The 288,358-nt window shown below is 44.9% G+C and overlaps 1 protein-coding gene across 1 annotated transcript; it reads right to left on the bottom strand.

Annotated features, from left to right (window-relative positions):
* Positions 1-162,253: 162,253 nt before the first annotated feature.
* Positions 162,254-163,084, bottom strand: LOC146208719 (uncharacterized). Its single transcript, XM_084579253.1, has one exon. The coding sequence runs from the start codon at positions 163,082-163,084 to the stop codon at positions 162,254-162,256; it is 831 nt and encodes a 276-aa protein (XP_084435379.1).
* Positions 163,085-288,358: the final 125,274 nt, after the last annotated feature.

Here is a 288,358-nt window from a genome sequence, read left to right as displayed (position 1 = left end):
GTGTCCGTGGAAGAAGAAGAAGAGAGGAAAAGAAGAAGGAAAGGAAGAAGAAAAAGAACGCTCGGCCACCCGCAGCTAATGTGTGTTGTCTTGGGTTGGGTTTTTTGGCACATAGGCAACTAAGGCCATCATGCGCCAAATACGAGGTTGCTGAGCTTCTTTATGAGTGAAAATGAAAAGTGTTTAGAAACTTACAGCTTATTTAGAATCCCTAACTCTTTAAGAAAACTAAAAACAGATGAAATTTCAACAAGTGGGTTGTCTCCTAATAGTAAACACGGGGAGGAATGGGATGCGCTCATTATAGAATAGAGTAAAATATTTTTTTCTCAACTGCTTAAGTTCTGTGCACGAGATCAAAATGTGGTTCACGGTGAGCTCACCTCCACATTTTTCGCATAATTGCTTTTGCTGTCTTTTCATTCCAACTGTTCTTTTTCATTAGTTCCAACAGTTAAAATGGTTTCATTAACTCGTCATCGCATTCCACACAACAATCAATTAACGATCACTAGAACCCCAAATATCCATGATACGATTTTTAGCCACTGATTATTTCCGACAAGCTGCGTCGACGACACAACGACGCCGACGGCTTTTCGGTCGAAGGAGCTGTATAAGCTATCAACATGCGGCAAAAAGCGGAGTATTGATACGCCACCTCTAACGCACCAAGAGGTCCACATGCGGCTTACGTTCTCTAAGGCATTCACTTGTACACGTCCGCCATGCATGGTGCGCACACAAGCATTCGCATGCTCGCCATGTTTGTGGTTTCGTCACACCGAAAATTCGCACAAATGCGGTGCGTGGCATACAAGATATCAAAGCGGCTTCTTACCTTGTGTGCACCGGCCGACCATAGATCACACCAGATCCTCTCGCTCGATCATCCACCGATGTGATGCTGCGGGAACTCGATCGAGAGAACCTTTGACTTTCATGAAGGACTGCAGAAGGGAAGAGGGTCGTTGAGAAGGCCGTTGCGGAAGAACATATCTAGGGATGCTATAGGAGCCATATGACTAAAGGCGTAATGTATCAGAAAAGGGAAAAGGGGATAGCAAGGTGAGCAGCAGTAAGGATACGGGTCGTGAAAAGCTCATTTAATTCATTCACACTGAGGCTGTCTGAAAAAATGTTAAGTCAAAATAGGTAAATGCAGGTCAGTTATGAAGTGCACCAGCAAGCGTTACGTTTGCTGCTAGTTTCTTCCAAGTTGTTGCTAAGGTCAGCCTGTGTTATACCGGGTGTCCCAGCTAACTTGAACCAAGGGTTACAAAATAATATATTTGAGGTAGGTCAGTGAAACCCGCTGCATACAACTGCTAGCCTCCTTATGCACCAAAGGCAATTGTTTGCAATTACCTAATTAGTAATTTATGTTATTTTTTAACTTCCTAAATATTCACCTCAGACAAAAAATTGAATTCGAAAGTTGTGCGATAAAGTCTCACGTCTTTTTTTCGAGGCTCAAAATGAAGCCCACGAAATACAAATATTACCACGTGACTAGGGCATTTGAGCGCCACGATTGTGGTGCTCTCAGTCGTGGTTTGAGCAAACGAAATCAGCTGCGGCCGTTACGCAATGCACCCGTTGGAGCGGCAGGCTGAAATGTTGGCGATTGGTGGAGCGAGATCGAGCTCGCCCGTCACCACTGAGATCTTTTGCAAGGCCTGCGCACCCCAGCAGCCTACGTCATGACAGGCGGATGACGATAAAGTATCAGTAAATAACGGTGCGAGTGCGAATCTGAGTCTGGTCACATGATGTCCTCTCGCCCCTTTACCCTGTTTACCTCTGCCTACGTTGTCAAATGACACGTAGCCGCGGGCATTGCTCACCAGGTAGGCAACAATTGCTGCACGGGAAATGCCAAAATTGGAGGTCTCTAAAAGGGTCCCAGTTTCCTCTGCGTATGCCTCCAGAAGCTCATCCACTGTCATGCCAAGTGCACCGCCTGACCTGCAGTGAAAATAAAGTTGGCCCACATTAACTACCAGCATCTTTATTTCATATCCACAAAGCCATTGGCTACAATTTCAAAGTACTGTCTGTTACTTAGGCCCACACTTCCCTTTTCTGCACTGCATAAAATTTAAAAACTACTGCAGCTGACTGACTATATAGTGCTCTTGCTCGAAGGTACCCTTCATGGCAACAAGACACAGATAACGCCATCACAGATAACGCTACTGTGTACCGATATCTGCGTGTCAAAAGTGGCCATGGTGCCAGAATGGGGAGAACACAAGCTGAACCAAAGGGTGAACCTACATGAACTTTGGCACAACCTCCTGTCTGCCCCCTGGGGTTTATGTGCTGCGCTCCATGAAATTAAGAGGCGCCTGCTTTTGGGAAAGAGCCATGGCTAGCCTTGACCGCCTAGTAAAGAGCAAAGACATCAGACTGCCAACCAAGATCCGTATAACTCGTGCTATGGTCTTTCCAGTTGAGATGTATGGATGCAAGTTTTTTTATTTACCGAGAATCGGCGCATAACTTGTGCAATTTTGGACTTGTCTGGAAGAGCTAGTGTTGACAGGAACTTTGTTTCCGTAAAATTTCTCTTTTCATTTTACATGTCTGCTGTGCTGAACCTGGAAATGTTTAATGCTGGACACCTATCCATTGAGTCTAGTCTAGCATTGCTATCTGAGGAAATAATGGGCATTAAATGGGATATCATAGCGCTTGTTGAGGTTAGGAGGTGAATGAAGCATATACTGTACTAAATAATGCGCATGTACTGGGCTGTCAAGGTTTATTAGAGCAACTAGGTGTAGGGTTTCTTGTTAAGAAGCATAGCTATTTATATAGATGAGTCCTATAGTATCCATGAGAGGGTGGTGGTGACATATCAAGTGCCTGTGTTAAAGTTGACTCTAAGAGACGCCGTAGTGCCTGCGAAAGAATTTCTTCGCCGCTCCATGCGTGCTTTATTCCCGCGTATGGATCAAACCTTCCCGACAAAACTCGCCGTAAGGAGGTGGCACTCAGAAGAATTCGCGTGAGTGCTGCGTTAACGCCTGCTGTCAAATCCTCCTGGAACACCAAGTCTACTCCCATGCACTGCCCTCTCTGTCCAGCTCCCGATATGGAGGCGACTCTACACCATTTCCTTACAACTTGCCCCTGTTTCAATGAGCCCGCAAGTAGCCACGCTTACCACGCTTACCACCCTACCAGACCGCCTCACACAAGAGTATGGACACATGGGCCTCACCACCGAGAGCTGTTGGTATTCACTGGGGCCACAAGCCTGCATCACTATATTTAGACCCTTATGTCGAAGGGAATAATTTTTCTAAATTGGCTTCTAATTTTACAATGACCAGTCGGCTAGGTGGAGCTTCCAGCGACGTGGTTTAGAAGGGATGATTGATGGAGAAGATAAAAGCTCAATAACAACAGGTAGATTATCACTTCCATACGGGTTGTCTGTAACGTCCCATTTAAAATAATTGAAAATCCATGGCGAGCAGAGGGATATATCTAAACAGCATTTTTCCAGAGCTTGGTGAGCTCACTGCCCCCCCCCCCCCCAAAAAAAAAAAAGAGAAAAAAAATGAATGGGCATTAAAATCACCAACTACCAGATAAGGCTCTGGTAGCTGGTCTAAAAGCTCCTCTAAGTCATGGAGGTTTACAGATAAATGTGGTTGAAGATATATGCAGCATATCGTTATCATTTAAAAGAGCAAAGTGGTTACAGCTACGGCTTCGTATTTAGTTTTGAGCTTGATTTGTATGGGGGGGGGGGGGGTGTCCCGGTCAGGTCCTAAGATTGTTTCTTGTAAACAGATGACGAATGGAGAGAACGTGTTTAAAAGACCTTTTACATCACTATAGTTGTTAATCAGACCTCGACAGTTCCAGTGAATGAGGAACGCCATATTGAGTGGGTTTTGTTGAGAAATCCAAGTTTAGGTTTCGAGTCTCTCAGGGCCCGTTATTTCGGGTTTCTCCATTTTTTTCTGTTTAAGGGAGTTGTGCCGGCGCAGAAGCGGCGGCGAACTGACTAGTGTCCATCGCTTCCTAGGAGGCGCTGGACGTCCGCAGGTCAGCTGCGAGTGTTTGCGTTTCAGGCTTCTTATGGAATGAAGCCTTTTGGGCTGCCGGTTGAGGCGCCGGTAGGCCCTGTTTCGCAGATGGCAAGGAAGCTTTCGTGGCCCTGCCTGGGGTGGGGGTGGTCCTCGTCTGAGGCATTGCCTGGACAGGAGCCAGATTCAAGCGTGGCGTGGCGTGTCGCCCCCACGCGCCACCTTGGAGTAGTCTGCCTTCGCTGTAAAAACAAAGGGGTTTTTCTTTTTCAGTTTTTCGCGCGCTTCTTTGAAGCTGATGTTTTCTGTTGATTTTATGGCTATGATTTCCTTTTCATTTTTACAAGTTTGGCATGATCTTGAGTAGGCAGGGTGCTCCCCATCGCAGCTGGCGCAATGTGGCATAGCTGCACAGTTTTCAGAGGTGGGGACATTTCCAGCACATCTTGCACATTTTGGACGGCCACGGCAGCTCTGTGAGCTTTGACCGAAGCGTTGACAGTTGAAACAGCGTCTGGGACTGGGGATATAATGTCGCACAGTCACTTTGATATATCCTACTTCGATAGATTCAGGGAGTGTGGAGGTGGCAAAGTTAGGACAAAGTGCTTAGTAGGTATTTCTGTGTCATCTTTTCTTATTTTTATTTTGTAGACATTGGTTACACGCTGTTAAGACCCTCAAGCATTTCTTCTGTGAGGTTCGAGAAGTCGCTCTCAGATATTACGACACGGACAGTAATGATCTGTGCATAGACACTACAATTGGGATGTCCCCAAATGACTCAAGCTTTGGAATGTTGTCACATTGAGTTTTGCCTTTGACTTCAAGCAGGAGGTCCCCACTGCCCAGCTTGGATACTTTGTATCCTGGACCCAGGGCTTGTGTGAGAGACTTGAACACGAGGAAGGGAGACACCATGCGGGCTGACTTTTTTGTTTTTCTGTGTGGATAACGTGAAACTTGGGGAACACATAGTTTTTCATTAAAGAATTGAGAAGTCACTTCGGTCCGCCTTTTCTTTGTTTGGCCATCATTTTGCCTTGAAGAAGCCATAAAGTAAGTATGCTGTTCGGTCACAGTGCCAGCCACCTACCATCGAGTCCAACAAGGGGACGGGGCAGGAAGTCCTACTCACGCCAGCTGTACACAGTAACTCTAACCTAATATGGGTAACTTAATGTAGTTACACCACACACGATTAACCCTAGCCGCCTGGAAGAAGGAAGAATCCAAGAAGAGAGGAGACAGGGCAGCTGTAGGATAGAAGATAGGAAAGGGAAAGATGGAGGGGAGGACAGGAAAAGGCGACTGCTGATTTCCCCCTGTCGGGTCAGGCAGGAGGTGCCGTCTATGGGAAGCGTGGGCCAAAGTGGGCCTTTAAGGTCCAAACACTCGGCATCGGCTCAACCACCAGGATCCCCTTTTCCGCATTCACGGCAATGCCACGCACGGCTAAGCGTAGGTGCTCGGGGTCCGTGTTGTCGCACAAAACACACAAGCACCTGCTTTAACAGGTGCCCCCTGCGGGGAGTTCTCCATAATGCAAGTGAAAAAAAATTCCTACGAAGCTGGTAGGCAATAACACGATCTCCCCGGTACTTTTTACGGCTTGCTCTTTAAGGCGCCATTAAGAGGCTTTGAATGGAAGTAGTTAGGGGTAAGTCACCTTTAAAGTAACGCAGGGGACAAATTGCCAAGAATGAATACTGACCTATAAGGCATAAACAGAAATGTAGGTCCAAAGTAAAGTACGGAATAGTAAGGTAATGTTGAAAAGCTCCGAAAAGAATAGGAATTTACCTCAGGTAGCAAAGCATTCGAAGTAGTAGGGTAATATGTATTACTTATGGCAAGTAGTAATCGCAGAAACAAAGGGAGGGAAATAACTACTAGACTATCCATATTATAACTCACTGCACTCTAACGTTTCCGATAAAGTCGGTTATTGCCTGAAGGCACAAATCGAGTTGTTATATAAATTAAGAAAGGTTAGTCGATCAAATGAAGTCGAGGAGAGAGCGGTAATGAGGCCATGCCCCCCAATGGAGTGGGATTGAGTGCATTTTGCAAGTAATCGTAGATCATGATTATTATGTTACCGGTATCGCTCAAGAGGAGGTTTATAACAGTTGTATTGACCTGTACTCACCCATGTGGCTGAAACACGGAGGCGAACGAAAAGTGTTCACTGGGCGCACTAACGCATTATTAATCACCCTGGCTCAACCACATCATGTCACCGATTGTGTGACGTCGAGCGAAGCTTCCGTCATGCGCAGCGACGTCCATCGTTTCTCAGATTCCTAACGTCATACGTACCGCTTTGCAGACGGGCTTGGGAAGGAAGTGGGGCCGCTGCATGGTGGCTTGTGCGGCGATGCAGTTTACACCACAGCCAAAGTGTCATCAGCCACAAGGCGGCTGCAATCTCTTTCTCGCGTCTACCGAACTGTAGCCTGTATGAGCAGGAGTGAGCAGCTGTTTAATGTAGCCATGCAGAAAAGGGCCGCTAAACAGTAATCGGGAACAAATGCCTAGAAACTATAAATCGAGATTCTGTGAGAACATTCACTTGCCTTCCGCGTGTGACACCATTTGTGTCAGTTCAAAAGAATTCTCAGCACAATAAACTAGATGAGGTGGTGCAGCAGCGGCGTGGAGCTTCAACACACAATACCGACGCGGCCACCATCACTACTCCTGCGATAACGTTTTGTCCAGCAGAGAGCTACGAAAAACCGACCTATCTTCGAAATACTAACTTCGTCTCATGCGTGCCTTCGGAACAGTGCTTGATCAAGAAAAACACCTGCCTCGCGATTCGATCACTACTTATGTAGATCCCAGCATTCAGGGCTGCGAAACAGCAACTTCAGTCCCCTGCAATCCTGTACTCAACAAAACTTCCAGGTTTCAATTTGAGCAGCCCCATTTCTCATTCTGCTGAGCTAACTGCTATGCAAGAAGCTTTGCGTTATGCAACCGACATCAGCTTTCTTCCTCAGTGCACATTGTCATCCGCACTGACGCCCTTCAAGCAACACGACTGCCTGCTCCGACGCGTTCCTGGCCGCTCTCTTCCCGCAACATATTCGCATTGAGTGGTTGCCACTTGACCTCCTGAGGTCACAAAAACCCGCAGATTATGCAGACAGCCTTCAGGTTCGACCCCAGTCCCTCAGCAAGGATAATTCTGCCGTCGTTCTAACAGGAAAAAAAAAAAACCTCCGGTGCCGCGCACACGTGCTCATGTCTCTTCATCTAATCTGAAATCCGCGTCAGGCTTGTTTTCACTTCTGCCGTCACTAGGACATGGCCTAAATACCGACACTGATATTTTTACACTGCCTGAAGCCAACAAGCGCGTCTTCCACTAAACAACTCATCGTCATATATTGCCTGGACGCATGACCTCATCGCCGCTTCCTCTTCGACTTCATTCGATCGGCTAACCTTTGCTAATTTATTTAACCTCTTTTTTCTAGACTCCTTTGTACCTTGAGAAAATAAACAATGTTATTAAGAGCGTTACGGAGTTGAAGTGGACAGAGGTTCTCCCTGCTGAAGCATAACGTGCAGAAACCTTTTCCGATCATACCTCTGCACTGCAATTATAAAATGTGCTACTTGCTTTCTGCCTGCTTCCTGTTCGACCCTGTTCATATGTAGGGTATCCGCCTTAGAAGAAAAGGACAAGTTTTCACCAATTTAAACCGTCTGTCAGTTGTTGAGGTTTCAAGGGAAGACAGCAGGCGAAGTTGGAAGCTCCATGGTCTCCTCACCTCCAATACCACAGCCGCCTAGGGCCCGTTGACGAAGCTTGCGCTGAGTTGACGATGCTAGTACAGGCGAAGCGTACTCGTCTCCGGGCATTAGGCTAGCAATTGAGCCAGGTGATCGCGTCCAGCATTGGCTTCCAAGGAAGACACCCAGACTGAGGGACAGAAATGAAACCACTATGGTGAAAAGCATCTTAAAAAACAACTTACAAGAGCTTCCCCACTACAGTGTTATCTGTGCTCGCAACATCGCAGGTATTAATTCCTGTGTGATAAGGTACGTTATTAAGTGTTTTACGTGCGAAAACGGAATGAACACTACAACGGCGGCGTAGTGGAGATCTGCGCATGAATACGGGTAATGTAGTGTTTCTTCATCTGTGTTACGTCCTACCGCAATACACGACCTGTTAGATTTCACCTTTAAGTACGCTCTTCCACATGACACACTACTACACTTAGGCACCTACAAAGAAACACATATCCAAACAGACCTCTGTACAACCAGACATGGTAAACACAATACGAAAGCGAATTTGTCTTGTGCGGAGACATTGCTACAGCATACAACATGGGGATGCAGGTCTAGCCCCATAATGCCTATAATAGATATCCCTGTATTGTTTGTCATAGAAGTCTTTTTAGTTCATGTAGAAATAGTATTTATGAATACAAAACAATTCATTGAGGGGTCCTTTTTTTAAAGAATCTTAAGGCGGAGTTCCATCTGAGGCCTTCTTTCCTGACTTTTTCAGGTGCTTGAAACTGCTTTACTGCACCGCCTAAAATATCTAAATAGAGATATATTACCGCTGTTCAAGTGGTGGTACAGATGGTGGTGGTGCTCAGCTTAAAACAATTCCTGGAGAGCAGTGACAGGCCTTTTTTCACTTATAGAAAATATGCTAAACCAATAAAGGGAAAATTAGGCTATTAAACTGCTTTTATACATTAAGGTATGATTTCCTTCTAATCTATAAATCTTGAATAGTGCATGCTGGTTAGGCAAAACTCTCGTTTTTGTGTGTGAGACACACGAGCACTGGAGGAGTGTGACGTATTCATAAAAAAGCAGTCACGTTCAAAATACTCTACAGCATTTTCCACCTCTACAGCCAGGAAACTATTTGTTTAGCCTAAAAGTGTGGAATGGCGTAATAGATAGTCTATGCACATTAGTGGATTATTGAACCAGATGCAAGTAACTACTATGCTGCACTATATTAACTTTCGTTCTAATGACTGTACGAATAACATTTCGGACAAGCAGCACATACCTTGGTCAGAAAATGCCAGCATTCGGCTGGTGATGGCTGCAAGAAAGTAAACAACAGATAGAAAAACACATTTGGGTGACAAAGGATAATCACCCTTGTTCAGAGTTTGCTGTTAATTTTAAGTCGAAAATTGCGCCGGACTCCTTTAATATATAGCTCTACAACAATTTACTGAATGCGCTCTTTTGCAATGCAGTGAACGAATCACTGCCATCCGAGGCCATCTGGAAATCACCCAGGCCCTACTGTGATTGTGGAACTGACGCGTTCGGGCGGCCGACAGCAGGAAGATGACAATAAGATTGGAAACATCCAGACTTCTGCTTTTATCTTTTTGTCTTGTACTTTATGAGCGCGGTTCTGCAACCGCACCTAATATGCCAAGAGTCATTTCACCGCATAAAGGCCACTTAGTGGGATCGTCTGAATAGTACCAAGCAATCGGCAATACAGCCCCGTTTTGAGCAATCAAATACTCTGCGTCGGTATTACCGCAACATTCAGAACGAGAATCTCCGCGACTATTCCCCTGCATCTGATCAAAGTGTTACTCCTCCACCCGCTTTCCGTGGGCCGTCGTTCTACACCGCGGCGGAGCTCCATGTCGCCCCGTCAGGAAAACTAACCAGCGCGACCAATGGCGGTGAGGCCGCTTGAAATGTGCTGTGTGTCAACATCCCTCTAACTATTATCCTCAAAAACAAAATTCGTGTGGTAATTGGTGGTGTCTGTACATTATCTTTGGTGGATACGGGTGCGGCTGTGTCTGTGATGAGTAATAAGTTTAGGCGCTTGTTGGGACGCAAAGTGATGTTTCAATGTGACTTTGCTTCAATGTTTTGTGGTGCGAGTGGATAGGTGTTGCGGCCTCTGGGTGTGTGCAGTGCGTACGTGTCTGTGGGTGGTGCAATATTTCAAGCAGAATTCGTCGTCTTACCCCACTCTACGCATGACATCATATTAGGAATGGACTTTTTGAAGTTTTGTGGCGCTATGGTCGCCGGCCGCTCTAGGGGAACTCTGCGTTGATGATTCCCTTCCTTCTGGCCTTTTAGAGGAGCCACATGTCCGTAAGGACTTCAAGTGTTCTGCGTAACAGAGGATACCAATCAATGTGCCAGCCCTGTCTATGATGTGCGTCCCAGTTTTGTGCCCCAGTCGTGCCTCCGACACCTTCGACGCTACGGTGGCACCGCTTCATCCTAACTGTGCAAAGAGACATTCTGGTTCCTCGGTGCCTACTGTCGATGGTCAAGGGCTGCTCACGGCTGTGGGCCATCAATTGGCATTCGCAACCTATAATGGTGCCTGTGAATATGAAGATTGGGACGTGCAGTAAAGAAGACGCTCCGTCGATGGCTTTGGTTACTGATGTATCTGACGAATAAGCTGCCGCTCCAGCCCCTGACTCACAACTGCATCGGTCAGCCACTCCGGCGGTTCACGATGCATTCCCGTGACACGTACCCGGGATCGCATTGACACAGGCTACTCACACCCAATTCGACAGACGCAAACAGAACCCCAAGTCATCAATGAGCAGGTTCGGGATATGCTAGAAAAGGGTATTATTCAAGAGTCATGCAGTCCCTGCGCCGCCCCTGTAGTTCTGAAGAAAGATGGCATATGGCGCTTTTGCGTCTACTATCGTCGCCTGAATGCTGCAACAGAGAGACGTGTATCCCCTTCCCTGGATCGATGACGTCATTGATTATCTGTTCTCCGCATCATACTTTTTCATCCGTTGGTCTACGATAGGTATGTTGGCAGATCCCTATGCACCATGACGACAAGGAGAAAACGGCTTTTATCACACTGGATGGCCTGTTTGAATTTAATGTAATGCCCTTCGGGCTCTGGAATGCTGCTACAGCTTTCGAGAGATTTATGAACGCTATCCTTAGCGGGATAAAATGGCAAATATGTATGTGCTACCTCGATGATGTCATTTTTGGCCGGACATTCAATGAGCACAATGAACGCCTCGCTTTCGTGCTTAACTGTTTCAAAAATGTCGGCCTAGTGCTTAATTCGAAGAAGTGTCGCTTCGGTGAGCGTCAGACTTTAGTACTAGGACATCTCGTCGATCGTGAAGGCGTCAGACCTGACCCTCAAAAGACCGCGGCCGTTTCATAGTTTCCAACACCTCAGAACGTGAAGGAACTTCGAAGTTTCCTAGGATTGTGCTCGTAATTTTGCCGCTTCATTTGCTGCTTTGCCGCACAGTTTCGTACAAGAGCGGACGCCGGCACGCTGACGCGGACTCTCTCTCACGTTTGCCGCTTCCCACGACGGAATGTGACGCCGCCAAGTTTGATCATTACACCATTGCGGTTTTACCTCCGTTCTCCGATACTAGTACGTTCCGCACGAGCAGAGGAAGGACGAGAATCTCCAACCAGTCTTTGCCGCTGCAGGGGACCCTACAGCTTTATGTCTATTGTATACGAGGTGGTCTTTTGTACAAAAAGGACTATTCTGCCACTGGTCTCCGCTACCTTCTGGTGGTTCCCGTCAGCCTACGCTCCTCTGTTTTGCGCGGTATGCACGACAATCCCACTTCTGGACACTTGGGATCTGCGCGGACGCTCTATATGCATCCAAGAACGGTGCTACTGGCCGCGGATGCGTCAAACCACTAAGAAGTATGTGGTTAGCTGTGCTCAGTGTGCAAGTCACAAAGCCACCACCGGCACTCTTCCTGGTCTCCTTCATCCTGTGACGCCTCCAAGATCGCCTTTTGAGAAGGTCGGGGTAGACCTCTTGGGACCCTTTCCCATGTCTCATTCTTGCAACCCGCTGGATTGTTATCTGCACTGATTACCACACTCGTTACTGTGAGACGGCAGCTCTTCCATCAGCTACTGCACACCAAGTCTCCCTCTTCCTGCTGCACACTGTTATACTGCGCCATGGGCCTCCCTGAGTGGCGATCAGCGACCGAGGTCGTCAGTTCACCGCTGATGTTGTCGAAGAACTTCTTTGTTTGTGCCAAACGCATTTCTGACCTTCTACCCGTTGTCATCCACAAACAAATGGGTTGACCGAACGAACCAACCGTACACTCACCAGCATGCTTTCAATGTAGGTCGCCACCGACCACAAAGACTGGGACTCTGTACTACCATTTATAACATACGCATACAATACCCTCAACAGAAAACAACAAGTTACAACAACAGGTTTGTCCACTACGCCCGGTCTCCTCGACACACCCTCGACACCATTTTCTTGTTCTCCACAGACGACGGTACTGAGATTGCTGAGATCCTCTGCCGGGCTAAGAAGCCCGCCGGATAGGCCGCCTGAGAACGCTCGCCTCACAAAAGCGCTCGAAATGCCGCTTCGACGACCACTATCGCCACGTCACCTACCTCCCATGTCGGGCGTCTGAAACCCTGTCATCCTCGTGCTGACGATTGACTCGCTCGGAGAGCTTCGCCTGCGACGGGGGAGGTGTTACGGACTTGGTCTCAAGCAGAGCACGGAGGAGAGAAGAAGGAAGAGGAAGAACCGTTGATTTCTGGGGCTAGCAGGCTTCACCTGGCCCAGCGGCCAAAGCACTGTAAGTAAACACCCCCTCGCTTATTTTACCGTAGCAATATACTCATCGCCATATCATTCTTTCGTGCATAAATTTTGTCCCCCTGAGCGATATGAAACCTACTAATATTAGCCGACTAATGATATCTTATGAGGCATCGTTCCATTGCGAGTGTATCACTGAGTAAGATACCGACCTGACCTCAGTTCGATAACTTCATACGTAAGTGCTAGAATTAAGGGCTGTAAGATTACAACAGAATTTTATTGACCCTGTAACCCTAAAGTTGCATGTGTAGGTTTCAATTCGCCTAACCTCGTCTTTCCTTCTGTGCTCCGTTGGTTACATGTCAAGACGCGTTTCGCTTTGTAGCGGCCGCTACATTGCTTTCTACAGCCCCCCCCCCCCCCCCCCCCATTTGCACATGGCAGGTTCCATGCCGTTCTTGGCCTCACTCCTGCTGAAATTCTGTAGTGGCCTCGATGCATATCCCCGCCCAGAGGGGCCTGTTCGAAACTCCTAAAATGCTGAGGAGAATATTCTCCAGATGTTTACACGACGCTGAAGCGAACGAGAATTCGGCATCTGGCGGCAGTGGGTCTCCCTCCGAACAACCCGTTCTCATAAATTGCTTAAACACAGGGGCCGCATCTTCGCTTCCGCCTCGAGGTCATCAGATCGGCCCAAATTATTTCATTCACTTATCGCCCAGATTCATTTTATACGTATAGTATGCAGCTCGTTCCACCGAAAAGCCATAACCTGCCCAACAACCTTCCTAGATAAAGTGACATCCCACCTGTCATCATGAAATAAATGTTTTGCTTTCTCATGTTAACCCCACCCCTTATGTAAAACCCCCAACAAAGGGGGTCTTTAAGGAAAATAAGATGAAATGAAATGAAAACTTGTAGGACGAACTAACGCCGTTGTTTCTGATAAAACTTGTCACGCGACTGTACTCGACGCAGTTTTTATGGTGGCGTCATACAATTTCGGTTCCCATTTGGTATTAGTCGTGTAGCAAGTTGCAGACTACGCATCTGTGACACGTCTAGGTGTCCACCGTGGTTGGCGCGTGCTCATAATTCACAGCTTCACGTCCACGTAAACGTCCCATTAAGTGAGAAAGAAAATTCATACTAAAGTAAATTATAACCACATTTAGCTAGCAGAGAATCCTCGACCAGACGCGATTAGTTCATCCAGAAACTCTCGCATGCTTCGGCTCCTTACGCGAACAAAGTGAAATTAATACCGAGCGAACGTTTTATGAATATCTCACCTCGGAACTTTCCAGTTTCGCTGCCTTAAGCTTCCTCTGGCACTCACGTGATGACAGCACTTCGCACGCCTTCAATGCCTGCTGCCTCCGCACTGAGGATCTCATTATCCGCAAGTCTTTGCTGCTGACTGAAGATGAAAGGGAAATGGAAGTATGATTGGCCAACCTATCATCCCGACTTCAAAGAGGAAGGCGAAATAATCGAAACACGAGAAAGAAGCGAAACTGGCAGCACTATTTCGCCTTCTGGTGGCGCAGCACAATGCTGAACGGAGATTGTCGACTGGGAAAATGTGTTCATCAAAAAGTTACACGAAGTTTTCACGCGCGCAATAATAGTATCTGTAAAATAATGAGTGATCTTATATTATTATTATAGACACAAAATCGTACAAAGAAAAATACAGGAACACGTGCGCTCCATACGCGTGATAAATCAACGTTCAACGTTCGCTCCATGGAATGGTTGATGGAATCAGGCCTCTGGTTCAAACTGACTTTTGGAGAGGAGCCCCTCACTGGTGCGGAAACATGCCGCACGGAATGCGGTTGTGGGCGTACTGAATGCTGTCCACGAGCTCTGAAAGCAGAATATGCAGCTCTACAAGCCCGTAGGAATTTAAAGGCGTGAAAAGAGGCTGCCTTCTCGATCATCAGGTCCCGATTCATGCACAGACCACCTCTGCTCGTACGTACGTCCCATCAAAATCAGTCACTCCGCCACGTGTGAACAAAGCGTGCAGTGTTAAAACAATACATGCAAAAGTGTTTGACAGGTGAAGGAAAACGGAGAAAGGTCACATTAATAGCAGGGTGAATAATTAAGATTGAGAAAAGGGGGTCGGCAGGAGAAAATGTTGTAAGTGTGGGATCCTGCACCTGTTAGCCGAATTAATGCTCTAGAAGATGTTCAAAATAATTCCACTCGCGTTAATATTTACGATTACTACCGAAAAGCCTCTATGTCAGCTTTCTCATCACTCAGCCGTAAAATTCAAGCTTAATACTCAGGTTTTATTACCATCCTAACGTATTTATTACCGAACCACTGTATACTGCTCTTATCGCGTTGATCACATAAGAAAATTCTACATCGATCGCTGAAACACATTTTTATTACGTCCATTATTTCTTTTACCTCTCCTGAATGAAACGACCTTTGCGCTGAAGTTGTGTTAATCATAGCCAAGTATTTTGCAATCTTTAAGCTACATTTGTATAATTAAATTATTCATCTCTCTAAACTGCAATACTACGGCTTTACTGTTAATTTCTACTAACTTGTACCGCTCCCCTCTAACTGCCCTAGACCCGAGATAAGTAAATTGTAATAAGCAAGAGCAATGGATTGAAAAGAAAAATGCTCTGGAGTTTTTTGTGGCATATGACTGAAGAAACTGATTACTTAGTATTCGAGATTATTCTTTTAGCCAAGAAATTAATCTTTTATGGTTCTCATTCAGTCCAGAGAAAGCCATATTGAATTTATAGAAAGAGTATGATTCTCATATTTTTTGTGGTGTGGGCGCTGAATAAAATACAGTATACAGTGTACCGGAATTCAGATATGATTTGGAACAATGTGCTAATGCGTCAAAACTGTCCCAAGAGCAAATGTCAAAGTGTATTAACATCGTGTTGTGCTTTGGGTTCTGTTGTATTGGGGACGATGGCCCCAAGAGTGAGGTTGTTTGTCTTTACTTTCTGTAAAAGACTAATCCATTTTTAAATGCTTATAGCTTGCTAAGGAGCATTGCTTTTTATATGAACCCAAAAATGTTAGAAATGACAACCTGTGCATCCTTTCCCAAACTCAGGCTGGGATGAAAAGGGATCTGTTCATTTTAAAATGGTGCAAAATATTTTTAAATTTCTCTAGCTTTGTGAATGACAGTAAAACACGATTTATTGTTGCTTCACTTTCGCAGCCTTCACATAAAGGTTTCTTTTATAAGAGTTAAGCCTTGTGTTAGGTGCGTGTGTCAGTTTCGAAGCCAACATAAAATTACGACTGCAACAAAGCCTTTTTTTGGCTGCACGATGCCCATTCTTGTTATTGTTTATTAAGGCGAAAGCCTTTAATGGCTCATGCTGTCGTGGACCAAATGTGTCCCGCTTTCGTGGGGTTCTGATTGGCCTAGCGGGATGACGTCATAGAGGTCTCGGCCAATCACAGAGCACCACCACAATATGCTCGAATGCGTGCCATATATAGACCTATGTGAGTGATCAATTACTAATTATTGAATGAAATAAATGATTACCAATTGACTAAGTAAGTACACATAAATAATTGATTACTTAACTATGTACTGAACGGCTAATTATTTAATTACTAATTAAAAGCCAGTTGCGTAGCAGAATGCGGCACTCAGCCTTTCAATTTTCACTAGCATAGTTGCTAAAGTCCCTCGTAATGTTTTTCATTGTTCCATGAAGTTTGCTATTTCGATCTCAGTTTTCCCTTTACGATTTTCGTAACATATCTATGTGGCATGTTGACTAGCTTTATTTCATCATTACGGGCTGCTGTGTCACGTTTGTCAGCTCTCTCGTTGCCGCGGATTCCAACATGGCTTAATATCCATCAGTAACTAATTGACTGTCCCTTTTCTCTGCATATATTATATATTAACTGGGCGGCAAGCCGATGATTACAAAGAACAGAGAACATGCAGATGATGTCCGATGATCGTGAGATGAATTTAATGATCATCCCGGGGGCGTAGCGCGAACGCTCCTGCTCACGCCATACCCCGTTTCTTTCTCTTCCGCAACATTACCCGGGGCATTGGAGCGATTGTCCCGATCGTGTACGAGGACGTTTGTCGATGTCGATGAGATCAATGGCATGATGACGGGTGTTACTGGATGGCTGAAGAGGCTAGAGGAACCAGGAAGACGATAACGGCTTACCGCCACGATGATTCTCGGATGAAGCCTGGCCCAGGACGCTTTTGGCCACAGGTTGCCCGAATCCGCTGGGTGAGGCCCAGGCACGCACCACATGGCATTTGTGAGATTTCACCGCGGACTTTATATAGTTACCTATGGTGGGAGATGACACTTGAACGTCCCGAAATGTCGATGTTTGCATGTTTGGGCACTTGGTGTTTGTCATTTAGCTCTAACACCATGTCACTGCTAACGAGTTCCGTAGCCTTTTTTAACAGGGGCCAGGACTTCTTTGAGGCACTTGGCAATAATGAATAAGGAAATTTTGCTGGCTGATTCTGCTTGCATTTCACTATAAATAATGTGGCATTTCGGAAGTATTTTTTTTTTTTGTTTTTGAGGGCGATCATGCTCGTTCAGAGGGCGATCATGCTCGGAAAATAAAGGAACCATAAAAAGTTTCTGTTCGGCCACGGTGACAGCCACCCACCACGGAGTCCAACTAGGCGGCGCGACAAGAACTTCGATATGAGTCATGATTACGACAGCCATACACTGAGACTATAACCATATGACAGAACTAGGGGTAGTTGGCACACAAGGTCAGCCCTTTTCCCCTGGAAAGAAAGAAACCACGAAAAAAGAAGACAGGACAGTTTTAGGAAGGAGAAAGGGAAGTGAAAGATGGAAGGGAGAATAGGAAAAGGAGACTGCCGATTTACCCCGGGTGGGTCAGCGCGGAGGTGCCGTCAATGAGAAACGTGGGCCACAGCTGTAACAAAGGGTGTCAAAGCACTTGAGTGCCTATCGCTGTGTACTGAAATGCCGTCTCCACAGCGCCGAAACGTCACGGAATCACTTTCATCGCGACAGATATATTTTGAGCCTCGACTGACCGCAACAAGAAGTGTGCCATCGCGCTACGCAGCACAGAATGCTTCAAAGTAGTCTCTCCTCACCTTGTGTCCGCCTTTAGACCATAGATCACAGCAGATTCGCTCTGTAGAGTCGTGAGATGCTGCTGCAGGGCAACTCGCTGCTGATGGAAGATGCTTAGAGAAAGCGCTCTAGCGCACCTTTGACAGAGCGTCTGAGCTGGAGAATCACGAAGGCAATGATTCACGTTCAGAACAACATTGCTGAATAACATATGCAAAGATGCTAAAACGGCCGCAGTTCCAATGGCGTAATGCATTAATACGAAGAAACAACGGAGTAATGTGAGAGCACGTTTTTGTTCTCCGCTTAGTACAATTAATTCATTATGTCAAAGCTTTAGGGCCGTCGAAGAATTTCATTAAATTAAAACTTTTCCTATACTCGAACCTTCTGTTATCGCCTGACCTGGAGTTGTATACAAGTGTTCAATTATATTCAAGACTTGCAGGTTTTTCTACCATGCTGAACGGTAGGGCACGGTTTGCTGTGCAGTCGTAATGCTAAATTTAACGTTAAACGAGAATCAAATAGTGCAAAAGAAAGACGGATGAATAGAAACATCCTAAACTGTGCAAAAGATAATTTAGAAAGAGTCTGCGAAGAATAAAGGCTGGGTTCAGTCTACGTGACAGCAACACAAATGCGAAAGTGACAGCGGTAAGAACGGCGGCAAGCCAAGGCGACAAACGTCAAGATGCGCCGTCGCGTGTTAGCGTTTTCGAGGTTTAGGCAGCTTTGCCGCTCGCTTCAGCAGCCGCAAAGTGTTTTGGCACTAAAAGCCTCACTGACCGCTTCATGCCTGTCGCGTAACACTGTCTCTCCTCAGCAAACGAGCTGTATTTTCTGTGGGTTTTGCTGCACCCCCCATGTGTTAAATGTTTTGCAACAAAAATTCCTCTGTATGATCTACTTTCGCAAAAAAATCCACACCTCACACATTTTCAGTGAAAAGCAAGATCTGCTTGTCGGTAGCAGAAGGCTCCCGATATAGGGGCAGGAAACGAGTGTCCGCGCTACAGATCAAGATGCGCTCCCAGCCACGTGTACAGGAAATCAATCTCCAGTTGCATTTGGATGCAGCTGCAGGTGCATAATGGGAGGCGAATGGAAGGCGAATGGAAGGCGAAGTTCTGGAAGGCGAATGCGCAGCACGCGGGCAAAAATGCTCGCACACTAACTACCTTATTATGCTGCACCATTAATTGCTGCGTATGTGCGGGCGTGTGGGTGTGTGTTTTGGCAGTGGAGTAATTCAATGGCTTGGGAGAGATACAACGAAGTCAGCCGACTGCGCTCATTAAGTAGAGAGCTAGCTTCATTTGACTGTTCTTTACTAAATGGACACTTTACTGCCCCTTCATTACGAGGAACTGATGACTGCTATTTATCTAGGAATAGCTATATATAGTACGTGTCGCTTTGGTGTCTACTCTATTCATGCCTCTAGCATAGGCTGGTTTCTTATAAAAGTTTAAATCAATCAGACAAGCAATACTTGAGCTTTGGTCGTGTGCGTAGCCTTCTAGAATAATAACTGAAGTTGTCTGATATGCAACTAGACTTATTTTAGCGGTCTGTGGCCCTCTAGTACATATAGGTGTAATCAAGGGCGGAGTCAAGAATACACTTCTGGCTCCCTTCAGGCTTCAGCCATCGAAATATTCCGGTCAAGTTGAGAAACTCTCAAAACAATTGCGTTTTAATATCAGGCCTATCCAGGAAAAAAATGAAATGAGAAAAGTCAAATATAAAGAAAACGAGCTTGAAGGCCGATAAGGGAGGGTGGGGGAGGGGCACCTTGGCAGAGTTCTCACAGAGCGGTGAACGAGGTAAGGCCGGCCCTGGCCATAACCATACGGTCTAAATCTTCCGACTGGGCACCAGGTTGCACACCGACCCACTACGAAGAGACAGGCCACGGTGACAGCAGTGCCGTGCCGCCTGCTTTCTCTTATTTTAGGTGTTGCCCACTAAGCGACAGATCCACCTGCGGTGGCTGTCAGCACGTCGACGTCTCAGCGCAGATTTTTGCATACATAAAGCTCATTTTTCATAGCGCGCACTCAGACCCGCGGCGAAACTCCCGTCCTATGTATCGACGTCGATTTTTCATCACTTTGCTAACGTCACGCGGACCAGTCTCCTTATAAAATTGGAAGGGAATTGATGCAGTGATATAGTGATGTAGTCCAGAGAGAAGTACTGTAGTGCATGACTTTAGCTTCCATAGGTGTAGTAATAACAATACTGCTGCAATATGAAACCGCATACGTGCTTCCAGTGATGGGGCTAGTTGGTTTTGAACATTAAAAATAAATATTAGTGCTCCTTTCAAGAAATTTTGTTCAGTATAGCTATGAGCACCTGCGCTTTCATCATCTCATGAGTGCCGAGTTGTATTCAATGGCCTGAACTGTCCATCTCTGGGGTGCAGCCTTATAGCAGGCATGGTTAAACGCTAGTTAAGTAACATACAATAATAGTTGCAATTGACACAGGTACTGCCGATCGGCAAGAGGTAACGTTTCCCGCCTATGTGTGCGCTCCCAATTAAAAATGCGGTGTTTGCTTCTTGTACACTTCTGACTGTCAACACCTGCGACATCTACCTTTCGAGAAATGAACAATGTCAACAGCCTCGTAGTGTTCGAGTTTACATTGAAAATTGCGGGCGAAGCGGAGAGAAGCATTTCTACTCACCCTCGGCACCGCAGCCGCCTCTGACTCGCTAAGAATCTTGCACTGAGTTGACAAGGCCAATGCAGACAGTCTACTGTCTTCTACTTCTCTTAGCAGACTCCCGTCCAACATTGGCTTCCAAGGAAGACACCCGGACTGCAGGATAGAAATAACGGCCCGAATGTTAAAGAGCAACCAGCAAGGTTTAGCCGTTAAGGCTATATAATACACAAAATAAAGGCGACATAAAGGCACGAAATTCTTGTTTGGTGAGAAATACTATCTTGTATTTAGGAGCAATACCGGCATGTGTGCTGCTAATGGCGCCAAAGTGGAACACTGCAGATGAATTGTGACACCGTGGGTTCCTCCGCCTAAGCACTGTATTGCTTGCGTCATTGATCTCGCGACCGTTGGAAACCACATGGATATTAAACACACTCAAGCACCGCTGACGCTGCTGCCCGCTTTGAGCTGACGACGTACAAGGGTTTTTTTTCTCTTTGTGCGTCGAGTTGACCCCGAAATTGAACACGGCTGACGTTATTTTTCGGCGCGAACATGCCCAAAGTAAAACATTGCTCCAGAAGATGGCATGAGATAATCACAAGGAGTGGTAAACAGGAGTTGTAAACTATGTAGAAATAAATAGAATTCAATTCAGAGGTATATTTCTTAGGAAGTTGAGAGGCGTTTTCTTCTGCCTGTAACCGCTTAGTTAGCGGTTTTAATGTACAGCTGCAACGGAAAAAGATTAGCACAAGTTACTCACGACCAGAGCGGGAAAATTGCGAGACGCGGCGATATTGTAGTCGTATGCGCAGATAGTAAGAGTGCCAGGCACATTCCATTTTCCAAAGAGGGGGTGGCCGACAGAAAGCAGCCTATCTGAAAGCTTGCATTTTAAATGATAGCGTGTGCGCTGCTTATCGGTAGAATCATGCGTCAACGTTAGGGTGCATGACTCCATTTCTTTATTTTTTTTCAGCTGGCGTGTTCAGCAGTGGTGTGTTTTTTTTATCGAAGTTTTTCCTCAAAGCCCACAGTTTGCTGCACGATTGTCAATGGCTGTCAGCGCTGGCGAACATCAATGGCATCATAAATGAGCATTTCGCATTCCAGAGGTGAGCTTCCTTTTGGGGAATAAGTGAACGCTGCAGTTCGAACTCGCAATTTTCCCTTTACTGATGAATTGTCTTAACATTCTAACACAGCACGCGAAATAACGAAAAGTCTAAAATTAGTTGACAGCTGTAAACAAATTAGTCAACAAACTCAACAAACTGCTCCCAAGCGAGCCCCCACCTTCAGCAGCAACACTCCTTGTCTGACCTGCTTGAACAAGGGCTAATATTTCGACTCTTGAAGCCTCGTCGATTCGCGGCATCCTTATGTTGTTGCAAATTTAATAGGAACTACACCTGCTTTGAAACTTTTTCTTTCGTGTGACGTAGGCACTGCCACACGTTACATTGGACAGTGCATCCCCCAACAAGCTTTTAAAGGGAAATTGTGATAAAGACAACTTGGCGTATGGTTTGGCCCACAGACGTTCCTTTAAGACGTTGCATTTCTGATGGGCCAATGTCAGGATGTGCTGTTTTCTGCCGGCCACCCCCGCTTTCGGAAATGGAATGTTCCTGGCACTTTCGCTATCGGCGTACTCGGCAACAATAGGGAACCTGCACTGCATAGGTGGTGCTGAAATTGTTCCACAGCGTGACTAAAAAATGCTGCTGTTAGCCGCTTGGTTCGCGATAAGCGACCGAGCATATTCAGCAGCATTATATAGATACGCGTGTGACACATAGCGTCTTTGCCCAGGCGCTCTCTACATAGCCCAGTTATCTGACAGACGCCATGAAAAGCTTCGACAGAGCGTGCAATCTGATTCCTGTCAGCTTATCCAGGTGGCGTGAAAACGCCCTAAAAAAACGCTCTAAAACGCCCCCTCAGAAGTGTTTGCTCTTCTCGCTAGGATATGTGTTACGGCGCGGCGATCGAGACAGCAAACTTCATTGCAGGTTGCCTATCGGCCTCGAGATCGAGCAGAGTCGCCACCTTGCGGCTCAGCGGCCAAACCTAGTCAGTGTGGATGCGTTTTCGCGTCGCGTGCCAGCCCGCAGTGATTTACGCGCGCGCATGCGGCGTGTACAGGTGTGTTTTTCTTTGTTTCGCGGTTCCTGTGAGATTTTGCTTACCTATATGCCTCTTGCAAAATAAACACTCTATAACCCTACGCTTCATTAAAAAAATATATATACTTGTCTGTATCGAGCATGTCATGCTTGGATAAGGACATCCTCCATTGCGGTCTTGTAGTGGTCTTCGGCGCTTGAGATCCTTTGACGTGCAATGTCTGAAACGAAGTGGTACTGTCGTTACTGCCGTGTCAAAGCAAAACAGGTCGCTGCCGTCAATAAAAGTTAATGCAAACGCTCAGAAATCGCATATTCCCGTTTCTGTTTGGAATACCACAGCTACTAAAACATATGCCACCGCAGACTGCTTCATATAGCAGAATGCCGTTTGAACAGGTCACATTATGGCTGCTATGCCGTCTGTATGCACGATGGAGTTGTGTGAGTACTTTGGTCTTTTTTTTCTTTTTTTTTTGCTTTTAAACCTCTGTCGCGGTGTCTCAATGGTAAGGGCGCTCGACTGCTGATTTCGAGAACGGGAGATTCAATCACATCCGTTTCGAAAGGCGCTCCTCTGCTGTGGGATTTGACTGCACAATAAACAATCCCACATGGTAAATGTGGTGTTAATAATGAAAAAAAAAAGAAAACGACACCAAAACCAGCCTCTGCAATCATCCGGCATAGCCGATGACTCTTTCATGCTTTAAACCTGGGCCAATATGCATTTCTTTTCTTTTTCTTTTTTTTGTTGTTGAAGGCTTCTGTGCATCCGTAAAAGATTTAGTGAGCACATTTTGCTTTAGAGAAATGCTCAAATGTTTGGGAAACATTCACTGCACCTAATTGTTACCTTAAATATTGCATAATACACCTAGATTAATGTACTTTACTGGTAGCCTATTATAACCATTATAATCCCTTTTCGTCCAAGTGCTGTCTTCCGAGCAAACTCGTCGTTTCTGACAAGGGGAGTAAAACAGCTTCATTGGAGCTTAAATATCAGTGTTTAGTTCGGGAATAAATACATCTTTATAGTCGCATGATAAGATGACCTCCATTTCTTTCGGAATAGTTTTATATCCGGCATCTGTTTTGGAAGCAACCCTATTTTTTTTTGCTTCGCATAAAATTTAATCACTGCTAAATAAATAGTGATAAACAAATTCTCAGCATGTAAAAGTGCTTCCCACAACATGACAGTGCCCATGCGCAGTTTATAACGATGCCTTCTTGCGAGTAAGATTTAATCACTTCTAAATAATTAGTGATAAAGAAATTTTCAGCCTGTAAAATTGCTTCCCAGAACATGACAGTGCCCATGCGCAGTTTATAACGATGTCTTCGCAGCGAGTAATTCCTAGCTTGCACTTTAACGTTACTGAAAATTAATCGCTGATTATTGTAAATTCTGTCAAGTGTGTAAAAGTTCTCTCACACGGTGAAATTTATTGGCATTGCAAAAGAAAATAATTAGACTACTAATTTACCTTTATATATTAACATCACACACATCAGAAATCCCTTATACTTTCCTCGGTTTCAGGAAATCATTTACAGTTAGTGGCGCATGCAGTAATACACTATCACATTCTGTGACACTGGCCGCAAAAAGCATCTCGGCAAATTCAATCCCCTCAGCGCTGTACACGTGAACAATCAGCTTTTCTGTGCGGCGAGGCTTCCTGTATAGTGTCGGTGTGATCTCATTTTTGGGGAATACTTGCGCGTGGTTGTCTGGCCCAGAGTTGATGTGCACTCAGTCTAAAGCAACTCGCCATGCAGTGCACTGCCAGTGCTACATTTAACCTGCTTAATCCTCGAGTCAAGTACGATATAATGAACCAGGCTTTCTCGATTCAATCTAAAGTACTGCAGGTATCTGCATTGGCTTGATACTAAATTTGCCGGTCTCACTTACATGAGACACACGCAAGCTGTTTAAAAGTCGATAAAGAGGTCATTAGGCAGGCCCAAACATTAGGCGCGTGAGCGCGGTAAAGCGCAAGAAACGTGCAAAGTAAATCTAGAAGTCTGGTGGTTGCGTGCTTTGTTTTCCTAAAATCCGCTCTTTTTCTGCTGCATTGGCGAAATCCTTGGATCTTTTTCTGCAATATTGCAGAAATACTGCAGAATACACGTTTTCATCGCCAACAAACGCGCCGTAAACTCGGAAGCAGACCTACGCAGTGTGTGTATCTGCGAGCGCCGCCGGCCACCGATCCACACTACCGGAGTGACGGTGGCGCCACCCCTAGGTCGATCTCGCGGCGAATAGCGCCGCGTATCGCGATTTTTTCGCTCTGGTCATGATTCACTTGTGCCCTTTTTTTTCCGTTGCAGCTGTACTTTGTTCCACTTCCTAAATGTTATCGAATGAGTGTTATGTACAGAACGACGAGATAACTCGCAGCGCTGCTCCGAGTTAACCACCTAAAAGCATTTGCTGTAAACTGTGACAGGCATGATCTGTATTACAGCGTAAGGTGTACTGCTTCTGCTCATCGAAGTTGTCGACCTTATTGGAGCTCTGGCAATAGTCTCTGATATCAGCCCCTTAGACACCTAACCGTGTATGTCGGATAATGACGTATGCGTGTCCCAAAATATAATTTTAAAGTACTCTGTTCCATTTTCCATGTCTACACCAATTTCTTTTTATGTTCATGCGACAATGGAAATTTGGCTTTGCGCAAAGAAAATATAGACTATGCAAGTTACAGCGCTCTCAATTGAAATTTGAGCCACTTCTACAATGAGCTGTATTTAACCTTCGATCATGATAATCGTAATAATACCTGATAAATCATAGGACGCAAACTTTTGAGCGCGTCGCTGTTAATCCCCACCAGAAGGTAGACACCAGTGACAAAAACTAATTTTGCGGACATATAAGAATCTGCCTTGTACGGATTTTGCAGCTCCTTCATGGCGAAAGCTCATTGAGCTTCTTTATGATGCGGCTGTACTACGACGAGTATTGACAGTGCACTCACGCGAGTCAGAAGTATGCCACTGCACTGCGAGGCCATCAGGAAACAGGCGTGAGCCTGGGATGATCCCGGAATCACAGGCGTATTGGCTGGCTGTATAGGGAAGAAATCAGTGAGATAAATCGCGTTAGGAATTTTTCATTTGTGTGAGGCCTACAAGCCACAGCATTATATTGACCACCCATTTTAACCTTTTTCAATCGAGTGACTAGATTGTAGTAGGTAATCTCGCGACGCATATCAGCATCTTTTGACGCTCACATATGGCTGTTTATTTCGTAGTCTGGCTTCGCGTTCTGCCGTATAACTTCTCAATGAATGCTCCTGACAGCGCACAGTGCGCGAAATAGTCTGGCTTCGCGTTCTGCCGTATAACTTCTCAATGAATGCTCCTGACAGCGCACAGTGCGTCTATCACGCGCCTGGTGCCAGTCAACCGCCCTACATTGCACTGTCCAATGTCACATGCACTGTCACAGCATGGCCTGTTCCCGTGACGTCGTCTTTCCACAGGTGCAGTCAACGTGTTGCATCTGCGAATACGCGGCTTTTCAATATCGAACGCATGTTTCCGCATAAATACCACCAAAATTCGCGCAGTGTGTAACAGAGAAAAGATGACATCTGGCACGCGTATTGCAAGTGTTCACTGAATTAGCTTATCAGGATGAGCGTGTTACTCAAGCTAAGCATATATACCGCAAGTTTCGAAAAGATCCAGTTTTGTGCAATAACTATTGACGACATCGCAAGCGCCTCTTCTGTCCAAACCACTGCAAGATAAAATATGGATAAAGTGCCAGTTTTTTGGTCCACGAAGATTTATTGTCCCATGTCGATTGCGGCTGCAGGGGACAGCGTATAAAGGTGGGAAAGCTGAACCAAAATTTTAAACCATTAAGAGGAGAGACCTTAATGCCTCCTCGTTGTCGACAGAAAAATGTCCGGATTATGAGTCACATCTGCATGTGGAATTCCATCTAATCACTGGGGACCGAATTAGATACACACAACTAACGACTGAGTGCTGGCTGCGCTCACCTAGTTATCAACTGCGGGAGCAAGCGGAGTACCGCGGCAGAGCTCTACCGACCTTCAGAGAAGCACGGGACGAGCAAAAATCGCAGATGTTGCAGGAGCATGCGTTCACTAGAGAGATAGAGAGAGAGAGAGAACACTTTATTTGCACCCTTTTACCGTCTATCTCCCCCCTAGACGTCGGCCGGAATCAGTTGGCTTCCGGCGGTGGCCTGGTCTTGGCGGATGACTTGTCTGTGGATTTTTTCTTCCTAGGTATGAAGGGAGGTTTGCCATGACTCTCTATTTCCATGTATCCCGTTTAGCGCTGGACAAGCCCAGAGCTTGTAATGTAGGGTAGCTATGCCTTCACAGTTTTTGTAGCCATTCGGCTACAAAGAAAAGCTATAGAGCTTTCGATGCCGGATTCGATTCCGCGTTAAGAACACGCGACAAAGAGCGTAGTACTGACACCCCACCAACAGCGCACGAAGAAGTGCGCATGCGCCTTTCTTTCCCGTAGGCATTAGCACCTAAGCGTCAAACAGTGCATGGCGCGCACACGACCAGTCTCCTCCGCGCTATGTTAGCGGCGCCAGTGGTCACGCCGATAATTCGTGCCAAGGTAGTCCATGGCATGATAGATTGAAAGTAGTTTCTCCTCACCTTGCATACACCGGGCAGCCATAGATCACACCAGATCCGTCCAGATCATTCGCCGACGAGATGCTGAGCGAACTCGACTGAAGGCATATTTTGGCTTCCAAGATGGGCACCCACGACTGGGCTGGAGAAGGGCGAGAGGGTCGGTGAGAAGGTTGTTGCGGAAGAACACATCTAGGGGTGCTAAAGGGGCCATAACTTAAAGGGGTAGTGTAATAAAAGGGAGAATGGCGGCATTTATTAATAAACTAAAATGAAGAAAACCAGAAAACGTTTGGTACTGAAAAGATAACCGCTGATATAAAAGGCACGAATAACGACAGCAGGGCGCATATCAAGTGAACAAAATATACTGATGGGCGACCTATTTTAGATATCGGGATGCCGAGAATATTCTTTTTCTACTCTGTTTATATCTCATTTTGTTACATGTACTTTTCGTCATATGCTAGATGTGCGTTACATTGTAGTAAATTGGAAGTTTGGGCGAGTTGGTTATATATATTTGTTTATTTAGGATTACTGTCATCCCTCATTTGAGGGTCCTTACAGGGAGGGAAAACATATATACACAGAAATGAACAATACAAGAGAGCATAAAAACGTACCGCATCACCACCGTTCAGTCAGCTGCTATACTAAATATATATACACTTGTTATATACACGTAAATCGACAGGAACCTAATCAGCGCTACCTAGTGCATTCAAAAATGCAGCTATACCCGCACACTCAACAACATGAGCGGCAGTTTGTTCCACCGCTTAATAACATTCGGAAAGAATGAATAGCAAGTCTTTAGAGTTGGTTATGTAAGGCCGAATTGCTTTGTGATGATTAAGGCGGGAGCTTAATCTAGCCGGAGGCTGGAGATATGTATCTATGTTCTTTTTCTCGGTGGATGATTTCTTATAAAACAGTGCATGTACGCGCGACTAAGAGAGAAACGATACACTGCGCTGCACTCGCGAGCGCGTGGATTGGAAGGAACGCACTGTCTTATGACGGCAAGCATTAAACACGTTCGAATGAGCCTTGATAGAAATGCATTGTTATGTAATTAAAAATGTCCGACATGCGCACGTGTTATCATCGACGTTCATCCCTGTTGAAGAACATGTCCATTTCCTTATAAGATAAGGTTACTGATTGCTGGTTGACACAATGGTTGACTCACGATATGATAAGTTTCTACTACTTCCCTTGTGGTACGATCACCATGAATAAACGAGACTTCGGCATCGACGAGCTATGGAGTGCACTGACACTTTAGACAATGCTTAGCCAAATTTGTTGAGGGAAGCAGCCGAGACATATATCGTGAGGAAACCGTTGTGTCAGCCAGCAATCAGTGCTCTCATCTTCTAAGGAAATGGACATGTAAATAGAGGTGAACGTCAATAATCACACGTGCGGATGTAGGACATCTTGAAGCGATAGCTTTACTACGCGAGGTAAAAACAAAGGTCACCGCGTGCTTCCGATGACCTTCAAATAACTTCAAGGTCAAGGTAGAACTTGGGCCACAACCAGTTGCGGTAGCTATGCTTCCTCCACAGGTCAAGGTCAAATGTCTTATGACGTGGGAAGTAGCGTAAGAAGTGAGCAGCTGTTGGCGAGGCACATAGCTGCTGACGGCAATCTCGAGCATGCGTAGAGGCGTGCCGCGAGCCACGGCGGGAGCCGCGCCATGGACTAGGAGGAAGAGCAACTGAGCATGAAGCGACAAAATAGCGACAGCGCTCTAAAGTGGTAGATACACGTGTGCCTCATAGCGGTCGCTTGAAGAGCGTTAGCTCTTAATGCTTACATTTGCCAGTTTTTCTGTCACTCTCAGATTTAAGATGGCGGCGAAGTCACGCGATCATAGCTACAGAATTGCAAATAATTTCTTGCTACCAATACAATGAAGTCCACCACCTGGTCTACCATGTGTGATGTCCCCGCTACCGACCCCCCCCCCCAGCCCCCTCAGCTGCATTACCTACTATACTATACTATACTATACTATACTATACTATACTATACTATACTATACTATACTATACTATACAAATGAAATGAAAGCAATACAATGTTTTTCACTCAGCACCGACAAAAGGACACTGTGCTTATAACAATACAACACAAAAGACGGGCATGGAGGTTAACTACAGAAATTCAAAATTCTTGAAAACCTAGGCTATATCAAGCCAGGAAGGCGGCGGGTTCTTTCAAAACTGTCAGATAGCGTAAGGTGGTCGCTTACCATCTTGAGTGGTCCATCGTAAAAGTACGGGTGGAACTTTAAGCGGCCCAGATGATAACGATGCACTCCTACTCGGTCATCGAGTAACTGGCTTCGGCTTTGAAGAGGGACCTGCTAACGTACGCGCTTTCTTCTGTCCAACACTGTTCTGAACGAAAATGGCGCCTAGCCGCACACTGCTTATGTCGATGTGAAATTCAGTCTCGGCGTTTTCATTAAAGAGGGAGGCGGCGCTTACCTAAGTTCATCGAAGGGTTCTGCTTGCGGAGTTTCCCATTTAAAAGTACATCAGCCGCTGTCAGTTGCGTGAAGGGTTGACGATGCGCGAGGTCTCGACAAATCGACGATAGGACGCGCACAGTCAAAGGAATCGGAACATAGCATTGTTAACATCAGGCTGTGTAAATTGCGCTATCGCCGCCGTTTGCCTCTGGTCTGAGTGAAATCCTTTCTTGCTAACAATATGACCGAGGAACAGCTGCTCCTCTTAATCGAAGTGGCATTTCTTGTTCAAGTCGGCCAAACCATTACACGAAGAAGCCGTCTAGCGAGATGAACATGGTCTGTTCGCGGTATTTTTTGTCGACTTCAGTTTGCCAGTATTCGCTCTTCAGGTCCATCGACAAGAAGTACTTAGCGTTGCAGAGCCGGTCCAGTGTGTTGTCGATGCAAGGGAGCAGGCAGACATCCTTCTTCGTTATGCTATTCAAGGGGCGGTAATCAACACAGAATGAAGTGTTGAGTCTTTTTCACCTAAACGACGGGAGCCGCCCATGGGCTGTTCGATGGCTAGTGATCGTCCCGAAGCATTTCATCGACTTGCCCGCAGATGACTTGATATAAAACGCGGTAACACACGATAGGCACTTTGGAGAAGAGGTCGGGCGTATTTGTCGGTGAAAATGTAGCGCTTTGTCAACGGAGTTTGTCGCACTTGCAATGCTGACGAAACGCACTCGCTGTAGCTTTCAAAAAGAGTGCAAATTTTGTTTTATCTCCTCCGGTGTAGGATTTTGTTGAAATCCAACGTGAGCAGATCTCGGGTGGTTGAATCGATTGCGGGCTCGTCAGGAGGGCAACAACTTCTTGGGTGTCTGATAGCGGACCGAAGAAAGCGATCATCGTGCCCCTGTTGAGATGCCGGTATTCTTCGATGAAGGCCGTCACCACCACCTGATCTTGTCCTCCTCGCATAAGGGTGATACCTGTTGTGATTCAGTGCCGTGGTTCCAAAACCAACTGGGTGTTTCCTTCGACGACGCCTTCGGCGTTTTTGATGTCTGCGTAGCCCACACAGGCGACGACGCTTGATCGGGACAGCACAGTCCTCGTAGTAGATATAGTGTTGTAGTTGAAAAGCTTGATGAGCTTTCAGCGCAGGTGATGATCGCGGGGTGTTCATTGAAAAATCCAAACCCAGAGTAGAGTCTTGGAGAAGACTCTGAAGGACCACGAAGCTCGTATGATAAGTAGGCCCTTTGACCTACCCTTGCGGTGCATCGCCCGAACGGCGTAATAAGGGGACCACCAGCAATGCGGATTAGCGCGCCATCCTATGTGGTCGCCACTTCCTTGAGCTGGGTGCCGAAGGCTCCACTAATCGCACAATACTCGGCTCCGTTGTCTGCTAAGGCCGTAACCATGCCAACATCGACAGCAATATTGAGGTTGCCGTTCATGTCATCCGCACCGTTGTTTGGTTTGGTTTGTGAGGTTTAACGTCCCAAAGCAACCCAGGCTATGAGAGACGCCGTAGTGGAGGACTCCGGAAATTTCGACCACCTGGGGTTCTTTAACGTGCACTGACATCGCACAGTACACGGGCGCCTTGCTTTTCGCCGCCATCGAACAGCGGCCGCCGAGGCCGGGATTCGATCCCGCGTCCTTGGGAACAGTAGTCGAGCGCCGTAACCACTGCGCCGTTGTGATCTCGATGGGCGGCGATCTCGATCATGCGTGGCGGCGGAGGTGCTTCGTTTCTTCGCCGCGTAGAAACCTCAACTCCAAAGGTTGCATTTTCAGTTTCCCCAAGGGGGCTAGCGGACCTTACTGACGCATGATACCCACACCGCGATTGCTGGCGTACCTGAACCGGCGGCTTGGTGGCACGATCTCTCTTGTGCGCAGATGTCAATTTCTTGAGGTCGTCCCCCGATGCAGGGTCGCGGGGCGTCGATTGCAAAACCACAGAGGCCGATTCATCGGTACTTGCCTTGGCGAAGGATGTGTCCAGATGCATCACAGCGGAAGCACATTGGGTGGTTGTTTTGATGTCCCCAGGCGTCGCACTTTCTGAGCCGGGAGGGTCGTTCGTAAGCGTTGCCACGAGGCGGCGTTCAGGAGGAGATTGGGGCTTGTAGGGCCTCCTCAAAGCACAGGACGGCTTAACGCGGCGGCCTAGTTCATCGCTATGTATTGCGTGAGAGCCATCGCTCTATGAACGCCCAATGCCTACTGACCTTTCAAATAAGACGTCTGTTGTGACTACGGTAGTGAGCGACGCAGTTTTACCCGAAAAACCTCGAAAAGTCTCTTAGCCTGTACCCGCTTGCAAATAAATTGAAGGGGCTTGCGCACACACCTTCAAGTGGTCGGTTGCAATGTCGCACGCGGGCATTCATAGGCATCTCGACAGATCACGCTCCCCTTGTAAAACCGTCCACATTTGACGGATTGATAAAAGGGGCTGAAAAAAAGCGATTCTTTCAAGCCTTGCATTAGGAATTTCTCTTTCTCCTTTTCTGTCATGTTTAGGTTGGCGCGGGGGAAGAGGATCTTCATTTCTTCGATATGGACAAGAACGGGCTCTTCAGTAGCTGTGGCCTCTAATGGAGGAAGAATTGAACTTTTTCTGTTTTTACGATATCGGTAGAGATTTTCAAGATAACATCCTTGAACACTTCCTAGGTCTTCAAAGAAGGCACATTTCCGGATAACGAAGTACACATACGCCAGCTTCGCTCGTTCTTCCAGGCGTTGAAAGTCTCCACACAGAAGAGATCAAGCCTGTCTTCCACATCTCCGTGCGGCCATCCTTGCAAGGTGAGGGGCTCGCGGGGTTGAGAACCACAGGTGGCTTCCGCTCTGCGGGTGCCATCTTCGGTGGTATATCACACTGACGAAGTTGTGCACTTCGGGCAGCCTGGACTTAGCACCTCCGCCAAATGTCACGTAGTGGTGACAAAGCCGTTGGCGACAAAAGAGGGGGCCTAAAATTCAATGGAATGAAGTCGCTAATGGGCTGACTTGCGCCCACAAGATCCCTAAGCAATCGACGACTGTGATAGCAGCAAGCGTACTTGGCGGTGATCTACCTACGAATGCCATTTGCATTCGGCACTGCTTTATTTGAAATACCCGCAGATATGCAATCTGTTTTTTCTGGCTTGTAAAGATATAGTCAGCGGAGGCGCAGAAAACGTCACATACAGCTTGACAAAACTGCTACCCTCTTTCGCTTGGCAGAGACTTGCTACAAAGCTTTAAAACAAATGCAATCGCACAGCGTAATAAACAGACATACAATTGTGATGAGGTGTAGAAGAAAACGGAGCAACAATATGCAAAATTAAGACAATACCGCAATGGGCAAATGTATAAGCGGCTCACCTGAATAAATTGGAGGGGCGGGCACCACCCAAGTCTCTGCTTGTCTTGTTGTGTAGCTTTATTCTCGGGCATGCGGTTTTGCAATGTTACGTACATAATTTATATTTCGACGTGTTTTCAGTTTACAACAGACATTGCGACAATATTTATGTAGGTTGTGGAACTTTAGCACAGCACTTTCTAGAAAGGAACCTGTGTCTGTTGAGCGCCAGGAGACATTATGAACTGGACGAAGGAGCTGTTCCTGAAGGATACAGATACGCTGACGACAGGTAATGGTGGCTGAGCCCCACACTAAGCGGCAATAGGTTTTATTTAGAAGAGGAAGTAGTAAAGAAGCAATTGATTGATCTTGCGTAACACCAGATAAATCATCCAAGGGATACCGGGAAAGCCCGGAATAATACGCAAACATAATTGTGCTCCCCTGCGGTCATTCCAGACTAATTTCAGAGCATCTCGTGCTACAAAGGAAATTATAAAGGCGCGTTTTGCGATGTTTTGACAGTGACAAGGTCGGATGCTGGCAGCTGTTGAAAACAACAAATAAATGTTGTTGTGGCTGTAGGAAGAAGGAAAAGAAAATGCACAGGCCTGCTACTAGCTCTGTAGCTGACCCACCTCCGCTGCCTCGTGCGGACAGAAGGAAAACAGAGAAGAAAGGAAAAAAGAAGAGGGAGAGAAAGACACGCACCACAACAACAGCCGTCGTCCACCCCCGAAGCAGTGGCGGGTGCAATGACGGCCTACAACAGACACAAATCGGTGGCTGGCTAGCCCCAGCCCCATCAGGGTAGAACTGGAGTTTCCCTAACCAGGAACTGTTGTTGTTGTGGCTGTAGGAACAAGGAAAAGAAAATGCACAGGCCTGCTACTGGCTCTGTAGCTGAGCCACCTCCGCTGCCTCGTGCTGACAGAAGAGAAAAATAGAGAAGAAAGGAAATAGCAGAGGGAGAGAAAGACGAGCGCCGCAATAACAGCCGTCGTCCACCACCAAAGCGGTGGCGGGTGCAATGACGGCCTACAACAGCGATACTACCTATCGGCCTTACATACTCCACCTGGGAATGGGTGCGTGTGAGGGTAGCCGCGTACTGGCAAATTATGATCCACCCGTTTGAGGTACAAGGTTCTGAATGAAGTCAATCAAATCAACACCATGTGGTGCACAGAACTGTTGTTCGAGCTCAATCCTAACATGAGCGAGGGATCCGCGCAGAGGACCTTTCGTTTTCGAAATCGTTAAGGGGTGCAATCTTCGGAAGCCATGCCGGTGAACCAGTGGTCGTTGAAATGTGCGGTTGGTACGAAACGAATCGTTGTTTCGTGATATACACGTCGGGTGAACGTATAAATTGTGCAAACCTCGAGCTTACCGGTGTCACACAAACGATAGCTACGGTTGAGTTGTGAGGTTTAAATTTCTAAAGCGGCTCAGGCTACGAGAGACGCCGTGAAGTTCGACTTGGAAAGCAAAATAGCGCACTTGAAAACACAGGCACGGGAAGGGAACGATAACACACTTCAAAACACAGACACAGGAAGGGAACGACAACACAGCGCTGTGTTGTCGTTCCCTTCCTGTCTGTGTTTTGAAGTGCGCTATTTTGCTTTCCGAGATGATTTACCAACTAGCCCGTTCTTCCACCCTTGTAAAGTTCGACCACTTTGGGTTATTTAACTTGCACTGGAATCTCACAGCACACTGGCGCCTTGCCTTTCGTCTTCACCGAAAAGCGGCAATCGGGGCTGGGATTCGATCACGCATCCTCGGGCACTGTAATCGGGCGCCCAAACTACTGCGCCACAAAGTGAGGGGTCGCTCAAAAAGAAATATATGACAGTTGTATATTTCCGGTACTCATCCAAGGACGTGAAACGAGGAGGCTGACGAAAAAGAATGCACTGAGGAGAATAACGCACTATTAAGGTCTTGGGCTCCACCAGATTATGTTACCGAATGAGTGGCGCCTAGTGAAACTACTGTCGCACGTAGCGACGTCGAACTTGCTCCCCTTCCTAAAATCATACGTACCGGTCTTTCAATGGCCCTAAGAGGAAGGCGCTTCAGATTCATAGTGGGTGGTTAGGGAGCCGGGTAGTTTACACAACAGCACAGCTGACATCAGCCACAAGGCGGCGGCAGTCACCTTCGCTGAGCCGAAGTGGTCTGTGAGGACGACGAAACAGTTGAGAAGCTGTTTAATGTAGTTGCGCACAAAGGAGCTGCTAAGATCTAGTCAGGAATAATATCCGCAAGCTGGCAATCGAGAGGCGATGAGAACAATCACTTGATTTTCTGCATCACACCAATCGTGGCACTTCAAAAGAAGGCCCAGCACAACACACTATTTCGGATGGTACAGCAGCGACATGAGGCTCGTAGCCTTAACGTCTGTACCTGTGCCTTTGTACGGCAAGTGTGACTGGTTGGACGGTACGTCATCGCTCCTGTCGTGTGGCGTTGCTTGGCGAGCGTTCAAGTGTGGCATTGCAGATGGCAGGAACGCTAGACAGAACACATATCGCGGAGTGTGAGAGATGTCGCGCACATATCTCGAACACAGGATTTCGTTCCACGAACCTAGAAAGGATTTCTCCCTAAATATTCCGAGTGGACCGCAAAATCTGCAGTGAAAAGATGCTAAAGGCTGAACGCTGCTGCTGTCACGGTACATCCTGTGCCCCAGGTCGATCAAAGCTCATCGGCGTTCTATTGTTGGTTTACAGGAAAGGAAAGGCCCCGTGTCTGTCTTTAGCGGGATCTTGCTGACACGTCGCGGACAAATATAGCCTACAAGAGATTTTAAGTCGAAAACCTTTTAAGGCTCAGAACTCGCCCCCCGACCATAGATCACGCCAGTTGCCTCCTTGGAGTGGTGTTCACTCGAAGAAGTCGCTGTACGCAGCAACAATTTCGCTCCCTCTGGAAGATGCCTAGCGAAGGCGATCTAGCGCACCTTTGGCTTCCAAGAAGGACACATGTTCTGGCTGAAAATCCAGAAAGGAATGACTGACGTTTAGAACAACGTTGTTGAAAAACATATCTAATGATGCTAATGCGCGCGTAGTTACAAGGCGCAATGCATTAATACAATGAAATAACGGAGGTAATGTCAGCAATACGTTTACTGACATCACTTATAGGCAATTCGTTTGTTTATACAAGCTCACATCGAGGAACTTCATTACGTGAAAATTTTCTTATATCCGAACACTATTTTATAGTCTGGCCTAGTATTATTGGCATAAGTTTTATTATATCTAAAAACTACAGTGTTTTCGTTTACATGCTATCGTAAGCTATTGCTCTGAGAAAAACGCATAAAGTGAAAGATCTCGTACTGTGCAAAGATAATTTAAGAGTGTGGAACAAATAAAGTTTAAGCGCCAACTGCGTGCAAGCGCCACAAACGCGGAGGTGACAGTGGTAATCGATCACGTCAAGACAACACGCCAAACTACCACCCGCGGCGTCGCGTGTTAGCGTTTTAGAGGTTTGGCTGGCTTCGTCGCTCAGTTCAGCAACCGCAAAATATTTCAGCACTAGGACCCTCACTCCCCGCTTCCTGTCTGTCACATAACACGCCTGCCACATACGAGATCTATGTCGTCTCAACAAGCGAGTTGTCTTTTTCGTGCACTCAGCTGCACCCCCGGTGTCGTGAAGGATTTCGCACTAGATAAAAGTATAGTGAGGCTCAAAGGAATAACAAGTGACCATCAGCCTGTACCATGTTCGCTAAACAGGAGAAAAGTCTACATATTTTCAGGAGCAGGAAGTTTCTGCTTGTCGGTAATAGAGGGCTGGCGATATGTGCTCCAAGCAACGTTCACGGGAGTTCTATCTACAGTGCCTCAGGGCTGCAGCTGCAGGTAGACAATTAATCATCCTCTTTAGCTAGGATATAAACCCCACGTGGTGATGACGGATGCCATATTTAAACAAATTACCTTATCCTGTGCTAGCTGCATCCAGCTGAGCCGGCAAACGTACTTACCTCGACCCCCCTCCCCCCCTTTTTTCTGCCGTCTCATCCTGTGTGTTCCTTCCCTCGAAATTTAATTTGTTGCCCTTTGACACCATCGGTATTCTCATTTCTTAATACGTGTACTCCTCATACTAATTTATTCTTCTTGATTTCGACTAGAGCGTCAGTATTTTGAGCTAACTCTCAGCCGCTTTGCCTCCTTCCTTTCTCTTAACGTTACACCTACCATTTTCCGTTCAGTATCTCTGTGTGTTGTCCCCAGCTTTTCTAGAAAATTCGCACTTGCGTACATCGAGCATCTTGCTGTTAACTATAGAGAAAAATAATGCCACCGTTTATGCGGTTTTGTTAGAAATCCATTCAAAATCTATGGACGGGCTTAGCATCACGGGGTGGCATCCTACCGACTGCTGAACTCGACATTTTGACCAAGACCACGACCAAAACAAACGAAAGTTCACATTCACAACAGTCTTCACAAAGAACACGATGGACTTTGATCGCGACAAACATGCAGTAAAGCATATTTTACATAAACCACCAAAAAGTGTGCCCCATAAAATAGACGGCCTTGTCGCCTAGCAACAACTATGGGACACTGCTGAAACTAGCCTTACTTCAGAACAGGCAACCATGCCTAGCAAGTTGTTTTTAGTATTACATGACCTGTCCCTTGCATGCGCTTTTTCGCTTGCCTTGTGTAAGAAACTCATTTCATGTTGTCTAAAGTTGTTTTCCGCGCTACAAGTTTTATGCACTATGTTCAGGCCTCGAGAAGTCGCTGTGGGCGCGGAGTGTCCGTTCTTACCATGTCAAATGTCACTAGCGTGCGGATTTTAAGTCGAAAGCCTTTATAGGCTCCTGCAATGAAATCCCGTGCTCCATAATTGTGCGCGAGATCTGTCATATTCCGCGAGATGTGTTACCCTTTGATGGACAGTAATATACGTGCGAAAAAAGACGAGACAAAGAGGAGAAGTGGACAACGACGGCGCAGAACTGAAAACTGATTTCGAAGAACGGAAGAGCATATATATGTACACACACTTGTTGTACCCAAATGCACATAGTCAAAATTTATTAAAAATATATATATATATATATATATATATATATATATATATATATATATATATATATATATATATATATATATATATATATATATGTATATATATATCAGCACATGTAAAACTCCCCCATCACACGCACGTGGTGAAACCTGCCGACGCACTATCGATTGTGCAGCATGGTCATCTCTTTTTTTTATATAAATTTTGACTATGTGCATGTGGATACAACAAGTGTGTGTACATATATATGCTCTTCCGTTCTTCGATTAAATCAGTTGTCAGTTCTGCGCCATCGTTGTCCACTTCTCCTCTTTGTCTCGTCTTTTTGTGCACGTATATTACTGTCCATCATGGTTCACCAACTCGCCCAATCAGCCGTTCTTCTACAAATACCCTTTTTTAGCGTTCTTTCCATCTTCCATCCCACACTCGAACGCGCGCCAGGGCACGCCGCGCGACGTGAGCGATGGTGCACAGTCGAAACTCACACTTGCCGGAGAAAGTGTGACCGATGCTGCGCATTTCCTTTTCTGTAAACCAATTATAATTACATGTAGCCCTGCAACGAACGCCGATGAGAGGCAAATAATAAAAGAAGGATAGGCTTTCGCCATTCTATTAGGATGCATCAAAAAGGCCCTCTATTTTTTAGAACATCTATCTCTACCGAGCCTAGCGAAACCATGTCCAAATAAAGTGGGGTCGTGTTCATGCTGACAAAAGCACCTTGCCAGCACTTCCCTTGATTAAATCCATAAGTGGATTTCGAATGCAATACCGGCCACCGTCCGGGTTCGAAATTTAAAGGTAAGAGAACTCACGCGTCTCTAAGTAGCTTGTACCTGTGCTAAAATTGAAATGCTGCAGTGGCGGTAGCCAATTAGACAGGAAGCCGCTTCTGGTTCAGGAATAAATAAAAGATCCCACTGAGAGCCAAGAAATCAATCAAGAAGCTGCGCGCACAATCCTGCTTCCCTTCCTCTTTTAACCAGTGTTGGTGTTTCGAACATGGATCTTCAGTTATTCTCACTGAAACGGTATGACTGGACACGAACGAAGACACAGCCGTTTGAGAATGATTCCTTTCAGTAACGCCCTACCACGCGGTCGAAAAAGTCTTGCTTTCACGCACCAAGTACCGTGCCGTCTCCCGACAGATGGAGAGTCCGTGATGTAAGGAGGGCCGCTGCACCACCAACTTTCCCTCAGGATAAAAGGAAGAAATAGAATGCTTGCACACTTTCCCAATTTACAATCAGATCAAACGTGATAGTCTACGCGCAAGCTTAAGTGATGGTGCGCGCCTTCGCTTGCTTCGGTGTTGCCACTAATTGGCGAAACCCTGCGGCGGCCCTCCCCGCCTCGACACGTCACGTCAATAATTTTCTACAATCAAGAAACCACTCTTCTTGGGACTTACTCCAGCCATGTCATACGTCATACGTACCTTGCTGCCGATAACCGTAGCCTGGAAGCACTGCCCCTCTATGGTAATCTGCTGGCCAGTCGCTAGTCCACAGAGCACAGCTGGCACCAGCCACGCGGTTCTCGCCCTCGTTCCCAGCTGTATCCTGTGATGACAAATGCCCAGCATTTTGGAGGAGATAGTTGGGGAACAAACGTTGAAAAGTTGAGGTCGAAAGCAGTGCTATCTTTCTCCCGTTTTCTTGTGCACTCCGAATAGAAAAAATGATAATTGCTTTTTGTCTGCTTCTCTCTATTCCGGCCGACATATGCGTGTTCCTCATCAAAATAAAAGAACAAGTTTTTGCTAATTTTAGGTCTCGCAGTGTTCGCGTTTTGAGTTAAAACAGCGAGCGATGCGAAGACATGCGTCTCCACAAACCCCCTGCCCCGCAGTCGTTTTGGACTCGCTGAAGAAGTTCGCGCTGGGTTTTTTATACTAGTGCTGCCAGTGAACACTCGTCTGCTGCCCTTGGCTTGAAATCAGAACAGATGGTAGCATCGAACACTGCCTTCCAAGTAAGCCATCACAACACGAGAGAAATAATGAAAAGGCGGCGAACACATTTGCAAGACTTGAGGCAAACTCCTGGCGACAGTGCAGACGCAACGTTTTTTCTTGTAGTATATGGTATAATATCGTGGTGTAGATATGCGCCACCGGCACGATGGCTGTAGCAGGCGCTAATGAGGAGGGCTGCGGATGATTAAGGTAGTGTAAGGGCTAAAGGCAGGCTACGAGGTTTTCTTCTGCCTCTAAGTGCAGTCTTGTTTCCTTGGATACTACACGAATGCAAAACTGACTATATGTCGGTATAAGTTTTATTTACTTCCTCCGTCGATTTCGAGCACCGAAACAGGAGAAAGTTAACGTGATGTTTCGGCGTGAAGGTTTTTCAAGACAAAAGATATCCAAAAGCTGACGAGCTATAATCTGGAGGTCCCATAGATATTGTACGAAGTTCGGAAAAAAGACTAAGCAGAATATATTCTAAAATATTCGGCTGCCTTTTCTACTTGCCCGTAACCGCTTATTACGCGGGTTTATTCTACGTTATTACACATACTAAATGCTTTACACGTAAAGTGTGATGTTATGTTCAGAACGCGGCACAATTCTCAGTGCTCCTATAAGCTAAGAACGTTTGCTGACAACAGTCCATACATCATCACGTTTTTAGAAGGGAATTTGTTGCACTCGAGGTGCGCCTTCAGAATACGCTTCGTTTAGTCAATTTGACCTTAACAATCGACCACAAAGTCACAACGTGCCCTTACGGTGTGGTCACGTGCCTTTCAAATAAGGAGACAGCTGATTAGCAATTAGTTCCTTAAAAATGAACGTAATAATTCCAGGAAAGAATCGAGGAATGACAAGAGGCGTTACATTCTTATGGCAAATCTTGAGCGCCCTCTAATTCAAACCGTCAAACCTCGCAAAACCTTGCAAAACCATTGATAACAGATCTTTCTGTCATTTAACTAGGTTCAAGCCCTGATTAAACACACGTGATTATTTCTTAAATGAGGCGAAGGAAATTAATGCGATATGGCAGAAGAGCGTCTGCAACGTACGTTTTTAGCGTTAACGTACGGTTCTCATGAAACGTCTTCCCCGCAGTTGTGGAGCTTACTGCGGCTCAGGCAAAGGTTGATCGTATCAGGAATGACATACGCGTATCACAAAGTCCAAGTTTAAAATGCTCTGTGGCATTTTACAGTTCTACACAAACATTTTTTTGTTTACATGGCATAAGGAGTTTGCCCTTCGGCGAAGAAAATATACACACTGCAAATTACTGCGCTATCAATTCAAATACGAGCCACCTCTGTTCCGGGCCTAATGAAACCTACGATGATGAACGTAACGATACACAATAAAACGTATTACACAATTTTCAGAATTTTCTCACTTATCCCAGTAAGAAAGTAGACCACCAATAGGAAAACTCCTTTGGGAGGTAGGGAGGGTCTTCCTGGTGTAGACAGGGCTGTTTCTTAAAACTAAAAGCCAACTGAGCCTCATTAATGTGCAGCTGCAAACACTACTGACTGCACACTCACGCGTTGCAGTAGTTTGTCGCTGGCATCCGAAGCCATCAGGGAATCGCCAAGGGAAGGGAGGGGGGGGGGGGGTTGGTAATCCCGGTACCGAAAGTGCCCGCAGTGGCGAAATATGAAAGAAATGGGCGAGACGGCTAATGTCAGGCATATTTTCTTTATGCGACGCGTTAAAGCCACGGGAATGAATAGACAACCAATTTTGCCACTTTTCAACGCAGTGACCAAATTGCAGTCTCTATCTAGCAAAGTATATTAACATTTCTTAACCATAAGACGTGACCCATAATTGCGTGGTATGGTTTCACGTACTACATTATAACTTCTCAATGAAAGAGTTCGGTATAAAGCTGGCATACTCTCAATGAGAGCAGTACGTTTAACAGGTTCCTGGTGTCATTATCTGTCATACGATATCACTAGCATTCTCGCAGCAGGGCAAGATAAATTGCCGATGTCTTTCCAGACATAATAGTGTGTGCCTGCCAGAAACGAAGACGTGGCTGTGCAAGCTCAAACTCACGTTTCCTCGAGAAAAAAAAATCAATATTCGATAAGTGGGTTAGAGATAAAAGGCGACCTATGGTGCGCGTCGTGTATGTGTTCCTTGAAGGAGCAGGGCCTAATGTGTGCGGTGCACAATCTGCATCTATAGGTCATGTTGCGAAGTGATTTCTTTTTTTTTTGTGCAGTATTTTTTAAATCGCAAGTAGCTTTTCTTTCAACACAGTGTAGGAGAAAAAAAGCATCAGCTTCGTTTGGCGGTTTACGAGGTTTAAGGGAGAATACCTGAAAGCGGTGTAGGCTAGAAGTTACACCTAACGGGAAGAACCGAATGATGCGTCATATCTGCGCGTGTCGTTCGAATACATAGCTAGGGATATGGCGTTAAATACGCATGAACAATATTGTGATCGCCTGCAAAAGCTTTGATCTACTTCGCATGAGGCTAAATGCCGAGTACATGTCAGCAGAGCTCCCCCGAAATACAGCCAAGCCCAGAACAATAGGTTCATTCGGGATGCTTCAGCAGAATGCAGGTGACTAGGCGCAAACAACATCTCTGATTTTATAGCGAATTTATGCTCTCATAATGGGATGTAAAGAAAGTAAAGGTATTTAGTAGCAGACATTACACTCTCTTATTGGTGACGTAAACCCGTACGGTCCTGCCATTTCACCGCTCTCGCCTGACCCTTCAATGACATACACCTTCACTTCTGAGCATCGCTACGTCATACACACTGGCTTAACGCAGGGCGCAGCAGTAAAGAACAGACGTGGCGCCAGCACTCACCGGCCACACAGCAAACAGCGGCGGCAGGTACATCGTGCCACGCCAATTTCTGTTGTCCCAGGGGTAGAAACCTGCGTGAATAGATGTGGACCTAACATCAGTTGATGTGCAACAAGCCAGGGAGAAATGTGCATTATGCGGCCTCAATAAGGATTATTTATAAAGCTTTTGGTGTCCCACAGATATGGACATGTGCATCATAGAGTACCTCAATTTACATGTAACTGTTTGCTGGGACTAAACAACTACCTTGAATATTCAGCTAATTGCCGCACTTTTCCAAGAACTACAAAAACGAGTATTCCATGCGACAGCAGCCGGTTTCTGGAATTCTTGGTGGGGTGTGTCTTGTATTCCGTTATTCATCTGTGCGTTAGTGTAGTTGCCGCACTATATATGTGCAAGGCCAGCATGGAGCAGCAGCTCGCAGCAGAGACAGCTGACGTTGAAAAATAACTAAACAAATTACGAATTACTATTCTTTCGGCCTTTTACTGCACTAGACATTCTGTCTGGAAAGTGAACCCAAAAATGCCCACCAGCGCCACCCTCACACAAAGCGGTGAACGCGATAGGTTCTACACCGACGCCAATGCTGTGTGGAAAGCGGTCGGGTGTGAGAAAGAGAAGAGTGAGAACCTCCTTTGACGGCTATGGCTTCTGGTTGGTTGGTTGGTTTGTGGGGTTTAACGTCCCAAAGCAACTCAGGCTATGAGAGACGCCGTAGTGGAGGACTCCGGAAATTTCGACCACCTGGGGTTCTTTAACGTGCGCTGACATCGCACAGCACACGGACGCCTTGCTTTTCGCCTCCACCGAAAAGCTGCCGCCGAGGCCGGGATTCGATCCCGCGTCCTTGGGAACAGTAGTCAGACTGCCACAATCAAAAGCATAATAAGCTGATTAGCAGAAAAATGCACGGATAATGGGTGCGCTAGTTAATGTATATACAGAAATAAATATGCCCCGCCGGGGTGGTCTACTGTCCGGAGTTCCTGGGTTCGAACCCGACCACGGCAGCTGCGTTTCGATGGAGATGAAACGAAGGGGCGTCCGTGCGCTGTGCGATGTCAGCGCACGTTAAAAATCCCCAGGTGGTCGAAATTACTCCGTAGCCCTCCACTACAGCTTCCCTTTCTCTCTTTCCACTTTCGCTCCTACATTCATCCCTTCGCTTACGGCGCATTTCAGGTGTCCACATGGCAAATGTGACAGATACTGCGCCATTCCATTCCTGTGAACCGGTTATTATTATTATATAGATGGGTTTCAGCAAACAATTATATATATATTATTCTTACATTTCATTCATTTCAATTTTTCATGCAATCAATACCACTCCGAATATTCTTAATTAGCCGCATTGGCTTGTCATTAGCATTTTGCTACTTCAAAATCCCTTTTTCAATTTTGCTTTTTTTTCAATTACATCCAACATTTGTCAATTTCTTCTTTCATCAAGTATTGTAGCTCAAGTAATTCCTCATTTATGCACTGTAAAGTTTTGAAATCGATAATCTAGCCTTGACTTTTTATTTTAAGCATTCCTACACATTTGAGCCCGCATTTTCAATTTTTAGTTCTTTAATTCATGAAATAATACAATGATTCAGTAACTTCTCATCGCACCGCATCGCGTTAACTACATGCGGTTAACCAGTGACATCCCCCTCCCAGCGCACGAAGAGGTGCGCCTGCGCATTTCGTGCTCGCAGTCATTCGTGTCGATACGTCCGCCATGCACACGGGCATTCTCATCCGCGCCATGTTTGTGGCTCCAGTGGTTACACCAGGAATTCGCACCTAAGTGGTGCGTTGCGTGCAGGATATCGAAGCAGTTTGTTCTCACCTTGTGTGCACCGGCCGACCATAGATCACACCAGATCTCCCCGGATCACGATACGCTGAGGGAACTCAATCGAGGGAGCCTTTGGCTTCCAAGGAGGACACCCAGACTGGGCTGTACAAGGAGGAGAGGAATGAGAAGGCTGTTGGGTAACAACGCATGTTGGGATGGAAGAGGGCCCGTGTAGCTCAAAGGCGTAATCTTTCAAAAAGAGAAAAAGAACGCAATTTATGTTCACTTGATATAAAACGAAGAAAGCCAGAAATGGTTTTGGTGCCGAAAAGATAATCGCCGATAATATAGGCTTGAGTAACAACAGCAGGCTGGATACCAAGAGAACAAATGAAACTCATGGGCGACCTATAATTAAAGGACGATATGCCTAGAATGCGTTGTTTCTAATCCACTTATATTCTATACTTTCATTTCATCTTTTTGTCATATGCCAGGCTTGCGTTACATCAGCCTTCAGTTACGTGCCGGAATTCGCTTATCACTGGTCTGACATTTTATCCAAACCTTCCACTATATCAAAGTCTGAGTTTTGCTTTTAGAGCGAAAGCCTTTAATGGCTCATACTGTCATCCGCAGAAGGTGTCACACTTTGTGGGCACCTAAACTGTGTCGTAGAAAGAGAGGGAGAGAAAAGTGGGTGGGAGGCAGTAGGTGGCAGCTAAGATAGCCGTGCACTAACTGGACGTAGGGCTTCGTGACATTACGTTTAGCAGGAGCAGCGAACTCGAGCATCTCCTCTCATTGGGAGGGTGGTATGAGATTTAGCCTGCCATGACCCTTGCATTCCACGTATCCCTAAGCCACGAAAATGCGTCATTCTGCTGGGTTAAAAAGCGGGGCATTATGTGTTGGCTGCTAGCTTACGCTATTGCGACATCGCGAAGGTAGGAGTGGAAAGAGAGATACCGTAGTGGAGGGCTTCGGACATCTGCGCGATAGACGCTTTTGCCTCGTCGCACTTTGGTGGCACAAATTAATGCCGCATCATTGTAACGTCAATGTCTTATTCATTCAGAATTTGTCTCGACCACCGCCTATTGGAGCTCCTTTTTGTCGGAACGAGCTTATAATTTGTCTCACTAAAATGTGTCATGGAGTGCCTTCGACACCAGCAAGTTGCGTGACGTCATAAAGCTAATGTGACCTAGTTGGCAGTGACTGCTCTTTGACGTTGAAGGGAGAGATGGGCTCTATAGATTTCATCAACACATTCTTGGAGCCTCACAAAAAAATGATCCGCCTGGTCGGTACTGCACCTATTACTCCGCTTTAGGAATGAAATCGTGCGGTGCAATGTTTTCATCTCATCTACATAAAAGGCACTATGCATAGTAGACTTTCACTGAAGGTATCTTTGCGCTATTACTTCGTCACGCCCCTTTTAGTGAGATCAGCTTAGGAGCGGCGCTTCCTTTTAGCGTGATGAAATAAAGTTGTTCACGCTTTGTCGCTCTGATTGCTGCCAAGAGTGTAGTCAGTTCCCCGCATAAGCCCCACATTCAAACAATGGCGCTTTGCTTGGGCTCCATGTATGGGAACCGCTTCGAGGATATATTACTTAAATGTTCCTAAATTGCCGGTGTCGAAGGCACTCCATGACACATTTTAACCGAGACAGATTATACAGCTCGTTTCGACGAAAAGGAGCTCCAGTAGGCGGTGGTGGAGACAAATAATTCTGTGTGATTAAGACATTGACGTTACATTGATGCAACGGTAAATTAAACCCGAAATTCTAGTCCTACGAACATTGGCGACAATTTTCTTCCAATGGGTTATTTCAGAAAAGATGATTTATTCGTTACGTTCCAAGCCACGGAAGTTCGAAACAATGTCTCTGCATACCAGGCGTTTACGTAACGCATAGCACATTAAAGGCCGTTAGTAGCAAGCGTGTTTAAGGAGCACCTGCGAACGCGATGTGAGTTTACTAATATGAGTTTGCGATGTACACTTATTATGCAGTACTTAAATTTCAAAATATTAAACAAACATGAAAACTCAAAATGAATAGCGGAATGAAGATGAGCAGTTAGAGTGCGTCTTGTCGTAACTCGAAGCTTAAAGGGGTCCTGCAACGCTTGCCCGCTATGCTTTCATGTTTTTGCCTTCATGTCTGAAGATGACGAGCTCTTTTTTACGGCGCCTCACAGAAATAGAATGAGGAGTAGAGAGACCAGGAACAAGCCGCAGCAGAGCATATTTCTGTGTCGTCACGCACTCTCAACGACTGCACGTTCCACGTGAGCCAGCTTTTTGGCAGCCCCTTTTCCTGCGAATCTACGAATATTTCATACAAGCGGCCTGAATTGTAGCAGTACTCGACTGTAGGTGAGATAGCCCCCAACACAAATGTAAATCATTCTTCAACCAAACCGTACCAACGTTCCAGGATAGCCTAGGGGACGCGTATCAAATCACGAGGGAAAGGCCTCGGATGGGTGCAATGCCCATCTCTCCCTTCAACCTCAAAGAGCAGTCACTGCCATCTAGGTCACATTACCTTTGAAACATCACGCAACCAACAAACCAATCTATGCCTTTCGATGTCACTAGTCAACTAGCTCCTCGTGAAGCATGTTCGTGTTTTTGCACTCACGGAGATGCGGGAGTTTCTGGAGAATGCGGCTTTAAACATGCCATGATAACATATATGGAGGTGAATGACACTGACATAAAGAGCACAGTAAAGATAATTTTTTGACACACTAATCTAAAAGCACCGGGGTTGAATATATCTACCTGAAAACTTCAAGGGTCATGCACATGTCTACTATGGTAATTGCGATAGAGCACTCGACCTGCAAACGATGTATAAACTGCCGCACAACAGACAATCAGACGAATCGGTAACTGCATGCACCAGCAGCAGTTGAAGAATAAAGTTGTGATGTACCCATCCAACAGACAACACTGGTTAGAAGGCAAGTAATACGCTTTGTCATTGACCTCTTAGTTTCCTCTAGAAATAGCGGCGTTTCGAAAATCGCTTTCTCTGTTATGATCAGAAAGGTCTAGTATCTTTCAGAAAAGACTGGAGAACTAATAATCATTACCGTCACTTTAAAGCTCCAATTAACCTAACTCGTAACAAAATTCTGGTGCGAGTGTGACATCTTTAATTCGCACAGGAGAGAAAACATTTCAAATTGCGACATTTAAACCAAGCGACACGAAGACGCATGACATTCAGAACGGCACCAGAATATGATCCCGGCAACAATGTAGCGCATGTGCGCTAAAGAAAAAGATTAGGGAACAGGTTGACAGAGAGTCGCAGGTTATCAACCATAACCGCTGTACTACTGAGGACCACGCAACGTCCACAACAGATATGACCTGTGGCGTTCTGCCCAAATAGCACGAAGAATAATATATGCCTTACGCACGTGGTTACGGAAGAAAACTGGCAAATCTGGCGAGGCTCAAAATAACTGCACTTGATTTGACCGTATGTGTGCGAAGGTTTCAAACGTAATGCCTTGTGGTCACATCTCCCTGACCATTGAGCTCATTGATTGGCAGAGAGCACATCGATGAGCAATTTATATTAGGTTATATAGGTCGATATGTAGTCTTTCATGAGACAACTGGCAAATCTGGCGAGGCTGAAAAATTATGTGCAAGATTTCACCGCATGTGTGCGAAACCCTCAAGCGTTGTGCCGTGTGTCCACATTTCCCTGCCCATTGATCCCCTTTGGTTGGCAGTGAAAGCAGGTGAATGAACAATTGTACTTCGGTTGTCTGTCAGAATGCAGCTTTCAAAAGAACTCGGGGATACTAAAGGTTTGCCTTCAGCGTATGCGTGGTAGGGCTTTTAAATCCTAATTCATATTTCAAAGATTTCTTTCATGATGTTTAACCTTTTTTTAAAAGAAGGCGCAGCATCTGTAGCAGTGATTGGTGGAAACCACACTTGCCTTTAAGAGTACACAATTGGAGGCACATATGTCGTCGTTTCGAACCTCCAATCGTAAACTAGCATCCAACTTGATTAGCAGAGTGATGATAAAAGGTAGCTGTGCCTCACACTAAGTGGCAATAGGTTTATATCTAGAAGATGAAATTGTAAAGAAGCAAATTGATGGATCTTAAAATATAGTATCTCAGTGTATTGTTGACACCAGATAAGCCATCCAAAAGGTACCGGAAATGTGCGGAATAATACGCAAACAGTTGACCCGTTATTCCGGACTAATTTAAGAGCATCCCGCGCTACAAAGGAAGTCATAAAGGCACGTTTCGCGATATCTACAAAGAGAGTCGATTCTGCCGCTGCCATATTGATTGTGACAAGGTCGGATGCCGGAAGCTGTTAAAAAAAAATTCACAGTTGCTTAGCTGTAGTTAAGCCTAGGAGATTGCGAAAGCAAGAGAGGCGAAGTGTCTCCAATGGAAGACGACACCCCCTGTTAAGGTGCTCCGAGGGCGCGCGCATCCAGGCACCCTACCCCTGTTATACATCAGCTCAGCTAGTGGGAAAAGCGCGAAACGCCCGGCGATGAAGAGCCGATTTCGTAGCCAATCTCCTCGCTTATGACGTCACACCACCTGTTAGACTACAGCGCACCTAGTGGGAGAAGCGCGAAACGCCCAGCGTGGCTACGAGCCATGCTACGCTGAAGAGCCGACTTGGTAGCCCAGTTCTCGCGCCTGTGTGACGTCACTTGCCCCGTGGTGTAAAGCGTAACTACCAGACCACGCTACGCTGAGGGCTCAAAACCTAGCGTAGTATTGCTTTCGCAATAAAACAACAAATAAATGTTCGCGGCGATACTACCGACCGGCCTTATATACTCCACCAGGGAGTGTGTGTGTGTTAGGGTAGCCACTTACGATCACCATTGCTGGTAAATTATGGTCCACCCGTTTGGAGTTCTGGGTTCTCATAGGAGCAACAAATCAGCACCATGTGGTGCACAGAACTGTTCGAGTTCAATCCTAAGAAGAGCGAGGGATCCGCGCTGAGGACCTTTCTTCCTCGAAATCGTGAAGGGGTGCGACCTTCGGAAGCCATGCCGTCAACTGGAACCGACTGCCACCTCACCTACTAAATAGCATCGACTCGATTGACCTAATTGAGTCTTGACTACCTTGACTAACCTGTTATTGTGTTGCTGCTTTAAATATTTGTGTGTGTTCTAAATACAAAAAAAAAAAACTTTTTTCCCTTGTACTGCCGATTTCCCTGACGTTTTTCAATTGATTATTGTACAAAATGTCCGATTTTTCTACCCCTGGCTGCCATGTTTATTGTGTTCTAGCTGTGTATAATTTTTCTTTATATAATGTAATAATATTGTTGCCACTCCTACTTGGGCCCACCAAAGGGCCTGCAGTATATTGTAAATAAATAAATAAATAAATAAATAAATAAATAAATAAATAAAAAATAAATAAATAAATAAATAAATAAATAAAATAAACCAGCGGTCGTAGAAAAGTGCGCGTGGTACCAAACAAATCGTTGTTTCGTGATATACAAAATGAGTTAAGCCATAAATTCTGCATAACTCGAGATAATGCGCTTAGCGTACAGCCGTGGCGATCAACCTTTTTGTTTCGTGCTCGCAGCATGTCCCACTGACGCTCCATAGTCACTCGGACTTCGGTTTGTCGGCCAGTTTGTGGAATGCAGCCGGCGGAGCCGCAATTGATGCATGCTAGCAAACTGTAAACACTTCCAATGAAGGAGGCTGCCAGGCAAGGAGAAACGGCCTCCCAGGTTCTTTTCACGGCTCGCTGAAAGGGCAGATGAGCATTCAGAGGCTTTTAACTGAACCAGTTAGAGATAAGGGTTGATGGAGCGTACATCAGTTATCTGCGTTTTGTTCATGGCATTGTCGTGCTGGTGACTCATGGTTTGCGATATACTGACCTATGCAGGAAAAGCAGAAAAGTAGAAGACTAAAGGGATAGTAAACAGCCTCGGAAGAGAACAGAAATTTACACCATGTTATGGTGCAGTCGTAGTAGTAGCCGAAAATGTGTATTTAGGAGAGGTAGTAACCTATTTCGTGGAATACAAAAGGGAAATGGATATAGACTAAGAGTAGGATGGAGCGCATTTGGCAGGTCTTCGCAGATTATGAGTAACAGCTTACCGGTGTAACTCAAAAGGTAGCTATGGTTGACCTCTCGGCACTGGCGCCTTGCCTTCACCTTCACCGAAAAGCGGCCGTCGGAGCAGGGATTTGATCGCGCATTCTCAGCCACTGTGATCGAGCGCCCAAACTATTGCGCCACAAACAAAGTCAGGGGTCGCTCAAAAGGAGAAATATGATAGTTGCATCTTGCTGGTACTCATCTATGGACTTGAAACGAGGAGACTGACGAAACGGATGCACTGGGAGCAATAACGAATTCGTAAGGTCTTGGGATCCACCAAATCATGTAACCGATTAATTGGCGCCTAGTGGAACTCCTGTCGCACGTAGCGACGTCGAACTTCCCCTTCCTAGAATCATACGTACCGGTCTTTCGATGGCCTTGAGAGGAAAGTGCCTTCGCTGCATAGTGGTTGGTTGGGGTGCAGAGTAATTTACACAAATGCACAGCTGACATCAGCCACAAGGCAGCGGCAGTCGCCTTCTTCTCTGAGCCGAAGTGTTGTCTGTGAGGAGGATGAAAAAGTTGAGCAGCTGTTTAATGTAATCGCGTAGAAAAAACCGCTACGGTTTAGGCGGTAAAACATGTCTGCACGCCGTCAATCGAGAGGCGATGAGAACAATCATTTGTATTCTCTGCATCACACCAATCGTGGCACTTCATAAAGAAGGCTCAGCACAACACACTATTTCGGATGGTACCGCAGCGACCTGAGGCTCGTAGCCTTAACGTCTGTACCTGTCACTTCGTTCGGCAAGTGTGACTGTTTGGACGATACATCATCGCTTCTGTCGTGTGGCGTTGCTTGGCTAGCGTTCAAGTGTGTCATTGCAGATGGCAGGAACGCTAGACAGAACACATATCGCGGAGTGTGAGATGTCGCGCACAGATCTCGAACGCTATATCAAAGTCTATATCAAAGTCTTAGTTTTGATTTTAAAGCGACAGCCTTTAATGGCTCATACTGCCGTCCACAGAAGGCGTCACACTTTGTGGAAACCTAAAGTGTGCCGTAGAAAGAGAGAGAGAGGAAAGTGAGTGGGAGGGGGAAGGAGTTTTTGGGAGGCGGTAGCTGGCAGCTAAGATGGCCGTGCACTAACTGGACGTAGGGCTTCGTGACATTACGTTTAGCAGGAGCAGCGAACTCGAGCATCTCCTCTCATTGGGAGGGTGGTATGAGATTTAGCCTGCCATGACCCTTGCATTCCACGTATCCCTAAGCCACGAAAATGCGTCATTCTGCTGGGTTAAAAAGCGGGGCATTATGTGTTGGCTGCTAGCTTACGCTATTGCGACATCGCGAAGGTAGGAGTGGAAAGAGAGATACCGTAGTGGAGGGCTTCGGACATCTGCGCGATAGACGCTTTTGCCTCGTCGCACTTTGGTGGCCCAAATTAATGCCGCATCATTGTAATGTCAATGTCTTATTCATTCAGAATTTGTCTCGACCACCGCCTATTGCAGCTCCTTTTTGTCGGAACGAGCTTATAATTTGTCTCACTAAAATGTGTCATGGAGTGCCTTCGACACCAGCAAGTTGCGTGACGTCATAAAGCTAATGTGACCTAGTTGGCAGTGACTGCTCTTTGACGTTGAAGGGAGAGATGGGCTCTATAGATTTCATCAACACATTCTTGGAGCCTCACAAAAAAATGATCCGCCTGGTCGGTACTGCACCTATTACTCCACTGTAGGAATGAAATCGTGCGGTGCAATGTTTTCATCTCATCTACATAAAAGGCACTATGCATAGTAGACTGTTTTGTTTGTTTGTTTTGGGTGTTTAGCGTCCCAAAGCGACTCAGGCTATGAGAGACGCCGTAGTGGAGGACTCCGGAACTTTTTGACCACCTGGGGTTCTTTAAGGAGCACTGACATCGCACAGTACACGGGCGCCTTGCTGTTCGCCTTCATCAAAAAGCTGCCACCGAGGCGCATAGGAGACTTTCACTGAAAACTTTGAAGACTTTCACAGAAGATATGTTTGCGCTATTTTTTCGCCACGCCCCTTTTAGTGAGATCAGCTTAGGAGCGGCGCTTGCTCTTAGCGTGATGAAACTTGTTCACGCTTTGTCGCTCTAAATGCTGCCAAAAGTGTTTGTATTCAGTTCCCCGCATAAGCCCCATATTCAGCCAATGGCGCTTTGCTTGGGCTCCATGTATGGGCATCGCTTCAGTGACAGTGGACTTAAATGTTATTAAATTGCCGATGTCGAAGGCACTCCATGACACATTTTAACTGAGACAGATTATACATCTCGTTTCGACGAAAAGGAGGTCCAGTAGGCGGCGGTTGAGACAAATTCTGAATGATTAAGACATGGACGTTACAATGATGCGACGGTAATTTAAACAACCCGAAATTCAAGTTCCACAAACGTTGGCGACAATGTTCTAAGGGGTTATTTTAGAAAAGATGATATATTCATTACGTTCCATGCCACTGAAGCTCGAAACAATGTCTCTGCATACTAAGCGTTTACGTAACGCCTAGGCCAATAAAGGCCATTGGTAGCAAGTGTGTTTAAGGAGCACCTGTGAACACGATGTGCATTTACTAATATGTATTTGCGATGTACACTGATTATGCAATACTTGAACTTCAAAATATTAAACAAACATGAAAACTCAAAATGAATAGCGGAATGAAGATGATCTGTTAGAGTGCGTCTAGTCATAACTAGAAGCTTAAAGGGGTCCTGCAACGCTTTCCCACTATGCCCTACAAGAATTCTTTGTCACGCACATGCCGAATAGTAAATAATTACAGGAATGGGTGCACTAGAGCGAGAGTTATTAAGGAATCAAAATTTACGAGGAAACCGAATATTCCCCTCAATCCAAATTTTCCGGTCTTTCGCTTTCCCATTTCACTCGCCCAATGCCTCAAGACCCATTGAATCAGCCTGAATGCACTTTGTGGAAGATGGCCTCTCCTAGGTTTAAGGTGGCTGTAACATGTGTTTGCTGAAGTGGACGACCTCTCTTCCACGGCGCCTTACAGAAATAGAATGAGGAGTAGAGACCAGGAGCAAGCAGCAGCAGAGGATATTTCCCGTGTAATCATGCACTCTCAGCGACTGCACGTTTCACCTGAGCCAGCTTCTTGGCAGCCCCTTTTCCTGCGAATCTACGAATATTTCATACAAGCGGCGTTAAATGTAGCAGTACTCGACTGTAGGTGAAAGAGCCCCCGACACAAATGTAAATCATTCTTCAACCAAACCGTACCAACGTTCCAGGATAGCCTAGGGGACGCGTATCAAATCACGAGGGAAAGGCCTCGGATGGGTGCAATGCCCATCTCTCCCTTCAACCTCAAAGAGCAGTCACTACCAACTAGGGCACAATAGCTTTGAGACGTCACGCAACTAACAAACCAATCTGTGACGTAAGATGTCACTAGTCAACTAGCTCCTCGTGAAGCATGTTCATGTTTTTGCGCTCACGCTAACGCGAAAGTTTCTGGAGAATGCGGCTGCAAAGATGTCATGATAACATATGTCACTCTGAAATAAAGAGCACAGTAAAGATAATCTGTTTGACATGTCTACTTAGGCAACTGTGAAAGAGCCCTCGACCTGCAAACGTTGTATAAACTGCCGCACAACAAACGATCAAGCGAATCGCTAAAAACTGCATGCAAAAGCAGCAGTTGAATAAAGTTGTGATGCACCCCTCCAACAGACAACACTGGTTAGAGACCAGGTAATACGCTTTGCCATTCACCTCTCAGTTGCCTCTAGGAATAGCGGCGTTTCGAAAATCGCTTTCTCTGTTATGACCAGAAAGGTCTAGTATCTAAGGAAACAATACAGTAAAAGACTGGAGAAATGAACGTAGATGAGTGAGCTGTATTTGAAAAGGTGGCCTTAGTATAGGCTATGAATTCTGGAAAACTATGAGCCGATAGTTGCATTTGACCAACACAGATATAATGCTTCCAAAGCTTGCGTGCTTAAGACGTTGTGACGAATAAGGAACTTCAACCATTCCTAAGTAAATGTCTCCTTTGTGATATTCATTGCACAATACATGAACCGAGAAATGTCTTCGGGCGAAGAAGGGGTTGTGATCAAAGCATACGGAGGCATAGAGATGTTTGCAGTTCACGGAAGAAAAATTTACGCCCACGGCTAACACATATGCTGAATCATTTATACCAAAAAATGCAGTTTCTCTGCTTTCGCTTATGGGTTTTTAAAGCACCATGATGGGTATACGTTCTGCGTGCCTCAAGTTTGTTTATTAGCTTCACCTCTTTAAAAAAATAAAAAATAGAAGGAATTTCGACAATGCCATTCTCTCCTAGCAAAAGACGAATGAAATGGAATGTGTTTATTATAGAAAGAATTAAAACGTTTCCTCCTGATTTCCTCATATTTCGTGCATGATATTAAAAAGTGGTTTACTGTCAGCTGCTCACTGCATGTCTCAAATGCAAGCTTTTCTTGTCCAAGGAGTATGAAGTTGTGTGTGAGATGTATGTCCAATGCAGAGGCGACACAGGATCACTTCAAAAAAGCGCTCTTTATGAGTCGTTGACTTCCATTCTTAAATATAGGCTTTTCTAATGTAGCTTGTTATTTGTTTTATTATCCCATGAAGCCTGCCATTTATCTTTTAGCTTAGTCGTCATAAATTTTGTGCAGTATTTACGAGGTATGTTGACGTGATTTATTTCAGTGGTATGTGCGCGTAATGCACATTCGTTCGCTTTTTCATTCCCCCTGATCCCCACGCGGCTGGGGACCCAGCACATTTTTATAATCTGTTTTTTTTTATTGGCTTTTACGACATTGTGGATGATATCTCCAATTAAGGACTCCATTGCATTTTTGTGGTGCAGTGCTGTAATTACACTTAAGGAGTTTGAGTAAATAACACTTTTTTATGTTTTCTTTCTTAATTTGTGTAACTGCTAGTTACAGAGACTGCATAACATTCCGCAGTGAAAATTGATGAGCATTCAGGTAGTCGCACTGTTTGTTCCAATTTTTCGTGAACTACTGCACTTCGAACAGATATTTTTGTTTGAGAATCATCAGTATAACTTGCTGTATATTGCTTGTATGCTTCATCTACTGCGAAAAACGCCTGTAATATGTGTTCACGTGGGGTTTGCTTTTTATGAAAGCATGTTAGCGTGAAGTTGCACACATCGGGAAAGCTGTACCATGACGGAAGTGGGTTAGGTGTCTGTGCAACATTCGGAAGAGCATCCAGTATGTACAAATCTCTGCATATTCCTTCAAAGCAAATGATTAGTGGTCTGATAGCATGAGATTTGCTACTGAATAGTGTTCTGGATGGTGCTATTGTAACGACAGTGTAACAGAATTGTTTTGGGAGGGACATTATTTTTAATACTTACGCGCAGGTAAGCATCCTTCTATCTTCAAGGGGCGGTTAATAAGATTCTACATACAGATATATTTACGGGGGACGTTCTGTATGGCCCGGCTGGCAGTCCAAGGCCTAAGCTATGCACTGGGTCCAGTCTTTTTATGGTCCAGTGGAGCCATAGACAACGGGTTTCACTGGAAAATATCGGGTAATAGCGGTAAATTCATGTTCTCACCCCCACCGTCGTAGCCGCCTTGAACTCGCTGAAGACGTTTCCGTTGAGTTGACGATGGCAGTGTAGACAATGCTCAATCTTCCAGTGGCGTTAGGTGACCGCCTGAGAAGTTCGAGTCCAACATTGGCTTCCATGAAAGACACCCACACTGCACGAGATAAATGAAGCCAATGTTGTCCAAATCAATCTTACAAGAACCTGACCAATAAAGCTTAGAGTTGCGTCCTACCACAACATACGACCTGTTTCGCATTTATCCTTCATATAAGCGCGAACTTGTTGTCCAGGGTTGACCCATGATCAAGAGACACCGCAATAATACCAAATACACCAAACCATTTCAGAGGCTGAAACCTGCACAATTGCATAATATTTGTGCGTGCATTGAGGCAAAGTTCAGACGGTGTTGATTGTTGACATTTTTATGCCAGCGTATACAACTGGGGAATGCTACTGTGACGTGTAATTTTCCCTTATATGGAAACCAATCAGGTTTAAAAACCACTTTTATTCTTTAAATTAGGATTTCCTTTACGCCTATGTATTGCTCATCTTTTCTAGCGCTTCTTTAACACACAAGGGACATTAGATGAAGGAGGAACACATAAGAACAGGACGGACGCTTGTGTGTAAAAGAAGCGCTAGAAAAGATGAGTTCAAATGCTTTCCAACTCGCCCAAGTTTCCGCCTTATTAAGTACTATGTATTGCTGACACTACCAGGCTGCTCAGGCGAAGCCCTCTCTATTCAGGGCGTCATCCTCACGAGCACTTCCGGAGTGTGACGTACACATAACAAAACAGTCAGGTTAAAAAAATTCTGCAGCATTGTCAAGCTCAACAACCGGTAAAGTGTTTGCACAGCATAACAAGTGTGGCACGGCGCGAGGTATAGTTCATGCAAACTAGTGCATTAAAAAACCAATACATGTCACTCCCATACTGAGCTCCTTTGTATGCATTAAATAAACAAAATATGACAAATAATTTTACGGACGAGCAGAATAAGCCATGCACAGAAAATGTAAGGATTAGACTGGTGATTGCAGCAAGAAAGTACACACCAGAGATAAACCTTCTTGAGCTGACATGAGTTCATTATCCTAGTGCAGAGTTCGCTTTTCCTTCAGTCCGAAATTGCTGTGCGCTACTTATTAAACAATTGTAGAAAAAGGGCAACTGAATGCGCGCCAGCGCGATGCAATGAACAAACCACTGCCATTCGAGACAATCAGCAAACCTCCGAGGGCTTACGGTGATTCCAGAATTGAAATGTATGTGCTGCCGCAACTGGGCAGCAGTTAATAAAATTGAAATCATCCAGATATCTTATTTCATCTGTGTTTCATTTCAACTCCAGTACAATGACCGCTTATTTTTCCCGATTTAAACGAAAAGGCATACCGACTGCAAAGCCGCACTTGGCCAAGCATGTGAGCATTCTTTGACCACCAAACGTGGTAAATTACTGCATGATCTGGTGCCGCATACTTCCCTGAAATTACTGAACTGACTGGTTTGTGAAAGGCAGGCTAGTAACGGGAGCAAGCAAAGGCCGAAAATCACGAGCCACCCCGTCGCGTGTCCGTGTTTTGGAGGCCTAGCCAACTTCTTCGCTCTGCTCTCCAACAGCGAAATGTTTCACTAGTAAGACCCTGAGTAGCCGCTTCCTGCCTGCGTGTCGCGTAATACTCGCCCCCTTCCCAGAGCTGTCTTTGTCTCAAATAAATCATTCGTCATGGCCTCTGCTGCCCCACCTTTGCGGGATAGGTTTTGCATTAGCTGTAAATATAGTTAAGCTCAAAACGACCACTCTGCCTGGGACACCTTCGTATAACAGTCCGGAGGCCCAGGGTCATTTCAATCCAAGTAACGATTTGTTTAGTTGTAGCAGAGGGCTGCCGATATTTGGAGCAGGATACAAGTGACCGTGCCGGAGGTCACGAGCCACGGGAACGGGGGAACTATCCCCAGTGCCTCTTCGCTCCGGCTGTTCGTACAACCTCATCACCATCATCATCATCATCCGTCAGGCAAACCTTCTTCTGGGAAGAGGCATCTCCCCTGTTCTTCCATTTTATCCGGTACTGAGTTACCTTTATCCACGTGAATACTGCAAACCTAACCTGAGCCTTCCACTTAATTTTCTGCTGTCCACCTAGGCTTACCTTCCCTCGAAATCCAAGTCGTTATCCATAAACACCACTGGTTTTACTCTTACAGGTTCTTACAGGTCCTGCCAATAGTCAATTACTTTTCTTGATTTTGAATAGAATGCCAATATCTCGCGTTATGCATCGTTACCGATTCCCTAACCGCTTACAGAAACTACAAGATCGTTACCGATTCCATAACCGCTTACAGAAACTACAAGAGAGTCCGGGTCCCTCCCATGACCTGTAAAATTTTATCCTAAGCAAGACACCAGACTTCAGACAAATAAGTAATATGGGAGCCTGGTAATGAAGAGTTTGAGTGAAACGAATGCGTACATCTCAAATCTCGAGTGTTCTTTTCCCGGTATTTCTCATCATTACCCTCATGTGACCACCCCCAGCCCGTCAATACATACCGCGAGTTACTGGACCACGCCCGCTTAGCGAGGCAAACATACCAACAACAAATGTTGCAAAATATCGAATAATAATTACGATGGGGCCTTATTTGCTACCACGCACACTCTTCAAAAAGTGGTTTAGCGGCATTTAATTTAAGCCGTAAACCCTTGCACCACCTTGTTCTACAGTGCAAAACAATTTTTAACAGACCTTTGGCTCGTATAACTAGGTTCAAATCTTGCTTAAACCCCAGCCCAGAAAGTTTAGGCGACGATGTCGGAAGCTAGGATGCAAAATAATTTCAGCTTAAACGAACGACTCTTATGAAGCGTTTTCACTGCGGTTGTCGAGGTTATCGCTGCTAAGGAAACGGTCGGTGATACCAGAATCTAATGCGTGTATACGGTAATGCCAAATAGCGATATGCGCGTATCACAAAATCCAAATTTAGAATGCTCTGTTGCATTTTCCAGTTCTATACAAAATGTTTATGTTCACACTGCATAGCAAGTTTGGCGCTGCGCAAAGAACATCTAACCATACCAATTACTGCGCTATTAATTCAAATGCGAGCCACTTCTAAACCGGGATGTATGAAACTTTCGGCGATATGATCGTAAGGGTATATAATAAAATATACACAGCTTACATGGCTTTTCTTGTGATCTCAGTCATAAAGTACCCACCACTGGGAAAACCAAGTGTGTGTGTGTGGGGGGGGGGGGGGGGGGTGCCGGCAGAAGGATCTCTCTGGTGAACATACGGCTCTTCCCTCAGGCCAAAAGTCCAACCAGCGTCTAATTCTCATGCAGCTAGAGGCACTAACTGCATATCCCCGCGTCATGTTAACATTTTTTTTTCTTTTAAGCGACTCGTCCTTTCAGCCCAATGACCAGACTGTAGTGCCTCATGTAGCCAAGCATATGAGCCTCTTTTGACCCCCACGTGTCCTATCATAGTCAAGCTGGACTACTTTGACAGAGAGCAGTACGTATAAGAAATTTCGACCACCTGATAACGTGGCGATAATTTCGAGACGTACAGTGTGCGTCTGGCAGAAGCGAAGAGTGAACGCAAAAGCTCAACTCACATTTTCTTGTGAAAAACACCGATGTGTGGTGTGGGTGACAAAATGTTCACTTAATGAGCATGACAGAGTCGGTACAGTGCACAATCGGCATGTAAAACGCGAGTTTCGAATTTTTTAAGTAATTATTGATGGAATCACAAGTGATCTCTGCTGCCGAAAGGTGTTGGAGAAAAAAAAAACGGACCAGCTTCGTTTGGTCGGTCTATGTCCCAAAGGGGTTCGGGCTACAGATGATGTATCATATCTGCATGTGCTCATATCTGCTCAGTTATTAAGCTATACAATGTTGGGAACATCAACACATTGCGCGCTGGCGCAAACGCATAGTTAAAGAACTATGTATACAGTTTGTTGCTGAGGGCAACGAACTGGATTCCAAGGGACGGAAAGCGTAGCAGGGGGCGGAAGAAAGTTAGGTGGGCGGATGAGATTAAGAAGTTCGCCGGGGTCAAGTGGATGCAGCTCGCACAGGACCGGGTTTTATTTTTTATTTTGCATCGATATGCGCTTGCGTCAGACGCAATGTTGCTTTATATGCAATGAATCTAGAAGTGGACGACCGTACATTACAATAGAAATATTTGCGTTTTGTGGCGTTTATACACATATCGATATAATGTGATTCTTCCAATAAAGCCTTGTGTTTTTTTTTTATCTACGGCTTTTCCTGACCTGAAGCTTGAATCGCAGATGCACTGCGTATAACATAATAATAATGGGTTCACAGGAAAGGAAAGGCGCAGTATCTGTCACACTTGTTCGGTGGACACCTGAATCACGCGGTAAGGGAATACCGCAATATTTTTGGGATCCCAACAGATATCAGAAAAAAAAATACGATGGACTTTAGCGACTAAAGCAATGAAAGGCGAAATCCTGAGGTCTCTTGTCTAGCGTTCCTGCCATCCGCAATCCCACACTTGAATGCGCGCCAAGGAACGCCACGCGAGATTCAGCGGAATACCGCAGGATTTCACTTGTGAATCATCCAGATGACGTCATCATAAAAACCAATCCTGTCTTTAAACGGAGTCGAACCTCCATCCTCAGAATCCCCAGCAGAGTGCTTTAACTGCGCCACGCGAGGGATCGTGAAACATATGTCATAATTTTTATCTGTCGTGAAGACAACAGTAGCGGGGTTCCGTGAGTGAGAGATGTGCCGGCTCCCGCATTTCTCCACTGCAGATTCTGCAGTGCTCTCGGCACGTTGCACCATGAGGCAGAAAGGATTTCGCCTTAAAGAAAATTTCCGAGATCATTTCAGAACCTTCACTGAAGCAACGCGTAAGCCTAAGCGTTTCTGTACTGTCCGTGAGAGACGTCAGCGGGACTCCGCGAGTGACTGATACTGGGCCTTTACTTTCCTAAGCCCTTTCCTAAGCCTTTGCTTTGCTTTCCTTTTTAGAGCGCAGCTCTTTGTCGCCCGTTCCTCGGTTTTGCGGCGTCGGTGTTGTCCCTCGTAACCAGCTGTGCTTTCACTCCCACTTTCCTTCCTTCCCTTAAGGCGCGATTCCACAGAAGCGTGACAGATACTGCACCTTTCCATTCCTTTGAACTAATTATGAAAGGCGCGCTTCAGAGTTCAAGTGGAAGACGTGACAACACATGGTACACACTGCTAAGATTTCATTAATAATGCGAGCGCCCACACTGAAATGTAGGGTAACATGTGCAGTAATCGAGAATTGACACACACACAGAGAAAAGCATCATATTTTGCTGTAGTTTACATATATAAAGCTAGTTTGAGAGTCCGCATCTCAAGATACACTTTATAACCTTGGATACAGCGTTTTCATGTCAGTTTAAGATATTTGCGAAAATTCTTTCTCCTCATCTGCAGCTTTTTGCATTAGTCTCTTCGCCGCGCAATGTTTCTATGGGCCTATGCGCTGCCTCCCGCAACCTCCCGATAAGTTAATTGCTCTCTTCATTTCTCCGACCGCAAAGCTTCCTTCATGACAGTCAAGAAGTGTTAGTGAAGTGTTTCTCGAAGGAATATGTGTGAAAAATAAAATAGTTGTCTGTAATAGTACATACATGCCTTACTCGAAATCTTTGACTCAATCTATCGAAAAGGTGAAACAGCTGACGAACTGCACTCGAATTTCGCATTAGGAAGTAACCTAATGGTAAGCAAATTTTTTCTATTAGCAACTAGTTCTTCTTCCGCGAATGACAGACACTGGACCTTTCCTTTCCTGCAAACCCTTAAGTGGCTCGAATTAAGTTTCGATGTTGGCGAAAACAAGAGGCGTCCGTGTGCTGTGCGATGTCAATGCGCGCTAATTATCACCAGGTGGTCGCCATTACTCTGGAGGCCTTCACTACGGCACCCCTTTCACACTTTTTGTTTTCACTCCCATCATCCCCCCTTCCTTCCGACGCGTTTAACGCGTGCGACGGACACGGCGCCTATCATTTTTTGTGAAGCAAATAATACTGTTTTTGGCTCTAGTACTTACTTTCCCTAATTAAACCACATCAACAATTTTGTTTCTTGCATGCCTTTTCCTGACGCTCTGTTTGTGGTACCATTCTTTGTTCGATATACCTACTAGTTCCCCTTTCACAGCGGCGACGAAGTCATGTCAACGCTAAACCTGCCTACATAGTCGTACAATGCTTACGATTAATAAAGAACATGCGCAGCTTGCCACACAATGTCGTCCGCGATGCAGCTGCTATCATGAAAAAAAAAAAAAGAACATTTCCGCAGTGTGAAATCCTTACAAGAGGCGCGCGATATACTCTCTGCAGAAGCAACGCAGTGCTCCCAGAAAGCTTTTTTCGACACACTGCGATCACAACTACTACAATGACGCCGACAGCTTTTTAGCGGACTGAGACGTATAACCTATCGCCTAAGACCTGGAAAACGTGGTGTTTGGTATCAGGTACTCGTCAGAGTAGAGTATTGACACCCCACTCCTAGCAAACTTAAGAGCTACGCATGTGCCTACGCATGTGATCACGCCGAGAATGCGCGCCAAGGTGGTGCGTGTCATTAATGATATCAGAGCTGTTTCTCCTCACCTTGTGTGCAACGGCTGAACATAGATCACGCCAGACCCTGTGTCATTTCGCCGTCTCGAGGTCCTGATTGAACTCGATCGAGGGCACCCTTGGATTCCATGGAGGCCGCTCGGACTGGGCTGGAGGAGAGGGGAGGGTAGTTGAGAAGGTTGTTGTGGAAGAACACATCTAGGGATGCCACAGGGGCCATGGTTAAAAACCGTAATGTATTAAAGTGTAAAGAACGGCATTTATATTCACATGCAATTAAAGCTAACAAGAAGATATTACGTACAGAAAAGAACATCACTGATATTATAGGTTTGAGAAATAAATGCACGGCGTATACCAAGAAAACAAGAAGACGAAAGAGAACGAGAATATGTTCTCTACTTCGCTTATATCGGATTCTTCAATCACATCCACTTTTTCATTTGCGTTATATAAGTCTTCCCTTACGTTTCGGCCTTTCGTTTAGCATTAATATGCAGTTATGTCCAAACCTACCACTTTATATCAAACATTTTGTTTTTCTTCTCAATGCCCTTACTTGAAATCCACTTTTCTGCGCAGGTGGATCGCACATCATGGCCGACATTATGACAAAGGAATCAGCATTTATACATTTTTTATTTATACCATGATAGCGCTAAGTACCCCGTCTTGCATAAAGGCCGGTGTCGGCGTTGGAACACGAACATTGTGTTCAACATGGTTGCATGGCAGTGCCAGGCGAACACGCAACCATTCCGCCACAGAACCCCACTGCTTCCGTCCAAACCAAGATGAGCCTAATGCATACATTGGCTTATGACTGTTACCTGATGTTTAGGCGAGTCGCTCGAAAGAAAAAAAATTGGCTGTGGTTTACCTCTTGTTAAACCTGGCAGACTAGTGAGAGCTAGATACCCCTTGCTGCGCTAAGGTTTCGCTTGAAAGTAAGACACACCGTTTAGGTAACATCTTGAACTGTATTTAGGCGGGCGGCCTCTGCTCAAACGTCGGCGTAGCGGTGAGGCGTGTGGCGTGCACACCATCAGTAGGCTATGATGTCATTCCGCGCATGTGCACAGCTGGCGGAGCGGTGGTGCTACGGCTCAGGGCACAGCCACGCTGACCTCATGAAATTGCTGGCGTAGCGTAGCTACCGCTAAGATAGTTACTACAGTAATAGTTATTTGAGTAGCAAAGAATACGTCCGCTTTGCTCCCTGCGAAGCAGGGCTCACTGGGAAATTCCTTAAATCGTACGGCGCTGTCTGGACAGATGAAACGAGCCGATGTTCTATTCAAAGCCTTTAGGCCGACTATACATGAAGCGATTTTCCCGCAGCAAGCCTGACGTTGTCAGATGGGAAAGAGGGTTGACACCTGAAGGTGTCATGCCTCAGGGTATCGCATAACTTATCAGCCTCTGGCAGCCCCCCCCCCTCCCCCCCCTCCCCGTGACAAATGGGGACTAGGGGAGTTACACGACGCTAGATCATGCACCAGCCAGACAAAATTTCCACCCTTTTGAAGTACTAGGGGAGTGTGTGTGTTCGAGGTGAGGGCCCTATCCGGACAAGGACGCTTCCGCGCGATGCAACCACAGGAGTGCGGGGCAGCTTACGCGAAGATTGCCTGAAGCGCCGTCGAGGCATTGAGCCTACGAGGCGGGCCTTCACGACCTTATAACAGGCGCCACCAAGGATTACCGTTCCCTGTAATGGAATCATATCGACACAGAATGTATCTCACACTTAACCGAGAAAATCACAGAGGGCCGACATGAAATCTTCGCGAACCTCCGATCGCTAAGTATGCGACGTTCCCGCAGCAAGTAGAACCAGACCTCCTTCCGCACCTTTGCAATTACTTCGTGGAGATCCGGAATGCTGCTGCTCTATGCGGCCACGTAGCATACCAGCCATATTTGGTACGCGCACTCCACGAGCAGGAGGACGAACTCGTTAACGGCTGCACCTGGCAACGAATTCGGGTATTGCAGAGTCTAATACGGTATACCAGGAAACTAGAAGAAGCCAGCTACACGACGGAGAAATGCTTCAGGAAGAAGACACAGCAAAAACATGTGCACCGTGTCCTCTATACCGCCACACACCAGACAAGTTGGTCGCAAGCTTGCCCATGTAAACGGCGCAGCCTTAATGGGGAGGACTCCCCTGGCGAAGTGATACATATAGGGCGCTCTGCTTGCTCCCAAAAAGGCCGCCGTATTTCCCAATTTACAATCAGACGAAACGTGATAGTTTACGCACACATTTAACTGATGGTACGCGGCTTCGATTGCTCTGGTATTGCCACTAATCGACAAAGCCACCTGCGGTGGCGCTCCCTGCCTCGACACGTCACGTCAATCATTTTCTACAATCAGATAAACCACTCTTCTCTGGACTTACTCCAGCCATGCTGAGCACACTCCCCACTTTATGCTACTGATTGAGTGAGACTTGGAGAAACCTCTGTCATGTGTAGCGACGTCAATTTTTCCTGAACTTCTTAACGTCATACGTACCGGGCTGAAGGAGATCTTAGCCCGGAAGCACGGCCTCTGTATGGCGGCCGGTTGGGTAGCGGCGAGTCCATAGAGCACAGCTGGCATCAGCCACGTGGGCGCCATCTCACGCGTCTTGTGATGACGAATGCCCAGCATTTTGGAGGAGCCACGGAGATGGTGCAGCTAAAAGATAGATAAAAATGCTTCCAACTATAGCATCACTTGCAGAAATTTTTCTCGCGCTTTCGTGCACACTCCAATTAGAAAATGTGACATTTGCTTTTTGTCGGCTTCGCTCTTTATTCCTGCCGACAATTGCGTGTTTCTCCCTAAAAGAAAACAACCAGCGTGAGCTAATTGTAAGTCTCGCAGTGATCGGATTTCCGATTAAAACAGCGGGTGAAGCGAAAACATGCATCTAAACATATCCCCTGCACCGCAATCGCTTTGGACTCGCTGAAGAAGCTCGCACTGAGTTGATACACTCGGCTGCTGCCCTTAAAACTGTGCGGTACGAAGTGGGCCAAAACAATCGCCGATCTGGCGTGAGTTGATCGCAAAGCGACCGCAGCGCCCCTCACCCCCGCTGCGCTAGATGGGTGAGGCAATAGAGCAAATACACAGGCAGGAATTTTAAAATATTACTAACCCTCTTTTCAGCAGCCAAACGAAAAATAAAACTGCGCCTGCGTTTTTTAAACACATCTCTGTACGCATGTAATGCCACCGCGTTTTCACACGTATCTCAAGGAGGAAAGTAGCAGACGACACGCTTGAGCCGCGTCTGCGATCTCCTTGCTTCAGACGCGTCAGTAGATGTGGCTTTAATTAACATACAAAAATGTGTTTTTAAAAGGAAACGCATTTTATTAGCCGTTGAATTGCTAAAAATGAGGGTTTAGTATTATTTTAAAATTTCCGCCTGTGGCCCCACCCATCTACCGCAGCGGAAGAGAGGGGCGCTGCAATCGCTTTGCGATCAACTCACGCCTGACAGGCGATTTTTTTGGGCCCACTTCACAGAGCGGAGCGCCAGCACAGTTTTCCAACTGTCTCTACCGAAGAGCGTTGGTTTAAACGCAGAGGAGGCGGCCACGTCCAAAATTAGCTTCCATGTAAGACAGCCACAGTGCACGAGAGAAATAATGGGAGCGCTGCGAAAACATTTGCAAGATTTGTTCCCTAATGCCAAAAGCCTGTCGACAGTGTTGGCGCAACATATTTTCGTGGGGTATGGTATAATGTCATGGTCTCCATTTGCGGTCGTTTAAACTCTAAAGGTAGCATGCGAGATTTTCTACTCCATTTTTTTTTCTTCTCTCACTACTTCTTTTCCGTCTACTTCTTTTAATTTTATTCTTCTTCCTCTTTTTCTTCGTTTTCCACGTTGCTGCGGCGCCATGCCGATGGCTTGAAAACCTACAGTATTGTAGCTTTCACTACAAAAGCGCTCGCTGACAACAGTCACATACGCCATCACGTTTTTAGATTTTATCTGTTGTACTCGAGGCGAAACGTAAGATTTCGCTTCGTCTTGTCTCGTTCATCATTGCATTTGACCACAAAGTCACTACGCAGTCTTAGAGCGCGGTTACGTGCCCTCCAGATAGTGATACAGCTAATTAGCATTTAGTTCCTCAAGAACGAGCATAATTTCAGCAAAAAATTGAGGAATGACAAGGGGCGCTACATTTTGACACCGCACACATTCTTAAATCGAAGCTTAAGCATTGGTCTAATTCACACCATCATGGCTTGTACAACCTTGCATAACCAAGCAAAACCATTCATAACAGATCTGTGTGTCGTATAACTAGTTTTAAGCCGTACGTAAACACCCGTGATTTCTGCACTGATTTGAAGCAAGTTAAGGCGATATGGCGGAAGCTCGTTTGCAAAATTATTTTCATCGTTGACGTACGATTCACATGAAGCGTCTATCTCTCAGCTGTCGAGCTTACTGCGGCTCAGGCAAAGGTCGATCTTATCAGGATTTAAAGCACATACACGCGCCCCGCGGATAGTAGCAAACGCCTATCTTAAAATCCAAGTTTAAAATTTTCTGTGGCATTTTCTATTTCTAAACCAACATTTTTGTTCACATGCCATATAGGAAGTTTGACGTTGTACAAAGACAATGTATACAGTGCAAATAAGTGCGGTACGAATTCAAATACGAGCCACTTCTGTACCGCACTAAATGAAACCTTCGATGATGACGATCGTAATGATACATGAAAAACGTACCACACAACACTCACGGGGTTCCTGTTGATCCCAGTAAGAAAGTAGACCACCAGAAGGAAAACCCCACTGGGAGGTAGGGAGGATCTTACTGGTGTAAATAGGATTGTTTTGTGAAGCTAAAAGCCATCCGAGCCTCTTTATTACACAGTTGCAAATCCTACTCACTGCACACTCATGCGTCACAATAGATCGTCACTGCTTTTTGAAGCCATCAGGAAATCGCTGGAGTGGGTACGTAATCCCAGAACTGCAGGTGTAGGACGTGTCGCTATATGGTAGAAATTAGAGGATTATTGTCAGGAATGTTTTTTTTATGGGACACATAGAAACAACGATAATGTATACACCACCAATTTTTACTCTTTTCCAACACATTGACCAGATTGTAATTCCTCATCTAGCCAAGAATAACATCTCTTGAATATAACAAGTGGCCCATATTACAGCTCGATGTCCCTAGCACACTCGCAGCAGGGCCTCAAATTGGCGATGTCTCTCCAGAAGTGCAATGTATGCCTTACAGAAATGAAGTTGTGACTGTGCAAACTCAAACTCACGTTTCCTCGAGAAATAAAACGAACGTTCGTGGAGTTGCTAAGACAGAAAAGGTGACATATGGCGCGCGTCGTGGAAGTGTTTCCTGATGGAACGGGGCCGAATGTGCACGGTGCACAACCGCCATTTATAGCTCATGTTGCGAACTGATTGGTTTTTTGTGCAGTATTAATTGTTGAACTCGCAAGTTCCGTTTCTTTTCACACAGTTTAGAAGGAAACACGCATCAGCTTTGTTCGGCGATTTACAACGCCTAACGACGGTGCAATTCTCAGTGCTGCTATAAGCTAGAAACGCTTGCTGACACATCATCAGGAGCTTACAGCGTAATCGGTTGTACTCGAGGGGCAACTTCAGATTTCGCTTCGATTTGCTTCTTTAACCTTAACATCTAACCCCAAAGTCACTACGCACCCTTACGGCGCAGTCACGTACTCTGAACAGTGAAACCGCTAATTAGCATTATTTTTTGAAAGTGAACATAACAAATGCAGCAAAAATCGAGGAGTGACAAGGAGCGTTACATTCGCCACCGCGAACATTCTAAAATCGAAAGTTTGAGCGCTGCTCTAATCCAAACTGTGTACAACCTTGCAAAACGAAGAAAAACCATTCATTAAAGACCTTTCTGTCGTATAATTAGGTTCCAAGTCATGCGTAAACGCGCGTGAATATTTTTGCAGTATGCGGAGGAAGTAAGGCGATATGGTGGAGTCTCGCCTGCTAAATAATTTTCAGTGTTAATGTAATGTTCTCATGAAGCGTCTTCACAGCAATTGTCGAGCTTACTACGCCTCAGGCAGAGCTCGATCGTATCGGGAATTGGGGCACATATACGCGAATGGCGGACAGTTTTCCCACTGATCCCAGCAAGAAAGTAAACCGCCAATGTAGGTAGGCCTGTTTCCTCACCCTAAAAGCCAACCAAGCCTCTTTATTAGGCAGCTGCAAATACTATTGACTGCACACTCACGCGTTGCAGCAGATTGTCACTGCCATCCGAAGCCATCAGGAAATCGCCGAGGGTGGGTAATCCCGAAACCGCAAGCGTGCGAGGTGTCTCTGTATTGAAAAAATGAGTAAGACGAATATCAGGCATGCTTTCTTTATGGGACGCGTTGAAGCCGCGGAAATGTATAGACAACCAATTTTACCCCTTTTCGAACGGTTAGAAGATTTTAGTCTCTCATCTAAGAAAGAATATAAACGTGTCTTGACACACGTTGCCCCTAACTACATGCTCTGGCTCCACGTACTACCGTGTAACTTTTCTATGAAAGAGTCCGGGAGCAATAAAGCTGGCGTACTCTTGCAGAGCGCAGTTCGTTCAAAACTTTCCTGGTGTCATTCTCGGTCATTAGCACGCTTGCAGCAGTGCTTGATAAGTATCGATGTCTTTTCAGGCGTGCAGTGTGTGCCAGGCAGAAATGAAGACGTTTCTGTGCAAGCTCATAGTCGCATTTTCTCGAGAAGAAAAACAACGTTCGTGGTTTGGGTAAAAGAGAAAAGGTGGCATGGTGCGCATCATGCATGTGTTCCCTAAAGGAACAGGGCCGAATGCGCGCGGTACACAATCGGCAATTATAGCGCATATATTTAGAAAATATTCGTAATTATTGATGAACTCGCAAGTGTCTTTTCTTTCCACACACTGCAGGGTAAAAAATGCATCAGCCTTGTTCGGCGTTTTACGACGGTTCAATACCTCAAAGCAATGTGGGCTTGAAGTCGCACCGTAATGCGTAGCTCCCGATATTGTGTCATATCTGCACTTGGTGTTCGATAAAATCGCTGTGAATCACGCACATACGCATGAACAACAAATGAATGCGTCTAGGTCTTGATCGCCTGCAAAACCTGTGTGAGCTACATCGCGTGAGGCGAAATGCTGAGTACATGTCAGGAGAGTTCCTCCAAACTACAGCCAAGCCCAGAACGAGAGCTCCACCGGGGATGCTTCAGAAGCATGCCGGTGACGGGGTACAAGTAACACCTCTGCTTTTATACCGAATTTATGCTCTCTTAATTGGAAGTAAGGTAGCACCTACTCAGTAGAAAACAGTGCTTCCTTATTGGCCAGCATTCACTGGCCACACAGCAAACAGCGGAGGCAGGCACATCGTGCCGCGGTAGCCGCGGCAACTTGTGTTGTCTCCGGGTTGGAAACCTGCGTGAATAGATGTGGTCTTCAGCTCAGTCGGTGTGCAACAAGCAAGGGCGAAATGTGCGTTATGGGGGCTTAATGTGTTTATATATATATATATATGGGCTTGGTAGACTAGGGTTATTAGGGACCTCCAGCCCGGGTCGCACACCAGAGCGATGACGATGGATCTCCTCAAGAGAGAAGGGAGAAGGATGATGAAGCAAACTGTGCACCAGTGTGAAAGATGAAGCGCCATATATATATTAGTGCGTTTCAGCACGTTCAAAAATATATGAGAATTTAAAACATCAAAGTATGTGCTGGAAAAAGCACCTAGCTGCGGCTGACACAGTGTGCTGCAAACGTTTACTCTTTACCAAGGTAATATAAAAACTGATAATTATGTTTTTATTATCACAGTTGTGTGGTTACCCACGATAAACCTTTCTAGTAATTGCGTCGCGCCATCGCCCCCCGGGAAAACGGAGCGTCGCCGTGCTCACGACTCCGACTCTGTCGGTTTTCAGGCGAACCTTTATCTGCCATCTCGGCGCCCGTGCTGCGCAGCTGCTTCCCGCTGTTTTCTTTTAATTGTGTTTTGTCCACCATTCCTTTGCATCGTTTTGCATCTTTTTGCACGTTTGGGTGTTTTGTTCTAAATCCATGGGTCATCAGCCGACATGAAAAGTCCAGCGTTCGCCCACTGTAGCTCTATGTGGCGGCGCGCATATGCGCAGTGCGGAAACAAGCCTTGTCACAACCCGGCGGAACACCGCCATGGTTACGACATGTCCGCTGTAGCGGCGTGTACAACACGCACGGCGATCTTGAATTTACATGGCGTAGTGAAACGTTCCCTTCAAACGTCACTAAAAAATTGCACAACGACTAGCAGCTAATCATCAAAGCAACGCGGTGCTTGCTACATTTTGCAAGGAAGCATTAACAACCCGCACGAAAAGACGCATTATGGCAGACTTGCAGCAGCACAGCACGCCAACACGTTTGCCAGCAGTCGACACGGCAGGCGATCGCTCCTTCTCCCATCAAGCTTTGCACAGATCGGCCAGGGAATGATGTGGTGCTGCAATTTGTTGAAATGTCTATTGGGAGATTCAAGCTGTGGACAACACGATGCCATATTAGCCTTCGAAATGAAGAACTAATTTCCTAGACCGCTTGCAGCGCGAGAAATACGACGTTTTCTTCCGCAGGATACAACAGCTGAGTTAAAGACAATTGAAAGAAGATCAGTGAAGGAAGGCGCACGCAGTGGCCACGGCACTCAATTCCAACTGCGGCTGTTATGAGCGCCAGTCTTGTGAATTCTAATCGCTATTCGGTGCAAGGGGAAGGCCAGTATTTGCCAACAGCGTGGTCGTTTGTAAAGAAATAAAGAAATCTTTACACACACGTAAAGAAATAAAGTGCATGACACATCGTAACAGAGTAGCCAGTTTCAATTTAGTGCCGTTACCACAGCACACATCATCACCAGACATAGAGTCTACATACAATGCATTTTCGTACAGGCGCTGCGTTAGGCTAATGTGAACCGGAAGCATATCAAAATCCGCAGCTCAGCGACGATGTTGTGTGGCTAAGAGCCATAGTTTTGAAAACTATCAAAAACATTTCGACAGTATATTCAACATTTGTGCTGTTATATCCTAACCCCTTGCCCCACACAGACAAACGAAGGCCAGGGCTCGAAGAAAATATAGTCAACGATGGACACGCGCCCTGAACAAAACGCTGAAGCGCGGAATTAAAGCAAAAGACGTAAAAGAATGCCCGAGCACATCACTTTTATGCTTAGAACAAAACGTAGACAAACGTCTTAATTCGCCGTTAACACTAAAATAAAATGTTAAGGGGACGCGAGCTCAGCGGTTAAGCGTATGCAACAATAGAAAACGGTTACTGACGATGTATTTCACTTTTTATTTTTATTTGTTTTTTTTTTTTTCTACTATAGCCTGGTGGGACCTGAGATCACTGGAAGGCTCGGACGCCGTTTTATAAAACATGATGAGGACCAGTGCGTGTTCAGGGAAACGTTTTTTAAGGAGTTTCTTAAATTGCATCATAAATCAATGCCCTTTGCATTTGCTACATTTTAAACATTTTATATTTTTACATTTCATTTATTTCAATTATTTATCCATGAAGTAACACTCCGAATAATCTTAATTAGCCGCATCAACCATTGACTTCTCATTAGCTTTTTGATAGTTTAAAAGCCCTTTTTTCAATCTTGCTTTTTTTTCAGTTATAGCCACCTTCTGTCAATTTTTCCTTTCATCAAGTATTTCTACTATAATAATTAATCATTTATGCACGGTAAACTTTTGAAATCGATCACCTAGCATTGCTTTTTTATTCTGAGCATTCCTACAAATTTGATCCGCCTCTTTGAAATATTTATTTCTTTAATTATTCAATTAATTGCAATGATTCAGTAACTTGTTATTGCATTATTGCATGTCATGCAGCAATCAATCATCAATCACAGAACCCTTTAATTACAATGGCAAGATTATTTTACGTAGCCCCGACACGCTGTGCTGACAACTGCAACTACTATACTACTACGACACCTACGGCTTTTCGGCCGAACGAGTTCTATAAGCTTTCCTCCAATGAAGAAAAATGCAATGGTTGCTATCAGTTAGTCGCCGCGTTAAGGCGCCGATACGTTCGCCCGCGCACGCACACGAGCATTATATCTGCGCCATGCTTTTGCCTCCAGTGGTTACACCAGGAATTCGCCCCACATCGCTGCGTGGCATATCTTATACCAAAGCTGTTTGTTCTGACCTTGGTTGCACTGGCTGATCACACCAAATCTCCCCGAATCAGCTGCCGACGATACGCTGAGGGATTTCGATAGATGGAACTTTTGGCTTTCAAGGAGGACGCCCAGACTGGGCTGTAAAAGGGGGCAAAAGTCAATGAGAAGGCTATTGCGTAACCACACAGCTAGGGATGGAAGAGGGGCCATGTAATTCAAGGCCTAATGTATGAAAAAGGGGGATAAAGAATGCAATTTATATTCACTTGATAAGACAAAGAAAGCCAGAAAAGGTTTGGAGCAGAAAAAATAATTTCCGATAGTTTAGTCATGCGTAGCAATAGCCGAGAATACGCCCTTTCTAATCCACCTATTCCTGTACTTTCATTAAATATTTTTGTCATATGTCACACTTGCCGTTACGCCATTTCACTTACGGGTCCGCATTTGGTTTAACACTGATCACTCCACTATATCAAAGTGCGACTTTAAGGCTCATACTGCCGTTCGCAGAAGGTGTCACACTTGGTGGACACCTCAACCGTCAATAGAAAGAGGAAGGTAAGAGGAGGGGGGAAGGTGAGGATGGGAGGCAGTAGCTGGCAGCTATTAAGGCCGACCACTAACTGGACGCAGGGCTTCATGACATTACTGGCAGGAGCTGCAACTCGAGCCTCTTCTCTCATATGGGAGGGTGATATCAGATTCAGCTTGCCATGATCCTTGCATTCGCCTTATCTCTAAGCCACGAAAACACGTTCATTCGGCTCGGTTAAAGTGGGACTTTATATTGTCAAATTAGGCGGTGCATACGCATAAGGAAAGAAGAAGAAGACTCTCGTGAGTTTGAGAGAAGAAGACGTTCAACAGCTTCGGCTGGTGTCTACAGAGAACATCTGTTTGAAAGTCTTGTCTTCGGTGTCCGCCCTCTGCTACAAGCTGAACTACCCCGTAACACCTTGGTGGAGGTACTTTCGATTCCCCTTGCCACAGCTCCTCGTACTTGCGCGCCAGAAACCTGGATTTGCGCAGTGGACGTCGTCTCCCTGAGCTCACCCCACCGACTACCACAGTAAGCATGGCATCCCAGGACGCATCACCCGCTACGGAAATTCCAGCTGCACCCATGGTTTTAACCAAAATCCGTCATCCGCCTATCTTTAACGGCGAAGACAACAAGGACGTTGATGATTGGCTCGACAAATATGAAAGGTGCAGCAACAATAACCGCTGGGATGTTAGTATAATGCTTGCAAACATCATCTTCTATCTAGCGGGAACGGCGGAGACCTGGTTTACTAATCACGAACAGGCGGTGCCTACGTGGGCCATCTGCAAACAAAAACTGCAGGACTTATTCGGCAAACCAATTGGGCGAGCTCTGGCAGCCAAAAAAGACCTGGCTACTCGGGCTCGATCTTCAACCGAGTCATACCTGGCCTACATACAGGACGTTCTCGCATTGTGTCGAAAGGTGAATACCTCCATGACCGAAGATGATAAAGTGGGCCATATACTTAAGGGTATCGCTGATGACGCATTCAATGTACTTCTCTGCAAAGATTGCTCTACGGTGGACTCAGTCCTGCAAGTCTGTCGCTCTTTCGAATAGGCGAAGCAGCGCCGCATCGTCCATCGGTTTCAGCGCCTTCCCAACACGGCGACTACATCCTCATGTGACGACTTGCCCACGTTACAGCAGCCTTCAAGTCAGAATAACCTCACTACCATCGTCCGCAGAGAAATCGAGGCCTTGACGCCTGTTACACATACGTCACCTCCTGCACAGGCAACAATAGCTATGATACAGGCTGTTGTCCGCCAAGAATTCGCTAATGTGGGCCTCGTTTCAAATCCTGCCCCACCACCCCCTGCACCACAGCCAATCCCAGTGGTTGCTGCTGCTGCCACAACCCCGCCCTACACACCGCGCTACCCTACCCGCAATCCTGCGGAGTGGCGCACATCTGACGATAGGCCTATTTGCTTCGTCTGCTGTCGAGCTGGCCATACGCCCCGCTATTGCCGCAGCCGTCTGGCTCCCCCCTCTCAACCCTATTACAGCCCTGTCCGCCATAACTATTATGCACCACGAAGCATTTCTGTCACCCCAGCACATTTCGTACTGAGAACACAGAGCAAGACCGTCAGCCTAGCCGTTCTCCATCGCCTCAAGCCCCCCATTCCCGATCACCTACTCGTCGCCGCAGCTTGTCCCCAACGTACCAAGGCACCTATTCGGGAAACTAGGCAACGCAGCGCCCGGACGTGACGCTGCGTTACCAGCCCGGACAGCCAACTGTGTTTCGACCATCGCACCACGCCGCAACCTGATCAATGTCCTCGTAGATCAAGTCCCTGTGCCCGCTCTCATTGACACTGGAGCCCATATTTCAGTTCTTAGTTCGTCGTTCCGCCAGCGCCTCAAAAAAGTTCTTACGCCCGCTAACGCCTCTACAGTTCACGTTGCTGATGGAAAAACTGCTGCCATCATCGGAATGTGCGCTGACGAGCTGGCCTTCAGTTGAACTCCAAGAAGTGTACCTTTGGTCGCCGGGAACTCAAGGTCCTAGCACATTTAGTCAACACCCATGGCATCCAACCGGACCCTGACAAAATTCGCGCTGTAAGGGATTTCCCTAAACCGAAATCTAGCAGCGACGTGCGTAGCTTCCTCGGACTTTGCTCATATTTCCGGCGATTTGTACCAAACTTCGCAGAAATAGCCCGTCCGCTCACGCAGCTTCTGAAAAAAGAGGTCTCCTTTACCTGGGGCCACGAACAATCGGCCGCCTTCGTCGCTCTTATTGCCCACCTCACCGGTCCGCCAGTGTTGGCTCACTTCAATCCGTCAGCGCCCACAGAAGTACGCACTGACGCAAGTGGTCATGGAATTGGTGCCGTTCTCGCACAACGTCAGCTCGGGTTACCTGGCTTCATCGCCTCTGCCAGCCGACTCCTCACTGCGGCCGAACAAAATTATTCCATCACTGAACGTGAGTGCTTAGCCCTAGTTAGGGCGGACCCATACTTGTATGGGCGGCCATTCACAGTAATCACTGACCACCACGCACTGTGTTGGCTTTCTACACTCAAAGACCCTACTGGCCGCCTTGGTCGTTGGGCCTTGCGCCTTCAGGAGTACAATTTTTCAGTCGTTTATAAGTCTGGCCAGTTGCATCGAGACGCCGATTGCCTGTCCCGTCATCCAGTCGACCCGCCAAGGCAACCTGAATGTGACAATGACGCTTGCGTGCTCTCTATTTCTGATTTCTCCAACATTAGCCATGAGCAACGCCAGGACCCTCAGTTTCGCGAAATTATCAATCGCCTCAGCGCCGATCGCCATGACCCTTCCCTTCGTTTGTTTGTGCTCCACGATGACATCTTATACCGGCACAATATGCGACCTGATGGCCCCGACCTTCAACTACTAGTCCATCAGCACCTACGCACAACCGTCCTTGAACAGCTTCACGACGTTCCTACAGCGGGTCATCTAGGCGTCTCTCGCACATACGACAGTGTGCGTCGTCGGTTGTTTTGGCCAGGCCTATATCGCGCAGTCCGCCGCTACGTAGCTGCTTGTGACCGCTGTCAACGCCGGAAAAAGCCATCAGTTTTACCAGCTGGATTTCTGCAGCCAATCTACATCCCCGTAGACCCATTTTCTCGAGTGGGTCTGGATCTTCTAGGGCCTTTTTCACTATCCGCATCGGGGAACAAATGGATTGCCGTGACCACTGATTACACCACATGCTACGCGGTCACACAAGCAATGCCAATCAGTTGTGCGACTGATTTCGCTGCTTTCCTCCTCAACGACGTTATACTCGTCCATGGAGCTCCCCGCCAACTGCTCACCGACCGTGGCCGTTGCTTTCTGGCTCGTATAGTCGACGAGTTCCTACGGCTGTGCAACGTTCGTCATTCTTTCACGACTGCCTACCATCCACAGACGAACGGGCTTACCGAACGCCTTAAACGGACACTGACTGACATGTTGTCTATGTACGTTTCTGATGACCACCGTGACTGGGACATAACGCTGCCATTTGTGACATTCACTTACAGTTCGTCGCATCACGACACTACCTGCTACTCCCCCTTCTATCTTCTATACGGCCGTAAACCTCTGCTTCCTTTTGACAGCCTGCTCCCGTCTGTCACCATTGCCAGCTCATATGCTCGTGAAGCAATAGCCCGAGCTGATGCTGCCCGCGTTGTTGCTCGCAACCGACTCGCAGCCTCTCAGCACTCCCAGAAACGTCCCTATGATTCCTGTCATCGCAACACCGAGTATTCTTGTGGCTCTCTCATGCTGCTTTGGACTCCAGCTCGCCGCGTTGGCATTTCGGAAAAGCTTTTGCCCCGGTATACAGGACCCTACCGTATTTTACGACAAGTGGCACCAGTGACATACGAACTGCGCCCTTGCATCCCGTCCGCCATGCCTCTACACCACGCACCGAGACGGTCCATGTTGCACGCCTAAAACCGTACTACATGAACCCTGGTTTGGACGCTACTACACACCGGGACGGTGCTTTTCAGCCGGCGGGGTAGTGTCACATTAGGCGGTGCATACGCATAAGGAAAAAAAAAGAAGACTCTCGTGAGTTTGAGAAAAGACGACGTTCAACAGCTTCGGCTGGTGCCTACAGAGAACATCTGTTTGAAAGCCTTGTTTTCGGTGTACCCCGTAACAATATGTTGGCTGCTAGCTTACCCATTGCGACATCGCGAAGGTGGGAGCTAAAACAGAGAGAAAGAAGTGCCGTTGAGGAGGGCTTCGGACAACCGCGCAATAGAGGCTTTCGCCTCATCGCACATTAGTGGTAAAAGTTCCCCCTAGAAGTTCTTATGAAGAACGTGTCGGGACGGCAAAGGCACTTACTTCTGCGCAGGTGGATCGTACATAACATCATGGCTTATGTTAAAGAAAAGACAGCGGACCATTAAGTCATTTTAATTTAGGTTTGGGGGCAGAATATCTCAAGATGGAATCACAGCTTTCAAATCATAGGCGCTTTTGATTTCATTACACATTCATGAAGCCTCATTAAAATAGGCGCGGTCTTGTCGGTTCTACACCTAATTACTCCACTGAAGCAATGAAATCGTGCTGTTCAAAAGGCACTACGCGTAGTAGACTTTCACTGAAAATATGTTCGCTATTGCTTCGTTACGTCCCTTTTAGTGAGATCTGCTTAGGAGCGTCGCTTGCTCTCAGCGTCACGAAACGTGTTCGCGCTTTCTGTTTCCAATGTGTTCACGCTGAAGCCGAAGCCGATCCGGCACCTGGTAGCATCCAGTCTCCCCCCCCCTCCCTCCCCAATTCGTCGTCATATCTAGCTTGGACGCACGGATTATATCATCATTCACTCGTGGACGTCATTGTAGAAACTAACCTTCATACCTGAACATCGTAACGCATAGTAAACATCGCAAAAATATCGAGACATGGATGTTACAACCGGTGCTAAAACCATCGCCATAACTCAACAAATGCAACAAGGAAGCAAAACCGTGCGCTAAGTTATGTAGAAGGTCCCTATTATGCAGCCTTCACATTTTTAAGGCGAGAGCGTTAAGCCCCGTGTCGCAGAAGAACCGATGTTGTCCTGAAATGAAGCAATGAAGCAGAAGAAGCAATAAACATTCTTACGAACGTACCGGGAATCGAATTCTGGCTTTTCAGATGACGAGGCGAGCAAGCAACCAATACACACCACAATAACGGTGCTTCGTTCTGGGACACGGAGCACCCACATGGTCTATTGGAAGGTCTTGCGTAGCCTTAAAGGGTGCAGCCTCCTAGTGGCACTGGTGATGGCGAGTCCATAATCTTTTTTTTGTTTCTTCGAAAAGTTTGCCACAAGGCATAAGTTGAGAAAGGGGGAACGGGATGCAGGAGATAGAAAGTTAAAAGAAGGAGTGAAGTCCAGTTGCGCTTATGTATTCGCAGAGGTTGGCAGTGTAGCGATTGTCCATTTCTCATAATCACAATCGCGATTCCACCGCAGGCCCACCTTCATGATTATCCGTTGTCTAATGTGAGTCGTTGATGGACACGTCCACAACAAGTGACGCACATCGCAGACGTCAGGTGCAGTGTGACAGTGAGGGCACCTGTCAGTCACTGGTAGATCTTTATCCCGCCATCGATGTCGAACAGATGAAGTTAGAGCCGCCCCTGCCCGGATCCGGCGCAGTGTTACCTCCTCCTGCCGAGTAAGACTGCGGGGGAGAGGGTGAGAACACGGAGGAATGAGAGCGCGTGTTCGCTGGCGCAGAACTTGCGAATCGGAAACGTGGGACAGGAACGGATCTGGGGGAAGAGGGGAAGGTGGTGGATCGCCTGATGTGTTTATTTGTGCCATAGCATCCGCTTGAATATTATGTGGATGGTGAGCATGGCCGCGAATCCAGTGTATGCGCACAGGACATGGGTACTTTGAACAAAGCAAATGTGTGGACTGTGTTATTTGGAATGTGCGTCGAACGGCCTTAAGCTGTTTAAGGGCAGTGAGAGAGTCTGTGTAAAGATGAACTGCATTGAATATAGGAACTGGCGGAAAGGAATGTATGGCATTGTAAATGGCTTGAAGTTCCAGTGCCAGAGGGGTGCTCGTATCCGCGGTATATGTCACGTGATTGTTGAGATGCGGATGAGAGGGACTATACACAGAAGTAACTCCTCGCTCTGCAGTATGTGATGCATCGGTATATAATATGCACCCTTCAGGCAGATGTGCGGGTGATACCGACGGGGAAGCAGTGGGGCGATTATCCGTGAGCTGGCAGTACGAGTGAGTGAGTGAGTGAACTTTATTAACTGCTCGGGGATCTTTTTCTTCGCCTCTTCAACCGAGGCTGACGAGCGGTTGGCGTCCCCAGTCCAGGGCACCACTGGCTTTCGCCAGTTTGCGAGCAAACAATACCGTAGTGCGAACATGGACCTCACGCGATCCGAAACGCCCCAATCAGACGACCTTGATCGTGCGCCGGTTAGCGCTGAGTGATGCGGCACACCGGCGGATCAGAGTAATTTGAGAGGCGGGCCTGCAGAGGATATGCCTAGCTCGGAGGCTGGCGTGAGCGAGCCTTGTTCGGACTCGACTAACAGCGAGTCATGCACTGCTGGCCACGATGTAGGCCTGAAGATATAAATAAAATTATGTCTGGGGGAAGAGGGAAAGATGGGGAAGAGATGTCAAGATATAAATAAAATACATGAAAAATTGAAATGTACCCCCTTTTTTCGAGCGGAGAAGCCTTGATCAGAAAACAATTAATACGAGCGTAGTGCAAACATCAACGGTAGAAACACTTTTACTTGAAATTTCGATGTGCACGAATAGCATTAAGGCTACCTACCAGAAACTATATTAGAGTTAGCGACGTCGTTAATGTCTTCCAGAACCTTCATGTAACTCCATATTTTATTAAACGTTTTCACCACCACCACCACCTCAGGTCAAACATTTCCAGTGTCGCTGCCTTCAGCTTCCTCTGGCGTCCACGTGATGAAACCACTTCGTGAAAATTTAAAGCCTTCTGCCTCCGCACCTAAGTTCTGACCATTCGTGGGACCTCGCTATTGCCTTAAGATGGAAGGAAAATGCAGCTACGATGAGCCAAACTATGATCCCGGCTTCATAGATGCAGACAAATTATTCGGAACACGATAGAGCAGAGAAACTTGGAGCATTGAGTTGCCTTCTGGAGGCGTGGGGGGGGGGGGGGGGTAATTACTGAGCGGTGAATTTTAAGAGGGCGGGAAATGTTCCCACTACAGCTGTCATGCGTGGGATTGTTCACGTTAAGAATGCGAAGGAGTACAATTTTTATAGGCTTCGCGGTCCCAAGCATTGCTGAGAAACATCTCCGAGTTTCCTAAACCATTAGTCACGAACTTTTGTTTTGCGTTTTTTGCCCTTTGTCCTCGATGCATGCAACGACGCCGCGCCAATTTTGTCACCATCCAGTTGTGCTCGCTCCATTTGTTAACAAGGGAATCAAATAAATGGAGGCAACTCGGTATACTTCCATGGCCCTAACATGTAGGTTTGTTCTGTTACAATTTGAAGCACGGAGACCCCGTCTGGCAAGGGAGAGAAGTTAGCGCCCGCGGTACTTTCGCCAGTAGGCACAATGAAAGGTGGCGATGGCAAGCAAACGGAGGCCCTAAGCAGAGGCAAGATGCACGTCGTTTATCTCTTTGATAATCACAAATATCATTTTCAGACCTTTCCCAGCACAGTATTTTGGGAGAATAGCACCGTATACAAGGTTTAAAATTCTAAAGTGAAACGGAGTTATTAGGAACGCTGTAGTAAACTTTATAGTACTTACATCACCTGGACATGTACACTACGCTTGCCCAGTGCTCGTCCACCAAAAATAATAAAAAGTATTCACGAATAAGATTTGCCAAAATTGCTATCAATCCTTGCTTGAATTGGCTACCTAAATAAAGGATTGCATGCGTACGTACTGTATCGTACTCTTGAAGCGAATAGCTGAGGTAGGTGTCGCTTCATTCAGTAACTCACTGCGACCGAGACAGCCGCACATCAAGAAACGTGGCTCAGGATAGGGAATCTGAAAGTAGTGCTTTGAATGGCCCCTCACTTAGCTCTTATGCGCCGCAATGGCGTGCGCAATGGTATTAAGAAGAGAGCGACGCTATGCACGCGTGGTTGCACCGAGTGGAAACCGGCTACATAGGAGAAAGCCGCACATGCGATTCTGGCGGCTGTTTTTTGCACTTCGCTTGGCCCTTCGCAGAACGCCGCAACACGCATAAACTGTTTCGAACTCTTCGACAGGTAGCCTACCAGACATCCCACCCGACAGCGGAGATGCGGCAATAATGTCGGATGCATTCAAAGGTGTCTGATGAAACGGCGGCGAGCGCTACCAGGTAAATCTTTCATGGCATTAACAGAAGCAGTCGGGAATTACGGTGTGGTACGCGATTTCATGCGTCGGTAGAATTCCATCTTAACATAGGCTTCCCTTGCATTCTGATTTCTATACGCTTTTGCGATGTGTGTTTCGGTGTGGATGTCATTTGTTTTCCTAGTCGTTTTTATGCGATGTTCAGTCGCACTAAGACTTGCGTGTCATAAGAATAATACTACAAAAAACTGTAAGAGGGATATCACAATGACGGATCCTAAAACGCTTCGCGAAGATTGCCTATGTCATGACATCAAGCGACACGGTGTGCGTGTTCGTTGGCTGGCGCGGGTGTTGAGGAATTTCATGCTATTAGAAACTCCGTTTCCCTCACCGCGCGGCGTAATATATACGCATCCAATCCTTCTGTTTTTTATGGCTAGCGTTTTCTCCTCTTTGGTCTCCGATGAACGCAACCGACAGTGGACTCCTGCCAACGCTTCGTGCATCGAAAAGCAAGGTTTTGCGGCAATGCCTGCAACCTGCGTCATCAACTGCAGAGAATACCAGCAACTTCTTCAAGGAAGAGGTTTCGAGCACAGTCGATCGTAGTCATTTTAGTGGGACGTCACCAGAAGACCGCAGGACGTTGCTTTAAACTACACGCACCGGGCGTAGTCCGCTCTCGATGCGTCCTCAGGTCGCGCTACTGCTGGCATGTTAGGTATGCAAGACATGATGTCAGAATAACCCGGGAAATATCGGCACCACCCCACTCACAGCCTCAGGTAAATAAGAGAGCGCGTGAGCTCGCCCACGGTACCACCTTTCGGATAGGCTGTGACCGTCAGTACAATCTGAGCAGGGGCAGGCTAATAAGCTAGAAAAAAGTACTCAGCACTATCGGCTAATCAGAATAAAGTACCCCCCAGCAGATGCGGCAGGACGCGCCAAGAATGCGCCTGGAGGCGCTTACAACCAAGAGCATATAGTAATTCGACTAACCTTAATGTGGTACCCGGGACAATTCTTAGAGAGATCTAAATTATGTCGGTGTAGGGCGGATCTAGTATATATGGTAAGGATGTCTTCATAATATCTGGGATATAGGTAAAGAGAGAAAATAATGATTTTGGGAGGCTCCATTGTTAAGCTCACATCCTGTGATTCAGTTAGGCTTAATGCGACCGGCCGAACACGAAGCCCACACGTCCAAGGATTCCAGGCTGTAGTCAAGGCGGATAGGCTGACACAAATACGATACCTGTAAACAATAAGGTTTTAGCACTGAAGCGAAGACGTGGCTATTCTTGTGTGCAGACGGTACTAATTAACTGAGCGCCTGCAAGAGGTATTGCACAGCTTGTCCAAGTAAGAAAGTGGTCTTTTTACCGCACAAAATAAGTGCTATGCCTGACAACGTTTCCTTACGTTCTTTTTTGTCAGACATCAATCTCTCACGCTAAGTTCCTGATAACATTCTTAGAACTTTGCACGCTTCCGTAGATGCAGCTGTACAGTCATGACTGTATACACACTGCTAGAATAAACCGGCAGAGGCAAAAATTGCGGTATATCGGTCTCTCTTGCGATGGGACTTCCCAATACCGATCATTTGTGAATACATTAGCGTTACCGTTTGTGAAATGTCTACGAGTGCAAACGTTAGCACTTTAGTCGAATATAGTTGCATCTGCAAACCTATCCTGTTATAGCCGGTTGAACGGCCACAGAAGACCACCTAGTTCAGAATAAAGGGACAGAACCGCACTCGGCGTCGTGGAGCAGCCACCTTGAAACGCCAAAAAATTGTGCGAAAAGCTTTTCCAAACAATTCATTCCTCTACCATAGTCGAGAGTAGATGCAAACATGCAATGATTGCCAGCATTGGCTCTAGGTTGTACTTTATCCACGGTTTTCGAATGATTATAGTGCACCGCACAGCCTACCATGTGCTTTTCTTCTGCCAAACAAGGCGGTACGCAGAGCCATTTTCTTAGGATTTCATTCTCAATTCGTGCCTTGAGGGAATCAACAACGTTATTAAAAAGACGCAGGGATGGTTATTCGTTGTTGGCAATGTCAACAGCAAGTAGTGAAGTGTGTCAAACATTTGATGAATGCATAGTGCTGTGTACTGAAACGCTAACTCCACAGCGTTGCAGAGTCGCAGAACCAATCTCACCAGTGATATCTTCGAGTTTCCACTGGCAACATCAAAAAGCCATGTCACTGCGAAGCGTATCACAGAAGGCATCAAAGCGGCTTCTCCTCACCTTATGTCCTTCCTCCAACCATAGATCACACCAGATTCGCTCTCTGGACTCATATCCATGCGAAGAAGGCGCTGCAGGCAGCAGAAATCTCGCTCTTGCTGGAAGCGAACTAGCGCGCCTTTGGCTTCCAAGTAGGACACAGGCTACAGGCTGGAAAATTCAGAAGAGAATGACTAGCGTCTAGAAAAACGTTGCGGATGAACATATTTAATTATGCTAATGCGGCCTTACAAGGCGCAATGCATTATTACAATGAAACAGCGGAGGCAATGTTAGAGTATACGCTTTTTTGACTTCGCTTATACGCAATTCTTTCTTTTATGGAAGCTCACACCGAATGATTTCATTACATAAAACCTTTCTTACATCCGAACCCTATTTTATAGCCTGGCCTGGCATTATGCACCAGTGTTTGCCTGCATTCAAGATTTACAGGGCTTTGTTTTACATGCTATTAGTAGGACGTTTTTTTCTGCGCAGCACTAAATGAGACAGCAGATGGATTGAAGAAAACGCACGAAGTGAAAGATCTCGATAGTGTGCTAAGAGAATTGATAGGTAGAAACAGCGTGCGACAAATAGAGGCTGGGCTCCACCTACGTGAAAGCTCCACGAACGCGGAATTGACAGGGGTAAGCGATGGCGCCATCAGAAGACGCCCAACTACCACACGCGCCGTCACATGCTATCGTTTTAGAGGTTTATCTATAGCTTCGTCGCTCGGTTCAGGAGACGCAAACGTTTTCAGCACTAAGACCATCACTCCCCACTTGCTTCCTGTCGTATAACACGCCTCCCCCCATACGTGATCTGTCTCGCCTAAACAAATGGGTTGTCTTTTTCATGGAATCTGTTGCACCCCGATGACGTATAAGTTTTGTATTAGCTGTAAGTATGGTGAGGCTCAGAAGAGTAACAAGTGTTCCGCTGCATGTACCATATTCATAAAATGGTAGACAAGCCAACTCAGTGAAAAGAAATATCTGCTTGTCGGTAACAGAGGGCTGCGGATATGTGCTGCTCCAGCCTATCCCCAGCGCCTTTGTGCGGCAGCTGCAGCAACTGAGTTCATTATCCTCATTGGCCGGTCTGTACCCACCGCAAGGAGAAGGCATATGCCATATTTAAAAAATAACCCTATCCTGTGCCAGCTGCATCTTCTCGACATCAGCAAGCTTCCCAAGCTCATCCTCCCACCTTATTTTCTGCCGTCTCCTCCTGCGTTTTCCTTTCCTTGAAACCCAAACACTATTTTCTGTTAGGAATCTTTCCATAGCGTCCTCAGCTTTTGTGGGAAAAGGTTAGTCAGCTGGCAAAATTCTCACTTGCATACATCGAGCATCTTGATGCTAATTACAGAACAAAATAAAGCCACCGTTTATGCGGATTTCTTAGAGATCCCCTAGACATTTCTTAGAGCGATATAAACAAGCTGAAACGTATTTTTGACGTAAACCAGCAAAACGTGTGTCGTAAACACAGACGCCCTTTTCGCCTACCAACAAACATAGGACACCGTTGAAATCAAGCTTACTTCACAACAGGCACCTATTCCTAGCAAGGTTTTTCTACTGTTTTCTGTCTGCACCTCCTTTGCACGCTTTCTATTTGACTTGCGAAAAAACTTTTCTATTGATGTTGTTTACTCTTGTGTTTATCGCGCTACAGTTTTTACACACCTACGATCTATGTTTCTATGCACATGAATACAAGCCTCGAAACGTCGCAGACCGCATGGAGTCCTGACAAATGTTATTAAGCCTGTGGATTTTAAGGCAAAAATGAACCTTTCTAGGCTCATGGAACGAATTCCCGTGCTCGAGGTTTGTGCGCAAGGTTTGTGAGTGAGATCTCTGAGCGAGATCTGTCATATTCCGCGAGATTCCACGAGATTCCGCCAGATGTCTTCTCCTTTTCTAGTGTTCCTGCCATCTTTAATACTACACTGGAACGCGCGCGAAAAAATGCCACGCAACAGGGGCGAAGGTGTACAGACAAAACTCAAATGCCTGAAAAGGTGTGACCGATGTTGCGCTTTTCCTTTCATCCCAACCAATTATAGCTATATGTAGCACTGCAACGAATGCCGGTAAGAGGGCAACGATGACAAGCAAATGATAAGACAGGATTGGGTAGGCTTTCTCCATTCTCCTCTTAGAGACATCTATTAGACACTCTAATATTTAAAACATGAATCCATACCGAGTGAAACAAAACTTTGCCTAAAGTAAGTGGTGGCCGTGTTCATGCTGACAAGAGCAACTGGCGAGCATTTTCCTTGATTTAATCAATGAAGTGGATTTGACAATTCCGGCGACAATCCGGGTTCGAAATTTGAGGGTAAGAGAACTCACGCGTCTCTCAGTAGCTTCCACCCGAGAGAACTGGGAGGCGACCATGTCCGGCTGCTGCACCCTAGAGGCCCAAAAGGCCTTAACGCAGGGCGCCCGAGCTGCGGCAAACGCCAATGAATGGAGTGCCTATCTAGGCATCCTGTCTAGGCATCCCTGGCACGGGCAGAGGCTCTTTATTTTTCTTTCCTTTTGCATGCCTCAGCATAACATATGTCTAGGCCTCCCACCTTGTCCATATACCTCTGTACATCTAACAAATATTTTCGACCACCACCACCACCTGTGCTAAAATTTGAATGTCTTCCTGGCGGTAGCCAATTAGACAAACAACCGTTTTTGGCCCAGGCTGAAATAATACCGACAGCTATAAGAAATCAATCGAGAAGCTACATGTACAATGCTCCCTCGCTTCCTCTCTTAACCAGTGCTAAGGGTTTTCAACATGGATCCCCAAGAATACAAATGAAGAAATAGCCTTCAGAATATTCCTTTCAGTATGCCGCACCATCGGTCGAAAAGCTTTGCTGTCCCCGCACCAGGTACCGCGCCGTCTCCCGGCGGATAGAGAGCCCATGGTCACAGAGTTGCCCACCGCCAGCTTTTCCTGGACTTACTTACTTACTCCAGCCATATCAAGAAGACGGACTCCGCACTTCATGCTACTGATTGTATGATGTCATGGGTAGCGACGTCAATGTTTCCTGAATATTTTAACGTCATACGTACCGGAGTGCCAATCACCTTAACCCGGAAGCATGGCCCCTCTATGATGGCCGGTTGGGTAGTGGCAAGTCCACAGAGCACAGCTGGCATCAACCAGGAGGTTGTCTTTTACCTCGTGCCGAGCTGCATCCTGTAATGACAAATGCTCAGCTTTTTGGAGGAGCCATGGAGCACGCACAGCTAAAGATAGTCGGGAAACAAACGTTAAACAACTGCATTCGAAAGAAATGCTTTCTATACTGTAGCATCACTTTGAGAATTCTTTCTCGCGCTTTCGTGTGCACTCCCAAAAGAAACAGGGGTATTTTCTTTTTGTCTGTTTCTCTCTCTAACCCTAGCGATATCTGCGCGTTCCACTTTAAAATGAACCAAAAAGGTTTCGCTAATTTTAGGTCTCCCAGTGCTCGCGTTTCCAGTTAAAACAGCGAGCTACGCGAAGAGGTGCATATCCATTAAGAATGGCGGTATAATTCTCAGTACTGTTATAATTATCCTGTTTTATTTTACCAAGAGCTTCGGACGGTACATCATCCGAGACTGTAGGCAAAATAGATCAGGATTAAGCTAAAAACGCTTGCTGACAAGACTCACATACATAATCATGTTTTTAGAGCGTAATCTGTTGTACTCGAGGTGCAGCTTCGGATTTCGCTTCGTTTTGTCTCTTTGGTGTTAACATTTGACCACAAATTCACTACGCACCTTTACGGAATGGTCCCAATTGTCCTCCAAACAGTCAGACAGCTCATTAGCATCGTTCCTCGAAACCCAGTCTAACAATCGAAGCAAAATATTGAGTAATGGCAAGGGGCGTTACAATCGTCACTGCGAACATTCCTAAATCGAAGCTTGAGCTCTGCTCTAATTCAAATCGTAAGACATTATACAACCTTGCAAAACCAAGCAAAACCATCCATAACCGCAATTTCTGTCGTATAACTAGGTTCAACCCGTGTTTAATTCCCGATTATTTCTGCACTGATGCAAGGAAGTTAAGGCGCTATGGTGGAAGCTGGTCTGTAAAACACTTTTCAGCGTTAATGTACGTCTCTCATAAAGCGTCTTCCCCGCACCTGTAGAGCTTACTGCGGCTCAGGCAAAAGACGATTGCATCAGGATTAAGTGCACATATACGCGCCTCGCGTATAGTAACATACGCACATCACAAAAACCAAATATAAAATGTTGTGTGGCATTTTTCAGTTCTACAGCAACATTTCTTGTCCACATGACATATGAAGTTTGGCGTTGGGCAAAGATCATATATACACAGTGCAAACTACTGCGCGATCATTTCAAATACGAGTCACTTTTGAACCGGAATAAATAAACCTTCGATGATGGTGATCGTACTGAGACATAGTAAAAAGCGTATCAAACAACTTTCACTATTTTTCCGCTTAGCACAATAAGGACGTAGACCACCAATAGAAAAATCCTGGTGTAGATAGGGTTGGTTCATCAAGCTAAAAGCCAACTGAGCCTCATTAATATGCAGCTGCAAACACTACTGACTGCACACTCACGCGCCGCAGTAGATTGTCACTGCCATCCGAAGCCATCAGGAAAACGCCGAGTGTGGGTAATCCCGGAACTGCAGGTGTACCAGGTGGTTCTATATGAAAGAGAGGAGTGAGAGGATTAACTGATAAAACGTTATCAACCTGAAGTGACCGCATTGCAGACTTAGAAATCAAATGTCAATCCTTCGGCAACATGCAAACAGAACTTGAAAACCTTCAGGTCAACACTACAGAGACCAGCCGCCAGCTTTCTGTGCTCGACTCCCGCCTTGATGACTTCGAGAACCAGTCGAGAAGGAATAACCTGATATTTTATGGCCTCCCCGATCCAAATAGATCAGAAACATACGAACAATCAGAAAAGATTATCATAGATCACTGCCCTCAAAATCTAAGCTTGAAATTAGAGCCTAAAGATATTGAGCGCGCTCATCACCTTGGCCGACATAGCTCAGACCGTCAAAGGCCATTAATTGTGAAGCTCTCTTCTTTCAAAATCAAGGGAATAATTCTATCCAAAGGCCCAATGCTCAAAAACACCGATTTTAGCATAGGCGAAGACTTCTCTCGTCCTGTCCGAAATGCACGGAAGCAACTTATTGCATTCGCGAAAAACAAAACCGGACCTTTTTCCTTACGATATAAAACTTTGCACATGGGACCAAAGCGCTATGTTTTTGATGAACAGTCTCAAACCGTGAAAGAAGTCTTGTAGGAATCATTTCGCCGTCCGAAAACGCGCAATCAGCCAGGAACAAACACTCGAAACAACCTTTCATTTTCGTAATCTATGCAAATGCTCGCTGCTTTCTTCCCAAGCGCGAAGTACTGTCAAGCATTATATCTTCCTCTGGCAGCAACATACTCATGACGTTGCAGATGGTGAAGTTCTAGACGACATCCCGGACTTTAACCTATATCGAAACGATCGCAAAGGTGCACGAGGAGGAGGCGTTTTTATCTGCATTAACAAACAAATATCATGTTCAACTGTAGCAATCAATTCTAACCTGGAACTAGTATGGCTCAAGTGCAGCACTCCAAACGAAACCGTCCTTCTTGCCGTCTGCTATAGGGCCCCAAGCAGCAAACCGGGGTTCGCCGAAAAACTAAACGACGCGCTTGTACAAGTTACTACCAAGCATCCTAACGCGAAAATTCTCCTTTTTGGTGACTAACTTTCCGTGCATCGACTGGCACAATTTAGGGCCACTGACGGCTGGAAACTCAGAAGCAAGAAACTTTGTTGAAGTATGCCTCAATTTTAATCTCAGTCAAATGGTCCTTGAACCCACTCGTGTTACTGAAGGGACATCTAAAATTAACAAACCACCCTGAGAATCTAATATCACTTACCTACCTGCGCGAAATTAGTGATCATAGAGTTATTCATGCCACTTTCAACTTCTCCCCTACACCCCGCCAAACCTTCAGCAAAACTATTCGTGTTTATGATAAAAGAAACTATGATGCTTTTAATAATGAATTACATGCTTTCCTGCCGTCTTTCCAATCTACTTTTCATAGCCGATCTATTGAATACAACTGGTTAACCTTCAAAAATAAGATAAACGAACTAACTTGCAAGTTCATTCCTTCTACCAGTTTTCGGGCCAATCGCCAAAAACCTTCATTTACTAAACCTCTCAAAAGATTGGAAAGAAAGAAAAAACGTCTTTATAGGTCAGCAAAGATGCAGTCTAATACAGAAGCATGGCAGCGATATCATGCAGCTGAGGACACGTATACTACACAGCCCTCCGTAGCACCAAGAAAACCTTTTTCGAAACTGACCTACCAAAAATCCTGGTCAGCAACCCTAGAAAGTTTTGGGAAATACTAAACCCACAAGCGACATGTACCATTACACTTACCAACCCGGCAGATGAAGAGATTAGTGACGCCGACTGTGCCGACGAGTTCAATTGCTCTTTCGCTGCTGTTTTCACGACAGAAACTGATTCATCAATGCCCAGCCTACTTCCATCAGTGCTTCCAGCAATGTCACCTGTTACCATCAGTGCGCATGGCATCTCAATCCTCATTAACAAAATTAAGCTCTCATCATCTGCTGGCATTGATGATATCAATTCCAAAGTTTTAAAAAATACTAAAGACATATCTTCCGTATATCTGTCTCTTTTATTCTCACAGTCTCTTTCAACAGGAACGCTATCGAACGACTGGAAGATGGGGAAGGTCATCCCGGTCCACAAATCAGGTACAAGAGAATCGCCATTAAACTACCGTCCCATCTAACTAGCGTGCCATGCAAAACACATGGAACATGTCATCTACTCCCATATCATGAACTTTCTACATTCACACAACTTCTTTCATCCTGTGCAACATGGTTTCCGAAAGGGTTTCTCGTGCGAAACACAACTAGCAATCTTTACTTTCGATGTGCACACTAACCTTGATCGTAACCAGCAAACTGATTCCATTTTCTTAGACTTTGCAAAGGCCTTTGATAAGGTGCCTCACAAACGCTTACTAATGAAACTCTCCGTTCTAAATTTGCAGCCCAACATTCTAAATTGGATTAAAGAGTTTCTTGCTAACCGCTCACAGTTCGTCTATGTTAATAACAAAAGCTCAAACACAATCCCCGTAACATCTGCCGTCCCACAGGGATCTGTACTCGCCCCTCTCCTGTTTTTAATATATATAAATGACCTACATCTTCATGTACACTGTCAGATAAGAATCTTTGCCGACGACTGCGTAATCTATCGGAAAATTACTAACGTATCTGATCAAGTAGCACTACAGCATGACCTAACTCAAGCGCAAGAATGGTGCAATCGCTGCTTAATGACTTTAAACGCCAAGAAGTGCAAATTCATCTATTTTACTCGTCAGCATAACCCCCTTATTTTTTCATATGAAGTTGCTAACTCTTCCATAGAACGCGTGGAATCATATAAGTACCTTGGAATCACACTTTGCAGCGACATTTCTTGGTGTACACACATAACTAACATCATATCATCTGCAAACTGATCTTTATGCTTCATAAAACGTCACCTACGTCATGCGCCGCAACAAGTAAAACTTTTGGCATATAAAACACTGATCAGACGAAAGCTTGAGTACGCCAGACCAATATGGAACCCATCTCAGATATACTTACCAAATGCGCTCGAATCAGTTCAAAACCGCGCCATCCGTTTCGTGCATCACGCATACTCGTATTCCATCAGCGTTTCATCTCTAAAGGAAAATTCCAGTCTTGATAACCTTTTACTCCGTCGCCGCATTGCCAGTCTTTGTTTACTGCACAAAATTCTAAACAGTTCACTAAATCAGGCACCTTACATTGTGCATCGCACCCACATACCTCATCGCGCTTCGCATCCATTCCAGATAACTCGGCCTGTTGCTCGCACCAAAACTTTTTCAGGATCTTTTTTTCCCCAAGCAATTGTGGACTGGAATGCCCTTCCCCACGAAGTCGCCGCCCTCACATGCCAATCTTCATTTATTGATCCCTTAAAAATTTATTTTCAAACACAATGACCTGTGCTTGTATTTTCTCATGCTTGTAAACCCACCCCTTATGTAATGCCTCCAAGAGAGGCCTTTAAGGAAATAAAGTGAAGTGAAGTGAAGCAATTTGTTTCTTGGTGGGAAGCGTAGAAGCTACGGAGAAATATAGACCACCACTTTTACCCCTCTTCAACGCAGTGACCAGATTGTAGTCCCTCATCTAGCCAAGAATATTAAATTAATATCTCTTGACCATTGATTGGTATGGTTCCAGGTACTAAAGTAAAACTTCTCAATGACAGTGTCCGGGAAGGATAAAGCTGGCGTACGTTTACAGATAGCAGTGCATTTAACACGTGATTGGTGTCATTCTGGGTCATGTACTGCACAACGCGATGTCAATAGCACACTTGCAGCTGGGCCTGATAAAGTGGTGTTATCTTTCCAAACTTGCAGTGTGTGCCTAGCAGAAATGAACACGTGGCTGTGCAAGCTCAAACTCACGTTTCCTCAAGAAATAAGAACAACGTTTGTGGAGTGCTTAACGGAGAAAAGGTAATACGCGCCGTGAAAGTGTTCACTGAATAGACAGGGCTTAGTGTACGCGGTACAAAACCGGAATTTAAAGTGCATGTCGCGGTAAGATTATTTTTTGCGCGGTAATTATAAATGAAATCACATCAGTTTTGTTGGGCGGTTTCTGACGGTTCAATATCTCAAGGAAATGTCAGCTAGAAGCCACACAGTAATAGGCAGCTTCGGATGATGTGTCATATTTGCGCTTGTTGTTCGATGAAATTGCTGCGGATCGTGTTAAATACCCTTGAACAACAAAAGTATGCTTATAGGTCTTGATCACCTAAAACAACTTTGTGAGCTACTTCGCGTGACGCGAAATTCCGAGCACATGCCAGCAGAGCTCCTCCGAACGAGGCCAGAACGAGAGATCCATCGGAGATTACTGAAGCATACAGATAACGCAGGGCTCAGCAGTAAAGAACAGACGCTGCGCCAGAATTCACCGGGCACACAGCAAACAGCGGCAGCAGGCACTGGGTGCCGCGGAAACGTATGTTGTCCGAGGCTACGAATCCTTGGAACGCGAGGAATTGCGACGTACCACAGCTGAGCTAAATTGAAAGATGATCGGTGAAGGAAGACGGGCGCAGTGGCCACGGCACTCAATTCCAAATGCAGCTTTCATTAGCGCCAGTCATGTGAATGTTTTCTCCTCGCAAACTTGATACAAAGTCAAGACCAGCACTTCCCAACAGCGTGATCGTTGGTTTTGACACATACAGAACAAAATACAGTGCATGTCGCATCGTAGCAGATCAGCGAGTATGAATTTGGCGCCGTTGCTACAGCATATATAGAAAGCATTTTCGTACAGGCGCTGCGTTAGGCTGATGTCAATAGGAAGCATATCAACTGCCGCAGAACTATGACGATCTTGTATGGCCCAGAACATTACTTTCCAAAACTCTGAGAAAATACTTAGACAGCATATTCAAAATCTGTGCTGTCATATCGTGATATGACGCTATAGAAAACAGTCAGACGATTTTTTTTTTTAGTAGCCTGCGGAGACCTGATGTCGTCGGAAGGCTAGGACCGCGCTTTATGGAATGTGGAGCATCCCAATGCGCATTGAGCGCAACGCGCGCTTTATCGAGTTTCTAACGCCCCGCATGTTCTTAATTACACCCATCAAGCATTGCCTTCTCAAACATTTTGATAAATTTGAAACGCGCTTATCAAATTTCTTATAGTTTTTCAATTATAGCCACCTTTTGTTAATTTTTCCGTTCTTCAACTATTTTAACTCTAGTAATTCATCAGTCATGCACTAAGTTTGGAAATCACATATAGCATTGCCTTTTCACTCTGAGCATTCTGACTATTCGAGCCCCTTTTTCCCCATTTTTATTTCTTTAAATCAATTACAATGATTGATCAACTTGTCATCGCATATCATGTACCCATAAATCACCAATCACTAAAACCCTTAATTACTACGGCAAGAGTTTTTTTACGTAGCCCCAGATTATTCCAGACACGTGCCGATAACTGCTACTAGTATGCTATTACAACGCCGACGATTTTTCGGTCCAGCAAGATATATTAGTTATAGTCCAATAAACAGAAAAATGCACTAGTTGGTATCAGTTACTCGCCGCGCTAACAACATGCGACAAAGTGTAGAGTACTTACATCACACGCAGCTCACAAAGAGGTGCGCATGCGCATTTCGTCCTCGCAGATATTCGTGTCGATACGCCCACCATGCATGGCGCACACCAGAGCATTCTCATCCGCGCCATGATTGTGGCTGTAGTGGTTACACCAGGAATTCACACCAAAGTGGTTCATTGCGTGCAGGATATCAAAGCAGTTTATTCTCACCTTCTGTGCACCGGCCGACCATAGATCACACCAGATCTCCCGGGATCATCCGCCGACGAGACGCTGAGGGAACTCGATCGAGAACACCTTTGGCTTCCCAGGAGGACACCCAGACAGGGCTGTAGAAGGAGTAGAGAGTCAATGAGAAGGCTGTTGCGGAACAACACTACTAGGGATGCGAGAGGGGCCATATAACTCAAAGGCGTAATGTATCAAAAAGAAAAAAACAACGTAATTCTTATTCACTTGGTATAATACGAAGGAAGCCGGAAAAGGTTATGGGCAGAAAACAATCTCCAATATTTTAGGCATGAGCAGTAATAGTAGAGTGGATACCAAGAGACCATACAAACACATGGACAACCTATTTCAAACTGACAAAATGGCGAGAATTCCCTTTCTAACACGCTTATACTTTCGCAATATTGTTGTTCCATATTCCAGACTTGTGTAACATAGGTCTTCCCTTACGTGGCGGCCTTTGGTTTATCACTGGTCTGGAATTGTATCCAAAAAGTGCGAGTTTTTCTTTTCAATCTCATGTAGTGACGAGTAAGGCACTTCTTTCCGTACAGGTGTATTGTACCTTACATCAGGTGGATGTTGTGGAAAAGGCAGCAGGCAGTTCAATAGCTTTGTTTATTTTTTGCTGGGGGCTGAATATCACAAAATGAAATAGCCTCGTTTCTGAACTAATCGCCGCTACTGTTTGAAATATCGAGGGTAGAATTATGCGCGAAGAGGGAACCTGCAGGGCAGCCAGAAGCGAGAACCTGCAGGGCAGCCAGAAGCGAGAATCCGCGAAACTGCTGTGTCTCCCTACACGCCTGGGTTAGGGGTTTGAACTCTTAAAGAGGAAGTAGCCTTTTGCAGCTTCCTGGGAGTCCGCTTCGGCGCCTTTCCCCTCTTTGCGTCTGGAGATGCTGTTGAAGCGTGTCAAGACCGCCGCAATACAAAACTGGCAGTCTAAAGTATGAGATATGCGTGTGTTGGTTCACAGGAGACTTTTTTGTATTGTATTGGGATTAATGGCCCATAAGCGGCTCAGGCTATCATGCGCCAGACACAAGGTTATATCTTGAAATTAGTGGAGTATATGCACTCATTCTATAGTTTCTTTAAAACATTTGCTTCCTTTAGAAAGCTAAAAGGGCATGACAGATCAACAAGAACATTTTCCCTAAAATCAGTGCTGGATGAAACGGAATGTGCTCATTGTAAAATCTAGTAAAATACTTCCTCCTCTGTGTTTCAAGTCATGTGCACGAAAGTAAAACATGATTTATGGTGAACTCCTCTCCGCATTCTTCACACAATGGTTTGCTGTCTTTTTTTCAGTACAAAAATATGCGTCAAGAGTGTATCGCCGATGCGGAGTCGACAAAATCACTTCTATGAAACGTTCTCGATGATACGTACAGACGATTTCTATTCCCCCAAAATCGGCTTTACCAACTGCAGTTTGTTATTTACCTCGCTACACCATGAACTCTGCCATTTCTCCTTTCGTTCACAGCGCACTAGTGTCATGTAGTCTCTGTATGGAATATTTATGTTCTTGATCTGTTTGTTATGGGCTTGAGCAGCACAAACGTCAGCTCTCTCATTGCCTCCAATGCCGACATGACTCGAAACCCAACAAAATTTTATGTCCTAGAGCAAAGGCTGCTGCTATATTATGTATGATGTCTCCAAGTAGTGGGGCAACTGCGTTTTTGTGGTGAAGGGCTGCCAAGACACTTGTGTAAATAACACTGTTTGTGACGTTCACATTAACTATTTTTCTTACAGCGAATAGCAAGTGCGTAAAAATTCTCGTACACTGAGGTAATCGTACTGTCTTTTTTTCCATTTTCCTTGAACTACTGCACTTCCAACCTGCTTGATTGTCTTGTAGTCATCTGTATAAAACTGTGTGCAATTTGAATACTTATCAAGAGCTAAGAATTCTGGCAAAATATATTCATGCGGTGTTTTGTTTACAAAACCGAGAAAATGTGAAACCACTAACAATGGGGGGGGGGGGGGGGCGGCTGTGCCATGGTAGTAGTGGTTCGTGCATGGATTCAATATCAGGGAGGGAATTTAGTATTCCCAGTTCTTGGCATTTATCCTCGAACCGGAGTAGTAAGGGTTTGATTACCTGGGGTCTATTGCTGAACAATACTCACTTTGTAACAAGAGGGTAGCATATATGTTTTGGTTGAGCGTATTTTGAGGAGATATGAAAAAGTAAGCATGGTTCTGTATTCGAGGGAGGGTTCATTTGTTTCAACGTAGACACTGTTTATGGGAGAGGTTCTATATGCACTAGATGCGAGACGCAAACCAAGGTTGTGCACAGGGTCCAGAATGATGTTCTTGCAGATCCGTACGCTACACAACCTAATGGAAACAAGACAGTACAACGGAGTGATAAATGCGCAAAAGGCATGTTCTATCAACCTCCCATTTTCTTGAAATGCCCGACTATATTTAGGGATTTGGTAGCTGGATTTGGTAGCTGGATTTTGTAGCTTTCTTTTTAAAAGTATTGATATGAGACAAGAGTATTTCAGTGTCGTTCAAGTGCAGAGTGGAGTCAGTTTATATTCCACGCCTGAGTGAAAACATAACTGCCACTGTTTTCTGTGGAGAAAACTGAAATCCACTTCTGTCTGCCCACGTAACTAGTTTATTAATTGTTAGCTGTATTTGCTTCTCACACGTTGCTACGTTGCTCACACGTTGCTACCAAGACGCACCTGAAATGTACGGTTGGATAGAAAATCATTCAGAATTTTGAGCATTCGGCCACGAATCCCAATGATCCCGAGCCTCCAGGTTGTGTCGTATGCTTTGTCTAGGTCAAAGAAAATTGTGAGGCAGTGTTGCCTGCGTACAAACGCCTGACTGTTTTCGAGGCTAACCAGATGGTCTGTTGTTGAACATGTTTTTCAATAACCGCACTGGTTGATGTCTAAAAGTTCACGAGATTCAAGAGTAAACATTAATCTGATATTAAGAACGCTTTCAAAATATTTGGCTAGACAGCTGGTCACAACAAATCGTTATCATAGTCCTTACAAGTCATCACTAGTCACTATGAAGCATGTTTATTTATTTTTAATCATTTGTGGTAGTTACAAGTGGTCATTAGACATATTAGTCATGTGTGGTCAATAGTAATCATTTTAGTCATTACCACAGATTACTAAGCTTGTTTAGTCATTTCTAATTAATTGTCGCCAGGAGTGATTGTTAGACATATTGGTCATCACAAATCATTAGTGGTCGTTACTAGTCATTTTAGTCTCTAATAATCTCTCTTATAACATCTTTTATTCACTATCACTATTACGATCTGTCTACCTATTACGGACACTTGCTAATGACGCGATAGGCGGTCACTTTTACCGACGCACCCTGAGCCTGGAAAGGCATTCGCCTTAAAATCATCAGGGAAACACTTAAGCTCGCCACTGAGGGCACATGATGGTGGTTTGTGGTTGGTTTGTGGGGTCACGGCCGGTCTCGAGGGAGAGCGCGCTCTCTTTCTTACGACCTTCTCAATCGCCGCGGGAACAGTGGGAAAGTTTCTCCTTGAGTTGCACTCTCCGCCGCAGCAAGGGGCGCGACCTGCTCACTGTTCGCTCCGCGTCTGCTTCAGCGGCGGCGGGTGGCTTTTGCCTGGTTTCGCGCTGTCGCTCGCGAGTTTCGTGGTGAGTGCAGCCCGGAAATTGAAGAACACAGAAGGTAGATGCTGCAGCGGAATGTCGTCAACGTTTTACACACGTGAACGGATATAAAGAACTGTCGTTCAGCAAATATTCGACAAGCATGGCATACATTGCGGCATGGTAGCTACTTTTGTCCATTTTAATCCGAATTTTTCCCTAGCCTGTACAAGAATAGGAACAAAAAAAAACTGAATGAGCAGTGATCACATCGAAGCTTCTTCAAGGCTAACATGACAGCAACTCGTCTGCAACGGAAAAACAGTCTTTCGGCGCTAATGCGAAACCATTCATGTAGCACTGAAGATGAAAATAATTTCATAAAAATGTAATGTAAATTGCAAAATGCTTGCATGATATAATGTATTGGTATAACAGTCAAAGTAAACGTTTTAGGGTTGAGTTTTAAATGTTATTACAATTCATATATTTGCCAATGTGGAGTATATTTAAACATTATTTTAATTTTACAAATATATTGTTATAATGAAATGTTTACATGATATTAAGCTTATTATGAAAACAATAAAAAATGGTATGATATTCATGACACGACTTGTGCTTGAAGTGGTAAAGAGCGGCCAATAACTGATGAAGGTGATGATCGATGCAGTGACTTTACAAATGAGTTCACCTGCTATATCGAAAGTATGCAAGAAACTTCTAAAGCGTTAAAGAAGGACACTCTCACTGAAGACTCATTTCAAGCCTTATATAGCGACCCATTGAGGCCCTCTTCGGGAAAGTAAGGTTAATGTGCGGAAGGGAATGACATATGCTAGATTCGAGGGCCGTAACAGCTAGCGGCACATGACTACATTGTCAAGACGGACGTTTCATCTGAGAGCAAAATCAAGGCACCGATGGAAGTGATGGCATCTTCTACCAACCCATTTCCCTCTGTCACATATTCCGGTTTATCTTACGTCGCTGGATAAAGCGTTTAGTTAATCAACTTCGGGTGTGACGCTTTCGCTATTCTTGAAACTAGCGAAAGAAGCAGCCCCATGTAGTGCGCTCTTCTACGAGGACAATATTCTAGTGGACGGCATTATCCGAAACCAGAGCTTGTTGCCCTATTCACAAGCTTTTTTTTGTTTTTAGAAAAAGCTGTCGTGCACCTACTACACACAAATGTTCTCGAAGTACTTAAGATCCTGATTCAGTCAGCATTTCAGAATTCAACAATGAGTTGTCCGAAAGTAATTGACAACAGCTATAGTATTAGGTCTGCTTCTTTGATCTTTGAAAAAGTTCTCAGAATTCTTCTTCTCAAATAATTATACCAGGAAAGTGACAGAGAAGATCGAGAGGACAACTCCTTATGTGCACAAGCCGTGCAGGAAGATTTTGAGACTGAACTTTCTAGACGCAGGTCGCATTTTGATAAATTGATGAATATATACTGCAATGTGTAACTGTGAAGGACAATTTATTTATTGTTTGCCGATCTTTTCGATTCTGCTTAACTGTTTATGCCCATTTCCTTGATTGAAAGCAGTCGCGAGACTACATATACATCTTCGGTCTTTCAACCGACTGATATGTTTTGAACGAAGCTACAACAGCCCATTCCACTAGACAAGTGAAATTTTTACTATATGAGTAGATTTTCGTTCTTTACTCTGAATCTGAGACGCGCCATGAATTTTTGCCGACGCCCCTTCTGATCCAAACAAAAACAATAGCGGTTGAGAGAATCTCCACCCAACAGTTCACCATGCACTCACGTCAGGTAGCGCTACACCTGCTTAAAACATTCAAAGGCACATTGCATAGCCTGGACTATTTTATTCCTCGTACACGATAAGTGTTCGATGTTGATTACGGACTTTGTATAAACCATAAGGGGCGAAATGTCAGGACCTGGCGGTTGCAACTGACGCGGGCGAAGCAAAAAGCAAGCGCGCGTTTTTCTTGCGCATGAACGGCTGTAATGGAGGAGCAGCAGTGGGGCGGTGGCGACCCCACCGAGGCGCGGCGGGTGGTGGAAACAGACCCCATTGGAGAGGCCGTAAGAGAAGAGAAGCGCTCCTCTCCCTCGAGACCGGCTGTGGTGGGGTTTACCGTCCCAAAGCGACTAAGGCTATGAGAGACGTCGAAGTGGAGGACTCCAGAAATTTCGACCACCTGGGGTTCTTTAACGCGCACTGACATCGCACAGCACACGGAGTCCACTCTGGTTCGCCTCCAGATGGCATTTCATGCACATGTAGGATGTTTTAACGCGAAAGCCTTTAATGGCTCATGCTGTCATGAACAAAATGTGTCCCGCTTTTGCTGCGGCTCTGATTTTCCGAGACGGATGATGTCATAGAGGTTTCGACCAATCAGAGCACCATCACAGTATGCGCGAATGCATGCCTTATATGGCCATATGTCAATCAATGATCAATTGCTAATTAGTGAATAATTAAATAAATAATGATTGATGACTAAAAGTAATCCATTGTTTACTTATTAACGGGTAATAAATAATTATCTACTGTGTGACTAATATTTATACAATTACCTAAAGATAAATTATTATTCAATAATTATTTAATTACTAATTAATGTCAGTAGCGTAGCAGAATGCGGCACTCAGGCATTCGCCTTTCACTGCTTCAGTCGCTATAGTCCTTCGTAATTGTTTTTTCATTTTTGTAAAGCTGACATTTGGTGCTGCAGAACTGCTAGCCGCATTCTTGCAAGAAATTGGCAGTGGTTTAGCTCTGGTTAACTCTAGCTCAGTTGCAAAAGACGCGCCTTTCTGCTCCGGTGTCTGTAGTACGCTTAGCTCTCTTACTCTCATTCCTTCTATTATCGGCAGCCACAAGCCAGGCAACCACCTCGGGTTCGGATAAATAACTTCTCTGCTCTTCTGCGCCGCTGACCAGCGGCCGGGCTCTCCTTCTCCATTGCTGGTCGATTCTTGCACATACCTCGCGCACACACCTCTTCTCCGTACAACCAACGGAGAGAGAGGCGCAGCTGGCACCGGCTGTGATTATGACGTCACTTCTCCGGCACCGCCAGAGCGCGGCCGCGACGGCAGCTACGACGCACCAGCTGCGCTGCCTCTGACGTCAAGGAGCTCCTCGCGCATGCGCAGCTTAGCCCACGCTATGCCACGCGAAATGGCTCGACGACTAGCGCAGCGTTGCTTTCGCAACAAAACCCGATTCCGAAGCCGATTTGACCTGTAAACTTTCCAAGGGACTTCCGGTGTCCACGGAAACAGATCCAGCGCCTTACTTTTCCTGTAAAACCAATTATACAACGCCGGTGAACTTTGATGCGTTCAACGGAACGCTGGTTGTGTTCAACAAGGGTCACATTAAAGAGCATTGAGACAAGGTAGGCACCAGAGCCACAACAAGAATTGCCTGGAAGGCACACCCTTGCTCTCTCTGCCTTTAATACTAGGTCCCTAGGTGAGTTGGCTGGGGCCGGCCTCACAGGGCTGGCCAGCCTGCCAGCGGATTTTTTCTGTTGTAGGCTATCGCTGCACCCTCCGCCGCTTCGGTGGTGGACGACGGCTGTTGCGACGTGCGTCTTTCTCTCCGTTTTGTTCTTTCTTCTCTATTTTCTCTTCTGTACACTGGACGCAGCGGAGGTGGCTCAGCTACAGAGCCAGTAGCAGGCCCGTGCATTTTCTTATCCTTCTTACATTCGTAACAGATGAGGTCTGCCATTACATCAAAAAAGAAATGAAATCAAACTGTAATATTTATCTCGCTCAAGATTACAACGAACGACAAATAGCAAAATGCTGTCAGCCCCAGCTCGAAAAACTCCTTGTGCCCCTTCACACCGCGGCCGGGCTTGAGCGTTGGCCGGGTAGTATGAGATTCGTAGTCTGTGATTAGAATACAATAAACATGGGGCTCAAATGTCAACTATAGTTTACGAATAATGCACACACTGAACCTGGCAGGAAAAAAAATATACATGAAACTTAACTGCTGCAAAAATAAACTTTGAGTGCGAAAGGAAGGACGTAAGATGTTCAAGAAAAGATGTTACGTCAGAGAGCTGAGATTCCAAAGCTAATTATTTTGCATGGTTTTCGATGTTCATGCCATGTTTCGCAAGATTGTTGATTTGATTCGGAAAGTTGCAGCGAAATTAATGCGTATGATTGATTAGTGGTGCGGCAGAGTGCAAAGGACCAAAAGGTGTGGTTCTTGCACTGCATAAGCAGGCATGTATCGAATTAAAAATGGTGCATTTTAAGCATGCAGTCAATGTTAACTAAAAAGGAGTTTTATGCCTAGAAAAACTTCTGAGGGTGTATAAACTCTTAAGTTATCAGTTAGAGTGTGCCTCAGAATGCACATGCAACGCCATGTTAGCAATCATCTGCGCAATGAATCCTTGTGCTACCGATATTAGACTATTCCGTTTCGTTATCGCATTCCAGACGTGGAAGCTAGATGTGATAAATAGTGGTAGGAAAACAATGTTGATTACAACTTTCATTGTTGTGAAAAACTGCGTGTGGTCAGCTGTTTTTTGTTTACTTTGCTACGAACATTATATACTAATTATGCGTCCAACATGCAGATAGGGTGGCCTACAACCCTCCACTTCGCTATAATCCTCGACACAAACGTACTCGAGATTGTTTTATTGTACGCCGCACGGCCGACATAGCCAAGTAGCCGGTACTTTCAGCTGATGAAAATAAAAAATTGTATTTCTTCTTAGGTCACAATAAGCTTTGCCACAGCAAAGGAGCCCTCCTAACTACAATCAAGTACAACAAGGCTCTTTCCGCAGAGCGCCACCCGCAAAGTTATCAGGAGAGCGAAGAAAAGGCCGCGGACACTGTCCCTCCCGGGAGAGCTTTTGTGTCAGCCGATAAAAAGCCCCTCACCCTCGAGGGGCCATCGGGAAGCTAGTTTCGGCGCCAAAATACCACTCGTTTTCACAACATCCTTGTTGAGTGAGGTGGGTTTCCGACTCGTGTGTAAGCCCCTTAAACTGCTTACGTGGAAGCTCCTCCATGATGTATTTTAGGTGAGACAGCGTATACAGCTTGTTTCGTTGAGAAGGTGCCGCCGTAGGCCGCGGTCGTAATAACTCCTAAATGATCCACAAGACGATGACGTCACAATAAGATGACGGTAATTGCCACGCCCAAATTCATATGACGCAGGAGATAGATAAATTAAATTCTAAACGCATGTTCCATGAAGGAACGTAGGTAACAGGCGTGTTTGAAGAGTACATAAGAACGTGTTGTGCATTTACTAATCAGTATTGTAATGTGTACTAACGATGAAATAATAATACTTTAGAATATTAAAGAACAGAAGGAAGGAAAATCATAATTAGTTGCGGACGCGTTATAGCGTCTAGTCTTAACTCGAAGCTTAAGCGTTCTGTAAATCTGTGTCGAAGATAATAGTATTGTATTGTATTGTATTGTATTGTATTGTATTGTATTGTATTGTGTTGTGTTTTATGCCGCATAAGCAACTCAGGCTATCATGCGCCAAGCACAAGGTATATTATGTTTTTTTTTCTTTTTTTTTAAGAAGGAATGAAGTGTTAAGATATCATAGCTTGTTAAGAAAGATGTTTCTTCTAAGAAACTAAAAACACATGAAATGTCTACAATTGCATTCTCTCCTAGGAGAAGGGATGGATGGAATGGTATCTGTTCGGTGTAAAATTGAGTGAAATGCTTTTTCCGTAGCTTTTCGAGTTTTTTTACATGAAATTAAAATGTGGTTTATCGTCAGTCCATGTCCACAGTCTTCACATATGGGTTCATCTTCTTTTTTGAGAATGAAACTATGAGTAAGGTGCGTGTGTCCTATTCGAAGGCGACATAATATTACCTCCATGAAGCGTTTCTGGTGACTGCATGACTTCCATTCTTCGACAACTGGTTTCACGACGTGTAGTTTGTTGTTTATTTCATTTTTCCATGAGGCTTGCCATTTTTCCCTGAGCTTTTTTTGTATGAATTTCAAAACATCTTTGCGTGGTACATTTACTCAAATGAAGGAAATAAATAAAAATCCTTCCAAGTGAACGGTGAACCGACCTCGAGTCTCTCGCACTGCGTTTGCGTGGAAACAGGTACCGGCGAAGCTCGTCGGTCGCTGCACCTAGCGTCCTGGTGGCCTCCGCAACATCGGACTTGACCTCGGCCAGTTTCATCCGCAGTGCCTGTCTGACATCGGGCAGCTCCTGGTCTCCGGTGTCCTGCAAGAGCCGTATCTTCAGACTACAGATCCTCGACGCTTCTTGTAGTAAAATAACGTTAGTTTATGATAATGAACAGCTGTGTCATTAAACAGGATGTGATACAGGACCAATAATTAGGCGAATAACGAAATTTATTACAGATCTTTCGATTAGATGCGATGTGAGGACAAGCGTATGGGCGCCCATAGGAAACAACACGTTCATACTTCGCTGCCGCAGTAAACATGACGCACAAGAAGTATAAAAGGTGAGTATAATGTACGCTGTGCCTGACGGCGTGACGGGGGGACGGCTGCTGTTCCAGCACGCGTCTTTTCTTAATGCGTAAGCATTTTATGGGTATGTAGGAGGGTTTCATGTGGGAGTGCCGGCGCTGTAAAAGAAGGAAAGGTGCCCAATTGACAAAATTGGTGTTGTGGTTTAGTTAGGTAATTATATAGCGCTAATAACAGTAATAATTGGTTGACAGAAAAGAAAACGCGCAATGTCTGTAACACTTGTTCTGCGGACACCTTAATCGTGCCGTAAAGAAACGGAGAAAGATTAGATTGAAAGCAGAAATAATAAAAGGGGTACCGCGGTGGAGAGCTTCAGGGTACTTTCGACCACCTGTGCATCTTCAACGTGCCCGGACATTGTACAGAACACGGACTCCTCTTCGTTTTGATTTCATCGAAGCTTTATTAGAGCCACTTAAGTGGTTTTCATGAAAAAGCCCAGTATCTGCCAGTCGCGGAAGAGGAACCGGTTGGTATGGAATACATGCGAAAATTAAAAATTTGTAATGGCACATACATGTCTTGCTCGAATAATTTACTGACATCGCACAGCACGTGGACGTCTCTTCGCTTCGCCGCCATCGAAACGTAGAGCCAGATAAACAGTTTACAGGAAAGGAAAGGTCCAGTAGCTGTCAATGGCAGAATAGTAACTATAGTTACTAAGGAATATGTGTGAAAAGTAAACATTTGTCTGCAATTGTATATACATGCTTTCTCAACTTTTTTGCCTCTATCAAAATAACAAATAGTCTTATTGAAGCTAAGGCTGTTTCTTAAATTTTATTTTAAATACGAATACTCTAAATATTACCTACAATAACGACCTTGTAAAAGGCAGAATAGTCTCAGAACTTTTAGCGCTTGTACTTCGAAACCGTAAATATAAAATAGTTTATAAAAAGAAAAGGCGCAGTATTTATCACATATTTTGGAGGACACCTCAACTACCTCTAGGAAGAAAGGAAGGCAGGGTTCAAAGAAGAGAGAAAGTAGTATCGGTAGCGGAGGACTCCGTAATATTGACTGCGCGGGCCTCGCCGTGGAGGAGCACTGGTTATGACAACCGGCTACTGTTCCGAACCACCCAGGTTCGATCCCAAATGCCGGCTACCGCGTTTTGATAGAACGAAATGGAGAGGCCTCTGTGAGCTGGGCAATGTCAGGTGATCGAAATTGGTCGTAACCCTTCATTAGGTTTATGAAGCGAAAATCGGCGCAAGATGCCCGTGATCTGTGAGTCGCATCTGCGCACTGATGTATCACTCGCAAAAGCGGGCTGTGAGGAGGCGATTAAGATTGAAAATGACTGACAGTAGTAAGTATTGGTTGGTTGGTTTGTGGGGTTTAACGTCCCAAAGCGACTCAGGCTATGAGAGACGCCGTAGTGGAGGACTCCGGAAATTTCGACCACCTGGGGTTCTTTAACGTGCACTGACATCGCACAGCACACGGGCGCCTTGCTTTCCGCCTCCATCGAAAAGCGGCCGCCGAGGCCGGGATTCGATCCCGCGTCCTTGGGAGCAGTAGTCGAGCGCCGTAACCACTATGCCACCCCGGCGGGGCTCAGTAGTAAGTATTCTACTGAATAACAATTATTAATATATGAATATATGCAATGATTAATATTAAGAACTAATAGCGACTAGTAACGACCCATCTGATTGGAAATGAGTAAAAATGATTAAGACTAAGACTAGGTATAACTCAACATGGCTGCTAACGACTATGAAATGAACAGTATGTCAAGCGACGTGTAGTCACCGTAACTGATAGGAAATGAGTCCAAATTCTTAGCTACGAGTGGTAACGGCTACAATGGCTGCACGTGACTCATCATGACTACGAAACAAAATGTCAAACGACAACTTCAAATGGCCGCTACTGATTGCAAATGAGTAAAATGCTTCGCTATGAGTGGTAATGAATGCAGGAATTAGGTTTGACTCATCGTAACTACGAAATTAATATGTCAAACGACTTGAGTGACCCCAACTGGCTTGAAACAAGTAAAAATGCTCAAAGACCAGTGATATTGACGCGAAACATTCAAATCTTTATTTTTTATTTTTCGACAGCCACTTACATGCGGCTTTATCACCAATTTCAGCGCACGAACCAATTCTGTATTTTTTGTTCATGCTCATTGTCACGAAACGCAGCTTTAATATTTTCTTTGTCGTGCAAGATGCGCCTGGATGTTTGGTTTGGTTTGGTTTGTGGGGTTTAACGTCCCAAAGCAACTCAGGCTATGAGAGACGCCGTAGTGGAGGACTCCGGAAATTTCGACCACCTGGGGTTCTTTAACGTGCACTGACATCGCACAGCACAAGGGCGCCTTGCTTTCCGCCTCCATCGAAAAGCGGCCGCCGAGGCCGGGATTCGATCCCGCGTCCTTGGGTGCGTCTTGGTACTGCTGTATCAAAAACCTTTGCCCAAGAAAATGGTGTTCCGCAGGGATGTATTTTAAGCACAATGCTCTTTGTAGTAAAAATGATTTCAATTTTCAAAGTAATACCAAAATCTATTATGTACTCGGTCTACGTCAACGATCGTCAAATAACTAGTGACGTTGGCCGACAAAAATGTATTTTAGTTTTCTGCACAGAAAAGAGTGGCAATTATGTTTTCACTCAGACGTGGAACACAAACTGACCCCACTCTGCACCTGAACGACACTGAATTACCAGTTAAAAACGGGCACAAATTATGCTACAGACTGCAGCCAATACCTGTAGTAACCATTGCATGTTTACGTCTACTTTTGACTGCGGTTGAGGCTGGAATTGTTTGAAAATGCCTTTCGGAGAATTATTTGGTGTTTCTTTGTGGTTACTCCACGACATCGAGGGCGGGATTCCTGTCGCTTTATTTATCCTGAACTAACTGGCCTTCTGGGTTCATTTAGCCGGCTATAACAGGCTTAGTTTGCGGATGCCACTATTTTCCACTAAAGTGCTAACTTTAGCACTCTTAGGCATGCCGCAAGCTGTGACGCTAGTGTGTTCACAAATGGGAGGTATTGCAGGGCAGACCAAAATATCGCCACTTCTGCCGTTTATTTCTAGTCTGTGTTGTACAGTCATGATCGTACAGCTTCATCTACGGTAGCGTGCAAAATGCTAAGGTTGCGGCCATCACGAGCTTAGCGTGAGAAATTGATGCCTGGCAAAAAAAAAGAAAGAAAAATGCTCAGAAAACGGTTAGCGCACTGCAAGAGGTATGATAAATAAAAGGCATAGGACTTTATTTGGTATAGTAAGACCACTTTTGTCCGCTGGCAAGTTTTACAATAGCTCTATCTGGCCCGGGCCTCAACTAACATTTACCGTCTACACACGAGAATAGCCACGTCTTTTCTCCGGTGCGAAAAACTTATTATCCAACAGGTACACTATTGACATAAGCCTATAGGCATTAGCCAGCCACACACGCATGTGGCTGGATTATTCGAGATACATCTAGGCGCACCGGAGAAAAGACGTGGCTATTCTCGTGTGTAGACGGTACATGTTAGTTGAAGCCCGGGCCAGACAGAGATATTGTAAAACTTGCCAGCGGACAAACGTGGTCTTACTATACCAAATAAAGTCCTATGCCTTTTATTTATCATACCTCGTGCAGTGCGTTCAACGTTTTCTGAGCGTTTTTTTTTTTTTGCCAGGCATCAATTTCTCACGCTAAGCTCGTGAAGGCCGCAACCTTAGCATTTTGCACGCTATACCGTAGATGAAGCTGTACGATCATGACTGTACAGCACAGACTAGAAATACACGGCAGAAGTGGCGATATTTTGGTTTGCCCTGCAATACCTCCCATTTGTGAATACATTAGCGTCACAGCTTGCGGCATGCCTAACAGTGCTAAAGTTAGCACTTTACTGGAAAATAGTGGCATCCGCAAACTAAGCCTGTTATAGCCGGCTAAATGAACCCAGCAGGCCAGCTACTTCAGGATAAATAAAGCGACAGGAATCCCGCCCTCGATGTCGTGGAGTAACCACAAAGAGACTCCAAATAATCCTCCGAAAGGCATTTTCAAACAATTCCAGCCTCTACCGCAGTCAAAAGTATATGTAAACATGCAATGGTTATTACAGGTATTAGCTGCAGGCTGTAGCATAATTTGTGCCCGTTTTTAACTGGTAATTCAGTGTCGTTCAGGTGCAGAGTGGGGTCAGTTTGTGTTCCACATCTGAGTGAAAACATAATTGCCACTGTTTTCTGTGCAGAAAGCTAAAATCCATTTTTGTCGGCCAACGTCACTAGTTATTTGAAGATCGTTGACGTAGACCGAGTACGTAATATATTTTGGTATTACTTTGAAAATTGAAATCATTTTTACTACAAAGAGCATTGTGCTTAAAATACATCCCTGCTGAACACCATTTTATTGGGCAAAGGTTTTTGATAGAGCAGTACTAAGACGCACCTGAAATGTACGGTTGGATAGAAATTCATTCAGAATTTTGAGCATTCGGCCACGAATCCCTAAGTCTGCTAGGTCGCGTAGGATCCCAAACCTCCAGCGTTTGTCGTATGCTTTGTCTAGGTCAAAGAAAATGGTGTGGCAGTAATGCCTGTGTATAAAAGCCTCTCTGACTGTGTTTTTGAGACAAAGATGGTCTGTTCTTGAACATGTTGTTGAACATGAGAGCAATGGGCCTATAACTGCTTGGGGATGTTGGTGGCTTTCCTGGTTTTAGAAATGGAAAATTATCGCCTTAACTCTCTCTCTCTCTCTGAGAGTATTCCGCCAATTCATATTTTGTTAAAAAATTCAAAATGCGTGTTTTGAACATTCGGATGGATTGGCGAACATTTTATAATGTATTCGGTCAGGGCCGGGTGCGGTTTGTTTATCTGCAGATAAAACACTTTTTAATTCCTGGATTGTAATTAGGCTATTGTAATCCTCGTCATGGCTTCCGCTTGTTGGAAGTCTGTTTCTCAGCTGTTGTGTTTTTGGAACTTGAAATTGTCGAGAAATGCTCCCTTAATATATTACCTTGCTCCTTCATACTGGTTTGTACACCGGGGGCTGCCAGAAGGGGAAGAGTGATACCTGCTTCCACATTTTTTTGGATGTGATTGAACTATTTGACGATATGTAATTTAGCCAGGATGTCTGTTAGAGCTATGACAGATATGCCAAGCTATTGCTCTGACCTTTTCAAAAACTGTTAGATTTTCGTATGTTGGGTATCTACGAAAGACGCCTCATGCCTTATTTTGTGCTTTATTTGGTGCCATACATTCTTGTGTGTACCTATATTTATTTTTTCTTGCCACTCCCGGCAAGATGAGCAGCAGTGAGAATACAGGATGTAAATATATCATTGAGTTCATCCACACTGAGGCTATCTGAAATTATTCCCTCCAGACAAGCTTCTGATTTAAACGATGACCAATCAGCTAGGTGAAATTTCCAATGGCGTGGTTTAGCAGAGATGACTGTTGGGGAGGATAAAAGGCTAACAACCACAGGCAGAGGTCGCTCCCATAAGGGTTGTTTGTCTAGAACATCCAATTTGAAATCGCTAAAAATGGAAGGTGAACCGAATGATAAATCTAAGCAGCTCATTTTTCCGAACCTTGGAGAGCAGCATGTTTTCTTTCCAGTGTTTAGAAGGCAGATGTTGCTACATCAAATAAAAAACACGACCTCTAATATCGGTTAGTTCAATTCCCCAAAATGATGAGTGAGCACTAAAATCACCGACTACGAGATATGGTTCTGGAAGATGTTGCACAAGTTCTTCCAAGTCAGCAAGGGTTGTGGTTAAATGTGATGGCAGATGTAAAGAGCATATTGTTATTGTTTTAAAATGGACGACGATAACAGCCATGACTTCGAGTTTTGTTTTTAGGCTGATTTCGCTAGTTGCAACATCACTTCTGGCTACAATTGCAACGCCTCCAGAAAACCTTCCTGGCTGCTCTCAGTCGCACCGAAAGACTTTAGTGTTTCACGACACCTTTTTGTTGGGCCCCGCCGGGGTGGCGCAGTGGTTACGGCGCTCGACTACTGTTCCCAAGGACGCGGGATCGAATCCCGGCCTCGGCGGCCGCTTTTCGGTGGAGGCGAAAAGCAAGGCGCCCGTGTACTGTGCGATGTCAGTGCACGTTAAAGAACCCCAGGTGGTCGAAATTTCCGGAGTCCTCCACTACGGCGTCTCTCATAGCCTGAGTCGCTTTGGGACGTTAAACCCAACAAACCAAACCAAACCAAACCTTTTTGTTGGGATCCTAAGTTTGTCTCCTGCGTACATAATGATATGGAGAAAGTGAGCCTAAAATGTCTTATTTCTCTATAGTTTTTAAGAAATCCATGACAGTTCCACTGAATGAGGAATGCCATGTTTACCAAGATAGAATGATTTGATTAAAAACTTAGGTTCATGGTTTGTGTGGTCCAGTTATAACGTGTTCCTTTTTTTTTTTCGTTCGAGAGAGCTATTCCGCCTCTGTAGCAGTGGCGGAGGAGGGGTTATATCATCCGCAAATGAGACGCTGGTGTGGGGGTTTCTGGCTTCTCCTGTTGGGGGGGAAGCCGTGTGAGGTGCTGTCTGAGAGGCAGCGGGCCCCGTTTCTCCAATGGCAGGACAGCTCTTGCTGTTCCTGTCTCTGGGCTGTCTCCCCGCTGGCCAGTTTGCTTACTTCGTATCTGGGGCCTAGGATGTTTGTTAGGGACACTACAATAGGTGAAATTATCCGGGCATGTTTTCCACTGGTTTCACTGTGGCTGACATGGTACTTGGGGAAGATTTCTTGTTTTGAGGAGAAGAATTCAGCAGTTACATCGGTCCGCCTTTTTTTAAGGCGATCATTTGGTTTTGCTGAGGATGCCATAAAAAAGTATGCCGTTCGGCCACGGTGCCAGCCGCCCACCACGGAGCCCAACAAGGGGACGGGACAGGAAATTGCAAACATGTCCTGCCTCCGCTAGCTGTACACCATAACTATAACCTAATATGGGGCAACACAGGGTAGTTACTCCACACAAGGTTAACCCTTGCTGCCGGGAAGTGAGGAAAGACCAAGAAGAGAGTAGAGGACGGGAGAGATCGCTTCGGCGTTGATACTAACCAACGGAGCCACGTGCGGAGGCCTTCCCCACCTCGACACGTCACGTTATCAATTTCTACAATCAGAGAAACCAGTCTTCCTCAAACGTACTCCAGCCATGTTAATCATGCGGAGTGCCCACTTCATGCTACGACTGCATGACGCTGGAGGAACTCCTGTCATGTGTAGCGACGTCAACTTTTCCTGAACGTCTTAACGTCATACGGATCGGGCTTCCGATGATCCTAGCCTCTAATTATGACACCTCTATGGTGACCGGGAGAGAAGTGGCCAGTCGATAGAGCACAGCTGGCACCAGCAACCCGGTCATGTTCTCCATCCAAGTCGAGCTGCTTCCTCTTATGTGGCATGCCCAGCTTTTCGGAGCAGCCATGGAGCAAGCCCAGCTAAATTATAGTGCTCTAGAATATTGGGCAGTGTGACGACCGGCGCCGAAGAGCGGGCCGCTTTTGCGATGACAAGAACCGACTCCCGCGAGAGGGCGCGACGTGCAACAGGGGTGCCACGTTCGCCGCTCGGCGCGTACAAAACGCTATACGGCCGCGGTATAGCGGGGGTACAGAGGAGGGTTGCGGTTTTCTGTGGAGCGATTTTCATACGGTACGCAATTAGTGTGATAATTAATAAAGAGGCTACTTATTCCAGGTGCTTAAACTGATCCCTGCCATTCTTTTACGTCTATCGGGAGACATCGAGCACGCTTGGGTAGTCCTTCGGAGAAGCGCGCGATGTTTGAATCGCTATCTGAAACTCAACATTTCTTCCGGCGGACAGTTACAAATCGTCCAGATGAGCAATTTGTACTTAATGTTTGCAATGAAGCGTGGTGTTTTGCATTCGTTCTTCCCATAAGGGAATAAAGGCTGCTGCCCAGGAGTGCTATTAACACGCGGAGAAAGACAGTGTACATGCGAATCAAAGCTTGTGCTTCGTAAGGCTTCTTTAGGAACACCTATTTTTTACAAACCTTATTTACGAACACCTGCTTACATTTTGCAGCTTGCGCTTATTAATACAGAACAACGTTTATCTTGAATCGTCAGTAATCTGTAATATATCTCTTTAATCGGTGTTCTCTATGTGCCCTAATCACCGCTTATAGAAATTAAAAATACAGTGTGCGAGCAAAACACATTTATTCACTTCCGTACTAATTTAAAGCACTGTGGCATTTACCGGCAAAAAAAAATAAATAAACAAGGTATACGCGACTCAAGCATTTATTCTTTCTTCGTGATTAACAATTACGTATATCGCGGACATTTGTTTGCGTGCCACTAACCAAAGGGTGAACCAGCTGCTTAGATGAAAAAAAAGACAAAAAGTCAAGTACAGCTAGGGCATTACTTCAAATAAAATATGAAAAATTAAACCCGTCACATACGTAATACGTTCATAGTGGGCACTTGAGTGCGGACGCTTTACTGGCATCAAATGGTATAGAGCAAACAAGCAAAAATAAAAGCACTGATAATTGCGCGTCGAATTGGCAGGTATGATGCAGTTCTTGGCGCGCACCGAGAGAAAGCGGAAAAATGCGAAAAAGTTGATGAGCACCTAATACACAAGCAATTAATATAATGCCGAAATCAAATGCGGACATAATGCGTGTTTATTCTTTAAGTGTGTGGTATGAAATATGAGCAATCGACTGGATATACTTGCAACTACTGCTTACCGGACTATATATAATCGGGCTACTTGCCGCGGGTGCTCTTTGCAGTACTAACCAGACTATAATTGTTAACAAGGTTCATATTACACGTGAAGTACTTCCAAGGGAATTTAATTATTTTCCCTTTGAACTCTTGTCGTGATTCGCTTACTTCGCAAATAGCGAAGCCGCAAAAACACATTAAATTTCATTGCTTCAAGTGGGAGCTTTTCTGGGGCTCCAAGTAGGTAAACTTTTTGAACCTTCACATTTTACAGGAAGGTTGCAGAATCTGAAGTGCGAAGCAGTCGAAAAGGACCGTGCATCCGAGCCAAAGTTTTGAGTAAATTGCGACCTAGCTTCGAAACTATGGCGCTATTTTTGTTCGTGGTGAGAAACCGTGCCGACCTCACAACCTCTCTTTCGCTGAAGGATGATCTAGCGGAAGCGAATTAAGCGTACCCTATAGCCTTTGCCTCCTCTATTTTCCGTCGTTATTTCTTTTTCAAAGCTATTCATTTTTTTGTCTGTATGTATACATAAAACAGGACTACAGCGATCTTCTGGAGGCAATGACTTGCATATTACCGGTGGCTTGCGCACCCTAGAATGGAAACATTTTCTGGAACAATTAAGTCATTGTTATACTATAACGCATTGAGATTAAATGTTTTAAGTATAGCGCATATCTCTGGGTATTTATAAAGCTACCTGTTACAACTATGTTTCAACTTATGGAGAGAAAAGAAAATGGTGTGTTCTTAGATTAGTGTACAGTTTCACAAATTGTTGTCTCTTAAATTTCGACGCTTATATCTTTATACGCGTTCGATTGCAGCCTGTTTGTGCACTGCTTTCCTCTTCCCGGGCCTTCATTTGGTTCTTATGCTCGGTTGTTTCCTCTTTTTTTATTGTTTTTAATATATCTCCATTTTTCTTCCTCTTTAGCTGCCTGCTTTCTTCGTCGTGCGTTTGCCGTGCCGCACGAAAATTCTGAACCTTTATTCACATTCGCGGTCGCTCTTTTCACGGCGCGTGCCTTCCACCAACCCCTTTCTCCCTCCCTGGTAGGCGACACGTTTCTTTTTATTTTCCTGTGAAACCTTTACCTCCCACTTCTTCCACTTTTCCTGACCCACTGTGTTCCGCTATTCAGTAGCCAGTTGGCGTGGTGTCGTTCGTTTTTCATGTCCTTACTTTACTATATCTCTACCTCCATGCGGAGTAGTCCACATTTATTTCATATCCAACTGAATGCCGACTTCTCTTGTGGCTTCAGTGACGTACTGTAGTCGACATAGTCGGCGTGAAAAACAACGAAATATACCATTTTGGACTGTTTTGATAATGGGGTTACTATGACCAGTTTTAGTCAGCGCTCGAACTCACGTGTTGTATGTTTCACTTCTTCATACATCATGCCTCCACACAGCCCTCTTTTCAAAACGACTACATTTCTGGACGTGAATTAGGTGCTTTAGGAATGCTAAAACAAGCTGTACGGCGAGTGAAGCGTGCTGTGCGAGTCGTACGCCGGCCCTCTCCAAGCTGTTTTCTTCGGAGCCAACTCCTGTCATGTTACTTCTCCGAGGTGTTGCCGACGGCCAAAATGGAAAATAAATTAGGTGATTGCTAACAGTACTGAGCACCGTTAACCGGCATATTTGTAAAATCTTGTCGCGAAGAGCTCGAGACGACGCACAAGCGAACGAGAACGTACAGTCCGCGCTGTATCCGCCCCCCCTCACAGCGCGCATACGCGGCCGCCCGGACGGCTGACACACCAGTTGCTGGTGGCGCCCTCTGCGCTGCGGCGCCTCCGTCATCGCAAAAGCGGCCCCCCGCTCCCATGCATTTCGCGGCGCGGTCGACACACTGCCCAATCTTCTAGAGCACTATAGCTAAATGATAGTCGGGAAACAAACGCTCGAAAGCTGCAGACAATACAAATGCTTTCTACTGCAGCACCACTTGCAGGATTATTTCTCGCATTATCCTGTGCCCTCCCAATAGAAAAAGTGACATTTGCTTTTTGTCTGCTCCTCTCTCTCTTACTGCCTGCAATTGCGCTTTCCAAGTTAAAATAAAAAATAAGTTCTCGCTAATTTTAAGTCTCGCAGTGTTCGCGTTTCCAGTTTTACAGCAGGCGGAGCAAGGAGGTGCGTTTGCACTAACCCCCTGCACCACAGTCGCTTTGAACTCGCTGAAGAGGCTCGCGCTGAGTTGCTGTTATTATAGTGCCGCCGGTGAACACTCGGCGGCTGCTCTTAGCTCCAAAACATAGCATACGATCGCGTCCAATATTGGCTTCCAAGTGAGACGCCCACACTGCAGGAGAGAATGCTGCGAAAGCATTTTTAAGACTATCATTAAGCACCTGGCCACAGGGTAGGCGCAACATTTTTGTGCGGTATGGTATATCATGGTGCTGATTTGGCACAATGGGTGCAGCAGGTGCTAATGAGTGGCGCTGTTGATGATTCGGGCAGTGTGAAGATCATGTCTAAAGATGCTTCGTACCGCACCACAAGAGATTTTCTTCAAGTGCCGCCTTATTTCCCAGTACTGACACCGCTACCTTGGGATACCACACGAATGCAAAACAGACATGTGATCATCTAAAGGTGAGACAGATATAATTTTTTGAAAAAAAAAGACTAAGCACAATTCAGACGCATATATTTTATGAAATTGGCCGCATTTCTTTATTTTCCGCAATCGCCTATTCTGTCTGATTAGTCTATGTTATGTTATGTTATATTATGTTCAGAACGACGGTACGATTCTCAGTGCTGCTTTAAGCTAAAAACGCTTGCTGATACATCATCAGGAGCTTAGAGCGTAATCTGTTGTACTCGAGGTGCAAATTCAGATTCGCCCCGCCGGGGTGTTGCAGTGGTAAGACGCCCGACTACTGTGCTGGAGTACCTGGGTTCGAACCCGGCCTCGGCGGCAGCGTTTCGATGGAGGCAAAACGAAAAGGCGTCCGTGTCCTGTGCGATGTCAACGCACGTTAAAGATCCCCAGGTGGTCGAAATTACTCCATAGCTCTCCACTACGGCTCCTCTTTCCATTTTCAATCCCACCTTCCTCCCTTCCCTTATGGCGCGGTTGAGGTGGTGTCCACAGAAAACAAGTGAGACAGTTACCGCGCCTTTCCTGTCCTATAAATCAATCAATCATCATCAGGAGCTTAGAGAGTAATCGGTTGTACTCGAGTTTCACTTCGTTTTGCCTCTTTAATCTTAACATTCCACCCCAAAGTAACTACGCACCCTTACGGCGCAGTCACGTACCCTCTAAACAGTGACACCGCTGATTATCATTTAATTCTTCGAAAGTGAACATACCAGACACAGCAAAAATCGAGGAGTGACAAGGAGCGTTACATTCGCCACCGCGAACATTCTTAAATCGAAACCTTGAGCGCTCCTTTAATCCAAACCATGTACAACCTTGCAAAACAAAGCAAAACCATTCATAAAAGACCTTTCTGTCATATAACTATGTTCCAAGCCATGCTTAAACACGCGTGATTATTTTTGCCATTATGCGAAAGAAGTAAGGCGATATGGTGGAGGCTCGCCTGCTAAATAATTTTCAGTGTTGATGTAATGTTCTCATGAAGCGTCTTCACAGCAATTGTCGAGCTTACTGCGCCTCAGGCAGAGCTCGATCGTATAAGGAATTAAGGGCACATATACGCGTATGGCGGCCAGTGACATAGGCGTATCACAAAAACCAACTGTCTGTTGCTTTTTTCAGTTCTGCACCAATCTTTTTGTTCATATGGCATAGGAAGTTTGGTATTGGTAGGTAGTATCTTTCTAATGTAGGTAGGGCTGTTTCCTCACCCTAAAAGCCAACCAAGCCTCTTTATTAGGCAGCTGCAAATACTATTGACTGTACACTCACGCGTTGCAGAAGATCTGTCACTGCCATCCGAAGCCATCAGGAACTCACTGAGGGTGGGTAATCCCGAAACCGCAAGTGTGCAAGGTTTCTCTGCATTGAAAAAATGAGTAGGACGATTAATGTCAGGCATGTTTTATTTATGGGACGCGTTGAAGCCACGAAAATGTATATCTCTCATCTAAGAAAGCATATTAACATCTCTTGACACACATTGCCCCCAACTACATGCTCTGGCTCCACGTACTACCGTATACCTTCTCAATAAAGGAGACCAGGAGGAATAAAGCTGGCGTACTCTTGCAGAGCGCAGTTCGTTTAAAACTTTCCTGGCGTCATTCTCGGTCATATATCGCACAGCTCGATGTCATCAGCACGCTTGCAGCAGGGCTTGATAAGTGTCGATGTCTTTCCAGGCCTGTAGTGTGTGCCTGGCAGAAATGTACAAGGTTTCCCTCTGAACTTATTCCTAGCGCCAGCGGAAATAATCTGAGCGCCAACTGATATAATCTAAGCGCCATGTAATTTAATTCGAGTGCCAAGCATTTAATCATAGCGCCAGGATATTCAATCCAAACGCCAACTCGAATGATGTCCGCGCCAACCAATTTAATCTGAGTGTCAACGCAATTATACAAGCGCCAGCGAATTTATTCCGGGTGTCAATCTATTTATTCCACATGTGAAAAATGAATGTAGTGGAGAGCTCCAAGCACGAAACATGAATTCTAGAAATAAAAAGTAATTGAGATCACATCCAGACCATGCGACGAGTAAGCGTCACATCTGCATGCACTATTTCGCTTTGTTCTTATATCTTGCAACAACCAAGAACAACGTGCAGCTGAAAAAAAAATGCGGTTTGTGACAAGTTTCTTGCCCCTTTTAGCTTAGACGCATGGCAAGTGAATAAATATACCTGTCATCTTCTAATTGTTTGGTTCAGCACTGTTTATCATGGGTTGTCATATGCACTGAATCTGCATGCTGATGGCAAGTGCGGCCTTCACACAACAGCCGGCTGTTTTTAGAAATTGCAACCGGTGGAGAAATGTATTTGTTTCTAATCTAGATTTAACACCACTAGCAGAAAAGGATCAGTGTAACGCACAGTTGGTTTCGGCGTGACGCTACCACGGAACGCTACCACGGAAAGAGATAGCGCGCCCCTGCATTCAGTCTGGCCGCGACACGGTAGGGTGAATGAAACTATGTACAGCGGAGCTTACAACTGAGGCCAGGAATAGCTACTGGCTTCTAACTATGGTCAACTTAGCAGCAGTACTTAATTTGCCTGGGCGGCAATCCTAGCGGCGTAGGTCGCCAACAAACTATAAGCACGTACAAGCACGGAAGTAGCCGACTGAAATGCAATTTTATTTTCTAGGAGACATTAGTCAGGTATAAGTGTAACTCGGAAAGTTTTACACGTAGTCTTCATGCAAAGCTGCCAGTATAAAAGAAATGTTATGGCGGTTAAAAGCAGCAGACTCTACCCTTTGTATTTGCTGCATAGAGTGTCGAGCAACGTCGAGCAACAAACTGCGCCGATGTTCCTTTTTAGTCATTCCGGGAGGAGTTACTAGCACCAGGTTTCTCCGCTCGTTGAGGAAAGCTGACTTTGCGCACATGCATTTGCGCACATTTGCGGACATGCAGGCGAGAAGGGTAAGGTTTGATCCTTTGGTGCCAGTCGTCGGCTTCACCGCAGGCTGTCCCTTCACTGCACGGCCGAAGCTCCTTGAACATCATATGTTATAGTTAGTCTCATCGATGTAAAACCTGCACAAGTGAGGTCCTTCACACTGCAACCATTAGGTGTATGTTTTGCGGCTGCGTTTCACGTCGTCTCTGTTGCGGTCAATCGGCCTCTGAGTCATCAACTTCATAGCGTAACCGTGCGAATCCAGTAGGCGATTAATACTACTTGTGCTGATGGCAATTCCCGGCAAAATCCACTGCTTGCTTTATTTGCTTTAGCGTGAAAGCCGGGTTGTTATCCACAATATTTTTTAGAGCCGTTACTGCCTCATTTCCGAATTTCTTCGATGTTCCGCCTTTCTTCAACGCTTTAAATTGATGCCCAGCGTGTCTGCCAATTTTTTCACATCTCCTCCATACCTCGACACTTCGAGAATTCTGGCCCTGTCATGCTCGGAGACTTTCCTGTGTTTTCTTCTTGGTGCACCTGGAGGCTTGAACGTCAGTCCCCGTTTTCGGTGCCCGATTAGGATGTCAAGGCACTGCTCATGAGCTTCCATGGAAGAAATTAACGCGCTTTAAATTTATACAAAATTGATGAAAACACGCAGACCACCTGCCTATAGTATACGAGTACGCACCACCACCGTCGGGCTCTACTCCGTCGTGCAAATGCAGACGACAACGCGGCACACACAACGGAGACGCGAAGATTGCCGCCTGCTTTGAAATCTCTTGTCTTCTGCGTTTCTAGCAGTTTTTATTTTAGGCTCTTGAGAAAACATTTCTATTTCTTACAAAAGAAAGTACACCTATTTCTAATAGTGAATTCACGTGTCTGTGCTTTCATCCATTCTCCTAACATAGCGCAAAAACAGATTACAATTCGGCACCTAGTTAACGGAGGCGGAAAACTTGCAGTCTGCTTTGGAACTTTTTGGCATTGGCTGTGTAATGTTTGGCTGATGAAATTACATGTAGCTAAATTAATTGCGTTGGCACTCGGATTAAATTGGTTGGCGCTGGCATTATTCGAGTGGATTAAATATGCTGGCGCTATGATTAAATGCATGGCATTCGAATTAAATTACATTGCGCTTAGATTATATCAGTCAGCGCTCAGATTTCCGCTGGCGCTAGGATTAAATTCAGAGAGAAAACCTGTAGACGTTTCTGTGCATGTGCATATTCGCATTTTCTCGAGAAGAAAAACAACATTCGGAGATTGGATACGAAAGAAAAGGTGGCGTGGTGCGCATAGTGCATATGTCACTCACGGAACAGGGATGAATGCATGCGGTACACAATCGGCAATTATAGCGCATATATTTCGAAAATATTCGGTATTGTGCTGGAATTATTGATGAACTCGCAAGTGTCTTCTTTCCACACGCTGTCGAAAAAAAATGCATCAGTCTTGTTCGGCGTTTTACGACGGTTCAATACCTCAAAGCAATTTGGGCTATAAGTCCCACCGTAATGCACAGCTCCGGATATTGCGTCATATCTGCACGTGGTGTTCAATAAAATCGCTGTGAATCACGTTAAATACGCATGAACAACAAAAGACTGAGTCTTGGTCTTGATCGCCTGCAAATACTGTGTGAGCTACATCGCGTGAGGCGAAATGTCGAGTACATGTCAGCAGAGCTCCTCCGAACTACAGCCATGCCCAGAACGAGAAGTGTATCGGGGATCCTTCAGAAGGGTGTAGGTGACGAGGCACAGGTAACACCTCTGATTTTATAGCAAGTTTATAACCCTACAATGGAAGGTAAGTCCATACCTATTTAATAGAAGACACTGATCCCTTATTGGTGACATAAACGGTATGCCCTTACAACTGCACCACTACCACCTGACCCGTCAATGAGATGCGCCTTCACTTCGGAACATCGCTACCTCATATGCACCCACTTAACGCAGCGCTCAGCAGTAAAAAACAGACGCGGCGTCAGCACTCACCGTCCACACAGCAAACAGCGCCGGCAGGCACATGGTGCCGCGGCAACTTGTTGTGCTGTCTGCGGGTTGGCAACCTGCGTCAACAGATGTGGCCCTCAGCTCAGTCGAAAGAATTCCTAACGTCGGATACTACATAGACGTCAGAATCACAGGCAGCAGCACAGAAAACTGTTACAACAATACCACTAACGTCCTAGGGCACACAGTTTCAAAGGAGGAAATTTATCCCACTGCTGAGAAGATAAAAACAATGCGGGATGCCCCAGAACCTAGTAACATCACAAAATTGGCCTTTGGAGCTGTCATTTTCCATAAAATGCCACACGGAACTAAGCGGCCTATCGCATCCGCTTCGTGCACTTTTAGCAAGTAGCGAACAAAACTGTGCTCAAGGTAAAAAAGAAGAGCTCGCGCTCATATATGGGTTGCGGCGGCTCCATCCTTACTTGTATGGGCTCAAGTTCGCTCTTTACACAGACCATCAGCCGCTTATCGTACTTCTTGGGCGTGACAAGCCGCTGCCATTTTTAGCAGCTGCACGGATGCAGAGGTGGGCTTTGTCCTTAACAGCGTATCAATATGATCTCAAGTTTCAGAACAGCAAAAAAATGGAAGTTACTCACGCGCTATCACGACTACCGCTGTCGACCGCTTCAAGCAACGATGAGCCGGAGAGTTTGGCTGTTTTTGATGCAACCCCGCTAACAGCTAAAAAAGTCGCTCGGTAAACGAAGCGAGACTACCTCCTAACGCACATTTTAAGCTGCGTTTTTTCGCGATAGCCAGAACATTGCTCTGAAGAACTGCGACCGTTTTCCTTCCTCAAAGATGAACTGTCTGCAGAACAGAGTGCTTGGCTTGGAGAAATCTGGTGATCGTACCACAAACCGCATGCGCTCTCGCTGCTAGATGACGGTCACCCAGGAATGACTCGCATGAAGAGGCTGGCGAGGGCATCCGTCTGGTGGCCTTCCCTCGACAAAAACATAAGAGAAACTTCGAAATGATGAAGTTTGTCAAGGTACCCGGCCTCTGCAACCCTGGAGGTATCCAACAGAAGTTTGGGATAGGATTCACGCTTATTATGCTGTAAAAGACGGCGTAAATCTACAATCCTTCGTAGACGCGTACTCTACGTAGATTGAAGTGTTCGCCATGAGATCCACGACATGGCCGACAGTGGATAAGCTGGACACATTGTTCGCGGCCCACGGCTTCCCCGAAGAAATTGTTACCGACAATGGCCTACAATTCACTGCCGCTTTTAATGGTGCCGCAGAGCGACTGGTGAGAAATAAAGAAGCTTTCCTAAAATAGGTTCTGAGCGATGCAAATGCTGGCGTGAAGAGTACAGTACAAGAACGTTAGAATAAGGTCCTGCATTTCTATAGACATATTCCGCACTCAATAACTTCGCGCACACCAGCTAAGTTTTCCTGAAGCGTTTGCCCAGAATTACATTGTCCCTTCTAAATCCAAGTTTTGCGGGAGGCATAGATGAACGTCTGAGAAGAGACACTGAACAACGCAACGACCGAAGAGGCCCCGAAGATTCATTCTCCGTAGTTGATGAAGCACACGTGAATACCACACGAGGTGAGCCTGTGTCATGTCACGAAGGTACGGTCGAACAAGTTGTTAGTCCAGTCACATGTTAAGAGTTCAAGGTCGACTACAGTTCATTTACGTTGACCACCTACGGTCAAGACAAACTACAACGTGGAATGAAGCCACCAATAATGCGACACAGTTAACATCTTAATGGAATGAAGGTATCGGTCTGGGAGGCTCAGAAGTTCAAAAAGGTCTTCGTCAAGAATTCTCTCCTCAAGAGGAGAAAACTCAACCTTCTCCAATGGATCAAACTCGGGGAACCGCACCAGAGCCAAGCCGGTCTGACGATAAGCCGTAACCGAGACTGCCACCCGACCCATAAACGGTTTCAGGAGGAGGCAATCCGGAGCTCATGACGCAATCAGGTCCAACCTCGAAGCAGAGAAGCCCAATTCTACACGGAACCAGTCACCAGCGCCATTACTCACGTGTGCGAAAATCCACCGACCGATACACTACAAGATTACAGGAAGAAGCAGAGTAGCAATTAAATTGCATTTGTTTTCACTAAGAAGAGAAGAATGTGATATCTGATGTCAGCTTAAGCGCATGCGCAAGACAAGGGCTATATAAGCCGAGACGTCCGTTCCTGCCACTTCCGTTCCTGGTTGCCTGCGTTTGTGTCTTTCTTCGGCCACGACAGAACAGAATTGTCCCATAATGGGCAGTAAGGCGCCCCCTATTTAGCAGAGGACACTGCTCCCTTATTGGTTCCCGTCTGCCCCGTCACAGATGCATATTCACTTCGGAGCATCGCTACCTCATACACACCGACTTACCGCAGGGCTCAGCGGTGAAGAACAAAACACTAAGTCAGCACTCACCGGCCACACAGCAAACAGCGCCGGTAGGCAGATGATGCCCTGGCACCTTGCTTTGTCTCCGAGTTGGCAACCTGCATCAACCGATGTGGTCCTCAGCTCAGTCGATGTGGCACAAGCCAGGGCGAAAATGCTTGATTTCTGAAGCTTTTGGTGTCCACAGATATGAAAAGGTTGCGTGACAGATTTCTTTTAATTTACATATAACGTTTCACTGCGACCAAACTTATAATCACAAAACACCGTCCTTGAATATTCTGGTTATCGCCGCTCCAGAACTACAAACAACTACAAAAACGAGTATTTCCGAGCCGTTTCTGGAATTTTTGGTGGGGTTGCTCTGTACTCGGATGTTAACCCTGCGCGTTAGTGTAGGCGCCGTCTCATATATGTGCAAGGCCAGCATGTAGTGTTCAAAGCTGCGAACTCAAAAATGCCCACCAGCGCTACCTTCACCCACAGCGGTGTAAACGACACGGTATACACTAATGGGATTGTTGTGTGGAACGCGATCGGGTGGGAGAAAGGGAAGAGTGTGAGAACCTTCTATGACAATTAAGGCTTCTAGGTAGATTGCCAGAATCAAAATCCTAATAAGACTTTAAGAGGGAATATGCGTAGAAATGGGTGCGCTCGTTAATGTATAGAAAAATATTAATATATCGAGAGTACTTCAGGCAACGCTTTCAAAAATATCTGAAAATAATCTAAATCATCAAGGTATGCGCAAGAACAAACTCTTAACAGTGGCTGTCAAAATGTGTTGTAAAAGTTTACTAATTGCCAAGCTAATAAAAAGAACTATTTTTATCTTTTTATTAACTCAATTTTGTGTTCAGCCTCAGTCGGTAGTTTCAAGCTGGGGACAAGACGATGTCATATTAGTCTTCAAAATGAAGAAACCATTTCGAACTGCAGCTATTATAAGCTCCAGTCGTTTGAATTCTTTCTCATCGCAGTTTGGTGCAAGAGGAATTGCCCCAATAGACAACAAACAGCGTTGTTCCATACCTTTGACATACACGGAACGAGATAAAGAGCACGACCCATCGTAACAGAACAGCTAGTACGAAACGGGTGCCGCTGCCACAGCACGTCATCACCAGACATAGTCTATATAAAGCGTTTTCATACAGACGTTGCGCTGATATCAGTAGGAAGCATTCCAAATGCAGCAGCTTAACGGCGATGTTGTGTGGCTAAGAGCCACAGTTTTGAAAAATCTCAGAAGTACTCAAACAGTATATCAACATTTGTGCTGTTATATCGGAAACCCTTGCCCCAGGCAGGCAAACGAAGGCGAGGGCTCGAAGTAAAAGGAGTCAACGATTGACACATGCCCTGGACAAAACGCTGTAGCATGAAATCAAGAAAGCAAAGGACGCAAAACAATGCCCGAGCTCATCCCTTCTATAGGTGCAAAACAACAGACAAAAGTATTAGTTCGCATTTAACACTGCACAAATAAAACAAACAAACAAACAAAGGGACACGAGCTCCGCGGTTAAGGATATGACACGATTGAAAACGGTCACTGACGATGTTTTGTTACTTTTTATTTTTAATTTGAGTTTTTGTTTTCATTTATAGTAGGCCCAGACCTGAAATCATCGTAAGGATCGAACGCCACTTTATAAAATGTGATGCGTCCCAGTACGCATTGAGCGGAACGCGCTGTTTCTCCAATTTCTTAAATAGCACCATGAATCATTGGCTCTAGATTCTGAGCATTTGCCACATTTTAAACCCCTTTTTATCAATTTTTACTCTATTTGTGTTATTCATTGATCAATTAACACTTCGCGTGTTCCTAATTAGCCACATGAGGCATTGGCTTCTCATTTGCATTTTGATAACTTTCAGACAACGTTTATCAATTTCTCATTTTTTTTCAATTCTAGCCACTTTTTGCCAATTGCCCTTTATCAACTATTTCAACTCAAGTAATTCATCAATTATGCACTGTAAACCTTTGAAATTGCATTAGCTAGCATCGCCCTTTTTATTCTTTGCGTTCTGACTACTTTGAGCCCGGCTTTTTGATTTTATTTATTTAATTCACCACTTATATTTATTAATTCATCAACTTTTCATCGCATATCACACCTAACGATCAATCATCAATCCCTAGAACCCCGAATTACCATGACACAATTCTTTTTTACGTAGCCCCTTATTTCCGATACGTTGTGCCGACAACTACAATTACTGTACTACTACGACGCGGACGGCTTTTCGGCCACTGTATAAGCAATTTGTTGCTATTTGTTGCATTGTATAAGCCATAAGTTGTATAAGCTATCGTCCAATACAGGGAAAATACATTGGTGGTGTTGGTATCAGTTACTCCTCGCGGTACCATACAGCGAAGCGTAGAGTACTGACATCCAAACCCAAGCGCACTAAGAGGTTCGCCTGCGCATTTCATTCCCGCAGGTACTCCTGTCGATACGTCCGCCATGCAAACGGGCATTCTCATCCGCGCCATGTCTGTGGCTCCAGTGGTTACACCAGGAATTCGCACCTAAGTGGTGCGTTGCGTGCAGGATATCGAAGCAGTTTGTTCTCACCTTCTGGGCACTGGCCGATCATAGACCACACCAGATCTCCCTGTATCATCCGCCGACGAGACGCTGAGGGAACTCGATCGAGGGAGCCTTTGGCTTCCAAGGAGGACACCCAGACTGGGCTATAGAAGGAGGAGAGGAATGAGAAGGCTGTTCCGGAACAACATATAAGTATGCGAGAGGAGCCATATAACTCAAAGGTGTGATGTATCAAAAAAGGGGGAAACACGCAATTTATATTCACTTTGTATAAAACGAAAAAGGTCAGAAACTATTAGGTGCAGAAAAATAATCTCAGAGAACAAATGAAACCCATGGGTGACGTATTTCATATGGACGATATACCGAGAATACGCCCTTTCTAATCGGCTTATATCCCATACCTTCGTTACAACGTTTTCAAATGCCAGACTTCCGTTACATCCGTCTTCCCTTATTTGTCAGCCTTTGGTTTATCACTGGACTTTTTACCCAAACCTTCCCTAAAAGTTTTTCTTTTAAATGTCGTGTCGTGACGGGTAAGGTACTTCATTCCGTACAGATGGAACGTACATAAAATCATGGCGGACGCTATGGAGAAGACAGTTGCGAGTGAAATCAATTATTAGTTTTCGGTTTGGTGAAATTATAAGATGAAATCAAAGCTTGAAACTTTATGGCTCACTTCGTTTCTGAACTAATCGGCGCCACGGTTCTCAATATCTAAAGTGAAATTATGCGCTAACTGCGGAGCTACAACGCAGCCAGAAGCAAGAATTGGCGGAACTTCTGTCTCTCCCTGCACGCTTAGGTAAGGCGTTGAAACTCCTAATAGTTATATGAGGTTTTATGGCGCAGGAGCAACTATGGTTATATTGCGCCAAACACAAGATTAGATGATTTCTCATGTGAAGTGGTTAAAATTTATGGTTCTATATTCGATGTCAAAGACTGGCTTTCTTAAGAAATGTACAGACTAGAGAGAAATCACGAATGCTTGCTGCCCTAAAAGCAATGCATAATGAAATGGAATATCTTCATTACAAAAACAGTAAAATATTTTTTTCCTGAGATTCTCAAGTTGCATGCATGAGATTAAAATGTGATTGACTGCGAGCTCATTCCCGCGAGCTCATTCCCGCACAATTCACACACTGGTTTGTCTTTATCAAGAGAACAAGAGAAAATTATGAGTCATGTGTGTGTCCTATGCGTTGACGACATAATATAACCTCAATAAAACGTTCCTGTTGTCGGCAGGATTTCCATTCCCTTTAAAGGGCTTTACAGAATGTAGCTTGTTCTTTTCTTCATTTTTCCCAATGAGCTTGCCATCTAGCTCTCAGTATGTTAGTTTTTAGTAGTGTGGTATGTCTTCACGTTTTATTTCTCTGGATCTTGCTTGTGCAGTACATGCATCTGCTCTCTTATTATCTTAATCCCAACATGACTGGTGACCCAGCAGAATGTTATATTATGTTTTTTGGGACGCTATCTGTAATATGGTGTGTATTATGTTGCCAATAAGTGGTTCAACTGCATTTTTAGAGTTTAATGCAGTGAGGACACTTAAAACAGTCAGTGTAAACGATGTGTAAACAGCACAGCACTCTGCAGTGAAAACTGATGTATAAGGAGGTAGCCTTGGAAGCAGCCTTCATAAGCTGCCTAGGCGGCGTCAGCTTCAGAGCCTATCTTCTCTTGTCTGGAGACGCGGAGGCAACGTGCGAAGGCCTTCCCCCCAAACAGCTGCATTACGTAGGGCCGTATTCCGAAATTGCGTCATTATTGAGTGTCACTATTGCCCCGACCTCGAATCATCTGACTGGCGGAAACGCCGGAACCTGATGTCCGTACCTCTTCCGGTGCCGATGTTTCCACCAATCAGACGACTCGAGGCCATGGAGATAGCGACAACTTCAATAACGGCACAAACGTCGAATACTGCCTCTACTATAGTAGTACAAACCGGCCTTACATATTCCACCTAGGAATGGGTGTCCACCAGTTTGAGGTTCGTGGTTCTGAATGTTAGAGATGGATCGGCCCCATATGGCGACCTGAATTATTTTGCAAAATAAATCCCAAGATGTGTGAGGGATTCGCCCACAGAACCTTTGTTCCTCAAAACTATGTATACTCGCTACAAGCCGTCATTAGACATAATGGTCATAACAAGTCATTTAGTCTTTACAAGTCATTCATTACAGAGTCTTAAGAGATATCTCTTAAAACGTTAACGGCAAAAGCTTACTGTTTTTCCTCTTATCATTCCCCTGTCATACTGGTCATTTGTAGTCATTTAGTCATTACAAGTCATTAGCTGTCATTTTAGTCATTACAGCTCATTACTATGCATTCGCCGTCGTTTATAATCAACTGCACCCGCTACAAGCCGTCATTAGACATACTGGTCACAACAAGTCACCTCTTAGTCGTAGTCTTTACAAGTCATTCATTACTAGTTATTATGAAGCATGTTTAGTCATTTCTAATCAGTTGTCGCTAGAAGTCGTCGTTAGACATATTGGTGATATGTTGTGATTAGTACTCATTTTAATCATTACTACTTATTACTAAGATGTTTAGGGATTTCTAGTCAATTGTAATCGCTAGAAATGATCGTTAGACATATTGGTCATTACAACTCATTAGTTGGATACCTGGCAGCATCCAATAAAACATTTAGTTATTAGTGTTGTGTGGTGTCCCTCATACATCTTTGTCCCGTCTACAACTCAGTAGTTGGATACCTGGTGGCATCCAATAAAAATTTAGTTGTGAGTCAGTGTTGTGTGGTGTCCCTGATACATCTTTGTCCCGTCTTTTTTTGCGTACTTATGAATCATCGAAAACTACATTTGTCGAATTACCTTTCAACATTTGCGTCTTATCGTTTGCCTCATATTCGCGTTCGCTGCAGTAGTACATATAATTAAAATTGTTTTACAAGAAAGGAAAGGCAAGTTTCTGACACTTCGGCAAGTTTGTATGGACGGTACATCATCGATCATGTCATGTGGCGTCCCCTGGCGCGCGTTCAAGTCTGTGATTGAGATGGCATGAACGCTTGACAAGAACAAATCTCGCAGAATATGACATATCTCGCAAACAACTATCGCGCACGTGAGAAAGGCTTTCGCCTTATAAATTGTGAGAGCACTACAGGGGGGAGACGGTAGGTCAACGCCTCTTGCGGCGGGGGCTAGCCAGCCACCGGATTTTTATCTGTTGTGAGACCGTCATTGCACACGCCATCGATTAGGTGGTGGACGACGGGCAGTTTAGGCGCGCTCTCTACTTTCTCTCTTCTGTCTGCACGAGGCAGCGGAGGAGACTCAGCTACAGGCCGGTAGTAGGCCCATGGATTTTCTTTTCCTTCTTCCTACAGCCACAACAACAACAGAGCACTACAGCATATGGACTGGGGAGATGCGAACGCCTGAGCGTTTCTGCAGCATACGGTGCATCCCGCCCCACCTTGTCGAACAAAACCAGCGTTTCGTTGAACGGATCGATGTTTACCGGCGTTTGATTATTGGTTTATAGGGAAGGAAAGGCGCAGTACCTGTCCCTCACGGAATCTCGCTTACACATCTCGCGGACAGAGCTCGCCGACGTGAGATTTTTCACCATACGCCCACAAAGTATTTTACCTTAAAAGGCGTCACGCCAGACACCCACATTCTGCCTCGTCCTTCTGATATCAAACGCGCGTTCCAAAGGCATGAACCTGGGCTGACGTTGTACTGGGCTTCTCGGCTGGCTCGCAGTGTGAGCTTACTTTCGGAGCATAATTCGATTTAAGACATCTCGAGCCATTATACAAATTCAACAATTCAACGCATTTTAGAGCGGGGTCAGGATCCCGTTTTTAAGGAAATATCTGAGATATTCAAGATAATGAATAAAAATGCCTGTGGGTGTTCGATGTTGGGAGAAGTGCAGCGCCGCCATATTTCCCTATTGTCAATAGCAAGAAACTCAATGCTTGCACTATTTGTTGCTTACAACCATATCAACATGTCAGTTTGCGGGCATGCTTACGCAGCCGGAGTTCATTAGCCCGAAAACCGCTGTGCACGTCACACGCGTTCGTCACGTCTCGACTTCGCTGGCGGTTGTGCACCAATGCACGGAGTGGTTTCTTACCGTAAACTACTATCGTCCTCTCTCCGCAATGCATGTTCAGTTCTCGATTTCTACGACAATCTCATTAACCGGAGTAATTTCCGTGAACCACTCTCCAAGCCTCCTATCCCTTAACGTTACACCTACTATTTTCCGTTCTATAGCTGTCTCTTGCTACAGAGTAGTCGAACTTGTCAGGGCAATAATGAGCGTGCCAAGAAAGAACGCCAAGCAGTCCTTCGTTAGCTATAGCCACTGACCCCTGCAAACGTCTTAACCTCATCCGCCCACCTAATTTTCTGCCGTTTTCTTGCTAGGCTTTCCTTGCCTTAGTTTCCAGTTTCTTGCAATTAAGAACTATCGCCTTCTCTCCGCAATGCATGGTCTATGACCATGTTTTTTTGATTTCCACGACAGTCTCCTTAACCGGAGTTACTTCCATGAACCACTCTGCACGCCTCCTATATCCTTAACGTAACACTTATTTTCCGTTCTATAGGGAACTTGCATGAAGTATGCATGCCGGGTAATCTGCCGTGATGATGCCCCTGTCAGCAGACGGCGGGCAGCGCAGCCAGGCTGAAATGAGCAAGTGCCTTGTCTTTTTCGACGGTCCAGCGACCAAATAAGCGGCTTTTCGTGAGCGGCCTTTACGTGCGTGCAATTGCCCGCAAGAGCCCGCAGTCGGCCTGTCCGATCGCGCCAGCATCGTCTGCGCGCACTACGCGACCATGTAGACGAGGCTGTGTGGCAGTGCCGTGCTTCATCGTCTGCTGTCAACGAAAACATCGTAGCGAATTACCCAGCATACATCGCTTCATGCAAGCTCCCTATAGTTGTCTCATACTGCATAGTAGTTGAAGTTGCCTTGCCAAGAGAGATGGCCAATCAATATTTCGCCAGTAATGAATGGACGATGATTAATCTTTAGAAGCTTTGAAATGGCGAAGAGCAGTTCCGAATGAATAGATAACGACAGATTTTTGAAGGACGGCTGGGATACCACACTAAAAAAAAAAGGACCACTCTGTATACGCAATGTCTGCACATCGAAGGTACCGGTATCTTGGAATAACGCTTACATTAGAGTAGTCGATAAGAAAGGGGACGCTACGGATGTGAACTATTACTGACCTATCAGCTTTTTACCACTTAGGTGCAACATGTTAAGGTAATCGCTAATAGAATAACACCAACTTTGAACTTCGAGCAACCAAATTATGAAGGAACTTTTGAGAAAGGGCACTCTACCATCTCTCATATACTGCTATCAACCAGATGATAGAATAATGCTAGAAATATAAACGGCCCTTATACATTGCATTGATTGATTACAAGAAATACATTTGACTCAGTAGAACCCGCTGCAGCCATAGAGGCGTTGCGAAATAATTCTACACATGAGCCATATGTAAAGTACTGGAAGGTATCTCTAGCGGCAGTGAAGCAGCCGCAGTTCTCCATAATGTAAAAAAACAGGGGTACACTTAATCTACGCCAGGCTATGACACGTTAGCCATGTGTTTGGCAGAAATACCAGAGATTACCGTAACACCATTAATCGAAAACTCCGGGCACTGAAGCTGTGTCCGTAATCCATCACTGTTAGTGCAAAAAATTATGGCATTCTTAGATATAGGGCATTATCCTTATCGGTGAAAAGTGTTCAAAACAATGCCCTCAGAAAAAGGTTTCCCACCCTGGGAAGGGTGGTCACCCAATACACAACTCACCGAAGTGGCTGTTTTCAGGGCGGAGGGAACCAGAAACTCCGTCACAGGACATCTGCACACGGAAGCTGTGGTTTCTCTTCTCTGGGCCGGCTGCAACCTGTGGCCAGTGAATGCATCTTGACAAAAATTGACAAGTTGAGAATGTATTGGTAATGTTTCAACCGTTGGAGGCCCAGTAGTAAAATTGCATGTCGGAGCTCCGGTATACTGACGCAGTAAAGTTTGCCACCAAATATACAAGATAAATAATAAGAAATCATTAATGCTCCCATAATTACATTATAGTTGCAATATGGCAGCGTTGTTTGACAGTCTTGCTGGAAGAAGCTCTTCCAACCATTTATTTTCCACCGCACAAGTGCATCATAATCTTGAGACAACTAATGCACAAGCTACCATCATGTCCGATTCCCGCACGGCCTGCCGTAACTATCTTAGTGGACGCATCGGTGTCGCCAGCCGCATATTTCTCGTCGCTAACCTTCCGAAAAGGATGAGTGTGATATGGATTCCGGGACACCAATCGATGCCCGGCAATGAAGCAGCCCATCGACGCACTCGCGCGCTTCTTCCACGAGCCTCCCCTCTCCCGGATCACACGTATGCTTCCCCGGTCCTTACATACACAGAATTGCTTGAACACTACAGGCTGTCTCGCCGTACATTACCTCCCCTTTCTCCCACCCTGTCTACTCAAGAAGCAGCAACTTACCGCCGCCTGCAAACTAATACTTTTGTTACACCACTTCTCCTAATCCTCTGGTACCCCTCCCTTTATACCCCTGACTGCCCACATTACGGAGAGCAGGCGACGCTCTACCACATGGTTTGGGCGTGCCAAGTTACCCCTTCTCTAAGCCCGCTCCCCCACCCCTGCATTCAAGATTGGGAGGCCGCCCTGCAGGAACCCTGCCCGGAGCGCCACCAATGGCTGGCTCGCCACGCTGTTACTGCATCCACGGCCAACGGGACCCTGAACTGAGGGTCCCCCCCCACTGTCTAAATAAAAGATGCTTTGTCCTCCTCCTCCCCCTGAAATCATTCTCATTAGAAGCTCGGTCGTAAGACCTATACAGCAGTGGATAGTGTTTCCAAACCCTCAAGTGTACAGCAGATGGCATCCGGAAATCTTTAATCCTAGCCGTACTCAATGCAATAGCATATCAGATGCAGCCCACGCTGACAAGACCTAGTCATCCAATAACAATCCGAATAGAACTTACTGCAGATAACAATGCTGCAGATAAACATTTCCGCGCATGCGTCGATGGTCCAGGTTTTCTTCCTCCCCTCCTTGCTTTTCTTCTCTATATCTTTCCGAGCTGAGAATAAAGCGCTGTCTTTTTGCTCTGCGAATCGGCCTGATTTTCATCGCGTAGCTGCCGGCCATTGGCCGGTAGAACATAACAGTGTCGACGGGGATTCTGCTGCCGCAAGGAAGCCAGCATATACGCCCAAGCACGACAGCCAAGCACATGGAGCCCACCGCCAAGGACCAGCCATGGCACGCAGGCTACCGGAATTTGAAGACAAAAAAATTGGCAGGCGTGCCTTGTCAAGGTTCAAGCTTATTTTGAAGCGAATGATCTAATAGCCGATGCTAAGAAAAGAGCCCTGAGGACAGTAGCGCTTTAGATATGGACAATAGAAATTTTGAACGTGAAGGTAGCATCGAAAAAGCCTAGCGACCTTACCTGCAAAGAAGTTGCGGAGACGTTAAGCAGCTACTACGACCCGGTACCGAATCAAATCTTTGAGTTCTTCCATCGCTGCCAGCAAGAAGGAAATCTGTACATGCATTCATGGTGGCAAAACAGCTGCTGGTACACAATTGCAATTTTGGAACTATGCTAGATGGAATGGTAAGGGATCGTATTTTGTGTGGCGGCAGATCTAAGAATCTGCAGAAGCAGCTGCTAGCGAAGAAAAATCTGAATCTTGAAAAAGCCGAGGCTCTTGCCCTTGCCGCAGAGAGCGCTGAACGCGATTCGCAAGGGATTGGTACTGACAAAGGACAAGCGAGATTGCTAAAGCTCTCTGGACAATACAAATCGCGCGCGAGGTCGCAGGGCGTACAACAATGCAAATGTTGCGGTAAGCATGGTCGTAAGACAAAGGCTTGTCGACTAATCAAGCGCAAACATTTTAAGTGTGCAGGCCAGGGCATTTAGCGAAAATGTGTGCGGCAAATGAAACAAGCAGAATGCTAGCACTAACCGTACAGACGACAGAAACCGAAGAGAGTGATAGTAGCGCGTCACAATCCTTGGCCAGCACGCCCTCTCTCACACCCCCCAACAGAAAATCGTTTGCATGGAATGGCATCTAAATAATGATGGACATTGATACCGGGTCCCCTGTTTGCGTCATTCCCAAACGCATTTACAAATTTCCCTTCCATCGATGGCCACAGCTGCAAAAGTCTGAAATACAGCTTTCATGCTACTTCTGAATGTTGCCAATTCTCGGAATACAATGCAGTCTGTTTACTGAAGGCGGTCTCATGAATGGTCCGCCAGCTGGTAAATAAAAACCATAAATAGACATCAATAGAGGTAATGAATTCTCAAGAATAACTGATAACCTAACTGACTGGAAATGAATAAAAGTGTTTAGCGATGCCCGGTAATCACGACTCATCATTACTGCTAATGTCTACGAAACGAACAGTATGTCAAACGGCCACATGTAATGACAGCAACTGATAGAAAATGAGTTCAAATGCTCAGCTATGACTTCAGTGACTACGCCTGACTCATCATGACTACGAAACAATCAATATCTGAAACGACGACTTATAATGACCGCAACTGAATGAAAATGAGTAAACATGCTTCGCTACGAGTGGTAATGACTGCAGCGAATAAGCAAAGACGTTTTCCATCCGTTCTTTCTTTGTTGGGCATCAATTTCTTACACTAAATTCCTGGAGACAGAAGTCCAACGATGACTGGAGTGACCGAAACTGACTTTAAACAAGTAAAAATGCTTAACGATCAGAGATAAGGACGCGAAACATTCACATGTTTGTTTTTCTACAGCCGCCGACATTCGGTCCTATTACTGTGATTCCAGCGCACGAATTGATTCTGTATTCTTTGTGCATGCTCACTGTTGCGAAACGCAGCCTTACCAATTTCTTTGTCGCGTAAGGTGCACCGAGATGGTGGCTGGCTAATGCCTATATTCTACCTGGTGGATAATAAGGTTTTAGCACTGCAGCAAAGACGTGGCTATTCTTGTGTGCAGACGGTACTAGTTAATTGAGTGCCTGCAAGAAGGTATTTTTATTCGTCATTCCTCGAGCAAAGTGCACTCAACGTTTTCCATTCGTTCTTTCTTTGTTGGGCATCAATTTCTTACACTAAATTCCTGGAGACAAAAACCTTAGCATTTTGCACAATTCCATCAATGCAGCTGTACAGTCATGACAGTACAGTACACTGCTAGAATAAAACGACAGAAATGGCGATACTTCGGACTGCTCTGCGATGGAACTTCGTAATTATCTCCTATTTGTAAATACATTACGTCGCAGCTTGCGGCATGCCTAACAGTGGAAACGTTAGCACTTTAGTGGAAAATAGTGGCATCCTCAAAGAAATCCTGTTATATTCAGCTGAATGGTCACAACAGGCCGGCTAGTTCAGGATATATAAGGCGACGGAAATCACGCCCTCGACGTCATGCAGTAGCCACACAGAAACGCCAACAAATTCTGCGAAAAAGAGTTTCCAAATAATTCCTGCCTTTACCGTAGTCCAGACAGTGTGAATGTGCAGTTGTGGCGGGCATTGGCTGTAGGTTGTACTATAACCACGATCTTCATTCAAATGGGTCTAGTGTACAGCACGCCACGAGCCAGCAAGGAAGAGCGCAGATCCATACTCTTTGGATTTCCATCTCAAATTGTGTTTTATGAGAATAAACAATGCCATCAAAAACAAAAAAACGTAAGGATTGGTGTTAGTTCCCCGCCGAGTCAACAGCAAAGGCGAAGTGTGTCAAGCATTTGATGAGGGCATATCGCAGCGTACTGAAACACCGTCTTCTTAGCATCGAAGCGTCACAGAGCCAGTCTCACTGGTGATGTCTTTGATCCTCCACTAGCCACACCAAAAAGGTGACGCCAACGCGCAGCGGAGCATAGATTTCAAAGCGGTTCCTCCTCACCATTTGTCCTCCCTCCGACCATAGATCACGCCAGATTCACTCTCTGGACTCGCATCCACGCGAAGAAGTCACTGCAGGCAGCAGCAATCTCGTTCTTCCTGGAAGATGCTTAGCAAAGGCGATCTATGGCACCTTCGGCTTCCAAGAAGGACACAGGCTCCAAGCTGAAAATCAAGAGGGAAATGAGTGACGTTGAGAACAACGTTGCGGAATTACATATCTAATGGTGATAATGCGGCCGCAGTTAGAAGGTGTAGTGCATTATTACTATGGAATAATGGAGGTGGTAAGAGCATACGCTTTTTGGCTTCGCTAATATAAAGTTCGTTTTTTAAGTGAAAGCTTTTGGAACATTGAAGAATTAGATAAAAAAAAATTTATGTGCGGGCAGAGTGGGTCAGAGAAATAACTCAAGTTACCGACATTCTAGTGGAAATTAAGAAGAAGAAATGGGCATGGGCAGGACATGTAGTGCGAAGAGAGGATAGCCGATGGTCGCTTAGGGTAACAAACTGAATTCCAAGAGAAGGAAAGCGTAGCTGGGGGCGGCAGGGAGTTAGGTGGGCGGATGAGGTTAAGAAGTTCGCGGGGGTCAAGTGGATGCAGCTAGCACAGAACCGGGTTAAGTGGAGAAATATGGGAGAGGCCTTCGCCCTGCAGTGGATATAGTCAGGATGATGATGATGATTATGGTGATGATGGTGATGAACCCTATGTCATAACCTGGTCTAGCGTTATAGTTATGTTCTATTTTATCCAAGACTTACAGGGTTTTCTTTCACATGCTATTGGTAGGAAATTGCTTTCTGTGAAATCATGACGCTCGAATTAACGCTAAAGGCGACAGCAGAACTCTAAAAAAACGCATCAAGTGAAACATACTATACTGTGCAAATAGAATATAGGGAGAGAGTGTGCGATAAATAAAAGCCGAGCTCCGCGTACCTGAAAGCTCCACAAAAGCGGAGGTGACAGCTGTAAAGAATGACGGCAAGACAAGACGCCAAACTAGCACCCGCGCCGTCGTGTGTTAGTGTTTGTATAGGGTTTATTTTAGGTTTAGCTAGCTTCGTCCCTCAGTTCAGCAAGCGCAAAATATTTCAGTCCTAAGACCCTGACTCGCCGCTTCCTGTCTGTCGCATAACACGCCTTCCCCATCCGAGATCTCTGTAACCCTGCGTTCCTGAACTTCCATTGGAGAAGACGAAGATCAACGCAAAGAAGAAGAGGAGAAGCTGAAGTTAGAACAGGAAACAACAGCCGCTGACTTGCGTAAAGGTTCTGGCAAGCGCCAAACTTCTTAGCATTAACAGTTACTACAGCTTCGTCTTCTGTCTCTGTTGTTGATCGTTCTCTTCAATGGATGTTCAGGGACGCCGGGTATATGTGTAACTATATTTTCAGCTAAAATAAATATCTGCTTCTCTGTCACAGAGGGCTGCCGATATGCGCCCTGAGTCACGTGTATAGCCAAGGGACACTGAGGATAGAGCTCCCATACACGTGACTTCAGCTGCAGCTGCAGGTACAGAATTCACCATCCTCACTAGCCGGGCTATGGTCCCCGCAGGGAGAAGGCATATGCCATATTGAACAACATTACCCTGTCCTCCGCTAACTACATCCACTTGACCCTAGCAAATTCCTAACTTGATTCCCCCACCTTACTTTCTGCAGTCTCCTGCTGCGTTTTCCTTCCCTTGGAGTACAATTTTTTGCCCCTTTGCGACCATCTGTTTTCCTCAGTTCGTATTACGTGTCCGGCCCACAACAGTTTGCTCCGGTTGATTTCGACTAGAATGTCAGTAACTTGAGCCATCTCGCAGCCACTTCGAAAGATTCCCGTCTCCTAACGGTGCACCTACTATTTTCCGCTCAGTATCTGTGTTGACCTCAGCTTTCGTAGAAAATTTGTCTTCAGTTCGCAAATTCTCACTTGCGTACATCGAACATCTTGGTGTTGACTATAGGAAAATATTGCTGCGCCTTAGCTTGTGGTTAGATCTGGAGGTGTTCGGAAGCCGTCTGCATGTCTACGCTTACGTTCGGCTTGAAAGTGGATACGGCTTCTGAACGTAGTATACTCTATAGTGTCAGCTTTATGCCATGGGGGCACTTTTCACCCTTACTGTACAATGAGGCGCAAGCCTCTATCGCGCGGTGGTCCGAAGCCCTCCACTACGGCACCTCTGTTTCTCTGTTTTCACACCCACCTTCGCGATGACTCGATAGCGTAAAATACTAGCCAACACATAACGGCCCGCTTTAATCGAGCCGTATGAACGTGCCTCCGTGGCTTAGGGATAACGTGACTGATAGAGTTTTGGCAGCCTGATTGTGATATCACCTGCTCATATGAAAGGAGAGACACGAGTTGGCAGCTCCTGCCAAACAGGAAGTCCTACGTCCAGTTATTGCTCGACCATGTCAGCTGCCAGCCACACTTTCCCACGACTTCTTTCTTCGCTCTTCTGACATGCACGGACAGGCACTGGACACGCACGGACAAGAACGGTGAAATGGCGAGACTGTAGCCAATGCAGCTCTCGCTACAAAATAATGCCACCGTTTATGCGACTTTTTAGAAATCGCTTCCAAGGTCATGGATGGTCTGAGCATCATGGGGTGTCATGCTGCCGACTGCTCAACTCTAAATTTTAACCAGACATGTCGCAAAACAAATGAGCTTGTAGATTCACAAAAATCTTTAAATCAGGGTTATAGCACTCTATACTCTCACAATTTCTATAATTCCAATCAGATCAAATGTAATAGTTTACGCACACGTTTAAGTGATAGCTTGTGTCTTCTCTTACTTCGGTGCGGCCCACTAATAAATAGAGAACCTGCCGTGCTCTTCCTCGCCTCGATACGTCGCGTTGATAAATTTCTAAAATCAGGAATCACTCTTCACTGGACATACTCCCGCCATGTTAAGCACACGGACTCTCCACTTCATGCTACTGATTTTATGACGCATGGAGCACATCGTCATGTGAAGAGACGTCGATATTTCCCGAATTTCTTAACTTAATACGTACCGGGCTGCCGATGATCTTAGCCCGGAAGCACGGCCGCTCCATGATGACCGGTTGGGTAACGGCGAGCCCACAGAGCACAGCTGGAATCAACCAGGAGGTTGTCTTTTTCCCTCGTGCCGAGCTGCATCCTGTGACGAACAATGCCCAGCTTTTTGGAGGAGCCATAGAGCACGCGCAGCTAAAAGATAGGAAACAAACGTTAAAAGGTTGAGAATGACAGCAATGCTTTCTATTGTAGCATAACTTGCAGAATGCTTTCCCGCGCTTTCGTGCGAACCCTCATTAGAAAAAGTGATTATTTATTTTTGGTCTGCTTCGCTCTCTATTCCTGCCGACATCTGCGCGTTTGACCTTAAAATAAAAGAACTTTTCTCTAGATTTAAAAGTCACGAAATCGCGTTTCAAGTTTGAACAACGGGTGAAGCGAAGAGGTGCATCTCCACTACATTCCTACACCGCAGTCGCGTTAGACTCGTTGAAAACGCTCGCGTTGAGTTGATGGTATTGGTGCGCCAGTGAACACTTGGCTGCTGCCCTTAGCTTAAAAGCAGAGCAGACTGTAGCGTCCAACATTGGCTTCCAAGTAAGAGAGGTACACTACAGGTCAGAAATAACGGTTACGTTGTGAGAAAGCATTTGAAATATTTGGTCATTAAGGCCAAAAGCATGGCGACAGTTTAGGCCCAACATCGTTGCGTGGTATGGTATAGTATCACGGTTTTCATTCGTCCAAGTGCTAAGGAGGGTAGGCTGTGGAACATTCAGGCAGGGTAACGTTCATTATTGAAGTTGGTTCGTACCACAATATAAGAGATTCTCTTCTCCATCTAAGTACAGCCTTGTTTCCCATGGTTGACCCTGCTACTTTGTGATAACGCACGAATGCAAAAGAAATTAAATTAGCGCATAGGCTCAGCCTTTCCTTGGTCGTAACCGCTTATTCTGTGGGTTTAGTCTATGTTACTACAGATGCTAGATGCTTTAAACAGAGATAATGCAGTTATGTTTAGAACGGCGGCACAATTTTCCGTGCTGATATAAGCTAAAAAAGCTTGCTGACAGTCACATACATCACCCGGTTTCCAGAGCGTAATCTGTTGCACTCGACGTGCAACTTCGGATTCGCATCCTTTTGTCTCTTTGACCTTAACATTTGACCACAAAACAACTCTGCACGCTTACTGCATGGTCACGGGCTTGCAAACAGTGAGACAGCAGATTAGTATTTAGTGTCTCGAAAGCGAACATAATGTTGCAAAAAATTGAGGAAAAACTAGGGGCGTTACATTCGCCATCGCGAAAAGTCAAAGCGAAGCTTGAGCACTGCTCTACTCCACATCGTCAAGCCTTGTACAACCTTGCAAAACCAAGCCAAACCATTCATAATAGACCTGTCTGTCGTATAACTAGGTGTAAGCCGTACTTAAACACCCATGATTTCTGCACTGATTTGAAGCAAGTTGAGGTGATATGGCGGAAGCTCGTTCGCAAAGTAATTTTCAGCGTTAACGTATGGTTCACATGAAGCGTCTACCCCTCAGGTATCGAGCTGACTGCGGCTCAGGCAAAGGTCGATCTTATCTGGATTTGTCGCACATATACGCGCCCCGCGGATAGTAGCATAAGCGTATCTCAAAACCTAAATTTCAAATGTTCTGTGGCATTTTCTAGTTCTAAACAAACATTTTTGTTCACATGCCATAGGAGGTTTGGCGTTGGACGAAGACAATGTATACAGTGCAAATAAGTGCGGTATGAATTCAAATACGAGCCACGTCTCTACAGGGCTAAATGAAACCTTCAATGATGAAGATCGTAATGATACATGAAAAACGTATTATACAGCAACTTTCATGGGTTTCCCGCGGATCCCAGTAAGAAAGTAGACCATAAGCAGGCACACCCCGTTGAGACGTAGGGAGGGCCTTCCTAGTGTATATAGGGCTATTTCGTCACGCTAAAAGACAACCGAGGCTCTTTATTACGTAGCTGGAAACACTACTGACAGCATACTCACGCGTCGCAGTAGATCGTCACTGGCTTCCGAAGCCATCAGGAAATCGCGGAGGGTGGGTAATCCAAGAACCACAGGTCTTGGAGGTAGCGCTATATGGAAGGAATGAGTAAGAAGATGAATCTCAGGAATTTTTTTTTATGGGAAACGTAGACACCACTAGGATGTATAGACCAATAATTTTACCCCTTTTAAACGCAGTGATCTGAGTGTAGTTCCTCATCTAGCCAAAAATATTAACATCTCTTGACTATGACAAGGGGCCCATAATTGTATGATCTGGCTGCACCTACTACAGTATATCTTCTTAATGAAAGAGTCCGCGAGGGATAAAGCTGGCCTACTCTTACAGAGAGCAGTGCGTTTAACACGTGCCTGATGTCATTCTCGGTCATATATTACAGCTCGATGTCGCTAGCATATTCGCAGCAGGGCCTGATAAAGTAGCGATGTCTTTCCAGACGTGCAGTTTATTCCTGACAGAAATGAAGTCGTGGTTGTCAAACTCGCGTTTCCTGGTTAAAAAAAAAACTAACGCTCGTGGAGTAGGCAAGAGAGAAAAGGTGGCATATAGTGCTCGTCCTGGAAGTGTTCACTGAATGAACAGGGCCGAATTTACGGTGGTGCCCACTCGACATTTATAGTGCATATTTCCAAATAATTCATTTCTGTGCAGTGATTACATATATAATCGCAAGTGCCTTTGGTGTCGAAACAGTTCCGGAGAAAATATGGATAAGCTTCGTTTGCTGGTTTGCGACTGTTCAATACCTCGAAGCGATGTGGGCTAGAAGTAAGACCGTAACGGGCAGCTCCTGATGACGTTTCATATTTGCACTTGTCGTTCGATTAAATCACTGGGGATCGCGTTCGTTAAATACGAATTAAAAACAATTACTGCGTACAGGTCGTGACCATCTCAAAAACTTAGCGAGCCCAGAACGAGATATGTCCATCGGGGATGCTTCAGAAGCCTGCAGGTGACGAGGCATAAGTGAAACCTCTGATTTTATGGGGAATTTATGCTCACATAATGGGCAATAAGGGTCCACCTATTTTGTAGAGGACACTGCTAGTGTGCCGTGCGAAGGGGTCTGTCAATGGGATAGGGTGGCCGTGCCGCCGATGCCTTCGAAATTTGGCTGCCAGGGGCACTGTTTGTCGTAAAGGTGCCGTCGGCGGTACCGGCGACTCCGTCGCGTTGGCTCGCTAGTGTTGCACTGTCGCAATTGCGAATTGTTAAGCTCTCGTTTACGCTACCGTTTTTTTTATTTGAGGCCATAGATATGAACGTTGGACCGGATATAATAGCAAGAGCTTTGAGCGGAAGCTGAGTGTGTGTAGCGCGAAAACAGGTAGCTTGTGGATGCCTGTGTCTGGCCTTCATAGCTTCCAGTGCGTAGCCTCAGAACGTTAACCACAACTATGACGATGCTAAAGATAAAGCATCAATAAATGGAGAAAACTGGCTACATGGCGCTATGTGTAAGAGCGGCTACATTAGTAACACGGACGAGGTGTAGTTTTATGTTCGGCGCGCGCCGTCGAACCCTGCACGACTTCTGGAATGGGAGACAAGCTGCAAGTGGGTTCCAAAATATCTTGTCAGTTTAGAGCACTGATTTTTGTGAATGTGGGCACTTAGTGATTTAAATTATTCAGGATTTGGGTTTCAGACATTCGCCATAAATGGTTCACTGGTTTTTCTCAGTTTCATTGTGGAACACTCTGCTTTTTAGCAATCAACATCAGATAGTTTGTTACATTTATTAAACAATTATTAGTTCAGTGCCATATACTTATTTTTCAAACACTTTGAGCAGTGGCTTAAAACGTGGTTTCTTCATTTAACATGTCGTGTTAGACCCTATAGGATGAAAATTTAATTAGTACATTTTGTGTTATATGGTGATATTTTCTTTCGGCTTTTGCCTTTTTTTCCTTTTGCAAAATCACCTAGACGCTGACACGCTGTGGCGACAACTACAATTACTATAATATACTACGACGCCGCAGGCATATCGGCCGAATGAGTTTATCCTCCAGTGAAGAAAAATGCAGTGGTTGGTATAAGTTACTCGCCGCGGTAACAACATGCGGCGAAGTGTAGAGCATTGACATCCCCCCCCCCCCCCCCCGCACGAAGAGGTGCGCATGTTCACTTCGTGCACGCAAAAATTTGTGCCGATACGTCTGCCCGCGCACACGAGCATTCTCATCCGCGCCATGTTTGAGGCTCCAGGGGTTACAAGAATTCGGACCAAAGTAATGCGTGGCATAAAGGATATAAAAGCAGTTTGTTCTCACGTTGTGTGCACCGGCCGACCATAGATGACGCCAAATCCTCTCTCCGGATCATCCACCGATGAGATACCGCGGGAACTCGATAGGGGGCACCTTTGGCTTCGAAGGAGGACGCCGAGACTGGACTGTAGAAGGGGGACATGGTTAATGAGAAGGTTGTTGCGTAACAACACATCTAGGGATGCCTCAAAGGCGTAATGTATCAAGAAGGGGAAAAGAACGCGCTATATTCACTTGGTATTAAACCTGAAAGCCAGAATATGTTAGGTGCAGAAACGATAACCTCTGATATTTTAGGCTTGAGTAACAATAGCATGGTGGATATCAAGACAACAAATGAAACTCATGGGTAACCTAATCCAAACAGAGGAGATGCCGAGAATTCGTCCTTTCTAATCTTCCTATATTCTAAACTTTCGTTACATCTTTTTGCCCTATGCCAGAATTGCTTAACATCAGTCTTCCCTTACGTGTCGGCCTTTAGTTTATCACTGGTCTGGAATTGTTCCAAACCTTCCACTATATCAAATTGTAGTTTTTCTTTTGAATGTCATGTCGTCACAGGTAAGGCACTTCTTTCTGTACAAGTGGATCATACATATCATGGCGGGCGTTGTGGAAAGAACAGCAGGCAGTTAAATCGCTTTTTTTATTTTTTGGGGGGAGCGGAATATCACAAAATAGAATCAAGGCTTTCACAATTATAGGCTAGCCTCGTTTCTTAACTAATTGCCGCTACGGTTCGAAATATCTAAAGTAGAATTATGCGCGAGCGGCAAACCTACAGCGCTTCCAGAAGCGAGAATCGGCGGGACTTCTGTGCCTCCCTGTACGCATGGGTAAAGCGTTTAAACCCATGAGCAGGAAGCAGCCTTCAGCTTCCTGGGCGTCCGCTACGGCACCTTTTCTCTCTTTGCGTCTGAAGACGCGGTTTCAACTTTTCAAGGCCGCAGGAATGAAAGCTGGTGGTCTAAAATATGAGAGATGGGTGTGTGCGTCGCCACATAAAGTCACCTTTGGTACCGAAATTTGCGTGCATCGGTTTGAGGAACGCGGTTCTGAATGTGTAAGAGGGATTGGCACCATATGGCACGCAGAAATATTTTGCGAAATAAATTAATATCTACAAGTAGCACAGACAACCTATGTTCCTCAAAACTATGATGGGGTGCCACAATTAATGGTTGCCAAATGTTACCAAATGAATCGTTGTTTCATTATGTACACACTGATATTGGAACTGAAGACCTGGGAATAACTTCTGTAAACCTCAAACTAACGCTTTTGACGGAAGCGAAACGAAGATGCGTCCGTGTGCTGTGCGACGTCAGCGCACGTTGTTGCTGTGGCTGTAGGAAGAAGGAAACAAAAATGCACGGGCCTGCTACTGGCTCTGTAGCTGAGCCACCTCCGCTGTCTGATTGATTGATTTATAGGAAGGGAATAATATTAGTTGGTTCACAGGAAGAGAAAGGCGCAGTATCTGTCGCACTTGTTTCTGTGAACACTTGAACAGCGCCGTAAGGGTAGGGAGGAAGGTGGGAGTGAAAGTGGAAAGCGAGAAAGAGGAGCCGTAGTGGAGGGCTACGGAGTAATTTCGGCCACCTGCTGGGATCTTTCACGTGCGCTGACAGCCCTCTACTTCGGCGTCCCTCCGATCCTGTTGTTGTGGCTGAAGGAAGAAGGAAAAGAAAAAGCGTGAGCCTGCTACTGGCTCAGTAGCTGAGCCACCTCCGCTGCCTCGTGCGGACAGAATAGAGAAAGTAGAGAAGAAAGAAAATGAAGAGGGAGAGAAATACGCGCGCCGCAACAGCCGTCGTCCACCACCTAAGCAGTAGCGGGTGCAATGACGGCCTACAACAGATAAAAATTTGGTGGCTAGCTAGCCCCCGCCGCAAGCGGCGTTGACCTACCGCCTAGCCCCGCAGGGCCAGGAGCAGCCACCCTTCATCCCCCATCCCCGTCAGTGCACGTTAAAGCTCCCCAGGTGGTCGAAATTACTCCGTAGCCCTCCCACTAGGGCTCTTTCTCTCTATCCACTTTCCCTTTGGAAAGTGGATAGAGAGTCTTTCCCTTCCTGTGACCTAATTATTATTTTTTATATATTATTATTTTTATTTTATTATTATAATGCTAAAGCTCTTAATCGTATGCCTGCAGCGATTGAGCCTTTTTGTAGCGAAAGCTATACTGAATAATAATAAACAACAACTGGTTCTCATGCAAGGAAAGGCGCAGTATCTGTCACACTTTTTCTGTGGACACCCGACCAGCGCCGTAATGGAAGGGAGGAAGGTGGGAGTGAAAGCGGAGAGAGAGAAAGGGGTGCCATAGTGGTGGGCTCCGGAGTTATTTCGACCACCTGGGGATGTTTAACGTGCGCTGTCATAGCAAAGCACAAGGCCACCACTTCGTTTCGCCTTCACTGAAACGCAGCCGCGGGCCGTCGGAATAGAACCCGGGTACTCCAGCACAGTAGTCGGGCCGCTTACCACTGCACCATCGTGGCGGGGCCTACATTGGCTATGAACGAGGAGTTTTGTGAGGCGAGAGCACTGAGCCGTTGCCTAGCAGCTGCCATGTGGCAGTCAGGAAGCAACCAGAGAAAGATGTTTCGTCTTTAATGCAAGAACAAAATAGCTAGACATAATGAGCAACGCATCTTAATTCTCCTCTATCGTGAGGATGATAGTAGTGACGACAGGCTAGTCAGCGGCGTATTTCGGGCAAGTTGTACTAAGCATTGGACAGGATTGGATTGTACTAGATTAAATATGACTTGATTGTATTGGATTTTACTGGACTGGTTTGGATTGTACAGGTTTGGATTGAATTGGACAGGGTTGGTTTAATTGTATTTCACTGGAATGAACTGAACTTGACTGGACTGCATTTGATTAGACTGGATTGCTTTGGATTGCAATAGATTAAACAGGTCTGGATTGAATTACACTGGATGAATTGCATGGCGTTTTACATTGGATTGGAGAGGAGTAGACAGCCCAGCGCCAGGCAGACATGCTTTTGCTACGTATATCATTGCCTATCTTACTTAGATAAGCCATGGCCATTTTTTTTTCTAGTGCTCGCTGCATGTGCACTAAACACACCAAAGTCACTCAGACCTCGCTTTGTCGGCTAGTCGGTGCCATGCAGGCGGCATCGCTACGCCTGGTGCATCGTTAGCGGCATTGCCACGACGTTGATCTAGGTGCTTCGACTTTGCCCGCAAAGTATTAAGAATGTTCCCCGGTCTCAAAAGATATCTCTTATAAGGTGAACGGCAAAAGCCTACTAATCTTCCTGTTCTCATTACCTAGTTCTCTTTCTTTCTCTTGGCCTCTCATATCAGTCCTTACGAGTGATTACTAAGCATATTTAGTAATTTCTAATTTAAATGTAGTCGTTGCAAGTCATTGTGGGAGATATTGGTCACTTTATTAAATTTACTACAAGTCATTAGTAGTGATTTTAGTCATTAATGCTCGTTATTAAGCGTTCGCCATAATGTATAATCAATTGTACTCACTACAAGACGTCATTAGACATATTGCACAAGACATTTTGTTAGTCCTTAAAGTAATTACGAGTCAATAATGAATATGACGCATGTTTAGTCATTTAAAATCCATTCTTGTCATTACAAGTCGACGTTTCACAAATTAGCCATTTGTAGTCATTAGTAATCATTTTAGTCATTACTACTGATTATAAACTTGTTTAGTCCTTTCTAATCAATTGTCGCCAGAAGTAATCTTTAGACATATTGGTCATTACAACTCAATAGTAGTCATTACTAGTCGGTGTAGCCTACACCAATCTCTAAATTAACCTTATTAATCCCTATCGTTATCAGTCATTTTCCTGCTTGAATCGGTTTTCATATGGTGGACACTTGCTGGTGACGTGCAGGCAATCACCTGCCGACGCACCGAGCCTGGAAAGGCGTTCGCCTTAAAAACGTCAAGGGAACACTTAAGCTCCACCACTGAGGGCAAATGATGCGATGGCGTTTCACGCACATGGAGGATGTTTTTCATTACCACAAAGCTTTCATAATATTTAAGGCTGCAGCGCTGCTACCCGCATTCTCACAAAAACCCGATACAGAGGCCGGTTTGACCTTTGACCTTTCCAAGGGATTTCAGTTGTCCATGGGAAAAAAAGTACGACAGATACAGCGCCTTTCCTGTGGGCTATTTATAAAGAGTCTGTGAACTGATGCGTTCAACGGAACGCTGGTCGTGTTCGACAAAAGGGCGCGCTGTCTACCGTGGCAGCAGCAACGCTCTCTTTCGTATTATTTCTGCACTGCATATCCTGCGGTGCTTTAGAAATATTTAGTGCTGCGGCACTAGTACCTGCATTATTGCAAAAACCCGAGGTGTGAAGCCGATTTTACCGTTAGCCTTTCCGAGGGATTCGTGACAGGAGGAGGAGGAATAGAGTTCTGTAACACAGAGAGCCTGCATGTGTTTGCGGTATGGTGGAGAGAGGAGTGGAAAGGCGGTGTGGAACGCTCGACATGAGCGCAACCGATTTAAAAGCTGAGCAAAATGTCTTATTAAAGCTGCGGCGCTGGAAGCCAAGGCAAGCCCGCCCCGCTTTGCATTCACTGTCCACGGCAGTATGAGTCATTAAAAGCTTTCGCCCTAAAACCAGCCTTCTGTTAAAGCATCGATGTTCACCGGCCGACGCGAGGCTTTCACCGTGAGCCTAGAAAGGCTTTCACCTTAAAAGGCGTCAATAAGACACCCATGTGCTGCGGGGTGGCTGCGCCTGGCTCTACGAGGCTGGGACTGGTAGGTCATCGCCGCCTGACAGCGGCGGGGGCTAGCCTGCTCCCGGATTTGTATCTGTTGTAGGCCGTCATTGCACCCGCCACCGCTTCGGAGGCGGACGACGGCTCTTGCGACGCGCGTCTTTCTCTCCCTCTTCTTTTTCCCCCCTTATGACTCATACTGTCGTGTACAAAATGTGTCCCGCTTTTGCGGCGTTTTGTTTAGCCGAGGTGAGATGACGTCATAGAGGTCTCGACAAATCACAGAGCACCACTACAGTATGCGCGAATGCGTGTTTTAATGGCCACATGTAAATCAATAATCAATTACTAATCAATTAATAAATAAATAATTACCAATTAACTGCCTGGTAATTCATTATCTACTAATTATTATTTATTTAATTAATAAAATAAATACCTATTTACCTGCTTAATTGTTGAATAATTAATTACTAATGCCAATTGCGCAGCAAAATGCAGCACTCAGGTTTGCGCCTTTCACTACTTTAATCGCTGAAATCCCTCGTAATTATTCCTTTCTGTTCGCACGAGGCAGCGGAGGTGGCTCAGCTACAGAGCCAGTAGCAGGCCTGTATTTTCTTTTCCTTCTTCCTACAGTCACAACACCCACAGGCTGCCTCGCCCTTCGGATACCAAACGCGCGTCCCGGCTGTTCCGGGGCTTCCCGACTGCCTCGCAGTGTGGGCGAGCTTTGGGCTCATAACTTCATGTTAGACATCTCGAGCCATGGTGCAAACTTGAACGCATTTTAAAGCGTGGCGAGATCCCGTGTTTATGGCTAAATCCAAAATATTCAAGGTCATGAATACAAATGCCTACAGGTGTAGCGCCGCCATATATCACTATTGTCAATAGTAATAAACGCAATGCCTACATAGTGTGTTGCTTACAACCAGATCAACATGCCAGTTTGCGGGCATGCTCACACAGCCGGGATCCACTGGCCCCAAAACGGCTGTGCATGTCGTACGTGTGCATCTCGTATCGACTTCGCTGGCGGTTGTGCACCAATGCACGGAGTGGTTTCTTACCGTGAACTACTATCGTCCTCTCTCCGCAATGCATGTTCAGTTCTCGATTTCTACGACAATCTCATTAACCGGAGTAATTTCCATGAACCACTCTCCACGCCTCCTATCCCTTAACATTACACCTACTATTTTCCGTTCTATAGCTGTCTCTTGCTACAAAGTAGTCGAACTTGTCAGGGCAATAATGAGCGTGCCAAGAAAGAACGCCAATCAGTGTTCCGCCAGTAATGAATGGACAAGACAAATCTTTAGAACCCGTGGAAATGGGAAAAGCAGCTCCGAAGTATCAGATACCAGATGCTTGAAGGACGGCTGGGATACCATGCTAAAATTAACGATCACCCTATATACGCAATGCCTGATGACATCATCGAAGGTACCGGTATTTTGGAATAGCGCTTGCATTATAGAAGTCGATAAGAAAGGGGACGCTACATATTTGAACAATTAGTGACCTATCAACTTACTTCTAGTTACGTACAACGTATTAAGGTAATTGCTAATAGAATAAGAGCAACTTTAGACTTCGATCAACTAATGGATCAAGCATGTTTTCAGAAAGAGCACTCTACCATCGATCATATTCATGCTACCAACCAGATGACAGAACAAAGCTAAGAATATAAATGGCCCTTACACATTGCATTCATTGATTACAGGAAATACATTACTCAGTCGAACCCGTAGCAGCCATGGAGGCGTTGCGAAATAACTGTGTACCTGAGCCATATGGTAAGTACTAGAAGGTATCTATAGCGGCTGTACAGCAACCATAGCTCTCTATAAAGAAAGCAAAAACCTAAGGGTGCTGTTGAGCTACGCCAATAAGGGTATGACGCGATAGCCATGTGTTTGGCAAAAATTCCAGAGAGATTACCGAAGCACCATTAGTCGAAAACTCCGGACACTGCAGCTGTGTCCCCAGTCCATCATTGTTAGTGTAAAAAAAAAATATTGCATTCTTAAATATAGGGCATTATGCTTACCGGTGAAACGTGTTCACAAGCATACCCTCAAGAGAGAGAAATAACATTTATTGCACCCGTCAAAAGGTTGGTGAGAATCTGAGGCGAAGCTCTGTCCCAACCATGTCCTCCCCCTCAGCCGTCGACCTGGATCCCTTGGATCTGAGCAGCGGCCAGAGCAAGACGGATGACTTCTCGTTGCCCTTTTTCGTCCTGCTTGAGAAGTAGTGCCTCCCAGGACTCATCTGTTCGGTCAGGTTCTCCAAATCTAGGACACGTCCATATCATATGGATCATGTCCGCTATGGCATCGCAACGTGTTTGCACCTGGGGCTAAAAAGTTCCGGATTCCACTTGCTGTAAAGCTGGGGGTTCGGGAATACTCCAGTCTGTAGGTTACGCCACATAACCTCATCGCTTTTGGTGAGTTGCTTACACGCTTTTGGTAGTACTGATCTGCCTAATTTGTAATGATTTAGGATATCTTGGTAGGTGTTAAGGTCATCGTCGAACTGCAGGGGCTCCTCATCGCGCAAGGGGTACGGGGTTGCGCATAAGTCGTCACTGGGATCCCGGAATGTAGCTAATCCTCGGGTCAATACGTGCGCTTTCTCGTTCCCCCTCAACCCCTGGTGCGCCGGTGTCCAAATGAGCGCGACCTGCTCTGCCGGTGGTGAACCACTGGCCAACACTCTTGCTGCTATGGCCGAAATGCGGCCCGCGTCAAAGTTTCTAATCGCTGATTTCGAGTCTGTAACTATAATTTTGACCTGTTGTTGTGTTAGAGCTAGCGCGATGGCCACCTCTTCTGCCTCCGTTGTGGTCGAATTTCGGGTGCTGCAGCAAACTACCGAGCCCCCGTCTTCTCTAGTTGCTACTGAAACCCGTCCCCTACCGTTCGCGCATTGTGCGGCATCTGTATATAAGACGTCCTGTCTTCCCTCAAAACGGGCTTGTAGCGCTGTTCCTCTATCACTCCTCCGGCTCTCATGGTAAACGGGGTGCATGTTTTGGGGGAGCGGAGGTATTTTTAATTTGTCCCTAACCTGTCTAGGTACTTTTTCTGTACGTCTGGAGCATGCTTGCGGCTCATACCCCAGTTTTTCCAGAATGCTCCGACCAGTACGACTGCGCAACAGTCTCTGGTATTGTGAAGTCCTTGCAGCTTCAATGAGCTCTTCGAGGGTATTGGAGACCCCTAGTCTCATAATCTTGTTTGTCGATGTATTGGGTGGTAAACCTAGTGCCGTTTTTATCCCTTTACGAATGAGAACGTCAAGTTTCTCCTTTTCTGCCTTGTGAAGCCGTAAATACGGCGCCACGTAGACTATCCTACTGATTATAAAAGACTGGACTAGCCTAAGGAGGTTAGCTTCTTTCATTCCCGCATGTTTGTTTGCGATCCACTTCAGGAGTCTACAGGTTTGACTGGTGCTAGCGTCTAGCTTCTGTATCGTTTTCGAGTTCCTGCCGTTGGCCTGAATTCGTAATCCCAGAACTCTAATGGTTGCCACCGTTGGTATAACGCTACCGTTGACCCTGAGTGTTATTTTCGGGTTATCCTGCTTTATACGCCGACGATGGGGCTATCGCATTGACGTGAGAACGAGCGCTTCCGATTTCTCGGCCGAACATCTGAGCCCGATCGGTTCTAAGTATCTTTCTATAACTTCGATTGCCCGCTGGAGTGTCTGTTCAATTTCACCGTCACTGCCCCTGCACATCCACAGAGTCAGGTCATCTGCATATTATGTATGGTGTAGCCCTTGGATTTCCTCTAGTTTTGCGGGGAGACCAATCATGGCGATATTAAACAGCGTCGGGGACAACACCGATCCCTGTGGTGTGGCTTTGTTTCCCAGTCGAATACCTTCTACTCTGTGTCCCCCCAAACCCTCAAAAATATATATCCCACCTAGGAAGAAAAAAGACATCCCACTCTGGGAAGGGGGGTCACCCCATACACAACTCACCGAAGTGGCGGTTGTCGGGCGGCGAGAACCAGACACTGCGTTGCAAGAAGTCTGCACACGGAAGCTGTGGTTTCTCTTCTCCTTTGGATCGACTGGCAACCTGTAGGCAGTGAATTCATATTGAAGAATAGTTGTTGTTGTTGTTGTTGTTGTTGTGTTGGGGTTTTTGGCATATAGGCATATGCGCCAAACACTAGGTTGCTGAGCTTCTTTATGAGTGAAAATGATGAAATATACAGCTGATTTAATAAGTGGGTTGTCTCCTAATAGTAAACAGGGTTGGAATGGGATGCGTTCATTATAGAATGGAGTAAAATATTTTTTCCTTAACTGTTCAAGTTCTGTGCACGAGATCAGAATGTGGTTCACGGTGAACTCACCTCCACATTTTTCACATAATGGTTTTTGCTCTTTTCTCAGTAAGAAATTGCGTGTCACGTGTGTATGTCCAATTCGAAGACGGCACAAGATCCCTTCACTGAAGCGTTCCTTCTGTGTATATGATTTTCATTCTCCTATGAGTTTTAGTGTGTGTAGCTCATTTTGCTCTTCGTTATTCCATTTTTTCTGCCATTTATCTATCAGGCTTTTTTGTACTAACTTGATACAATCCTTGTAGGAGATTGGTATTTCTTTATTTTTTTATTTCGAGCTTGTGCAGCACATGAGTCAGCTATTTCGTTACCATCTATCCCGACATGGCTAGGAACCCAGCAAAATAATATGGTTTGGCCTTGCGTTGCATTTTTCTATGCCGTGAATGATGTTTCCTACTACAGGCTTAACTGCATTTTTAGAATGTAATGCCGTAAGCACACTTAAACAATCGGTATAGATTATGCTCTTTTCACAGTTCTGTTGCATAATTTTATTTACAGCTACATAGACAGCGTAAAATTCTGCAGAAAATATTGAGGCACTGTCAAATCGAGAATGTATTTGTTATGTTTTAACTGTTGGAGACCCAGTACTAAACCTGCATGGCGGAGAGCTCCAGTATGCTGACCTATTAAAGTTTGGCACCAAAGGTAGATAATAAATATTAAGAATTAATTTATGTTCCCACGAATAAATTATAGTTGCATTCAATATGGCAGCGTGATTTGACAGTCTTGCTTGAAAAAGCTCTTCCACCAATTTATCTTTGACCGCAGATGGGCAGCATAATGCTCAGACATTTAGCACTCTTAGTTTCATCTGCACATCCTTGTAGCCTCATGCAAAATATTGCGCTGTCTAATCGATTCTAAACCTAGTTAAGCACCTGCTTAATGTATTTTGCGTCCTCTGAACAAAAGAACCACGCCATGATTATTTTCACTAAAGGAATCCTTGCGCTATCATCTTTTCGTTACGTCACCTGTTAGTGATATCTGCTTAGAACCGTCTCTAGCTCGCGGCGTAACGAAACGTGTTCACGTATTTTCGCTCCTGACTGCTGTCAATCGCATTTGTAGCCCTCGCTGTCCGCATGCGCCCTGCATTCCGACAATGGTGCTTCGCTTGGGCTTCCTGCGCAGGCACTGCCACACTGCTTCGAGGATGTTTGACTTAATTGTCGTAAATGGGTATCCACACGGGGCAGCCTTTTGGGGAAGGTATATGTGAGGGCACCGCCGGCCAGCTGAACACTCTCTCGTGCCCCTGCATCCAGACGAGCAGTGCTGTACGAGAGCGACGTCACTGTTGCCAGACGACAGAGGCTCGGCCCGCACCGAGGTGAGTACGAGTCTGCGCTGCATGCCTTGCTCCTTCATCGCAGCCGATAAAAAAGTTTAAATTCGAACTTGGCCAGTGTGGATGGGGCGGAAAAGAGAAAATGAAGCCGAAGAAGATTGGTTGGTTTGTGAGGTTTAACGTCCCAAAGCGACTCAGGCTATGAGAGACGCCGTAGTGGAGGACTCCGGAAATTTCGACCACCTGGGGTTCTTTAACGTTCACTAACATCGCACAGCACACGGGCGCAGAAGAGTTCAGCATCAAAAAAATACGAGCACAGAGACAAGGTAGGCATCAAAGCCATGACAGGGACCGATTAGAACCCACTCCCTCACTCTTTTATATTTAACTACGTCCCAAGATGAGGACTGCCGTTACATTAACAAAGAAATAAAATCAAAGTACTTCATTTCTCTCGTCAATATTACAACGAACGACAAAAAGCAATAGGCTGCTCGCCGCAGCTTGAAAACCTCCCTGTGCCCATTCCTCATCGTGCAACCGAGCTTGTACGCTCGCTGGGTGGTACCAGATTTGTAGCTTTTGCACAAAAAGCAATATATTAGAACACAATAAATAGATACCGCATATGTCAGGCGCATTTTACGAATCACGCAAATCACGCACCCACTGAACTCTAGGGGAAAACAATGATACATAAAACTCGCTGCAAAAACAAATTTCGAGTGTGAAACAAAAGACGTCATAAGTTAAAGCAAAACCTTACGTCAGAGCGGTGAGGTATCACAGCTAATTATTTTGCATAATTTTTCTATGCTCATGCCATGCTTTGTAAGAAAGTTATGCAGCACAATGACTGCGTACAATTGATTAGCGATGCGGCAGAGTAGAAAGCACCAAAAAATTCGAGGACAGGCGACTAAAGTGACGAAAGGCGAAAGCCCGCGTGCTGCATTCTGCTACGCGATTTTACCGGGTGCGAAGCAATAATTAGTATTTAATTATTTATTTGTACAACTGTCACTGATTAGTAATTGTTAGTTAATCAGACAATTATTAGTAAGTGGGTATTGATAGCCAAATGGCCGTTTAGTACGAGATGAATTATTGTTAAATAACTACGCAATTTTCACCAATTAGTTACGGTTAATATGTGATTATTAGGCAGTCAAATAATAAATCATTAATTAGTAATTGCTTACAGCTTGTCATATGGGCGTATAAGGCGGCATTAATTATTAACTAAGTAATTGATCAGGCAACTGTCCATAAATAGGAATTATTTGCCTTGTCATCAATTTGTAGTTACTTAAGTCAATAATAATTAATCATTCGTTAGACATCAACAGTTTGTACCATCATTATCCGGACTATACACACCGCAGAAACAAGTAATCTGCAATATTTCTGGGCTTAACCCTGCACTGTGTTAGCCGCATCCACGTGCTCTCTGCGAACTTCAAACATCATCCTCCCACCTTATTTTCTGCCGCCTCCTGCTGCGTTTTCCTTCCTTAAAATCCGATTTGTTGTCTTCAGCGACCATCGGGTTTGCTTAGTTCCTATTACGTGTCATCCCCACGGTCTATTCTCGGGTTACACCTACCGTCAATACGCAAATTCTCACTTGCCATTGAGCCTGTTAACGTTACCTAGAGGAAACTATACCAAACACGTCTATGCTATATTTAAACCCTTCAAAGGCCATGGACGTTCTTACCATCATTGCGCCTCATGCTACCGACTGCTGAATTCAAAATTTTGATCAAAACATACAGCATAACAAACGGGGTTTTACATTCACACCAGTACTAACATTGAATATAATGGCACTAAAATGCGATAAACTAGCGGAAAGTGTTCATGCGTCAACTAGCAAAAACTCTTTCCGGAAAGAGCGACGGCCAGAGGAACCAATCTTATCTGCTGTAATGTTTGTTAAATGCTCTTTTTTTTTCCTTGTAACAGAGAAAAATAAGCATTCTGTTAGTGATGTCTCCTGTGTTTTGTCTGCTATAATTTCCCAACACTGTGTTGACAACTCAAGAATTCGCTAAGCGTGCGAAGTGCCGGTTTTCACCACGTTGACTGCCAATACCTGTATTTTACAAAACAATCCATACAATGCGAGGCGAGCCTCGCTAAAGTGAGTGATGGCCGCGTTCACGTCCACAAGCTCAGTCCACTTTGAAATTTGCAGGTAAGAGAACTGTAGCGCCTCGAAGGAACGTAAAATTTCAAACTTCAAAAATGCGCTGTGCATGCAGCCGTTTCTGGCCCAGGCTGAAAACAAACAACGCAATGATCGCCAAGAAACCTCCTCAGTTGCACAGCTTCCTTCTACGGCTAGAGGGGAAGGATTTTCAACATGGATCCCCAATGTAGATCATATATCTGCTCTTTATTCAAACGGTATGAGTGTGCAAGAACTAAGAAAGAGCGATTTCAGAATGAGTGCTTTCAGTAATACCATAACCGTGCGGTTGAAACATTGCGACGAGGGTGTCTCTTACGGCCATGCTTTAAGCCATAGTGTACACCTTCAATCATTTCTATGTTGCCCACTAAGCGACAGAGCCGTATGCTGTGGGCGGCAGCGCGTCGGCAAGTGTTGCTAAATATTTTCACACACAGAACTCACCCTTCATAGGCCACCCTAAAACGTTGTTCTGGATTCGTGCTGCACCACGTCGTACTATTAATTGTAACCAGTGGAGCGACTCCTTGCGTTTTTCATTCCTTTCCTAACGTCCCACGGACCGGCTTCTAGATAGGTTGGCAGGGAAGCGTGGCCCTGTATGGTGGCCTGGCGGCTAGTGATGAAGTCCATCCAGAAAGCATAGCTAGGATAACCCACACGTTCGTCCTCTCATGAGTGTCGAGCTGTATCCCGTGGCTAGGAATGGCCATCTGTTGGTGTAGCATGCACGGTTCAATGCTATAGTCAGGAAAAAGACGCAAGAGTTTAAATGGACAGTGGTGCTTCCTATCCACGAATACTGCGCAAACGTCCGAGCCCACGTCTACGCTCTCAGTTAAAAAAAAACGCCGTCTGTTTCTTGTCTACTTCTGTATATTCAAGCCCACATCTACGAAACTAACTTACAACAAAAGGACAATGTTAACAGCCTCGCCCCATCATGGTGGTGCAGTGGTAAGACGCCCGACTACTGTGCAGAAGTACCGGGGTTCGATCCCAACCGCGGCGGCTGCGTTTCAATGGAGGTGAAACGAAGAGGCGTCCGTGTGCTGTGCGATATCAGCGTTCTCGCGACTGAAGGAAGAAGAAGAAAATGCTTGGATCTGCGACTGGCTCTGCAGCTGAGCCACCTCCGCTGCCTAGTGCGGACAGTAGAGAAAATAGGAGAGAGAGAAAAAGAAGAGGGAGAGAAAGACGTGCGTCGCAACAGCCGTCGTCCACCACTGAAACGGTGCAATGACCGCCTACAACAGATAGAAATATGGTGGCAGGCTACCACCCATCGCAAGTGGCCATGACCGACCAGTCCCAGCCCCATAGGGCCAGGAGCAACTACCAACCAACTTCTGCGTCGGTGCACGTTCGAGATCCCCAGGTGGTCGAAATTACCCCGCAGCCCTCCACTATGGCTCCTCTTTCTCTCTATCCACTTTCACTCCCACCCTCCTCCTTTCCCTTACTACGTGGTCCAGGTGTAAACAGAAACAAGTGTGACCGATATTGCACCTTTCTTGTTATTAATTAATATTGTTGTTAACAGCCTCGCAGTGTTCCGAGTTCCCAGAGAAAACAGCGGGCGAAGCGAAGAACAGTATCTCTACTCACCCCCTGCACTGTATTCACCTTGTAACACAGAAGAGTCTTGCGCCGAGTTGACGATACCAGTGCAGACAATCTAGTGCATTCTGCTTCTCTTAGCTTAACCAGAGCAGATGATCGTGTCCATATTTGGCTTCCAAGAAGGCACCCAGACTGCAGGTAAGAAATAACGGTACTGTTGTTCAAACGCTGCTTGCAAGACTTGTCTGATAAGGCTATATTATGCATAAGAATGGTGACATTCAAAGGAGCGCATTGTTGTGTGGTACGAAATATTACCGTGAACCATGAAAAACCTTCCTTATACTTTTCACTCGTATAACGCAAGTCCAGGTCATGCTATATATCAATGTCTGTTGGAATGCTCGTCTGTAAACCCATTCTCAGCTATAACATGCAGTTCGCATGAAACATATTCATCACAACTCAGGCAACGATCGCTAGTGTCAGATGCTAAGGCACACTAATGTGCATGCCGTATAGTGACGTAAGGGCACATTAACGTGCATTTCGCATAGTGACGTAAGCGAATCCAAATGTCGAATTCTAATATTTCTGCTGCATGTCTAGCCCTACACCTATTTCTTATTTATACACAGCATGGGAAGTGTGGCTTTGAGCAAAGAATACAACATCTGTGGAAATTAAAGCGCTATCTATTCAAATACGAGCCACTTCTACACGGCTTCAGACGGCATCTTTAGCGCAAAAAAAAACACACGCACACGAAAGAAAAGGCGGGAGAAGCGGGGAAGCGCTTGTCCCGTGTCCCGCCTTTTCTCTCGTGTGCGTGTGTTTTTTTGCGCTAAAGATGCCGTCTGAAGCTGAAAACCATCTAGCCCGTCTAAAAGTTCTGTTAAACTACACGGTTTCGAAAATGATAATTGCAATCATACATGATAAATCACATCCCACAGAAACCTTTAAGGGCATTCCTGTTTATCTTAGCCTGAAAGTAGCCATTAATTAGAAAACCTAATTGAACAGACATATAAGAATCTACATGACGCGACTATCGCTGTTCCTTTATGGCAAAAGTGCATAGAGCTTTATATGCAGCTGCAATAAAAAAAATATTGACAGCGCACTCACGCGAGTAGTAAGCAGGCAACTGCAAGGCCAGGTCATCAGGAAGTCGCCGAAGGTCGTTGTTGATCCCGGAACTGCAGGTGCACGGGCTGGCGCTATACGAAAGAAATAACTAAGATTATTGAAGCCAGGAATTTTTCACTGTATAATGCGTAGGGTTAGAGCAATATATTACCGACCCATTTTACCCTTTTGCAATACAGTCACCATGTTGTAGTGCATCTTGCCAAGAAAATCAAAATCTTTTGACCGCCACCTGTGGTAGCTTATTGCTCGGTATAGCTCCACGTACTACCATATACCTTCTCAATGAAGGGATTCGCGAGAGGCAAGCTGGAGGATCTTGAAACGTTCAGTGCAATTAACACGCGCCTCATGCCAGCCATCCATCAGACATCCCAGCACAATGTGACTTGCACTGTCAAAGCTCGGGCCTGATCACGTGACCTTGTCTTTCCAGGGGTGCAGTCTCCGTTTGTTATCTGCAAAGGTGCAGCTTTTGAATACCGAACACACTCTTCCGCGTTAACAACACCGCCATTTGTGGAGTTGCCGAGAGAGAAGAGGTGACAGCTGGCAGGCTAATCCTACAAGTATTTATTGAATGACTATCTCAGACTGCGCGTGTTGTAAAAGCTCAACATTTATAGCGCAAGTTTTCCAAAACGCACATATTGTTGCGATAAATATTGAAATCGCAAGCGACTGTTGTGTCCGAAACGATGCATGAAATATGCATAAACTGCCTATTGTGTGGTTTACAAAGATTTAATGTGCCAAATCCTTTCGGGATAGTACACCTTACATAGTTCGGAGCTCCGGATAAATTACTGTATTGGGTTTTTTGGCGCATAATCAACTCAGGCTAACATGCGCCGGAACAAGGTTTGTTTTTATTTTATGGATAAGGACTGATATATGTATATATGTCTCTCTCAAAGTGAAAACCGCCCATACCAGACTGTCTTGCGTAGTGAAGCTTTAGCTTCAAAAACGTCAACCGTATATTAGAACTTCGTCCTGTAAAATTCTAAATCCAGGACTCAAGCAAACAAATGACGGTGTGGACACCGAGTAAAGAGTCAGAGAACAAACACACAGGCTGAGACGAGCGCAGTAGAGAGGAATAAAAAAAAATAAAAGACGTAAAACAGCGCGCGCATCCTCCCCATTATACCGAAGATAGAAAGCAGAGCAACTTCTTAGTTGGCAATTATAACAAAACCAAAAATTCTAGGAAGCACTTTGGACCACAAACTGTGATGAGACAAATGCCTTTACAGCGCAGTGGTCCGTGGCCCTCTACTATGGCAACTCTTTCTTGCAACTCCCACCTTCCTCCCTTCCCTTAGGGTGTGGTTCACATGTCTGTGGAAATGTGTGGTAGATACAGCGCCTTTTCTTTCTCGTAAACATATTTGAAACGCCGCTGAATCCTGATTCACTGCGTCTGCTTGAGTATTGTGTGGTGCAGCGTTCGAGGAAGCACCAAAAGGCATGGAGAACTCGGATATATTTCTCACGTGTCCGTTACGGCTGAGTCTAGATATACAGCTGCAGTGTGCCAGGTTTTTCCGACCGAAGGACGAAGATGCGTCGTCAAAGGCCATCGCCTTAAAAACTGGTTGGTGTCCTTATTCCAGGGCTATACTTGCTTCCGCCGCCCGTAGAGCACGCTGTATCAGATCTCGTTGATCTTCACAGTGTTCGCTGGCAAGCATTGAATTCCATTTCTCCGCACTATAGGGTCTTGTATGACGTTTACCACGTCAATCCTTTGCCACGTGGGTGTTTCACCACTCCACGGGGCGGATATGCCGTGGGGTTTATAATGTTTCGCACGTACAGATTCCAGAACGTTCCTGTCTGTAGTTTTCGCCATATACCCGCCTCTTCTTTGTTGAGATCGTTATGTGGTGGCGCGTATCTACGTCTCGCCCCCCTATAATATACAAGTATCGCCGAGTACTCGCAAGGCACCGGCGTAGGTTCTTCAAGATCGGATGTCCGGGAGCTCGGCACCGTACATATCCTCGAGTTACCCGATCCGCCTCTTGATTCCCCGCCATTCCTGCGTGTCCCGGCACCCATATGATAGTGCTGTATAGGTCTGATCATTCCTTCAGAGATTTTTTATTTCATCACAAGCCGCCTCAAGGAGCATACGCATGGCGCCCTTGTGCACCCTGCCGTCTCAAATTCCGGCAAGCCATTTTAGAGTCGGTTAGAATTGTTCATCATCATCATCATCATCATCATCATCAGCCTGATTATACCCACTGCAGGGCGAAGGCCTCTCCCATATTTCTCCACTTAACCCGGTTCTGTGCTAGCTGCATCCATTTGACCCCTGCGAACTTCTTAATCTCATCCGCCCACCTAACTTTCTGCCGCCCCCTGCTACGCTTTCCTTCCCTTGGAATCCAGTTTGTTACCCTCAGCGACCATCGGCTGTCCTCTCTTCGCACTACATGTCCCGCCCATGTCCATTTCTTCTTCTTAATTTCTACAAGAATGTTAGCGACCGTCTTTTACGAAAGCCTTCCGCCCCCGCTAGAGCCACGGCGACTTCTTCCGCTTCCGTTACAGAGCAGTCTCTGATCGATGCGCTTGCAACCTCCTTGTGTCTGAAGTTGGCCACCGTCGCAACTGCGTTTTGTCTGCCCTTTTCGTACGTGGCTGCGTCCACATACATCGCTCCCTTCTTCTCGAGGCTTCTTTCCAAAGCTTTCATCCTTGCCTCACGTCTGTCCGCGTGGCGCCGAGGGTCCATGTTTCTTGGCATCGGGGCTATCCTAATCATCATGCGTGTCTCATCTGGAATGTTGCGCATTCCTTCAACATCCCGCAGCTGCCCCTGGTACCCTAACCTTTATAGGAGGGCCCTTCCAGTCGTTGTTTGGGTGAGTCGTATTTTCTGCATGTGCAGCAGGGCTTCCTTATGTTCTTCGAAAGTGTTATGGAGCCCCACAGCTAAGAGCTTCTCCGTTGACGTCGTTTCGGGGAGGCCCAGTGCCGTCTTATACGCCGATCTTATCATGACCTCCGCTTGGATAGTTTCAGACTGGTTAAGAGCCTGGTAGGGCAGGCTGTAGGTCAGTGTCCTTACCACCAGGCACCCCAACAGCCTGAGGGTGTCTTCCTTCCTTAGCCCATGTCTTTTCCCAGTTACTCTTCTTATCATTTTCGCTACCTGTGACGTCGCCGCTTTGAGCAGCGCTAGGGTGTGGGTACTGCACTGGTTTGACTGTATCCACATCCCCAATATCCGCTCCATAATCTTTTCTGGTATTTCTGCCCCGTGCAGCAGTATCTTGAGACCCAGTTCTGCTGCAATCGGCACTTTTGTTTTGCTGCCTCTCCAGATTCTTATCACCTCAGAGTTTTCTATCGAGCATGACAGCCCCCGCATTAGGACGTACTCTTCCACGCATGTGGCCGCCGCTTGCAGCCTCTCCTCTTTCTCTCCGAGGGGTCCTTCGATTTTCTCTAATTTTCTGACCAGCCCTATCATTGCTACATTGAATAGCAGCGGTGAAATGACTGACCCCTGCGGCGTGCCCTTGTTGGGTACGTGGAACTTTTCGGATTGGATTTCGCCCAGTCGCAGCGTGGCCGTCAGGTCCGAAAGGAACGCCCTGACATAGTCGCAGATCTTCTTCCCACAGCCGAGTTTTTCAAGCCCTTCTCTGGACAGCGCCATGGCTCACGTTGTCAAAAGCACCTTTGCCGTCTAAGGTCATGTCGACGCACTCGTTTGCCTTCGTTGCTTTCTGGATGACGTCCTCCTTTAGCTGTAGCAGGACGTCTTGTGTTGATAGTTTCGCTCGGAAGCCGAACAGGGTTTGGGGAAATAGATCTTTGTCTTCCATGTAATTCTGCAACCTTTCGGTGACCACCCACTCAGAGTTTGCCGAGGCAAGACGTTAGCGAGATCGGTCTCAGATTTTCTATTTCCAGTTTCTTCCCTGGCTTGGGGATCATGACCACATCCGCGTGCCTGTACCCGGGACATCGCACGTGACATATATATAGCTAGGTAGCAAAATCGAGCTTCATCAGGTAGAGTGGACATTTCCCTTTCTTTGGTGCGTGTTAGGTTGTCTTCCTGCGAGTTGGGCATCTCTTTTAGCGCGTGGCGTTTCTTGGCGCGCGTTCGCAGCAGGCAGCAGTGGCACGTGTGCCACTGCCGCCTGACGTTCTCAGTCAGGCGCAGTTCTCATGCTTGGCCGTCATGTGTCTTTACCGCAAGATACTCTCATAGCCAAGTTATATCTTCCTTAAAATTTGTTAAACATGACCCTTTCACGTGATAATCTCGTAGTAACGTGAAATATGTCACCCATGACTCAGCACTTTTCGCGAAACACAAATCCTTTATATGATTCAAGATTATGCATGACTTAGGTAAGCCCTTAAGCATGTGTTTAATCATGGCTCTGATCATGACTCATGCCCGACTCATGAGTCCAACTACGACTCACACCACCATGACAAAAGCATCACAAATCGTTAACGTACGACACGTCATACACATCCAGACATCGCTAATTCAACCATCTGATCACATTACATCAGATATCACATTTTGTTCTCGCTTTTTGTCGGCAATTTCGGTACCAACATAGCCTAGTAACGCCTTAGGAAAATTTATTGAACATTGTGGTAGCTGGTACAGGTTACTTGCCACGTTAACAGATGGCAAACAGCTGCTGAGTACTGGCACGCCCTCCCCATAGCTTCGAATGGTGTGCATACACCTCTCCTCCTCGCGGGCATTGGCGTAGACGCGTGCCCCATGTGTGGCACGTACACGATCATTCTCATCTGCGACGTGTTTGTGGCTCCAATGGACACTCCGAGAATTCGCGCAATCGTAGTGTAGTATACAGAATATAAAAAAGGGTGCTTCTCACTTCCTGTGCTCGGGACGGCCATATAGATCACAACAGATTCGCTTCCCAGGTAAGGTGATCACCCGCATCATTGGCTTCCATGGAGGACACACAGACTGGCCTGGAGAAGGGGAGAAGTTTGAAGAGAATGATGTTGGGAAAAAAACATATAAGGATGCTAGATGGCCACACCTCAAATGCTTGTTGTACATTCACATTCACTTGGAAAACATGAAGACTCTAAAGGGCCTGAATATGAACTTATAGTCACAGCCATTTTATAGGTATGAATCGGTTAGCAGGTTGGATATAAAGATAAACAATAAAATTTATGGCAATATATTTGAGACGGAATAAGTGTCGAAAATAGATTTTCCGACTCCACTAATATCTGTTTTTTTCGTTATATGCACGTTTTTACATGGGCCAAACGTCTTCCCTTATGTCCTACGCTTTGTTTCTACACACGCTTGATGCTGTACCAAGCGTTAAATTATCAGTATCCCAAAATTGTGACATCCGTGAAGGGCACGGCTCTTAATTCTGCTCAGATGGATTGTAAATCAAGCAGAGCTTTATGATAAAGGCCGCAGGTCATTATTAGCCATTTAGATAATTTAATTAAGTAATCGTATTTTTTATTATGGGTACAATATAAAGTCGAATCCAAGGCCTTCAACACCACAGACAATGATCGCTCTATTATAAGCGTTGTAAATCGCAGTTACTGTTCGAAATATTGACAGTGGGATTATGTCTTAAGCGTGAACCTGCAGACAACGGCGCTCTACATAACTGGTGCCCACTCACTGGACGTCTAGGTAAGGCGCTGGCATTTAAGTCAATAGCGATGCCGATATTATAGCGGAATGGCAGACACTCCAGATCGTAGCTGAGTGACTTATATGTTATTTTGGATGTATAGAGGGTGCTTGGAGAGTCGTTGGTACGAGGAGTGCAGCGCCACCATCTTTCCCTCTAGTTAATAGGAAGAAATTCGATGTTTGAATAATTTTTGCTTAGAACCAAATCAACTCAGTTCCGACATACTATACTCACGCAGAAGACGCAGGCACCAATCGGCTGTTCATGTCACAAGCAATGGAGCGGATGACAGCGTAGGTCACTGCCTCGACTCATTACATCGCTCTCTCTCGCGCTCTTGGAGCAGACACTTCACTGGGCACACACACACGCCTTTTAAGGACTCGGACTCCGCCACTCTACGTTACCGATTTTATGTCATGTAGTGCAAATCGCTTCGTTCATAGTGACGTCGAATTTTTCTCCATTTATTAGCGTGATACGTACCGGTGAGCCGATTGGCCTGGCAGGGAAGCGTAGGCATTGTATGGTAAGCAGTTGAGCACAGCTGCCACTGGCCACAAGGCTGCGGCCGTCCTCTTCCACTTGCCGATCTGCCGGCTGAAACATGCATTGATAGAGCTGTTTTTTAGTGTCGCCACACCGAAGGAACGCTAAATGCTAGTCAGGAACAAACTCTTAGGGTACTGGATAGAGGTTCTGCCAACCGGAGTATAACGTCCAGAATCCTTTCCTGTTACTAATTCTGCACTACAAATACAAAATGTGATAGTTGATTTCTGCATGCTTTGCGCTCTATTCCTGACTATATTTGTGTCAAATACCTTATAATGAAAGATAAAGCCTTCACAAATTTACCGAGCCTCTCAGTCTTCGAAGCAAGAAGGTGCGTGTTCTCACCTCAGACACCGCAGCCGCCTGACGATATCATCCGGCATTGGCTTCAAAGGAAGACACCCAGACTGAGGGACAGAAATAAAGCCAAGGTTGTGAAAAGCCAGCTTAGAGAACATGACCGTCAGGGCATTATATACTGGGGCTTTCTAAGGATTGCATTCTTGCGTGGTACGTTATATTTTCGTGGGGTTCACGTGAGAAAGCGGCATGTGCCCTACAGCTGGCGGCGTAGTGGAGAGGTTCGCATGAACTCAACCAACGTTTATTATTTTATTTATTTACATAATGCTGCAGACCGCATGCGGTCGAAACAGGTAGGGCAGATAAGGCATACCTTCAAACGCCATAAAGTTAGTACATAGACATATGGTTTGACACGGTTTATGTGTGTCAAACCATAAAGTGTGACAAGTGTTGCGTCTTTCTGCAACATATGACCTGTTTTACACTTCTAGTCCATTGAAGGGCGGTCTTCCTAACGAGGATTGGCCCCTGATCTTAGGACACCACATGTAAATCAAGGACACTAAGTTATCACGGATGGCAATACCAACGTTAATGCATAACCTTCTTCGTTTTGTGCATCGTGAAAGAGATGATAATTTGTTGATCATCGTCATTCCTATGCCCACATAAACTGAGAGCTGGAGTACATGTAAATCTTAAGGGTTATGTAAACATCACATTTGTGACCATGAAACGAATGCACTTTATGGGATAACGTGTTTTCGACGCATAATATAAGGCAAATTTTGTTCTTAGACCAAATAAACATCTTTAGCCGAGTCAATATGCTTTACAACACCAGTTAATAAAAAGATACTGCCGGCCTTTAAAGTGGTAGTACCATTGGCAGTGCTCCTACATTTAAAGCATTTCCTGGTAACTGTGACATTGTCGTCTTTGTATACTTATAGAAAATACGCTAAGCGGACAAGCAGGAAGTGAGTTTTATAAACCTATTTTACGCTTTAATCTATGCTCCTGTTCATAACTATGCATCGCAGTTGCTGCCAAGCTGCTCTGGAAACACTCATGTCAGGGCGTCAGACTCACTAGCACTGCAAGAGTGTGATGTAGACTTTAGGTTCAAAATACTCTGCAGCGTTTTTCACCTTTAGAGCCAGGAAAATCGTTACATGCTATAGGCGCTGGCATGCCATTAAGTATTATCAGCGCAAATTAGTGCATCATAAAACCAAATATTGCCACTGCTATACGCGATTTATGTAATATAACCTTTTATTTCAATCATTTTAACCAAATCTGTCAATTCATATTCTTGAGGGGAATAAATTTTAATCACGGAAACCGTGGGCACGCGGCTGCTAATGGCAGCAAGAAAGTAGGCGTAAAAAGAAATCTCATTCGGCAAGCATTACAGAATAGTCTTAGTGCAGGTGGTTTGGCTGTTCATTCATACCGTTCTGAGTCCACTGAGCTTCGTCTGTATTCTGTTGTATTGGATTTTATAATGCATAAGCAGCTAAGGCTATATGCGCCAATAACGATGCGTATTATGTTTATGTCATGAATACAAACTACGAACACCAGAGATATTACAATTTGTTTAGAAGCATTGCAACTTCTAAAGAGTTAAAACAACACACATCAGAGACTCCAACACGATTCCTATGTTGCTCAGTCCCCAGCAGAACTTTATTTCTTGTCCTTGTGTTTCAGCTGTTGTTATGTAATGTATTAACTACTAAGGGCTCCTACTAAGGGCTCGACTGCGTTTCTGGAATATAGAGGTGTGATTGCACTGAGGAAATCAGGAAGATTGTGCTTTCGATTATATTTTTCACTGCTACAAATATAGCATAACATTCAGCAGTGAAAACACGCGCAAAATTGGCAACCTTACTCTTTTTTTCTCATTCAGGTTGCCCTACAGCGCTTCCCACTTGATGTGCCGTCTTAGAACCATCGGTACAGTTCCTGAATTTTTATATTACTCCTTCAATGTTATGAAAAAGAACTGAACAAGGGTAAATGGGGTACGCCTCAGTTCTCAGATGAGCCAACGTTTCGACAAGTGGACTTGTCCAAGGACCATCTTCCTTTCGTTCTACCTGAATCCTTCAATGTTAAGAACTCTTGTAACATGTGTTACGTGGAGATAGCTTTTTGTGAAAGTGTGTTAGAGTGAAGTTGCATACAAAGGGAGATTGTACCAGGGGAGTAATAAACTTGCCTTAAAGCAATGTCTGGACAGCTGTCCAGTATTCCCGATTCTACGCATGTTTCCTCAAAATAGAGAGATAAAAGTCTAATTTACTGTGGCTTATTTTGGAACAGTACTCTGGAGGAACACTTTGTAACCGCGGGGTAGCATATATGTTTTGGCAGGGACTGTATTTTAAAGACATACGAGCCTGTAAGCATGGATCTTCTGCTTTCAAGGGAAGGTTCATTTGTATCAAAGTAGAGGCTGTTTATTTGAGATGTTCGGTAAGTACCAGTTTAGAAAGGCGAGCCTAGGTTATGCACTGGGTCTAATCGTTTCAAGTAGGATGGTATTGCCGCTGCATTTACTACAGAACCATAGTCTAAACAAGACCACATTACGGAGCGTTAAATGTGTTCTGTCGGTTCCTCAGCATTTTCGTTGATATGAAGTAGAAGTATGGGCTTTTTGTCAAAAGTTATCCCTAGAAACTTCTGTTCATTTTTGACTGGTAGTTTAGTCTCATAAGTAAGGTTGGCCTGTATGCCCTGTTTGAACGAAGACATAACCGCCACTGTTTTCTGTGCAGAAATCTAAACTCCGTCTTTATTAGCCCATGTGATCATATTATTTATTGTAATTTTACTTGTCTTTCACAGGTTGATACATTTGAAGAGGGGCTGACTATCAGAGGTCATAGACAGACTAAATACGTAATAGAATGAGGCATGCAGTTACTGAAATTTTACAATAAAAAGTGCGGGGCTCAAAGTACAGCCTTGAGTGACACCGTTTCCTGAGCCAAGACGAACTTTAAATGTGTGGTTGGACAACAAATCGCTCAAAACTGTCAGCAGCATCCTTTCAAGTACTACTAAGCCAAGTCACACAAGAGTTCCGTATCTTCAAGTGGTGTCGTACGCCTTCTCTAAGTCGAGGACAGCAATGCAGTGCCATGCGTGTATGAATGCATCTCTGACTGAAGATTCAAGTCGAATTAAGTGATCTGTAGTAGCATCATGTTCTTTTAGAAGCGCATTGATGCATATCGAATAATCGGCGAGATTCTAAAATGTAGGTCCTTTTGAATTTTAAACCTTTTGAAAACATTTTGTCAGATAGCTAGTGAAAAACTATGCGTCTGTAACTATTAGGAGGTTGATTGTTTTCCGGGTTTAAAGTTTTCCAGGCTTCTGGCATTTTTCTAAATACCGCCATCTACCTGTTAATATTTTTTGCAACTCTGTTACAAGGACTACGGAGTGAACACTTACGCGACGCAGTTTTTGAATCGCTGTCTCCGACGCCATCAGGAAACAGCCGAGGGCTTACGGCGATTCCGGAACTGAAGCGTATGGGCTGCCGCAAACAAAAAGTCAATAAGATAAAAAAAAACGTGCACAGTTCTGTTTTATCAGACGCGCACAAGTCAAAGTTGACAACTCATTTTACTCCCACTATCTCTATTACTTCTTATAGAGATCCTCATAGAGAGCCTATCTCGTAGAGATTTCTTCCGCATCAGCAGCATTAGTCCTGGAGCCTTTCAGAGTAAATCCGGTGTAGCTGTTACAGTTTCGTGAGTTTATCGACTCTATTTGAAGTCAACCTTTGTCACTTACATTGAGGAGATATTGCTGCAAAAGGATGGTGTCTGCATTGGCTCGTGTATTACGCATGCGCTGAGTGACCTTTGGCTTGCGAGTTCAGACAGGCAACTACAAAATATTCTTGATGGTGAAATACCCAATTGAATGTTCGGATTTGTAGTAGTCCCTGGTAAGAGCTATGGTGATATTTGTACCTCTACTGAGCAACTGTGCACTCTGAAAATCACTCGTCAGTTTCCTGCCGAGGGCGCTATAAGCCGTTTTCATGTGAAGCTAGTTTCTGCGAAGAGCATTTGCTGTATACATTGGGGGCCTAGATCTGAGAAGTCCCTCTTACACTTTTTGTCACTACATACAAAGCTAGCCAAGAGAAGAATTGCGTCTTTCAAATGCCGTTAGCAGGCCTTGCGCATGCCTGATGAAAATAAGTTTTCAAAAGCAGGTTGACCACTTTAGGGCAGCGTGATTCCCGAGGCGCGTCTAGTTTCTATCGCCGCGAGCCTGCACCAGCGGGGCGAGGCCGCGAAGAGTGAAACTGGAGGTGAAGGGGGTAAGAAGATAGTGGTGGTGTCGTATCCGCCAGGCTTCACACCCCTACAAAATGATCATCCAAAAGTGGGAGCAAAGGTGTGTTTTCACGGGAAAAATATGACTGCAGGGTTCAGAATAATGGCACAATTCGGACTAGAACCCGCTTTGTACCATGCCCCACTGAGAGCCTTATCTACGTTCGTGCCGCAAGGCGTCCATCGGAGAGTTAGGCCGTTATCTTAATAAGCGCTTAGGAGGGCACAACGGGGAAGTTAGGGATGGGGGAATCCGCAATTTGACACGGCCGTGTCGTGTTCATAGAACGTCCACCTAGTTTTTAAGAGCGCCATGAATTTGAAATGCATATAGACTTAACAGGCCTCGTCAATCGAAAAACCCGGAATCAGAAGCTGTGCCCGCTGCCCTTCATTGTCTGCATCCTTAGAGTCAGGGCACTTTGCGAATCGATGAAACGAGTACGCAAGTTTTGAGGTTTTTACGTTTCCTTTCTGCTTTTCGATTTCTTGTTTGCAAAGCATGTAGTCTAACCGCACACGTATCAATTTAATATTTCAAGTATAAGCTCCGCGAACGCCAACAAAAGCGCTGATGGAAGTTTAGCGGTTATTCCTGTCCCTATACTGAGCTCTACTACTGAGCTCTATATTTTTACAAACAATATTGCGAAACAAAAGGGGTTTTACAACCACAGCAGTCCTAACTCGGAGTATGTTAGCTCTAAATTGCGATAAACAAGCAGAAAATCTTAGACATAAACTAGCAATATCGCACACCATCGAAACAAATTTTATTTGCTTTAATGTTTGTTTTAATGTTACCGCAACACCCCCTCTCTTACAAGCAAAGAACAATAAACATTGTATGATCTTTGGCTGCAGTAGTATTTTCAGCGCTATAATTTCCAGACATTATGTTCATAGCTCAAGAATGCACTACGAGCCACACGCCAGCTTTCACCACGCCGGCTGCCACTGAGTAATCCATACAGCGCAAAACGAAACCTCGGTGACGGCCGTGCTCTGCCCACAAGCTCTATATGCGAATGTTTCCCGTGAATTCATCAAGTACCTTCTACACAAAATGCGCTGCTACCACCCAGCTTCGAAATTTGCTGGTAAGAGAACTGTCGCATCTAGAAGAACTGTATATTTCGAAATTTGAAATGTTCATCGCGCGGTAGCCAATGGCGCATGCAACCTTATTTGAACAAGGCTGAAACCAAACACTCCAACGAAGTTGATATATCAAGTCCAGAGTTGCGTGTATACAATCCTCCTCCCCTTCCTCTCTTGATCAGAAGTGTGAAATTTCCAACATGGATCCCCAAAAACAGCTCATGTATTAGCTCTTCGCTCAAACGGGATGACTGTGCAAGAGTTAACAGCTGTTTTAGATTGTTTTAGATTAGGCCTTTTAGGAAAGCCATAACCAGCGGTTGAAACATTCCGACTGCGCAACTGATTGCGGACCACCCCGCTACACTGAGAGAGCCCATGTTGAAAAACAGTGCCTCGCGGCCATCTAACCCCCCAGGTAACGCAAATTAACTCTATCATTGTCTAATTTCTACACTTACAGCCATATTGAGAATGTCTGTTTACGGGCTTGTTTAAGTGAGCATCTTTGCTTATTTTGTTGTTGTCCACATATCAAAGAGAAGTTACCAACGGCGGCCGTCAGCGTGTCGACACGTCGCGTCGCTCATTTTTTTCCCACACGGAACTCCCTTTTCGTTGTGCACGCTCAAATCCTGTTAAGGATTCGGCATCCATCACTTCATGCTACAATTTGTGTAAGCAGTGGTGCAACTCACGTCATTTGAATGGACATCGATCTTTCATCACTTTCCTAACGTCATACGGACCCGTCTGCCGATAAGATTGGCAGGAAGCGCAGCCCCTGTGTGGTGGCCGGGTCGGCAGTATGGTGTCCAAATAGAGTAGCATCAGCACCGCGTTCACCCTTTTACGAGTGCAAACTGCATCTGATCGCGAGGGATATGCCCATCTATTTGGTTTAACCAGCTAACAGGCTCGGGTCAATGCTATTCAGGAGAGAAACGAAAGAGTTGCAGTGGACAGAGGTGCTTCCTGCCAAACGACTCTGCGGAAACATTTCCTACACCGACGTGTGCGCTCTTAAATGAAAAGCGGCATTTTATTCTCTACTTCTGTCTATTCCTGTCCCCATCTGCGACATCTACCTTATGAGGAAAAGCAATGTTAAAAGCGTCGCAGTGTTCGAGTATCAAGGGTTTTCAAAACTGCAGGCGAAGCGAACAGCACCATCTCTACTCAGCCACTGCATCATTCCACTTGGACTGACAAGTATCTTGCGCTGAGTTGACGATGCCAGTGCAGACAATCTCTGCTTCTCTGAGCTTATCAGCAGAGAAAACGATAGCGCCCAACAATGGCTTCCAAGGAAGACACCCAGACTGCAGGATAGAAGTAACGGTACTATTGTTAAAAAGCAAATTGTAACACTTGGCCGTTAAGGCTATATTGCACTAAATGCGACAACGAAACCAGGGCATTGTTGTAGGGATTATCGTTTTTCACCAACGATACCGGCATATGGGCTGCAACAGGCGCCAAGGTAGAGGCCCTAAAGATGAATTAAGACACAGTGGGGTTCTCGTTCGCATCTACTTCGCGCTACAGCATACGACCTGTTATGCACTTTCTCCTCCTCTAAGTCCAGTCCTTTTTTCGGAATTGATTCCGCGACCATTGGACACCGCGTTGATGCCGAAGGCACTCAAGCACTGTCGAGGCTCCTGTCCGCTTTAAACTGCTGAGATATATTTATAGCATTTTCTGAGTATGTTGCAGCTCCGAAATTCAAGACTGTTACTCTTACTTTTAGGTGTGAAAATATACTAGGCAAATACGCTCTAGGAGCTGGAATGGAATAAACACAAAGTGTTATAGAAGACATTACAATTTCTGGAAACAGTCAGTACATCATTAAAAAGGCTATTTTTCAGGAAGTTCAGACGCATTTTTTCTTCCCTTGACCGTTTATAAGCGACTTTACTGTACTTTATTATGTTTTTATAGAACGTAATACTGCCATTAGTTTAAAAGTGATGAGAAATTTCGCAGCTCTCCTCTGAGGTGAAAACGTTAGCTTCAAGTGACGTGTATAGTCAAGTCATTTAAAGCGGTAGCTGTCATCATCATCATCATCATCATCATCATCACCAGCCTGATTATACCCACTGCAGGGCGAAGGCCTCTCCCATATTTCTCCACTTAACCCGGTTCTGTGCTAGTTGCATCCACTTGACCCCTGCGAACTTCTTAATCTCATCCGCCCACCTAACTTTCTGCCGCCCCCTGCTACGCTTTCCTTCCCTTGGAATCCAGTTTGTTACCCTCAGCGACCATCGGTTATCCTCTCTTCGCACTACATGTCCTGCTCATGTCCATTTCTTCTTCTTAATTTCTACTAGAATGTCGGTAACTTGAGTTATTTCTCTGACCCACTCTGCACGCTTTCTATCTCTTAATGTTACCCCTACCATTTTTCGTTCCATAGCCCTCTGGGTTGTCCTCAACTTAAGTAGAACTCTCTTGGTTAGCCTCCACGTTTCAGCCCCATAGGTGAGTACAGGCAAGATGCAACTGTTGTATACTTTCCTCTTGAGCGATACCGGTAAGCTGCTAGTCATAATCTGCGAGTGCTTGCCAAATGCGCTCCATCCCAATCGTATTCTTCTTGTTATTTCCTTTTCGTGGTCCGGATCTGCGGTTACTACCTGTCCTAAGTAGGCATATTCGCCTACTACTTCCAGTATTTCGCTACCTAATGTAAACTGCTGTTCCTTCCCGAGGCTGTTGAACATTACCTTAGTCTTCTGCATATTGATTTTCAAGCCTACCTTTCTACTTTTCTTGTCTAGGTCATCAATCATTATTTGCAGTTCATCCCCCGAGTTGCTTAGCAAGGCAATGTCATCAGCAAATCGCAGATTACTGAGGTATTCTCCGTCTACCCTTATCCCTAACTGCTCCCATTCCAAGCCTCTGAATACTTCCTCTAAACAAGCTGTGAATAGTACTGGGGAGATTGTGTCTCCTTGCCTAACACCTTTCTTTATGGGAATTTTGTTACTTTCTTTATGCAGAACTATGGTAGCTGTGCAGCCACTATATATATCTTCTAGCACTTTCACGTACGGCTCGTCTACCCCCTGATTCCGCAATGCCTGCATCACCGCCGAGGTTTCAACTGAGTCAAATGCTTTTTCGTAATCAATGAATGCTATGTATAAGGGTTGGTTATATTCCGAGCATTTTTCTATCACCTGATTGATGGTATGGATATGATCGATAGTAGAGTACCGTTTCCGAAACCCTGCTTGATCCTTTGCTTGATTGCAGTCTAAGGTTGTCCTGATTCTATTAGTGATTACCTTAGTAAATACCTTATACGTAACAGATAGTAAGCTGATTGGTCTGTAATTTTTAAGGTCCTTAGAGTCCCCTTTCTTGTGAATGAGGATAATGTTTGCATTCTTCCATGGTTCCGGTACCGTCGATGACACCAGGCACTGCGTATACAGGGCGGCCAGTTTTTCTAGCACGATATCCCCCCCGTCCTTCAGCAAATCTGTAGTTATCTGATCCTCTCCAGCTGATTTCCCCCTTTTCATAGTTTCTAGTGCTTTCTTGACCTCGTCCTTCGTCACTGGTGGAACGTCTGACTGTTTTTCCCTACCGCCAATCTCATTACGGTCCTGACTACTTTGGCTACTGTAGAGATCTGTATAGAACTCCTCGGCTACTTTGACTATCTTTTCCATATTAGTGATGACGTTGCCCGCCTTATCCCTTATTGCATACATCTGGTTTTTGCCTAAGCCCAATTTCTTATTTACCGCTTTAAGGCTTCCCCCGTTCTTTACAGCATGCTCAATTTTCTCCATGTTATACTTCCTTATATCGGCCACCTTGCGCTTATTGATTAGCTTTGATATCTCGGCCAATTCGATCTGGTCTGTTGGATTGGAAGCTTTCATACTCTGGCGTTTCTTAATCAAATCTTTCGTCTCCTTAGACAGCTTGCCGGTATCCTCTCTAACTATCCTACCGCCTACTTCTACCGCGCACTCAGTAATGATATCTCTGAAATTATTGTTTCTTGCCTCTAGGGTAACGTCGCCATCCTCAGTTAGAGCTGAAAACCTATTCTGTAGCGAGATCCTGAACTCTTCCGCCCTCCCCCTCACCGCTAATTCGTTGATGGGTTTCTTTCTTACTAATCTGTTGCGTTCTTTCTTCAGATTTAGGCTAATTCTGGACCTCACCATCCTGTGGTCACTGCATCGCACTTTCCCGATTACCTCTACATCTTGCATAATGGCGGGGGTTGAACACATTATGAAGTCGATTTCATTTTTAGTCTCTCCGTTAGGACTTTTCCATGTTCATTTCCGGTTCTTCCGTTTGCTGAAGAAGGTATTCATGATTCGTAAGTTATTGCGCTCTGCAAACTCAACTAGTAACTCCCCCCTGCTATTCCTAGAACCAATGCCATAGTCACCTACTGCCTTGTCTCCTGCCTGTTTTTTCCCTACCTTGGCATTGAAATCGCCCATTAGTACAGTATACTGAGTCTTTACTTTTCGCATTGCCGATTCAACATCTTCATAGAAGCTTTCAACTGCCTGGTCATCATAACTACATGTAGGTGCATAGGCCTGTACAACCTTCAGTTTATACCGCTTATTAAGCCTAATTACGATGCCTGCAACCCTCTCATTAATACTATAGAATTCATCTATATTACCCGCTATATACTTATTGACAAGGAAACCTACTCCTAGTTGTCGCCTCTCTGGTAAGCCTCGATAACACAGTACATGTCCTTCCTTCAGTACAGTATATGCCTCATTCGGCCTCCTAACCTCACTAAGCCCTATGACATCCCATTTCATGCCCTCTAGTTCCTCTAACAGCACTGCTAAGCTAGCTTCACTAGCTAGGGTTCTAGCATTAAACGTTGCCAGGGTCAGTTTCCAATGGCGGCCTGTCCAGCTGAGCCAGGCTTTCTTAGCACCCCCTGCTGCGTCACAGGTCTGACCGCCGCCGTGGTCAGTTGTTCCGCAGCCGCTGGTGACTGAGGGCCGGGGTTTTATGGAGCTTATCATAGGAGGTTGCGGCCAATTACTGCACCAGGGTGGCCAACTCCTGTTCTGGTGAGGGAGTGCGTTGCCGGAGGTGTTCACCGGCATCAGGTCGCACCCCAAACCTGTTTATGCAATTCCATCGACACGCGAATTTTTTTTTTATTTTTTTTTTTTTTTATCCGGTGGAGAATTGCGCGGCACCGGGATTTGAACCCCGGTCCTCTTGCATGCGAGGCGGATGTTCTACCGCTACGCCACCGCTGCACTCTGTAATACTGTGCAATTTTGAATTTCACCCCATAATCCTCTCCTACCCTTACGGCACGGTTAGGTTCTCCATCGAGAAGTGAGATTCCTTCCCGCAAAAGCTAACGTTATAAAAATAGTAGCGAAAGAACCCCGAATGGCAATGTGATTTTAATTTCTCTACTGCCTATGCTCGTGGTCAAACAGCGTGCAACTCTGCTGAACCATGGCAAAACACGTTTCACAAACCTTATATATATGCATGTATGCACGTTCGAAAAAAAAAAAAGTCAGACGTGGTCAGGGGCCGTATTACGGACCGCTCTATAATTGAGAGCGCTCTAAAACGCCCGCTCCTATTGGTCGCCGTCGCCATCTTGAAAAGTTGCGTCACGGGATGCTGCGATTGCGTCGCGGAGGCGAAAAAACAGATGACGTCGCGCACCTAATTATGCCCGTGGTTTTAGACTATTTTTGTAGAGCGCGATGAAACGGTCTAAAACGTTTTAGAGCGAGTTATAGAGCGAAAATGGCGGCGGCGTCCGCGGTGGAGTGGTGTGAGTGGTGGCTGCGGCGCTGAAGCGGCAACGCCGGCGCGAGCAACGACGAAGGGCGGTGTGTGAGAATGCGTTCTACTTGTTCGGCGAGTTGTTCCGACGCCTATTTCGACTTGAAAATGCGAAAGCGGAATGGTGGTGCGATGAATGCGCCGATGAACTGTGATGAAGCTCGCAGTCGACCGCTCTTGACGGTGCGGCTGTCATGCGTACTTCGATCATTTTTTTTTTTTTCCTCCGGAGGATTTCGTCTCCACAGGTAGTCGGCCTCTCATAACTGACGGTGAGCAAGTGCGTGCGTCAAATGGCTGAACTCAACTACTGCAAAGTTGGCGCTGAAGGGTGGTTGGGCTCCGCAGTGCGCCCAAAGCAAAAGGCGGAGGCGAAGGCGACATACAGTGCAAAACGAATGAAAACGAGCGAGGTTGGTAGTGTGCGCTCAACCGCGCTGCTTTTCCCCGTGCTCGTTCTAACTGAAGCATTTGTGTGTGAGACGTTCGTGTGGACATAAAAGTTTATTTAGCCTGTGCTCCGCGATCGATCTTTTGTTTCTGTTTCCTAAAAAAAAAAATAAACAAAGCCCCGATTACATTGCTTTCGGTATGATTTCTCCGCGCATTTAGGACCATCACACAGTACCTTGACATCAGACGATGCGCAAAAGCCGGCACTATAGCCGTGGAATCAGCTGTTTTACTGAAAATCGCCATTTTTACGGTTTGTTTACCTCTGCCAGCGCGCCCTTGCGGCAAAAGAAGCTACCCACGAGAGCGTTTAATTGCAAAACTGTAGCTGCTTCTTGATTTTTTTTATAACATTGAACTTTAAATGCGGCTTCTTGAAAATATAAAACTTTAGTTAATTTATTCACACGCTATATCTATAAAAAAGTTAGCAAACGGCTCCTTGACGTGCGAATAAACCTGTTGCCGTGAAAATAAGCGGTCCGGGGCGGCACCCTGGCGGTCATTGGTTGATTAAGATTTTCGTCACGCGTTGACGTCTCGCCGAGACGTCACGGCGTCGTCATTTTGACGTCACGCTCTATAACTTTAGAGCGAGAACCGTAATTCGGCCCCAGATCGACACATCGCATTAAAGTATATTGCTTGCCTACCGTGTGTCATCTCGTCTACTTGTGTATATGTACAACGCACCGATCGGCCCGTTCTTTTTCCTTTCGCTTTGCATTTAATCTTCTTTATTCAGTTAATCAACATAAGACTAATTCATATCAAATACCAACAATATAACAACAAAAAAATCTCCAGTGTTTGCCTTGGACTCGTAGACTGTCAGCTCCTTTAACCTCCTGAGACCGGGAATGCATTGGGTGCACAGATCTTTCTTTAACTTTCAGAATAAGTCAGTATGGTTATGAAGGTGAAAAGTGTTAAACGTTTTTTGAATAGCCCTGATAGTATCAGCTCAGTGCGATGTCCAATATATTGGACACTCGGATTCTACCCGTTCTTTTTTCACCAAACGCGTATGTATTTACATGCCGCAGGTAATGCTTTTAAACTCGTGTGCAATTTTTTTTAATAACTTCTAAGGTAAAATGGTGAAAAAGAACGTAAAAGCGAGCCTTCGTCTGCTCAAAAAAAAAAAAAAAAAAACTTTCGCTTGCTTCTTCACTTTCTGTGGGCAATTTCAAAACATCTTCTGTCCTTTGTGATGCAGAAGAAGAGCGGGCATTTGGTGCAAAAGAACATTGTTTTATATTACAAAATTATAAAATTTTAAATTTATAATTAATGATGCTATAATTTATAAATTTTATTTTTAATTAAAATTATAAATTATAAAATTATAAACTTGCGTCACCTGTCTCATCAGACATGCGAGGCTGGTCTGCTACACAACAAATAGAGGCGATTTTGTCCGCAAGCCGCTAAATAACAACAATACTCATCTGCTATTCATAACAAGGCCGTGGCAAAAGCGCGGTCAAAATGCCCGGGTTGAGTCCCAGCGTCCAACACATTGGACACGCGAAATCAAAGGACGCATGAATAAAAGTAAGCGCTTGAACAGTTTAAATTTCTTATTCTGCACATTCGCTGTTGTATTACCTTTAATATAAAATCAAAGATATGCTTTGAAAGCTGGTAGAAATACGAGAAAAAGGACTTACTTCGCCGACAGGTGCCATCAAACGCCGCGCCGCTGAATGTCGCCCTTTTGAAAAGTTTTGGCGGGAATTTGAACAATGCGTTTTCATCTATGTTGCATAGATGGCGCTAGCAGGTGTCCAATATATTGGACTGCAGGGTTTTATGAGGATGAATGCCTTGGCATAGGAGTACTGTCTGATTACTTAGTGTCCAATATATTGGACAAATCCCCATAGCCGGGTCTCAGGAGGTTAAACTAATAGATTATTAATATATATGCTCTGTTGAATGTTCCAGTTCTACACCTATTTTTGTATTCACACAGCATTGGGAATTCGGCTTTGACCAATGAAAGTAACGTCTATGACAATTAAAACGCTATAAATTCAAATACGAGCTACTTCTACATAAGGCTGTAATGAAACCATCGACCATGAGTATCGCCATCCTGCATATATCATATCACACAAGAACCTTTAAGATTCTTTATGTTGAGCTCAGCATGAAAACTAGACACCATTGAAAAACTAATTGGATGGACATATAAGGATCTAATTGGCGAGAATTTGGCTTTTCCCTCACGGCAAAAGTCCATCAAGGTTATTACGCAAGTTTATTATATATAGTATTGACAGCGCACTCAGCCGAAGTGCAAGCATGGAACTGCAATGCGAGGCCATAAGCATACCGCCGAGGGCCTAGGGTGATCGCGAACTGCAAACGTACTGGCTGGCGCTGTGCCTCATCTTGCCAAGCAAATGAGTACATTATGTCCACCACATGTGGCCGCTTATTGCATGGTCTGATTCTACGTAGTACCGTATAACTTCTCAATAACAGAGATAGCAAAAGGCACGCTTGCAGTGCCTTTGCTGTGCTTTTAACGTGCATGCATGCAGTGTCTTTAACACACGCCCGATGCCAGTCATCTGCCATATATCGCACAGCCCAATGTCACTCGCACTGTCAAATCAGGGTCTGATCAAGTCAACCTGTCTTTACAGAGGTGCAGCCAACGTGTCTTAACTGCAAAGACGCGGCTTTTAAATATCGAGCGCATCCGCCATTTTAGGAGTGGCTAAGGGAGAAAATGAGACAACTGGCACGCTGACTGGATGCACGCGAAAATGAGACACTGGCACGCTTACTTAATGAGCATATCAGAATAGGTGTGGTGCGACATATCAACATTTATAGCACAAGTTTCGAAAACATTGATTTCTGTGCGATAAACGATGTAATCGCAAGGGCTCTGCTGTCCAAAACACTAAGAAATTACATAACTGCTTGTTGCGTGGTTTACAAAGGTGAACTCTCCTAAAACGATTCGAGTAGATCTTATATAGGTCGCAGGTCTGGATAATGTGTCATATCTGCATGTGGCGTTCCGTAACCGCTGGGAACCAGATTGAATACGCACATACTAACACAACAAAATACCGAGTGCCGCAGGTAGCGCTCTTTGCCCGAAAACACCTTGTGAGCAACTTCGCGTTAGGCGACATGCGGAGTACCGCAACAAAGCTTTTACGGCCCGCAGCGCAGCGCAAGATGAGAGATGCATTGCAGATGTTTCAGGAACATGTGTTGACTAGAGACACCTAAAAATTACTGCTTCCTCCAGAAGAGGCAGTGAATCCACTACCAGTACACACTTACTTTTGGCCGCTGTCGTCTGCCCCGCCACTGAGATGCATCTACATTTCGGAGCATCGTTACGTCATACACACACACTTAACCTAAGGCTGGGCTGCAAAGCAAACCCGCGACGCCAGCACTCACCAGCCACACAGCAAGCAGCAAACAGTGGCGACAGGCCCATCGTCCCTCGGCAAAAGATCATGTCGTCCGCCATTGAGAAATCTGCGTGAATGGAGGTGGTGCTTAGCTCAGTCGATTTATTAGAAGCTAGGGCAAAATTTGTGCTATGAGTGCTCGGTGTGCACTGATTCGGAAGCTTTTCGGGACGCACAGATATGGATATGTAGTGACATGAAAATCTTTTGAATGCAATAAAGGTTTCGTAAACACCAAACGTATAAGCACAAGAGCATAGTCGTCGAGGGTTCTTGTAATCGCCGCAGCTAGCTAAGAACTGAAACCCGAAGTTTCTCTACGACAGCAGCTGAATTCTGGAACTCTTAGTGGGATCACTCTGCAATCGGACATTCACCTGCATGTTACGTGTAGCCGCCACCTCGAACACGTGCAAAGCATTGCCGACCATGGTGCGATAAATGACTAAAGAAAGGTCACGGTGATAAATAATAAAATACATTAGGAATTACGTTCTGTTCGACGTTATAACTTACTGAAGTTTAGTTTCGCGTAGACGCAAATCTCGTGCAAATCTCGCGCCAGCCTCGTGCACAGTGGTGGACGCGAGACATCTCACATCACCGCGAGTGTAGCGTAGAACGTTGTCGACAGGAAGAAATGGGGCTGTGTAAGAACACTCACATAGCACCTATGGCTTCAGGACTGCCATAGTAGAAACCCGCATACATCCAAAAATAGGTGCAGGAAGAATCTTTAAGCCGCGGCGGATACAATACGCTACAATATTGTTGTAATTATCTAGTAATTAACAAAATTTTATTAATGAACACTTATTATCCCGGCTAGTCGTGATGGTGAGTTTCAAGAAGATACCATGTCAGTTTTCGAAACAAATATAGGCCCGTTTACTAGTGCGAGGAATCAAGACGTATTTTTTTCGTGAGAAACCGAAGCTGAGCACGTGGGATCACATGGCTCTGCTTACTCCTGCTGAAGCAGGCGCTGACATTTTAAAAACTAAATGTCGTGGTTTTCTCTGCAATTTAGCTTTTGGCCAAGTGCGAGTATCAAACACTTTCATTTTGCGTCGTCGTTGTTGTTGCTTTAGTTTATTTAGGCTGTTTACTTCGCCACTTACTTCTCTGAAGATGCAATGGAGCCCAGCGCAACTCCCAATTCTAGCCGAAAAATTACCGTAAGAAATTTGATTGCTCACGCTAAAGAAAATATAGTGGCTTCTTCCCCAGCAGTACCCACCCAGAGCAAGAAATGTTCGTCAAAAAATGGGGAGGTGTCAAATATCTCACTGGAAACACTGATGCTCGACGCGCAGTAGTACGCGTTGTGATTCGCCTTAGACCACTTTAGCAGTAATTTCAAATCACCGAGAAAGCAAAAATTCATGCATATCATCATCAACTTAATTAGAAAGGGTCAACAAAAATATGCGGAAAAACACCCACCAGAAGCTCTAGTGGCAGTGATCGCAGTCAGTGTACAATAACAACAAACCTCTGCACAGTTTTTTTTAAATGATTTATTCGCTTCAACTCCGATTGAAAATTCACAAATAATTCAAATGGCGCTGCTTCTGCCGACACTGTTCAAAGTGCCCCGCCAATGTCACCACCCAAGAGCTGTGTTCCTCTAGCAGAAAAATATGATTACCGAGCAAAGCAGCGATGTAGAAGTGGAGTACGTAATTTTCTCCAATTGATTACCGTGATTTTTTACCGGTTATTTCTGACTAGAGTTCTCACATGTTCACAACAATGCTGCAGAGGTGTGTGACGTGCTGCAGTAGTTCAAACTCGCCTGGCTACGTTTTGGCAACTTCAACAGCCGAATAGAGTTGGTCTAATATCTCAAATATATTTCGACTAGACTAGACCTAAGTCTATATGCAATAAATGAATTCAGAATTAATGCGCAATGAAACCACCTAGAAAAGCGCCACACAGCAGTAGTTCAACGCGCGTTATCCCACTTACTCCGTGACGCGGCGCTGCCTTGAGATGGCGCCACGGTATGTTCTCGCACCCAATACAGGATAACAAAGCAGTTGCTCCTCACCTCATGTGCAGGGGCCGACCATAGATCACATCAGGTTCGCTGCGCAGATGATCCGCCGACGAGAAGGCTGCCAAGCACATCATTGGCTTCCAAGGAGGGCACACGGGCTGACCTGAAGAAGGGGAAATGGTCGTTGAGAAACATGTTGCGTTTGCGGTAGAACACATCGAGCGATGCTAAAGCGGCCGTAGCTCCAAGGCTTCTAGTACCCGAAATGGAAACTGAACGGCATCCACAATCACTTCGAAAAAACCGAAGGCACAAAAAGTTAGATGCAGAAAAGATAGCCACTGCAATTATACATGTATGAGGCGATTAGCAGGGGGGATATCAAGAGAAAATTTAAAATATATGGCTATACATTTGAGACGAAAGAATTACCGCGAATACAATTTTCGCGTCCACTTATATCCGATTCTTTCGCTATATTCCCGTTTTGTCATGTGCCAGATTTGTGTTGCACAAAAGTATTCATTTATGTCCCACCCATTGATTATACAATGGTCTGAAGTTGGATCCAAGCGTTCCTTATATTCACTCTCAAATTTTCTTTTCGCACAGGCAGAATTTTCAATAATTTTCAATACCATCCAGGAGGACCGTGTAGAGGCATTGTAAAACGCCGTTACTGTTCTAAATAACGAAGTGGAATATCTCTGAAGCACATCTCTGAAGCATTGGTGAGGTGTTTCTATATAAGCCCCTAGCGAAAAATTACAAATTTGAAAACGTGACCTGACCCAATTTTATGACAGGATGGCAGACATTAGATCATAGCTGAGCGATTCATTCATTGTTTTATTGTCTCGAGAATCCTTGAGAGTCCTTGTTGGTAGGAGTGCAGCGCCGACATCCCTCTAGTTAATAGCAAGAAACTATTCTTTCACAGCTTGTTGCTTACAACCAAATCAACATTTCCGTTAGGAGATGCTATAGTCACGCGGAAGGCCCAGGCATCAAACTGCTGTTCACCTCACAATTGTGCGTTGCCTCTCGCATCGCTTCTCTGGCGGGTACCAACTAAACAACGGAGCGAACGTTGATTTTTTTTACTTTACTTGAGTGATACGTACCGGCCTACGCATTCGTCTGGCTTCAAAGCGTAGCCAATGTATTGTATGCAGATGACTACACCTAGCATTGACCGCAAGGTTGCGGCCGTCCTTGTCCATTTTTTTATCTGTAGCCTGTGACGTGGCTTGAGCAGCTGCTTAGTTAGCGCTGAAGGAGCACTGAGCGATAGTCAGGAACAAACTCGAAAGAGTTAAAGTGGACAGAGGTTCTGCTTACCAAAACCTAAGGTTTAGATTCGTTGCCCACTTCTTTCTGCACTGCACTGCACTTCTGCTCCCGCTAAGACTAGAATTCAAGCAAATGATAGCGTCAGGCACTGGCTTGCAAGGAAGGCGCTCAAATGGTGGGAAATAAATGAAACACAGGTTGTGAAAAACCAACTAAGAGAAATTTACAATCAGGACAATATATACCAACGGCATCGCAGACATTTATTTCTTGTGGTACGTTGTGTTATTGTGTGGTTCACATGCCAAAACTGCATATACCCTACAGTCGGCGTCGTATTCGAGGTGCGCGTATGAACTCGAACATAAAGTTTCTTAACAGGGGTTTCATCCGTACACAACATATGGTCTGTTTTACACTTCTCAATCTAAGGATGACCTTCACACCCAGGATTGACCCATGATATTGTGACAGAGCATGTTTACCAAAGGCAAAATCATCGCCGAGGCCAAACCAGCATATTTGCATTATGTTTTTCGTTTTTTGCATAGAGGCAGAGCAAGGAAATCGGCTATCGTTGACATTTCGCCGCCCACGTATACTATTAATGAGAGCTCAAGTACTCGACGTTGGAGTCTTTCATGGTTATGCAGATATTTATGAACACGAAAAGAAATCACTTCGCGCGGAGACTTTTTCGATGAATGCGACGTTTCTTCTAAGATTAGGTAAACATTTTTAAATGATTCAATCTGCTTTACGACACCTAAAGTTTCTGGAACAAGATACTGCCGGTATTTAGAGTTGTAATTCAAACGACAGCGCCGTGGTGGCGCACTGGTTACGGCGCTCGACTACTGTTCCCAAGGAAGCGGGATCGCGTCCCGGACTCGGCGGCCGCTTTTCGATGCAGACGAAAAGCAACGCGCCCGTGTGCTGTGCGATGTCAGAACACGTTAAAGAACTTCAGGTGGTCGAAATTTCCGGAGCCTGAGTTCAATTCAAAGCTATGAATCGCAGTTGCTGTCACGCTACTAATGCAGAGAAATTCCATTCAAGGGCGTCAGATACACTAGCACTGCCGGAGTGTGACGTAGACATAACAAAATAATTCAGGTTCACCCTCCTTTCCCGACACCATGCGCACAGTCGCCCGTCAAGTAAGACGTCAACTCCGACACGTCCGTCCCAGTATATACACGGTCTGGCACCTCACATCCCGCTACCCATTGGAATAGAAAGGAGCCCACACGACTTATTCAGTTCACAGTGATCTGCAGAATCTGCAACTTACATGTGCACCCTACCCTCAGCATGGATAGTTCTACCTCAAGAAATGAACAGAGCTGTACTACACCTGTGTCCTTGTCCGAACATTTGCGGTAGCCCTTTCGGGTGTTCATGCCCGTGCGGAGGAGGTTGCGCCTAAGAGGTTGTATGTCGTGACTGTTCTCACAGTGGCCTCGACACATATCCCTGCCCGGAGTGCACTGTTTGGCAGATATTCGTCAGATGTTATGGATTTCTCCGACACTGAAGTGAACGAGAATTCGGCATCTGGCAGCAGCGGGTCGCGCTCCGAACAGCCCCTATTCATAAATTGCTAGGACAAAGGGGTCGTATCGTCTCTCCCTCCTCAACATCATATCGGCCAAAATTCATCATTTAACTCTCGCACCCCTTTAACGCGAAATGTATACAGCTCGTTCGCCAGAAAAGCCATCGTCATAGCCCAAAAGCATAAAAACAGTGTCGGTACATCAAGCTTGGCGTCTACTCTCGTCAAAGCGTGAGATGCGGCTCCACATCAGGCAAAGTGGCTAACCACAAACGGATCTGAAAGTGGTGCCTTGAATGGCCTGTCACTTGACTATTATGCACGGCGAGGTCTTAAAGCATTGTCTCTCAAAATAGAGCGGCTCCCTGCACGCGTGTTTGCATCACGAGTGGATGACCCGGTACATTGGACCAAGCCGCACGTGAAATTCAGGTGACCGTTCTTTGCCTTTCACTTAAGCCCTTCGCCGAACGCCGCAACACGCTGGAAGTGTTTCGAACGCTTCAGTAGGCACCCTACAAGGCATCCCACCCGACAGCAGAGATGCGCAGTCAGATTCATTCAAATGCGTTTGGCCAGGGTGCATCAGCAGCGTATCAACGGCAGCTGTCGGGAATTCTGGAACCCGACGCGATTTCGTGCGCCGTTAGAATTGATCTTAAATATAGTTTTCCTCTGAATTCTCATTTCAATCTACTTTTGTGGTCTGCCTTCCAATTCCGATGTGTTTTGCTTTCCAAGTAATTTTGTTTGAGATGTTCAAGTGCACAAACACATGTATATCACTAGAATGAATACCAAGACTGGCAGTTTCAATTATGCAGCGCGTGAAAAATGGTAATAGAAAAAAACATACTCTGTTTACTTTTGTCCGCACCGGTACGTGCAGGATATAAAAAGATGCATTATGCTTGACATGCAGGAGCAACAGTTTGATAGGCGCTATAAAGTTCCAGGGATAAAACAAACGATTCCAATGCGGCAGTGTTCTTAAATAAAGTGCAACAAAATTTGCCTGCCGTTAGCTTGCCAAGTCAGTTGAACAAAAATTGATAATTTGTTGATATGACTAGCACACACCACAAGAACGACAACACAGGCGAATTGCTGAGGATTGAAATGGCTCGTAGGAAGGAAGAAGTGAAATTAGATGCGAGTCACACGAAAGAGTAATGTTTTCAGTTATTCACGAACATTTTTATCGTCATTAAGGGACCAAAACAGCATTATTAAGCGCAGCATTATTAAGCGCACCAGCACAGTTAACAATCCTATAAATGACAAGTCGATTTTAGCTCTACAGCTTTGCAAATAAATTTGCTCCAACACAACCGTGCAGTGAAAATATTTTTGGCGATGTTCTCTAGCGCCCAAATTCTACCTAAACGCAGCTGCCGTGCAAGCGCGGTCGCGGCAATACGGCAGCTCCGCAGTCCCCTATGAAGCGCCCGCGCGGCGGCGCGCTAGTCGGCAGAAAGTGGCCGCGGCCGGGAGCAGCTGAAAATTGCTGTCTATAGAAATCGCATTAGGAACAAACTGTCACGAAAATGCTTCGAGTAGAATGTTTCCTTTGGTCGGCTTTAATTTATCTCTCTTCTCAGCAATGCCGCATTGCGCCACGAGCTTTTAACACAACGGAATATAACGTCGCGTCTACAGCTGTTCGCCCATCAGAACACATGCAGAGTTGTGTTGTATCAGGTGCACAACACTAAGTTGACTTTTTTGTACGTCCGCAACGCACGCAAGACGAGGAACGGCGCTCGCCGAAAGCACCCCCCGTTGGCTCTGAATGCCGCCGGCTCCTTAGTGACGTCACGACGGACGAAGAAGCTAGGTTTCTCTCTCCGCTTTCCTTCTGTGTAGCAGTCGCGCGGACGCGGTAAATGGAATTGTGCGCTTTCAGTCTGCGATTGAGCAGGTGCCTTATGCATAATCGAAAAAGACACGATCAAAAAATCATCTACTTCAAACATATATACAGATTTTAATACCGCTGCAGTGTCCCTATAAGGGTAGATGCAGAGAAGATAGTCACTGCCATTATATAGGTAGGAGTCGATTAGTAGGGTAGATACAAAGAGAAAATTTATGGGCAATATATTTGAGACGAAAGGAATACCGTGAATACATCTTTTTTTTTTTTCGATGTCACATATATCCGATTCTTTCGTTATATGGCTGTTTGTAACTTGTGTTACATCAAAGCCTTCACTTACCTCCCGCCCTTTGATTCTGCACTGATCTGATATATCCAAGCGTTCAATATAGTCAGTCACAAAGAATTTTCATTACCGTGAAAGGTACGGTTCTTATCTCTGCGCAGGCAGAATGTACATTAAGGCGGACACTACTATAAAGGCTACCGGCAGTTAACAGACTTTTGATATTGTAAATAAGTAATCATTTGTTTTTTGGACTCTGGGCAAAATATCAAGTGGAATCCGCGGCCTTCAATATCATAGACGAGGACAGTTTCTAAGTGTTGTAAATATTAACTGTTCGAAATATCGAATGTGGAATTACGCGTGAAGCGTAAAACAGCAGAGCAGTTGACGTGAGGGACTCGGCAGTTAGCACCAAATTAAAAGATTTACAAACATGGCCCGATCCTGTTTTTATGGCAGAATCGCAGATATTCAAGAATATAGCTGAGCTATTCATACGTTGTTTTTAATGTCTAGAGGATGCTTACAGAGCTCTAGGTGGGAGGAGTGCAGCGAAGCCATCTTTCCCTCTAGTCAATAGCAAGAACTTAGATGCTTACATACCTTGTTGCTTACAACCAAATTAAATTCTCAGTTTGGGCAACCTATGCTGACGCGGAAGGGCCAGACATCAAACCGCTGTTCCTGCCAAAATTATGCTTTGCATCTCGGCATCGCTTCCCTGGTGGTTACCAACTAAGCAACGGAGCGGACGAAAGCGCAGGTCGCGGCCTCGACTCGTTGCAGCGCCCTCTCTCGCACACGCGGAGCAGACACGTCATTGAACACACATCCCTAATTTAAGGACCCGGACTCCGACACTCTATTTTACCGATTTACGGTGTGCTGCAACTCTCTTCGTGCGTAGCGGCGTCGATTGTTTCTCAATGATACGTACCGGTTTGCCGATTGGCCTGGCAGAGAGCCATAAGCATTGTACGGTAAGCAGTTGAGCACAGCTGGCATCGGCCACAAGGCTGCGGCCGTCCTTTTCCGTGTGCCAGTCTGTAGCCTGTGACATGGTTTGAGCAGCTGTTTAGTGTAGATACGTCAAAGGAGCGCTAAACGCTAGTCAAGAAAAACTAAGAGTTGAAATGGACAGAGCTTCTGATGACTTCTGACGCTGCATTGTCCATCACATACGCAAGAGATTACAAGATTCCCACACCCATGATAATGCACGCAGGTTCGACAGAGATAGTTCTTACCGAAACATGACGTGCAGATTCCATTCGACTACTAATTCTATACTGCAAATATAAAATATAACATTTGCTTTCTGCCTGTTCCGCGCTCTACTCCTGTCCACATTTGTGTCATCTACCTTACAAGAAAGAAACAAATCTTCACAAATTTACCCAGCCTATCAGAGTACGGCTTTCCAGATAAAAAGCGGGCGAATTTATCGCAAGAGATTACAAGATTCCCACACCCATGATAATGCACGCAGGTTCGACAGAGATAGTTCTTACCGAAACATGACGTGCAGATTACATTCGACTACTAATTCTATACTGCAAATATAAAATATAACATTTGCTTTCTGCCTGTTCCGCGCTCTATACTCCTGTCCACATTTGTGTCATCTACCTTACAAGAAATAAACAAATCTTCACAAATTTACCCAGCCTATCAGAGTACGGCTTTCCAGATAAAAAGCGGGCGAATTTATCGCAAGAGATTACAAGATTCCCACACCCATGATAATGCACGCAGGTTCGACAGAGATAGTTCTTACCGAAACATGACGTGCAGATTCCATTCGACTACTAATTCTATACTGCAAATATAAAATATAACATTTGCTTTCTGCCTGTTCCGCGCTCTATACTCCTGTCCACATTTGTGTCATCTACCTTACAAGAAATAAACAAATCTTCACAAATTTACCCAGCCTATCAGAGTACGGGTTTCCAGATAAAAAGCGGGCGAATTTATCGCAAGAGATTACAAGATTCCCACACCGATGATAATGCACGCAGGTTCGACAGAGATAGTTCTTACCGAAACATGACGTGCAGATTCCATTCGACTACTAATTCTATACTGCAAATATAAAATATAACATTTGCTTTCTGCCTGTTCCGCGCTCTACTCCTGTCCACATTTGTGTCATCTACCTTACAAGAAAGAAACAAATCTTCACAAATTTACCCAGCCTATCAGAGTACGGCTTTCCAGATAAAAAGCGGGCGAATTTATCGCAAGAGATTACAAGATTCCCACACCCATGATAATGCACGCAGGTTCGACAGAGATAGTTCTTACCGAAACATGACGTGCAGATTCCATTCGACTACTAATTCTATACTGCAAATATAAAATATAACATTTGCTTTCTGCCTGTTCCGCGCTCTACTCCTGTCCACATTTGTGTCATCTACCTTACAAGAAAGAAACAAATCTTCACAAATTTACCCAGCCTATCAGAGTACGGGTTTCCAGATAAAAAGCGGGCGAATTTATCGCAAGAGATTACAAGATTCCCACACCCATGATAATGCACGCAGGTTCGACAGAGATAGTTCTTACCGAAACATGACGTGCAGATTCCATTCGACTACTAATTCTATACTGCAAATATAAAATATAACATTTGCTTTCTGCCTGTTCCGCGTTCTACTCCTGTCCACATTTGTGTCATCTACCTTACAAGAAAGAAACAAATCTTCACGAATTTACCCAGCCTATCAGAGTACGGGTTTCCAGATAAAAAGCGGGCGAATTTATCGCAAGAGATTACAAGATTCCCACACCCATGATAATGCACGCAGGTTCGACAGAGATAGTTCTTACCGAAACATGACGTGCAGATTCCATTCGACTACTAATTCTATACTGCAAATATAAAATATAACATTTGTTTTCTGCCTGTTCCGCGCTCTACTCCTGTCCACATTTGTGTCATCTACCTTACAAGAAAGAAACAAATCTTCACAAATTTACCCAGCCTATCAGAGTACGGGTTTCCAGATAAAAAGTGGGCGAATTTATCGCAAGAGATTACAAGATTCCCACACCCATGATAATGCACGAAGGTCGACAGAGATAGTTCTTACCGAAACTTGACGTGCAGATTCCATTCGACTACTAATTCTATACTGCAAATATAAAATATAACATTTGCTTTCTGCCTGTTCCGCGCTCTACTCCTGTCCACATTTGTGTCATCTACATTACAAGAAAGAAACAAATCTTCACAAATTTACCCAGCCTATCAGAGTACGGCTTTCCAGATAAAAAGCGGGCGAATTTATCGCAAGAGATTACAAGATTCCCACACCCATGATAATGCACGCAGGTTCGACAGAGATAGTTCTTACCGAAACATGACGTGCAGATTCCATTCGACTACTAATTCTATACTGCAAATATAAAATATAACTATTGCTTTCTGCCTGTTCCGCGCTCTACTCCTGTCCACATTTGTGTCATCTACATTACAAGAAAGAAACAAATCTTCACAAATTTACCCAGCCTATCAGAGTACGGCTTTCCAGATAAAAAGCGGGCGAATTTATCGCAAGAGATTACAAGATTCCCACACCCATGATAATGCACGCAGGTTCGACAGAGATAGTTCTTACCGAAACATGACGTGCAGATTCCATTCGACTACTAATTCTATACTGCAAATATAAAATATAACTATTGCTTTCTGCCTGTTCCGCGCTCTACTCCTGTCCACATTTGTGTCATCTACCTTACAAGAAAGAAACAAATCTTCACAAATTTACCCAGCCTATCAGAGTACGGCTTTCCAGATAAAAAGCGGGCGAATTTATCGCAAGAGATTACAAGATTCCCACACCCATGATAATGCACGCAGGTTCGACAGAGATAGTTCTTACCGAAACATGACGTGCAGATTCCATTCGACTACTAATTCTATACTGCAAATATAAAATATAACATTTGCTTTCTGCCTGTTCCGCGCTCTACTCCTGTCCACATTTGTGTCATCTACCTTACAAGAAAGAAACAAATCTTCACAAATTTACCCAGCCTATCAGAGTACGGCTTTCCAGATAAAAAGCGGGCGAATTTATCGCAAGAGATTACAAGATTCCCACACCCATTATAATGCACGCAGGTTCGACAGAGATAGTTCTTACCGAAACATGACGTGCAGATTCCATTCGACTACTAATTCTATACTGCAAATATAAAATATAACATTTGCTTTCTGCCTGTTCCGCGCTCTACTCCTGTCCACATTTGTGTCATCTACATTACAAGAAAGAAACAAATCTTCACAAATTTACCCAGCCTATCAGAGTACGGGTTTCCAGATAAAAAGCGGGCGAATTTATCGCAAGAGATTACAAGATTCCCACACCCATGATAATGCACGCAGGTTCGACAGAGATAGTTCTTACCGAAACATGACGTGCAGATTCCATTCGACTACTAATTCTATACTGCAAATATAAAATATAACATTTGCTTTCTGCCTGTTCCGCGTTCTACTCCTGTCCACATTTGTGTCATCTACATTACAAGAAAGAAACAAATCTTCACAAATTTACCCACCCTATCAGAGTACGGGTTTCCAGATAAAAAGCGGGCGAATTTATCGCAAGAGATTACAAGATTCCCACACCCATGATAATGCACGCAGGTTCGACAGAGATAGTTCTTACCGAAACATGACGTGCAGATTCCATTCGACTACTAATTCTATACTGCAAATATAAAATATAACATTTGCTTTCTGCCTGTTCCGCGTTCTACTCCTGTCCACATTTGTGTCATCTACATTACAAGAAAGAAACAAATCTTCACAAATTTACCCAGCCTGTCAGAGTACGGGTTTCCAGATAAAAAGCGGGCGAATTTATCGCAAGAGATTACAAGATTCCCACACCTATGATAATGCACGCAGGTTCGACAGAGATAGTTCTTACCGAAACATGACGTGCAGATTCCATTCGACTACTAATTCTATACTGCAAATATAAAATATAACATTTGCTTTCTGCCTGTTCCGCGTTCTACTCCTGTCCACATTTGTGTCATCTACATTACAAGAAAGAAACAAATCTTCACAAATTTACCCAGCCTATCAGAGTACAGCTTTCCAGATAAAAAGCGGGCGAATTTATCGCAAGAGATTACAAGATTCCCACACCCATGATAATGCACGCAGGTTCGACAGAGATAGTTCTTACCGAAACATGACGTGCAGATTCCATTCGACTACTAATTCTATACTGCAAATATAAAATATAACATTTGCTTTCTGCCTGTTCCGCGCTCTACTCCTGTCCACATTTGTGTCATCTACCTTACAAGAAAGAAACAAATCTTCACAAATTTACCCAGCCTATCAGAGTACGGGTTTCCAGATAAAAAGCGGGCGAATTTATCGCAAGAGATTACAAGATTCCCACACCCATTATAATGCACGCAGGTTCGACAGAGATAGTTCTTACCGAAACATGACGTGCAGATTCCATTCGACTACTAATTCTATACTGCAAATATAAAATATAACATTTGCTTTCTGCCTGTTCCGCGCTCTACTCCTGGCCACATTTGTGTCATCTACCTTACAAGAAAGAAACAAATCTTCACAAATTTAACCAGCCTATCAGAGTACGGGTTTCCAGATAAAAAGCGGGCGAATTTATCGCAAGAGATTACAAGATTCCCACACCCATGATAATGCACGCAGGTTCGACAGAGATAGTTCTTACCGAAACATGACGTGCAGATTCCATTCGACTACTAATTCTATACTGCAAATATAAAATATAACATTTGCTTTCTGCCTGTTCCGCGTTCTACTCCTGTCCACATTTGTGTCATCTACATTACAAGAAAGAAACAAATCTTCACAAATTTACCCAGCCTATCAGAGTACGGCTTTCCAGATAAAAAGCGGGCGAATTTATCGCAAGAGATTACAAGATTCCCACACCCATGATAATGCACGCAGGTTCGACAGAGATAGTTCTTACCGAAACATGACGTGCAGATTCCATTCGACTACTAATTCTATACTGCAAATATAAAATATAACATTTGCTTTCTGCCTGTTCCGCGTTCTACTCCTGTCCACATTTGTGTCATCTACATTACAAGAAAGAAACAAATCTTCACAAATTTACCCAGCCTATCAGAGTACGGCTTTCCAGATAAAAAGCGGGCGAATTTATCGCAAGAGATTACAAGATTCCCACACCCATGATAATGCACGCAGGTTCGACAGAGATAGTTCTTACCGAAACATGACGTGCAGATTCCATTCGACTACTAATTCTATACTGCAAATATAAAATATAACATTTGCTTTCTGCCTGTTCCGCGTTCTACTCCTGTCCACATTTGTGTCATCTACATTACAAGAAAGAAACAAATCTTCACAAATTTACCCAGCCTATCAGAGTACGGCTTTCCAGATAAAAAGCGGGCGAATTTATCGCAAGAGATTACAAGATTCCCACACCCATGATAATGCACGCAGGTTCGACAGAGAGAGTTCTTACCGAAACATGACGTGCAGATTCCATTCGACTACTTATTCTATACTGCAAATATAAAATATAACATTTGCTTTCTGCCTGTTCCGCGTTCTACTCCTGTCCACATTTGTGTCATCTACCTTACAAGAAAGAAACAAATCTTCACAAATTTACCCAGCCTATCAGAGTACGGCTTTCCGGATAAAAAGCGGGCGAATTTTTCGCAAGAGATTACAAGATTCCCACACCCATGATAATGCACGCAGTTTCGACAGAGATAGTTCTTACCGAAACATGACGTGCAGATTCCATTCGACTACTAATTCTATACTGCAAATATAAAATATAACATTTGCTTTCTGCCTGTTCCGCGTTCTACTCCTGTCCACATTTGTGTCATCTACCTTACAAGAAAGAAACAAATCTTCACAAATTTACCCAGCCTATCAGAGTACGGCTTTCCAGATAAAAAGCGGGCGAATTTTTCGCAAGAGATTACAAGATTCCCACACCCATGATAATGCACGCAGGTTCGACAGAGATAGTTCTTACCGAAACATGACGTGCAGATTCCATTCGACTACTAATTCTATACTGCAAATATAAAATATAACATTTGCTTTCTGCCTGTTCCGCGCTCTACTCCTGTCCACATTTGTGTCATCTACCTTACAAGAAAGAAACAATTCTTCACAAATTTACCCAGCCTATCAGAGTACGGCTTTCCAGATAAAAAGCGGGCGAATTTATCGCAAGAGATTACAAGATTCTCACACCCATGATAATGCACGCAGGTTCGACAGAGATAGTTCTTACCAAAACATGACGTGCAGATTCGATTCGACTACTAATTCTATACTGCAAATATAAAATATAACATTTGCTTTCTGCCTGTTCCGCGCTCTACTCCTGTCCACATTTGTGTCATCTACCTTACAAGAAAGAAACAAATCTTCACAAATTTACCCAGCCTATCAGAGTACGGCTTTCCAGATAAAAAGCGGGCGAATTTATCGCAAGAGATTACAAGATTCCCACACCCATGATAATGCACGCAGGTTCGACAGAGATAGTTCTTACCGAAACATGACGTGCAGATTCCATTCGACTACTAATTCTATACTGCAAATATAAAATATAACATTTGCTTTCTGCCTGTTCCGCGCTCTACTCCTGTCCACATTTGTGTCATCTACCTTACAAGAAAGAAACAAATCTTCACAAATTTACCCAGCCTATCAGAGTACGGGTTTCCAGATAAAAAGCGGGCGAATTTATCGCAAGAGATTACAAGACTCCCACACCCATGATAATGCACGCAGGTTCGACAGAGATAGTTCTTACCGAAACATGACGTGCAGATTCCATTCGACTACTAATTCTATACTGCAAATATAAAATATAACATTTGCTTTCTGCCTGTTCCGCGCTCTACTCCTGGCCACATTTGTGTCATCTACCTTACAAGAAAGAAACAAATCTTCACAAATTTACCCAGCCTATCAGAGTACGGGTTTCCAGATAAAAAGCGGGCGAATTTATCGCAAGAGATTACAAGATTCCCACACCCATGATAATGCACGCAGGTTCGAGAGAGATAGTTCTTACCGAAACATGACGTGCAGATTCCATTCGACTACTAATTCTATACTGCAAATATAAAATATAACATTTGCTTTCTGCCTGTTCCGCGCTCTACTCCTGTCCACATTTGTGTCATCTACATTACAAGAAAGAAACAAATCTTCACAAATTTACCCAGCCTATCAGAGTACGGCTTTCCAGATAAAAAGCGGGCGAATTTATCGCAAGAGATTACAAGATTCCCACACCCATTATAATGCACGCAGGTTCGACAGAGATAGTTCTTACCGAAACATGACGTGCAGATTCCATTCGACTACTAATTCTATACTGCAAATATAAAATATAACATTTGCTTTCTGCCTGTTCCGCGCCCTACTCCTGTCCACATTTGTGTCATCTACATTACAAGAAAGAAACAAATCTTCACAAATTTACCCAGCCTATCAGAGTACCGGTTTCCAGATAAAAAGCGGGCGAATTTATCGCAAGAGATTACAAGATTCCCACACCCATGATAATGCACGCAGGTTCGACAGAGATAGTTCTTACCGAAACATGACGTGCAGATTCCATTCGACTACTAATTCTATACTGCAAATATAAAATATAACATTTGCTTTCTGCCTGTTCCGCGTTCTACTCCTGTCCACATTTGTGTCATCTACATTACAAGAAAGAAACAAATCTTCACAAATTTACCCAGCCTGTCAGAGTACGGGTTTCCAGATAAAAAGCGGGCGAATTTATCGCAAGAGATTACAAGATTCCCACACCTATGATAATGCACGCAGGTTCGACAGAGATAGTTCTTACCGAAACATGACGTGCAGATTCCATTCGACTACTAATTCTATACTGCAAATATAAAATATAACATTTGCTTTCTGCCTGTTCCGCGTTCTACTCCTGTCCACATTTGTGTCATCTACATTACAAGAAAGAAACAAATCTTCACAAATTTACCCAGCCTATCAGAGTACGGCTTTCCAGATAAAAAGCGGGCGAATTTATCGCAAGAGATTACAAGATTCCCACACCCATGATAATGCACGCAGGTTCGACAGAGATAGTTCTTACCGAAACATGACGTGCAGATTCCATTCGACTACTAATTCTATACTGCAAATATAAAATATAACATTTGCTTTCTGCCTGTTCCGCGCTCTACTCCTGTCCACATTTGTGTCATCTACCTTACAAGAAAGAAACAAATCTTCACAAATTTACCCAGCCTATCAGAGTACGGGTTTCCAGATAAAAAGCGGGCGAATTTATCGCAAGAGATTACAAGATTCCCACACCCATTATAATGCACGCAGGTTCGACAGAGATAGTTCTTACCGAAACATGACGTGCAGATTCCATTCGACTACTAATTCTATACTGCAAATATAAAATATAACATTTGCTTTCTGCCTGTACCGCGTTCTACTCCTGTCCACATTTGTGTCATCTACATTACAAGAAAGAAACAAATCTTCACAAATTTACCCAGCCTATCAGAGTACGGCTTTCCAGATAAAAAGCGGGCGAATTTATCGCAAGAGATTACAAGATTCCCACACCCATGATAATGCACGCAGGTTCGACAGAGATAGTTCTTACCGAAAGATGACGTGCAGATTCCATTCGACTACTAATTCTATACTGCAAATATAAAATATAACATTTGCTTTCTGCCTGTTCTGCGTTCTACTCCTGTCCACATTTGTGTCATCTACCTTACAAGAAAGAAACAAATCTTCACAAATTTACCCAGCCTATCAGAGTACGGCTTTCCAGATAAAAAGCGGGCGAATTTATCGCAAGAGATTACAAGATTCCCACACCCATGATAATGCACGCAGGTTCGACAGAGATAGTTCTTACCGAAACATGACGTGCAGATTCCATTCGACTACTAATTCTATACTGCAAATATAAAATATAACATTTGCTTTCAGCCTGTTCCGCGTTCTACTCCTGTCCACATTTGTGTCATCTACCTTACAAGAAAGAAACAAATCTTCACAAATTTACCCAGCCTATCAGAGTACGGCTTTCCAGATAAAAAGCGGGCGAATTTATCGCAAGAGATTACAAGATTCCCACACCCATGATAATGCACGCAGGTTCGACAGAGATAGTTCTTACCGAAACATGACGTGCAGATTCCATTCGACTACTAATTCTATACTGCAAATATAAAATATAACATTTGCTTTCTGCCTGTTCCGCGCTCTACTCCTGTCCACATTTGTGTCATCTACCTTACAAGAAAGAAACAAATCTTCACAAATTTACCCAGCCTATCAGAGTACGGGTTTCCAGATAAAAAGCGGGCGAATTTATCGCAAGAGATTACAAGACTCCCACACCCATGATAATGCACGCAGGTTCGACAGAGATAGTTCTTACCGAAACATGACGTGCAGATTCCATTCGACTACTAATTCTATACTGCAAATATAAAATATAACATTTGCTTTCTGCCTGTTCCGCGCTCTACGCCTGGCCACATTTGTGTCATCTACCTTACAAGAAAGAAACAAATCTTCACAAATTTACCCAGCCTATCAGAGTACGGGTTTTCAGATAAAAAGCGGGCGAATTTATCGCAAGAGATTACAAGATTCCCACACCCATGATAATGCACGCAGGTTCGACAGAGATAGTTCTTACCGAAACATGACGTGCAGATTCCATTCGACTACTAATTCTATACTGCAAATATAAAATATAACATTTGCTTTCTGCCTGTTCCGCGCTCTACTCCTGTCCACATTTGTGTCATCTACCTTACAAGAAAGAAACAAATCTTCACAAATTTACCCAGCCTATCAGAGTACGGCTTTCCAGATAAAAAGCGGGCGAATTTATCGCAAGAGATTACAAGATTCCCACACCCATGATAATGCACGCAGGTTCGACAGAGATAGTTCTTACCGAAACATGACGTGCAGATTCCATTCGACTACTAATTCTATACTGCAAATATAAAATATAACATTTGCTTTCTGCCTGTTCCGCGTTCTACTCCTGTCCACATTTGTGTCATCTACATTACAAGAAAGAAACAAATCTTCACAAATTTACCCAGCCTATCAGAGTACGGCTTTCCAGATAAAAAGCGGGCGAATTTATCGTAAGAGATTACAAGATTCCCACACCCATGATAATGCACGCAGGTTCGACAGAGATAGTTCTTACCGAAACATGACGTGCAGATTCCATTCGACTACTAATTCTATACTGCAAATATAAAATATAACATTTGCTTTCTGCCTGTACCGCGTTCTACTCCTGTCCACATTTGTGTCATCTACATTACAAGAAAGAAACAAATCTTCACAAATTTACCCAGCCTATCAGAGTACGGCTTTCCAGATAAAAAGCGGGCGAATTTATCGCAAGAGATTACAAGATTCCCACACCCATGATAATGCACGCAGGTTCGACAGAGATAGTTCTTACCGAAACATGACGTGCAGATTCCATTCGACTACTAATTCTATACTGCAAATATAAAATATAACATTTGCTTTCAGCCTGTTCCGCGTTCTACTCCTGTCCACATTTGTGTCATCTACCTTACAAGAAAGAAACAAATCTTCACAAATTTACCCAGCCTATCAGAGTACGGGTTTCCAGATAAAAAGCGGGCGAATTTATCGCAAGAGATTACAAGATTCCCACACCCATGATAATGCACGCTGGTTCGACAGAGATACTTCTTACCGAAACATGACGTGCAGATTCCATTCGACTACTAATTCTATACTGCAAATATAAAATATAACATTTGCTTTCTGCCTGTTCCGCGCTCTACTCCTGTCCACATTTGTGTCATCTACATTACAAGAAAGAAACAAATCTTCACAAATTTACCCAGCCTATCAGAGTACGGCTTTCCAGATAAAAAGCGGGCGAATTTATCGCAAGAGATTACAAGATTCCCACACCCATGATAATGCACGCAGGTTCGACAGAGATAGTTCTTACCGAAACATGACGTGCAGATTCCATTCGACTACTAATTCTATACTGCAAATATAAAATATAACATTTGCTTTCTGCCTGTTCCGCGTTCTACTCCTGTCCACATTTGTGTCATCTACATTACAAGAAAGAAACAAATCTTCACAAATTTACCCAGCCTATCAGAGTACGGCTTTCCAGATAAAAAGCGGGCGAATTTATCGCAAGAGATTACAAGATTCCCACACCCATGATAATGCACGCAGGTTCGACAGAGATAGTTCTTACCGAAACATGACGTGCAGATTCCATTCGACTACTAATTCTATACTGCAAATATAAAATATAACATTTGCTTTCTGCCTGTTCCGCGCTCTACTCCTGTCCACATTTGTGTCATCTACCTTACAAGAAAGAAACAAATCTTCACAAATTTACCCAGCCTATCAGAGTACGGGTTTCCAGATAAAAAGCGGGCGAATTTATCGCAAGAGATTACAAGATTCCCACACCCATGATAATGCACGCAGGTTCGACAGAGATAGTTCTTACCGAAACATGACGTGCAGATTCCATTCGACTACTAATTCTATACTGCAAATATAAAATATAACATTTGCTTTCTGCCTGTTCCGCGCTCTACTCCTTTCCACATTTGTGTCATCTACCTTACAAGAAAGAAACAAATCTTCACAAATTTACCCAGCCTATCAGAGTACGGGTTTCCAGATAAAAAGCGGGCGAATTTATCGCAAGAGATTACAAGATTCGCACACCCATGATAATGCACGCAGGTTTGACAGAGATAGTTCTTACCGAAACATGACGTGCAGATTCCATTCGACTACTAATTCTATACTGCAAATATAAAATATAACATTTGCTTTCTGCCTGTTCCGCGCTCTACTCCTGTCCACATTTTTGTCATCTACCTTACAAGAAAGAAACAAATCTTCACAAATTTACCCAGCCTATCAGAGTACGGCTTTCCAGATAAAAAGCGGGCGAATTTATCGCAAGAGATTACAAGATTCCCACACCCATGATAATGCACGAAGGTTCGACAGAGATAGTTCTTACCGAAACATGACGTGCAGATTCCATTCGACTACTAATTCTATACTGCAAATATAAAATATAACATTTGCTTTCTGCCTGTTCCGCGTTCTACTCCTGTCCACATTTGTGTCATCTACATTACAAGAAAGAAACAAATCTTCACAAATTTACCCAGCCTATCAGAGTACGGCTTTCCAGATAAAAAGCGGGCGAATTTATCGCAAGAGATTACAAGATTCCCACACCCATGATAATGCACGCAGGTTCGACAGAGATAGTTCTTACCGAAACATGACGTGCAGATTCCATTCGACTACTAATTCTATACTGCAAATATAAAATATAACATTTGCTTTCTGCCTGTTCCGCGTTCTACTCCTGTCCACATTTGTGTCATCTACCTTACAAGAAAGAAACAAATCTTCACAAATTTACCCAGCCTATCAGAGTACGGCTTTCCAGATAAAAAGCGGGCGAATTTATCGCAAGAGATTACAAGATTCCCACACCCATGATAATGCACGCAGGTTCGACAGAGATAGTTCTTACCGAAACATGACGTGCAGATTCCATTCGACTACTAATTCTATACTGCAAATATAAAATATAACATTTGCTTTCTGCCTGTTCCGCGTTCTACTCCTGTCCACATTTGTGTCATCTACCTTACAAGAAAGAAACAAATCTTCACAAATTTACCCAGCCTATCAGAGTACGGGTTTCCAGATAAAAAGCGGGCGAATTTATCGCAAGAGATTACAAGATTCCCACACCCATGATAATGCACGCAGGTTCGACAGAGATAGTTCTTACCGAAACATGACGTGCAGATTCCATTCGACTACTAATTCTATACTGCAAATATAAAATATAACATTTGCTGTCTGCCTGTTCCGCGCTCTACTCCTGTCCACATTTGTGTCATCTACATTACAAGAAAGAAACAAATCTTCACAAATTTACCCAGCCTATCAGAGTACGGCTTTCCAGATAAAAAGCGGGCGAATTTATCGCAAGAGATTACAAGATTCCCACACCCATGATAATGCACGCAGGTTCGACAGAGATAGTTCTTACCGAAACATGACGTGCAGATTCCATTCGACTACTAATTCTATACTGCAAATATAAAATATAACATTTGCTTTCTGCCTGTTCCGCGTTCTACTCCTGTCCACATTTGTGTCATCTACATTACAAGAAAGAAACAAATCTTCACAAATTTACCCAGCCTATCAGAGTACGGCTTTCCAGATAAAAAGCGGGCGAATTTATCGCAAGAGATTACAAGATTCCCACACCCATGATAATGCACGCAGGTTCGACAGAGATAGTTCTTACCGAAACATGACGTGCAGATTCCATTCGACTACTAATTCTATACTGCAAATATAAAATATAACATTTGCTTTCTGCCTGTTCCGCGTTCTACTCCTGTCCACATTTGTGTCATCTACCTTACAAGAAAGAAACAAATCTTCACAAATTTACCCAGCCTATCAGAGTACGGCTTTCCAGATAAAAAGCGGGCGAATTTATCGCAAGAGATTACAAGATTCCCACACCCATGATAATGCACGCAGGTTCGACAGAGATAGTTCTTACCGAAACATGACGTGCAGATTCCATTCGACTACTAATTCTATACTGCAAATATAAAATATAACATTTGCTTTCTGCCTGTTCCGCGTTCTACTCCTGTCCACATTTGTGTCATCTACCTTACAAGAAAGAAACAAATCTTCACAAATTTACCCAGCCTATCAGAGTACGGGTTTCCAGATAAAAAGCGGGCGAATTTATCGCAAGAGATTACAAGATTCCCACACCCATGATAATGCACGCAGGTTCGACAGAGATAGTTCTTACCGAAACATGACGTGCAGATTCCATTCGACTACTAATTCTATACTGCAAATATAAAATATAACATTTGCTTTCTGCCTGTTCCGCGCTCTACTCCTGTCCACATTTGTGTCATCTACATTACAAGAAGGAAACAAATCTTCACAAATTTACCCAGCCTATCAGAGTACGGCTTTCCAGATAAAAAGCGGGCGAATTTATCGCAAGAGATTACAAGATTCCCACACCCATGATAATGCACGCAGGTTCGACAGAGATAGTTCTTACCGAAACATGACGTGCAGATTCCATTCGACTACTAATTCTATACTGCAAATAAATAATATAACATTTGCTTTCTGCCTGTTCCGCGCTCTACTCCTGTCCACATTTGTGTCATCTACCTTACAAGAAAGAAACAAATCTTCACAAATTTACCCAGCCTATCAGAGTACGGCTTTCCATATAAAAAGCGGGCGAATTTATCGCAAGAGATTACAAGATTCCCACACCCATGATAATGCACGCAGGTACGACAGAGATAGTTCTTACCGAAACATGACGTGCAGATTCCATTCGACTACTAATTCTATACTGCAAATATAAAATATAACATTTGCTTTCTGCCTGTTCCGCGTTCTACTCCTGTCCACATTTGTGTCATCTACATTACAAGAAAGAAACAAATCTTCACAAATTTACCCAGCCTATCAGAGTACGGGCTTCCAGATAAAAAGCGGGCGAATTTATCGCAAGAGATTACAAGATTCCCACACCCATGATAATGCACGCAGGTTCGACAGAGATAGTTCTTACCGAAACATGACGTGCAGATTCCATTCGACTACTAATTCTATACTGCAAATATAAAATATAACATTTGCTTTCTGCCTGTTCCGCGTTCTACTCCTGTCCACATTTGTGTCATCTACCTTACAAGAAAGAAACAAATCTTCACAAATTTACCCAGCCTATCAGAGTACGGCTTTCCAGATAAAAAGCGGGCGAATTTATCGCAAGAGATTACAAGATTCCCACACCCATGATAATGCACGCAGGTTCGACAGAGATAGTTCTTACCGAAACATGACGTGCAGATTCCATTCGACTACTAATTCTATACTGCAAATATAAAATATAACATTTGCTTTCTGCCTGTTCCGCGTTCTACTCCTGTCCACATTTGTGTCATCTACCTTACAAGAAAGAAACAAATCTTCACAAATTTACCCAGCCTATCAGAGTACGGCTTTCCAGATAAAAAGCGGGCGAATTTATCGCAAGAGATTACAAGATTCCCACACCCATGATAATGCACGCAGGTTCGACAGAGATAGTTCTTACCGAAACATGACGTGCAGATTCCATTCGACTACTAATTCTATACTGCAAATATAAAATATAACATTTGCTTTCTGCCTGTTCCGCGTTCTACTCCTGTCCACATTTGTGTCATCTACCTTACAAGAAAGAAACAAATCTTCACAAATTTACCCAGCCTATCAGAGTACGGGTTTCCAGATAAAAAGCGGGCGAATTTATCGCAAGAGATTACAAGATTCCCACACCCATGATAATGCACGCAGGTTCGACAGAGATAGTTCTTACCGAAACATGACGTGCAGATTCCATTCGACTACTAATTCTATACTGCAAATATAAAATATAACATTTGCTTTCTGCCTGTTCCGCGTTCTACTCCTGTCCACATTTGTGTCATCTACATTACAAGAAAGAAACAAATCTTCACAAATTTACCCAGCCTATCAGAGTACGGCTTTCCAGATAAAAAGCGGGCGAATTTATCGCAAGAGATTACAAGATTCCCACACCCATGATAATGCACGCAGGTTCGACAGAGATAGTTCTTACCGAAACATGACGTGCAGATTCCATTCGATTACTAATTCTATACTGCAAATATAAAATATAACATTTGCTTTCTGCCTGTTCCGCGTTCTACTCCTGTCCACATTTGTGTCATCTACATTACAAGAAAGAAACAAATCTTCACAAATTTACCCAGCCTATCAGAGTACGGCTTTCCAGATAAAAAGCGGGCGAATTTATCGCAAGAGATTACAAGATTCCCACACCCATGATAATGCACGCAGGTTCGACAGAGATAGTTCTTACCGAAACATGACGTGCAGATTCCATTCGACTACTAATTCTATACTGCAAATATAAAATATAACATTTGCTTTCTGCCTGTTCCGCGTTCTACTCCTGTCCACATTTGTGTCATCTACCTTACAAGAAAGAAACAAATCTTCACAAATTTACCCAGCCTATCAGAGTACGGCTTTCCAGATAAAAAGCGGGCGAATTTTTCGCAAGAGATTACAAGATTCCCACACCCATGATAATGCACGCAGGTTCGACAGAGATAGTTCTTACCGAAACATGACGTGCAGATTCCATTCGACTACTAATTCTATACTGCAAATATAAAATATAACATTTGCTTTCTGCCTGTTCCGCGCTCTACTCCTGTCCACATTTGTGTCATCTACCTTACAAGAAAGAAACAAATCTTCACAAATTTACCCAGCCTATCAGAGTACGGCTTTCCAGATAAAAAGCGGGCGAATTTATCGCAAGAGATTACAAGATTCCCACACCCATGATAATGCACGCAGGTTCGACAGAGATAGTTCTTACCGAAACATGACGTGCAGATTCCATTCGACTACTAATTCTATACTGCAAATAAATAATATAACATTTGCTTTCTGCCTGTTCCGCGCTCTACTCCTGTCCACATTTGTGTCATCTACCTTACAAGAAAGAAACAAATCTTCACAAATTTACCCAGCCTATCAGAGTACGGCTTTCCATATAAAAAGCGGGCGAATTTATCGCAAGAGATTACAAGATTCCCACACCCATGATAATGCACGCAGGTACGACAGAGATAGTTCTTACCGAAACATGACGTGCAGATTCCATTCGACTACTAATTCTATACTGCAAATATAAAATATAACATTTGCTTTCTGCCTGTTCCGCGTTCTACTCCTGTCCACATTTGTGTCATCTACATTACAAGAAAGAAACAAATCTTCACAAATTTACCCAGCCTATCAGAGTACGGGTTTCCAGATAAAAAGCGGGCGAATTTATCGCAAGAGATTACAAGATTCCCACACCCATGATAATGCACGCAGGTTCGACAGAGATAGTTCTTACCGAAACATGACGTGCAGATTCCATTCGACTACTAATTCTATACTGCAAATATAAAATATAACATTTGCTTTCTGCCTGTTCCGCGCTCTACTCCTGTCCACATTTGTGTCATCTACCTTACAAGAAAGAAACAAATCTTCACAAATTTACCCAGCCTATCAGAGTACGGCTTTCCAGATAAAAAGCGGGCGAATTTATCGCAAGAGATTACAAGATTCCCACACCCATGATAATGCACGAAGGTTCGACAGAGATAGTTCTTACCGAAACATGACGTGCAGATTCCATTCGACTACTAATTCTATACTGCAAATATAAAATATAACATTTGCTTTCTGCCTGTTCCGCGTTCTACTCCTGTCCACATTTGTGTCATCTACATTACAAGAAAGAAACAAATCTTCACAAATTTACCCAGCCTATCAGAGTACGGCTTTCCAGATAAAAAGCGGGCGAATTTATCGCAAGAGATTACAAGATTCCCACACCAATGATAATGCACGCAGGTTCGACAGAGATAGTTCTTACCGAAACATGACGTGCAGATTCCATTCGACTACTAATTCTATACTGCAAATATAAAATATAACATTTGCTTTCTGCCTGTTCCGCGTTCTACTCCTGTCCACATTTGTGTCATCTACCTTACAAGAAAGAAACAAATCTTCACAAATTTACCCAGCCTATCAGAGTACGGCTTTCCAGATAAAAAGCGGGCGAATTTATCGCAAGAGATTACAAGATTCCCACACCCATGATAATGCACGCAGGTTCGACAGAGATAGTTCTTACCGAAACATGACGTGCAGATTCCATTCGACTACTAATTCTATACTGCAAATATAAAATATAACATTTGCTTTCTGCCTGTTCCGAGTTCTACTCCTGTCCACATTTGTGTCATCTACCTTACAAGAAAGAAACAAATCTTCACAAATTTACCCAGCCTATCAGAGTACGGCTTTCCAGATAAAAAGCGGGCGAATTTATCGCAAGAGATTACAAGATTCCCACACCCATGATAATGCACGCAGGTTCGACAGAGATAGTTCTTACCGAAACATGACGTGCAGATTCCATTCGACTACTAATTCTATACTGCAAATATAAAATATAACATTTTCTTTCTGCCTGTTCCGCGTTCTACTCCTGTCCACATTTGTGTCATCTACCTTACAAGAAAGAAACAAATCTTCACAAATTTACCCAGCCTATCAGAGTACGGGTTTCCAGATAAAAAGCGGGCGAATTTATCGCAAGAGATTACAAGATTCCCACACCCATGATAATGCACGCAGGTTCGACAGAGATAGTTCTTACCGAAACATGACGTGCAGATTCCATTCGACTACTAATTCTATACTGCAAATATAAAATATAACATTTGCTTTCTGCCTGTTCCGCGTTCTACTCCTGTCCACATTTGTGTCATCTACATTACAAGAAAGAAACAAATCTTCACAAATTTACCCAGCCTATCAGAGTACGGCTTTCCAGATAAAAAGCGGGCGAATTTATCGCAAGAGATTACAAGATTCCCACACCCATGATAATGCACGCAGGTTCGACAGAGATAGTTCTTACCGAAACATGACGTGCAGATTCCATTCGATTACTAATTCTATACTGCAAATATAAAATATAACATTTGCTTTCTGCCTGTTCCGCGTTCTACTCCTGTCCACATTTGTGTCATCTACATTACAAGAAAGAAACAAATCTTCACAAATTTACCCAGCCTATCAGAGTACGGCTTTCCAGATAAAAAGCGGGCGAATTTATCGCAAGAGATTACAAGATTCCCACACCCATGATAATGCACGCAGGTTCGACAGAGATAGTTCTTACCGAAACATGACGTGCAGATTCCATTCGACTACTAATTCTATACTGCAAATATAAAATATAACATTTGCTTTCTGCCTGTTCCGCGTTCTACTCCTGTCCACATTTGTGTCATCTACCTTACAAGAAAGAAACAAATCTTCACAAATTTACCCAGCCTATCAGAGTACGGCTTTCCAGATAAAAAGCGGGCGAATTTTTCGCAAGAGATTACAAGATTCCCACACCCATGATAATGCACGCAGGTTCGACAGAGATAGTTCTTACCGAAACATGACGTGCAGATTCCATTCGACTACTAATTCTATACTGCAAATATAAAATATAACATTTGCTTTCTGCCTGTTCCGCGCTCTACTCCTGTCCACATTTGTGTCATCTACCTTACAAGAAAGAAACAAATCTTCACAAATTTACCCAGCCTATCAGAGTACGGCTTTCCAGATAAAAAGCGGGCGAATTTATCGCAAGAGATTACAAGATTCCCACACCCATGATATTGCACGCAGGTTCGACAGAGATAGTTCTTACCGAAACATGACGTGCAGATTCCATTCGACTACTAATTCTATACTGGAAATATAAAATATAACATTTGCTTTCTGCCTGTTCCGCGTTCTACTCCTGTCCACATTTGTGTCATCTACATTACAAGAAAGAAACAAATCTTCACAAATTTACCCAGCCTATCAGAGTACGGCTTTCCAGATAAAAAGCGGGCGAATTTATCGCAAGAGATTACAAGATTCCCACACCCATGATAATGCACGCAGGTTCGACAGAGATAGTTCTTACCGAAACATGACGTGCAGATTCCATTCGAATACTAATTCTATACTGCAAATATAAAATATAACATTTGCTTTCTGCCTGTTCCGCGCTCTACTCCTGTCCACATTTGTGTCATCTACCTTACAAGAAAGAAACAAATCTTCACAAATTTACCCAGCCTATCAGAGTACGGCTTTCCAGATAAAAAGCGGGCGAATTTATCGCAAGAGATTACAAGATTCCCACACCCATGATAATGCACGCAGGTTCGACAGAGATAGTTCTTACCGAAACATGACGTGCAGATTCCATTCGACTACTAATTCTATACTGCAAATATAAAATATAAGATTTGCTTTCTGCCTGTTCCGCGTTCTACTCCTGTCCACATTTGTGTCATCTACCTTACAAGAAAGAAACAAATCTTCACAAATTTACCCAGCCTATCAGAGTACGGCTTTCCAGATAAAAACCGGGCGAATTTATCGCAAGAGATTACAAGATTCCCACACCCATGATAATGCACGCAGGTTCGACAGAGATAGTTCTTACCGAAACATGACGTGCAGATTCCATTCGACTACTAATTTTATACTGCAAATATAAAATATAACATTTGCTTTCTGCCTGTTCCGCGCTCTACTCCTGTCCACATTTGTGTCATCTACCTTACAAGAAAGAAACAAATCTTCACAAATTTACGGCTTTCCAGATAAAAAGCGGGCGAATTTTTCGCAAGAGATTACAAGATTCCCACACCCATGATAATGCACGCAGGTTCGACAGAGATAGTTCTTACCGAAACATGACGTGCAGATTCCATTCGACTACTAATTCTATACTGCAAATATAAAATATAACATTTGCTTTCTGCCTGTTCCGCGCTCTACTCCTGTCCACATTTGTGTCATCTACCTTACAAGAAAGAAACAATTCTTCACAAATTTACCCAGCCTATCAGAGTACGGCTTTCCAGATAAAAAGCGGGCGAATTTATCGCAAGAGATTACAAGATTCCCACACCCATGATAATGCACGCAGGTTCGACAGAGATAGTTCTTACCGAAACATGACGTGCAGATTCCATTCGACTACTAATTCTATACTGCAAATATAAAATATAACATTTGCTTTCTGCCTGTTCCGCGCTCTACTCCTGTCCACATTTGTGTCATCTACCTTACAAGAAAGAAACAAATCTTCACAAATTTACCCAGCCTATCAGAGTACGGGTTTCCAGATAAAAAGCGGGCGAATTTATCGCAAGAGATTACAAGATTCCTACACCCATGATAATGCACGCAGGTTCGACAGAGATAGTTCTTACCGAAACATGACGTGCAGATTCCATTCGACTACTAATTCTATACTGCAAATATAAAATATAACATTTGCTTTCTGCCTGTTCCGCGCTCTACTCCTGTCCACATTTGTGTCATCTACCTTACAAGAAAGAAACAAATCTTCACAAATTTACCCAGCCTATCAGTACGGGTTTCCAGATAAAAAGCGGGCGAATTTATCGCAAGAGATTACAAGATTCCCACACCCATGATAATGCACGCAGGTTCGACAGAGATAGTTCTTACCGAAACATGACGTGCAGATTCCATTCGACTACTAATTCTATACTGCAAATATAAAATATAACATTTGCTTTCTGCCTGTTCCGCGCTCTACTCCTGTCCACATTTGTGTCATCTACCTTACAAGAAAGAAACAAATCTTCACAAATTTACCCAGCCTATCAGAGTACGGCTTTCCAGATAAAAAGCGGGCGAATTTATCGCGAGAGATTACAAGATTCCCACACCCATGATAATGCACGCAGGTTCGATAGAGATAGTTCTTACCGAAACATGACGTGCAGATTCCATTCGACTACTAATTCTATACTGCAAATATAAAATATAACATTTGCTTTCTGCCTGTTCCGCGTACTACTCCTGCCCACATTTGTGTCATCTACATTACAAGAAAGAAACAATTCTTCACAAATTTACCCAGCCTATCAGAGTACGGCTTTCCAGATAAAAAGCGGGCGAATTTATCGCAAGAGATTACAAGATTCCCACACCCATGATAATGCACGCAGGTTCGACAGAGATAGTTCTTACCGAAACATGACGTGCAGATTCCATTCGACTACTAATTCTATACTGCAAATATAAAATATAACATTTGCTTTCTGCCTGTTCCGCGTTCTACTCCTGTCCACATTTGTGTCATCTACATTACAAGAAAGAAACAAATCTTCACAAATTTACCCAGCCTATCAGAGTACGGCTTTCCAGATAAAAAGCGGGCGAATTTATCGCAAGAGATTACAAGATTCCCACACCCATGATAATGCACGCAGGTTCGACAGAGATAGTTCTTACCGAAACATGACGTGCAGATTCCATTCGACTACTAATTCTATACTGCAAATATAAAATATAACATTTGCTTTCTGCCTGTTCCGCGTTCTACTCCTGTCCACATTTGTGTCATCTACATTACAAGAAAGAAACAAATCTTCACAAATTTACCCAGCCTATCAGAGTACGGCTTTCCAGATAAAAAGCGGGCGAATTTATCGCAAGAGATTACAAGATTCCCACACCCATGATAATGCACGCAGGTTCGACAGAGATAGTTCTTACCGAAACATGACGTGCAGATTCCATTCGACTACTAATTCTATACTGCAAATATAAAATATAACATTTGCTTTCTGCCTGTTCCGCGTTCTACTCCTGTCCACATTTGTGTCATCTACCTTACAAGAAAGAAACAAATCTTCACAAATTTACCCAGCCTATCAGAGTACGGCTTTCCAGATAAAAAGCGGGCGAATTTTTCGCAAGAGATTACAAGATTCCCACACCCATGATAATGCACGCAGTTTCGACAGAGATAGTTCTTACCGAAACATGACGTGCAGATTCCATTCGACTACTAATTCTATACTGCAAATATAAAATATAACATTTGCTTTCTGCCTGTTCCGCGTTCTACTCCTGTCCACATTTGTGTCATCTACCTTACAAGAAAGAAACAAATCTTCACAAATTTACCCAGCCTATCAGAGTACGGCTTTCCAGATAAAAAGCGGGCGAATTTATCGCAAAAGATTACAAGATTCCCACACCCATGATAATGCACGCAGGTTCGACAGAGATAGTTCTTACCAAAACATGACGTGCAGATTCGATTCGACTACTAATTCTATACTGCAAATATAAAATATAACATTTGCTTTCTGCCTGTTCCGCGCTCTACTCCTGTCCACATTTGTGTCATCTACCTTACAAGAAAGAAACAAATCTTCACAAATTTACCCAGCCTATCAGAGTACGGCTTTCCAGATAAAAAGCGGGCGAATTTATCGCAAGAGATTACAAGATTCCCACACCCATGATAATGCACGCAGGTTCGACAGAGATAGTTCTTACCGAAACATGACGTGCAGATTCCATTCGACTACTAATTCTATACTGCAAATATAAAATATAACATTTGCTTTCTGCCTGTTCCGCGCTCTACTCCTGTCCACATTTGTGTCATCTACCTTACAAGAAAGAAACAAATCTTCACAAATTTACCCAGCCTATCAGAGTACGGGTTTCCAGATAAAAAGCGGGCGAATTTATCGCAAGAGATTACAAGATTCCCACACCCATGATAATGCACGCAGGTTCGACAGAGATAGTTCTTACCGAAACATGACGTGCAGATTCCATTCGACTACTAATTCTATACTGCAAATATAAAATATAACATTTGCTTTCTGCCTGTTCCGCGCTCTACTCCTGTCCACATTTGTGTCATCTACCTTACAAGAAAGAAACAAATCTTCACAAATTTACCCAGCCTATCAGAGTACGGGTTTCCAGATAAAAAGCGGGCGAATTTATCGCAAGAGATTACAAGATTCCCACACCAATGATAATGCACGCAGGTTCGACAGAGATAGTTCTTACCGAAACATGACGTGCAGATTCCATTCGACTACTAATTCTATACTGCAAATATAAAATATAACATTTGCTTTCTGCCTGTTCCGCGCTCTACTCCTGTCCACATTTGTGTCATCTACCTTACAAGAAAGAAACAAATCTTCACAAATTTACCCAGCCTATCAGAGTACGGCTTTCCAGATAAAAAGCGGGCGAATTTATCGCAAGAGATTGCAAGATTCCCACACCCATGATAATGCACGCAGGTTCGACAGAGATAGTTCTTACCGAAACATGACGTGCAGATTCCATTCGACTACTAATTCGATACTGCAAATATAAAATATAACATTTGCTTTCCGCCTGTTCCGCGTTCTACTCCTGTCCACATTTGTGTCATCTACATTACAAGAAAGAAACAAATCTTCACAAATTTACCCAGCCTATCAGAGTACGGCTTTCCAGATAAAAAGCGGGCGAATTTATCGCAAGAGATTACAAGATTCCCACACCCATGATAATGCACGCAGGTTCGACAGAGATAGTTCTTACCGAAACATGACGTGCAGATTCCATTCGACGACTAATTCTATACTGCAAATATAAAATATAACATTTGCTTTCTGCCTGTACCGCGTTCTACTCCTGTCCACATTTGTGTCATCTACATTACAAGAAAGAAACAAATCTTCACAAATTTACCCAGCCTATCAGAGTACGGCTTTCCAGATAAAAAGCGGGCGAATTTATCGCAAGAGATTACAAGATTCCCACACCCATGATAATGCACGCAGGTTCGACAGAGATAGTTCTTACCGAAACATGACGTGCAGATTCCATTCGACTACTAATTCTATACTGCAAATATAAAATATAACATTTGCTTTCTGCCTGTTCCGCGCTCTACTCCTGTCCACATTTGTGTCATCTACTTTACAAGAAAGAAACAAATCTTCACAAATTTACCCAGCCTATCAGAGTACGGCTTTCCAGATAAAAAGCGGGCGAATTTATCGCAAGAGATTACAAGATTCCCACACCCATGATAACGCACGCAGGTTCGACAGAGATAGTTCTTACCGAAACATGACGTGCAGATTCCATTCGACTACTAATTCTATACTGCAAATATAAAATATAACATTTGCTTTCTGCCTGTTCCGCGTTCTACTCCTGTCCACATTTGTGTCATCTACCTTACAAGAAAGAAACAAATCTTCACAAATTTACCCAGCCTATCAAATTACGGGTTTCCAGATAAAAAGCGGGCGAATTTATCGCAAGAGATTACAAGATTCCCACACCCATGATAATGCACGCAGGTTCGACAGAGATAGTTCTTACCGAAACATGACGTGCAGATTCCATTCGACTACTAATTCTATACTGCAAATATAAAATATAACATTTGCTTTCTGCCTGTTCCGCGCTCTACTCCTGTCCACATTTGTGTCATCTACATTACAAGAAAGAAACAAATCTTCACAAATTTACCCAGCCTATCAGAGTACGGCTTTCCAGATAAAAAGCGGGCGAATTTATCGCAAGAGATTACAAGATTCCCACACCCATGATAATGCACGCAGGTTCGACAGAGATAGTTCTTACCGAAACATGACGTGCAGATTCCATTCGACTACTAATTCTATACTGCAAATATAAAATATAACATTTGCTTTCTGCCTGTTCAGCGTTCTACTCCTGTCCACATTTGTGTCATCTACATTACAAGAAAGAAACAAATCTTCACAAATTTACCCAGCCTATCAGAGTACGGCTTTCCAGATAAAAAGCGGGCGAATTTATCGCAAGAGATTACAAGATTCCCACACCCATGATAATGCACGCAGGTTCGACAGAGATAGTTCTTACCGAAACATGACGTGCAGATTCCATTCGACTACTAATTCTATACTGCAAATATAAAATATAACATTTGCTTTCTGCCTGTTCCGCGCTCTACTCCTGTCCACATTTGTGTCATCTACCTTACAAGAAAGAAACAAATCTTCACAAATTTACCCAGCCTATCAGAGTACGGGTTTCCAGATAAAAAGCGGGCGAATTTATCGCAAGAGATTACAAGATTCCCACACCCATGATAATGCACGCAGGTTCGACAGAGATAGTTCTTACCGAAACATGACGTGCAGATTCCATTCGACTACTAATTCTATACTGCAAATATAAAATATAACATTTGCTTTCTGCCTGTTCCGCGCTCTACTCCTGTCCACATTTGTGTCATCTACCTTACAAGAAAGAAACAAATCTTCACAAATTTACCCAGCCTATCAGAGTACGGGTTTCCAGATAAAAAGCGGGCGAATTTATCGCAAGAGATTACAAGATTCCCACACCCATGATAATGCACGCAGGTTCGACAGAGATAGTTCTTACCGAAACATGACGTGCAGATTCCATTCGACTACTAATTCTATACTGCAAATATAAAATATAACATTTGCTTTCTGCCTGTTCCGCGCTCTACTCCTGTCCACATTTGTGTCATCTACCTTACAAGAAAGAAACAAATCTTCACAAATTTACCCAGCCTATCAGAGTACGGCTTTCCAGATAAAAAGCGGGCGAATTTATCGCAAGAGATTACAAGATTCCCACACCCATGATAATGCACGCAGGTTCGACAGAGATAGTTCTTACCGAAACATGACGTGCAGATTCAATTCGACTACTAATTCTATACTGCAAATATAAAATATAACATTTGCTTTCTGCCTGTTCCGCGTTCTACTCCTGTCCACATTTGTGTCATCTACCTTACAAGAAAGAAACAAATCTTCACAAATTTACCCAGCCTATCAGAGTACGGGTTTCCAGATAAAAAGCGGGCGAATTTATCGCAAGAGATTACAAGATTCCCACACCCATGATAATGCACGCAGGTTCGACAGAGATAGTTCTTACCGAAACATGACGTGCAGATTCCATTCGACTACTAATTCTATACTGCAAATATAAAATATAACATTTGCTTTCTGCCTGTTCCGCGCTCTACTCCTGTCCACATTTGTGTCATCTACATTACAAGAAAGAAACAAATCTTCACAAATTTACCCAGCCTATCAGAGTACGGCTTTCCAGATAAAAAGCGGGCGAATTTATCGCAAGAGATTACAAGATTCCCACACTCATGATAATGCACGCAGGTTCGACAGAGATAGTTCTTACCGAAACATGACGTGCAGATTCCATTCGACTACTAATTCTATACTGCAAATATAAAATATAACATTTGCTTTCTGCCTGTTCCGCGTTCTACTCCTGTCCACATTTGTGTCATCTACATTACAAGAAAGAAACAAATCTTCACAAATTTACCCAGCCTATCAGAGTACGGCTTTCCAGATAAAAAGCGGGCGAATTTATCGCAAGAGATTACAAGATTCCCACACCCATGATAATGCACGCAGGTTCGACAGAGATAGTTCTTACCGAAACATGACGTGCAGATTCCATTCGACTACTAATTCTATACTGCAAATATAAAATATAACATTTGCTTTCTGCCTGTTCCGCGCTCTACTCCTGTCCACATTTGTGTCATCTACCTTACAAGAAAGAAACAAATCTTCACAAATTTACCCAGCCTATCAGAGTACGGGTTTCCAGATAAAAAGCGGGCGAATTTATCGCAAGAGATTACAAGATTCCCACACCCATGATAATGCACGCAGGTTCGACAGAGATAGTTCTTACCGAAACATGACGTGCAGATTCCATTCGACTACTAATTCTATACTGCAAATATAAAATATAACATTTGCTTTCTGCCTGTTGCGCGCTCTACTCCTGTCCACATTTGTGTCATCTACCTTACAAGAAAGAAACAAATCTTCACAAATTTACCCAGCCTATCAGAGTACGGGTTTCCAGATAAAAAGCGGGCGAATTTATCGCAAGAGATTACAAGATTCCCACACCCATGATAATGCACCCAGGATCGACAGAGATAGTTCTTACCGAAACATGACGTGCAGATTCCATTCGACTACTAATTCTATACTGCAAATATAAAATATAACATTTGCTTTCTGCCTGTTCCGCGCTCTACTCCTGTCCACATTTGTGTCATCTACCTTACAAGAAAGAAACAAATCTTCACAAATTTACCCAACCTATCAGAGTACGGCTTTCCAGATAAAAAGCGGGCGAATTTATCGCAAGAGATTACAAGATTCCCACACCCATGATAATGCACGCAGGTTCGACAGAGATAGTTCTTACCGAAACATGACGTGCAGATTCCATTCGACTACTAATTCTATACTGCAAATATAAAATATAACATTTGCTTTCTGCCTGTTCCGCGTTCTACTCCTGTCCACATTTGTGTCATCTACATTACAAGAAAGAAACAAATCTTCACAAATTTACCCAGCCTATCAGAGTACGGCTTTCCAGATAAAAAGCGGGCGAATTTATCGCAAGAGATTACAAGATTCCCACACCCTTGATAATGCACGCAGGTTCGACAGAGATAGTTCTTACCGAAACATGACGTGCAGATTCCATTCGACTACTAATTCTATACTGCAAATATAAAATATAACATTTGCTTTCTGCCTGTACCGCGTTCTACTCCTGTCCACATTTGTGTCATCTACATTACAAGAAAGAAACAAATCTTCACAAATTTACCCAGCCTATCAGAGTACGGCTTTCCAGATAAAAAGCGGGCGAATTTATCGCAAGAGATTACAAGATTCCCACACCCATGATAATGCACGCAGGTTCGACAGAGATAGTTCTTACCGAAACATGACGTGCAGATTCCATTCGACTACTAATTCTATACTGCAAATATAAAATATAACATTTGCTTTCTGCCTGTTCCGCGTTCTACTCCTGTCCACATTTGTGTCATCTACCTTACAAGAAAGAAACAAATCTTCACAAATTTACCCAGCCTATCAGAGTACGGGTTTCCAGATAAAAAGCGGGCGAATTTATCGCAAGAGATTACAAGATTCCCACACCCATGATAATGCACGCAGGTTCGACAGAGATAGTTCTTACCGAAACATGACGTGCAGATTCCATTCGACTACTAATTCTATACTGCAAATATAAAATATAACATTTGCTTTCTGCCTGTTCCGCGCTCTACTCCTGTCCACATTTGTGTCATCTACATTACAAGAAAGAAACAAATCTTCACAAATTTACCCAGCCTATCAGAGTACGGCTTTCCAGATAAAAAGCGGGCGAATTTATCGCAAGAGATTACAAGATTCCCACACCCATGATAATGCACGCAGGTTCGACAGAGATAGTTCTTACCGAAACATGACGTGCAGATTCCATTCGACTACTAATTCTATACTGCAAATATAAAATATAACATTTGCTTTCTGCCTGTTCCGCGTTCTACTCCTGTCCACATTTGTGTCATCTACATTACAAGAAAGAAACAAATCTTCACAAATTTACCCAGCCTATCAGAGTACGGCTTTCCAGATAAAAAGCGGGCGAATTTATCGCAAGAGATTACAAGATTCCCACACCCTTGATAATGCACGCAGGTTCGACAGAGATAGTTCTTACCGAAACATGACGTGCAGATTCCATTCGACTACTAATTCTATACTGCAAATATAAAATATAACATTTGCTTTCTGCCTGTACCGCGTTCTACTCCTGTCCACATTTGTGTCATCTACATTACAAGAAAGAAACAAATCTTCACAAATTTACCCAGCCTATCAGAGTACGGCTTTCCAGATAAAAAGCGGGCGAATTTATCGCAAGAGATTACAAGATTCCCACACCCATGATAATGCACGCAGGTTCGACAGAGATAGTTCTTACCGAAACATGACGTGCAGATTCCATTCGACTACTAATTCTATACTGCAAATATAAAATATAACATTTGCTTTCTGCCTGTTCCGCGTTCTACTCCTGTCCACATTTGTGTCATCTACCTTACAAGAAAGAAACAAATCTTCACAAATTTACCCAGCCTATCAGAGTACGGGTTTCCAGATAAAAAGCGGGCGAATTTATCGCAAGAGATTACAAGATTCCCACACCCATGATAATGCACGCAGGTTCGACAGAGATAGTTCTTACCGAAACATGACGTGCAGATTCCATTAGACTACTAATTCTATACTGCAAATATAAAATATAACATTTGCTTTCTGCCTGTTCCGCGCTCTACTCCTGTCCACATTTGTGTCATCTACATTACAAGAAAGAAACAAATCTTCACAAATTTACCCAGCCTATCAGAGTACGGCTTTCCAGATAAAAAGCGGGCGAATTTATCGCAAGAGATTACAAGATTCCCACACCCATGATAATGCACGCAGGTTCGACAGAGATAGTTCTTACCGAAACATGACGTGCAGATTCCATTCGACTACTAATTCTATACTGCAAATATAAAATATAACATTTGCTTTCTGCCTGTTCCGCGTTCTACTCCTGTCCACATTTGTGTCATCTACATTACAAGAAAGAAACAAATCTTCACAAATTTACCCAGCCTATCAGAGTACGGCTTTCCAGATAAAAACCGGGCGAATTTATCACAAGAGATTACAAGATTCCCACACCCATGATAGTGCACGCAGGTTCGACAGAGATAGTTCTTACCGAAACATGACGTGCAGATTTCATTCGACTACTAATTCTATACTGCAAATATAAAATATAACATTTGCTTTCTGCCTGTTCCGCGTTCTACTCCTGTCCACATTTGTGTCATCTACATTACAAGAAAGAAACAAATCTTCACAAATTTACCCAGCCTATCAGAGTACGGCTTTCCAGATAAAAAGCGGGCGAATTTATCGCAAGAGATTACAAGATTCCCACACCCATGATAATGCACGCAGGTTCGACAGAGATAGTTCTTACCGAAACATGACGTGCAGATTCCATTCGACTACTAATTCTATACTGCAAATATAAAATATAACATTTGCTTTCTGCCTGTTCCGCGCTCTACTCCTGTCCACATTTGTGTCATCTACCTTACAAGAAAGAAACAAATCTTCACAAATTTACCCAGCCTATCAGAGTACGGCTTTCCAGATAAAAAGCGGGCGAATTTATCGCAAGAGATTACAAGATTCCCACACCCATGATAATGCACGCAGGTTCGACAGAGATAGTTCTTACCGAAACATGACGTGCAGATTCCATTCGACTACTAATTCTATACTGCAAATATAAAATATAACATTTGCTTTCTGCCTGTTCCGCGTTCTACTCCTGTCCACATTTGTGTCTTCTACATTACAAGAAAGAAACAAATCTTCACAAATTTACCCAGCCTATCAGAGTACGGCTTTCCAGATAAAAAGCGGGCGAATTTATCGCAAGAGATTACAAGATTCCCACACCCATGATAATGCACGCAGGTTCGACAGAGATAGTTCTTACCGAAACATGACGTGCAGATTCCATTCGACTATTAATTCTATACTGCAAATATAAAATGTAACATTTGCTTTCTGCCTGTACCGCGTTCTACTCCTGTCCACATTTGTGTCATCTACATTACAAGAAAGAAACAAATCTTCACAAATTTACCCAGCCTATCAGAGTACGGCTTTCCAGATAAAAAGCGGGCGAATTTATCGCAAGAGATTACAAGATTCCCACACCCATGATAATGCACGCAGGTTCGACAGAGATAGTTCTTACCGAAACATGACGTGCAGATTCCATTCGACTACTAATTCTATACTGCAAATATAAAATATAACATTTGCTTTCTGCCTGTTCCGCGTTCTACTCCTGTCCACATTTGTGTCATCTACCTTACAAGAAAGAAACAAATCTTCACAAATTTACCCAGCCTATCAGAGTACGGCTTTCCAGATAAAAAGCGGGCGAATTTATCGCAAGAGATTACAAGATTCCCACACCCATGATAATGCACGCAGGTTCGACAGAGATAGTTCTTACCGAAACATGACGTGCAGATTCCATTCGACTACTAATTCTATACTGCAAATATAAAATATAACATTTGCTTTCTGCCTGTTCCGCGTTCTACTCCTGTCCACATTTGTGTCATCTACCTTACAAGAAAGAAACAAATCTTCACAAATTTACCCAGCCTATCAGAGTACGGGTTTCCAGATAAAAAGCGGGCGAATTTATCGCAAGAGATTACAAGATTCCCACACCCATGATAATGCACGCAGGTTCGACAGAGATAGTTCTTACCGAAACATGACGTGCAGATTCCATTCGACTACTAATTCTATACTGCAAATATAAAATATAACATTTGCTTTCTGCCTGTTCCGCGCTCTACTCCTGTCCACATTTGTGTCATCTACATTACAAGAAAGAAACAAATCTTCACAAATTTACCCAGCCTATCAGAGTACGGCTTTCCAGATAAAAAGCGGGCGAATTTATCGCAAGAGATTACAAGATTCCCACACCCATGATAATGCACGCAGGTTCGACAGAGATAGTTCTTACCGAAACATGACGTGCAGATTCCATTCGACTACTAATTCTATACTGCAAATATAAAATATAACATTTGCTTTCTGCCTGTTCCGCGTTCTACTCCTGTCCACATTTGTGTCATCTACATTACAAGAAAGAAACAAATCTTCACAAATTTACCCAGCCTATCAGAGTACGGCTTTCCAGATAAAAAGCGGGCGAATTTATCACAAGAGATTACAAGATTCCCACACCCATGATAATGCACGCAGGTTCGACAGAGATAGTTCTTACCGAAACATGACGTGCAGATTTCATTCGACTACTAATTCTATACTGCAAATATAAAATATAACATTTGCTTTCTGCCTGTTCCGCGTTCTACTCCTGTCCACATTTGTGTCGTCTTCATTACAAGAAAGAAACAAATCTTCACAAATTTACCCAGCCTATCAGAGTACGGCTTTCCAGATAAAAAGCGGGCGAATTTATCGCAAGAGATTACAAGATTCCCACACTCATGATAATGCACGCAGGTTCGACAGAGATCGTTCTTACCGAAACATGACGTGCAGATTCCATTCGACTACTAATTCTATACTGCAAATATAAAATATAACATTTGCTTTCTGCCTGTTCCGCGTTCTACTCCTGTCCACATTTGTGTCATCTACCTTACAAGAAAGAAACAAATCTTCACAAATTTACCCAGCCTATCAGAGTACGGCTTTCCAGGTAAAAAGCGGGCGAATTTATCGCAAGAGATTACAAGATTCCCACACCCATGATAATGCACGCAGGTTCGACAGAGATAGTTCTTACCGAAACATGACGTGCAGATTCCATTCGACTACTAATTCTATACTGCAAATATAAAATATAACATTTGCTTTCTGCCTGTTCCGCGTTCTACTCCTGTCCACATTTGTGTCATCTACATTACAAGAAAGAAACAAATCTTCACAAATTTACCCAGCCTATCAGAGTACGGGTTTCCAGATAAAAAGCGGGCGAATTTATCGCAAGAGATTACAAGATTCCCACACCCATGATAATGCACGCAGGTTCGACAGAGATAGTTCTTACCGAAACATGACGTGCAGATTCCATTCGACTACTAATTCTATACTGCAAATATAAAATATAACATTTGCTTTCTGCCTGTTCCGCGCTCTACTCCTGTCCACATTTGTGTCATCTACATTACAAGAAAGAAACAAATCTTCACAAATTTACCCAGCCTATCAGAGTACGGCTTTCCAGATAAAAAGCGGGCGAATTTATCGCAAGAGATTACAAGATTCCCACACCCATGATAATGCACGCAGGTTCGACAGAGATAGTTCTTACCGAAACATGACGTGCAGATTCCATTCGACTACTAATTCTATACTGCAAATATAAAATATAACATTTGCTTTCTGCCTGTTCCGCGCTCTACTCCTGTCCACATTTGTGTCATCTACCTTACAAGAAAGAAACAAATCTTCACAAATTTACCCAGCCTATCAGAGTACGGCTTTCCAGATAAAAAGCGGGCGAATTTATCGCAAGAGATTACAAGATTCCCACACCCATGATAATGCACGCAGGTTCGACAGAGATAGTTCTTACCGAAACATGACGTGCAGATTCCATTCGACTACTAATTCTATACTGCAAATATAAAATATAACATTTGCTTTCTGCCTGTTCCGCGTTCTACTCCTGTCCACATTAGTGTCATCTACATTACAAGAAAGAAACAAATCTTCACAAATTTACCCAGCCTATCAGAGTACGGCTTTCCAGATAAAAAGCGGGCGAATTTATCGCAAGAGATTACAAGATTCCCACACCCATGATAATGCACGCAGGTTCGACAGAGATAGTTCTTACCGAAACATGACGTGCAGATTCCATTCGACTACTAATTCTATACTGCAAATATAAAATATAACATTTGCTTTCTGCCTGTTCCGCGTTCTACTCCTGTCCACATTTGTGTCATCTACATCACAAGAAAGAAACAAATCTTCACAAATTTACCCAGCCTATCAGAGTACGGCTTTCCAGATAAAAAGCGGGCGAATTTATCGCAAGAGATTACAAGATTCCCACACCCATTATAATGCACGCAGGTTCGACAGAGATAGTTCTTACCGAAACATGACGTGCAGATTCCATTCGACTACTAATTCTATACTGCAAATATAAAATATAACATTTGCTTTCTGCCTGTTCCGCGTTCTACTCCTGTCCACATTTGTGTCATCTACATTACAAGAAAGAAACAAATCTTCAGAAATTCACCCAGCCTATCAGAGTACGGCTTTCCAGATAAAAAGCGGGCGAATTTATCGCAAGAGATTACAAGATTCCCACACCCATGATAATGCACGCAGGTTCGACAGAGATAGTTCTTACCGAAACATGACGTGCAGATTCCATTCGACTACTAATTCTATACTGCAAATATAAAATATAACATTTGCTTTCTGCTCGTTCCGCGTTCTACTCCTGTCCACATTTGTGTCATCTACCTTACAAGAAAGAAACAAATCTTCACAAATTTACCCAGCCTATCAGAGTACGGCTTTCCAGATAAAAAGCGGGCGAATTTTTCGCAAGAGATTACAAGATTCCCACACCCATGATAATGCACGCAGGTTCGACAGAGATAGTTCTTACCGAAACATGACGTGCAGATTCCATTCGACTTCTAATTCTATACTGCAAATATAAAATATAACATTTGCTTTCTGCCTGTTCCGCGCTCTACTCCTGTCCACATTTGTGTCATCTACCTTACAAGAAAGAAACAAATCTTCACAAATTTACCCATCCTATCAGAGTACGGCTTTCCAGATAAAAAGCGGGCGAATTTTTCGCAAGAGATTACAAGATTCCCACACCCATGATAATGCACGCAGGTTCGACAGAGATAGCTCTTACCGAAACATGACGTGCAGATTCCATTCGACTACTAATTCTATACTGCAAATATAAAATATAACATTTGCTTTCTGCCTGTTCCGCGTTCTACTCCTGTCCACATTTGTGTCATCTACCTTACAAGAAAGAAACAAATCTTCACAAATTTACCCAGCCTATCAGAGTACGGCTTTCCAGATAAAAAGCGGGCGAATTTTTCGCAAGAGATTACAAGATTCCCACACCCATGATAATGCACGCAGGTTCGACAGAGATAGTTCTTACCGAAACATGACGTCCAGATTCCATTCGACTACTAATTCTATACTGCAAATATAAAATATAACATTTGCTTTCTGCCTGTTCCGCGCTCTACTCCTGTCCACATTTGTGTCATCTACCTTACAAGAAAGAAACAAATCTTCACAAATTTACCCAGCCTATCAGAGTACGGCTTTCCAGATAAAAAGCGGGCGAATTTATCGCAAGAGATTACAAGATTCCCACACCCATGATAATGCACGCAGGTTCGACAGAGATAGTTCTTACCGAAACATGACGTGCAGATTCCATTCGACTACTAATTCTATACTGCAAATATAAAATATAACATTTGCTTTCTGCCTGTTCCGCGTTCTACTCCTGTCCACATTTGTGTCATCTACATTACAAGAAAGAAACAAATCTTCGCAAATTTACCCAGCCTATCAGAGTACGGATTTCCAGATAAAAAGCGGGCGAATTTATCGCAAGAGATTACAAGATTCCCACACCCATGATAATGCACGCAGGTTCGACAGAGATAGTTCTTACCGAAACATGACGTGCAGATTCCATTCGACTACTAATTCTATACTGCAAATATAAAATATAACATTTGCTTTCTGCCTGTTCCGCGCTCTACTCCTGTCCACATTTGTGTCATCTGCCTTACAAGAAAGAAACAAATCTTCACAAATTTACCCAGCCTATCAGAGTACGGCTTTCCAGATAAAAAGCGGGCGAATTTATCGCAAGAGATTACAAGATTCCCACACCCATGATAATGCACGCAGGTTCGACAGAGATAGTTCTTACCGAAACATGACGTGCAGATTCCATTCGACTACTAATTCTATACTGCAAATATAAAATATAACATTTGCTTTCTGCCTGTTCCGCGCTCTACTCCTGTCCACATTTGTGTCATCTACCTTACAAGAAAGAAACAAATCTTCACAAATTTACCCAGCCTATCAGAGTACGGCTTTCCAGATAAAAAGCGGGCGAATTTATCGCAAGAGATTCCAAGATTCCCACACCCATGATAATGCACGCAGGTTCGACAGAGATAGTTCTTACCGAAACATGACGTGCAGATTCCATTCGACTACTAATTCTATACTGCAAATATAAAATATAAGATTTGCTTTCTGCCTGTTCCGCGTTCTACTCCTGTCCACATTTGTGTCATCTACCTTACAAGAAAGAAACAAATCTTCACAAATTTACCCAGCCTATCAGAGTACGGCTTTCCAGATAAAAAGCGGGCGAATTTATCGCAAGAGATTACAAGATTCCCACACCCATGATAATGCACGCAGGTTCGACAGAGATAGTTCTTACCGAAACATGACGTGCAGATTCCATTCGACTACTAATTCTATACTGCAAATATAAAATATAACATTTGCTTTCTGCCTGTTCCGCGTTCTACTCCTGTCCACATTTGTGTCATCTACATCACAAGAAAGAAACAAATCTTCACAAATTTACCCAGCCTATCAGAGTACGGCTTTCCAGATAAAAAGCGGGCGAATTTATCGCAAGAGATTACAAGATTCCCACACCCATGATAATGCACGCAGGTTCGACAGAGATAGTTCTTACCGAAACATGACGTGCAGATTCCATTCGACTACTAATTCTATACTGCAAATATAAAATATAACATTTGCTTTCTGCCTGTTCCGCGCTCTACTCCTGTCCACATTTGTGTCATCTACCTTACAAGAAAGAAACAAATCTTCACAAATTTACCCAGCCTATCAGAGTACGGCTTTCCAGATAAAAAGCGGGCGAATTTATCGCAAGAGATTACAAGATTCCCACACCCATGATAATGCACGCAGGTTCGACAGAGATAGTTCTTACCGAAACATGACGTGCAGATTTCATTCGACTACTAATTCTATACTGCAAATATAAAATATAACATTTGCTTTCTGCCTGTTCCGCGTTCTACTCCTGTCCACATTTGTGTCATCTACATTAAAAGAAAGAAACAAATCTTCACAAATTTACCCAGCCTATCAGAGTACGGCTTTCCAGATAAAAAGCGGGCGAATTTATCGCAAGAGATTACAAGATTCCCACACCCATGATAATGCACGCAGGTTCGACAGAGATAGTTCTTACCGAAACATGACGTGCAGATTCCATTCGACTACTAATTCTATACTGCAAATATAAAATATAACATTTGCTTTCTGCCTGTTCCGCGTTCTACTCCTGTCCACATTTGTGTCATCTACCTTACAAGAAAGAAACAAATCTTCACAAATTTACCCAGCCTATCAGAGTACGGCTTTCCAGATAAAAAGCGGGCGAATTTATCGCAAGAGATTACAAGATTCCCACACCCATGATAATGCACGCAGGTTCGACAGAGATAGTTCTTACCGAAACATGACGTGCAGATTCCATTCGACTACTAATTCTATACTGCAAATATAAAATATAACATTTGCTTTCTGCCTGTTCCGCGTTCTACTCCTGTCCACATTTGTGTCATCTACATTACAAGAAAGAAACAAATCTTCACAAATTTACCCAGCCTATCAGAGTACGGGTTTCCAGATAAAAAGCGGGCGAATTTATCGCAAGAGATTACAAGATTCCCACACCCATGATAATGCACGCAGGTTCGACAGAGATAGTTCTTACCGAAACATGACGTGCAGATTCCATTCGACTACTAATTCTATACTGCAAATATAAAATATAACATTTGCTTTCTGCCTGTTCCGCGCTCTACTCCTGTCCACATTTGTGTCATCTACATTACAAGAAAGAAACAAATCTTCACAAATTTACCCAGCCTATCAGAGTACGGCTTTCCAGATAAAAAGCGGGCGAATTTATCGCAAGAGATTACAAGATTCCCACACCCATGATAATGCACGCAGGTTCGACAGAGATAGTTCTTACCGAAACATGACGTGCAGATTCCATTCGACTACTAATTCTATACTGCAAATATAAAATATAACATTTGCTTTCTGCCTGTTCCGCGCTCTACTCCTGTCCACATTTGTGTCATCTACCTTACAAGAAAGAAACAAATCTTCACAAATTTACCCAGCCTATCAGAGTACGGCTTTCCAGATAAAAAGCGGGCGAATTTATCGCAAGAGATTACAAGATTCCCACACCCATGATAATGCACGCAGGTTCGACAGAGATAGTTCTTACCGAAACATGACGTGCAGATTCCATTCGACTACTAATTCTATACTGCAAATATAAAATATAACATTTGCTTTCTGCCTGTTCCGCGTTCTACTCCTGTCCACATTAGTGTCATCTACATTACAAGAAAGAAACAAATCTTCACAAATTTACCCAGCCTATCAGAGTACGGCTTTCCAGATAAAAAGCGGGCGAATTTATCGCAAGAGATTACAAGATTCCCACACCCATGATAATGCACGCAGGTTCGACAGAGATAGTTCTTACCGAAACATGACGTGCAGATTCCATTCGACTACTAATTCTATACTGCAAATATAAAATATAACATTTGCTTTCTGCCTGTTCCGCGTTCTACTCCTGTCCACATTTGTGTCATCTACATTACAAGAAAGAAACAAATCTTCACAAATTTACCCAGCCTATCAGAGTACGGCTTTCCAGATAAAAAGCGGGCGAATTTATCGCAAGAGATTACAAGATTCCCACACCCATGATAATGCACGCAGGTTCGACAGAGATAGTTCTTACCGAAACATGACGTGCAGATTCCATTCGACTACTAATTCTATACTGCAAATATAAAATATAACATTTGCTTTCTGCTCGTTCCGCGTTCTACTCCTGTCCACATTTGTGTCATCTACCTCACAAGAAAGAAACAAATCTTCACAAATTTACCCAGCCTATCAGAGTACGGCTTTCCAGATAAAAAGCGGGCGAATTTTTCGCAAGAGATTACAAGATTCCCACACCCATGATAATGCACGCAGGTTCGACAGAGATAGTTCTTACCGAAACATGACGTGCAGATTCCATTCGACTACTAATTCTATACTGCAAATATAAAATATAACATTTGCTTTCTGCCTGTTCCGCGCTCTACTCCTGTCCACATTTGTGTCATCTACCTTACAAGAAAGAAACAAATCTTCACAAATTTACCCAGCCTATCAGAGTACGGCTTTCCAGATAAAAAGCGGGCGAATTTTTCGCAAGAGATTACAAGATTCCCACACCCATGATAATGCACGCAGGTTCGACAGAGATAGCTCTTACCGAAACATGACGTGCAGATTCCATTCGACTACTAATTCTATACTGCAAATATAAAATATAACATTTGCTTTCTGCCTGTTCCGCGTTCTACTCCTGTCCACATTTGTGTCATCTACCTTACAAGAAAGAAACAAATCTTCACAAATTTACCCAGCCTATCAGAGTACGGCTTTCCAGATAAAAAGCGGGCGAATTTTTCGCAAGAGATTACAAGATTCCCACACCCATGATAATGCACGCAGGTTCGACAGAGATAGTTCTTACCGAAACATGACGTGCAGATTCCATTCGACTACTAATTCTATACTGCAAATATAAAATATAACATTTGCTTTCTGCCTGTTCCGCGCTCTACTCCTGTCCACATTTGTGTCATCTACCTTACAAGAAAGAAACAATTCTTCACAAATTTACCCAGCCTATCAGAGTACGGCTTTCCAGATAAAAAGCGGGCGAATTTATCGCAAGAGATTACAAGATTCCCACACCCATGATAATGCACGCAGGTTCGACAGAGATAGTTCTTACCGAAACATGACGTGCAGATTCCATTCGACTACTAATTCTATACTGCAAATATAAAATATAACATTTGCTTTCTGCCTGTTCCGCGCTCTACTCCTGTCCACATTTGTGTCATCTACCTTACAAGAAAGAAACAAATCTTCACAAATTTACCCAGCCTATCAGAGTACGGGTTTCCAGATAAAAAGCGGGCGAATTTATCGCAAGAGATTACAAGATTCCTACACCCATGATAATGCACGCAGGTTCGACAGAGATAGTTCTTACCGAAACATGACGTGCAGACTCCATTCGACTGCTAATTCTATACTGCAAATATAAAATATAACATTTGCTTTCTGCCTGTTCCGCGCTCTACTCCTGTCCACATTTGTGTCATCTACCTTACAAGAAAGAAACAAATCTTCACAAATTTACCCAGCCTATCAGAGTACGGGTTTCCAGCTAAAAAGCGGGCGAATTTATCGCAAGAGATTACAAGATTCCCACACCCATGATAATGCACGCAGGTTCGACAGAGATAGTTCTTACCGAAACATGACGTGCAGATTCCATTCGACTACTAATTCTATACTGCAAATATAAAATATAACATTTGCTTTCTGCCTGTTCCGCGCTCTACTCCTGTCCACATTTGTGTCATCTACCTTACAAGAAAGAAACAAATCTTCACAAATTTACCCAGCCTATCAGAGTACGGCTTTCCAGATAAAAAGCGGGCGAATTTATAGCAAGAGATTACAAGATTCCCACACCCATGATAATGCACGCAGGTTCGACAGAGATAGTTCTTACCGAAACATGACGTGCAGATTCCATTCGACTACTAATTCTATACTGCAAATATAAAATATAACATTTGCTTTCTGCCTGTTCCGCGTTCTACTCCTGTCCACATTTGTGTCATCTACATTACAAGAAAGAAACAAATCTTCACAAATTTACCAAGCCTATCAGAGTACGGCTTTCCAGATAAAAAGCGGGCGAATTTATCGCAAGAGATTACAAGATTCCCACACCCATGATAATGCACGCAGGTTCGACAGAGATAGTTCTTACCGAAACATGACGTGCAGATTCCATTCGACTACTAATTCTATACTGCAAATATAAAATATAACATTTGCTTTCTGCCTGTTCCGCGTTCTACTCCTGTCCACATTTGTGTCATCTACATTACAAGAAAGAAACAAATCTTCACAAATTTACCCAGCCTATCAGAGTATGGCTTTCCAGATAAAAAGCGGGCGAATTTATCGCAAGAGATTACAAGATTCCCACACCCATGATAATGCACGCAGGTTCGACAGAGATAGTTCTTACCGAAACATGACGTGCAGATTTCATTCGACTACTAATTCTATACTGCAAATATAAAATATAACATTTGCTTTCTGCCTGTTCCGCGTTCTACTCCTGTCCACATTTGTGTCATCTACATTAAAAGAAAGAAACAAATCTTCACAAATTTACCCAGCCTATCAGAGTACGGCTTTCCAGATAAAAAGCGGGCGAATTTATCGCAAGAGATTACAAGATTCCCACACCCATGATAATGCACGCAGGTTCGACAGAGATAGTTCTTACCGAAACATGACGTGCAGATTCCATTCGACTACTAATTCTATACTGCAAATATAAAATATAACATTTGCTTTCTGCCTGTTCCGCGTTCTACTCCTGTCCACATTTGTGTCATCTACCTTACAAGAAAGAAACAAATCTTCACAAATTTACCCAGCCTATCAGAGTACGGCTTTCCAGATAAAAAGCGGGCGAATTTATCGCAAGAGATTACAAGATTCCCACACCCATGATAATGCACGCAGGTTCGACAGAGATAGTTCTTACCGAAACATGACGTGCAGATTCCATTCGACTACTAATTCTATACTGCAAATATAAAATATAACATTTGCTTTCTGCCTGTTCCGCGTTCTACTCCTGTCCACATTTGTGTCATCTACATTACAAGAAAGAAACAAATCTTCACAAGTTTACCCAGCCTATCAGAGTACGGGTTTCCAGATAAAAAGCGGGCGAATTTATCGCAAGAGATTACAAGATTCCCACACCCATGATAATGCACGCAGGTTCGACAGAGATAGTTCTTACCGAAACATGACGTGCAGATTCCATTCGACTACTAATTCTATACTGCAAATATAAAATATAACATTTGCTTTCTGCCTGTTCCGCGCTCTACTCCTGTCCACATTTGTGTCATCTACATTACAAGAAAGAAACAAATCTTCACAAATTTACCCAGCCTATCAGAGTACGGCTTTCCAGATAAAAAGCGGGCGAATTTATCGCAAGAGATTACAAGATTCCCACACCCATGATAATGCACGCAGGTTCGACAGAGATAGTTCTTACCGAAACATGACGTGCAGATTCCATTCGACTACTAATTCTATACTGCAAATATAAAATATAACATTTGCTTTCTGCCTGTTCCGCGCTCTACTCCTGTCCACATTTGTGTCATCTACCTTACAAGAAAGAAACAAATCTTCACAAATTTACCCAGCCTATCAGAGTACGGCTTTCCAGATAAAAAGCGGGCGAATTTATCGCAAGAGATTACAAGATTCCCACACCCATGATAATGCACGCAGGTTCGACAGAGATAGTTCTTACCGAAACATGACGTGCAGATTCCATTCGACTACTAATTCTATACTGCAAATATAAAATATAACATTTGCTTTCTGCCTGTTCCGCGTTCTACTCCTGTCCACATTAGTGTCATCTACATTACAAGAAAGAAACAAATCTTCACAAATTTACCCAGCCTATCAGAGTACGGCTTTCCAGATAAAAAGCGGGCGAATTTATCGCAAGAGATTACAAGATTCCCACACCCATGATAATGCACGCAGGTTCGACAGAGATAGTTCTTACCGAAACATGACGTGCAGATTCCATTCGACTACTAATTCTATACTGCAAATATAAAATATAACATTTGCTTTCTGCCTGTTCCGCGTTCTACTCCTGTCCACATTTGTGTCATCTACATTACAAGAAAGAAACAAATCTTCACAAATTTACCCAGCCTATCAGAGTACGGCTTTCCAGATAAAAAGCGGGCGAATTTATCGCAAGAGATTACAAGATTCCCACACCCATGATAATGCACGCAGGTTCGACAGAGATAGTTCTTACCGAAACATGACGTGCAGATTCCATTCGACTACTAATTCTATACTGCAAATATAAAATATAACATTTGCTTTCTGCTCGTTCCGCGTTCTACTCCTGTCCACATTTGTGTCATCTACCTTACAAGAAAGAAACAAATCTTCACAAATTTACCCAGCCTATCAGAGTACGGCTTTCCAGATAAAAAGCGGGCGAATTTTTCGCAAGAGATTACAAGATTCCCACACCCATGATAATGCACGCAGGTTCGACAGAGATAGTTCTTACCGAAACATGACGTGCAGATTCCATTCGACTACTAATTCTATACTGCAAATATAAAATATAACATTTGCTTTCTGCCTGTTCCGCGCTCTACTCCTGTCCACATTTGTGTCATCTACCTTACAAGAAAGAAACAAATCTTCACAAATTTACCCAGCCTATCAGAGTACGGCTTTCCAGATAAAAAGCGGGCGAATTTTTCGCAAGAGATTACAAGATTCCCACACCCATGATAATGCACGCAGGTTCGACAGAGATAGCTCTTACCGAAACATGACGTGCAGATTCCATTCGACTACTAATTCTATACTGCAAATATAAAATATAACATTTGCTTTCTGCCTGTTCCGCGTTCTACTCCTGTCCACATTTGTGTCATCTACCTTACAAGAAAGAAACAAATCTTCACAAATTTACCCAGCCTATCAGAGTACGGCTTTCCAGATAAAAAGCGGGCGAATTTTTCGCAAGAGATTACAAGATTCCCACACCCATGATAATGCACGCAGGTTCGACAGAGATAGTTCTTACCGAAACATGACGTGCAGATTCCATTCGACTACTAATTCTATACTGCAAATATAAAATATAACATTTGCTTTCTGCCTGTTCCGCGCTCTACTCCTGTCCACATTTGTGTCATCTACCTTACAAGAAAGAAACAAATCTTCACAAATTTACCCAGCCTATCAGAGTACGGCTTTCCAGATAAAAAGCGGGCGAATTTATCGCAAGAAATTACAAGATTCCCACACCCATGATAATGCACGCAGGTTCGACAGAGATAGTTCTTACCGAAACATGACGTGCAGATTCCATTCGACTACTAATTCTATACTGCAAATATAAAATATAACATTTGCTTTCTGCCTGTTCCGCGTTCTACTCCTGTCCACATTTGTGTCATCTACATTACAAGAAAGAAACAAATCTTCACAAATTTACCCAGCCTATCAGAGTACGGCTTTCCAGATAAAAAGCGGGCGAATTTATCGCAAGAGATTACAAGATTCCCACACCCATGATAATGCACGCAGGTTCGACAGAGATAGTTCTTACCGAAACATGACGTGCAGATTCCATTCGACTACTAATTCTATACTGCAAATATAAAATATAACATTTGCTTTCTGCCTGTTCCGCGCTCTACTCCTGTCCACATTTGTGTCATCTGCCTTACAAGAAAGAAACAAATCTTCACAAATTTACCCAGCCTATCAGAGTACGGCTTTCCAGATAAAAAGCGGGCGAATTTATCGCAAGAGATTACAAGATTCCCACACCCATGATAATGCACGCAGGTTCGACAGAGATAGTTCTTACCGAAACATGACGTGCAGATTCCATTCGACTACTAATTCTATACTGCAAATATAAAATATAACATTTGCTTTCTGCCTGTTCCGCGCTCTACTCCTGTCCACATTTGTGTCATCTACCTTACAAGAAAGAAACAAATCTTCACAAATTTACCCAGCCTATCAGAGTACGGCTTTCCAGATAAAAAGCGGGCGAATTTATCGCAAGAGATTACAAGATTCCCACACCCATGATAATGCACGCAGGTTCGACAGAGATAGTTCTTACCGAAACATGACGTGCAGATTCCATTCGACTACTAATTCTATACTGCAAATATAAAATATAAGATTTGCTTTCTGCCTGTTCCGCGTTCTACTCCTGTCCACATTTGTGTCATCTACCTTACAAGAAAGAAACAAATCTTCACAAATTTACCCAGCCTATCAGAGTACGGCTTTCCAGATAAAAAGCGGGCGAATTTATCGCAAGAGATTACAAGATTCCCACACCCATGATAATGCACGCAGGTTCGACAGAGATAGTTCTTACCGAAACATGACGTGCAGATTCCATTCGACTACTAATTCTATACTGCAAATATAAAATATAACATTTGCTTTCTGCCTGTTCCGCGCTCTACTCCTGTCCACATTTGTGTCATCTACCTTACAAGAAAGAAACAAATCTTCACAAATTTACCCAGCCTATCAGAGTACGGCTTTCCAGATAAAAAGCGGGCGAATTTTTGCAAGAGATTACAAGATTCCCACACCCATGATAATGCACGCAGGTTCGACAGAGATAGTTCTTACCGAAACATGACGTGCAGATTCCATTCGACTACTAATTCTATACTGCAAATATAAAATATAACATTTGCTTTCTGCCTGTTCCGCGCTCTACTCCTGTCCACATTTGTGTCATCTACCTTACAAGAAAGAAACAATTCTTCACAAATTTACCCAGCCTATCAGAGTACGGCTTTCCAGATAAAAAGCGGGCGAATTTATCGCAAGAGATTACAAGATTCCCACACCCATGATAATGCACGCAGGTTCGACAGAGATAGTTCTTACCGAAACATGACGTGCAGATTCCATTCGACTACTAATTCTATACTGCAAATATAAAATATAACATTTGCTTTCTGCCTGTTCCGCGCTCTACTCCTGTCCAAATTTGTGTCATCTACCTTACAAGAAAGAAACAAATCTTCACAAATTTACCCAGCCTATCAGAGTACGGGTTTCCAGATAAAAAGCGGGCGAATTTATCGCAAGAGATTACAAGATTCCTACACCCATGATAATGCACTCAGGTTCGACAGAGATAGTTCTTACCGAAACATGACGTGCAGATTCCATTCGACTACTAATTCTATACTGCAAATATAAAATATAACATTTGCTTTCTGCCTGTTCCGCGCTCTACTCCTGTCCACATTTGTGTCATCTACCTTACAAGAAAGAAACAAATCTTCACAAATTTACCCAGCCTATCAGAGTACGGGTTTCCAGATAAAAAGCGGGCGAATTTATCGCAAGAGATTACAAGATTCCCACACCCATGATAATGCACGCAGGTTCGACAGAGATAGTTCTTACCGAAACATGACGTGCAGATTCCATTCGACTACTAATTCTATACTGCAAATATAAAATATAACATTTGCTTTCTGCCTGTTCCGCGCTCTACTCCTGTCCACATTTGTGTCATCTACATTACAAGAAAGAAACAAATCTTCACAAATTTACCCAGCCTATCAGAGTACGGCTTTCCAGATAAAAAGCGGGCGAATTTATCGCAAGAGATTACAAGATTCCCACACCCATGATAATGCACGCAGGTTCGACAGAGATAGTTCTTACCGAAACATGACGTGCAGATTCCATTCGACTACTAATTCTTTACTGCAAATATAAAATATAACATTTGCTTCCTGCCTGTTCCGCGCTCTACTCCTGTCCACATTTGTGTCATCTACCTTACAAGAAAGAAACAAATCTTCACAAATTTACCCAGCCTATCAGAGTACGGCTTTCCAGATAAAAAGCGGGCGAATTTATCGCAAGAGATTACAAGATTCCCACACCCATGATAATGCACGCAGGTTCGACAGAGATAGTTCTTACCGAAACATGACGTGCAGATTCCATTCGACCACTAATTCTATACTGCAAATATAAAATATAACATTTGCTTTCAGCCTGTTCCGCGCTCTACTCCTGTCCACATTTGTGTCATCTACCTTACAAGAAAGAAACAAATCTTCACAAATTTACCCAGCCTATCAGAGTACGGCTTTCCAGATAAAAAGCGGGCGAATTTATCGCAAGAGATTACAAGATTCCCACACCCATGATAATGCACGCAGGTTCGACAGAGATAGTTCTTACCGAAACATGACGTGCAGATTCCATTCGACTATAATTCTATACTGCAAATATAAAATATAACATTTGCTTTCTGCCTGTTCCGCGCTCTACTCCTGTCCACATTTGTGTCATCTACCTTACAAGAAACAAATCTTCACAAATGTACCCAGCCTATCAGAGTACGGCTTTCCAGATAAAAAGCGGGCGGATTTATCGCAAGAGATTACAAGATTCCCACACCCATGATAATGCACGCAGGTTCGACAGAGATAGTTCTTACCGAAACATGACGTGCAGATTCCATTCGACTACTAATTCTATACTGCAAATATAAAATATAACATTTGCTTTCTGCCTGTTCCGCGCTCTACTCCTGTCCACATTTGTGTCATCTACCTTACAAGAAAGAAACAAATCTTCACAAATTTACCCAGCCTATCAGAGTACGGCTTTCCAGATAAAAAGCGGGCGAATTTATCGCAAGAGATTACAAGATTCCCACACCCATGATAATGCACGCAGGTTCGACAGAGATAGTTCTTACCGAAACATGACGTGCAGATTCCATTCGACTACTAATTCTATACTGCAAATATAAAATATAACATTTGCTTCCTGCCTGTTCCGCGCTCTACTCCTGTCCACATTTGTGTCATCTACCTTACAAGAAAGAAACAAATCTTCACAAATTTACCCAGCCTATCAGAGTACGGCTTTCCAGATAAAAAGCGGGCGAATATATCGCAAGAGATTACAAGATTCCCACACCCATGATAATGCACGCAGGTTCGACAGAGATAGTTCTTACCGAAACATGACGTGCAGATTCCATTCGACTACTAATTCTATACTGCAAATATAAAATATAACATTTGCTTTCTGCCTGTTCCGCGCTCTACTCCTGTCCACATTTGTGTCATCTACCTTACAAGAAACAAATCTTCACAAATTTACCCAGCCTATCAGAGTACGGCTTTCCAGATAAAAAGCGGGCGAATTTATCGCAAGAGATTACAAGATTCCCACACCCATGATAATGCACGCAGGTTCGACAGAGATAGTTCTTACCGAAACATGACGTGCAGACTCCATTCGACTACTAATTCTATACTGCAAATATAAAATATAACATTTGCTTCCTGCCTGTTCCGCGCTCTACTCCTGTCCACATTTGTGTCATCTACCTTACAAGAAAGAAACAAATCTTCACAAATTTACCCAGCCTATCAGAGTACGGCTTTCCAGATAAAAAGCGGGCGAATTTATCGCAAGAGATTACAAGATTCCCACACCCATGATAATGCACGCAGGTTCGACAGAGATAGTTCTTACCAAAACATGACGTGCAGATTCCATTCGACTACTAATTCTATACTGCAAATATAAAATATAACATTTGCTTTCTGCCTGTTCCGCGCTCTACTCCTGTCCACATTTGTGTCATCTACCTTACAAGAAAGAAACAAATCTTCACAAATTTACCCAGCCTATCAGAGTACGGCTTTCCAGATAAAAAGCGGGCGAATTTATCGCAAGAGATTACAAGATTCCCACACCCATGATAATGCACGCAGGTTCGACAGAGAAAGTTCTTACCGAAACATGACGTGCAGATTCTATTCGACTACTAATTCTATACTGCAAATATAAAATATAACATTTGCTTTCAGCCTGTTCCGCGCTCTACTCCTGTCCACATTTGTGTCATCTACCTTACAAGAAAGAAACAAATCTTCACAAATTTACCCAGCCTATCAGAGTACGGCTTTCCAGATAAAAAGCGGGCGAATTTATCGCAAGAGATTACAAGATTCCCACACCCATGATAATGCACGCAGGTTCGACAGAGATAGTTCTTACCGAAACATGACGTGCAGATTCCATTCGACTATAATTCTATACTGCAAATATAAAATATAACATTTGCTTTCTGCCTGTTCCGCGCTCTACTCCTGTCCACATTTGTGTCATCTACCTTACAAGAAACAAATCTTCACAAATTTACCCAGCCTATCAGAGTACGGCTTTCCAGATAAAAAGCGGGCGGATTTATCGCAAGAGATTACAAGATTCCCACACCCATGATAATGCACGCAGGTTCGACAGAGATAGTTCTTACCGAAACATGACATGCAGATTCCATTCGACTACTAATTCTATACAGCAAATATAAAATATAACATTTGCTTTCTGCCTGTTCCGCGCTCTACTCCTGTCCACATTTGTGTCATCTACATTACAAGAAAGAAACAAATCTTTACAAATTTACCCAGCCTATCAGAGTACGGCTTTCCAGATAAAAAGCGGGCGAATTTATCGCAAGAGATTACAAGATTCCCACACCCATGATAATGCACGCAGGTTCGACAGAGATAGTTCTTACCGAAACATGACGTGCAGATTCCATTCGACTACTAATTCTATACTGCAAATATAAAATATAACATTTGCTTCCTGCCTGTTCCGCGCTCTACTCCTGTCCACATTTGTGTCATCTACCTTACAAGAAACAAATCTTCACAAATTTACCCAGCCTATCAGAGTACGGCTTTCCAGATAAAAAGCGGGCGAATTTATCGCAAGAGATTACAAGATTCCCACACCCATGATAATGCACGCAGGTTCGACAGAGATAGTTCTTACCGAAACATGACATGCAGATTCCATTCGACTACTAATTCTATACTGCAAATATAAAATATAACATTTGCTTTCTGCCTGTTCCGCGCTCTACTCCTGTCCACATTTGTGTCATCTACATTACAAGAAAGAAACAAATCTTTACAAATTTACCCAGCCTATCAGAGTACGGCTTTCCAGATAAAAAGCGGGCGAATTTATCGCAAGAGATTACAAGATTCCCACACCCATGATAATGCACGCAGGTTCGACAGAGATAGTTCTTACCGAAACATGACGTGCAGATTCCATTCGACTACTAATTCTATACTGCAAATATAAAATATAACATTTGCTTCCTGCCTGTTCCGCGCTCTACTCCTGTCCACATTTGTGTCATCTACCTTACAAGAAACAAATCTTCACAAATTTACCCAGCCTATCAGAGTACGGCTTTCCAGATAAAAAGCGGGCGAATTTATCGCAAGAGATTACAAGATTCCCACACCCATGATAATGCACGCAGGTTCGACAGAGATAGTTCTTACCGAAACATGACGTGCAGATTCCATTCGACTACTAATTCTATAATGCAAATATAAAATATAACATTTGCTTCCTGCCTGTTCCGCGCTCTACTCCTGTCCACATCTGTGTCATCTACCTTACAAGAAAGAAACAAATCTTCACAAATTTACCCAGCCTATCAGAGTACGGCTTTCCAGATAAAAAGCGGGCGAATTTATCGCAAGAGATTACAAGATTCCCACACCCATGATAATGCACGCAGGTTCGACAGAGATAGTTCTTACCGAAACATGACGTGCAGATTCCATTCGACTACTAATTCTATACTGCAAATATAAAATATAACATTTGCTTTCTGCCTGTTCCGCGCTCTACTCCTGTCCACATTTGTGTCATCTACCTTACAAGAAAGAAACAAATCTTCACAAATTTACCCAGCCTATCAGAGTACGGCTTTCCAGATAAAAAGCGGGCGAATTTATCGCAAGAGATTACAAGATTCCCACACCCATGATAATGCACGCAGGTTCGACAGAGATAGTTCTTACCGAAACATGACGTGCCGATTCCATTCGACTACTAATTCTATACTGCAAATATAAAATATAACATTTGCTTCCTGCCTGTTCCGCGCTCTACTCCTGTCCACATTTGTGTCATCTACCTTACAAGAAAGAAACAAATCTTCACAAATTTACCCAGCCTATCAGAGTACGGCTTTCCAGATAAAAAGCGGGCGAATTTATCGCAAGAGATTACAAGATTCCCACACCCATGATAATGCACGCAGGTTCGACAGAGATAGTTCTTACCGAAACATGACGTGCAGATTCCATTCGACTACTAATTCTATACTGCAAATATAAAATATAACATTTGCTTTCTGCCTGTTCCGCGCTCTACTCCTGTCCACATTTGTGTCATCTACCTTACAAGAAAGAAACAAATCTTCACAAATTTACTTAGCCTATCAGAGTACGGCTTTCCAGATAAAAAGTGGGCGAATTTATCGCAAGAGATTACAAGATTCCCACACCCATGATAATGCACGCAGGTTCGACAGAGATAGTTCTTACCGAAACATGACGTGCAGATTCCATTCGACTACTAATTCTATACTGCAAATATAAAATATAACATTTGCTTTCAGCCTGTTCCGCGCTCTACTCCTGTCCACATTTGTGTCATCTACCTTACAAGAAAGAAACAAATCTTCACAAATTTACCCAGCCTATCAGAGTACGGCTTTCCAGATAAAAAGCGGGCGAATTTATCGCAAGAGTTTACAAGATTCCCACACCCATGATAATGCACGCAGGTTCGACAGAGATAGTTCTTACCGAAACATGACGTGCAGATTCCATTCGACTATAATTCTATACTGCAAATATAAAATATAACATTTGCTTTCTGCCTGTTCCGCGCTCTACTCCTGTCCACATTTGTGTCATCTACCTTACAAGAAACAAATCTTCACAAATTTACCCAGCCTATCAGAGTACGGCTTTCCAGATAAAAAGCGGGCGGATTTATCGCAAGAGATTACAAGATTCCCACACCCATGATAATGCACGCAGGTTCGACAGAGATAGTTCTTACCGAAACATGACGTGCAGATTCCATTCGACTACAAATTCTATACTGCAAATATAAAATATAACATTTGCTTTCTGCCTGTTCCGCGCTCTACTCCTGTCCACATTTGTGTCATCTACATTACAAGAAAGAAACAAATCTTTACAAATTTACCCAGCCTATCAGAGTACGGCTTTCCAGATAAAAAGCGGGCGAATTTATCGCAAGAGATTACAAGATTCCCACCCCCATGATAATGCACGCAGGTTCGACAGAGATAGTTCTTACCGAAACATGACGTGCAGATTCCATTCGACTACTAATTCTATACTGCAAATATAAAATATAACATTTGCTTCCTGCCTGTTCCGCGCTCTACTCCTGTCCACATTTGTGTCATCTACCTTACAAGAAAGAAACAAATCTTCACAAATTTACCCAGCCTATCAGAGTACGGCTTTCCAGATAAAAAGCGGGCGAATTTATCGCAAGAGATTACAAGATTCCCACACCCATGATAATGCACGCAGGTTCGACAGAGATAGTTCTTACCGAAACATGACGTGCAGATTCCATTCGACTACTAATTCTATACTGCAAATATAAAATATAACATTTGCTTTCTGCCTGTTCCGCGCTCTACTCCTGTCCACATTTGTGTCATCTACCTTACAAGAAAGAAACAAATCTTCACAAATTTACCCAGCCTATCAGAATACGGCTTTCCAGATAAAAAGCGGGCGAATTTATCGCAAGAGATTACAAGATTCCCACACCCATGATAATGCACGCAGGTTCGACAGAGATAGTTCTTACCGAAACATGACGTGCAGATTCCATTCGACTACTAATTCTATACTGCAAATATAAAATATAACATTTGCTTCCTGCCTGTTCCGCGCTCTACTCCTGTCCACATTTGTGTCATCTACCTTACAAGAAAGAAACAAATCTTCACAAATTTACCCAGCCTATCAGAGTACGGCTTTCCAGATAAAAAGCGGGCGAATTTATCGCAAGAGATTACAAGATTCCCACACCCATGATAATGCACGCAGGTTCGACAGAGATAGTTCTTACCGAAACATGACGTGCAGATTCCATTCGACTACTAATTCTATACTGCAAATATAAAATATAACATTTGCTTTCTGCCTGTTCCGCGCTCTACTCCTGTCCACATTTGTGTCATCTACCTTACAAGAAAGAAACAAATGTTCACAAATTTACCCAGCCTATCAGAGTACGGCTTTCCAGATAAAAAGCGGGCGAATTTATCGCAAGAGATTACAAGATTCCCACACCCATGATAATGCACGCAGGTTCGACAGAGATAGTTCTTACCGAAACATGACGTGCAGATTCCATTCGACTACTAATTCTATACTGCAAATATAAAATATAACATTTGCTTTCTGCCTGTTCCGCGCTCTACTCCTGTCCACATTTGTGTCATCTACCTTACAAGAAAGAAACAAATCTTCACAAATTTACCCAGCCTATCAGAGTACGGCTTTCCACATAAAAAGCGGGCGAAATTATCGCAAGAGATTACAAGATTCCCACACCCATGATAATGCACGCAGGTTCGACAGAGATAGTTCTTACCGAAACATGACGTGCAGATTCCATTCGACTACTAATTCTATACTGCAAATATAAAATATAACATTTGCTTGCTGCCTGTTCCGCGCTCTACTCCTGCCCACATTTGTGTCATCTACCTTACAAGAAAGAAACAAATCACAAATTTACCCAGCCTATCAGAGTATGGCTTTCCAGATAAAAAGCGGGCGAATTTATCGCAAGAGATTACAAGATTCCCACACCCATGATAATGCACGCAGGTTCGACAGAGATAGTTCTTACCGAAACATGACGTGCAGATTCCATTCGACTACTAATTCTATACTGCAAATATAAAATATAACATTTGCTTTCTGCCTGTTCCGCGCTCTACTCCTGTCCACATTTGTGTCATCTACCTTACAAGAAAGAAACAAATCTTCACAAATTTACCCAGCCTATCAGAGTACGGCTTTCCAGATAAAAAGCGGGCGAATTTATCGCAAGAGATTACAAGATTCCCACACCCATGATAATGCACGCAGGTTCGACAGAGATAGTTCTTACCGAAACATGACGTGCAGATTCCATTCGACTACTACTTCTATACTGCAAATATAAAATATAACATTTGCTTTCTGCCTGTTCCGCGCTCTACTCCTGTCCACATTTTTGTTATCTACCTTAGAAGAAAGAAACAAATCTTCACAAATTTACCCAGCCTATCAGAGTAGGGCTTTCCAGATAAAAAGCGGGCGAATTTATCGCAAGAGATTACAAGATTCCCACACCCATGATAATGCACGCAGGTTCGACAGAGATAGTTCTTACCGAAACATGACGTGCAGATTCCATTCGACTACTACTTCTATACTGCAAATATAAAATATAACATTTGCTTGGGACAGGAGTAGATGACACAAATGTGGACAGGAGTAGAGCGCGGAACAGGCAGAAAGCAAATGTTATATTTATATTTGCAGTATAGAATTAGTAGTCGAATGGAATCTGCACGTCATGTTTCGGTAAGAACTATCTCTGTCGAACCTGCGTGCATTATCATGGGTGTGGGAATCCTGTAATCTCTCGCGATAAATTCGCCCGCTTTTTATCTGGAAAGCCGTACTCTGATAGGCTGGGTAAATTTGTGAAGATTTGTTTCTTTCTTGTAAGGTAGATGACACAAATGTGGACAGGAGTAGAGCGCGGAACAGGCAGAAAGCAAATGTTATATTTTATATTTGCAGTATAGAATTAGTAGTCGAATGGAATCTGCACGTCATGTTTCGGTAAGAACTATCTCTGTCGAACCTGCGTGCATTATCATGGGTGTGGGAATCTTGTAATCTCTTGCGATAAATTCGCCCGCTTTTTATCTGGAAAGCCATACTCTGATAGGCTGGGTAAATTTGTGATTTGTTTCTTTCTTGTAAGGTAGATGACACAAATGTGGGCAGGAGTAGAGCGCGGAACAGGCAGGAAGCAAATGTTATATTTTATATTTGCAGTATAGAATTAGTAGTGGAATGGAATCTGCACGTCATGTTTCGGTAAGAACTATCTCTGTCGAACCTGCGTGCATTATCATGGGTGTGGGAATCTTGTAATCTCTTGCGATAAATTCGCCCGCTTTTTATGTGGAAAGCCGTACTCTGATAGGCTGGGTAAATTTGTGAAGATTTGTTTCTTTCTTGTAAGGTAGATGACACGAATGTGGACAGGAGTAGAGCGCGGAACAGGCAGAAAGCAAATGTTATATTTTATATTTGCAGTATAGAATTAGTAGTCGAATGGAATCTGCACGTCATGTTTCGGTAAGAACTATCTCTGTCGAACCTGCGTGCATTATCATGGGTGTGGGAATCTTGTAATCTCTTGCGATAAATTCGCCCGCTTTTTATCTGGAAAGCCGTACTCTGATAGGCTGGGTAAATTTGTGAAGATTTGTTTCTTTCTTGTAAGGTAGATGACACAAATGTGGACAGGAGTAGAGCGCGGAACAGGCAGGAAGCAAATGTTATATTTTATATTTGCAGTATAGAATTAGTAGTCGAATGGAATCTGCACGTCATGTTTCGGTAAGAACTATCTCTGTCGAACCTGCGTGCATTATCATGGGTGTGGGAATCTTGTAATCTCTCGCGATAAATTCGCCCGCTTTTTATCTGGAAAGCCGTACTCTGATAGGCTGGGTAAATTTGTGAAGATTTGTTTCTTTCTTGTAAGGTAGATGACACAAATGTGGACAGGAGTAGAGCGCGGAACAGGCAGAAAGCAAATGTTATATTTTATATTTGCAGTATAGAATTAGTAGTCGAATGGAATCTGCACGTCATGTTTCGGTAAGAACTATCTCTGTCGAATCTGCGTGCATTATCATGGGTGTGGGAATCTTGTAATCTCTTGCGATAAATTCGCCCGCTTTTTATCTGGAAACCCGTACTCTGATAGGCTGGGTAAATTTGTGAAGATTTGTTTCTTTCTTGTAAGGTAGATGACACAAATGTGGACAGGAGTAGAGCGCGGAACAGGCAGAAAGCAAATGTTATATTTTATATTTGCAGTATAGAATTAGTAGTCGAATGGAATCTGCACGTCATGTTTCGGTAAGAACTATCTCTGTCGAACCTGCGTGCATTATCATGGGTGTGGGAATCTTGTAATCTCTTGCGATAAATTCGCCCGCTTTTTATCTGGAAAGCCGTACTCTGATAGGCTGGGTAAATTTGTGAAGATTTGTTTCTTTCTTGTAAGGCAGATGACACAAATGTGGACAGGAGTAGAGCGCGGAACAGGCAGAAAGCAAATGTTATATTTTATATTTGCAGTATAGAATTAGTAGTCGAATGGAATCTGCACGTCATGTTTCGGTAAGAACTATCTCTGTCGAACCTGCGTGCATTATCATGGGTGTGGGAATCTTGTAATCTCTTGCGATAAATTCGCCCGCTTTTTATCTTGAAAGCCGTACTCTGATAGGCTGGGTAAATTTGTGAAGATTTGTTTCTTTCTTGTAATGTAGATGACACAAATGTGGACAGGAGTAGAACGCGGAACAGGCAGAAAGCAAATGTTATATTTTCTATTTGCAGTATAGAATTAGTACTCGAATGGAATCTGCACGTCATGTTTCGGTAAGAACTATCTCTGTCGAACCTGCGTGCATTATCATGGGTGTGGGAATCTTGTAATCTCTTGCGATAAATTCGCCCGCTTTTTATCTGGAAAGCCGTACTCTGATAGGCTGGGTAAATTTGTGAAGATTTGTTTCTTTCTTGTAAGGTAGATGACACAAATGTGGACAGGAGTAGAGCGCGGAACAGGCAGAAAGCAAATGTTATATTTTATATTTGCAGTATAGAATTAGTAGTCGAATGGACTCTGCACGTCATGTTTCGGTAAGAACTATCTCTGTCGAACCTGCGTGCATTATCATGGGTGTGGGAATCTTGTAATCTCTTGCGAAAAATTCGCCCGCTTTTTATCTGGAAAGCCGTACTCTGATAGGCTGGGTAAATTTGTGAAGATTTGTTTCTTTCTTGTAAGGTAGATGACACAAATGTGGACAGGAGTAGAACGCGGAACAGGCAGAAAGCAAATGTTATATTTTATATTTGCAGTATAGAATTAGTAGTCGAATGGAATCTGCACGTCATGTTTCGGTAAGAACTATCTCTGTCGAACCTGCGTGCATTATCATGGGTGTGGGAATCTTGTAATCTCTTGCGAAAAATTCGCCCGCTTTTTATCTGGAAAGCCGTACTCTGATAGGCTGGGTAAATTTGTGAAGATTTGTTTCTTTCTTGTAAGGTAGATGACACAAATGTGGACAGGAGTAGAGCGCGGAACAGGCAGAAAGCAAATGTTATATTTTATATTTGCAGTATAGAATTAGTTGTCGAATGGAATCTGCACGTCATGTTTCGGTAAGAACTATCTCTGTCGAACCTGCGTGCATTATCATGGGTGTGGGAATCTTGTAATCTCTTGCGAAAAATTCGCCCGCTTTTTATCTGGAAAGCCGTACTCTGATAGGCTGGGTAAATTTGTGAAGATTTTTTTCTTTCTTGTAAGGTAGATGACACAAATGTGGACAGGAGTAGAACGCGGAACAGGCAGAAAGCAAATGTTATATTTTATATTTGCAGTATAGAATTAGTAGTTGAATGGAATCTGCACGTCATGTTTCGGTAAGAACTATCTCTGTCGAACCTGCGTGCATTATCATGGGTGTGGGAATCTTGTAATCTCTTGCGATAAATTCGCCCGCTTTTTATCTGGAAAGCCGTACTCTGATAGGCTGGGTAAATTTGTGAAGATTTGTTTCTTTCTTGTAATGTAGATGACACAAATGTGGACAGGAGTAGAACGCGGAACAGGCAGAAAGCATATGTTATATTTTATATTTGCAGTATAGAATTAGTAGTCGAATGGAATCTGCACGTCATGTTTCGGTAAGAACTATCTCTCTCGAACCTGCGTGCATTATCATGGGTGTGGGAATCTTGTAATCTCTTGCGATAAATTCGCCCGCTTTTTATCTGGAAAGCCGTACTCTGATAGGCTGGGTAAATTTGTGAAGATTTGTTTCTTTCTAGTAATGTAGATGACACAAATGTGGACAGGAGTAGAACGCGGAACAGGCAGAAACCAAATGTTATATTTTATATTTGCAGTATAGAATTAGTAGTCGAATGGAATCTGCACGTCATGTTTCGGTAAGAACTATCTCTGTCGAACCTGCGTGCATTATCATGGGTGTGGGAATCTTGTAATCTCTTGCGATAAATTCGCCCGCTTTTTATCTGGAAAGCCGTACTCTGATAGGCTGGGTAAATTTGTGAAGATTTGTTTCTTTCTTGTAAGGTAGATGACACAAATGTGGACAGGAGTAGAGCGCGGAACAGGCAGAAAGCAAATGTTATATTTTATATTTGCAGTATAGAATTAGTAGTCGAATGGAATCTGCACGTCATGTTTCGGTAAGAACTATCTCTGTCGAACCTGCGTGCATTATCATGGGTGTGGGAATCTTGTAATCTCTTGCGATAAATTCGCCCGCTTTTTATCTGGAAAGCCGTACTCTGATAGGCTGGGTAAATTTGTGAAGATTTGTTTCTTTCTTGTAAGGTAGATGACACAAATGTGGACAGGAGTAGAGCGCGGAACAGGCAGAAAGCAAATGTTATATTTTATATTTGCAGTATAGAATTAGTAGTCGAATGGAATCTGCACGTCATGTTTCGGTAAGAACTATCTCTGTCGAACCTGCGTGCATTATCATGGGTGTGGGAATCTTGTAATCTCTTGTGATAAATTCGCCCGCTTTTTATCTGGAAAGCCGTACTCTGATAGGCTGGGTAAATTTGTGAAGATTTGTTTCTTTCTTGTAAGGTAGCTGACACAAATGTGGACAGGAGTAGGGCGCGGAACAGGCAGAAAGCAAATGTTATATTTTATATTTGCAGTATAGAATTAGTAGTCGAATGGAATCTGCACGTCATGTTTCGGTAAGAACTATCTCTGTCGAACCTGCGTGCATTATCATGGGTGTGGGAATCTTGTAATCTCTTGCGAAAAATTCGCCCGCTTTTTATCTGGAAAGCCGTACTCTGATAGGCTGGGTAAATTTGTGAAGATTTGTTTCTTTCTTGTAAGGTAGATGACACAAATGTGGACAGGAGTAGAACGCGGAACAGGCAGAAAGCAAATGTTATATTTTATATTTGCAGTATAGAATTAGTAGTCGAATGGAATCTGCACGTCATGTTTCGGTAAGAACTATCTCTGTCGAACCTGCGTGCATTATCATGGGTGTGGGAATCTTGTAATCTCTTGCGATAAATTCGCCCGCTTTTTATCTGGAAAGCCGTACTCTGATAGGCTGGGTAAATTTGTGAAGATTTGTTTCTTTCTTGTAATGTAGATGACACAAATGTGGACAGGAGTAGAACGCGGAACAGGCAGAAAGCAAATGTTATATTTTATATTTGCAGTATAGAATTAGTAGTCGAATGGAATCTGCACGTCATGTTTCGGTAAGAACTATCTCTGTCGAACCTGCGTGCATTATCATGGGTGTGGGAATCTTGTAATCTCTTGCGATAAATTCGCCCGCTTTTTATCTGGAAAGCCGTACTCTGATAGGCTGGGTAAATTTGTGAAGATTTGTTTCTTTCTTGTAATGTAGATGACACTAATGTGGACAGGAGTAGAACGCGGAACAGGCAGAAAGCAAATGTTATATTTTATATTTGCAGTATAGAATTAGTAGTCGAATGGAATCTGCACGTCATGTTTCGGTAAGAACTATCTCTGTCGAACCTGCGTGCATTATCATGGGTGTGGGAATCTTGTAATCTCTTGCGATAAATTCGCCCGCTTTTTATCTGGAAAGCCGTACTCAGATAGGCTGGGTAAATTTGTGAAGATTTGTTTCTTTCTTGTAATGTAGATGACACAAATGTGGACAGGAGTAGAACGCGGAACAGGCAGAAAGCAAATGTTATATTTTATATTTGCAGTATAGAATTAGTAGTCGAATGGAATCTGCACGTCATGTTTCGGTAAGAACTATCTCTGTCGAACCTGCGTGCATTATCATGGGTGTGGGAATCTTGTAATCTCTTGCGATAAATTCGCCCGCTTTTTATCTGGAAAGCCGTACTCTGATAGGCTGGGTAAATTTGTGAAGATTTGTTTCTTTCTTGTAATATAGATGACACAAATGTGGACAGGAGTAGAGCGCGGAACAGGCAGAAAGCAAATGTTATATTTTATATTTGCAGTATAGAATTAGTAGTCGAATGGAATCTGCACGTCATGTTTCGGTAAGAACTATCTCTGTCGAACCTGCGTGCATTATCATGGGTGTGGGAATCTTGTAATCTCTTGCGATAAATTCGCCCGCTTTTTATCTGGAAACCCGTACTCTGATAGGCTGGGTAAATTTGTGAAGATTTGTTTCTTTCTTGTAAGGTAGATGACACAAATGTGGACAGGAGTAGAACGCGGAACAGGCAGAAAGCAAATGTTATATTTTATATTTGCAGTATAGAATTAGTAGTCGAATGGAATCTGCACGTCATGTTTCGGTAAGAACTATCTCTGTCGAACCTGCGTGCATTATCATGGGTGTGGGAATCTTGTAATCTCTTGCGATAAATTCGCCCGCTTTTTATCTGGAAAGCCGTACTCTGATAGGCTGGGTAGATTTGTGAAGATTTGTTTCTTTCTTGTAAGGTAGATGACACAAATGTGGACAGGAGTAGAACGCGGAACAGGCAGAAAGCAAATGTTATATTTTATATTTGCAGTATAGAATTAGTAGTCGAATGGAATCTGCACGTCATGTTTCGGTAAGAACTATCTCTGTCGAACCTGCGTGCATTATCATGGGTGTGGGAATCTTGTAATCTCTTGCGATAAATTCGCCCGCTTTTTATCTGGAAAGCCGTACTCTGATAGGCTGGGTAAATTTGTGAAGATTTGTTTCTTTCTTGTAATGTAGATGACACAAATGTGGACAGGAGTAGAACGCGGAACAGGCAAAAAGCAAATGTTATATTTTATATTTGCAGTATAGAATTAGTAGTCGAATGGAATCTGCACGTCATGTTTCGGTAAGAACTATCTCTGTCGAACCTGCGTGCATTATCATGGGTGTGGGAATCTTGTAATCTCTTGCGATAAATTCGCCCGCTTTTTATCTGGAAAGCCGTACTCTGATAGGCTGGGTAAATTTGTGAAGATTTGTTTCTTGTAATGTAGATGACACAAATGTGGACAGGAGTAGAACGCGGAACAGGCAGAAAGCAAATGTTATATTTTATATTTGCAGTATAGAATTAGTAGTCGAATGGAATCTGCACGTCATGTTTCGGTAAGAACTATCTCTGTCGAACCAGCGTGCATTATCATGGGTGTGGGAATCTTGTAATCTCTTGCGATAAATTCGCCCACTTTTTATCTGGAAAGCCGTACTCTGATAGGCTGGGTAAATTTGTGAAGATTTGTTTCTTTCTTGTAAGGTAGATGACACAAATGTGGACAGGAGTAGAGCGCGGAACAGGCAGAAAGCAAATGTTATATTTTATATTTGCAGTATAGAATTAGTAGTCGAATGGAATCTGCACGTCATGTTTCGGTAAGATCTATCTCTGTCGAACCTGCGTGCATTATAATGGGTGTGGGAATCTTGTAATCTCTTGCGATAAATTCGCCCGCTTTTTATCTGGAAACCCGTACTCTGATAGGCTGGGTAAATTTGTGAAGATTTGTTTCTTTCTTGTAAGGTAGATGACACAAATGTGGACAGGAGTAGAGCGCGGAACAGGCAGAAAGGAAATGTTATATTTTATATTTGCAGTATAGAATTAGTAGTCGAATGGAATCTGCACGTCATGTTTTGGTAAGAACTATCTCTGTCGAACCTACGTGCATTATCATGGGTGTTCGAATCTTGTAATCTCTTGCGATAAATTCGCCCGCTTTTTATCTGGAAAGCCGTACCAAAAACAGATGAAATTTCAACAAGCGGGTTGTCTCCTAATAGTAAACAGGGGTGGAATGGGATGCGTTCATTATAGAATGGAGTAAAATATTTTTTCCTTAACTGTTCAAGTTCTGTGCACGAGATCAAAATGTGGTTCACGGTGAGCTCACCTCCACATTCTTTGCATAATGGTTTTTGCTCTTTTCTCAGTAAGAAATTGTGTGTCAAGTGTGTATGTCCGATTCGAAGACAGCACAAAATCACCTCACTGAAGCGTTTGTTCTGTGTACATGATTTCCATTCTCCTACTATGGGTTTTACTGTGTGTAGTTTATTTTGCTCTTCGTTATTCCATTTTTTCTGCCATTTATCTATCAGGCTTCTTTTTACTAACTTAATACAATCCTTGTAGGGAATTGGTATTTTCTTTATTTTCTTAGTTCGAGCTTGTGCAGCACATGAGTCGGCTACTTCGTTACCATCTATCCAAAATGGCTAGGAACCCAGCAAAAGATTATGGTTTGGCCTTGCGTTGTGATTTTTTCTATGCCGTGAATGATGTTCCCTACTATAGGCTCAACTGCATTTTTGGAATGTAATGCCGTAAGCACACTTAAAGAATCGGTATAGATTATGCTCTTTTCACAGTTCTGTTGCATAATTTTATTTACAGCTACATAGACAGCGTAACATTCTGCAGTAAATATTGAGGCACTGTTAGGTAGCCTTATGACTTTTTCTCTGTTGCCTTGCACGACAGCACATCCAACATAATTTGCTGTTTTTGATCCATCTGTGAAAAATTCTGTGAAGTTCATATACTTCTCTCGTAGTGCTAGGTATTCCTGTAATATGTGTTCGTGTGCTGTTTGATTTTTTCGGAAGGCTGTCAGTGTGAGGTCACATGTAGAGGGAAGGCTGTACCAGGGCGGAAATGGATACTGTCTCTGGGCTACAGTTGGAAGTGCATCCAGTATTCCTAAATCTTGGCATATTTCTTCAAAGCGGAGTAGTAAAGGCCTGATAGCATGGGGTTTGTTTATGAACAGTGTTCTGGAATGGCACTTTGTAACTAAGGGGAAAATGAGATGTTTTGGTAAAGATCTTATCCTGAGTATGTATTCACATGTAAGCATGCTCCTCCTGTCGGCTAGGGGTGGTTCATTTGCTTCTACATAGATGCTTTTAATGGGGGATGTTCTGTATGCACCACTAGAAAGACGTAAGCCGAGGTTATGTATTGGGTCTAATCGCTTTAGATATGATGATCGCTTTAGATGTGTGTGTGTGTGTGTGTGTGTGTGTGTGTGTGTGTGTGTGTGTGTGTGTGTGTGTGTGTGTGTGTGTGTGTGTGTGTGTGTGTGTGTGTGTGTGTGTGTGTGTGTGTGTGTGTGTGTGTGTGTGTGTGTGTGTGTGTGTGTGTGTGTGTGTGTGTGTGTGTGTGTGTGTGTGTGTGTGTGTGTGTGTGTGTGTGTGTGTGTGTGTGTGTGTGTGTGTGTGTGTGTGTGTGTGTGTGTGTGTGTGTGTGTGTGTGTGTGTGTGTGTGTGTGTGTGTGTGTGTGTGTGTGTGTGTGTGTGTGTGTGTGTGTGTGTGTGTGTGTGTGTGTGTGTGTGTGTGTGTGTGTGTGTGTGTGTGTGTGTGTGTGTGTGTGTGTGTGTGTGTGTGTGTGTGTGTGTGTGTGTGTGTGTGTGTGTGTGTGTGTGTGTGTGTGTGTGTGTGTGTGTGTGTGTGTGTGTGTGTGTGTGTGTGTGTGTGTGTGTGTGTGTGTGTGTGTGTGTGTGTGTGTGTGTGTGTGTGTGTGTGTGTGTGTGTGTGTGTGTGTGTGTGTGTGTGTGTGTGTGTGTGTGTGTGTGTGTGTGTGTGTGTGTGTGTGTGTGTGTGTGTGTGTGTGTGTGTGTGTGTGTGTGTGTGTGTGTGTGTGTGTGTGTGTGTGTGTGTGTGTGTGTGTGTGTGTGTGTGTGTGTGTGTGTGTGTGTGTGTGTGTGTGTGTGTGTGTGTGTGTGTGTGTGTGTGTGTGTGTGTGTGTGTGTGTGTGTGTGTGTGTGTGTGTGTGTGTGTGTGTGTGTGTGTGTGTGTGTGTGTGTGTGTGTGTGTGTGTGTGTGTGTGTGTGTGTGTTGGGGGGGATTAGAACACAGCATGACTTTTATCTCCCCATTAGAACTTTTCCATGTCATTTCCGGTTCTTACGTTTACTGACGAAGGTATTCATGATTCTTAAGTTTTCGCGCTCTGCAAACTGAACTATACTCGGTGACAACTTTCGGTGGCAATGTGGTGGAAGCCAACGTTACTAGGTACTAGTAACGTTGGTGGAAGCTACGGAGCCGATACGCACCAGCCCGTTCCGCACAAGAATATAGTGCCTCCAGATATTTCGCTGGTGATAGTCTGGAATGTTATATCATTACGGAACTATTAACCTTAATATTGTATCAGGCTTAGACTTTAGTACTCGCCAGTACATCATCATCATCATTATCAGCCTGATTATACCCACTGCAGGGCGAAGGCCTCTCCCATATATCTCCACTTAACCCGGTTCTGTGCTAGCTGCATCCACTTGACCCCTCGCCAGTACAGCAGGAGTTTAATACGCAGCGTTCATGTCGATGGCTGCGCGGCCTTTCGACAATCTCGCAAAGCGCAAGCAACGTACGCGGAGTCAGGTGAGATGTCTGCCGCTTTTCTCCGTCCTTCTCTGCGCGCGCTCGCAACGCGCGTCTGTTTTTGACAGCGTATACGTCGTACGCGCTGCCGAAACCGCAGCCGAGGCCAGGTACTCGGAAATACATGGCGTAGTAGTAGTAGCACAGTTAGGAAAGCCCCACCCTCGTAGCTTTGGCTTCAGTGCCACAGAAGTTCTTCCCAAGTATAGCAACTCCCCCCGGCAATTCCTAGAACGCCATAGTCACCCATTGCCCGGTCTCCTGCCTGCTTTTTTGCTACCTTGGCATTGACGTCGCCCATTCGTACAGTATACTGTGTTTTCCCTATCCGCATTGCCGATTCTATATCTTTGTAGAGGCTTTCAACTGCCTGGTCATCATGACTACATATAGGTGCGTAGCCCTGTACAACCATCAGTTTATATCGCTTGGTAACCTTAATTAGACGCCTGCCACCCTCTCGTTATTGCTATAGAATTCATATATATATACTTATTAACAAGGAAACCTACTTCTAGTTCTCGCCTCTTCGGTAGACCTTGATAGACAGTGCATGCCCATTCTTTAGTACAGTATATTCCTCACTCGGCATTCTAACCTCACTAAGCCCTATAAGATCCCATTTTATACCCTCTAGTTCCTCTAACAGCACTGCTAAAATTGCTTCACTAGCTGGGGTTGTAGCTTTAAATATTGCCAGGGTCAATTTCCAATGGTGGCCTATTCAGCGGAGTTAAGATTCTTAGCACCACCCGCTGAGTCACAGGTCTGACCGCAGCTGTGGTCACTTGCTCCACAGCTGCTGGTTACCGGGGGCCGGGGCTTTATAGGACTAATCTTGGGAGGTTGCGATCAATTACTGCACCAGGGCAGCCAATACTTGTGACTAAATAGTGACGTACATAATGAAGCATAACATGGAGAAAATTAAGCATGCTGTAAAGAACCGGGGAAATCTCAAATCGGTGAAGAAGAAATTGGGCACAGGCAAAAATCGGATGTCTTCTCTAAAGGACAAGACGGGCAACGTCATCACGAATATGGACAAAATAATCAAATTTGCCGAAGAGATCTATGCTGTTCTCTACAGTAGCAAAAGTAGTCAGGACAATAATGAGATTGTAGTAGGAAAAAGCAGTCACAATTCCGCCAGTGACGAAAAACTAGGTTAAGAACGTGTTAGAAGCTATCAAAATGGGGAAAGCAGCTAGAGGGGTTCAGTTAACTGTAGATTTGATGAAGGACGGGGGGATATTGTACTAGGAAAACTGGCAATCATGTATATGCAGTGCCTTGTGTCATCGACGGCAACGGAAACATGAAAGAACGCAGACATCTTAATTCAAAAGAGAGGGGTCGCTAAAAACATGAAAAGTTACAGACCAATCAGATTACTGTCTGTGACGTATAAAGTATTTACGAAGGTAATCGCTATTAGAATGAGGACAACCTTAGACTACAATCAAGCAAATGATCAAGCAGGTTTTCGGAAAGGGTACTCTACTATAGATCATATACCCATACCATCAACTAGGTTACTTGTGCTGGTTTTGTTGTGTTTGAAATAAAAATTGATTGATTGATCGATCGATCGACAAATACTCGGAATATAACCAGCTATTACACATACCATTCACTTATTACGAAACAGCATATAACTCAGTAGAAACTACGGCGGTCATGAAGGCATGCGAAATCAGGATGTAGACGAGACAATTTGAATGTACTGGAAGATATATAGTGGCTCCACAGCAACCATAGTTCTGCATTAAGAAGGTAACAAAATTCCTCTAAAGAAAGGTATTAGGCAAAGAGACACATCTCCCCAGTACTATTCAGAGCTTGCTTAGAAGAAGTATTCAGACTTGGAATGGTAGCAATTAGGGATAAGAGTAGATGGATAATACCTCAGGAATTTGCGATTTGCTGATGACATTGCGTTGCTAAGTAACTCTGTGGTTAAACTACAAAGAATGATTGATGACCTAGACGGGAAAAGTAGAAAGGCAGGTTTGAAAATCAATATGCAGAAGACTAAGGTGATGTTCAACAGCCTCGGAAAGGAACAGCAGTTTACATTAGGTAGCGAAGTATTGGAAGTAGTAGGCGAATATGGCTACTTGGTACAGGCAGTAACCGTATATCTGCACCATGAAAGATAAATAACATGGAGAATAAGATTGCGATGGAACGCACTTGGCAAGCACTCGTAGATTATTACTAGCAGCTTATCGGTACCGCTCAAGAGGAAAGTATACAGCATTTGCACCACTGTGGCTGAAACTTGAAGGCCACCGAGGAGATTAAGGACAATGTTATACTTAGGTTAAGGACAATGCAGAGGGCTGTGGAACGAAAAATGATAGGGGTAACGTTAACAGATAGGCCATCACAGTAGGTCACAGAAATAACTCAAGTTCCTAATATTCTAGTGGAAATCAAGAAGAAATGAGCATGGGCAGGACGTTTAATGCGGAGATAGGATAAATGATGGTCGCTTAGGGTAACGAACTAGATTCCAAGGGAAGAAAGCGCTAGGTTGGCGGATGAGGTCAAGAAGTTAGCAGGGGTCACGTGGATGAAGCTAGCACAGGACCGGATTGATTGGAGGAATGCGCGAAAGGCCCTCGCCCTGCAGTGGGTATAGTCAGGCTAATGATGACATCGTTCAGCACACGGACGCCTCTCCGTTTCGCCTCCATCGAAACGCAGCCGCCGGCCGGAAGGATCGGACGTGGGTACTCCGGCAGAATATTCGGGCAACTTAACCATTTCACCACCGCGGCGGGGCCCCGAGTAGTTCGGTACTTTAGATTTTGGGGATTGGGAGGCGCAGTATAGGTGGACACCACAAAATCGTGGACACCCACACCTAATTAGGTCAAGGTCACTTGAAGATTAATTTAGTGCCACGCGAAGACTGCCTGTACCGAGTATAGTGCCCATTAAGATTCAAGTGTAAATTAGTTTATGAAAAAGAAACGCGCAGTATCCGACAAGGTCAATTGAAGGTGAAATCCAGTGTCACGCTAACGACTCGAAAAGCTGGCGTGGTGAAGCTTTCGCTTCCAAAGCAGCATGTGGTTGAAATTATTGAAGCGGAAGCTTCATTACAACAGCCAAATGGAGCCTTCAGCACTAGTGTCGCTGGGTGCCTGAAATACCGCCAGCTCGGGCCTCTCCATATGTGAGAGGGTGACGTTTGAATTGGCCTCCCATGAGGTTTGAATTCACTGCACTGCAATGCCAAAGGCAGGAGCTGCTAACTCGGGTCACTCCTTTCATATGGGAAGGTCATATCATGATCAGCCTGCCGCAAACATTTGCATTCACGTTACTAGTTGGACACGCAGGTACGTCAATGGGCTCGGTTGCAGCAGGACTTTATGTGGACTAGTAGAAAGATAGATGGATTTATTGAAATGAAAAGGCAGAGAGGTTGGCCGCTATTATTAAAATCTGGCCTGCTACTCTGCACTGGGGAAGGGGAAGGAGAAAAGAAAGAGGATCATGATGGGTGACGATGTGGGAGAAGGCATATAAAAAGATATACAGGCACGGCAGTTTGCTATACGTTCTATCCAGACGCCAGGTCAAGGAACAGGAGGCTTTATTACGAGGTGCAAGCTCGCAGCCTCAAACCAACATGAAGAACGCGCACTCTCTTATACCTGCGTGAGCTGCCGATAGCGAGCGTCCTTCTCGCGATGCAACGAACGCTATAACACTTTACAAGCGCGAATGGAGTCCGGCGGCGCACATAAAAAGGCACAGAGCCCGCAGAGCCTGGACACCCATCCCCTTGTCTTGCCAAGCGCCCAGCAGCAGTTCCTCCGACATATATCTTGCCCAAACGTTTCAAGGAATCGGCTAGCACATTTCTTTCACGTGCATACACTGGGCACACCAATAATATATGGTTCACATTCTCGCGTCATACTATTAAAGGCTAAGCTTGCGTCTCCATTAATGTAGCGCCCTACACTAATAGGGCGTGACAGGGGAACAATGTAGCAGGCCAAAGAGGTTTCCGCTTCCAGCCAGGAATAGCCAGCGCTAAGCCACACCTAAGCCTTTCTCCCTCCACTATGGCCCCTTTTATTTCACTCGCACCTCTCTCCCTTAAGCTGCGATGCAGGTGTCCACCATGAAGTGTGACAGATAATGCGCCTAACCTTTCTGATGAATAAATTAGCATTTACATTATTTCGAGTCCTACCCGACGACAAATTCAAAGCGAAGAGTATGAAGTGGTTTGGTTTGGTTTGTGGGGTTTAACATCTCAAAGCAACTCGGGCTATGAGAGACGCCGTAGTGGAGAACTCCGAAAATTTCGACCACCTGGGGTTTTCGTAACGAGCGGTAACACGGCGCGTCCGACGCGACTCAAACACCGGCATGCTATGTCACACTTTGAACAGAGCATATAAGAATAAGCCACATGAGATAGACGTTCACTTCGTAGTGGGCTGCCAACCGGGGTGGCATCGCACAGTACACCGATGGCTTTTTGCTTTTTTCAAAGGAGGTAAAAGGCAAGGCACCCGTATACTGTACGATGTCAGTGCACGTTAAAGAGCCACGGGTGGTCGAAATCAAGTACTCACTACGGGGTGTCACAATTTGAATCGCGTTGGGACTAAGCTCTAAACCAACCAAACTGATGCACTTAGCGTTGCGCAGCCACAGAACATGCTATGTAGCTTCGCCGTGTCCAACACAATTGCAGGGTGTATGCGACACTGGATAGGAACCAAATTCATCAGGCATGGAACGACGGTGCCTACGGCAGGACAATGACCGAAACGAGCACTCTTACTCGTCATCATCTTGTGCACGATATACAAAAATTTAAGTAACTCATCCGACAGACGGATTCCCAGATCGAACAGGTGTTAATAGTCCTATTACCTGATGTTGCGTAGCCACCATGCGTGGGCTAAATCTAGCAGCGCGTCCCGTAAGATTACATATGTCCTCCGAGACGCACAGAGCTCATGAAGCTCGTTACGACATTGCGCCTCTCAAATACATATTCGTTTAAACTGACCAATGCGTCATTTCATCGTTTTGAGCGCAATTATACATCTTAGAGATACCGGGTATCTCGATATGCTTTATGTCTCACAGCTCCTAAACTACGCTGTGTCCAACCAACACCACTTAGAGGGTGCTAGACCGTGCACCTTCGACGCGAGACGCGCCAGATTCACAAGGTGATAAAGCAAAATCACTGAGACGTGCACTCTGCATCTTTTTGTTTAACGCAATAGGGCTATTTTAACCTATGCCACCTACACTAGTGCAGCAAACCTCATTGGAGTCATTGGAGATGGCTACTCTGGTGTAGCTGGTGTAGATTAAAAGATTTTCCTAACCCCCTAATAAACATCAAATACGTAGGCGCTGCGTTCAATAAAGCTACGAGCCAAGGGGCACTTGCCGCGGCCATCAACTCTATCCCTCACTTCGCGCATTTGAACGCGACGAAGTGTTCCACACGATATGAGACGCATGTTGCATCCACGAGGCTCTGTACCACAGAGCACCAGCTCTCACTATGGAGTCCACTGTGCCCCATTTTATAATTTCTGATGCGATATAAAATTCTGTGTAAGAGCAGACAAGCGCAGAGTTCGTATGGGGCTCCGTGCCGTGGAGTACCCGGCGTGGGGCCGCCGCTGAGACGCGCTAATGGTGTTCTTGTTCCCAAGTAGAACATGGTTAGAGACGCGACGCTTGGCTCGAAGGAATATGTGATTCAGATATGGATTCACTTGTAACTCCTATCTGCTATATCACCTCTGAAAGGTATAACATTTGCTTCAAAATTGCAGCTCGACGCATAAGGACAGCGCCGCAAAAACTTCTTTCGGACGCTTCTCGGGAACACGCGTTCTAAACCACTCTTCAAATAAATGTAACGCCTCACTATAGTCAGAATGTCAAACACAAGGATTTGTGGCAAAGATCTCACCTACCTCGCATCTGCAGCTTCCTGGCAGAGGCTCTCAGGCGTCGCAGGGTGGAACTCGCGAATGTCTGGAGGAATGTCAGGGACGCGACATAATGTAGCGGGGCACGAACCTCCTGTGCTAGTGTGCTTTCCCACGCGCGGTGTTTCCTTTTATGTCGGCAGGGCTGCGTAAGCGCCCTCCTCCCCCAAGCAAAACTAAGATAATGATGATGATGATTAAGCCTGTTTGTCGAACTCCTGGTGGCAAATTGGAGATTAGTCAAAACCGTCTGGTTTGGTAAATATAAGTTCCAAAGTGATTCAAGCCATGGGTGAGGACTGCAAATAGTTGGAACACCTGGAGTTCATTAACGTGCACTGACATATCGCTACAGGCTTGTGTTTCGCCTACTTTTAACAGCCAGCGTTCGGACACGGTAAAACCTGAATCCTGGGCCAGTGATACAGCCAGAAGACCAGTTCCGGATAGGACGCTGGGCCATGGAGATCATCGAAGGCCAAGAGATTTCGGCCACCTAGAGCCGCCTTAGAGCGCACCATCTTCCCCTAACCCCGAGCCTCCTCCCGCTTCACCTTAGCATGCTCTTCAAGTCAATAAAGTTGTTTCTTTCTCTTCGCATGCCCAGTAGACGAGAGCTCTAACGGTGGTTGTTGAAATTCTAATTGCGAAATATAGATATGGTGGGGGCGAAGCCCATGCATGGCCCTTGGATGCTTCCACACTCTAAAGACATCTTTGTAATGAAAACATATATTTTGGAACGCGATCCATCCCTTAGCACTGTTGTAGACCCGACGCTGGTCTTCAGTTGAAGTGCAGGTCACAGACGTCCTCCCCAAGTAAGGCTTCGACGTTCGGTGATGGGGTGAAGGAAGGTCGGGCATTTAGGAGGGTCTCTTAGTTGACTCCAGTATTCATAAGGAGGAAAATAAGTCTAGGTATCGGACATACAGTAGTATGTGGTATGGATCAATCCGAATTTGTAGCCGTCGACAGTGTAGTGCCACGCTCTGGTGAGCTATGGGATTGGAGGAGCGTATTCCCTTCGTTTGTTCCGGTAGTAGGACAGAACATCACGGAAAGGGAGCATGCGCTCCCCGGCCTGTAGAGGGGACCAGACTATCTAGTCAGCAATGCGAGACCTCGGGCTACAGAGTGTTAGATGTGGCACGAGGCCCCATCGGTAGCGTTGGCCTGCGGCTCCGTGGCTCGGCGCAAGGCATCAGCCGTCCCGGCAAAGACGAGGCGTCGACTAGCAAACAACGTTTAATACAGCATCAGAAAAGCAAGCCCGGAGACAAAACTGACACGCTCGCGAAGCAGGTGTCTGGCGTCGACACTCGAAGTCTCCCTGAAGTCTCTCTTCGCAGCGGTTGTTTTTGTTGTTATGGCTGTAGGAAAACGGAAAAGAATTTTTGAATGGGAAAACATTTATTGCCAGCAATGACAGATTTGTCGGCACTACACTTAGATAACCTCAAGATCGTTGCTCTCGGCGATTTTTTGAGCCCACTCAGTAGCCCGAACGTGCGTTAACGGGTCTGAGCTGGACAGTATAGCCTCCCACCGCTCTAAAAGAGGGACTGGTAGTAGGTCGGCTGGTGGCGGCGCTTTTTTTCAGCTCCATAATATATGATCACATCCTGCTATTTCGCCGCAGTGTTTACAATTTGGATTGTATTGTGCTGGGTACATGTGCGGTAATTTCGATGGGCTGAAGAAGGCACGCGTCTGAAGCCGACGCCAGATTACTTCCTGCCTTTTGTCTGGTTTCCTGTGTGGTGGAGGATATATCCGCCTTATTAGTTTTAAGTGATTAGTGCAGTCATGAAATAAGATAAATGCATATCTCGAGAAATTAAGTGCACGGGCCTGCTACTAGCTCTGTAACTGAGCCAACTCCGCTGCCTTTTCTTTTATTGATATATAGGAAGGGAAAGGCACGGTAACTTTCTCACTTGTTGCCTCGTGCGGACAGAAGAGAGAGTAGAGATGAAAGAAAAAGAAGAGGGAAAGACACGCGCCGCAACAGCCGTAGTCCACAACCCAAGCGGAGGCGGGTGCAAGGACGGCCTACAACAGATACAAATTCGCTGGCTGGCTAGCCCCCGCCGCAAACGGCGCTGACCTGCCATCCCAGCCCCGCAGGGAGCCGAACAGTCACCCTTCACCACCTGCTCTTCGCAGCGTTGTTGTTGCTGTGGCTGTAGGAAGAAGGAAAAGAAAATGCACGGGCCTGCTACTGGCTCGTGCGGACAGAAGAAAAAAAAAGAGAAGAAAATGAAGTGGGAGAGAAAGACGCGCGCCGCAACAACAGCCGTCGTCCACCACCGAAGCAGTGGCGGGTGCAATGACAGCCTACAACAGATAAAATTTGGTGTCTGGCTAGCCCCCGCCGCAAACGAGGGCTATCCAGCCACCCTGTCCGAGCCCCATCAGGGCCAGGATCAGCCGCCCTTCCTCCTCCCCTCACCATCCCCTTCAACAGCCGCTGTTTTTTATACGCTCGGCAGTTCAGAGGGAAAGGGAGAATAATTCATTTCAGAGCAACCTCTGCTGACTCAGTCACGTTGGTGCGACAGAAACTCCTCCACCTATTGCACTCACATTAGGAAAAGGAATCAAAATGAGAAAACCCAAAGAACCCAAAATCACGGAATGGGAAAGATTTAGGCAAATACGAGAGACCGAGGGAATTGAGAAAATTAACGACATCGACAAGTGGTCAGAAACGCTAAATAAGCACGGGGAGGAAGCAACAGTCTCTCTAGAAGATGAAGATTGTGGGATTCGGGCTTGCGGCGGCTCCCCTTTGCGCGGCCGCCGCCCGCTTCCCAGTTGTTGTCCTCGTTCCCTTTCTCCCGCCTGAGGCGGCGGAACTCTTTTATTGCGCCCAAAAACAGGGGACGAGTCAAAGGGCCGGTTACGCTGACTTAGAGGAGGTCGGCGGGGATCCTTTGGGATGCCGCGGCCTCCACCGCGCGCTGGATAAGCCAGCGTTGGTCTGCTGGCTCGGAAGTACACAGGAGAGACTCCCACGTCTCTGGGGTGTTTGTGTTGTCTGTGTTGTAATGTGTACAAGTCCACACCATGTGTATGAGTGTGGCCGGAGTTGAGCAGTGTTTACACATGGGGGCTATCTGATCCGGAAAGATCCTGCTGTATAAGAGGGGGTGTGGAAAGCTGCCAGTTTGTAATTTGCGCCATTGGACGGCCTCGCGTCTCGTTAGATCGCGGCGTGCGGGAGGATATGTGCACCTTTTGATTCGATAGTGCTGGAGTGTGTCCGTGTAAGTGGTGAGTAGAGAAGCGCGTGATATATTAGTGTCCGCGGAAGCAGGGTGGCTGATCATACTCTCGGCTCGGCAGCTGAGATCTCGAGCGAGAGTGTTTGCCTGGGCGTTTCCGCTGAGCCACTCGTGGGCTGGAGCCCAAAGAAGCAAGCGTGATGTGGAAGAGGGTGCTGTAGAACGCAGAATGTGTAACGCCTAGGAAGAGATACGGCCAGCATCGTAATTGCGTATAGCCTGTTGTGAGTCACTGATGACGACTTTGGTATTAGGGTCGGCTAGCGCTAGCGCAATGGCAACCTCCTCAGCTGCGGTGACTGTTTCTGCATTGCGAATGCTGCAGGCTGTGTACCAGCTGCGGTGAGGGGCGAGAGCTACCGCCACCATCGCTGGTCTCGATGGATGGTAAGAGGCGTCCGTATACGTGACGTCCGAACGTCCACTGAAGCGTTTCTCGAATTGACGAGCCCGATCGGCCCGTCTCTCGGCGTGGTGTTCCGGGTGCATCCGTTTGGTAATGGGAGGAATGCGGAGATTTAGGCGATATTCCGGTGTAAGTTCAGCGTAACTTGGGGCCGACCTCGGCGGGGAGGTCCCAACTTGCTGCAGTACCGCTCGGCCAGCTTGTGTGAGTGAGAGCCGCTCATACTGGGCGGTGAGGGTTGCCTCGATCAGTTCGCTCACGGTATTGGAGATTCCGAGAGCCATGAGCTTATGGGTAGCTGTGGACATGGGAAGACCTAGGGCCGTCTTGTATGCTTTTCGAAGTGACGCCTCTAGCCGTTCGCTTCCGGCACGAGTGAGACGTAAGTAGGGTCCAGAGTCGATGATGCGGGAGCAGATGAAAGCTTGAACGAGGCGCAGGAGGTTGGACTCTCGCATGCCATGATGCTTATTGGAGATTCGCTTAAGGAGGCGTCCGATCTGTACAACCGACTGGTCGATGCGTTGGATCGTGATGTTGTTGCTGCCGTTGGCCTGTAGATGCAAGCCCAAGATCCTGATGTTGTCTGTTCGAGGAATCGGGTTTCCTTGCACCTGGAGGTTGATGTCAGGAAGTATATTTGAAGGGCGTCGTCCCGGGGAAGGGATGATGATATACTCGGACTTTGTCGCCGAGCAAGTGAGGCCAACTGTACTTTGATAATCTCCAATCCGTTCGATCGCGGTCTGTAAAGTCTCTTCAATCTGGCCGTCACTGCCGCGCGTGATCCAAAGTGTGAGGTCGTCAGCATGAATGCTGTGATGCAGGGGGGGGGGGGGATGTCGGCCAGTAGCTTCGGCAGGCCTATCAGTGCGACGTTAAAAAGCATCGGCGAAAGTATGGCGCCTTGCGGCGTGCCACGGTTTCCCGGAGAAATGATGGAAGGATCTCCAGTGCCGGCTTTAAGTTGCACTGTGCGGTCGGTGAGAAAGTTTCGGATGTACGCATACATGCGATGTCCAACACCGAGAGCTTGAAGTTGTTGAAGAATCGCTTCATGGAGGACGTTGGCGAATGCCGTGGCAACATCGAGGCCGACGATGACTTTCGTGTCTAGTGTACGTCTCATGACAACCTGATGATGGAGAGAAGCATAATATCCGGGGCCGCTAAATGAGGGCGGAATCAGAACATTGTGTCTGGTAGAAGATGGTTGTCTTCAAGGTATCGTGAGAGTCTGGTCTGGATAACGTGTTCCATCAGCTTTCCAACGCAGGACGTGAGAGAGATGGGACGGAGGTTGGCCAAAGTTGGTGGTTTGCCCGGCTTGGGGATGAGGACTAGATTGGCTCATTTCCACTCTTGAGGGATGATACCGCTGGCCCAACATTCTTGAAAATAGTCGGTAAGAGCATGAATGGATGCGTTGTCTAGATTCCTAAGCATTTTATTTGAAATGCGGTCAGGGCCGGCCGCCGAAGTCGTCTTGAGGCGATTGAGTTCTGTTCGGACCTCTGCAAAAGTGATTGGAGCATCTAGACAGAGATTGTCCGCGCCCTGATAGAAGGGGAGGTTGGTTGTTGGTTCAGGGCGGATGTAAGTATTTATAAGCTCTTGTTTGAGCTCGTCAGACGTGCCAGGATACTGGTGGAAGATTCGCTCGATCTGTTGGCGTGTCTGGAGCTTGCCTCCTGCTGGGTCGAGTAAATGTCGAAGGAGGTTCCACGTCTTACGAGCGTTTGGAGTCTTGTTCATCTGGTCACATGTTGTGCCAGCTCTATGGAGTGAGTTCTATTGCATAGTTCTCGATATTCGTATGTGCGCGCGCCAGTCTACGCCGGACATTGCGGTCCCATCTCCGGGTGGCAAGTAGAACTTCGAGCGACTTCTTGCGCTCCCAGAGATGGGCGTAGTAGCGGTCGCAGCGTGGCATACTGTCCTCTAACTCGACGGTTTGAGTGGCGTCGGCCACTTGTTTGACAATTTCGGTTGTCCATGCCTTGATATCAGTAATAGCGGGAGGTTCGTCCTGCTGTTTCCTGTGCGTCCGGAAGGAGTCCCAGTCAATCACCTGAGCCGGCCGCGTACATTGCCTGGTGGGCTCGTGTATTACAATTTCGAGTACGAAGTGATCACTCCCAAAGTTTTCGTGCGTATGACACCAAGTCGCTTTAACTCCGGAGGTCGTAAAGGCAAGATCCGGCGTTGTATCACGCTGTAGGCCCGTACCGTGTCTAGTGGGGTAGGACACGTCCGTGATAAGGGTCAGATGGTGCGTATGCCAGTCATTCCAAAGGCGTCGACCTTTAGCAGAGTCATAGTGGTAGCCCCAAGCGCGGTGATGCGCATTAGAGTCACCGAGAATGAGGAGGGGTTGCCCCTGCGCCAGCTGCTGGGCTTTGAGGAAAAGCGGACTGAAAATATCCTTATGAGCTCGGGGAGGGCTGTAGACATTAATTATAAACAGACTAGTGCAACGTTTACGCGAGGGTCGAGGTAATATTTCTAAGAAGACGTATTCGGGGAAAGTTGGATCTAAATTGTGCTGGAGGACAGTGAGATTACGTTTGACGAGAGTAGCTATTCGAGGTTTTACTCGTTCTGATAGGTATGTACTGTAACCGGCAAGTTTCGTGTTCTTGTCGCATTCCTGGAGAGCTATTAGTTCGGGGCGATCACTCGCGGCGAGGAACTGCTGGAGGACCGGACGCTTACGCGCGAACCCACGACAGTTCCACTGCCAGACGGTGATGTTACCCGAGCTGCTCGCCATGATTAGGCTGGGATAGTTGTGGGGTTTGAACGGGTGTCGGCGCAGGGGCCGCGGGTATCAAGGCAGCGAGGAGTTTGCCCTGTGCTTCTATAGCTTTGCTCAGCATCTCAAATTGTCGCGTGACTTGTGAGCCGATTGTGTGGAGTGAGCGTTCGATGTGTGCTTCTAAAGCCTTGATGCGAGTTTGACTTAGGTTGCAGCTTTCCTCAACTTTGGCAAAACGCGCCTGCCAACCCTCCGCGGGTGAGTCGGTGTCGGACGTTGCTTTGCGTTTTTGTGCTGATCGATTGGGAGGAGCGATATCCATAGGTACTGATTCACCGAATCCCTGCGGATGCGGGGGAGACGGAGTGAGTGTGGCCGTCGGCTTTTCGAGAGCCTCTACTCTGAGTATAAGTTGTTGGATGACTGCTGTCAGTTCCATAATCGCTTTGTGTGTGTCTAGAGTAGTGGGAGTCCCTTCCTGCGTACTCACCGGTTCTTGACGTTCTCGTAGTTCTGGTAGAGATGGTGGTAGCCCAGGTGGCTGCTGCAAAGGATGAGGAAAGTCCCCGGTCTGCTGGACGACTGCAGGTGGCCCGGGATTGGTCCGGGAGGTCCTCTGAGAACCCATCCGTGGAGCAGGAGACTTGAGCGGTGGAAAAGAGCTCGAGCGGTCTCGGAGCTGCCGCTGCTGGCTATCGGAGCGTTGCCGGTCCCATCGGCTGGTGCGCTGGAGTGTGATCCGCTTGGCGGTCTCTTGGGTCTTGAGTTTCTCTTCCTCAGCATTTCGAATTTTCTCCCACTTCCTGCGCTTGACTTCGTAAGAAATCCTGAAGATTTCCCTGCAGCGACTATCGCCTGTGAGTTGTTCTTTGCCGCACAGGCGGCAGATTGGTTTGTACGTATGGTCGTTGGTAGGATTGGATAGTCCGCAACCTCTGCAGTTGGTAGTTGTGCTGGCACGAACATCGGCTCGATGACCGAGCTCGCCACAGCGATAGCACACCTCGTATTTCTTCTTGAATAAGTTGCATCTGTGGCGACTATTGCAAAAGTAGACCCAGGTAGGCACTTGGCGCTGAGCGAATGTGATGAGTACTGCGGCGGTGTTCCCGAGCCGCCGAAAGTCCACAATGGGTGGGTTACGGTTGTCTTGTAACTCTGCTTGGATTGTATTTCGATCCAGTCGGAGGTCGACGCCGCGAATCACACAACGGCTAGAACTATCATCTGGAGCGCAGTAGACGGATATCTGATATGCCTTGTTGTCAATGGCGATCTCTGAGTTGCATCACCCGTTCAGCTCTTTCAACGACTGGGATGCAGTACGCGAAAGTATTCTGGATCAGGTTAGCTTGTATTAGGTCTTCGTGACGAACAGCGTCCCTGGTGAAGTGAGCAGCAGTGCAAATCGCTTCCAGTAGTTGGTAGGTTGTAATCTTGGAGAGTAGCAGTCCGCCCCGTGGGCGCACAATTAGCTTGAGAGCGTTGCTGGGTAAGCGAGGCTGGTTCGATGCTACAGATTTTTTGGCTAGTAAGCGTCCTCACAGCCGAGGCGTGAGTTCAGCTTCCGTCTTCGCACGTAGCCCATTGTCGATTTGGGACGCTTGGTTCGGTCCCGCTTTGTCTCCAGGGAAATCTGGCACGGCAGGCCCTGATGTTGTTCGCGCTTCCCGGAGCTTGTTTACTTTAGTCAACCAATCACTGGCTGCTAATTCTTCTCGAGAAATTGGGATGCCTTCTACGGTGACCCTCATGGCGAACTACGGCGCGCGGGCACGGTCCACGGCGCAGCCCAGCTGGCGAACGCTGCTGCGACGCAGGGGGCGAACGCCACAGCGACGCAGAGCTCCGTATTCTTCGGCGCGGCGCAGTAGACCTAGCGAAGCATCTGGCTTGGTCACGGGGCAAAGTTGATCTAAAATGGTCAAAACTCGTTTTACGTACTTCTGGTTGATGTCCCTGGATTCCGCTCGTCTTTAGGAAACCGGTGATATCAACGGAAGTATTGTAGGGTCTCACTGTCTAGGGTAAAAACACGAAATCAGCGGAGCTCATGTGGAGTTCGTCCGTAGTCCTCTGCCGCCAGGTGGCGCCCCCCTGAGGTGGCGGAGAGAGGCTCGGACGACTTGTCACTGTCGTTCGGGCCACAGCTCCGCCCTGGCGTCTCAGTGGCTGTTCTCATTGGCGCCTTTTGGCGGGAACATGGCACCACTTCGACGGCCGCGCTCGCGCGACCGTCCGAGCGGAGCTCAGGGAGAGACCCCTCCGAGACATCGCAAGGTGCGTACACAACTGTTCTTGTCTGCCGGCCTTTGTCCGCGCAGACCAGTGTGTACTCGAGTTCATCTGCTCCGGGTACCTGAGAGCGAAGCTCGAGCCTGTCGATTGTGATCCAACGATCCCTGACAGGCGTACCTTGTGGTGTTTGCCCACTCTCTCTCAAAGGAACCCTCTGGTCACTGCGAGAGAGAGATCACAGCACGCCCTTGCGTGCTTGCGGCGCGCACTCCGTGTCACTTCGTGCGCGCAGGGGAGCCTTGCTCCTCGCGCGCTCCCTTGACACGGTGACTATGTGTGTGTATATGCGTTTTGTATATATGTGTATGTGTGTGTGCGTATGTGTGTGTGTGTGTGTGTGTGTGTGTGTGTGTGTGTGTGTGTGTGTGTGTGTGTGTGTGTGTGTGTGTGTGTGTGTGTGTGTGTGTGTGTGTGTGTGTGTGTGTGTGTGTGTGTGTGTGTGTGTGTGTGTGTGTGTGTGTGTGTGTGTGTGTGTGTGTGTGTGTGTGTGTGTGTGTGTGTGTGTGTGTGTGTGTGTGTGTGTGTGTGTGTGTGTGTGTGTGTGTGTGTGTGTGTGTGTGTGTGTGTGTGTGTGTGTGTGTGTGTGTGTGTGTGTGTGTGTGTGCAGCTGGAGGATGGCGTTTCAATAAACGTCTCCTTTTTGAACTTGGAGGTTTGTGTCCTTGCAGCGCAGTGCTCTCCTCCCGGTGGAGGTTGAGTGCACGCTGCGGTGTTTCAGTGTGCGCGTGGTGACGGCTGATCGGGGTTTCGGCTCGCGCGACGCTCGGACCCGCGGTGGTTGGGGGCCTATGCCCAAGTAGAAACCACTACTGGCGCCCAACATGCAACTGAAACACGCTACATGGTTCTTCGGACCACCCTGCGGTGCGGCCGTTGACCATATGCCTTCGATGTTTCAGCTTTACGCCGTTGCGGAAGCAATGTGCGTGACGCCGCCGTTGCCGGCATCTCCGCGCACCAGCACTCGTACCCCGCTAGCAGTCATTTCTGTTTGGGGAACGGTGAGGCGTCGGCCGGGCTCCCTCTGGTAACCGCGCCGACCGGGCGCTCAGTTGGCTGATGCGGCTCCGTGAACTTGCGAGCCGGCTGGCGCGCCATTCTCTCCTGGTACAGCATTTCGACTTTTCGGTGCAGTATCTACAGGGGAGAACGAACGTGGTAGCTGACGCGCTATCCCGTGCCCCACTCGCCCGCGGTGGCGTCTGTACGCCGGCGGGCGAAGGGGGCGAAACAGCGGACGAGCCGCAGATCGGCACGGAGGGGACGCTCGCAGAAGGGTTCCCCATTCCGCTATCCGGGTAAGCAGCGCTTCGCAAAGCAGGCGAGGGTGAAAGCTCTTTGTGTGCACATCTGAGACGCCGATGCCAGCGGAAGTTTTGCTGCGAACCTGCGAGGGGGAGGAAACCAGGCTCTCCTTTGGGATGACTTGGATCGTTTTCAGCCTTGAAGAGCTACGACGGTCCAGCAAAATGACCCATTTTGTCGCGATGTCAGCGACGGTCGCTGGGAAACGAAGCACCGTTACGCTGCTTGTATTGCAGTGGGCGCAGCGCCGTTACGCTACTTGTATTGAGCGGGTGCAGGGGGTCACGAGCCAGCGTGTGTCGCGGCGTGCCTCGGGGATTCATGTTTGCTGGGCCATGACGGACTCGCGCTGAAATACATAGCCATGGATGATGAGTCCATGAACCATTTTAAGTGGCTTTTCCCCAATGTCTGAGCGGCGCTCTGTTGCGTTTCTCTCACGACAAACCATTGGCTGGTCATGTGAGAGGCTGCAAGGTTTCAAGAAATTGAGTCAATCGGTGACTGCAGCCCGGCATGAAGCGCGACATTTTGCGCTGTTGCCGTTCCTGCCATGTCTGTCAAATGGAGAAGTCGAGGGGTGGCAAGCAACGGGGCATGACGAAACCAACTGACAGTGTGCGTCCGTAGCAGATGGCCACATGCGAGTTCATGGGGCATTTCCTCAGTAACAAGCAGGGGCTCATTGCTGGAGAATCCCCCTACGGGAAATGCCAGCCGTGCCTACATTGCAGACCTGAAGGCCTATGCGTAACGCTCTGACAAGCTTGCGCTGGTGCCCATTGTCACCACAGGCAAGCGCCGAGGCCCACCCGATGCGGTGGAACGCAGCCGTGCCCCGCACCGGTACTAGGTGAGGCGACGTTCACCTGTGTGATTGATGCCGGACGGCGGGCCTTTCCCGCAACCGAAGGCATACCGCTTCACCAAGCGAGCTTGCTCGTCGAACCCTACCCGGAAGCAATGTTGGTCTCCCCCTTTTCTGGCTCGCTCAGTTCCAGCCTGTGTGCTTTATTTATTTTTATTTTTTTTTTGGTGTGCCTCTGTTGCCATTTTTCGGTTTCTTCTGTTTCCGTTCTTGCTTCTTATCTTGTAAATATTGTACAGTGAGTACCTTCTTTTGTACAGCACGTCTTCTCCCCTCTTTCTCCTAGAAATTGGGAGGGTTACTCATCAGGCAGCCCGACGCGCGGCTTTTCCGGTGTGTGTGGAAAGGAAGTTGGGGCCGTTTGGGGACGGGGAGCATGGACTATTGCCCATTTTCACCCAAGGCCGCCGCGGTTGCGAAGGTGCTCGGGACAGGTTCGCCGCTGAAGGTCGGCATCACCCTTTGTGTGATGTGTGAGTGGCTGTGCGTGGGCGTGGAGGCGACGACGTCGCGCCATGTGTGTTTGCCGGCGTGTGCGGAGCGCGGTGGAAAGGAAGCCCCGCGCGGTCTTCCCATGTGCGCCTTGGATCGCCACGGAGTCACGGACTTTCCACACCCGCGGCCTTTCGGCGTGTTCGCTGTCCCTGCACCTAAGCTGTACCACCCTCGACCGAGATCGTTTGCAGCCAAGGATGAACGTTGGCCACCCAGAAGTCAACGAGCGGTGAGTCACCGCAGGCTCCCTGAGCTGCACCGACGAACTTTGGAACTTCTGTACAAAGTTGTGTTTGTACATAGTTGTTCTGTACATAGTTGTGTTCTGTACATGATTGTGTTCTGTACATAGTCGTTGTTACTTAGCCTCCGGAACTTTGTACATTATTCTTCATGTCATCTTGTTCGTTTTGGTTTGTGCGCCTTGGTAATGTTTGTCTTTCTTGAGTGTCTGTCTCTTCGAGATCTTTTTGGCTGGAGCTGAAGCGTAGTTTACTTGTTGCGTGAGGATAGCATTCTTTTCTTCATGCTGGGGACCTGCCACTTGCTTTCGCTGATGGGTAGGAGGGCAATTAAGGAGAGGAGGATGTGGGATTCGGGCTTGCTGCGGCTGTCCTTTGCGCGGCCGCCGCCCGCTTCCCAGTTGTTCTCCTCGTTCCCTTTCTCCCGCTTGAGGCGGCGGAGAGAGGCTCGGACGACTTGCCACTGTCGTTCGGGCCACAGCTCCGCCCTGGCGTCCCAGTGGCTGTTCTCTTTGGGGCTTTTTTTCGGGAACACGGCACCGCTTCGACGGCCGCGCTCGCGCGACCGTCTGAGCGGAGCTCAGGGAGAGACCCCTCCGAGACATCGCAAGGTGCGTACGCAACTGTTCTTGTCTGCCGGCCTTTGTCCGCGCAGACCAGTGTCTACTCGAGTTCGTCTGCTCCGGGTCGTACCTGAGAGCGAAGCTCGAGCCTGTCGATCGTGATCCAACGATCCGCGACAGGCGCAGCTTGCGGTGGTTGCCCACTCTCTCTCAAAGGAACCCTCTGGTCACTGCGAGAGAGAGATCACAGCACGCCCTTGCGTGCTTGCGGCGCGCACTCCGTGTCACTTCGTGCGTGCAGGGGAGCCTTGCTCTTCGCGCGCTACCTTGACACGGTGACTGAGTATGTGTGTGTATATGCGTTTTGTATATATGTGTATGTGTGTGCGTGTGTGTGTGCCGCTGGAGGATGGCGTTTCAATAAACGTCTCCTTTGTGAACTTGGAGGTTTGTGGCCTTGCAGCGCAGTGCTCTCCTCCCGGTGGAGGTTGAGTGCACGCTGCGGTGTTTCAGTGTGCGCGTGGTGACGGCTGATCGGGGTTTCGGCTCGCGCGACGCTCGAACCCGCGGTGGTTGGGGGCCTATGCCCAAGTAGAAACCACAAGATGCACCGCCGAGTATCAATAACAAACTCCTAAACATGTGGAACAAGAAACAGGACCTAGAGAAAGCTTAAAAACACAAAGATAGAACCATCATATTAGGAGAGCACTAGCTCGACATAGTAAAGAGATGGAGATATGCGCCATCAAACTAAATGAACAAAACTGGTGTAGCAGTTGTGATGAAATGGAACAAGGCATGAGCCTCTCCAAAACATGGAACATTCTACGACACATGCTCGATCCGGAAAAATATAAAGCACAAGCCAATGTAAATCAAACTAATGTCAAGCATGCCTTCGAAGGCTCGGACGAACAATTGATTAGTAAATTAATCGAAATCTACATCTGCCAAACGGAAACCGAACCGTTACCAGCATGAGGGAAAACCTAACCTAGACTTATAAGCCCCCCTCACTAGGGCTGAAGTCCGAGCTGATATTATTGGATTAAAGACAAGATCAGCCCCAGGACCTGACGGTATCACGAACACTATTATCAGAAATCTAGACGACGAGTCAATCACAGCCTTGACAGAATACATGAATAAGGTATGGAAGACTGGATAACTACCGCAAGGATGGAAAAATGCCAGTATAGTCCTCATACCCAAAACGGGGAGGCCGCCAAAACTAGAAAACCTAAGACGCATATCACTTCCTCGTGCGTCGGAAAGCTAATCGAACGCGTTATTCAGACTAGACTTACCAAATACATGGAGCAAGATAACCTCTGGCCACACGAAATGGTGGGCTTCAGGCCGGGGCTAAGCGCACCGGACGTGATGCACAGACTTAGATACGATATCATAACACATGAATCTTCAGATATAAAGACTATTCTCGTACTTCACCTAACCAAAGCCTTCGACAATGTCAAGCATAAGGCAGTGCTCGAAGGTCTCCAAGAAGTTAGGGTTGGAATCAAAACTTATAACTATATCAAAGATTTTCTCACTAACAGAGAAATCACCATGAGCTTTCAAAGTGCCAAATCACCCACAATCACCTTGGGTAGCAAGGGAATGCCACAAGGCTCTGTCTTGTCTCCCTTTCTATTTAACATTGCTATGAGGGGGCTACCAGCATAACTAAAGCAAATACCGGAATTAAAATTTAGCATGTACGCAGATGACATAAATCTCTGGATAAATAAAGGTAGTGAGGCAGAAATAGAGAACAAACTCCAGGCTGCCGCAAATAAGGTGGTTGAGTACGCTGCGGAACGCGGTCTATCCTGCTCGCCGCAAAAGTCAGAACTATTCATCTACAACCCCAAATATAAGAAAAATAAAACAGACATAAAGATAAATGTTGAAAACTACCCGGTTCCACAAGTAGAGGGAATTAGAATCTTAGGAATGATCCTTCAAGCGAGAGGGCAAAACACAAACACCATCAAAAAATTGGAGAACTACGCAGCCCAAGTTACGGGCATATTCAGAAGAGTAGAGCTTAGAGGACACGGTCTCAAGGAACGTAGTCTACTCAAAATGACACAGGCCTACATCATCAGTCGCATATTTTATGCCACACCTTTTCTCAGTCTCAAAAAGACAGAACGTGAAAAAATCGACTTCATAATTCGAAAATGCGTCAAACGCGCACTAGGCCTCCCTGTCTCCACATCAACGGAGAAGCTGGAGAAAATGGGGATTCATAATACATGGCAAGTGCTCACTGAAGCTGTCAAAATCTCTCAACTGGAAAGACTAAGTCAGACGGAGACAGGCAGAGCCATCCTAGACTGGGTCGGACTCTAATCAGACACAGGCCCACAGACGAAAACATCTATCCCTCCCAACATAAGGAAACACATACTGGTACCACCCTTACCTCGAAATATGCACCCAGACTACAACAAAGAACGCAGAGAATACAGAGCCAAAGCCATCGCTAAAAGAATGAAACGCAAAGCAGTCGATGAAGTTGCTTATGTAGACGCATCATGCGGACGACACGGAGCAGCCGTCTCTGCAGTAGTAAATGGGGAAGGTGCACCTAAAATTGCGGCCTCAACACGCACCCGTGACATTAGTACAGCTGAAGAGGTCGCAATAGCGCTCGCATGCACCGGTACACAGGCCAAGACTATAATCCCAAGACTATAATCAGCGACAGCAAAACGGCTGTCTGGAATTTTGCAAAAGGACGGATCTCAGAGGAGGCCAAAAAGATTCTTCTCACAAATCCCATTACTAGAACCATATCCATCATATGGATACCAGAATCTTACAAATTAGATCGAAAAGCATACCCTCCCCCAGACCGGTCTCTCACTAACAATCAAGCACGCATCTGGAGGCGAATACAAGCCGAGAACTACATCTGCCCTGTCTGGGTTTTCTTAACACAGACCGGGGAGGAAGAAGATTCTAAATGTAAACATTGCGGACAAAAAGGCACGCTAGATCATATAATAGGGCAATGCGCCGATTCCCCAGGCGCCGGCATTAACATTGGTAGTAGAGAAGCCTGGGAGGTTTGGCTGCGGAGCGGAGATCCCACCGTTCAGCGGCACGCGACCCGCCTGGCGGCTGAGGCCGTGAAGAGTGCTTGTAACCTCACCTGACCCGCTCCCCGGCCTGCGTGCCGGGGGCGGGAGATGAAGGGCTCCTTTTCGGTGGAAATAAGGTTTTCATTCATTCATTCATACTGGCGTCGACAAAAGCTGTCCGTGCGAGGGCGGCACCTGATTGGTCGACAAAGAAGTGACGTCACTAGCCTCCACATTCGAAGCGACCAACCAGAAGTCTCAACGGATAATTTACGACTAATAATAAAATAGTTAAACAGATGCCCACAGGAGCCCATGCATTTGGAGCTCATCGTAACTGTCACTAATCATCACGTACTAGTTAAGGGATGCTTATCACTCACCAGACATTAACTAGTACTCAGAAAGTGCAAGTCATGGTTAACTATCACTATCCAATAGTTATGGTTAGACGTTTCGAGACTTCCATAGCCGTCACATGGTGATGTCATCGGCCGTTACGTCATCATGGCGTCGCATCCTGTCATGTACAGTAACCGAAAGAGGTAATGACGTCACATCTGGTCATGTCGTCATGACTGGCGATGACGTCACCGGGAGATTCACGCATATACGAAGCTGACCCGCCGGGCGTTCCATCCCGGCGTCCGTGCGGCGATTATAGACGCAGTACAGAGGCATCCGCGGCGTTTAGAATTGGTTGACAGCAAAGAAAAGGCGTAGTATCTGTCACAATACTAATAAATCACAAACGTATCGCAGTCAATGCCTAAGCTGCGCAGCGGGGAAGGCTTCCGCCTTGAAGCACTTTAGTGAGCCAAAGTGCCCCTGAATTGTTTTGCACGATTGCCAATAGAGCCGGAATCGAATCGAAAAAAATATTAGTTATCCCCACGTAGAGCTGTTCAGCTCGTTAAACCTTCCCGTATTAGACAGGCGCTAGCACCTTCCACATCTTTCATTTGATCACCATTTTGTTACAACAAAGACTGCACAACATATACAGTATATAGCTTGGACTGCACACTAAGGCGCAGTCACAATGAAATTTTTTTGAGCGGGCGCAAACCTCGATGACATCCTGTGCCCCAAATTCATGCAGTTCACTTTCACAACATGAAGTACTCTGTAAAACCTACATAGACACGTAAAGATATCAATTACGGATGCTGGAGACCCCAATATTGTATATTAGACGGCCACAAGAAGCTAAAGGTGTGGGTTGGAACGTACGTACCGTCCTGCTTGTGGGAAACGGTATCGCGAAGAGATGCCGCGTGCCTCAGTCATACTAGCTGGAACTGTTTTCCTTGCTTTAGAACAGCGGAAAGCATGGCAAAACAACAATTGCTTCAAATGCACCTTCTGACATTCAAGTGGTGGCCACGATATTTCAGCGCTGCCCGACCTCGCACCCAGCACGCAACTGCGAAGGAAATGCGCGTGTGAGTAGTCCCGTTTACTTTATCGTTTTTAGTATTTTCGCTGAGCGTACCATGAGTTGTGTATTTTCAAACAGCTTGCAATTATTACTGTTCCTCGCCTTGAACTGCTGAACCGGTAATAGTGAAAAGCGAAAGCCTGACCGTTGCTTCTGCAATTGTGATTAAACGCTTCTTTTGGACGACTAGACCTTCTTTGCATTGTTTTTCATATTTGCTCTCGTTTTAACTCTTTTTCAAGCACGTGACGAGACAATCAGTGAGTGCATAATACTCCCCTTTAGTAATTAGAAGTCATCCTTGTCCTGATTTTTTTTAATGACACTACTGATGTAATGTTTTGCTAGCCATCGTTTTCATGAGACTATGTCGCATGAAATGACGTTATCAATTACCAAGTGCGACGTAAAATACATACATCGCTAGCTTCATTCTTTTTCTCAATCGCCTCTGATAGCCTGAGTCGCTTTGGGACGTTAAATACTGTAAACCAAACCAATAGTTTTGTAATCACGCCCCTTCTATCCGATTCTTGCGATCACGTAACTGAGACCACTTTTCGTGGACACATATTATGGACAGCTTCAGCAGACAGTTTCCAGCCTGAGATTTCGCGTAACGTGAGCCATACAGGGCTTTCGCCTTAAAAGTGCATGGACCCCATCTTAACAAAACTGCAGTAGCTCCTCACCCCGCGAGGCGCACTATGCCCACGGATTTGAGGAGCCCTTGAGCTCTTTCCACTGATTCCCCATAACTTGAATGTCGTCGGGAGAGGAAGAATATGGCAACATGCACAGGAGTAACAGCCATAATGAAAGCAACAACTTTATTTGCCACAGGTATCAAGATTTAGGATAGAGGGTCCGTGTGTCCTCAGAAAGGGGGTGGGGCGACATCTTGGTCCAGCGAAATAAGTTCGAGTGGTCTTGTCTGTCTGGGTGAAGAGTTGATCCAAGCTTTCCCACAAGGGGGCTGGCACGTGAGTGGGTGATTTGCGCATCCGAGTAGCGGGTTCTCTGTGTTTGCAATTGGAGCACGCATGGTTATATTCCCCGCTGGTAATTAGTTATAGCCTGGAGTGGATAAGAATGAATCTTTCAAGTCATTTATCGTCCAACTAATTAACTGATCTGGTCTCTCCCCTCGATGTCAGCACCGTCGTTCAATGGCACCGCTACATATCAATGGTGGGTGAAATGTACCCTCATTTACACCCGTATTGGGCCTTCGAGATACTAATAGACTGCGTCGGCATTCAGCAGAGCAGGGTGGTTTGCGCTCAGTCTAGGCCGGGATGGGGAGGCGGGAAACGTTGCCTCGTATCAATAAACATTGTTGGCTTTGGCAAAATCTGCGAGGACTTAAGCGAGGACGTTTAGATCCGTGGGGCCGGCGGGTTGCACTCTCAGTCCTCGGGCAACTCGGTCGGTCCCTTCGTTTCCAGAGTTGCTGCGTGGGCGGGTACCCAGATGAGGTTAATTTTGTGACCGGGAGAGCAGCCGCTCAGGATGGGTGCGCAGGAAAGCAGAGGTAGCCTGCCGAGTAAATTGGCTTGCTCGTTGTGGGTCACTGAGGGCTGTGTGCACGCGGGTCAGTGCTATCGCTCTCTATTTCTTTGAGGTGTGATAGGAGGCGCGCACCGTGGCCGCGGATAGAATGGTACAGATTACGGCGTGGTTGCACGTAACACGTAGGTTGTTGCATCTTGCCTTGCCACGTCCGCTTAGGCTTTTGTTCGTCGGCACGATAGATGTCATCAAGTGTTCGGGATTTGCCCTGACGGCGCACGTTGTGTTGGCCAAGCAGCATGTTCTTTGGTAGTGCTTTGACAACAAGGAAGGTGTATATGCCTGTTGAGAGGGGAGCTGTGGGATGGGGATCACCTATTTGGTTGACGTATCGCCAGTTAATGTTGAAACGACCGGGCTTGGTTCTGGAGAGGCGATGAATTTAGGCTGTCTCATGTGCCTCTAAGTTCTGTAATAACTTTGTAAATGCCCAGTTGCAAAAGCCACTATGTGCTGGTGTATTGTGGCTACCCTATGGTAGCCTCGTGGACCGATTATGTCGTGAGCTGTGGCGCGGAGGTGCTGTACTGCTCCCGAACTCTGTGTATTGTTCTGTACTAGTTTGCCCAGGTGCCGAAAAGCCTGGATAGATGGTGGGGCTTGTGTCCATGTCGAGTGTGGTGAGCTCGCGTACTCGGGGGCGAGTTTGCGCATCCTGCGGTCACGGTGGAAACAGGATATTAGGAGAGCCCCTATAACACCTTTGCCTTAAGCCGGAACCGCATGGAGCGTTTTTCGCGAGCGAAAAACGTGACGCGCGGCATACGGCCGCGTTGCCGCCGACGCGCGAGCACCCGCACGAGAAAAATTGAGCGGCGGTGTCGCGCCGCGTTTTCCGGGTTGCCAGACCACATAACTCCCAACGAGATGAGTTATCTCTGTTACCGCATAAATAATATGCCCTTTAAATTACAGGACACTACAATAAAAGCAATCATCATGTAATTATACAGCGACATTTCCTCCAAAGTGTATTTATCAAACTTAATTTCGAACAGTAACATTGCGTGCGAAACACTACGCGCGAACGAACACGATACGTGAAGCACGTGGCTACTTGGACGCGCGCACCAGCTTTACCGAGGCACGGCCGGTCTCGAGGGAGAGAGTGCGCGAGAAGAGAAGCGCTCCCTCCCTCGAGACCGGCCGTGACCGAGGAAACAAAGTTCCGTCGAAAAGGTTCCGCCGAGATGCGCGGAGAGCAGAGCCATCTGTTGGCAAACCAAAAAAACCAAAATGACACGTGACTGCACGCTGATTGGTGGACGCCGGCCGTGACGTCAGTGGACGCGCCGCGCGAGGCGTTTTTTTCTACGAAGCGTAGAACCACGCGGCGGCGCGATTTCATAGTGGGAACTACTGGGAACGCGTCAGAATGACGCGCGGGTCCCACCATCCGCGCGGCAATCGCGCCCTAAATCACGCCATGCGGTTCCGGCTTTACCCCGCCTCGTGTAGTCAGTTTTGAGACCTGGGAACGTTTTAGAACTCCTTCCAGAGAACATACGCCATATTTATTAGAAGAATCTGCAGGCTGCTATCAACATCGCCTGATAATATATTATCCCGCATAGCACACGGACAGATTGGCATCTAGACTGACCTACTCCAGGAATAACAGGACACATAACGTCCTCCCTTAAAATTCAAAACGCGCTTATCCACGAAAAACATTTCTTGAGTACATCTTTTCTTCGCTAATTTGATAGTGCAGGGCGATTGGCTACGTGTGAGCCAATCATCACTCACCTAAATGTATCTACAGAATCTACATTAATTGCGAAATTATGTTCTATATGCTGACTTAATATAGCAAATAGTGCTTAGTGCTCCAAACTTTGGCATAAGGCGGAGAGCAAAATAGTTTTGAAGAGGGGGCAATTGCAGAAAATGTCATTGCTATAACATGGCACGATATTTACTCAAATAATCAGTAATATATATTTACAATTGTACACATTATCCACATGTACAAAGACTATATTTACATTTTGCTCATATTTTCCACATTTAAAACAGAAGGAAGCAGTTTTGTATATATCACACTTTTTTGTGTTTAAAGAATAAATATCCCTTTTACGAAATAGATTATTCAGCTCATTTCACTGAGAAGCCGCCGCGGCCATAGTCCGCTGTCAGAAAAAAAAAATAGGGTGGGCACTGAAAATAGTATGCCTTAAAGTTCTATATGGGAATGCGTCAATCGGTCCCGTTTGCCGGCTCCCTATGCGGATCCTCGTTCGCGTAAATGCGCTTTGCTTCAAAATCAGGTGACCGTGCTATAGACTACAAGCCGAACAAGCTTGAGCATTGTCGTATTTGTTGCGTCGGCTGAGGCGGCACTTGAGAAGCGGAGACGGAGCTCACGCGTCATGAGTAAGGATGGAGATGACGGGAGGTGGTGAAGGGTGGCGATTCCTGACCCTGCGGGGCTGGGACGGTGGGTCGTTGCCGCTTGCGGCGGGGGCTAGCCAGCCACCGAATTCTTGTCTGTTGTGGGTCGTCATTGCGCCCGCTACCGCATCGGTGGTGATGGACGGCGGCTGTTGTTGCGGCGCGTGTCTTTCTCTCCCTCTTCTTTTTTTCTTCTCAATTTTCTCTCCTGTCTGCACGAGGCAGCGGAGGTGGCTTAGCTACAGAGCGAGTAGTAGGCCCGTGCATTTTCTTTTCCATCTTCCTACAGCCAAAACAACAGCGTGTCATGAGTCCGTGTTGAAAAGCACGTCGTTGGTTATTCATACAGGTCGGTCTACGTCACCGATGACACAATCCAAAGACGAAGTCAAAAGTAGAACACAAACTATAGCAACCAAAACTAGAACAGAAAAGAAGGCACGATATGACACTACTATTTTACAGAAAAACTATGGGTTTACACAAACAAGCAAATATAGGTTTAAATATTGCACAGGAATTCAACTTTCAAATCGGGTGTGCATTTAACCAGATCGCCTTTTTGATTTCATGTTTTAAGCAAGTGAAAACGTTTACGCTTCAGTAAGCGTATTCGAGCCTTTTGCGCGTACTGCTTACGTACTGCTTATGCTCGGCATAACAAAATGCACAACTGACCTCAGCAGCAGTATAGAGGTCAGTCTGTTTGCCAGCTGTTACGAGTTGACTTCGAATTGAAAGCCAGCTAGAACCTGTCGATTTCACTTGATTACCAAATGGGAGCTACCGAATGCAAGCTGGTTGGAATCTTGAACCATTTATTCACAGCCGAGTACAAACTGGGACCAGCTGAAAACAACTAAAAAAACTACAACCATTAGGATGTTTCATCTATGCTGGCTTTGAGATTAAGGGTATGATCCAGTAGCTTCTGAAGCATTTGACAATTCAAATGTATAAGCTCTAAATTTTAGTCATAAAAAATATGGAAAACGTGTGAGTATTTTTCGTGCCAAACATCTAAATGTGCCATTTTTCAGCTCACGGGGGTTCCCGAAAACGGGGGTCCGGGCCATTTGACAATCCTGGATGATACAGCATTAGGCGGACAAGCAGTTCCTTTATTGGGGAGTATGTGAGGGCTTTCGCCTGTACGAAGGTGTGGAGGGTGTCGGTGGCTCTCTGGAAGGAGCCCTCAGCCAGAGTTGGTCCAGAAAGCGATTTTTTTTTTTTAAGTCGATATTTATTGCCTCAGGGCATCAGTAGGTTATGAGATGAAGGATGAATAAATGATTAAATGAATGGAAATAGGTTGGCTGATTTTATGAAGTCCAGAAGTGAGCGATGATGAGGTCCCTGCGTCCAAGTGACGTATGAGGCAGGATTGGTTGCTGAAAGGCCAGCTATTCTCAGGTGCCGGATTCGTGTTGGCTTGAGTGCTGGGCAGTCCCACAGCAAGTGGTGGATGTCGGCCTCGACATCTTCGTTGTTACAGATCGGGCATCCTGGGCGTGGATATAAGTGTTGGAAGTATGACCACGTCCTAGTTACAGCTGGTGTAAGGGCAACACCGACCCGGATCCTCCTAAGCGCAACCTCCTCTGCACGGGTGAGACCGCGGGGAAGGGATATCGCACACGGAGGGATAAGTGCACGTGTGCGGCGCCGGAGGTGCTCCTTTCTTGACAAAAGGAGGGTAGCGTCGTCGACTTCGAGACGCCGTGGGATTGATGCGTCTTGGTTCACGAGGCGGGTTGCAAAATCAGCTTGACTTTGGGAAGGCAGCAGATCCCGTGGGACCCACTCAATGCGTATTGACTGTGGGATGCGCGCCGCAAGCTGGTGGATGTCCTGGCAAATTTTAGGGCAGCGGCTGACACGTCGGAGCTGACGTACTGCATGTAGTGCGTCAGTGCGGATGACAATGTGGGCTGTAGGGAGCATGGTTATAGAAGTCAAGGAGCAGAGTGCCTCTTGAACTGCCACAAGCTCAACGCAGAAAGATGTAAGTGGTTCTGAAAGCTGAAACGTAGTTGTCTGATTCAGGATAGGTCTCCGTGGACAGTGGATTGCCGTTTTGGCTTCACAGCCTTGCAGGCTTCCATCTACGTACACTACTATGGAATCTTGAGGCAGGTTAGTATCTTGCTCTTCAAATCTCTGGCGTAGCAACGATGCAGAGTTGGCAGACGTCGGTCTGCGGATGTCAGTTGGCTTGTTGTCTCCTAACTGTATAAATTTCCAGGGAGGGAGAACTGGCGCAGGTGGCTGAAGAATAATGTGTGACGTTGCATACGCCTTCAGTGCTTGCGTTGAATGTGACAAAGTGGCCTTGAGTCTGCGAGCATCTCGGCGCTGCTGCACCAGTTCATCGATGGTGTTGAGCTGCGCATTCTCCTGTAAAGCTACGACCGGTGTGATTCGTGGAAGGCATGTTATGGTCCTCATAGCTTCTCGATTTACGGCTTCAAGGCGATCCCATTGTGCCCTTGTAAGATGCTGGAACTGGGCCTGATAAACAATACGGGGCTGCAGAACCGCCCTCACTAACTGGCGTGCAACAGACGAGCCAGCGCCACCCGTTTTAGATGCAATTCTTCTTATTAAACTTATAGTTTGAAGTGCTTGCTTTTTTGCCTGAGAGAGCCAAGCAGTCGCTGATCCTGATTGGTGAATTGTTAAGCCCAGAATTTTCAGGCTCGAACTTTCTTGTATTGGGGTGCCTGATAGAGAGAGACGAATTGGATTTGAGGCAAGTTTACGGCGTCCCCAGCGGTTGGCGACTGACGTGTATGAAGTTTTACACACAGAAAGTTGAAGGCCAATGGAGGATGCGTAATCAGAGGTTACGTCTAATGCTGACTGAAGGGCGGCCTCTTGAGTGAGAAGATCATGGTGAGTGCTCCATACCGTGATATCATCTGCGTACTGCAAAAACTTGATTTCAGGGATATCATGTAAGCGCCACGCCAATGGGATGAAAGTAATATTGAATAACGTCGGAGACAATACTGATCCCTGGGGCACGCCACGTAGTGAAACGAATGAACCAACAGTGTCACCGCTGAGGCGTATTGCAAATTTTCGTCCGTCCAAAAATGATGCGACAAAAGTGCGTACTCTCGGAGGGAGATGGAGCATGTCAATGGCATTCAGGATTGCAGCATGACTGATGTTGTCATATGCCTTTTCAACATCCATTGCTAATATGGTACGTACATCGCGGCTGCGGGTAGATGACAGAACTGCTGAGGCCAAGACAGCCAACCCGTCCTCTGTACCTATGTATGGACGAAATCCAATTTGAGCAGGGTGATAAAAACCGTGCTGTTCAAGCCACCAAGAAAGTCGTGTGGCTAGCATTTTCTCTGCGAGCTTGCAAAGCGTTGATGTTAAGGAGATTGGTCGCAAGTTGGCGAGGTCCGTTGGAGGCTTCCCAGGTTTGGGAATAGGGATCACGACAGCGGTTTTCCAGCTCTCGGGTACGACACCATCAAGCCACACTTTGTTTATGGTGTCTAGTAGTTGAGGAAGTGCAGCAGTACTGAGGTTTTTGTAAACCTCATACTGAATTTTGTCCAGGCCGGGCGCTGTTTTCCGTTTCGCATCGTCAATTGCAGCCAGCAGCTCGCACATCGAAAAGGGGCTCGCAATTCCATCTGTGTCGGCAGCAGCTGGTAATTTCCATGCGTCTGCAGGGATACCTGCCAAATTAAGGTTTACAGCTGAAGGAGGCAGTATATCGTATTTTGGGAAAAATTTTCGAGCAGCTTCTTTGGCGAAATCACCCGGCGACAGATTAGCCGCAAAGCATGCTGTTGCTGCTGCGTCAGTAGAACGACGACCATGTTCCATTGCACGAAACGTTCGCCATAGTGAGGCATTCGATGATTTATCAGAAAATTGTTCACACCATGCATGCCACTGGCGTCGCGATAGATCGCGTTCATATCTCCGAGCCTTCGCGGTAAGATAATTCAGTCGTGTACGTGCCTGCCCCGAAGTAGGGTCTCGCGTAGCAGCCAGCTCAGCTTGACGGCGGGCTGCCCACAAGTTAAGCAGGCCGAGATCTGGTGCCGGTCGACCTACATCAATCCAGGTAGTAGTCGTAGCGCTGTTTAGTGCTCTCTGTATACGGTCAACAAGGAGTGACGGCGAATCTGAAGACATACTGTCGAGACATGAGCGAAAGCTGTCCCAGTTTATCACAGAACATTTGCGGCGTAAAGGGCGGAGGCGGGAGGGATGGAGACTGATGAGGATAGGGTGGTGATCACTTCCCCAGCAGTCCGGCTCCATGTGCCATGAGGGAGTTCCTGCGCCCAATCACCACGTCAAGTCTGGAGCATAGGCAGCACTATGTATGTGACGCACAGGCCGTGTTGCTGTCCCAGGGTGATTAAGCAGAACAAACAGGGCATCAGTGAAGGCGTCCCGCACACGCCTACCACGAGGGCTTGCAGTCGGATACCCCCAATCTGGGTGAGGGGCGTTAAAGTCGCCTCCGACTAAAATTGGACACCCGGGGTATTGCCGACGAACACTTAATAACCAGCCAAGATTAATACGGGAAGAAGCGCCTCCAGCTGGTCTAACGTAATAAGAAACAAGAACAACGGTTCCTTTCAGAAATTTCGCAGCAACTGCTACTACCTCTTGGTATGATGTGCACCAGTTTTCGAGAGAAAGGCGTACATGAGGAATACTCGTTTCAACATATATCGCCGCCTTTCCCGGGGGAGAAGCAGTCTGCACGCGACGGTCGGTCATTGAAGGAGACACGTAGCCGCTGAAGCCAGGAATAGATGGTAAGGCGTTCGTTTCCTGAAGTAACATAGCCCACACCCGAAGCTTGTTAAATCGCAGTCGGGTCCTGAGCTCGGCAACCTTCGTGGAAATGCCTCTACAGTTCCACTGTAGTACACCAGGACGACCGGATTTCGCCATTTTTGTGTGCTAGTCCAAGCGCTGTAGTATCACAGATGTCAGGTTGGATAACTGGTTGACCATATAGCGGAGCAGCGATGTTGCAGAGTTATCATTGGGCGTTGTGGTACACTGGGAAGAGGCAGCAAATGGCCCTGTTGTGCGGAATGAAGGCGGTTGTGTTGGGCAATTACTAGATTTGGCGGTTACTTCTGTAACTCGCCGACGTCGAGCAAGCATTTCGCGGTGTTGTCGGAGCTTTGAGACCTCTGCTAAGAGACGATTGATTTGCTCATCCACTACAGCCATATCGTCGTCTGGTAGATCAGTACACTGCTGTATTGGCTGTTGTCGACGGCGTTTCTTGAGCACCGTATCATTAGACTTTGTCTTAGCTGGAGGTGCATTCGAAGCGGGCTCAGGAAGCTCTGGCCACTCGTCATCATCCCACTGAAGAGCTGCAAAGCGATTGGATGTCTGCACCGGTGTCATGTCCTCTATTGGCCAACGCTTAGTGTTCCGAAGACGAGCCTTCTGCGTTGCCTTTTGCTTTGTCGGACAACTTGGAGATGTTATCTCGTGGTCATCCGATTTGCAGAGGCCGCATCGGTACGTAACTTTTCCTTCAGACGCACCTTCATCAGCAGTAGCAAAGGGGCAAGATTTGCGCATGTGCCCTGCCCGAAAACAGTTATAACAGTAAACCACACTCGGTTTATACGGCCGTGGCCTTAATATGCAGCCGTAGTAGTACAGACAAGCTGGGAGTGTCGGAGGGCCTTGCAAGGTGATCATGCAGGAACGCCCCTTTCCTATGTGTCGGGCCTGTATGACTCGGTGCGTTGGGCAGTACAGCTCACGTTGAAGGGTGGTTTGATCATCGTTTATGTCGACGTTGTAAACAACGCAACGCTGCAAGTCGGAGCCTTCAACTAGATACACTTGCACAGGCACTGAGATCTCACTTGTGACTGAAATATAACTAAGCGTTTGGACACGTTCCACCGCAGTAAGTGTCGGGAGCCACACAGCTATAGTGTTTGACTTCTTCCTTGCCGTGAAGCCCCGAAAACCTCTGGTTCCGAGACACGCGTCCAAGTTGGCCTGAATGATCCTGTTTGGTATATCGGTGAGGCTTTTGTTGGCTAGAGATTTAATCGCCACTTTATAAGATGACGATCCCGGTGTAGGTGCAACCTGGTTTTCGATAGTTAAACAGGAGCGCTTTCCTTGATAGCCACCACTTGCGATTTCGATTTCGCGATTTCGTCGGCGTGCACGGCGCGACATTAGGTATGACATTCAAATCTGGAGGAAAGACTCTCATGGTGACGTAATACGGGAATGGAAGAGGAGAACGCCTAGAAGGGTCCTTCTGGTATTTAGGCGATTTTGCCACTATGGAGTTCTCCAATGTGCAGTTTCTTCGGCGCGGTTGTGTTAGGAACTTTGCGACGCAAGTTTAATCCCGGCTGTCTACATTCCCCTCAGCGAGATTTGGAAAAATGGAGGCGTGAGATACGCGATGAAAAGCCCTGCCAATGCCGAGACCGAATGTTATCCGTGCGGATCGGATGGGGCCTTGGTCGACTATGGCGTGCTGTTTATTCCACTTGATGTCTTGAGTAGAGAGTCCGGCTCTGAACTCGATCCTAGTCGGTGGGAGGGGTCTCCTTAGTCCCCGTTGACTGAAATCTGCTGAGGCTGGCGTGCTCCATGTACTTACATGACAAGATATAAGGAAGATGAGTCGGACATTGTCGCGCAGGGGTCAAATGGATGCAGTTAAATGGATTAACATGGGAGAGGCCTTCGCCTTGCAGTGTTTTTAGCCCGGCTGATGAGACTGCGAGCGGGATATCAAGCGCCACTTCAAGCTTTTAGATATTGCGTGGCAAAATGTTGCGCGTTTTCATGTTTTCCAACCTAATATTGCCCATTAGGGTCCAGCTGCTAACACTGTTTCCATGCAAATCGGCTTAGCTCTTCGTGTGCAAGGGCATCATATGTGAAACTTCGAAGCGACGTGATTCTTATTCTAATTCTCAGCTCCTCTTGTTCATGTTTGACCATTTAGGGTCTTTCTATAGTTACTCATCTTCGCCTCTTTTCTAGAGTTTTTGACACTGGGTTCTGTCTGGGCACTGGGCGAAGCGTGACGTGGTCCAGTTCCGCTCCAATTGAAGCTTCGTGAATATGAGCATCCTACGGACCTACGAACGCGGAGAAGCACTTTGAGCCTGGAGACACCAGCGCCGTAAACGTAGGTGGATACTCCCGACATCCACGTTAAGGTGCGGACCTCGGGTTATGCTTGCAATCTCTCATTCGCACAAGCGCATTTAAAAGCGTTTCTCGTGTTTGCTGTTCTCAGTGAGGCTCGTTAATGATGCTAAGGCTGCGTGTGTGCCTTGGTGCATGGCATAGATCGGCTCTCCCGAGTTTGCAAACACGCTCTGTATTGTAAGCATAACGCCATTCTCAGTCTGATTCACAGGAAAGTATGCTGTTACTTTTTAGTTCGTAGCTTAGTAGGCAGCACGCATGTGTGTGTACCTAATTGGTTTTCTTCTCTTCATCCCGCAGACAGCTTCACATATCCGCAGGCAGTAGCGAAGGAATAGCGCGCTGCAATCAGTCATTCAGCAGCGTTTCCTTGAAGTCCGTAGACAGCCATGGCCGAGTTAAACCCAAACCATGTGTGACCATGCTTAATCAAGCTTTCACTCTGGAAGCTCGGTTCAGTTCTGTTAAATCCCAGCAATTTGTGTGCAAGTTTGCAATTACCCCGAGTTACTACTAAGGCCACTTAAATTATACGTCCCACAAGAAAAGGAGACGTCTTCACC

This window comes from Amblyomma maculatum, chromosome 1, assembly GCF_055883805.1.
Source record: "Amblyomma maculatum isolate TAMU_Amacu chromosome 1, ASM5588380v1, whole genome shotgun sequence".
Taxonomy (NCBI): Eukaryota; Metazoa; Arthropoda; class Arachnida; order Ixodida; family Ixodidae; genus Amblyomma; species Amblyomma maculatum.
Note: the sequence above shows the minus strand (reverse complement) of the source record. Positions and strands in the feature narration are given on the sequence as shown.

Bases quoted from the DNA above. Each gene is read 5' to 3' on its own strand.
- LOC146208719 (XM_084579253.1), bottom strand. From the start codon at position 163,084: ATGGCGCTGTCCAGAGAAGGGCTTGAAAAACTCGGCTGTGGGAAGAAG.